Below are 288,358 nucleotides of genomic sequence, written 5' to 3'. Positions count from 1 at the left end.
TGTGGAGATTTAAAGATAATTGAAGTAAGTATAAATTTATGCAAGGTAAGAGCTAGGACTTCTAATGTCTCTATTCTGCTTTTCACCCTTCCCCCCCCCCCCCCCCCTTCAATTTTGGACTATCATTTGCGAAAAGAAGTGATTACAAGAGAGAAAAAACCCTATTTTCTCCTAAATTTCAATGTTAGCACAGAGGTCTGGAATGTTAATTACAGAACTCGTTATCTGAAGTTAATATTGTATTAATCACATAAGAAAGAAATGGAGTTGCCAAGGTAAAGTAAACTAGTGCTTCAAAAAGTGAAAAGTGGATAGGCAATGGTGATAGTGTGGATACAGCAAGTAATCTGTGGTAGCATATTACTACCTCTTCTCATGGATTCAAACAACTTTAAATAGTGAGTTGCTTTAATACTCAACTGTGCATCTTGAATTAATGGGGTTTTTTTTAACTATTTGGTGATTTCACATAATCACAGAATCACAGAATGGCAGGGATTGGAAGGGACCTCTGGAGATCATCTAGTCCAACCCCTCTGCTAAAGCAGGATCACCTAGAGCAGGTTGCACAGGATCGCATCCAGGTGAGTTTTGAATATCTCCAGAGAAGGAGACTCCACAACCTCTCTGGGCAGCCTCTTCAAGTGCTCGGTCACCCTCAGAGTGAAGAAGTTTTTCCTCATGTTCAGATGGAACTTCCTGTGTTCCAGTTTGTGCCCATTGACCCTTGTCCTGTCACTGGGCACCATTGAGAAGAGTCTGGCCCCATTCTCTTGACATCCACCTTTAGGTATTTAAAAGCGTTGATGAGATCCCCTCTCAGTCTTTTCTTTTCCAGGCTAAACAGACCCAGCTCTCTCAGCCTTTCCTCATACGAGAGATGCTCCAGTCCCCTCATCATCCTCATAGCCCTCCACTGGACTCTCTCCAGTAGTTCCCTGTCTTTCTTGAACTGGGGGGCCCAGAACTGGACACAGAACTCCAGATGTGGCCTCACCAGGGCAGAGTAGAGGGAGAGGAGAACCTCCCTCAACCTGCTGGCCACACTCTTCTTAATGCACCCCAGGATACCATTGGCTGCCTTCGCCACGAGGGCACATTGCTGGCTCAATTTCCTGATTGCTTGAAAGAAGGAGAGGTAATCCTGCATACTTACTTTTTAGAGAAAGATTGTTTTAACTCTTAAACAGTACTGTCTTTTGCAACAAATTATTTACTTCTGTGAAATTAGAATGTTTACCAGTAACCAAGTCATCTGATTGTTGCTTTTTGCTTGTCTAATGTGTCTTACATCTCTTATTTGCATTTGGATACATATGTAAAGCCCTGGTTGTGCCAAACTAGTTGTTTGCTAGTGACATTGTTTCACTTATTTCTTTAATGTTTTTCTAACTAAAAATGGAGAGAAAGTAATTGGGTAGATGCTTTTCCATATCTGCTGAATACGCTGAAAAATCTACACTGTTTCTAACATAAACGACTTTGCAAATTATATTTTTATTAAGGTATTTTTTGACTGCATATTCCAAATCTATTAGTAACCTTTAGCTATATTAAACAATGATGAGACTTAAGAAATTTATTTTTTCCTTTTTTTTTTTTTGAAGGAAACTGAACCATCAGGGAAAATGAAATATTATTATCCTGGACCTACATCTTGCAGTTCAGGCTGTAAATGTGGCTTGGGGCCATGTGAATAGATGCCATTATGGGATTGAAGGTCATAGTTTCTGGAAGAAGATTCTGACAAGATAAGGGAAGATGCACATGGCAATATTTTATCCTGTCAAGCTTTGAACTGCTGATGAGACAAAATGTAGTATTTTCAAAAAATACCTAATTGATCTAGGAGCTTTTTTTCTGAAGTTAATGGAACCTTATTTCGGTGAACATTGATGGAAGTGTGGTTGTCTGATCTATTCAGCATTTTTATAAGTCCTATTTTTAAATGCTTTGTAAATTCATCTCTAAGGTTCTTAAGTCACAAACTTCAGAAAGCATTAACCCAAGAAGCTTCCCTTCCTTAATTCCACAAGCAAATTTTATTAGTAATTATTTTGAAAATTCCCTAAAATGATTGAAACAGAGTTATTGTTTTGACATTTTTAACAGCAGTAGTCTTTCAAAAAAACTTATTTACTGTTTCAGTAGAGATAGATTCTGGGTTTGAAAACCATTTTTAGTACACAGAAAATTGATCTTATCCATGGAATTTATCTGTGTTTTTTACCTTCTGTACTTGTCTGAGTTTCTTTTTGACAATGATGGTGTCATTTATCTATTTTTTTATTTTATTTTATATATGGTATAGTACTTTTAAAATGGATGCATAAAAATTTAAAGAGGTGTATAACATTTTCTGTGACAAATCACCAGCTCAGATTCTGTTGACTGAAGTTTGAGGTTATATGCTTTAGATGGTGTAAGTCAAAGTAGTTACTTACATCAATTAAGGCTCTTATCCTAATTAATTTCACCTGTTCATGCAGATTTTCCGTTAACAATTTTCCTGAGAGGTAGCTACTTTCCTTTCATTTCCACCTATCTGGGGATTTCAAATCCTACCTTTCCCAGTTTCTTCAGAAAAATAAGCACAGGCAATTTGTTATAGAAGTTGTGACATGCATCGTATATGAGGGAGGCATTTGCTTTCTCAGAGAAGTGGAGCTTGATGGTGAACAATATGTATTTCCAATTACCACTGAAATTCATTAATCTGCTAAAATGTAGCATTTTGCAGGATAGCCGAAGATATTTTTTGAAAAGCAACTCTAGTATCTTAGTGCCAGCTCTGATTTTAAGAAGTTAGAACAAAATCTCCACAACCTAGTCTCAGACTGCAGAAATGATTCCACTGATGTCAGTGCTAAAATACATATTGACTTCAGCAGGCCCAGGATTATTCCTTTCATGCCCTTTCTATCAACGCATCAATAACCTGCTTATGTTAGATATAGATGATTTGAATAGGCAGTCATGTCATAGATAGAGCTGTGGAAGTTATTTATTATTAACTAGGAATACAATAGCATTTCACTCGACTTTAAAATCCTTAAATTGCCTAACAATCTTTGAAAGAGAGCACAGATTTTTAAGCTTCATACCAGCCATACTGACAAACCGAGGGCAAATGCTAAAGCCAACAAATCTCCACTGGAAAAAAAATGTCAAAAGCAAATGTAATTTCTTCTAAAATCATACAATGCCCCCTCTCTTCTGGGTATCCACTCAACTTGTCCAGGAGTGAAGCAGATTTAAATTGGAAAAAAAACCCCTTTATTTCTCAAAACTTTCCCCTGAACTCTTGTTTCCCTTTTACATTCCAAGTACACTCGTGTTCCACTCAAATACACTCCTCATATCTATTGCGCACCCTTTCCTATGTACTCATTTCTCACTTCAGTGCTGTCAGGAGGCAATGCTAATTTACTTCTATTTCTTTGTAATTATTCCTCCCTGATTGATATTACTTATTATCAAAATGTTCAGAATGACTTCTTTCCTCGTTTCAGCTGAGAGACACAATCAGATACAATTGATAAGAGAAATTAGCTCTCTTCTTGATTGGCAAAATATTGCAATCTTGAAATTTAAATTTTGCTTACCAATTAGAATTCTTTCCACAAAAGATAAAAGGTATATTTCTGAGTGTATTCAGCTCACAGTAGTATTACATACCGAGTTATCTGAGAGTGCTTTAATGAGGGAGAAATAGAGATGGTAAGGTCATCTAATTCAGGACAGACAATATAGATCAGACAGGCATAATATCATCACTGAACAGCTTTGCAGAACTGTTTGTTAGGAGATTTGTGGAAGGCATGAAAAGGAAAATCCCACAGAAGTCACTGCCATGTTATATTGTTTTACTAAAAGCAAATAGTAGCAAATTGGCTGAATACAAAACCTGTTCAACGCGATGGAAATATTCCCATTCAGTCCAGATCTTCTGTAAATCTTGAGGGTTATTTTGTACATTTTCTATCTTACCCAGCAATTTGTTAGGCAAGACAAAGTATTTCAGATGTCCTCATTAATCTTTGAGGCTACTTATTCAAATTTTGTGATGTTATCATTCCCTCCCCTGAGATGGTCTCCTACGTCATTAGTCAGAAATGAATGACTATGTCATTGGCTCTATCTGAACAGAAAAAAGCTGTATCTCCATCTGATTGGTCACTGATCAGAAATGGATTTCAGAAAAGGTATATGAGAATGACAATAAAACATACTAGCTTTGATTATCTATGCTTTACTTTCAGTGTGTTTTGAAACATTAAGTACCCACTCTTCTATAAAACATATTATAAAAGCACACGTTAGCTCTGAAGGTAGCAGTGTAATTTTGCAAGAGGATAGATGTAGCTACAGGAACTGAGATACAACTGGAAGAGTGCTGGCAGAGGCATCTTAGCGCTGAACACCACAGGGAGGAGGTCTGTCTTACATTTCTGGCTGCAGCTTATAACCAGGGCAAACACAGAAAAACCTTGCTTTTCCCTACCAGGAAGAAAGACTATCAGAAAAGACAGCCAACGTGAGCTACATCCAGTCTGGGCAGACCCACTCCATCTGTGTGGAATGTAGTACGAGAAGGATTTTGGTCAGCCAGGAGCTAAGCACTGTGCAGCAATCAGCACTCAGGAGCGCAGTACCCACACCTCCTCCTGAGGATCAGGTCTGCAGCGGTAAGTGATGAAGCTGGCTCCTACTTTCCTCCCTTCCCTGGACTCTTCCCTGAGGATGTCAATAAAGTACTGAAATTCCCTTGGGAACCTCGGTTCTGAGAAACAACCAGCACTTATTTGGGTGCTGCTGTCACTTCCAATCCATCCTGTTATTCATATAACACCCTAGGAGAGTTAAAGCATTCATCTAAACAAGTGGATGCCAAAGATCAACTCTCTCCTCTGATGGAGAAAACGTAAAACTAAAAGACACCCATATTTTTTTTCCAGAAGCGTCTCATACATACTAGGTGTGTTGAGTTTGCGTGCCAAGGTTTTGGTAGCGGGGGGGCTACAGGGGTGACTTCTGTGAGAAGCTGCTAGAAGCTTCCCCGGTGTCTGATAGAGCCAATGCCAGCCAGCTCCAAGACGGACCCGCCGCTGGCCAAGGCCAAGCCAATCAGCGCCTCTGTGATAACATATTTAAGAAAGACAAAAGCAGTTAGAGAGAGCTTTTGCAGCCCGAGAGAGGAGTGACAAGATGTAAGAAACTCCGCAGACACCAAGGTCAGTGCAGAAGGAGGGGGAGGAGGTGCTCCAGGCACCGGAGCAGAGATCCCCCTGCAGCCCGTGGTGAAGACCATGGTGAGGCAGGCTGTCCCCCTGCAGCCCATGGAGGGAGGATGAGGGGGTGTAGAGATTCCACCTGCAGCCCGTGGAGGACGCCATGCTGGAGCAGGTTTAGGCACCCGAAGGAGGCTGTGGCCTGTGGGAAGCCCACGCTGGAGCAGGCTCCTGGCAGGACCTGTGGATAGAGGAGCCTACGCTGGAGCAGGTTTGCTGGCAGGACTTGTGACCCCATGGGGGACCCACGCTGGAGCAGTCTGCTCCTGAAGGTCTGCACCCTGTGGGAGAGGCCCACGCTGGAGCAGTTCGTGAAGGACTGTCTCCTGTGAGAGGGACTCCATGCTGGAGCAGGGGAACAATGAGAGGAGTCCTCCCCCTGAGGATGTCCTCCCCCATTCCCCGTCCCCCTGTGCCGCTGACAGGGGCAGAGGTTGAAGCCGGGAGTGAAGTTGAGCCCGGGAAGATGGGAGGGGTGGGGGGAGGTGTTTTAAGATTTGATTTTATTTCTCATTCCTCTACTCTGTTTTGCTTAGTAATAAATTAGATGATGAATTTCCTCTCTAAGTTCGGTCTGTTTTGCTCGTGACGATTAGTGAATGATCTCTCCCTGTCCTTATCTCGACCCACAAGCTTTTCGTTATACTTTTTCTCCCCTGTCTAGAGAAGGAGGGGAGTGATGGAGTGGCTCTGGTGGGCACCTGGCCTCCAACCAGGGTCAACCCACCACACTAGGTTATATGGCCTACTGGCAGGGAAACCTCCATCCTTCCTGTTGGGGCAGTGCTACACAGCAGAAAAGAGTGCAAGGAGTAGAAAAATTCTTGAAAACAGCCTGATCAATTGCTTTAATATTTTTCCAGTGTATGTTTTGAGATCTGAGCAGTAGAGAGGTATTTCTGTGAGTACTTCTATATTAGGAATTTTATCATATGCAGGTAGATGTTCATGGCCAGAAGGGACAATAATAAGGATCTATTTCACTCCCTCTCTAACACAGGCTGTAAAAATACCCCAGTGATTCCTACATTAAGACTACTGGCTCAGATAAAGCTAGAAAATACCTTTCAGAAAATTGAATATTTGTGCTCTATTTGTATCTATAAGCTGAACTTTTTGCAGTGGTTCTTCAGGTGATCTATTCAACTTTACACCACAAGAAAATATGGATATGAAAGTTTACCATTGCATCAAACAGCACAGCAAAGCACAGCCACGTGTGACAGCACAGGAATGTCTGTATTTTCTGGGAACTGGACAGATTATTTTATTTCAAAAATGATTCCTAGAACAGCTTCATTATCCCAGACCTAAGAAAATGTGGGTATTAAAGTCAGTATCTTAAGTTATATATATCAATGTACAGAAAAGTTGCTGTCAGGCGGCGGGGAACATTAATAATGATGGAAAATGTTTTTACTGGATTATCCTAATGCCTCTACTAGAAAACTTATACAAAATATTGTTATTACTTTGCTACTATTATATGAAGAGATTCCAGCTAAGATTGCATTTGTCTCTATAATGCCAAGGAATATACTTGAAAAGAATAAAAAGGATAGCAAGTCTGTCCTTATATGTCTCTTAAGGAGCTGAGCTCAGTTAAGAGAATCGCAAAAGATTCTGGCTTTCCTGCCTTGTGATGAAAGAGCTGAGGAAGCAAATTCACATGGCTTGTCTAGCTGTCGTGAAATCCCATCTCTGATCTGAGATAGGATTACGAACAACTGAATTCTCAATAAAAATGGTTGCCTGTGTTCGCCTCTTGTGCTCCTGAAATTTGGCAAATCTTCTCTATTGAGATGATTATGCTCAAAGGGCATATTAATCCAACGTGCATCATTATGCACAGTTTCTTGTTTGCTTTATTATCTTCCAAGATCCTTTTATCTGAGAGCAAATCTAAAGTTTGTTTGCCATCACCAAATATGTACAGCTACAGAACTAGATGGCAACATAAGAGAAGGAGGAATAGCTTTCAAGCAGAGATGAGTGAAATGTCTTTCAAATTGAAAGAGGGAAAAAGAAATAGCATTTGGGACACCAGCAGGATGCCCTGTTACTAGGAAAAGATATTCCATCAAGTTAAAATACTTGACTTATGATTAGCATAGCTTTTAAGTTAATTTTCATTTGTGGAAACGTGATATTATGGTTGCTGTTGTACCTGATTAAGCAAGAGGTAACATCTTTGTTAATAGGGTTTAGAAGCAATGAACTGCTTGTGTTTTGTAGGAGCACAACATTGATTGCACCGGGCTATGCCTCGCTTGGCCAGCCCAATATATGGAAAAAGCTGAACTATGCTAGCAAGCACTAGAAAGCCTATTGCTCTTAATAAAAGCTATCAGCCTTTATACTTCAAAATATAATTTGACCGATCTCTGGAGGCTTGGATACTTTTCCACTCTTAAGTTTCAATTGGACTATAGGCCATGTAGACACCAGTTATCTCAGGTGACCTGTGCATGACTGCTGCAGTGCTCCCCGGACACTTCCACCATCTGCCCACACCAGGGCTCTGACTGAAAGCTCCTGCGGCTGCCTGGCTCACCTGCCAGGGGTTTTCTCTGTTCTAACATGAGCAAGGCTGCAACATGCTTGGATCTTGCTGTGGAGTGATGGTGTTAGATGCCACCCTCTCTGTTTAGACATAACCTGTGAAATCTGTATGAATGTGAAAGCTCTGAGACATGAAGAAAGGAGTGTTTGTCTCTAGGCATGGCAGATAAACCTCCCCAGTTGCTTTCTGGTCAGTTTGTGTCCACTGCACAAAGACCACTCCCCAGCCGATATTTTCTTCTTTAATTCCCTCATGGAAGATGTGTACATTGGAGCCTGATACCTGATGTGTATGCGAGGGAGAGCTCTGCTGCACCAGACACCATAAATATCTCACATCAGAGGTAAAGCATATTGCTAGTGCGGCTCATAATGTTAATACTGAGTGCTAATGTCCTGCCCTTTATCTTAATTAGTGTTGCTTTCAATTAGAAGTAAGCCATTTACTTTGGAATAAAAGAACTGACCCCCACCTCTTCCCCAAATTTGAATTATCCCCACAATTAAGTGCTAAGTATCTGTCTTGACACTTACAGGACCTTTATCACCATCATATCTGAGTAGCTGGCAGTGAACTGCAACATTCATTCACCCACCCATTCCATAAATTTTTCATTTCAGATACTAAAGATGTCTTCTGTGATGCATTTCAGGACAGCATTTTATGTGCTTTACAAAGGACTGACAAATTTCTGTTATAACCCATCGTTCTCCTTTGTATTCATTCTTGGGTCTTTTAACAATTTTCAGAAATTGGTAATTTTGTGATAATGGATTCTAAGCAACTTATTTACATCCCCTTAGACTACCCTTGATTCATACTTTTAGTACAGATCCTGCTTGGATTTAGAGTGGAAGGGTCACAGTTAACGGAGAAAAAAAAGGAAGAGATATTTGGAAACAAGGTTTTCTGTGTTTTGTGTGGAAAGCAACATACAATATGTGTTCGTTTTTCTGTATGTCTGTGCATGTCAAACATTTTGAGACAGCAGCTAGATTGTTTTTGAAAATTTTATCCACAATGGCCTTTAATTTGAATCAGAATTTCTCTGTCTTCTCCAGTTCTGTTATTAGCGTGTTGACTTTGTAATCTGAAGGCTTTTGGTCTTTAATATTCTCTATCCCGTGTGTTTGCATGATGCTGTTTTTGGAGCCCCTCAACAATATAGTGGTACATCTTTTAAATATGTTCTTCATGCAATAAGTTTCCTAAAATGCATCTATTTATAGGCTAGGAAAAGACTGTAGTGATCTGGAGTAACTGTTCTGTTAGACTGAGACAATGAGCTTCTGAAGCCCTCAGGTATCTTTCTGGTGAGTTTAGTAACCATAAGCGCTTCACCCTAGGAATTAAGGTTTGTTTGTGCTTCCTGATAGCGAGAACCAGAGTGCTGAAACAGTGCCTCACATCATACAGTCACAGAGGAGGTAGTGACAGTGATGTGGACTGAAGGATTTTATTCAAACATCTGAGCAGCTGGAAAATTATGGGAATTGTAGGGCACTGGGAATTCACAGAGTGGATTACTTGGATCTTAATCAACCCTTTCTAATGGACATGCATCAGGGAAGAATGCAGGTCATGTATTCAACAACCTGATTGACAGCCCTATCAGTAACCCCTGAGAGCTGCTTCAGGGGTTCAAATGTGTGGAAACAGCCAGAGCAGTGATGACAGGACACCAAACGTGGGTTTGTAAGTAGTATATCCCCATTGGTTTACCTTCATTCTACAGCTTCATTTGTAGACAACCCAGTGAGAAACCTTTGGAAATGCTGTTTGCCTTTCCTTTGGCAAAGGGTAGAGAACTGTTAGAAAAGGACAGTGACACAAATAAGCCACATTTGCACGTGCCTCTGCCAGAATCCAAAAGAAGGATGCTTTCCAAGATCAGAAAGCATGCTTTAAGGTCCATAACATCTTTTGAACAATTGAAGGCAAAAGGGTTGGCCATATAAGTATGATGTGAGTATGTGCTATTTTCATAGGTCCAGGCAACCTGCTTCGCCTTCAGTCTGGCATGACAGGCTGAGATTCATTCGTCATATATTTCATGAATGTATGAGGGGTCTTTACCTACAGAGATTAGCGTACATACACAGAAGGATGTGTGGGAACTGTGAAAATGATTTTGTACAGTAATTCCCTTGTTATGCTATACAATGTATAATAAAATACATAGTAAGGACTTAACATGCTTTTATTGAAGGTAGCAAAGAAATATATGAAAAAAAGTAAAACTGCATACTTAAAGATGTTTTTTTATGCTTCTCAAAATGATCTCTGCTTCTCAAGAAAACATATTTTTTACTGTGTTAATCACAGTTTTCTTTGTAAGGTCTGTATGAATTACAATATTAGTGATTTAAAATTGTCTTTTAATACTTTGACATTTGTTTGTATGAGACCAGGCCAGACTGATGCTATAGAGAACCTGAAAGTTACTTTATAGGCTTTTTATGCCGGCAGTCATTGTCTTTTTGTAGACCATAACAAAAACTAAGTGGACAAAGTTGCAGAACAACATAAAGAGTATAACAGTTTCAAAACACTTTGAATTTGGCAAGTAAGAACAGACAAAACAACAAAGTATGCCAAAAAAGTGTTCACAACAAGCTGAGTGAGCAAAACGCTTCCTTTACCGCAGCTGTTCCACTTACTTCTGGGACAAGAGGGCAAAGCAAGTCCAAATCGATCTAATAGAAAATCTTCCTGTTCAGTAAAAGCCTTCGGTGAAAGAGAGTCTGTGTGGTCACAAGCTGTTGTATTATACTGTACTGTACTGTTCACTGCTGAAAACTATCCAGTGCTGATATGGACCTGGCAGCCTCATCCTGAAACTCTTCCTGCCAACAAGATGTCTTTGGAAGGCTGAAACAAATGAGAAACTAAATTCCTCACAGCTTGCCGAGATAAGAGGTTCCTGGGAATTGCTGAGTGTTAGATTGCTGCCCTAAACCCCTCAATTTCATGCTCTCTCTTTCTGTACTGCATATTTGTTCCAACTGGCTCCCTACCTTGGACTCTGCTGCATCCTGCTGGGTTAAATGTGATGGACAGTCTATATGAAAACCAATCAGTTATTTTGACAGGAGACTCAAAGAAGGTCAAGGCCACACTTCTTTGCAAAAACCTGTCTGGTGAGCCTTCAGCTGTCACAGATGAAATGTCTCTGAGGCTCTTCTTTTGACTGGTCTGTCCTTTCACTTTGTCCCGGCTAGAGAAGCCATTCCAGTGCATTCATTGTAATATTTATTTGATTGCCATTGTCCGAATTTAGAAGAGGGAAATTTTAACTCAGGTACACTGACTCTATAGTTTGCTGCAATACATAGCATATGAAAGAAGACAATTCAATTTGATGTTCATGTGAAGTACTCTCTCAGTGGTAAAGCTCTGCTGGCACATAAATGTGCTATTGTGAAACTCCACTTCTGGAGCTTATATAATATATGGCTGATGCATGGTTAAAGGATTATGATAGGAGTCAGTCTTGCAGGACATTTAACATGTTCTTTTCCATTTAAAAACAGGCCACAATGAGGCTTGAAGTTGAGAGGTAAATTCATTAAAACTAAGTTTGTGTTTAATATGCAGAGGGATTTACTTATTTTATTCAAAGAACATATTTTTCACGTTCTCCAAAATGTAAAAAAAAGAATTTGGTATAAATTTAGAGTCCATAACAGTATTTGCCAATCTCACAAGCACATAGACACTTTTTTCCAGCATTATTAGTTCTAAAGGATTCATGTTTCAAGCATGCATGTTCTGACCTAGGTGATTAAGTTAACTGAGCTATTTAATAATTTTTAGTTACAACTACCCTTGCAGAGCACAAGTATAAATTGGGATAGGAGTGGCTGGAGAGCAGCCCTGAAGAAAGGGGTCTGGGGGTGCTGTTTGGCAGCAGGTCAACAGGAGTCAGCAGTGTGCCCTGGCAGCCCAGAGGGCAACCCCCATCCTGGGGTGCATCAACCACAGCATCACCAGACGGCCAAAAGAGAGGATTATCCCACTGTATTCAGTGTTGGTGTGGCCTCACCTGGAGTACTGTGTGCAGTTCTGGGCCCCACAATTTAAGAAGGATGTGAAGGTCCTGGAATGCATCCGGATGAGGGCAACCAAGCTGGTGACAGGGCTGGAAGGCATGTCCTGTGAGGAGCAGCTAAGGACTCTGGGTTTGTCTGGTTTGGAGAAAAGGAGGCTGAGGGGCGACCTCATTGCTCTCTGCAGCTTCCTGAGGAGGGGAGGTGGAGAGGGAGGTGCTGAGCTCTTCTCCCTGGGATCCAGTGATAGGATACATGGGAATCCTTCAAAGCTGTGTCAGGGGAGCTTTAGACTTGACATTAGGAAGCATTTCTCTACTGAGAGGGTAGTTGAATATCAGAACAGGCTTCCTAGAGAAGTGGTTGATGCCCCAAGCCTGTCAGTGTTTGAGAGGCATTTGGACAATGCTCTTAATAGTGCTCTAACTTTTGGTCAGCCCTGAAGTGGTCAGGCAGTTGGAGTAGATGATTGTTTTAGGTTCCTTCCAACTGAAATATTCTAGTCTGGTCTAGTCTAGTCTAGTCTATTCTTTCTTGAAGCTTCCAATCAATCATTGCATTGTCCAGGAAGAAGCAGAACCCACATTACACTTGCAGAGAAGGAGAAATAATCTCCTGTTCTGTGTTCTATAGAGATTTTAACAATTTGCTTATTCTGTACCTCAGATGAATTGTGATATTTCTAGGTTTCTGAGAAACTATTAATTTGGTTCAGTATTGTGACCTAAAGTTACATTAGAAAATACAAGGAAGATGTATTTCAGGTGTTGGAGAGTTTTCAGAAGAATTCTAATGTTTACAGCTGTCAAATTATTTTCATTTTTGATATATCCATGTAGAGCATGTGGAAGAATTGACCAAAGTTACTTCCAATGACTTGATCTAAATTGTACCAAAGAAAGTTGAACAAAAACTACTTCAACGACGGATTTCAATGGTAGGACAGAAGAGACCTACTCTCATTGTATTAAAATGGTACATATATTTTACTAGAGTCTTGCTGATCTTTTTCTTTTGAAGGATGGCTGGCAGCTATACATGGTCATTTGATACAGTCAGAGTTGGTATGTGAAGAATGATGTATTCATTCAATGTTCTGTTGAAACATCCTGAGAAATGCTCAGTCAGCATGGTTTGTCATCACACTTAGTAACTGGGAATGAACCTAATTTTGAGGTTCATAAATTCAACGTACTTAATACAATATTAATTGTAATCCTTATATTAGATCAGAATTGAACCATATAGGCAACAATTCTTTATCAAGAAGTTCAAACAATGAAACTAGGAAAATGACCTAATCGTAACTCCCTGATTTCATTTTGTCTTATTGAAACATATATCATTCAAAGAACTTCCAGACTTTTCTAATTTATTGAAACCATTAAAGAATGACACAGGTAATGCAATTGCAGCATATACAGGAAGAATGATAGTAGGCATCAACCCACTAGTTTAATTAGGAAAATCATATCTAACTTACAACTTTGTTGTAGGGCTAATTGAGTTTGGCCGAGCTAATACTTGCATAAAAGAGAGGACACAGAGTATGGTTCCTTATGATGGTGTTCAGGTGCAGACACATGAATCAAGGGAGGAGAGCAGCTAAAATATATTTGTTCACCTGAAGAGCACTTGGTTCTTTCAGAGTAGTCTGGCTCTGGAGGACTTTGTGGGAACAACATTAGGTCATAATAGTTGGACAGAAGACAAATCCATACAGATGGAAGGTAAGGAATAACTATCCTCTATCCAGATTGTCCTAGGTTAGAGCCAGGGCTGGACTGAGTTACCTAAACACAGGCCTCTGGTACCATCCAAGACACCCTTAGGTATTCTGCCTGGCCTCCAGCTGCTTTCCCAGAAAGGCCTGGACCACCTGTAGGTGCTTTGTCATATCTGCCAGCCTTATGTACGTGCCTCAGAAGCCCTGGGGCACCTTGTATGGTCCAGGTGCTTATGCATGGAATTGAGCTCCAAAGACCACTCAGTCCCAGAGTCTGTTTTTATCAAGACATTTGTATCAGGTCAAACTTCTAAAAATCTTTTGTGTGTCATTCATTAGGTGTTTGTATTTGATTTTCAGAGAAAATCAAAGCCCAACTTTTTATTCTCTTCTTTGCCTAAACCCTTGTAATCTTCTTTCTCTAAACCTCATTTTCCTCTCCTATCTCATATTTGAAATGGGTTACCAATGGTTATATACTATTCCAGATGAGAATGAACCTTTTTGTTGGGCAGTAACGTGTTCCAGTTCAAATTTATTTTGATTGTACCCTTCTCTTCTTAAGCCAAGGGAAATGAGAACTTTGGTTTTGATTTAATGAAGTCAAAATATATAGGAATGAAACAGAGGCAGTCTTCAGGATGTTTCTGACCTGTTTTCCTATTTCTCAGAAAGAAGAGGAGGAGCTGTGTGATTTCAAGCCTAACTTAGACTCATAGAATCATAGAATATCCTGATTTGGAAGGGACCCATAAGGATCATCGAATCCAACTCCTGGCTCCACACAGGACCAGCTGAATCAGAGCATATGACTGAGAGTGTTATCCAGACATTTCTTGAACTCAGTCAAGCTCGGTGCTGTGACCACTTCCCTGGGGACCCTGTCCAGCGCCTGACCACCCTCTCAGTGAAAAACCTTGTCCTAATATCCAACCTAAACCTCCCCTGTTGCAGCTTCATTCCATTCCCATGGGTTCTATCACTGGTCACCAGAGGGAGGAGATCAGCGCCTGCCCCTTCGCTCCCCCTCGTGAGGAAGTTGTAGGTCGTGATGCGGTCTCCCCTTAGTCTCCTCTTCTCTAGGCTGAACAAACCAAGGGACTTCCACCTCTCTTCATATGTCTTCCCCTCTAGACCCTTCACCATATTTTTGCCCTCCTTTGGACACTCTCCAATAGTTTTATGTCCTTTTTGTACTGTGGTGCCCAAAACTGCATGCAGTACTCGAGGTGAGGCTGCACCAGCGCACTGTAGAGTGGGACAATCACTTCCCTAGACCAGCTAGCAATGCTGTGCTTGATGCACCCCAGGATACGATTGGCCTTCCTGGCAGCCTGGGCACACTGTTGACTCATGTTCAACTTGCTGTTGACCAAGACCCCCAAGTCCCTTTCAGCATGGCTGGTCTCCAGCGTCTCATCGCCCAGTCTGTGTGTATAGCCAGGGTTGCCCTTTTCTAGGTGCAGAATCCGGCACTTGCCTTTGTCAAACCTCATGCAGTTGGTGATTGCCCAGTACTCCAATCTGTCCAGCTCTCTCTGCAATGGCTCTCCACCCTCAATGGAATCAACAGCTCCTCCCAATTTGGGGTCCTCCACAAACTTGCTCACAACACCTTCTAGTCCTACATCCAAGTCATTTATGAAAACATTAAAAAGAACTGGCCCTAAAATTGAGCCCTGGGGAACCCCACTAGTGACTGGCCACCAGCCTGATGTAACCCTGTTTACTATAACACTTTGGGCCTGACCCGTCAGTCAGTTTCTCACCCATCACACTAAGTTTTTGTCAAACTGTATGCTGGACATTTTGTCCAGAAGGCTACTGTGAGAGACAGTACCAAAAGCTTTACTGAAATCTAAAAAAATGACATCAACTGGCTTCCCTTGGTCAACTAGTTGAGTGACCTTGTTGTAAAAGGAAACTAAGTTTCTTAAACAGGCCCTTCCTCTCACAAACCTGTGCTGGCTGTGACCAATGACTTCTGTACAAACACACAGATACTCTGAGACAAGATGAAACCTACTTTGAATGACCACCTGAACTGAAACTCAAAATTTTGCTGAGGCTTCCCTATCACTAATCCTGATTGATAGAATTATCTGAGTTATTCACACACATAGAACAGTATAATATTTATCATGTTAAATAATGCTTGGGCTGTTTGCAAACAATTAGCAAAATTAATACAAGTATCCATTTACAATCTGTTAATTTTTTTTGCTTATGGTGTTTCTTAATAGCCAAAGTCTTTCCTCAGTTATGCACATGCAATTCCTGTTGAAGGCAACAGGAATGATTTAAATATCTTGGAGCAAAATTGAACCCTAAGTGTTTAATTTATGTTTTAACGTCTTTTTTTACAACATTATAAATTAATTGTACAAATACTATTGAATGTGAAAGGACTTCATGGAAGTACTATGAAAGCAGGTTGATTACAACCTGAATTTATCTATTTATTGGCTAAATACCCATACATGTATTAAAGTGGTGCTTCTGATGATAATTTTTCTTTGCTTGAGAAACTGCTGGTAGTTTCTAGACTGCTATCAAGTGAAGAGGTGGTTGTAAAACAGACTTTGTCTCAGAGGGGAAGTTCTGGCATTTCTGGACTTATTTTCATTCTCAACTGGAACAAAGATAACAATAAAAATGTATGAGGAAAGAAAACTTGAAAATAATTCGTATAGAAATATGTATGTACAATTTCATTCCAGTCAGATAAAACTAGTTTCAGTGATGTGGAATGTTGCAATAAATATACTGTATATGTGTGTATGTGTACTGTGATATAATGCTTATATTAGAAAGTATATTTTTAAAATTGAATTTAAATTAAATTAAACAAGGAAACAATTATGAAACACTATTACTTGATTGGAGCAAAATTATTCTTGCTTTACTGAAAGAAACTCAGAAAGCTGAAATAATTATTCCATCATTTCCTCGTAGAAAATTTTTTCACCTCTATGCAATAGAAGTTGTGAAAAATTCTCATTAAGTTTCTCACCTGCTCGAGCTCAGAGGTGAGGGGCATCTCTTAGATCATAATGCTCTGACTGCTTCACCAGGCAGGACCCCATAGGACATCAGTCCCTCTCCACAGCAGGCCTTTCCTTAAATGCATACCGTGACTGCTGCCTTAGATTAGTTTTACTATTAGATGTATTTCTTTCTATCTATCAAAATCTAGCCTTTTTGGTTTAAATTTCTTTATTTTCACAAGGTTTGTGGGTGAGCAGACAATAATTAATACTGTGGTAATTTTTAAGATTTCAAGTAAGATTTTGCTCTGCATTGCAGTGAAAGGAAAGACTTCTTGAATGCTTTTAGAAACCATAATTGTGTTAAAAAGGTCATCACAGTTAGAATATTCAGCCTTTAAGAAGGATGTGTGGCTTGATGGTCTGAGATGGTCTGGAGTCCATGGTTAGGCATTACTATCTGTAATACTATAAAGCAAGTTTTTTCTCAGAGGCCAGGAAACCTATAGGGATAATGAAGCCTGACAAAAATCAAGCTGGGTTAGATCTTCAAGGATACTGAGCAAATAACAAAAGAAAGGAAGAGGGTTGACATGAGACAGCAGCATGGTATTGATGGATAGGGATTAAAATGTAGCTATGAATTAAAACTAAATATATACACTGTATCTTAGTTCCCAGTTGCTGAACATTTGAAGGACTGATGGGAAGGAATTTATGGAAATGGAAATGGCTACGCAATCAAAATGGAGACAAAATGAAAGGGGCTTTAATGCTCAGTATGTCCGTAATTTAGAAAACAAATGGCACATGAAACCACAGGCATGATAGCTATACCCAGTCAAATCAAGGGTATCATCATTTAGCTTGAAAATAAGCCAAAGAATAATGTTCCAGAAAAACGCAGGGGAACATGAGTGGCATAGATAAATTTCATGTAGAAATTAAGAAAAGTTTTCTCTTCGTTAGAGAAATAGAGATTTGGGATGCTCTTTCAAGTGGCAGGGAATTTGTCTTGCTTAAGATGAGTTTACTAAGATGTTCCTCTGACATAGCTGGCTAAGATGTCAGGGGAATAAACCTGATGACCCAGGAAGTCTGTACCAATTCTACTATGCACACTCACTTGTTTCTTTTTCCAGAAGATTCCTAACATCCTGTAACTGTTTGGTTTTTTTCTATATGCCATTCCTACAGTAGTTTTCATGATAAAATGCCCTCTTTAGGTATAAGCTCTTTCATTCAGCAATTAAAGTCCCATAATCTTTCCTTGTAAGTCATTCAAAAACTTGCATAATTTTCACTGTATGACTTCGAAGATTTTCTATGGAGCACAGCTTGAAGTTCAAATATAAACCAGCTTATGCCTTATACCTCATACATTTAGAATCCTTTGAGTTCAGTTTCTGGGGTCAGTATTATCAGGATGTTCAAGTGAACATATTTCACACCAAATAGCTCCTTCTAAATTTGGATCCCATACTGCTCTGAGATGGATGCTTCAATTCCTGATCTGAAAATCCTTTACTGTTACTAGTGCAGTGTTTCCAACCTGTCCTTAGGGAGGGGGGATTCATTTCACTTCACTTTTTATAGCCATTGAGAAAAAACGGTGGGGTTAGGGTGTGATTCGTTTCATCTCTTTTAGACATGGATTTTAGTGTGGACGGATGCTCTAGGTTTCCTGTTTTGCTGTAAAATGACAACAGAGGCAGGCCTAGGTGACCAGCACAGACAAAGGTGTTTCCCTTTTAATCCAATCAATCCTACCACAATTATTTACATATCTTATTTTGTCCTTATCCCAAAAGAGTATGCTCTCTTTTCCTATGAACTTCAAAAGCCTTTAAAAAGCAGTGGTAAGCCATCTGCTCAACTGGCCAACGCACCACAAGCGTAGCTTGATAAAAGTTGTGATATAACTGTCCCTGGTGACTACAGCTCACTGCGTGCTCAGGAAAAGCAGGGACATGTTTAAAACATGCTTCATCTGGCCTATTTTAGATATCTGGCTTAGGACGGGATGAAAGCTGCCCTAAAAAGCGTCTGATTCTCTCTAACTATAAAAGGAGTCTGTAGAGGTTAGATCAGAAGCAGAGGGCTTAAGCTGCAGATCTAAATCCCACTCTGCTGCCTATTAAACTCCAGGCTTTGCTAGAGTTAGGTGGCAGCAGAACATGTGTTTTGAAGAATAGTATGTTAGGTATGAGCCTGTATCTTTTTGTGTGCCTGCTCTTCACAGTGGTAGAGACCAGAGGGACTTTTGTTTAAAATAGGGAATTAGAGTGAAAAGCTCCAGTAATTATGAAAAGTGCTGCAAATACTGTTTGTGGTGCTTGTCATTAGTTTTTTCTTGGGGGAGGGGGGGGAAGTTATGGCGTTTCTTGCTTAAGGGAAGTTTGAAGAACGATCTGGCCCCTCCCTGTATGTCTCTTGTCAATAAGGCAGTTTAAGGCAGAGGAACTTGTGGTTCTTGCACTCCAGCTTGAGTCATCTGACTGCAAGCAACAAGAGGACTCTTCTGTTGGGGGTGCTGGAGAAGTGAAAACATGAGTGCAGGAGAGATGTGAGTGACATTAAGCTCAGAGAAAGGGAAAAAACATCTGACTGCTCAGCCACAGGAAAGAAACACATTTTAAGCTTACTTTGAATTTCTTTGTTAATAAAACATTGTTGTTTTGATGCATCATTTTTCTGGGTCTGTGCTTTTCAACAGATTATGGACTATTTGGATACATAAATATATTTGTGTTATGTAGTCATATGTAAGGTATATTTCTTGATATAATTTCTGTTACTCACAGGTTAGAAATTATTAATTTATCACCTTATATGCTGTCTTTAAGAGACGCTTCTGACTGGTATACAAAGCAGAGAAAAGATTTCAAAATCTTGTGAGTGCCAAAGCCTGGAGGCCTGCAATAGCGAGAATTTTGCAGTTGTTGAAATGTTCCTTTTCTGCAATTGTAAACCAAAATATTCTGTTTTGCTTACAGTAAGAAATAACTTTCTTTGTATTGCTCACTAGAGCAACCAAGCAAAAACACTTTAGAGATAAAAAAAGTTGAAAAAAGTGGCAAGGTATAATATTTTCATTGATCCTATTCAAATATTTTTTTCATGGTTTTGAGATGTCAATGTTTCATCCAACGTCTCATCATTTTTCTGAGAACAGGGCTGTTGATTTTTTTTTTTTCTTTTTCTACTTTTGGGAAATAATTTCCTTCAGGTTTTACCTCTCAGGAGGTGCTTATCTTCCATAGCAGAGAAAATATTGGCTGGGAACAGATTTCAGGCAGACAAGAGGGCAACAGAGAGCTGTAGCTGCCTTCTCCCTGCATTAATGTTGCAAATGGATTATATGCACAGATGCATCTGCACATCCCATTTCCATCCCCATATTCATTTGGTACTTGGATCCAGCACTGAAGCATATTTTATTCTCTGCAGAGTGTTGTCAAGTTTTCTAGGTAAGACAAGAGAATTAAGTTTAACAGCTCAGATTTGAATTCACTGGTCAAGAAGTACACACAAAAAATACATGAGCCCCCATCATCTTTCACCTCTGTCTTTACCTCCAGTGATTTCCTGACTTACTGGTCTTAGGTGAGTATTTGCCTGTTGAACTATCTACCATTGGCTATCAAACAGTGTTCCTTGAACCATTGGGCTCTGTGAGTGATAGCTAAGAAAACAAAACCCATTGTCAGTGGATTTAAATTCCCTACTCAAGGTTTTCTGCACTCCTTGGGGAAAAAAAAAAAAAAAAATCATTTGGGATCTTCAAACTGAAAAAAGATCTAAAAATCACTGATCTAATTTCTGAGTGATACATTCTTGAGTGATGGTATTTTTATTTAATCCTTAACATTTTAGCATACAAAATGGATCAGCATTTTCATAATATTCAATCTTTTACCCACATATCACAGTGCCAGTTCCTTGAGTATTACCTAGAAGAGTAATATTTGCCCAAGTCATGACCTCCAAGTAGGACTACTCATCCAGTAACTCAGGAAGAAAATAAAGAGCATGCGTTACCTCTTCAGCTCTGTGTTCAGCACTGGGTTGGAGAAGCCTGTGTGATCTTTGACTGTATGTGCCTTATGTTATAGCTGGGGAGCAGCCCTGCAGAGGAGGTCATGGGAGTGCTGGTGGGCAGCGAGCTGAGCATGGGCCAGCAGTCAGCCCTGGCAGCGATGAAGGCCAAGGGCACCCTGGGCTGTGTCAGCAGGAGCACAGCCAGCAGATCAAGGGAAGCGACTATTCCCTTTACTCAGCAGCTGTTAGACCACATCTAGAGCATTGCGTCCAGTTTGGGGCTCCCCGGTATGGGAAAGGCACCGATAAACTGGAGTGAGTCCAGGGGAGGGCCACCACAATGGTCGGGCTGGAGCATGTGCCCCATGAGGACAGGCAGAGGGACTGGGACTTGTTCACCTAGAGAGGGAATGGCTTTGGGGGGACCACACAGAAGCCCCCAGCACCTATGAGGAGCTTATCAAGGAGATGGAGCCAGGCACTTCCCAGCAGTGTGCATCTGGAGGCTGAGAGGCAATGGACATAAGGTGAAACCATGGAGGTTCCGACGGGACAGAAGAAACGTTTCCCCACAAGAACAATCAAGCAGATGAGCAAACTGCCCAGAGAGGCTGTGCAGTCTCTGTCCCTGGAGATTTTGAAGCCCACACTGTGGGTGCAGCCCAGAGCAATCTGCTCTGAACTTGTAGCTGAGCTTGCAGTGAGCACGAGGTTGGGCTAGAGGCCTCCTGAGGCCTCTTCCAGCTCAAATTACCCTGTAATCTTATGATTCTATGTGGCTGGGTTACCTGAACCATAATACAACCTGTGTCGAATTTCAGTTAGTCATTAACAGCAAAATAACCCTCTGCAAACTTGAGTTTTCTATACAGATCTGCAAAGAGACTCTTCCAGGTTAATTCAAGGCTTGTTCTGCTATTAAGAAAGGAAAACTAGTGCTGACACAGTATTTTACACACGTTCTTGTAACAGAACTTGAATAGTCTTACAGCTTCACATCTACAGCTTATGTCTAGAGTCACATGATAGGCTTCATAAAAATATATCTCAATTTTTACCAACAGTAAAATTGGCCAGCTGATCCTATTCACTGTGCTACAGCCAGCTGAAGGTTGAAGGCTACATATTGCTCCTGGCTACATATTTTCATCAGCTAAATCTCACCGTCATGGTCAGACGCTTTTTGTGCTTTGACCTCTGAAAAATATTGGTCTTGGAGAAGGTGGATGATCAAAGCTCTCTGGAGACAATTACTGAAACAGCTTAAAAATCTTGGTTTATCATTATAAGTTAGAATAACTTAATAATCTGAATTGGACTTTGAATCTTTTCAGTTATTTTTATTCTGTTAACCAGATAAATATTTGGCAGGTAATATTCTGAGTTTCCTCTGGCTGGTACAACTAAGTACAGATTCTATTTTCCTGTGCCAGCAAAATGGCTTATCCCTCAGGGTAAAATGATTCCTAAAGGGGAATGCTCATTGTTTTTCTTGCTGTTGTCCCTTGAAGATTATACTTTCAAACTACCTAACACTGCTTTCACCAGGGAGCCTCATGGAAAGGCTGTCTTGGCATTATATTGAATTAACTTAATCTCTAGCCACCTTATTTAATCCATTTCTTCACTTTGCCTGGCTTTATTTCCTCTCCTCATTGGGCCATAATGCCCCTTCACAGATCAGGACTGAATCTTTATTATCACTTCCTCTAGACATTCTCTGCTGGATGTTCTGAAAATTATTTATTCCAAGAAGTATTGTAGGAGTACATTTGGTTTTGTAAAAGAAATGGGAAATTAATTAAAAAAAAATCCAAATAAAATGTATGTAAGAGTTTATGATGGAATTTGTTCAAGACAGTGCTAGCAGAACTAAGCAGAGCTTTCCTTAGGCTTGAACATTTCGTAACAGAGTAACCGTGATATCAGGATGTGCTAGTGAACACATTTGTGTGTGGGAAGGCAAATATGCTATGGTACAGCAGGTACAGGCAAACCTATAAGCATCTCCCTCTTCTCGTGTCTCCTGAAGCCTATGTATTCTCTCTCCTCATTAAGTTTTGTCCTCTTACAGGAATATATTTCTTGCCTTACTCTTCCAATGACCACTTTGATAATGTAGCTATCCCGTTCATACACTTTCTTCTAGCTTTTGAGAATTCAGTCCCCTTTCTGCTCTCCTACTCTCTTCCATGACAGACTCCTTTTCGATGTTCTTGGGAAGATGGGGCAATTTCTGTGTATGTACATGTACATGTAAGTGTGTTTGGACAGAACGGGTAAAGAAAAGTCACTAGTTATGAAGGGAGCTTCTTTAGCTGAACAAAGCACTTAAGTACACATTAAAATCTTACCAATTTCAATAGCATTTAGGAATAAACATGTGCATATGCACTTTGCTGAATAAATATAATACTAAAAGCTAGACACAGACTTGACTACCTGATGAAGTGGGAAGGAAGGGAAAGGAAACAACACATTATTCGCCTATCCTTTATGGTTCTCCCGTCCCACACTGCTGCTGTTACCATCTAAGGGAAGTGACAACAGCAGCAGCTGCCTTCAGAACTGGGAGAAGGGATTAATAAACACAGTTTGACAAGCCAAAAGTCTAAAGGTAACCAGTATCAGACCTGACTTGTCTCTGTTAAATGAGATAATTTAATGAGGTTGCTTTTTCGAGATGAGTTTTGACCATCACAGCCCCAACGGGTGATAGCAATTTGGGAAAAATCCAATATAATTTTCAAACATCATGAACACTTAAATCATGATGCCCTGCACAAAACCTAAACCACTTTAGAGTCTAAAGCTGGTAGTCTGGCATCCAAGTGATGCTGTTGATGCCTGGAAACAAACTGGAGATCTTGATTTATAATGTCCAAGTTTGGAAACTGTCTTATGGGTTAATATTTTTTGTCAGGATGAGTAAATGAAAATGACTCTCCTGGGTGGTAGTCAGTTCAGATTACCACAGAGACCAGCTGGATACTTGCTGCCCATTGACAGAGGAAACGTGCATCACTTGCTTCCTTCGGGCACGCTTGTTTGTTAGCTTTTAATACGTCATTTCAGTGGTCCTAACAAAGAAACCAGGCTATACAACCATCTTAAATAGTTGCTACTCAAAATTTCTGGATGAAACATTGTTTTTGTTGATGGTGAAACAGAAAAGTCTGCAATGATTTTAGAGGGCTCAGTATTAGTCTCACTTCTGCTGGATGCTCTCACCTGTGACGTGGAAGCAAGGGCTGTGCGACAGCTAAGGACATCTGTGGAGGGCACAGCAGATAACACTGAAGACAGATCTCTGGATTGAGGCACCAACATTGCCGTGCTCAGCCTGGTGAGACAGTTTAAGACCCCCCCAGACCCTTCTTCATAAACTTTGGAGGGATTTTATTAAAATGCTTGAATTGGCCAATAAATGCAGCCCTACACCTCTCAGGAGGATTTTCTCCCTAACTCTCAGCCAGAGAGAGACTTTCTAGTGCCAACAACTGGAGAATTAGCTCCTGTGTGGCAGAACTGGGATCTTGTCCTGGTAACTGTCTCCCTTTTTGACAGGAGGCAGGATAGCGAGCTTAGGGAGAACAGCGGACTGTCCCACCCTGTCACAGAGCTGGCAGGCATGCTGAGAAGGAGATGTTGATGATGCCACTTGTCCAAAGCCCCCTGGTCCAGGTGATTATCCTCACCAGACAACAGCTGTGTGCAGTGCCTTGCACCGTTGCTTTCCATCTACACCTTTGGGAAGTGGATCTGAAGTGCAAAAAACCGACAAGAAGATCAAGGTTTTAAGGCTATGTTCATAGACAACAGTTAACTAAGCAATTTTGCTGGAGAGTTATAAACTGTAAAAACACTCAAGGAAACCTTTAGCTGATGAAAAACAAGTGTAAATGGAATTCAGTACTAGAAATAGGGTCAGTTCCTGCTGGCCTCCAAACACAGTGAAGACATTTGACATCTGTCCTGCAACAGAGCAACATCAAAGTTCAGTGCCTCTCTGTGTATGCATAAAACAATTTGAAGGAAAGAGTGCACTTCAGTGTTTTTCCCACTTTTGTACAAAGATCTCCAGGTTTAAAAAGAGACTATTTAACACACATTTCTACTCAAGAAGAATGGTCTTAATTCCAATGGGTTTCATTTCAAAAACCTAACCAATTTATATTTAAAGAATGAAACACTGAAACAACAACAACAACAAAAAAGCTTAAAAAGCTAAATTAAATATTTTATTAAGTCAATCTGATATTTTCCTTCATTATCAATAAATTGCAATTTTTAGGATATTGTTGTTTTGTACGAGTATGGCTAAAACTCTATAAAATGGACCTGAGGAAAACCATTAAGAACTATCTATACAGCTACAGGTAGCAGAAATAATACAAATTATATTTAGCTATGTATACTCTGGCAAAACAAAAGATTGATTATAAACTTTTATTTGAATAGAAGGAAAAAAATCCATCTCCAAATTAAAATTGTCATGCAGGCAAGAAAAAGAATAATGCAACAAATGGCTCTTGCTAGCATGACCTAAACCAAGGAGATGGAAAATAAGAGTCCTGCAAAGGAAAGAATAATCTAGTCTTCTACATTTGTCAAAAATATTTTAGAACAGAATTATCTATTAACTGGCTGTTAAAACAAAATCTGATTTGAATCTTTTTTTTTCTTTTCCCATAAATTATATCAAGGGCATCTAGAGAATAACACTGTTTTCTCCTTCTTAGTCTACATGAAAATAAATAAATAAATAGATAAATAAATGCATTTGCATAACTAATTAAAAAGGTAGTGAAGGAAAGAAAGTATTTTTCAATTTTTTTCTTAATCCCTGCTGTCTTCTGTACTCTACAGATTTGCTTTGCAGAGTCCTGTTCCGCTGTGGATAAAAAAAAGTGAATGAATAGTACAACCAGCAGTGAGAGAAGATTATTAAACCAGCAAATGAAGAAGTAGCACAAAGAATAAGGACACGTTGCAAACAGAATTCCCTGCCTCTAGAGAGGAAATACAGCAGGGTTGTTTGGCTTAGGGGATATGCATATTGTATAGCACATGCTCAAACATAAAAGGCAAGTGACTTGAGTAATGAAAATTCCCACATAAAGAAAGTAAGAGGATCAAGTGTCACATGTACCCTCTAAGGAGCTTGCAAAGATACCAGTGCTACAACACACATAGCTGTCTTCAAACTAGTCATTTCAGGTCTGTATCTTTCAGGACATAATAACTACAAATAACATTTCTGTTGTGACTGTTTCACTAAATAAGGAGGTGATCAGTGACAGCCAACATGGCTTCACTAAGGGCAAATTGTGCCTGACAAATTTGGAGGCCTTCTACGACAGGGTTACAGTGTTGGTGGATAATCGAAGAGCAACTGACATCATCTACCTGGACTTGTGCAAAGCATTCGACACTGTCCTGACATCCTTGTCTGTAAATTGGAGAGACATGAATTTGACAGATGGACCACTCCGTGGATAAGGAATTGGCTGGAAAGTCACACTCAAAGAGTTGTGGTCAATGGCTCGATGTTCAAGTGGAGACCAGATATGAGTGGCGTTCCTGAGGGGTCAGTATTGGGACTGGCACTGTTTAACATCTCTGTCGGTGACATGGACAGTGGGATCGAGTGCACCCTCAGCAAGTTTGCCGATGACATCAAGCTGTGTGGTGTGGTCGACACGCTAGAGGGAAGGGATGCCATCCAGAGGGACCTTCACAAGCTTGAAAGGTGGACCCATGCAAACCTCATGAAGTTCAACAAGGCCAAGTGCAAAGTCCTGCACATGGGTCAGGGCATTCCCAAGCACAACTACAGGCTGGGTGGAGAAGGGATTGAGAGCATCCCTGAGGAGAAGGACTTGGGTGTGTTGGTTGATGAGAAGCTCAACATGAGCCAGCAGTGTGCGCTTGCAGCCCAGAAAGCCAACTGTGTCCTGGGATGCATCAAAAGAAGCGTGACCAGCAGGTCGAGGGAGGTGATTCTCCCCCTCTACTCTGCTCTTGTGAGACCCCACCTGGAGTACTGCATCCAGCTCTGGGAGCCCCAGTACAGGAAGGACATGGACCTGTTGGAGTGAGTCCAGAGGAAGACCTCAAAGATGACTGGGGAGCTGGAGCACCTCTTCTATGAAGACAGGCTGAGAGAGTTAGGATTGTTCAGCCTGGAGAAGAGAAGGCTTTGGGGAGACCTTATAGCAGCCTTCCAGTACTTAAAGAGGGCTTATAAGAAAGATGGGGACAAACTTTTTCACGGGGCCTGTTGTGATAGGACAAGGAGTAGTGGCTTTAAACTAAAAGAAGGTAGATTTAGACTAGATATTAGGAAGAAATTCTTTACTGTCAGGGTGGTGAGACACTTGAACAGGTTGTCCAGAGAAGTTATGGATGCCTCATCCATGGAAACATTCAAGGCCAGGCTGGATAGGGCTTTGGGCAACCTGGTCTACTGGAGGGTGCTCCTGGCCATGGCAGGGGGGTTGGAACTAGATGATCTTTGAGGTCCCTTCCAACCCAAACCATTCTATGATTTTATGATTAGCTTCTAATACAATGGGAGGGGGAGATGCTGGCAGGAGGAAGGAGAATGACCAACAGATGAAGCTAGGTGTAAAGCAAAAGGTTAGCTACCAGAGAAATGTGGTTATTAAGAGGTACAGGGGCAGCCTTTTGCTCCTTCTTTCACTCTTTAAGATAAAATGTTAATAGAGCAAATCTGGAAGGAAAAATAAAACATATGCAGATGAGATGGTGTCTCCTATCACCAGAGAAATCTGTGAAGTGACAGATGAGGCTGTGTAATGAAAAGAAAGGAGAATGCTAAACATTTTATTCTTTTGAGTTTATAACTGCTGTGAATTATTTTTCCCATTTAGAAAGAATCTGGGGTTTCGGCTAAACAAAAGTTTTCATAAAAGGCATTTGCTTTCTGCAAAACATAATACTGACACAGCAATCCACTGTGAAAATTTTAGATGTGCACATTATGGTTTCTTTTCCTTCCGTCATGAGGCTGCCATGATGGATTCTACAGAAACAGTCCCCCATAAATTGCGGAGTGGGGGGAGGGAGGGGTGCTTAATACTCAGGCTAACCACTTCATTCCCAGTTGTTTTTGGGTATTTTGTGGTGGTTTGTTTGTTTGTTTGTTTGTTTGTTTGTTTGTTTGTTTAAGACAGCATTCTCTTTAGTCTTTCTGTAAAATTCATGGAATCAGATGACTGTACTCTTTATTTCTCATAATAGGAGGAATGAGTTTTCATAAATATATTAACAGAAGACTGTTACAAAGAAAAGCAACCTGAAGCCATGAATGTGCCGATTAAAGCATTCAACAGAAATATTAATTCACCTTTAAAGAAAGGTGTGGAAGAAAAAGATGTTTTTCCTTGGAGGTATCCCCATATCTACTCACAAGAAACATAAATCACATTCTTCCAGGAGGAGTTTAGACAACACTAATACATGAAAAAATAGTAGTTTGATCTCCGTGGTTTTTACTGACCCTTTGGGAAGTGAAAATGGTGCCAAAAGACATCTCAGATGATCAAGGCAAAAGAGACTTCATATTAAGAAAGAATGTGAGATTCCAGCTTAATCTAAGAGACAGTGAGGTGAAAATCCATTGGGACACTGAGACAGTCAATAGATAACTTTAGTGTAAATGCTAATGTTAACAATTTGTTTTATTTTCTGATGGTTGTTCCAATATTTCAGTGCTATTATTTTAAGCAAGCTATTTATTCTATTACCCTTGAATATCATCTTGCCATATTGCTGAATAACCTGACAGAGAATGGGGCATTCCTGGTAGTGAGAGTCCTTCCAGCTGCCCTACTGAGACAGACTAAGAAGGGCGCAGCTCCCTGCCGTGCGTCTCTGGGTAACTCACGGCGTCCTGGGGTATGAATCGACTGGTTTGCAGCCGTGTAGGCCAGCCTCCACTGGACACTGTGCAGCCACAGAGGAAAAACAAGAAAAAAATCTCTGCTGTCCCTGAGTGCTGGGGCAATTGGTGACTGTTGAACCACAGAAGAAAAAAACTCTACATCTCTCCTCAGATTTACTGTACAGTTTTGCAATGCTTCATGTATCCTCGTTCCTTCTGTACAAATATTCTCTAAGCTGAAGTATTCCTCTTTCTACTGATAAGTGTCCAACCAGTCTTTCTCAATTTCTTTACATCTTTTCTTGATTTTATGCTCTGAATGAGAGCAGAGTGAGGATATGCACATCCTTCTAATGCTGAAATTCCAGCATGCTGGAATATTCTGCATTTTTAAAGCTGGAAACCATCCCATTGTAGGATGTTATTGCAAATGTATTCAAATAGTTTACAGTGATGAGAATATTTTAATTTTTGGAGGGCAGTTCACACGAAGTAACATGTGTCTTGCTGGTAACAAGAGGAAGTAAAAAGCACTCTGACAGTTTGGGAAAGAAGCAGAGAAAAAAAAAAACCTATCAGTTTATGGTTAGGAAATAGAACAGAACATGGTGCCAATACACTGCAAAAGAATAAATCATTACAGTTTTGTGGGAGGGCCACAAGTGCCTATGCATTATGAGGAGACAACTGTGAAGTTCTTAAAAGCCTTTTTTGATTTTCAGAAAACCTGCCATGTATTTATCAGCGCTAACTTCTGGAGCAGAAACTAGATATAGTACCTTAAGGTAAGTTGGGTCAGATTTTTCTGCCATTACTAACATTCTGTCTAAGTCTGAGTTTAAACAGCCTTTGGGCATTTAAGGAGTGACATTTGCTGGCTAAAAATCAATTCTCATCAAGATCTCCTTGGCTTATATACTAGAATCTGTACTTTGAAGCTCAGAGGAATTATTGAGAATTTAAATGGGGGAATAGGGAAAAGGGGACAGAGAAGAGGCTCAGAAGTCCAGCAGGGAAATAGCTTCTTTTCCGCATCCACTATGCATTACTGGACTGTGAGAGAAATAATGAAACCAAAGGAGACCTTAGAGGATGCTTATGATTAAGCAAGGTGTATGACTTCTGTCCGTTGAGAGCCAATTTAGGTGAATCTTCAGGCTGAATCTTTGCGACATTTTATTTACTGAACGCTGCTCTCCAATTGTCTGATAAAGTAAATCAAAACCGATCTACTGGAGATGGTATGAAAGACATGGGTATATCTGGCTCTTTCTAGACAGTATCACAAGAGGACAGTGGAGAAACTGCAGGTGGAAGAGTTGAAATAGCACAACTGACCCAACGCCTTATCGTGTGCAGGTTCAAGGACAGACCCTGTCCCCATTCCCAGGAGTTTCTCATCACCAGACCAAGCCATGAGGACAGATGACAGAAGCTTGCAAAGGTAAAGAGATGTATAGAAAGCAGGATCAGAGGAGGTGCTAAAGTTTGCCATCTCCTGTGTGATGAGGATTCAAAGACTTCATGACCAATATCAGTTTCTGTTTAAAAAAAAATATATTCTCAAATCCACTTGCAGTCTCATGTATCACAGTCACCAATGGAAGAAAAGGTCATTGGTCTAATTCTTCATTCAGGCACAGGGAATATTAAAATGTAAGAGGTAATGTGAGATATTATATACAATAATTAGGATATAACCATGTTCATATATTTTCCTATAGATGAGATTACTTTGTCTGCACTTCTACTTTAAGAAGTTACGGTGGACATTGTTCCTATGGTTACTGGGAGACAGCTGATTTCTATAAAAGGAGAAAAAAAATCACTGCAACTGGAATTTTCTGCTGTGTTAAAAGTCACTTTGCACTGCAATTTTTATTTGTTAAGATGATGCTGAAGATTTTGCATCTAATCAGGTACAATGTGACTAATAACACATTTTAGATGAGTAGTACAGTGTAATTAATTTTGTCAGCTTTTATCATTTTGTCCCCCCTCCCCTGCCCCCAAAGATTTGAGATTTAGGATGTCAAAAAACATCAAGAAGATTTTAGAGCAGCAAAGGACAGACTGATCTTAAATGTGGTCAGAAGAGAACAGCTAAAAATAAAATCCACTACACATTGCTGTCTGTAGTATTACCATCTGATCCAGATTTGAGGTGCATTTGGAAATATTGACCTGTTATAATCCACATTCACTGACCACATTATTTTTTTTTTCCTCCATGTAGGAGCTAAAAGAAAATTTGGAATGATTTACATTGGAAAGGAGTTTCTCTTCTCTTGAAAACTTCAACCAAAATAATTTTCAATGCAATTCTAGTGGCTTAAACAAGGACAGGTTAAAAGGTAATGAGAAGTTTTACCTGTCTGAGAGGAAAATGTTTTGTCAGGCTGGTTGATATAATCTGTTTCAGTGAGCCAGGTCAGGAATAGACTTCATCAACTTAAAAGTTTTTAAAATTTTCACATCTTATTTACAGTATAAAAAATAATTCACACAAAAATGAAAAGATCTTGTTTATTTGTCTGATATTTGTTGCTCTGCCCTCATGGTAATTCTGTTTCAAAGATTAAAAAAGTGTTTGTTATGGATTTAGGGTAGAAGTACCCCAGGAGTCAAGTTGGAGCAAATGTTATCTTTTATGTACTTTATGTGGGGTCATAGATAAAAGCATCTTTATGATCATGAAGTTTGGTTCTCATTTACACAATATAAAGCACAAAGAATATTGGCTATTTGTTTCTGCATTATATCTATAACTTCTGATGGAGCTGCAATTTATATTTTAGAAGCATACTCAGTTTTGATTTGGAAAAAAAACCAATCACAAGATAGATAAAAAATATCTTTTTATATTCAAATTTTTTTTTCATATCCCTGGTCCTTTTTCTGTAGGTTTTTCCAGTCTGTTTTTCACTCTGCTCTCTTTTTCACCCCCACTGGATTATTTCTTTGTATTCTCTATTCACTTGCCTAGCAGGGGAAAACAACAACGAAGCAAAAAGAAGTAAAACAAAGCAAATCACTCCTCAATGGACTGAAAAGCCAAAATGTTAGTATTCAAGACAAAATGTCAAAATTATGATATTTGAGTAGGTTTCAAAATTAGACAAAAGTTACTTTGCTCTTATAGCTCTGCGTGGCTGATGATCTCAAAATTCATTTACTGGCCCAACCAGAGTGTCCAAGGCTGACTGGTTTTGGGGAGTGTAGTGACTTCATTTTGCTTTAGCTGAGACTACACCACTGCTTTCCTCATTCTAAGCAGTTATTTTTTGTTCGTATGTGATTTACACTGTCATTCAAAGCAGATACTTGGGTGACATTTACTGTGAATATTAACCATGGGCATGCAATAAAATGTTTAAACCATAATGCACCAAATCTCATCTCTAACTTATACGTTCTCATAAAATGTGAGTGTCAGAGTGCGGCAGCTCACAACAAAGCTCACTCTCCAGGCTCTCACAGCTGACAAGAAAAAAAAAAAAGTCTACACAGTACCCACATGGCAACAAACTTATGCAAATGCACTAATTAAGGCTTGGGAATTTAAAGAAATTCACTTGAACTCTCTTACGAATTTCCTGGATCTTTTGGTCTGAAGGAGCTGAAATACTTTGTCTTTCAGAAAATGTCTTGGAGCATATCTGACAGCAAAATATCTTCTATTAAAGAACGGGCAGGGTCATTTTTACTTTGGAGAACACTGAAATAATTACTGGGACAGATTCTGCCATCTTCCTTACATTTTCTTTAGACTATTCAGAAGGAAATTATTATTGCAGTGGAGTTGTAAGAACCACAAGATACTGATGAACAGATTCTGCTACCAATACATGTCTCAGTTGATTCTTCCCTCTTAGAGTGAATTAATGGGTTAACTCTGTAATTAGTGTAAACTGGAATAGTTTCACAGGTTTCAGTGAAAAAGTATGGGTGCATAGCAATTGCAGATACGTCTCAGAGAGGAACCTTGAAGAGTAAAATATCACAGAAGACAGAAAAGAAGACAAAACCTCTTTCTATGTTAATGACTTAGGATCAGAGTTTTTCCAATAGAAATATTTGAATAAAACAGGAAAGGGAGTAATCAAGACCTTCTGCATAGCATTTATTGTACAGTAGTAAGAATATCAGTATAGGTGAAAGCTCACACTTTCCATGCCCTTTCACAAGTACGATACTTTGGAAGAGAAAGGAAGAGCAGAATTGCCATAACTGACTATTTGGTACTCAGCAGAGAAGGAACAGTGGGAGGACCTCCAAACTCCTTACAAATCTTCCCAATGAAGAAAGGCAAGAACATGTCATCATTCAAAATCGCCTGTCTACAAGCACACATCCTGCATCAAACATTCAAAAAGGAACCTTGAAGGGATCAGTAAAAATTCAATTGCTTAAATGAAAGCTCAGCTTGAGCTTAGTGAGGTTTCTAGGTAAAAGCTGGCAGCTTTTTTGTTAGATAATATGGACCCTGGGTGTGAATTCTTCTCAGCATACAAAGATACTGTACATAGAGAGAAGGCAAAGTGCTCTCTGCCACTTACTTCCACAAGAATCATGCTTCCTAAAGGTGATTTGTTATCTTTTCATGCATTCTGAGAAACATGAAGAAGGGAGAAAAAAACCAAACGCCAACCCCTGACAGTGCTGAAAATGCTCCAAACCGAAGACTAGTTATTGCACTTCTTCACCTGCTATCCATTAATATTTAATCTGCACATGGATAAAATGTCAGTTGAGCTGTCCAGAAACATCTGGATGTTATGATACCTAACAAATCTAATAGGCACAGCTAATGAGCCCAAAGACGGGGAATGCATTACGTGGTTGCTGTTACAGCCTTCACCCAATGAATATAAATAGGCTTTCGTTGATCTTTTGTCCTACTAAAATGTAATCCAGTTTATTGAACTGGTGAATTGCATTAACCATTTTGACATTATTTCCTTATAAATCTAACATGGTGTCCTTGTTCTGTTCTTTGTCTGTACGTAACACTAACCAAAAGGAAAGGACAAAATCCCACAGCAGAAAGGGGTTCCAAACCACTGATGGATGTTGATTTAAATGGGAAATGTTTTTTAAAGCTCGAAAAGAATACCACATATCTGCAGAAAAGGGCTGGGGAGGAGGTTGGAGGAATGTATTATGAAAGACGTATTTCATACTCAGAAGGACATGCGTTACAGACCTGGAGCACAAGTAAATGAAGGTTTGTAAGTAGAACTCAGGAAAGGCTTATGTGTCTGAAAGATTGCCTACTTTTCCCTGGTATAGTAGTTTATCACGTATTTACAAGCCTCACTTCACAAACTGAAGTCAGCATGGCTACAAAAACATGAAATAAACAAACGTCTTTAATTAACAGTGCTTATTTTACCACTTAAAACATTTTAAAATATTTCATAAGCTGGCAGTTATGAGCAGAGCAATAAAAATTTGCCAAAGTTGGGATTCCATGTTTATCACGGTCTCTGCTGTTTCTGTGCAAGTGACTAAAAGGATTGAAAACATACAGTTGTGCCTAAGAGACAAAACATAAGCTTATTCTACTATATCTGGATGAGGGGATCGAGAGCACCCCCAGTCAGTTTGGGGATGACACCAGGTTGGGTGGGAGTGTCGGCCTGCTTGAGGGCAGGAAGGCTCCACAGAGGGATCTGGACAGGCTGATTGATGGGCTGAGGGCAACTGGATGAGGTTCAACACAGTTCAGTGCCAGGTCCTGCACTTGGGTCACAACAACCCCAGGCAGCGCTACAGGCTTGGGGAAGAGTGCCTGGAAAGCTGCCCAGTGGAAAAGGACCTGGGGATGTTGGTCAACAGCTGGCTGAACATGAGCCAGCAGTGTGCCCAGGTGGCCAAGGCAGCCAATAGCATCCTGGCTTCTATCAGAAACAGTGTGGCCAGCAGGACCAGGGAAGTGATCGTCCCCCTGTACTTGGCACTGGTGAGGCCGCACCTCGAGTGCTGTGTTCAGTTTTGGGCCCCCTCACTACAAGAAGGCCATTGAGGTGCTGGAGCATGTCCAAAGAAGGGCAACGAAGCTGGTGAAGGGTCTAGAGCACAAGTCTGATGAGGAGTGGCTGAGGGAACTGGGGCGGTTTAGCCTGGAGAAAGGAGGTTGAAGGGAGACCTTATCGCTCTCTACAACTACCTGAAAGGAGGTTGTAGCCAGGTGGGGGTTGGTCTCTTCTCCCAAGTAACAACTGATAGGACAAGAGGAAATGGTCTCAGGTTGTGCCAGAGGAGGTTTAGATTGGATATTAGGAAAAGTTTCTTCACAGAAAGGGTTGTCAAGAACTGGAACAGGCTGCCCAGGGAAGCGGTGGAGTCACCATCCCTGGAGGTATTTAAAAGACGTGTAGATGTGGTGCTTTGGGACATGGTTTAGTGTTGGACTTGGCAGTGTTAGGTTAACAGTTGGACTTGATGATCTTAAAGGTCGTTTCCAACCAAAATGATTCTATGATTCTATGTCTGATTTCTTTTTCATTCAGCTCACAAAGGGCACTATTTTGTGAAACACAGGATTAACTGCATTTGTTGTGTCATTATTGTTTATCGCAAATATGTTAATATGAACACAAAATAAATGCTTCAACTACCTAGATTTATAATAGTCATAGGAAATATCTAGATTTTTTTTTTAATTCACAGCTTATTAATCTGGAAATGTAGAGATAAAATCTTTCTGATGACAAACACTTAGTACATTTCAGAGGTGGATTTTATTTCACCTACTTTTACTCTCATACTGACCTGTGACTCCATTTCATTTAAAATACGTGCATTTATTTCCAGGTGATAGCAGCAAAACAGTTGAGGTGAAGACAGGTTACAGAATTCTTGTCTAGTATCTCTGAAGCAGGTATGTGCATCCCCAGGAATCAAGCTCAAAGGCAGGAAATGTCCCTGTGGCTCCTCTGAAAGAGTAAGGAAGTGGCTCATCCCAAACACCTGAGTCCAGCTGAGTCCTTTCACCTGTAAACTTGTTTCTGTCAGTCTTCTGTGTATTTTCTTTTCCACAGTAATTGCTCCTGCAGCTCTGCAGGATATTCAGCTACCTGAATATCAAGGGTAAAGTTTCCATGATTTTCTTAGCTTACCATTCACATTCAGACCCTATTTATATGAGCCTCTCAAAGACTGTCAGGCTGCAGTTAAGAGTAAGGTTTGAAAAAAATTATTTATGGAGGAAATGGTAGACAAGAAATGAATTCACAACCTTAACTAGGCTCACCCAGGTCACTGTTTTCAGTGATGAATGGAAAATATTGTGGATTTGCTTCCACTATGAAAACATTGTATTTTTATACAAAAATTGTTTGCCTTTATGGCATTTTCTTGTCCAAGGAATTTAAAAAAAAAAAAAAAGGAAGAAAAATGACAGGAAAAGCAGAAAAAAACCCATATTTTTTTCCTTCTGGGTTTTCTATTTTTAGGAAAAAAATCATTTATTCTAAAACCTAGATCCCTACCAAAACACAGTTTTGATGAAAAAGTTTCATCTGATTCTAGCATTGTTGCAGTTTTTCACACAAACATCAATATGTATGGTAGAAATATTTTATTACACTTTTAACCCTTTAAATGCCAAATAGAGCTTTCTGAATGTGCAGACAGCATCTCAGAAAGATAAACAGAAACTTGCTGTATTTGGTAATTTACTTTGCTTATTTAATGTTGCAGGATATCCCATGGACTATGAAGGACCAGTTGTGCAAGTTACCATACAGCAGCAGAAGAAATAGATCCATGCGTCAGAGAGGGAACACAAACAAAGGACACATGAGGTGAATGAGCAGCAAACTGCTGCGGTAAGGAAAGCAACATGGCTCAGAGGAAAAGCAGAAGTCACTGCCTGCTTTTCAGATTACCTGAGAAATCTGTAATTAGAATCCAAACAAGTATCCTCATAATCTGTTTTTGACAATGGAAAAATAACATCTCTACTATTTTTATGAGTCATCTGTTCTGAAATCAATTAGGCTTTGGGTATTGTGATGAATATTGATGGCTTTGACAGCATCATGTCTGCTGTATAGGCAAAAAAAATAAGAGATGAGAATGGCTTATAAAATAAATTTAAAAATGAGAATAATGAATGGTTAAACAGGAAAGGAAATCAAGTAAGAAATCTTCAATATACCTCTAAATACTAGAATCTTTAAATGATCAACTCTTTCTTTAAGATTAGCTGTGAAAAATTAAAAAGAGAGAGAAAAATCAGTCTCTTAGGTTAAATAAATACAGTACTAGTAAAATTTTTCACAGAAGTGAAGAAAAAGTGAGGAAAAAATTGTTAAAAAATGACCAATGAGCTTTTGTGTATGTACAAATGGGTCAACACATTTATTCTGGAACTGAACTTTTTAACTTTGCATATGTAATGTAAAGAGAAGATTAAATCTTTTCAATTATTTTTTCCCAAATCTGTGTGGGATGTTAACAATTCTAAGGAATTTTATAAAGAAAAGGAAGACATTAGATATTTACTATGCCTGTATTTGGAACAATGCACTAGATAGATAAGGGAAATAGCCTTGAGCCCAGTGTTTAATATTGAACAATTTGGTGGGGCTGGAATAGATTTTACCCTCCAAAAATGCAGGAATGACAAACATGCCTCTGTTAGAGGTGGCTTTAGAGTCAACAAGAAATGAGAGCAAAAGAGACCCTCTTCTGTCAGCAATATCCTCACTGGATTCAAACAGTCCCTAAATGAAGCTCATATCTTGATAGTGGCTACCAGGGCTCAAAATTAAGAATGTGAAATTATTTTCAAATTCCAATATGAATTGCAAAAATTGGTGACGGGAGATGAGAAAGCCAACAGCTCTATGCTGCTTTTATTAGATGAGCATTTCACCTTTTTCAGCATTGTAAATCATAACCAAAGGAGGCTTTTTCACGTGGCAGGATAATCCAAGAGAGAGAAAAGTTGTTGTCTTTCTTTATTTCACAGCACAGCAGAAGCTCAAATAAGTGGGATGTGACAGGAGAATCAGGCCTTTCGGTTGCAAGTTGTGGGGTTTTTTTAAGAACCAACCTCCACAAGTATTACTAAGAATAAAGATATTAAACTACTGTAGAGCAATGCTTTTTAAAACCTTTCTAACATAATAGCTCACATCTATATTTATATCTAGATTTTCTTTTCCGTTTCAGAATGATCTGCACAATATTACAAATAGTACTTATTTATTTTCTCTGCAGCTTTTTGCTAGTTTAAAATTAACTTTGGGATATCTCAAAGATGCAATGTCATCTTCAGATGTTTAAATTACAGTAATTACAACACCTTCTCATTGCTTGTTACTCTTTGGTGTTTTTTTCTTCCTTTAGTTCTGTGTTGTTTACTTGACACAGAATTTGCTTATAACACTAAAAAATATACCTTAAACAGGATAATATACACCACTTTTTTAGCCTTTCCCTGCTTGCCAATTACCATTTTGGATGCAACACTCTTGTTAATTTCTGCTGTGCAACATATGGATAATCTCTTTCTATTTCCATTGCATTTACTATTGTAATAACCAGACAGTTGACACTTGTCCCTTGAAATGCAAGAATATTCTTTGCATGCCTAATGTAGCATAGTTGTTCTCTGCAGCATAGCTGATGAGCTCTTCGATCAGATTTTAAATTCTGTCACATTATTTCAAGGGTTAACTACATCTTAAGAAAAGTTTTATAGTTCCTAATTACAGCTAGCTTTTAGTTTTGGATAATTCCTGCTTACACATTTATATACAATTCCCACTACAGTCATACCCTGCACAATCAATCAAACGCTGCAGGCTACCCCATGATATCCTGGAATCCGAAACAGCCCAGATGTGATATTCTCTCTGACCACCATCACTGAAGGTGGAGGTCAAGGTTGGCGCTAGAAGGGATTTGGGTTAACAGGTTTGAGCAGGGAGGTGCGAACAAGAGGGTGGATTCTGAGAGCATGTGGAAGCTGCAGATGAAACACAACTGGCCTAAGCTGGTCCACAGTTCTATATGGGCCCAAGTAGGTGGTACAACCTAGAAGAAAGATGCACCGAACAACATGTTGACTGGACAACCAAACACAGTCCCTAGCCACAAAGTCCAGAGCTGTTTGCAGATGTCTATCTACATAGTCTTTGTAAGCAGTTTGTGCTTTTTCCAGCTGCTCCTGAGGGAACAAATGTATATGATGCAACTGATGAAGGGAGTCCTCAAGTGAAAACCCTCGGACAGCCGCCCCAGCATAGCTGGGTGGTCATGAGGCTGGAAACTATACCGCATGTAAAAAGGGGTCTGCTACTTGGAAGAGCAGATACTGCTGTTATAGACAAATTCTACCAGTGGCAGCAGATAAACCCAGTAATCCTGATGGCAGTTAATATAACAAGAGAGATACTGCTACAGGATCTGGTCCTTCTGCTTGGTCTGGCTATTAGACTGTGGGTGATAAGACTTGTAAAGACTACATTACACCCCCAGCAGGCCCCAAAACTGCCTCCAGAACCAGAAAGTGAGCTAGGTCCCTTGGTCCATCCCCACGCAGCCCATGGTAGTGAAATGCACGCTGCAAAAACAAGTGCCTGGTCTGAGAGGCTGAGGGCAACCTGTTCAGTGGAACAAAAATAGCCACCTTTGTAAACATGTTCACCATTGCAAGCACTGTTTTGTGGCCCTGGGATGAGGCACGTCCACAATGAAATCCATTGAAATAATTTGCTACAGCTGCTCAGGAGCTGCTAAGGGTTGGGATAGACCCTGCAGATTCTGTGTCGGTCTCTTGACCCGGGCATAAACACTGCAAGCCCGAGCATAGCTTGCCACCAGAAGGTTGGTATGACTCAATGCAGAGTCTTCAGACAAACACCGTGCCCCACTGTCAGCACATCACAACAGTGATGAAGGACCTGTGTCCCCAGCAGAAGGACCTGTGTCCCCACTGGGGATGTACAGCCACTCATCGCCACATGGAAAACCACTCTTCTGCAGGTCCTGCAAAGTATCCCCTTGCCCAAACTGTGTGGCCAAAGGATCAATGGACATCTCAAGATGCACAGAACTTAAAAAGGCATTCAGAACACGCAGCCACAATAAAATGTTGCAGAGAGAAAAAAATGACAGGGGTATGGATTCACCTTTAGGACAGACTCAAAATGAGCGAAAAATGTATGATTCGCAAGCTCTAGCAAACAGTAGCTGAAAGAAGTTGACAGGCAATAGATGAAAGAGGTAGACCTCACCTGCAAACCAGTTTTATTAGCTCTCCTGAAAACCCACCAAGGGCAGGTGTAACCAAGAAGAAAATTCTATGGAAATGGACCAAGAAGTCTTCCTGTATGTTATGACAGAAACTGCAGCACTTCTCCCCAGGGGAAAGGCTCAGCTATGACGGCTTTTGGGGAGAGTGCTATGTAACATGAACTTTGCAAAATGGGCTCCTTTCACAGATGTAGCTTACCCATGCCAGATGATTATAATCCTCAGTTAAGCATTCATAGTTTCTTCACAACTAATGTGAAACTAGTCCGAGTAAATTATCCAGAAGTAAATATCATATATCTTTTATTTTTTCCTACTTATTTTAGTTTTCAATTGTCTCCACACCTATGGAGACCACTCATTTCTTTTGGAGAGTCGTGCTTTTTTCTTAAATTCTATTCATAGATTTTATAACATTCGTGATTTAGCCTCACTTTTCAGGGCTAAAACTTTTTTATTTTAAGCTTTCTTTTTTTTTTTTTTTTTCTTCCCCCCATTGCAATGTGTCCAGCTCCACTTGTACGGCAGCAATTTCATGGACTAAAGCCTTCCAGTGGGGATAACAGAATATATGTAACAATTTATATTGAGTTTCCATCATGTTGTACCAGTTGCCACATATGAATGAATTTAGGTTTGCAACACCCCTGTGAGGTAGGGACATATTGATTTTCCTTTATTATAGATTGGGGAACAAAGACTTTAAGCAACAAAACCTCAGTCAATCACAGAGCCAAGAGCAGATCCCAGCTTTCCCAAAACTGGAATTGCATTGGTTATTGCAAGGCTATTTTCCTACCTTCAAGATGATATTTTTCAGATAAAAAAATGTAAGGGCCAATAATGTTAATATCAGGTGTCTCACAGAAATGTAGGTCTGGATGTACACATGGACATCCATTTAAGGTGGTTTCTGTAATCTATGTATTTTGGAGAGTGCAATATTGCTGACAAATTTGATATACGATCATTTTGCAGGAGCTTGTGCGGGAATTTTGAAAAAAATTACCACTGGGATCTATTAACTGATGTTTTTTGTGGTATTAAGTATCTCAATCTGTTGTCTTTTCAAAGTAGCAATTATTTCTGAACTTTTCCCTTCCATTCATCATTTTTCCCCTGGAAAGGAAGGCCAGTAACCCTGAGCTACATTTAAGAACACTGTTGAGCTCCCCACATCTCACAGAACTAAAGAAAGATAAGTTGTTTGTAATAGTAGCACGATTAGTCCTTTTTTGGTAATAAAAAGGCTAGTTGTACCTGCAGTGGAGCATATAACACAAGTTAATTTTACAGGAATTTTAATAAAATGTTTGAAAGTTAATTTCAGTCACTGAGATCCTAAAGTTCCAAAGCTGTTACATTTTTTCACTTAATAGACTCCTTTGTGACTATTCCTTGACAATTCCCCTGAAAACATTTTCTAGGAAGTATTGCAAGATATAAGTGAAAAGTCAGAAGTATTTCTGTTACTTTTAAAACTCCTTGGGTTTTGTTCTCTTTTGTAGCTTTACTCTTAAGAATCAATTACATCCTGCTTGAAAATCAGCAGCTGAAAAGATGATAATTCAGTAGTAGGTTTACACATGCCTTTAGATAGATCAGGACTTTTCTAAAATACTGCATAGATATTGACTATATTTAAACAGCTAGTGTTCAAACAAATGCTTGATATTCAAATGTTGAATGCAGAATGCTACAAAACCAAATTGGATTCAATCTAATCTCTGCATACAAGCCTGTGCTGAACTTCTACATGAAAATACGGTTTTATAATAAAACAGGGAAATAGAGACAAAAGTGAGAAAAGTTTGCATTTATCCACTGAGGAATTCATGATCTTTGTAGCGCTAAGTTCAGTGCTTTGACTGCAAACAGTTTCACCATGGGGACCAGCATGATGAGAGCAGCAGGGGAAAACACAAAGCAGAAAATAAGAGGCTGAGGGAAATTAGTCAAATACACACAGTTTCCCATTTTTTGGAACAAGTAAACTATAGAATAGCAGCTTTCTTTTATTAGTGCAGCAGCAAAAGACAGACAAAATTAAAACTGTAGAATGTTTGAAATATAGATGATTAATTAAGTACACTTTTTTTGATTGACTTTTTTTTTTTCTGGAATAAAATAAATCAACACTAGAAATCTGTGGTCCAACCTGTCATGGTCAAACTATCATTCAAACAGAACTAGAGTTCTGCATCGTGATGGTTATATGTTGTCATCATAACACCAAAATAGTAAGAATGGAGCCCTGCAGTATATAGAACAGCTTAAGGTATAGACAGACCTCCCCAGCCACATTCTGAAACACAGATGAGGTAGTGTCAATTTGGTGTGTCTTTATTCAGAAGTGTGTTGATTTTGCGTGGCAAGGTTTTGGTAGCGGGGGGGCTACAGGGGTGGCTTCTGTGAGAAGCTGCTAGAAGCTTCCCCTGTGTCTGATAGAGCCAATGCCAGCCGGCTCCAAGACGGACCCGCCGCTGGCCAAGGCCAAGCCAATCAGCGCCTCGGTGATAACATATTTAAGAAAGAGAAAAACAGTTAGAGAGAGCTTTTGCAGCCAGAGAGAGGAGTGAGAAGATGTAAGAACATCTGCAGACACCAAGGTCAGTGGAGAAGGAGGGGGAGGAGGTGCTCCAGGCGCCGGAGCAAGATTCCCCTGCAGCCTGTGGTGAAGACCATGGTGAGGCAGGCTGTGCCCCTGCAGCCCATGGAGGAAGGATGAGGGGGTGTAGAGATTCCACCTGCAGCCCGTGGAGGACCCCACGCCGGAGCAGGTGGAGACACCTGAAGGAGGCTGTGACCCCGTAGGAAGCCCACGTTGGAGCAAGCTCCTGGCAGGACCTGTGGATCCGTGGAGAGAGGAGCCCACGCCAGAGCAGGTTTGCTGACAGGACTTGTGACCCCGTGGGGGACCCACGCTGGAGCAGTCTGCTCCTGAAGGTCTGCACCCCGTGGAGGAGACTCACGTTGGAGAAGGTCATGAAGGACTGTCTCCCGTGAGAGGGACCCCATGCTGGAGCGGGGGAACGATGAGTCCTCCCCCTGAGGATGAAGAAGCGGCAGAAACACCGCGTGATGGACTGACTGTAACCCCCACTCCCCGTCCCCCTGTGCCGCTGAGGGGGGCGGAGGTTGAAGCCGGGAGTGAAGTTGAGCCCGGGAAGATGGGAGGGGTGGGGGGAGGTGTTTTAAGATTTGATTTTATTTCTCATTCCTCTACTCTGTTTTGCTTGTGATGATAATTAGAGAATGATCTCTCCCTGTCCTTATCTCGACCCGTAAATTTTTTTTTTCATTGTACCTTTTTCTCCCCTGTCTAATGAAAAAGGGGAGTGATAGAGTGGCTCTGGTGGACACCTGGCCCTCAGCCAGGGTCAACCCATCACAAGAAGATAAAACCATCCAAAATACAGTAGCAGTTCCACAAGGTAAGAAGAGTTCCTGCTATGCTAGGAGTTCAACTAATTTAATGGTATCAAATAAAATTGCTTTTCAAAATTGCCCTGGAAAAAGGTCCTGCACAAAAAGACTTCTCTCTACAATAAATCACACTAGTATGGGTGTAGTTGCTGAGCCTGTTGGGAAATTAATGAGAAAATGGGTCACTGAGCTAAATACTTGCTATAAGCAGATACTCATTAACAAGGTAGTATTTCACACTATCCCGTGTTTTATTATCATACAACACTACTATGAACAACTACATTCAAAGAACACCATCAAGTGTGCAAAACCAATCTCCCCAAAGAAGCAAAATGCCACAATTAAATCTGCTTTTGCAGCCTTAGAATAACGTCATCCTTGCTGCCTCTGCTTATATTATTCTTCAGCTGCATGATCATGATGATGTTTTCTTCTCCACCAGAACTCTCCCCTGTTCAGTGCATGGAAGGGTTAATACCTGGCTCTTAGCTCAGTGTTTTCTTTTGTTCTGTATTAGCACCCAGGATTTTTTTACACTGCCTTATCCAAGCCCATTTCTGAGTCAGAATTCTTCATTTCATTTTGGCTGGGTCATGGTGTTCACCAATACGCTATCTGCAGTCACTGACACCATTTTGCATCACTGTCAGATGTTGATGGGAGCGATCAGAGCTGGCTCAGTCTCCCTCTGAGCGTAGACCAAATTATCTGGCTCACCGTGCTATTGCACAACCCTCGCTTTAGGGATCAGTGGCAATTCTTGAGAGTCAATGCCAAGCAGCCTAATTTCCTGTCAACAGTGCCATCTTCTGCCTTTTTCTGCCTCCCTGCTTATCAGCAATGGTTCATGTCAGCAGATATTTTGCCTTCTTCACTGATGTGGGAAAAGGCAGCCCTAAAGTGGCAGGGAGAAGCAGAGCCCATGCCACCAGCTCACGTAATAGCGGTGATAACTGTCCCACTCCTGTTCCCCTTCCCCTTTCCTAGGAGGGATGCTGCTTCATTCTCACTCTCCCATGCTCTCCAGACAGCATATCCGTCCTCCTCTGCCTGAGGTCAGTCTTTCACTTCCTCTGTGCCTTCAGCTTTTCTCCATTCAAAACAGCAGGGTTGGCTGTTACAAGTGTTTACATGCTTTGCAGCTAGAGTAGCAGCTCATTAAAAAAGGAACCACAGAGTTCAAAAGGCAAGAGAAGAGAAAAGGAAAGCCAAACTGAATGAACTCGTAGAGAGGATGATTTACTGACCACCACACATCACCTCTGAGTAACCCATCTGAGTAACCCGACATTTCTGTTTTGCTTGAAGGGACTTGATGGGGTGCAGAGTACCTTGGAAGACCTTGACCTGGAAGAGGACACTCTGTGCCCCCATTTCCAGATCCCTAGTCCTGCCTCTTATTCCAGCTATGGGCAAAGTAGTTAGACTCTTCTTCTGTTATCATTTTATTGCCCCCATCATTCTCCTCCCAGTAACAACTAGTTACTTCTGCCTTGATGCTTGTGAACCCAAAGGTGCTGAGTGAGATGGAATAGAAGATGAGACACATGGAAGCACTGGCAACCTGTGCAAACCTCTGGAGTCTGGAGCCCACTCATCAGTATATAGAACTTTTTCCATAAAACCAAAGATTTAACACATTTCTCCAAGACTGCCTTTGCCTACTAGGACCTATCCTTCTCTTCTGTAAGTGACTTGCTTCTTCCACTGCTTATTAATTTCTGCAACAATTGAGCAGGGAACATGCAGAGATCTATCTTCACTTGCTTTTCTGGCCATCTCCTCATGTCAAGTCTATTGTGGGCAGTGGATGGTTCTGAAGATGCCAAAAGAATGACCATCCGTGATCGAAACTCATTTTTCTTTCCATCAGGGTTCCAATGAAAATAGCCAGGAATACAAATAAGAGTATTTCCTTTTGGAAAATGTTCTGCTTTTGTTCATATGATTTACTCAGCTGCTAATCTCACATGAAAGAACATGCACTGAACGTCAACATAAAAACTGGAATATTTTATGAGCCTTGAAGTTATGAGAAATCTGCTTTTTCTAGAATGAGAATATGAAAACGTTCACAGAATTCTATCAGAAATACTCACACAGTTTTCTCAAATCTTTAACATGGCATAGAATTGGCTCCAGAATTCTGGAGAAGTTGAATATCATTATTTGTGATTTTCTACCATATATGTGGGAGAAATAGACATAAGAATCCTTAGCTTCCTGGAGATTTGGCTGAATTTTTTCCATTGACCTCAGTAGAGCTGGGTTTTCAATCAGGAGGTATCAAGGTGAGTTGACTTTTTTCCCAAAATTCAATTAACTAAAATTTAATATAGCACAAATACCTGCTTTATGGTATAAAATGGATATTGCCATTCCCATTCCTTACTTTGGAAACTGTATGGTCTTCTCCTTTATCGAATTGGCATTTAGGATTGTGGAGGCATAAATCTGTCTCATCTTGGCCCTAAGAAACAGATTCACACTGAGAAAACCTAATAGATTTAAGTTTCACTAAACTCTAGTATAACTCCAGAGGGATGGGGGGGGTTTTTTGGTTTTTTGTTTGTTTGTTTGTTTGTTTTTAAAAAGGTAAAAAAAGGTTTCTGAATCTCTCTTTATGAAGTATATATGTATTTCAGGTGATAGATTAGAATTGACAGTCTCACAGGGTAAGAGTTTGTCACCTAGATTCTCTTTAGAAATATGTATGGGTGAGTGATGTGAAATACACTCTGTGAGAGGAATTGAAGACTTCTCCTCTCCATTTGGGACTAATCTTTCAGTCCAGAAAAATAGTTTTTGAAAATGAAAATGGATAGGTTTTCAGATTTAGGGTTATTTATAAAAAAGCTTTTTACATTCTGTAGGCTCTCAGTGTTCTGAAGACAGCTGGCAGTGCTGTAAGTTTTGAGGAGATGTCTGAGTCACTTCAAAATACATTGTTGTGCATTTGTATTAAATATCTTAAAACACAGACTGCTGCATAAAAATATCTCCACATATATTTTTTTTTCTTTCCTTATTTCATTGCTTTTAACAGAAAATCTTCCTTTTTGGAGCTATCACCATGTGGTGCGTAAAACATTAACATATTCTACTCTCTACCCCTCATATTACATAATTATCCCTGTTACATTTACACAGTGTTGGTCTTCTGTGCAAGATGTACAAAACGTAAAACTAAAACCATCTTTCTAGTCAGCTAAAGAGCTACACTTGCAGTAGTCTTTAGCACTATCAAGTGGCAGTAGATAATCTGCTCCCACTTTGCCTTTATCTTCAGTAGGACAAATTATGGATCACAATTTGTCCTTTAGTGTTGGCATGCACTTAAAATGTTCATCTGCCAGAGAGATAGCACAACTTATTTGCGATTGAAGTACATGTCTGAAGTGGCTTTTGACTTACAATGCATTTGACTGTAAACAAAATGAAATAGAAACCTTTAGCCATTACTCATGGGGGGATAACTTCTAGATACACGTGCACATGCTGGGTAAATGGCATTCACTTCCTACGAGAGTATGTGGCTTGTGAATTTCTTAAATTTTTAGATTCTCAGCCTGGAAAACACCAATTCATCATCTAGTCAGACACTTGCTCTATTGCTAGCCCTGGAATTTCATCCAGTTACCCCAGTGCTGAGCTCAGTAATGTGGATTTATGCTGCATTGCAAAGAGAGTTTCTATAACTGCATCCATTCTTGACCCACGCAGAAGTCATCCTTTCCCATGGGCGGTTTCATCCAGTGATTCATAATCTTCAATGCTAAAAGTATATGCATTTCTTAATTCTTAGCTATGTTTCTACAATGTATTGCTCCCTTTTTTCCTCCATGCAAATGTAATTATTTTTTTCTTTCTTGTAGTATATATACAGAACATTTGATGACTTTCAATAACTTATACAGGTTGCTAAATTCTAATCTTACTCTACTCAATAGGACTTATGAACCTAAATTTAGTTCATAGTCCTATTCAATGCATGTATTAGTAAGAAGTTTGCCAGAAAATTATCTTCCTAAATATTGACAAAGATATTTGCCCTTATTTTATTTGTCATTATCTGAATGAGTTCAGTGTTAAAATACTGTGCCATCTCAGGCATATGAAAACAGATCAGATGATATTCCCAAAACAAAATCCTGGCTTCCAAGAAGAAAAAAACTTCTGAATTCTAAACTCTAAACTATTTTCCTTTCTGAGCATAAAAATTTGCAATATTATGAATGCATCCTGAACTGTAATTGAGGCATTGTTATCAACCTCCAATTTCTTCTCATCTTTTCTCTTTCACAAAGCTCAGATCCTGAAATGCGCAAGACCCATTGCCAGTGGTTCATCCTCTCTCACGGGGGCTTGTGATTTAGCCAAAACTTGATATTTTAGACAATGAGTACATTTGAAAAGAAAAAAAAAAAATCAAACATATAGAAAAGCAGATACAGAAGTAATTTTTGGAGTTTAATTTATGTCATGCATATGGGAAAAAATGTGTTCTGAGCTAACCCCTGCAGCTATGCAGTCAACAGGGAGTTTTCTTGTTATAGCATGTGTGCTTTAACACTTTTTCAGCTACTCCAGATATCCAAATGCAAAATCCAGCATTCAGAGACATCATGTGGAGTTTTGACATTCCCAGGGCACCGAGGGTCTGGAAGCTGGTGAATGGATTATAATGAGACATAAATATAGTATTTTTAACACTGACAGATATAAACTACTGCCAATAATATTTCTCATTTCATATAAGAGAAAACAGTATGCACACTGATCCACCAAAGAGACTAAAATTTGGCAAATATAGGCAGCATTTCTTAGGAATTATTAAAAATCTTTTATTTTCATTTTTACTAAGAAAATAGGAAAATTAAATTTTCAAACATATTGAACTTGAGGAAGTTTTTAACATCTTCTGAAATTTCAGACTGCTAGGTTGAGCAAAATAGGGATAGCTTTCACTGTTTCAGAATTTGAACACCATGTAGGGAAGTACATAACAGTAATGAAATTGCTTTTATAAAATACAGGAGTGGGTTGCAGTTCCCTGTGGCCTGTGCCATCCCTCTTTGAGAAGTGAAAGGCATGCTATACAATGGCTCTTCAAAACCAACATTTCATAGAGGAGGTCACATACTGCAAACAAAGAGCTGTCATATGGAGGACCTATCAACACAAAATGCTACAATCTTTACAAAATACTGTAGTACGTTTCGGTCTCGTACATTACACTAGTGGATTACTCACATATTGGTTGCCTTAGCAGTCACAGCAGGATTTTTTTCTGGGGGAAAAAAACCCCTAAAACATTTTAATTTGGGTTTTTATCTTCTGGAAGCACATAAGGGCTAAGAAGCACCTAGCTAGACAGTCTCCTTGTAACAATACGCACAATTACCAGAGCAATTTTTGGGTGATGTCCTATAAAAAATGACAAGAAAGCCAGCTGTGAACTGGAAAGCTGTTAAAATATATGGACAGGTATATGATATCCTATACCATTTAGTGATTAAACAAGCATCCTTTCTGGCTATATTTATGAGGTTTGGAAGCACATCACCATGAAAATTGGTCTCACTAGATAGAGATCTAGAGGTACCCTGAGTGTGTGAACAGAGTTGTTCAAAAAAGCCGTTTACTCCTTTCACTGCAGTGATGAGGAAACTTTTCCGGGAAGAAAAAAACTGTAGTAGCTATTTCTGTGCAAAAGCTGGAACCAGTTATCTTGTTAATAGCTATGATAACTGTTAGTGAATTCATTCAAAGTTTAACAGAATCTTTCCATCAGTCCAGCTGCTATAGATGAAAGAAGTATTGCAGAGTGAGATATATTTTACAGTCTTCCACTCTTCCAACTCTTTTAGCAAGCTTATTCTTATGTCCACAGGAATAGTCTGAAATGGAGTGAGGAAATAATAAAAAATTACACACAAAAGTCTAAGTACTTTTGCAAAACACAAGGGTTCCATGAAAGAGAAATCATAATTAGCATTCAGTACCACCAGTGTATAAGAAATAGATGGAGATTTATATGAAGTGGTGAGATGAACTGGTGCAATCTGAGCCATGTGACAAACCTAAAGCCCTTTAGACTTTCCAGATTCTGTATAACCATGTCTGACTCATTGCTGAATTTGGGTCATTCTTTAGGTGAAGCCTTCTTTGGCACAGAATTTGTCTAGTCCTAAACCTCAACCATGCAATATATCTAACTTCTAATGAGAATAATAATTGAAATATTATTATTACTGATATGGTTATTTCACTAGTTCTGATTCCTAACTGGCTCCATTTTAGGTCTTGACTACTGGTGTAGATCAGAGAAAAAAAAGACTTCTCTGCAGAGAAGTGCCTTCACCTTAATTTATAACAAGTTACAATAAAGTGACAGTTGTAAATACCATAGGGTGAAGGGGCTGAGAGGCTGAAGGAAGCAAAAATAAAAACATGCATTTATACTGGTCATTTATCTATGCTGCTTCATGCTTCTGCATAAGCTGAATGTGGTTTTAAAATTATATGTCCACTATTTTCAGTGGCCTTCCACCTACATATTGTCAAAGATGATTCATTTACTATAAGAAATACAGAGTAAGACACAGATACTGATCAGAATCTCATGCCTGATATATCCATCTCTTTCATTTTGATTTCTCCTTTTGAACATATGATATGAAGGGTTATTTATGATTTTCTGTCTGAAATATATATGTGAAAGGAAAAAAAAACTCAGAAAAATATACTTTGAAGGAATGACTCCTGACCAAAAGCCTGAAATATTCTGTTATTTTTAACTGACATGCTCATGATACAATTGATCATAAACAAGGCAACCAAGGAAATTCAGTTCCAGGGTTGTCTTTAATTTTTTTAGTTTTCCAGATGACAGATCTCTCTGTCTTTCTTTCTCTGTACAAATAACATGTTGTGAATTAAAATATGAAGAAAGATACTGTCTAAATGAAGAATTTGACGGACTGTGTTTACCCAGCTTTAAAATCTATTTTAAAGAAATAGATGTCATGCAGAAAATAAATTAATGAATCTATCACATAATGTTTCTTTGATATTATTGCCAATGATCACTTTATACCATGGGGTGATTGGTACTTCCCAAGCATAAGGGGACAAATCTCCTGTCAGGAGGAGTGACAGTTAAAAAATGGGACAAAAAATTTGATTCACTGGCAGGATATTAACCATGAAGGTTAGAAGAGACCATCTAACTTCTTAGGAGCTTCTTCTCATTCCCTTGCTTTTAACACCCTTTGCTTATAAATAAATAACCCCCTGCTGTAATCAACTGTTATCTCTAAGTTTCTGCCTTAGTCTCTTCTACAAACTAAACTTTATCAATTAGAAAAAATACTGAGGAGGACCCACATATTGTGAAATTCAATGATTTTACAGCCCTGATGAAAGTGAAAAGGAATATTGCCTGGCAAAGATATACTATGGTTCACCCAGTCAGGCATGTTAGCAAAGCAAGGCTTCTCAGTATAAACTAGGATGACCATCTGATTCACAGCAGGCAACTAACTAGTAAAGGGGGGGGGGGGGGAAGTAAACTCTCCAGATACCTGTTTGGAAAAAAGTGTTTAAGGAGTCATGTCAATGGTATGTTCTCAAACTGAAGCAAATGTTCTTGGGCCAAAACTATTCAGTACTTTAATTAATGACCTTGGATAGTGGAGTAGAGAACACAGATTTAAAACTTGCAAATTGTTCCATGCTGGGAAGGGTTGCAAACACTTTGAAGGACAGGATTAGAAGTCAAAATAATTTTGACAAATTGGAGAAGTCACCGGGGACAATAGATGTAATTCAATAATGATAAATGTGAAGTTTTATACTAGGTAGGAATAATCATCTGTACAAAAAGAGAATGGGGAGCATCTGTCTAGGATCTGGGAGGTGTGGCTAATGACAGAGTGAACACATCTAAAAACATCATTTTTTTGTAAAAAACCAACCAAACAAATCAACCCCCCAACCCCCCCAAAAAACCCCACAGCAGAATAGAACCAACCTATGAATATCACACTGGTATGACCAAATATCTCTTCTTTAAGATTTGGAATAATCCTTTTATTTGGATCTAATAAAAATGAAGTGAGAGAAGTCTGTAATACAAGATCCAGCTGGAGAAAAACAACAACAACAATGATCAGAGGACTAAATAACATGATTGCTGAAGAAAATCTAAAGGAGCTGAGTTATCTAGTTCAGAGTCATGACAGCAGATTTTAAATACATGGAAGGTTAGTTTCAAAGATTATGATGATAAACTGTCCTGTCATATTCACTTTAGCTAGAATAAGAAGCAATAGGCTTAATTTGCAAAATGATTAGGGATTAGGAAATGCATTATAGCAGGCAGAATAGTTGAATAGTTAAATAGTAAAATGCTGTCCGAAGAAGTCTGTGATGTGTTTTGTTGTTTTGGGGGTGGCAGTGTTGTGTGTTATTTGTGGGTTTTTTTCTTGAAAGATGGCTAGAACAAGTCAGGTGACCTTCTAAAGTCTAGCAAGAGGTAGACTGTTTTGGTCTTTCTGCAGGGTAGATGATCCCTTGACCTCTTTTCCAAACCTATTTTCTACTGTTCAGTCCATCTAATCATACATCCTATACTTCTGTATTATGGTTGGTGGTAAAATGTATTGATAGAAACTGTGCTGTTTCCCAGGTTGTGAAGTGAAGACATTCCAGTGGGGCCAGAAGAGCAGGACCAGAGCACAGCTCTGACTCCTGCCCCAGTGGTAGCTGGAGACAAACGGGAAAGTGTAGAGAGGAAAACTGATAAGAAAAGTGTGACAAATTTGCAGATGGAATCAATGCCTCTAGGAAGAAAACCTGATACAGTTAGGAGTCTAAACTGTCCTTTTATTAAAAAAAATATTGTTTTCCTATGACTAGATAGTAGGCTACTATATATATATTTCTACATCTTCAGATTAATAGAAAAATGTGTGTGTGGCAGGAGGAGGGTTGTACATGCGTGTTTGTTTGCTCAGACATAGGAATAAGGAGCAACAGGACATTTCTCTGTCAGGGGAAGACATGATGCCCCATGTGTGTCTTCTCACACGAACAGTTTGCAGGAAACCTACTGAACACAAGGCTTAACTCTTGCCCTCACAATTTCCAGGGAGAAACTTTTCCTATTAAGGTTGCCACTGGCTAGGAATTTTCCAGTAAGAATTTTTTTCCACAGAAAAATAAAATTCCACCATAAAAAAACCTCTGAAATTACTTAGTGCAAAATCTGAGTGACCGTAAATTTACTTCAGGTAAAATTGGTTGTAGTTTTTTTTAAGTCAGAGGGAGACAGAGACAGGAGAGAGAACAGATGTGATATTGAGAGTTTGGCACGGTGTTTCTATGACAGATCACTTGATCTTGAGTCCTTGCTTTCTGTTCTTCCCCATTGCCCAGGACTGCCCTGACTGCATCCCTTGGCTGAGTGATGCTGGTCTTTCTTATTCTGTCCTGTTCAGGGGACAGTGGAACAACCTTCCCCTTTGTATATGCAAAGAACCATTGATTAGACAAGGGTCTTGAGCCAGGTTTACTAGGTGACACTCAGTATCTCTATTCCTAAAAATTTCAGGATATCATATGGTTGGAGGAAAAAAAAAAAAAAAAGAAAATAAATGAGCTAAAGCTGCTGCTGCTGAGAACTTTACCCTTTAGAACTCTGGTCAATACCTACTTACATCACTGATCTGGGGAAACAGTAATGCCTGAGATTTTTATGCTTACTGCTTCGTTCCTTTCTGACCAAATATTTTCAAAATAAAATAATTGGTATTTCAGGTATGTAATAAATATGTATGTTTTATACATTTGAATTCTTAATTTAAAATTCAAAATGATAGAAAATATGATTTTCCTCTGTTTTTTTTTGTTTTATTTTGTTTTTTATTTACTTGTATTAATCCTCTTCTCACAGTTTGTGTTTTTCTGGGCTCTCTCTTGTCTATCTTTCTTTATATTTTGGTTCAATGATTTATTGTGTGTTTAATTAACCTTATTCTAATCTCTCTTTCTACTAAAGCCCCAAATGACCAGCGGCCCACTCCTGTTCTAATTTAAGTACATGGCAGCCATCATATTGACTTCAGTGGTGCAGGATCAAACCTCTTATGGCTCCAGAGCACCAGAGTTACACTTTGATCCATTTCATACTAATAATACATTCATTTTCTTTAGCAAATTTAAAGGTAAACTAACACACATGGATAGTGGTAAGATGTGATTTGAAACTGAGTGGAATTATAAACATGATAAAAAATAATTGCATTGGTTGCACTGTTGCTATAAGACTGACAGTGGTGACTATTTATATGACAGAAATACTACATGCATATTCCCACTTCATTTCATTAACAGATTTGAAAAAAATTTCACATTTTTTCATTCTGTCCATAAACTGAGAAGTGGAAGCTAAAAGACTGGAGGAAAAGGCAGGTAATATGTATCTAAACTGCTCACAATGGGACCAACTTTTCATTATCTTGTTTTTTTCCCAGCTTTTCAGAGATACAAAGCATTCTAGTGTATTTCTAAAACTGCAGTTTGAATAGTTGCACTTAGCAGTGAAAGTATATGAGGATATTTGAAAGCACAAACCAGAGACAGACTTAAACAGGTTTGATTGGTATGACTCACTGAGGCCCTGCATTCAAAGGGATCTGTTGGGATTGCCACTTATGTTATTTACTGAGAAATGGCGGGGTTTATGGCTCTCTGTGTGGTCAATATACACCCCAGAAGTCAAAGTCTGGAAGGTAATTTTCTACACTGAAGCTAGTCACCCTGGCCTCTTATGAGCATGAGATCCTTATTTCTTTAATAATCATCTAGTGCTAAGAAATATGCAAAAGACAGGTCAGAGGTGTTTCTGGAGCTATCTTCCTTGACAATGAAGTAACTTTTAGATGACTAAATGAGATAAGGCAATACTGAGCCCAGGTGCCTGGAAACTCGCTCCATCTCATTGCTTCTCCTGCTTGCCCCAGACCAAGGCAAGGAAGTTGTGTACTGCCGTGCCACCTCCTGCTCTGCACCTGCCCTCCTGCCCTTCCTTTGCTCTTCCTTCCTCTGACACCTCCGCACCCCGCCATGCTGGTTGGGTATCACACATTTTTGTATGCAGCATAAGATGTATATAATGGTGCCAGCCTTCTGCTCTTATCACGGTAGAGATTGCCTCCCATGTATTCACAGCGTAATATTTGGGTGTCGTTTCTGCTCTGTGACCAGCAGTGCCAGTAGCAACCACAGGTGGTTTTGGGGCTGTAGAGCAATAAAGAGGCTGCAGAACTGCATGGCATTGGGGAGCACACCTTTGACGGGGATTGGTGCCTGAAAAGGTTTCCACTAATAGGTACATTTGCACCCCGTGGAATTTGTGCTGCAATTGCTGTGCCCGTGGAGGATGCACAGGCATAGGAATGGCTGACCTGACACGCATGTTCGTACACTTTAGAGATAGTTCAGTTTAGAAGTGTTCAGGCCTTCCTGCAACTGCTGCTGAACTGTCTTTTTTAAACATAAGAACACACTTTGTTGGTTGCATTAAATACTAATGACTTTGTAGAGCAAAGTCACTTTTCAAGAATATACTTTAAAAAAATCAACAGCTGATTTACTAGATAATTAGGACAGGACAGAGGCAAGGTACCCCCTGACTCCAAGAAAACCCACAGCAACAAACAACCCAGATTTGCTTCAGAAAGTAAATTTTTCAGTGTCACAACTCGTCTATGTGCTGAACAATAGCAATAAATCTATTTCAGACTTGTGTTTCTGACACAACAAGTCACAGTTGTCCCTTTTCCCCTCATCTCTTGCTGTCCCTTTCTTGTTCAGGAGCCACACGGCAGATAATATTAATCTGACCTTCGTCTTGTCCTGGTATGTAAAGTTTTTTCTCTTCTTTCGTTATCACTCTTCATATACAACAATAAATGTCAGAAGTCGATGAGCAGTAAAACAATTTGTTCTCTTCCAGCTCTTGTGTAAGTTTGCCAACAGAAGAAAAGACATCTTACAGTAAGATATTTTACAGACAGATATTTTTATACAATGTTTTGTGAAACAATGAGTGACACTGCTGCTTGTATCGTCTCTTTCTAGAGTGAAACCAAAGACCAAGCGAGGAACATGCTTTTGAAGTGCAGAAATGAAGCAGTGATGTCTCAGCACCATACGGCAAGTCATGTCCATCCTACCCCCTTCAGACAGGTCTTCCAGAGCTTTCAGCCACCCACCTCTCCTTGAAAGATTCATCTTGTTAGTATACAATGTTCCTCCTATTTCAAAGATTAATTTTAACATAGTCTTTTCTTTAAAATAAGAAGATTTTGTAAATGTTGTATTGTATTTTACTTCAGCAAGATGGAACAGCTTCTTCCTCTATCTCTCTCCCCTTAAAACAAAACGAGTTTTAATTTTTACTGGTATTACTTAAATAGAGTCTTTTTTTTTAAGGTAAGTGCTGAAATTGTTTTTCTATCATAAGCTTATTCTATCATACTTTTAATCTAGAGTACATATAACAGTTTATATAGAGTTAATAAATTATGAATAGATCTTTCAATAAATCTTTAATCAGTTGTTAAAAATCCCAGCAGGCTGTTAGGTTGCTTATGACTCTAGTTTATAACCTTGAAGCGGTGGGCTTATAGCTGCCTACAGCACATATTGTTCATGCCTGTAACTATTAATTACTTATTAACCCTTCGTTATGACCATGCAGTTGTTACGAAGTGCTACTTGATTTTTGTCCGCACCATTCCCTATCTGTTGAGTTCCTGGACTAGCGAAGTGGGTCGAGTACCAGAGGTTGTCTCCTGGCCCCAAGGAACCCGTATTTTTGCTGTCACCTACAGCAACCTTAGGATTTTTGCCACAAAGTTTTCCCTCTAAGTGAGAGTTTCGTGTATGATGATTGGTACATAGAAGGGCTCAGAGGAAGGGCAGGGAATGAAAGTAGTTCACAGCTTTGGTTTCTAGGGCTTTACTGACAGCCTATTGACATTTCTAAAATATTCCCCCAGTATAACTTCCTTTCCAACTTCTCACCTGTCACTTGGTTCAGGGAGACTAAAAATAAGACAGAAAGTTACACAGAGGGTACACTGAGTCCTTCTTGTACAATATTTGTGAATTTGTCAGGCTGTAAAACCAAGTGACTGAGGGAACGGTAACCTCCTCAGGTGCACCACATCAGTGCAGCCACTGGAAAGGCTTCCTGGAACAAACCCTTGCACCCACACCTCCCCTTCCACTTTACCAAATCAGTGGTGTTGGATAGGATATTTTAAACAGAATGAACAGACCTTTCAAACGTAAGAAAAATTGAGATCAGAAACAAATCTAAAAGCAAACCTCTCCATTTCAGGCTGATGATGTAGGCTCCCTTGCACTTTTTTCAGATGTAGTTGTGGATAATAAACCACTAGCACAAACTGATACAACAGTTTCTATGTGCTTGTGCTAAATTTTCCTTCTCTACTTATGAATGCATAAACACATATACATATACATATACATATACATATACATATACATATACATTCCAGTGCTCTGTAAGGGGCAGACTGATGTGGTGCAGATCTACCTAAGCTTAAACATAGGCCTTTTTTAAAAAAAAAATTCTGAGTACTGTTTCTCCCTCCTCCCCATCTGATCCTCCAGGGCTCCACTTTGCTACATAACCTCCGTCTTGGAAGTGCTTGGGGTATATCAGAGCCCTCATTATGGAACAGAGGCTCAGTCGGGGGGTGGGGGGTGTCTGTGTGTCCTGCTGAATGACTAGCTGAGAAGCTGGAATATAATAGAAGGAGGAAGGGCCAGAGACTGAACAACTTGCCTGTAGGAATAACAGGAATAAAGGGAATAATGGGGATGAAGGGCCATTGATCCTGGACTACTTAATACATGGGACTCACCAGGGAGGTCGAATAGTCCAGCAGCAAGGAGAGATCACATCTCAGAAGCAGAGCTGTTTTTCAAAGCAAGGGCCTTGCCACTTGAAACAAAGTGGAGGAAACACATCCTCATTTAAAGATCAAAACCAGTGTTCATGGACATGTGAAAGATATATGTGGGGGTTTTATTAAGAAGTACAAAAAAAGAAAAAAGAAGGTTTTTTTTTCTTTTTTTTTTTTTTTTCTCCCTTAAGATAAAGTTTTTTTGCTTTTTGCTTTGTCTTAAAGTAGCTACTTTAACCTTGCAGGTATAAATTGTGAAAGGGAGCTTTGGCTGCTAAACTGCCTTTCTGCGACATACCCCAGTCATGCACACCTTTCTGTAGCATACAAAAACATATAACAACTGGAGGACAAAAGTGTTAGAAGTTCCCAACTCCAGCAGTCTGGCACCACAAGATCTGCCACTGTAGTAGCTCCATCACCTGTGAATGTCTGTGCTCATCTCCAGAGCCAGGAACTGAGACCAATCCCCTCCTGAACCCAGGGAATTTGAAAGCATGTGGGGTCCTGCAGCTGAGTCTCCTCACAGCCAAACAGCACCCAGACAGTGGATGAAACCTGACTGTCCTAACTTATTCCATCCACACCATACTGGTGAAACACAGACCACCTGAAGGTACTGCAATAAATGAACCTTGACTCCAGACCTTTGTTTTTAATTTCCCACTATCTTTTCTGTATATATCTGCCACAAACGTGGATTATAAATAACAGTACTAGCAATACTCATATTGATAAATTAATTCAGCAGTTCACAATGAAATTGCCAACCTTTTGCAATTAATTTGTTAAACATGTCATAAAATATTGTCATGTTTAAACAGTTTTAATTTGAGCACAAAATATTCAGGGATGTAGCAAGTTCCCAAATTGACATAAACTGAGAAACAGATTAGTATATCAATGGAATACATGAATTCTAATATGGCTTAAATTTAAATGTAAACGAGCTAAAAGCTATTAATAAAGCATTCAGATACACTAGGAAGGAAAACTATGCCAAAGAAATCTTGATCAAGTAGCAGTTTATCCCATTTGTAGTCCAGCACTTTGTAACTAATTACAGAAGACTAAAGAAAATAGAATTGCTACTTTCTGGAAATGAGAATACAGTGGATGAGATAATGTCATGTAGAAAGGTCATGATGACTCATTTCCCATATATTGTGGTGGTATAACATTTTATGTGAGAGCATAGACACAGCCACAGCTCCATTACCCTCAGTTCATGGCTCACATTCATCTCTAATGTCACCTAGCTGACATCTGACACAACTTTGATTTCATAATCATGTTACTTCTGTCTGTAAGTCTACCAGCCCAAAAGACTACCAGAATTGTCAGTGATTCTTCATGATTCAACTGCATTTCAGCTTCATTGCTGTAGTTCCCAATCTGTCTAATCCCAACTACCCAGAAGATGACATATAATTACCTCATCCCTACGTGGAAATAAGAGTGTTTCTCCTCCAATTTCATCATTTTCATGTATGCTTTTGGATTAATTTTCATGTTACATTTATTATTGTGAGATACCAAGTCTGTGAAGCTCAGTCTGCTTCAGCAGAACTGGCTGTTAAAAAGCTCTCTCTAGCCAGCTCTCTCCTTGTTGCTGCTCCAGGGCTGTCTGGGAGCTTTGCATGACAGGCAGAGTTCCCTGCTCCTTCAGGCTTGAACCATGAAATGTTTTCTTCTGGTTCTTCCCCTTACCGTTACTCCCTTATTCACCTTCCCTTCCACTGGGGAAAAAAAAGTTACTTTGCTGTCATGACACTGTGAGCACGAAGACACAGACAGGACTTCTGGCAGTGGTGGCTGGGGAGGGTGCGTCTCAAAACCGATGCGGTCTTTGGAAGAGATGGGTTCAAGCACAAGAGGAAGAGGACAAGGCCCAGTTTGCAAACACCCAGAATATGATATTTTAACTTCAATACCTTTTTCCTCACCTTTAAAATAAAAATTCTGGCTTCAGAGCTTTCGCTGCCAGGATAAAGCAGCACACATGTATGTTGGTACCCACCATCTCTTTATTGCAGAGCATTTTTGCAGAGTTCGATGTTCTCAGGTGACCTAGAGGTAACATATAGATTTTAAATACCCTACATGTAGGGATATTTTATAGTCACTTGGAGATGACTTTCTAGCTGATAGCAGCAAAGTTTATAATGTACTTTTCAAAAAAATCTAGTTGCAAGAAATCCAGCAGAAGACTGTCTCCTCTGCCTAGTCTCCACTTATACCTGTCATGGGGGAAATGAGGAACTTACGCTGTGAACAGCCTCACACCTTAAATCTTCTTCTCCTCTATACTTGGAAGAGTCACAGACTCTTTTGGGTCTCTTTTACCTTTCTAAATTTCAGAATCTTTCTCCTCACCTACATTAATCCTTTAGATTCTTCACAATATTTTTTCTCAGTTTCTTTCTGTGTCCAAACATTTAAATTTGGCACACTATGGTGAAAAGTTTGCTAATTCGGGTTTCTTCTTTGTTTTTTCCTTCCTTTCCCTCCTCTTTCACAGAAGAGCTTTAAATGTGAATCTTTTCTGTCCCTGATTGTTATGGTTTAACCCCAGCAGGCAGCTCAGCCCCACACAGCCTGTTGCTTGCTCTCTTCCAGTGGGATGTAGAGGAGAATTGCAAGAGTAAAACTGAGAAAACTCATGTCGTGGTTTTGCCCCAGCCGGGAGCCAAACACCACGCAGACGCTCGCTCACTCCACCCCCCGCAGAGGGATGGGGAAAAAATCAGAACAGCGAAAGTGAGAAAACTCATGGGTTGAGATAAAGACAGTTTAATAGGTAAAGTAAAAGCTGTGCATGGAAACAAAACAAAACAAGGAATTCATTCTCCACTTCCCATGGGCAGGCAGGTGTTCAGCCATCTCCAGGAAAGCAGGGCTCCATCATGTATAACAGTCACTAGGCAAGACAGATGCTGTAACTCCAAATGTCCCTCCTTCCTTGTTCTTTCCCCCACCTTTTATTGTTGAGCGTGACATCATATGGTGTGGCATATCCCTTTGGTCAGTTGGGGTCAGTTGTCCCAGCTGTGTCCCCTCCCAAATTCTTGTGCACCCCCAGCCATCCCGCTGGCAGGGCAGTGTGAGAAGCAGAAAAGGCCTTGGCTCTGTGTAAGCACTGCTCAGCAACAGCTAAAACATCTCTGCGTTTTCAACACCGTTGTGGTCACAAATCCAAAACACAGCCCCATAAAAGCAAGCTACTATAAAGAAAATTAACTCTATCCCATACCAGTACACGAATACAACTCTCTTTGAAGTTTTATGGGTACTTCTGAAAAAGCCCTTTGGCTACTGCTGAGAGGGCAGCATGCCTCACCTAAGCATATCCCAGAAGATGATGGACTGTGAAACAACAGCTCCTCTGTCCTGTGAGCAGTTACTGCACCGGTAACCCTGGAGGGACCTCTCTGCACCCTGTTCTGACTTCAAGGCAGGTGTAGGTTTTGAAGGACATAGAATTGGGTAATGATGGTGTTTGTTTGTTATGGTACAAGCTGAGAGTAAAAGCCAGACTTGAAACTTTTTATGCTACTCCTGGTATGAATAAATGTAGTAAGGACTAGTTTCTGGGCAAAGAAATACTTCAGAACTCAGCCTCTTCTTCTGAGATGGGTGGTCCTCCTATTCGATTCAATTTGATCTGATTTGATTTCATCTGATTTCATTATGTAAAGTATCTGAGCATCTGGAAACCTGCACTTCATTTATCAAATAAAACTGGGCTTGCTCAATGTGACAGGATTACATTGAGTGATACAGTTTATATGACCACAATAGAAATATTGGTTTCAGATTGCAGAAAGCTGAGGCAAAACTAGAAGCAGAGAAAAAAAGTACTTGAAAAACAATGATCTGGTCATAAATCCTTGGGACAATAGCATTGGACAACTGAATTGATGACCTGGAAAATAAGTTCAAATTAAGAAACATTAGGCTATAAGAATATTGGAGGCACAGCAACAAAAGAAAAAGTATTTTATGATGCATCATAAAAATGAGGAGACTGAGTCATTTTGAACTCTTTCTAGATGGTACAACAGTGTGTTGTAACCGTGAGAAACTTAATCAGGTAATGGCTTCCCAGTGCTTACAAAATGTGTGTCTGTTGGAATGAGGCATCATGTTTCTAAACTGCCACATAAATTTGAGTCTAATTTTCAGGGTTCAATACTTTTATTGAGATTGCAGTTTTTCTCTATCAATGTCAGAAATGTATGAAAGCATTTATGATAATTAAAAGAAGAATGAAAAATATATGACCCTAGAAGGGGTATTGTTCTATCCTGCCAACCTGGGAGTCTATGATGGCAGACTAATGGATGTTGAATTCTTCTATGTCACATACAAATGTCATTGCATTTCTAGAAAAGGTATAGAATAGGAAACCAAATGGAAGGACCCTGCTATGTACTACATAGTGAAATCTATCCCCAAATTGGGTCAGCTTTGTTATATTGACATCATTCCAATTTTTCCTCAACCCCTGTAACACATCATGTTCTGGCCCACTGGGATCCTGCCCAATCCTGCCTGACTTTGGCAACTTATACTGTGTGCTGTTCTACACGATACTTTGACATTTCTCTTGGTGTTAGTTCTTGCTGCATTTTTTTTCCTTAACTATTACTTTTGTCTGCCATCTTTCATTATCGTGTGAGATTAGTCTCCAAACATCACAGGCAGGCAGCTCTGGTTCATAGCCATTGTCATTCTAACTGTTGGATAGAAAAAAATGGCTGGATTTTTCAAACAGTGTAATTCTGAGCACTTTGATTTAAAGATTTACGTCTGTTAATATTGGAAACTCACTTACTTTTCCATTTGGATGAATTCATAGCAACAAAATGTTTTGTAAGTTGAAAACTTAATAATTGCTTATTTGTGAAATACTGTCCACGTAACACATCATCTACGTTTGTCTTTATTTCATGCGATACTGGGCTTAGATAAAGGAATTTTTGAAAGAGTGGCTCTGATGTTCTGGACCATTTAAAAATGTTTTTTAAATTTTTTACAGAGTTAATTATGGACTATGAATGTTTTCTTATGCCCTAAAAAATACAAGTTTACATCAGAGAATAAATGGACTGCTCATGGTTTAATTACATTAAACAGACTGTGTGGAAAAACACAGAGAAGCTAATATTGGTTTCTACATATCTGATTTTATGTACTGTATTCATTTGAATAATAAAGAAATAATGTTATTGGGGGGGGGGGAGGGGGGAAAGGTGTTGATGGTGAAATTGTATACAGTTGCAGTAATTGTAGCAGAGTCAGTGATGCAAGTGTGCAACAAAAAAAAAAACCCTGAAATGACAAATCTCGCTTTCCATATCCAGGCTTAATTCATATAAAAGCTGTATAGGAAAGAATGGAAACCAAACTGAGGCAGAATAACCAAAACCCAAACTCATTGTATTACAATTGTTACAGGATATAGTCTTCTGCACAAATCAGGCCCATTTGGTAGGTTCCCGATGCTCATTCTGTTAGATGGCTTCACTCTGAAATTCCTGCAATGAGGATTAGTGATTTTCTTCACAGAGACAATTAACAAATACCAGAATGTGTACCCTGCTGCTGATACTGCAGTTGGGAGAGGTGTTGCTGAGGCAGTCCTCAGCAAGGCTGAACAGCTGGAGTTTGACTCTAACTGTGCTTTGAAGGGTGCTTCTTTCCCAGTTCTAGGCAATACCAGAGTTACCATGTGCACAAGCAGAGTAAAATCAGTGCTTCAGTACAAATTAGATATGGGAAATAATGATATGGATGAATGATGTGAAAAAGAAAAGCCTAAGAAAGCTAAAATTAACCAGTGTAGTGAAATAGTTTCTACATCTTGATTCTATATTCTAACGCATTTCATTTTCCTCCTTGCCAATCAAGTCCTGTTTTTAAACTTGACTTAGTCAAGCAAAGAAAAGGTTTTGGGTTTTTTGTTGGGGTTTTTTTTTTTTTGTTTGTTTGTTTAATAACATAAGGGGAATCTTAATAACATAATAACATATAATTAATAATAATATCATATAATAATAATAATAACAACTTTTTTTTTTTTATATAACATAAAGGGAATCTGCACTAAAGTGCAAAAGGGATGCAAAATACACCTCTGATTTTGAAGCCTGTTTCTAGAGTGGTATACACCCTAAAAATAGGATTTTTCATCAAGGTATGAAAGATCTACTTTTCTCACACTTGTAGAGGGTTCCCAAACAATGGGGAATGATCAATAGCTTAAAGAAGCATTTAATCTATACATAATTTTAAATACAGTAAGCCTATTAAGTTTTGATACATTGCTTAAATACTAAAGCCAAAGTGTAGTGTATAATTTAGTTACTTCTGTAGCTGAGAAATGTTCTTATTTAAATAAATATTTTGTGGTTTACTTCTGTGATTTTGCAAGAAGAAAACCCTTAAGGAAATAAAAAATTTTCAAGATTTTTTAAAAAATTACTTTCAAGAGGAGTCTTATTAGCCAGGCTGAGGTTTGGTATCTGTGTATACCTATATTGCTATTCAGTAGCAAATAGTCAAATTATTAATCTTCTGTTTATGATTAATATCATTGATGAATTTTCATCTTCATCTTTGCAGACAGATTGAGGCTGACACAGAAATTTGCAGTTCAGCAAGTTTTAGCTGTGAGATGTTAATAGACTCACAAATTCTGTATTTAGGCTATTAAAGATAGGCACTCTTAAAAAACCTTAGACCCCTTCAGTTAACTAAAATAGTTTTCATGAATACTATGGCAATGTAGCTGAGGAAAGAGGTAAGTATCTGCTGTTATTCAGAACCCCTGTTCTCTAGGGCTCCTAAGCCCTGTATTATCAGTGGAGAAACATAATTGCAATGTCTCATCCCAGAAATAAGGTTATTTATTTCTTGTATGGGATAGAAAGAAGTGTTTTACATCTGCCAGATACGGATATATATATATATATATATATATATATATATATTGCAGCTGAGCCCTGATGCAATGTCAGGATGAAATGTAGCATGTATCATCCCTTCCTGTGCTTTTCTTTGGAAAAAAATCTCTAGTGCATGGGCTGAAAGATGACCAGCACTCCTTAACACGTCCCCTGGTTATCCACCTCTGGAATGGACAGCTTCTGAAGGAAACAATCCTGGCAGGAATCCCAGTGCCGTATGAGGTCTGGCCTGTTTTGATATGCGTGTGTAGGGAGAACAAGGGCAGGATATTGATTTGAGCATATCAAGTCACATTTACTCTTAATCTGCCACTGGTTACTTGGTGTTACTACAATTTATAACCTATACTCCTATCATGCACTCAGACCTGTGCTTAGCCTGGACAAAACACAAACAGGAGACTCAAAATGTTGTCACTAATACTAAGTGGATTTTGTGGCTATGGTAATATGAATGGAAAATCAGTGCATTGTATTTCACCCAGATTTCCTGCAGCAAACAGAATCCCATTACACTCACTTCAGTGAACATAATTTTTTAGATTCTTGAATAGGCAGGTCTCTTATTTTGGGTTTTCTCCCCGTAAGCAATGTGATACAACTCATTTGTGTTAAGCAAAATATTCTTTGCTTAGCCCAAGCCTTTGTGTTTATTATCTGCTACTTTAACCACCTTATATCTCTCTCTCTGCAGTTGAATCTGTGTCTTCTTTTAAATGATTCTTTAAGAAGAACAAGCCTAAGCCTATTTCTGCAGGGTCTTTATCTGCAGTGACTGATGAGCTGATGACTTACTGTATTTAATACCTAGATTTGGCATTATTTTGCAACTGAACGTCTAAAACCAGGAAGACCTCACCATAGAAACAACACAGTTGCATATTTTCCTTACAGATTCTGCCAGTGGAGGCCTTTGCCAGTCCTCATCCCCCTGTTTTCCTTCTCTGCTCTTTTTAGCTGAAACTTGCATCGAGCTGAATATTGAAAAGGTGCAATGCTTGAAAGGACTTGGGGAGATGCCTGAAACCACAGAAATAGAATAGAAATATATGTGAGAACCACCCACTCCTGCAGATGCAGAGAGCATCCCGCTTCCCTGCAACAGCAAGGGAATGGATGTACCCACCTCTTATCAGAAGGTGTCAGTGTTGCCCCTGGCCTTCCCTGAGCAGCAAGGCTGAACAGCCGAACGCCCATGGGTCATTCAGGAAGTTTACTTTTGCCCTAATAAAATGCCTTTCAACACCTGCACATATGGCCGCAATATTTTGGATAATGTTTCTGGATATCACTTGGTCTCCGGGAGATGTGTAACATCGCTGTTTCTGAATGGGGGTGTTGCAGTGGGGGTGAGAAGGCTGGATTTACAGCGCTGAATATGATTTTAATACCACTGACATTTGAGCTGCCAGAGCATAAAAAATATTTTAAGTCAAGTTCAACTACTTTATTTGTCAACTACTAACTGTGCACATACACAATTTTTAATTTCTAGGTGCTGAAAGTCAGATAGGGCTGCCCAAAAACAAATTGGGAAAGTATTCCAAGATGCATTTGAACCCATTTCTGCTCCTTATGTTCTCATCTAAATCCTTCTGACATAAGGGAAAGGGAAAGAAAGAAGTAAAAAAGATTGTTCCAAAATGTACAAAGTATACAAAATGCAGGACAACCAAATCCGGCCAACTTCCCAGGTGCACGGTGCAGGGGGATTCCGGGGGCGTGAGGCACCGTACCCCTGTTGGGTGAGATGTAAAGGTCTGGCAACTCAGTAGCACTTCACTGAAGCCTCCCAACAGTAAAGCAGTTCTGCTATCAGTTGTTTTCATACATTTGTTCTTGTCAGGAATATTACATTTATATCTATTATGCTTTGTCAAGTCTACCTCCCCCGCACAATTTAAATATTTTTTTTTAAAATTATATTAACAAGGCAAAAGGCATACAGGCTTTGGATGGACTTGATGTTGACATCAGCCTTAAACTAGCAAAATTTGCTGTGTTTGACTGGGATTTTTAATGATTAGATAAGATATTAAAATAAATCCTTGTATTCACTTATGCTGAATAATACTTTTGCACTGAATTAATTGTTTGAGGAAACAAATGAAGCAGAAGGAGCTTGTTATATAGACATTTTGACTTTGGATAGCTTCTTGTCTTCCAAGTCTTGATCTGATTATTTCTGAAACCTAAGAGAATTTTCAGTGAATTGCATATTAAACATTGGGATTTTCTTATCATGGTTTGCATGTTTCCAATTAAAAGCCTTATTCTATTGCCACTGGCGTAATTGGAAAACTTCCCATCAGCTTCAGTGACTGTAAAGTGAAGCCCAAATGTTTCTACTTTGCTAGATTAATAAAAGTATTTTGACTTTTTTGACCTCCTCAGGTAAAAGAAATCTGTCCTGAACCCACCAACTATAAAAAAAAAAAAAAAAAAATAGTTTTAGGCAAATGGTTGTAGATTATTGTTTTATTCTCCATCTCTTGAAGCAACTAGCATCTGGTGCTTCAAAAACTTCATTAATTATATTTAGCCAACAGCATTATGCCACGCATGGACTGAGGCATAGAAATTTTTCCTTCATTCTTTCAACAGTCAGTTTATGCCTTGAAGCAAAAGATATGATTATATTTAAGTTTAATTCATGCAAAAAAAAAATCATGTTTATCCATAAAATCATTTAGCACATCTAAAACTAGACACTAGAGAGTTTGACGCTGGCCTCCAGTAGCACTGAGTCTCAGAAGCTGACTCTGGACAAAGACTTGGGTCTTCCCTTCTTTTTGTTCCAGTTTGGTGAAGGCAACTCTGATCTCTCCATTCATCGGCCAGAACTGACGCTAAAGTAACTGGGATGTTAGAAAAGATGCTCATCCCCACCCACCTGGCAGGCAGTTCCCCAAGAAAAAGAAACAGCATTTGAACTAGGTTTTGCCTGCATACAATTGTGCTCAGCTAGAGTAACTTTGAGGACTCTTTGCAGGAGGTAGGTTTCAGAGATACCTGGAGAACAAGAAGAAACTGATTATTTTTTATCATCCTACATAATCTTGGACCTCAAACACCAAATTGTCCCTAAGCTTCCTGTGTGCTGTCATAGGCCGCACTGATCATACTGCCTTAATAGTGACTGCAGCTCTTGTAGTCAAGATAAGCTCCAAGGAAAGCACAAGTTTCTTTGACATTAGTGATAAAAAAGATTTTACTGTCTGTTTCATGGGACCAGCTTGCCACTGCTGTCATTAAGGGGCCTCAGAGGGCAGTCATGGGTGGGAGAGAGAGAGGAGTAATGGCTTCTATTTCAGGAAAGAGATAAAAGGTTCAGTGTCTCTGGTCCAAGGTCTACTTTTGATATGGTACAGCTGGGTAACTGTAACCACTTGCTCTGTAGCCCTCTCTGTCCCAGCTGCATAAATAACCTTGGCTGAAGCTGCTGAAGAAATTGTGAAGTTACGCAGAAGAGCTGTGAAATGGTCTTTAGAGCAGAGCCATGTGATATAAGAAAGGTGAAACTGAAGACACAGAATTGTTTAGACCGGGGTAGGTAGCAGCTCAAGGATTCAAGAGGAAAAACATAAACATGAAAGGTAGAAAATATTACAGGAAAAAACAAGGGATTAGAATATGGCAAGTCAGCAGCACTGAGGATCAACTCCAAGGACCAGCAAGGGCCAACCCTTCCCCTCCTGAAAGAGCTCTGCCTGGCCTCCAGAGACCTCATGATGAGCATACTAATGCTAAGCCTAGAAGTAGCTCCTTAATCCTAGCTCTATTGAGTGTAGAGCTCATAAATAATAAACTCATAAATAATTGTTTTATACTTTTAAGTAGTACATGCTCTGCTTACAAAGTCTGTTTGTACATTGCTCAAGGTGCCCAAACAATGGGCTGCAAGGTGGGAGGGCTATAAGAGACATCTTTCAGTTGCAGATGCCTGCACGCTCATACCCCATCTTTTCTCTGCTATCATCAGCAGGCAGCTCAGCTTTCCAGGGGGGTGCTGTGGGCAAAACAGGCCACAGGCATTGCTGTCATCAGCTGTCTGCTGCCCTTGACAGCATCTGCCTCTGACTATACATTGCCATGAAGCTACCTAGTCTGCATGCTGCTGGTGACGAGGAGGCTGGCCATCACAGGCTAGTATGGTTCCTTTGCATCTGCCACTGGAGCTGTCCACGAGACAATACCAGCATGATTGCATTACAGTAAGTGTTGCTCAAGCGCAAATTAATACATAACACTTGCTCCAGACCAAGGACTTTATTTTGATTTATTAGATAAGATTAGATTGATAACATTTGGTGTTGAAAAAGAGCAAAGATCATTGGTTAATAAAGGTATGTACTGTTCAAATAACTCGCTGAGGTACAGCTGACTTCAGGACAGCTGAGCTGTAAGCTAAAGGAACCAATAGCTCCTCTGATCTCTACCCAGGTACTAAACCCGCTGTCCTATTCCCGCTGTGTTATATTGCCTTCCTGTCTCAAATCTCAGGTGCATATTTAGCATAACTATTCTTGGTCGATAGCCTTAAATGACTTATGTTATTTATTTGAATAGGGTTGTCATTTTATTGTGGTCCTAATCATCGCATATAACTCCAAACAGTCTATTTTTTACTTAACATCTGTGTGAAGGGCTGCTTCCCACACTACCTGCATGTTAACTGGCTAGAGTCCCACTATACTGGGGATGCTATTCTTACCTAATTGCCACCCTAAGCAGATGGTAGTTCAGGGAATGATGTCAGTTCATTAGTTATGACTTATAATAGATCTTCACAAATTATCGAAAATCAAGGTATGCTTCTCTTATGCTAAATGACTAATAACTTGCACTTTCCATTTTGGTGGATTCTTTGCTATTTTCCTGTCAAAATGGTGAAATACATCTATATAAAAGGGACAATTAGTTACTACTGCTTAAGGAGCACATAAATTGACTGACAGTAGACTAATTTTCACCTATTCCTCTTATTTTAACTCTACTACACTACAACAGCAGAGGACAAGTAGGGCAATACCCTTGTCTAGAAATTCAGGTACCTGCTGTGTTTGGAATTGACTATGTCTGCGAATTTAATCAATTTAACTCAGAACAGGTACCACTAGAAAGGATGAATACAGCAACACATTTGTCCAAGAAAACATTTCCTCTCCAGTCACAGCCTTGAGCTTTACATCAAAAAATACACCAACAAAGATATTGAAAGTGAAAAACCAAAACAAAACCCAAGCTAGGGAAAGCAGTGAAAAGTAAAGATTTGAAGAAAGATAGAATGCTGATGATTTTTATTTCTTTTTTTCCTTAGGATAACCTGAATCTGTTGATTACTGCAATGGAAAAATACTTGAGAGGAAAAAAAAAAAAATCAAGTCATGACTTCCTCCCTTGAGTTCCCACACTCTCACTGCTGAGCAGATCTATAATTGCACTTTATTGACTGTGTGGTCAGGCTAATCAGGAATAAAAGAGTCCTGAGTGAGACTTTGCCCTTTGCAAACTAGTCTACAAATTGTTTTAGTGCAGCTTTCTAATATATTGAGGAAGAGGAAAAGCAAAGGAGAAGTATTTGAAGATAATTTGGTTTTAACATGCATTAACTACCAGCACAAATACTTAAAGGAGGAAATGTTCTCTTTTTTTGAAACAGCACTTCTGCTTAATCAGCAATGAGAAGCCAAAAGAAAATGCAAGAGGGAAAAGGGTGAAAAAAAGAAAACGAAATAAAACTTCTGTTCTGATATTGTCCCTGATACTCCAAGCTTCCCAATGCTCCAAAGTGGCTAACTAATGCTGTTAGTTGTGGTGCTAAGGAAGGATCCAGGGAAGCTCATTGCAGTCAAATGTTCTGGGTGTCATGCAAACCAAAGAGAGATGATATCAGAATTTGAGAGGGTATATACTAAAGAGGAGTGTAGTCATACAAGAGAGAACAAGCAAAAATGACACAAAATAGAGAGCATGTGAAGAGAGGATGCCAACAAGGAAGAAAAAACCAGATAATTGTACAGGATAAATTTTCACAACCTGTGCCACTCAACTTCTTCCCTCAGTTTCAAAAGCTGAAATTTTAAGCTGTAAAAGATGAAGCATTTTAGCCATCTATAATTAATTAAAAAAAAAATGTTAAAATGCAATGGAAAGATTCGCAAAGATTTTTTAATGACATTTCTGCCTTTCTGAATCAGAACTATTTTCAGTTGGTTTCTTTTTCTCTCCTTGGTAGAAGTAGTTAGAAATTCTAAATATGACTGAGAACTTCAATTAAACACATTAGCAGATTTATTTAGAAGACAAAGTAAAAACAAAATCACTGCTTCCCTCAACCCAAGCAGTTTAATGACCTTCTGTGTTCTCTCCTATGGAAAGATATGGTACCCTGCTCATGATACCTAGGTTGTAAAGGTAGGACAGTAAAGCTGTGAAGCTTACATACCATTTTTCAGTTCACTAATTTTGTCAAATTCAATGCTGTGGAAATCCAGAGTGGTGCTCTAAATGGAGTCACAGATGCAGAGGAACATCTCTGAATGTATGGTCTGTACAGTGGCCATCTCCTCCATAGTGACTGTAGTCACAGACCTGGAGCTCATATTCTGGAAAACAATTCTTACTGCCTGACAGAGTGAGGATTAAGGAATTTCAGTAGGCTGTTTAGACAGCTCTAGGTCTCAGACTTTACTATTTATGGGTACATTCTACTCTGCAGTTGTACAGCCTATGTAATCACATTTATTACACATTGATATATAATCTTTTTAATTTCCTTTGTAGCCACACGGCAAAGCATTTTTTTCTACTTCATTATCTTTTCAAAGAACATCCCCTCTTTCCATGAGTTCATGGACAAATGTCCTTGTCAGAGATAGGTTCATTAGAATTTTAATTATTTTCTAATTGTATGATACTTCCTCTCATTTTTTTCCCTAACTGATGAGTTTCACATTTCCTCTTGACCTGATCTTAAATCCACTACAATCATTTATATAATGGTACATGGTATTAAAGTATCTGCCAAGGAATATTATAAGAGAATGTGTGTATGTGACATGCTCAAAGGGGTAATCTTGGTTGTAAGAGTGCATTACAAATAACTACTTCAAGTACTATTGAAAAACTGTATTTTTGTTCTAGGTAACATTTTCAATCGTAAAATGGACTGCATGTCTTCACATGTACACTCACTTGCACTCACCATGTCTGCAGGGGAGGATAATCACTTTGCATGCACAAGCACAACAGTCGCATCTGCCAGAAAGTGTCTTCACGCACACATTTGAACAATGAACTTTTTGACTCTTAAAGGTAGTAAAATATACCATATGAATTCAAGCTTATGGTGCAGTCAGATACGGTGCCTTTCAAAAATAAGGGGTGGCATTTGAATGTGTTCTTTTTCATTTACCATGTCACTGGAGGGGTTTCGTGCCTGCGAAAGACTGCACATTTCCAGTATATCTTATTTAATCTTACAAATAAGCATTCCTATACCTTGCTTGTGGTTTCTTACATTTTCTATTGTTTTGTGCCTGTGAATGCAAAAATACATGCTTCTCTTCTGTGAATCATGCTTAGACTTTGTGGCCTGTGTCATTTTAAACTGAAACTACACAACCTGAAATTTGTTGTCTGAGCAGGTCCCTGCTGTTTATGAAACATATTGCTATTGGAATTCAGTAATTTGCCTGAGACCAGAATTTCCTTGTCAGATGAACATTTCTTCCCTGGGATAAAACTTGAAAAGTTGTCTGATTTTGCAGAGTCTTTAAGGATTTGAATTAATCGTTTTGAAAGTCAGCATTGTGTCAATCCCAGATGAATATTGCTCCTGCAGGAAAAAAAAAAAAATCCCCATGAATTGTGCACTACTCTGGAAAGCTGTCAACTCCCATTCAACATCAACCAGGACTCGGGTGACCTTTGATTAGCCTGGTGTTACCCTCCAGCTAAATGAGTTGGTAGCTATTAAAGCTAAACCACACATCCTACCTTGCATTGTAAGAGTATTTAGTATTTATTCAGCTATGGACAGCTTCTATTACTAGTGTACAAAGACATTCAACCTATAATGATCTTCCCACTTATGAAGAGATCCTTCTTTCATCTGATTACTTTTGACAGTGGTAAAACCAAAGTATTTATTTAATTATAATGTTTTAAAAAAAGATTCCATTGCCTCTACTTCATCTTGCAAATTGCCTTTCATTCAGGCAATGCTTAAAACACTATTATTAGGAGTTTAGAAGCAGAGAGGAGCATGCACTGAGGGCAGAAATTTCATTTTGAGTGTATACTGTTTTCTCAGTTTTCTCATGCATTCCTGCCTTATGTCATCCATAACTACTTCTTCTTCCTTTCAACCTGCGAAGACCCTGCAGTGAGAAGCAATGTGCAAAGTACTAAATGGAGGGTACAAAACAATGCATAGACCAAGTAATGGAGGATGGTTAATGTTTTAGTGTTCCTACTTTAGGATAAATCACTGAAACTGTTTTCCTCCTGAAAAGAATAATGGGTAGCAACAAAAGTATGTAAAAACAGAGGTAGTGTTGTAGTTAAATTATGGGCATTAGAGCATCTGTCCAAGGTCTGTGTAGTTCAGCATGTCGTCTCTGGTGGTGGACAACAACAGATGTCTGGGGAGCAGTATGAAGAAGCACAAGAATACTAGGAGGGATATTTTCCCTGAACAGTGGAAACAGTCCAGCTTTCAGCAGCCTGTGGTTCTGGAACATCCTTAGAGCGTGGTACCAGTAATGTCTCAGAAAAGGAAATAATCTTGAGGCATGCAGGTGCCACTCAGACACCTCTTCTCACGACTGGTCAGCACATCCTTTTCTTTTGCCACTGGCCACATTGCTTTTCTTCCTCAAGTCAGGGTGACATGCCCTCTGGTCCTCCTCCCTCCTTTTCCCAAACTTCTGGATCTCCTACTTTGAACAGAGCTGGCAAGTTACACTTACCCACTGTATGCTGGGAATCCACTCTGTACTACCATCCCTTGTACTACCATCCCTTTCCTCCACAGAAATCAGATGCCTGAAAGCTGACCACTTACTACAGCAGTCAGTGTGCAAAAAAAAGTGTAAAATCACAATGTTTGTACTTGGACTAGGTGTGGAGGCAGCTGAAATCAATAAGCCATGCTTTCCTAATGTTCCCTAAACACTTTGCTAGGAAAGGTCAAGATCTTGAGCCGCTGCAAACCCTGCTTGCAGTGGATCTCTGCCAAGATCTGAAAACGGGGTTGAAGTCCTGTTTATTTTTACATCTAGAAGTTGCTTCATTTAGGAGGTCCAGAATACACTTTTCAGATATGACATCAAGCAGTACCTGGCCTAAAACCATGAGTCCAGTTTTAAGACCACTAGCTGTGAATGTAGTAAATTCAAGCTCAGCTCTGAAAATATTCTGACCTGCATCACCTGCCTCCCAGATAAATGCTCTGGACATAACTTCTCTGACTCCTTCCAGCTAAAGGTATTCTGGTTTGTAGGGGTTCCTAAAATACTTATTGTGCCAAACAGAAATCACGACCACAGTGTTTTATGGTTAGGATGCCCACTGGAGAGAAAGTAAGCATAGCTTACGGGCCTCTGCTGTCACAATTACAGGTATGACTAGTGAAAATAGAGAATCTCCACTTGGTCCTTTGCTGCCACTCAGTACTTCTATTAAGTGGTTTGACTGTTGTGCTAAACATTTTTCTTAATGTTTTCCTGACAGCAGTTAATTTTCACTTGGTAGGTTCATCTGGACATCCACATGTCACTATCCAGGAGACAGGTTTCTCATATGTTATACACTCTCTTCTGATTCAGCTGAAGCTAGGCTGCAGCTAATGATGTCTGCCTTCTCCACATTGGTCTTTCCCTCAAATACTACCACATTAATGGCTGATGGAACTTCAGTTCTCTCAGATATGTATTAGCTTTAAGGTTAGAGGTAAAAAATTTCAGCTTTTTTCTGCTGCCGTATATTTCCTGTTTCTGTGCAGATGTTAGACTGAGTTTGCGATGTAGATATACTTCCTGTCTCTAATGTTATTTTCTTCATAAGAACCTACTAGAAAAATACTCCAACGTGTCTTTTGAGATGGAGAATTGAAAGGTCTTTTTTTTTAGAATCCTTCATATTAACTAACCCATGACTGACCCTTTGCCAGGTTCTCTGTCTTTGTAGTTTCCAAAGTAATTGAGCAGTGATGCATTTCTGTAATCAAAGTTTGAATAGAAGGGATGTGCTGTACCAGTGTTTCTTGTGTTACTGTTTCTAAAGGCAATACTAAACAGCTTTTCCTCATGCAAGATTCCACACTGAATTGCTTTGTTTTCTGATTCCTCCGTCCTACAGAGGGTTTTGTTGAGCTCAGTTCCTTAATGTATTATACAAAATTATTGTGAAGATAGCAGGGTATAACTCTGCATAGAGCTGGTTTTAGAGCTGGCAATAACAGTCTGAAAGGGAAAAGAGACAATGATTATCACTGTTCAAGAAAACTCTCTAGCATGAATGAAAGAAGTGCAGAATACTCCCAAAGGTGCTTCTTTGTGACACCTGAATTGTACAAGGCACTTTAACCCTGAATCTAGTCTGTTCTTTAAGTTTTGCACTATTATCTTCTTCTGTCCTTTGACTTTTACTTCTCCAGAGCATGCTGTTGCTGTTGGGTTCTCTGATACTTTTGTGGTTTTAATGAACAGAAGTCTTGTATTTTCCAGACTGTACTGGACAATTCTGTAGGTTTCATTAGGACAGTAATGTCAGGTGTTTTTTAACACCTCTGTTGTGAGTTTGTTGCCTCTTGTTTGCTTTCTTCAACTTCTGATTTCTACCTGTACTTCAAACACCAAAGTTTATCCAATACAAATGTCAAACTGCTTGAGCTTACATGTCAGCATGTGATGTTGTAGTGGGACCTTGTGAAGACTTATGCGAACTCTTCTGTCTCGTAGTTTGTGGTGTCTTTGCTGTTAGTTTTCCATTTCTTTCCCCTGAAATTTCCCTGTGCAGTTTTAGCCACTTTGGGAAATGATATGTAGACATCTGCAATATAGATACCTTCTTCTGAGCTAGTAACTTTAGACTCTTCTTTTAGTTAATGAAGAGAAACAGGAACTTTTAAGCCACCACTAATCTGATTTACTTCAGGGGACTTGTAGAAGATGTGTGAGCTGCACTTTAGAAGTGCTTATTTCTCTGTATTGCCTACGGAGAAAACTAGGTGAGATTAGGTTAAATTAATCCCAGTGTTTATTACTTTTCCCTGTACCTAGCATAAAACCAGCAACTCCCACCAAAACTTCAAAAAAACTATGATTATCTTTTCTTGCAGGGCTTTTCTGCTATTTCACGCTCCTTTCCTTCTCCTCCTCCCAATATTTTACTGGAATTAGGATTCAAGAAATTGTCCTCCCTGGGGTCTTCTATATTTCCTTGAGGTATGATACTTGTTCTGCAGGTTTTGCTCCCTTTCTGCTGGAATCCAGTTGTGATTGCTGTAACTTCAAACACATTGCCTCCAAGTGCTGCTATTTTTTTCTTCGGTTCCAATCTCTAGTTCATATTTCTATGCCTTTCTCACTGCCTAATCTGTCCCTCAGTTCAAAATAGAATTTCCTGGAGTACAGTTCTGGTTTTAGATTTGCATTGTTCATTTTCTTTTCCAGCTTCTCTTTACTCCCCGAATTTATATGCATTTTAGCACGGAAGGGCTGTGACAGCTGCTGTTTCTTGCTTCACCATGTGATCTTTAGTCTTAAACAGAGGATCTGAATTTCATGTTCATGCAAAGGTGTTTTATCCAATTTTTTTACTGTAACAGCTGAAGACTTCTGTGCTTTCCTGTGTTGGAACAAGAGCAACAAGAAAAAAAGCATGATTTAGCCCACAATATCCAAGCCCTAGTACTTTTTCCATGTTGTTATATTTTCCTTTGACATGGCGTTGGTGTGTCACACACTTCTGTGACACCTGTCGCAAAGAGTAAGTGGTTGGTATTCAGCTGATTGCTCTCCGAATGCAAAATATTTCTGTCCTGCTCTCCTCATTGGGGCAATGACTGACTGATAAACTATTTGAGAGCAGAAATATGATGCCTTGATTCCTACCTGAATACTGTGTTCTCTGTAAAGGATGGCCTCATGAGCACCACTTCCCCTAAGTGCTTATCTTTACTGCTGGGTGAGGAGCTGAGATTCTTCTTTTTTTTGTAAGTATTTTTTATCTGCTGCAACTGCCTCTGATGTCAAGGGCTTCAGATTTATATTTTTCTCTCTTTTGTCACGATCGATGACCTCTTTGCCCGGGCTGAGTTGCTTTTTCAAAGATATCAAGTTCGGAGCAGGCAGCCATGAAGTAGATGAATAGGACAGAGTTGAGAGGAGTGTGAGGGTCCTAACCTACATCTGCAGGAGGGAGGAGATGTGGCAGGGATTTCTTGCGCCAGGACAGGTAAAGAGGCAATGAAGGAGCTGCCTACCAGGCTGATCATGGGAGGAGAGGGAATTCCAACTAGAAGCAAAGGACAAAGTGGTGGGAAATGGATCACTGTGGTGGAGTAGTAACGCTTGTGATACCAGAAACTAGTTTAATCACAGTCAGTGGTTTGATCACAGTCCTGATATTTGGGGGTTTTTTAATTATTGTTTCCACAAGTCAGTAACTACCTTGGATTTATGTTTTTGCTAGGTGCTGAAATTAAACTCCAGATCATTGGGTCCCAGAGACCAGCCTTCTTCTTTTGTGCAGTATGAAGAATCATAAAATTCTCTATTAGTCATGTTAGCTGGACAATCTACCTTGACGAGTTCTGGAATGAGGTATATCCTGGCTATACTTTACAGCAGAACTCTCAGACATGTGAGGAAAAAAAAGTTCAAGTTACTCCGAACGGATGAACAATCAAACTTGCATAGGCAAAGCCCTGTATGAGAGAGAGAAATACTGACTTATCCGGCTCAGTCCCTCTTCCCCTCTTCTGATAGTATTTTGAGAGAGAGTTTGAACAGGTGACTAACTTTAGGAAAGAGTTCATAATTTAAGCCTAAGCAGTGTTAAAAATAGGCCAGAATTACAAAACTTAGGTTTTGATTCTGAAGTCCAAGTTCTTCCAGCAATATTGCAAGTAGCTTCTCCTAGGTGCTGCATGGACTTAAGCTGCTGGGTCATGCATGGACATTATAGTGATATGGGCAGGACTGTAATGGTCCAAGGAGAGGCACAGGTGGCTCAACTGGGATTTCCCAGGAGATCCTTTTTATCAAGGTGCATCCCTTCTTCACCTCCTGAGAAGGGAGGAGTGGCCATCACTCATGTAAGAATCTGGCTCGTAATTATCTGTTGTATCTGTATGTTGGCACAGTCTTTGTATGTGTGTAAATGGATCCTCTTTAAAGTAGGTGGTCTCTTCAAAGACCAAGTGAGAATTTATTCTTTTAGAGAGGAACTCTCAGGAATTTCAAACATTATGAAATAGGTTCAAAAAAAAAAAAAAAAAAAGAAAAAAAAAGATGCACTGCATCTACTAATTGTATGACACTAGATAATAATTCATGGAATTCAAGGTGAAAATATAAGGGTTTGGGAGGAAAAGAAAAGAAATCTGAGGAAGAATGTGTATGTTTCAAGTGCAGGCAATGGCACTGGTATTTCTTCAAATTCGTCTATCTGATAAGGGCCACTCCTGAAAGCAATTTCTGTTCCCTGTGCTCACTTGCAGTTAGAATTGCTGAGGCTTATGACAGCACCAGCTTTTGTGAAAAATATAAGGTAAAACAGGTGAAAAATGAGAACATTTGTCATGAAAAAATTCACAAAAATGGGTCCCTTCCATCAACTTCCTTTTTAATTTCAAGTTGTATGGCCATCTTTGACATCATCAGCTAAGTCATTCTTTGAGTAGAGCTGCTTCCCTTCTGTCTTCCTTCTTTTTCCATTGAAATAAATCTTACATTTAATCACTTGAAGGGATAGAGTTTAACATTTAATGACAACTTGAGTACTTAAGGCTCCTTCCTCTAACTGAGGAAGTGAAAATAATGGTGCGTTGTATCTTTTGGGCTGACAGACAAAAAGTTCATTACTATATATTAGCGCAATTAAATATATAAGAAGTAAAATAACTGCTGATTTGTAATAACACTCCACCACTGATGAATGGTACATGTGAGCAATATAATTTTCAGATTCTAACCAGCTCCCTCATGACTAGCTACATTTTGGCCTGTTACAAGCTGCATATTCACAGAAGGTGGGGGCAACAAGGCAGAGACACTTAGAACCCTAAAGTGTAAAGACAAATTGCATCAGACTGAAATTCTGTAGGAAAGTTGAAAAGATTAAAGCACATAAGGCTCCTTTGCACCTAATGCTGAAAGAAATTTCAAGGGTGGAAAACAGTTATTTTCTACCCATGCCTTAACCTTTCAAAGCATGGAGGGCGTTCATCCAACATTTGCACTTTCTTTGTTATTCCTTCCTTTTCAATTATATTGAATTTACATAATGCTTCACAGTGACATTTCTTTAGCCTCAGTTTTCTTATAACTTTCTCATTCTTCCAGAAAAGAAATCACAGATAAAGTGGAAAACTACCAGCAAGGCCTTATACCACCAGCTCTGAGCATGGGAATGAGTTCAGTGGAAAAACACAACATTTGGCTGTAGAAACACAAAACAGGTGGCTATAGGTCAGTTCACGTTCTTGTTGTCCCAAATTGCCTTAACAAGCAATTCCACAGTGCTTAGTTTCTCAGCACGTTCCATCTATAATGTCACCAACTGGACTTTGGGCACCAAGTAGTTCACCTTCAGGTTATTGCCATCAGCTAGAGTTGTCTGCCACCTGGCCAGATTTTAAGCAACTTATAATTCGCTTTTAAACAGTCAGGCTACTCTGAAATGAAGCACAAGCTCTTTCTTCTTCCACAAAGTATCGCAGGCACTGTGGTCTTCTGTAGATCCAAGTACATCATTGGTATAAAATGAACAAGAATAGTAATTAATGTGTTATGCATGCATGTGTTACACCCCTGAATATTATCATTCTTCAGAAGGAATCATAAGGCTATGGGTCTGCAGAAATAATAACATATAAAGCCATTCTTCTACTGCTCTCCCTCATCACCTTCCCACCTCCCCTTCCCTACTGTGAATTGGGACCAATCCAGAAGGTAAAATGATAACAAAGATGATATGTATTCCTCATGAATGTATTCATGTATATGTATTCATCATGAAAATGCATGCAGGGTTACTTCTGGCAGCAATGCCACCTCTTTTCAACTTGTTTTACTCAGTGCAATCATTAAAGGCCACTTCCATCCATTAAAGCGTAGAACAAAGAACAGTCTTCTTAACTGTTAACCTCAACTCCTCACAGATTGTGCTCTTGTTTTCCTAAGCGGAGCACCTGAGCAGTAAAACAGCCCTTCAGTGCTGCGCAGTAAAAGCCATATTGCAGTATGTAGTGTATTTCGGCTTGCTACTGTGGCATATCTTTGTGTCTTTAAGAACAAATGGGAGCAGTTGACTGTAGATCATTAAACAGCTATCTAGTCATAGGGTGCCTAATTACCAATGCCCACTTAATGAAAACCAGTGACCTAAGACTAAGGAGTCTTACTCACCATCCTGCCCCTTCTTGCTCACCCTCCCACATAGTGGTTTGCCCTCTACCCTTTGTCAGTAGTTCAGGGAAAAGGGAGAGGTTTAGCCTTTGCCCACAGCCATCTGTGTTTTCTTGAGTTTTATGGAGGATATATATAAATATATATAGCTTCTGATCTGATTCTACCAAAATATTTCACTTATTCCTTTGGACCTTCAGAAAAATAATCAATTCAGTCTTTCAGGTCTATTGGTTCCCTGCTTGTCTACCAGAGAAAGGTATGGGTGAAAATATACTGCAAACAGCTGGAGAGGAGAACTGCAGCACTGGTGAGAGAGACCGGCAGTATTAATGTTCTTAACCTAACACAAAACTTCTCAGGGGTTGCTAATGACATGTTAACCTACCACTGATCAGCTAATTTTCTTTAATTTCTCCCACTTTTCCTTCCCTGGCACATAATCCCTTGTTCCATGACTATTTTCAATTTTGTTTTCTCTTTGTTCCTTTATCTATCTTAGTTTCTCAGGGTATTTTGTTTGTTTGTTTGCCTTTAAGATTATGAGGTCCTGGAGCACAAGCACAAAGTTGCCTCGCGTGCAAAGCATTCAGTGCTGCTGGCAAACTGGAACAGTAACAGTGATGAGAGCTGGTGAGAACACTTTGAACTGATCATTTCATGTCAGGAAACCCTTTTTGCTCAAAACAAAGAATGTTCTATGCACTTACTTTTAATGGCTTTTCCCATAGACATGTTTCTGAGGTGTGAGATGAAGTCTCCAGTAAAAGACTGAGTCAGAAACCTCGTCCTTCCTATCTCAAAATGGACATTTCAACACAGCTCCATTTTGTGAGAGTTTGCAAGTAACCTCCTTCTCAGAAATAAAATAAAAAAAAATCTTCAAAGTTTTCACAAAATGTACGTTCTCCTGTCAGATCTCAATAATATTTATAAGTAAGAGAATGAGTGTCTTTGACTGATGTGTAATTCTGACCTGATTTGATCTTTCTTCTGGCTTTTCTGCCATTATCTTATACTCTGTTCATAATCTGCTTTTCAGACCATGTATTTTTTAAGAACCTTGATGAGAGCTCTTCGACTAGTTCTTTTAAATGTTTTGCATTTTCCTTCACATTGGCTTTGCTCTTTTCTGGAAGAGGTAAGAGGCCTTTTGATTTCTTGGTTGAAATCCTGGGTCCTTTGAACTTAATAGCATGCCTGTGCTCCATTTCAGTACAGCCACAGCTTCACCCTTTATCTCTTTTCCTCCTCTTCTTAGGAAAGTGGTGATCATTCCTACTTATTTACCTGTGACTATTTACTGCATGATGAAAGCTCTTCCAGAGCCAAAGTAGAGGCTATTCTACACAATCACATGTACCAGAGATACTCAGTGTACCATGACAACATTAAATCATCCTTTCCTCTGCAGTGTATAAGGCACGTATTGCCGAGGACCTGGAAGCACGATATGCATTACTTGAGAGTACACCGCAATTCACTCCCAGGAGTTATGAAAGTCTGAACAAAGCCCTAACTGTGTATTTATCCTACTAGTCCAGTTTGTTTCCCTGGCTGTGAGACAAGTGTAACATTAGAGCTCTGTTAAGAGGTTTTCTTATTCTGGAATCCATTGCATTTACATGCATAAAACATAGACAGTCACATAAACCTCCATTCCCCCACAAAGTCCAGGTTTGACACAGGTTTTACCTGTTTACTTGTGCCTTTTCGGGAAGCAAGCTAGTTGAAAGCCATGGTATGCGGTCCCATACAGCTTGTTAGAGGAGTCCCCCTTTGTCTGCCTTTTCCTGTCCCTTCGCTGTGGTTCACTTCCCCCTCATCTGCATCAGAACAACCATAGGGTCACTCTGCTAGGAAATGGTTTAGGAGTATAATCCATGTTATGATAACAATTTAGGAAGGGAACAGGTATCAGGACTGTTTTAAATGCAGACAATTTCACCATCCCAAATTTACAGTGCATCCCCATTAGCAGGTGCACAAGCATAGCTGAGGACACTAGTCTGTGTATTGGCGGGATCACAGGGAGAAATTCCTGGGACAGCTTCATCACAAGCAAAAGGGCCATGGGAATCTAATAAGGTTTTTTAAAGAAAAATACCAAGTAATCTGAGACATGAAAAATTCATAAGAGCTAGCAAAATTGTTCTTTTTTGTTATGGTTTCCATCAACCATAAATATGGTACTGTTTCTGGTTTCCTACCTTACAGTGCTGTTACAAGTTTTAATTCACAAAATGTTTGCAATGCACTTTGGGAAGCTGATAGAGAAGGCAAAATCAGTACTGTTATAAAGAATGAGTTATTATAAAAAGGTAAATTAAAGATATTATGCATGCAAACTTCCATGAAGCTGTTTAATACAGCACTTAATAGAGTTTTATTCTTTATGCCTGCATGTGAACTATGTAGCTTGTTATGACATCATTTATTTTATCTGCACATGCACTATTCTACTCTTTACACAAAATGCTCATGTGCTTAAAATAAGCCTGACCTCTGAGTGACTCACTATTAAAACCAGAAAGTTTGAAAACATGTTGATATATTCAGCTTTTTATAAAAACACAAACAAACAAATAAGCAGGAAGAAAAAGTTGTGTGGTTTGCAGACTTTGATCAGTTTGAAAGAGCTGTTCATTTGCCCTCAGCATTGCTGTGTAGCCCTGCATTGCCCTCTGGCCAGCAATCAGAGCAAACAGATTCTTCTAACTTCTGCTTCACTGCATCTGTTCCAAGTGCCGCCATGCACAGAAAATTAGTACTCTTGAAATAAAATAAAAAAAAAAAAAAAAAGTGGAACAGGTGTTCAGGTCAATAGTTTCATTTTAAATATTGATGCTGAAAATTTTGTCCTTCCTCCTCTCCAGGTAATAAAAATTAACCAGTGCTTCACTAGACTGTTAGACTTTCTCTGAATAATGTTTAGATCATTAAATGGACATGCAGAGATCTATTTCCCTGTGTCTAATTTTTCAAAAGATATTGGGTGGGTTTTTTTGAAAGCTGAAATGATTTGTTTGCTTTTTTAAAATATATAAATAAATAAATCCTGTTATTTAAAGGTGAATGGCAAAGCTATTTTAATCAGCTATGACTGAATAAAAGCAAACCTGCACAGACAGACTTGGATATTAAAAATAGACCTACCGTATGCTCATGTTATGCTTAATATTTTGTAAGGATACAAACAGATTAAGATCATGCCTGCCTTATTTAGATGCCTAGTTTAAATCCTATTTTAATAAAACTTGCATCCCTGGACGACCACTGAGGGATCTCCTTAACCTCCCACGTTGACCATTTGTGTTTCCTGCACAAAGCGGGCTCTTCCATAGGGCAGAGGTAGAAAGTCCTGCCTTTGGGACCTTCTTGTCTCCTTTAGCTATTTTGGGAGCAGTGCCTCTTTAGAGAGATCAAGGGCATTTAAATCAGGAACCTGTCTTCCACTGAGAACTTACAGGATGAATAGAAAATTGCTGACCCAATCTGCTCAGCCTTTTCTGAAGAGAGCCATTAAATGAGGAGAAAAGAGTGATGCAGCATTTTCAATACTTGCCTCATGGATTAGAGCACTTGGCCAGAATTGAGAATGCCTCCGTCCTAGAGATCAGGACATCCCCTCAGAGTGATGAGCAAGCACCTGCCATCACCCAGAAGGCAAGAGGGGATGGTCTCTCCCAGCTCTCCTCCGAGACAAAATGGCGCTGCATGTAATGTGAGCCTTATGAGGCCAGTCCAGCAACAGGTACAAATGAACCTCATCCCAACATGGTAGCTAGGCCACTTGTTTGGGAACAAGGGGAAACTAAGGGTCCCACCAGCTATTCCTAGCACTTTGACATTTTTCTTTTCCAGTCAGTTGCGTGCTAAGACAAAATTTATTTGCGTGCCAGGGTGTTTTTACTCCCTGCCAAGTCAACAACCACTCATCTTAAACCAAGGAAAGTTTTAACTTCAGGAAGGGTGAAGCTGTGGGTATGATGTAGGTCAGCCTAAGTCTGGATCGTAGCAGAGTTTTCAGTGGATGACAAGCGACTGTATGGTCAGTGCAAGCTCCCGAGGCTCAGGCTCACCTAAAGACCTTTGCAATGAGTAGGCAAATGCCCGATGAATGCGGATGGTGGAGGTTACAGGGCTGGAAAACAGGCATCCTTGATTGCCCTCAAGGGCTTACCCATTTTAAGGCTCCTAAATCCTACTTTTAGTCTGACTGTAAATCAACCCAGTGACTAAAATATACTAGAAGCAGCTCACAGGAAATAATGCACTACTGAGTGCATTATTTCCCACAGATGATCCCACAGATAATTTTAACTGATCACATCAAGGCAAGCTACTTTTTCCCAAAGGTGATGCAGTTGGGTTAGCTTGGTTCATTATCCCTACTGAAGCATCACTTTGTACAACAATGTTGCTTTTGGTTGTAGACTTTGGTTGGATGGTTTAGGGCAAATCATCTTTACACAATTTCACACTGGGCTGTGTGGGTGAACTAAGATCCTGAGTCAAAGGAAAAGTCATTTTTGATCTTCACAGTGAATCACTGATTTTAACAATGACAGCTGCTGTTTGCACTTTGTCAGCCTGAAGTTACACAGCAAAACCACTGTGACATTTAGTATTGCAGCTCAAATTCTGGCTACAGCAAGACACAGCCCTGATGTACAGTGTAGGAAATTTGGCCCCACATCCTTCTCTGTGGGAAGACTGAATTTTGTCCTTCTGAAACTGTTAGGAAAACTCCTAGAGCAGGGCCAGTAAGACATAGCCCTGAATCATCTATTGCTGAGCTGCTCTGCTACCCAGATTTATTATCTGAAACCAGGATGCAAATAAGGGAAAGGGACACCAGTAAGTCAGTGCAGGAGAACTAATAGAAAACAGAGAGAAAAAGAAAAAAGAAAAAGGAAAACAACAACAAAAAAAAAAAAAAAAACACCAAAAAAACCAAACAAAAACCCCCCAACATTAAATCCTTAGTCTTAAAGGTAATTGCTTGTCTCCAGACTGGAGGGAAGTGTAGCACATCATGTAAAACTCCTCTCAAACGAGAAGCTTTATCTTTCCGAGACCAGTTTTGTGACTAATAACCAATCAGCAAGATTCAGGTTAAAATCATTGTTTTCCTTAATTTTAGGAGGGAGCTGAAACTGTTGCCTCCCTGTTTTATTAGGGATTTATTAGATTTAGGGATATTCATATTGCTAAGTAAAATAATATTTAAATGTAACAACTGTTAAATATTTAAATAAAAGAGAGCGCTACTGAAATCAGAATAGTCCAGGACACAGATACATCTGGATTTCAGCCTTTGTTTCAAGCCAACCATCATAACAAGTAAATCCATACATTAAATTATTCAAGTATACAACTGGGAGGAGGGTACATGTCACATAGCAACCAGGACTTCTGTGTTTTGTAAAAGCCTTGGTCTGGTTGTGCTGGTTTGAAAAATGCTCTGAATATGACTCCACCAGTGTAATAATCAAGAGAGTATTGAATTTGAAGATCTAACTGGGTATACATTACAACTGAGTACTGCCAGAGCTCGTGCATTACATGACATGCTGAGTGGCAGAAACAGACCTGCATTAGGAAAGGGTCAACATTTAAGTATCAAAGTGTTTTAGTCACGTCCAGGCTTATGCAGTAGCTGACAATGTATACAACTATTTTATTTATTAATATGGTTATGTCAGCTATTTATAATCCTTTTTCTAAGAGAAGTGAATTTCTTAACGTAGCAGAGTCTGACTCTGGTCTTCTAATAACACCCAAGATTATGCCAAAATTTACAGCTGTGGAGGTTTTCTTCTGCCAGTTCCCATTATGGTTTTATCATCAGCCTTGTCTTTTTCCTTACCATGTTATCCTTTGATGATAGCCTTTTTCATCTCAGATTAATTTCTTTTTGGTGGTAATTACACACAGTTCTTTTCAGCCTGTCAAAGTAGTCTGTGGGATTGAAAAGAAGCATCAGGATCATTGGCTTTCTGGAAATTACGGCCTCAGACAACTGCATCCCATCTGTAAACTTACCTGAAAACTACTCTTTTCACTGTCCCAGACCCAAATGTTTACTAAGTGTTACAGGTCTCCTTCCTCTAACATGAGGAACTTTCTGGTTCTGAACCTATATTTATTCCTGGGCAGATTTTAACTGTCCTTTTCTGTTAAATCTTCAATATGGATGACTTCATATTTTATCATCCTGATTTATTCACTACCAATGCAAAACTCAACATAGTTAAAAAAAATGAATTTCTTATTTTCCACATGCATATTCATTAGCAGGTGGAAAGGATCATACACAATCACAGTGCTTACTGATGCAATTTGCCTGCATCTGCCCACTATTTAATGTTTCAGGTCAGCTGTCCTTTAGAATTATTTCTGTCATTTCTGTAGCACAGAACACCCTGCTTCTCCAAATACCGTACATGTGATGAAAGAGTGGCTCCTCCAGAGCAAGGAAGAGGCCCAAAGGAAAGAAATTATTTGCCCCCAAAATTGTATTAAAATCTATGCTAGAGATCAGAGGAGAATTTGGGGCCAATGACTGACAGTGATGCTGCCATGCCTGATCCGCTCCACATTTGGCAACACCAGAGGCAGTTCTGCCATCTGTATTTCCAGGTGAGAAGATAAAGTAGGAATAAGGGACATCAGGGGGAAAATCTATGGTGCTGGAGAGCTGAAAGTGTGTTGTGGGTAAGCATGATAAAAAATTGCTTGGGCTGCTGGAATGACCTCTTCCCAGGGAGCAAAGGAGAGAGGGGGAAATTCTGTCATTCAGCACAGAACAGAGTCTTTTACGTCAGAATGCTTAGGGCATTTATTTGATGTCTGATTTGTCTAAGGCCAGGCATTTCCAGCTCTTTACAAGGAGACTTTAAAGACTGTGTTATGTTGCACATGCACTGTGGTGCCTCTGATTCCTTCTTCCTGTGTATTTTGGTGGGCTTAAGTCCACTGGTTTTAGTGGAACCACGCTGGCACGAAGCTGGCATAACACAGGACTTGATGGTGTCAGAAAAGCTATCCACCATACACTCTGTACCATGTCAACTTGTGTGTGCACTATTTTGGTACTGTCATGCTGGAAGGTAACTATAGAACACCTTTTCTCTAATTGTTTTCAGGACTTCCACTGAAGTGAGAATCTATCATTCACAATAAGAGTAAGCGCTAAAAATAAAGTCACAGAGAAAAAAAACATACCCATTGCTCTTCACTCATTCAGAAGTGATTTCTTGTGATCCTTGAAATGGGGAAAAATATACTTTCTCAGTTGTAAAGGGAAAAAATTTACTAGACTATTTACAGCACACCTGTTAACTTGCTGTGCCAAGAAATCTTCTGGAGAAAGGAATTTTTTCAGACATCCACATTTTAATTCCCTGTTTTTTTCTTTCTGAACTTCTATGCTGTACAGTACAGATTTTCTTCATAATCACCTTTCTAATCATTTTTGATGTGGGCAGGGTGATGTCACCACATTTTTGATTGGACTACCAAAATTTAATAGCTGTTAACCCACCTCATTTACTGCTTCAGGGAGCCATTAGATTTAATGGAGCAGTAATCCTGACATTCTTAAGTCGGATTGGCAATCAATTTCTTGTAATTGGATTAGCAGCATACTCTGGGTTGGAAGATCCTCTGATAATTTGCATATTTATACATACACTGCTTCACTATGATTTACATTTTGATTATTTATATTTACACAGTTGGCTTGAGGTTTTCTAATGAGATGTCACCCCAAATTCACTGTTTACTCTATACTAGTTCAATTTTTGTTACTTGTCTCTGCATGATTGAGATGTGTGAAGGGATTTTCACAAGGAGTCACTGGACATGACAGATGTCGGATGCCACCCCACAGGGTGTCTTTGCAGGTGTCATCAAACTACTTCATAACTCCTTGAAGATTATTTCTTTTTTTTAACTTCAGAACACAAAAGTACCATGTCTGGCCAAGAAATACCCTATACTACTTCTTCCTAGGCCTTTTCTGAACTTTCTTAGATTTTGCTTTCCTACTGGTAGCGAAGGCTTCTGATGAAATCCTTCTGCAGATCTGCAGGGAACTGCTTTCCTCTTCTGAAAGTCTTCAAGGGATCCTTCCATCCTGAAGGACTAAGTGCCACCAGACAACTTTTAGAGGGGACTTTCCTCACATTCATTGCAGTTATCACACAACTGAATAGATACTATAGAAGAAACTGTACTGCACTGGTGTACACCACAGTAGCTGTCTAACTGCCTATGTAATTCTTACAAATTACATTATGAATTCCTGTAGATTTCTGAAAATTGTTTTGTCTTCATATAATTTTCCATTTGGCACAGACCTATTTCAAAAGAAAGTCTCTCCTCACCTTGGGGTGAAAGCACTGCTACAAACCCAGTAAGGATATCCTGAGATCTACCAAAGCAAAAATCTTTCTTAGCTTGAATAATGTTTGTTTTCTACTGACAAGTGGACCTTTGCAGAAGTTTATTATAGGGCTGACTTATTTGCAATGGATTCATTAGAATATTAACCACTTGACCTATTTTATACAGCCACTACTCAAGATGGCAACAAGTTGACCTGAAAAAAAGCCAGGAGAATTACAAATGGAGCTGGAGCACAGATTTGTGGTAAGTGACCTAGGACTTTGCAAAACACTTTGGAATATTAGCTAATGCATTATTCTCATTGTTTTACTAAAAACTGGGGTCAGCAGAGGCCAATGACATTTTGCGTGACTGCAGTAGCCATAAGGGATAAACCATGAAAGACAGTGTTGCAGCCTTTTCTAATATGCCACAGGTCTTGACTAGAACCACCTGAACAAGTTCCCAGCACTGATGAAACCAGACAAGAGGTAAATATTACCCCAAGGGAGCAAAACCAGTTGTTTCAGTTTTACTTGCTACCTATATTTTGGCAAAGGGCAAAGGCCTGAATCTGGACTGAAATACATTTATGTGGGGAGCTGTATGTGGAGAAAGAGAGTTTCTGTCTCAAGAATCTAGCTTTGCAGGCTAGATTGCAGACTATTACAGTGACCAGAATTTCAAATTATTTTGTTACTAGCAGAAAATTTGCCTCTTACACAGTTCTGTGTAAGAACATCAGAGCTGGTGACTCACTATTGCATAGGCTGTTTTTATTTGAACCCCTGCCCTCATTTCACTGTTACATTTCTCTGAATGCCTCATTGATCTCTATTTATTCAATATATGATTTAAAATAACTTTGAGACAGTTATTTTAGCGATTGAGTTACATTTTGCTTCGGTTCTATAGAGCTTTGTAAAATATGTGTAATAAGAACAGGCACTGTTGTTTTAAAACACTGATGCCAAAAGAGATGACATTGCTGTGGCAGTACAGCTTCTTCCAAGCTAATAGTGGCCAGCTGCTATCACTTCTCCTGGAGAGAGGTTTCACTGAGTGTCATACAAGACACAGGCCTGGCATGTCAAAATCCCATCGAGAGGTTTGCCTGTGGGGATGCTGGGTGAAGGTGGCCATGGAAGGCAGTGGGGAGAGGGCTTTAGGAGGGGTTGGGTTCCTGTGTGTCATCACTCAAGCAAGGGACGTGCTATTATCTCAATGAATTAGTGTTAAGAATCCGTGATTTGGATATTAAACCTATGCTAACTCTGTTGCTTGGGTGTCCAAGTTGCAGTTCAGCCTTGGGCAGCCATTACCAGCATAGACAGCTTGAAGAGAGATTGAAGGTATTGTAACCGTAGGATAGGGGGCCGTAGTTTGTAACCAAGGTAATAGGTAATGAAGCTAGCTAACCGTGGCAAGTGGCAAGGTGACTGTGGCAAGATACAATGCTGCTATGTTCCTTGTACAGTCCCTACCCAACCGGACAATAGGCCCGGGAATATTAATCTTATAAAGTAAGTTGCTATGGACAGGTGCAGATGCACCTGCAACAAGGATACTGCGCATGCCTGCATGAAGGGGGTCATCCAGCGGACATGGGTGCAAGACCACTGACGACCACCAGAGACCCTTGAGGACCACCGACTCAAATCACTGAGCATGCGTGATGGGGAGGAGAATATGGAAATGGATTCCTAGAAACGATTATCATAGGACTGCCTTTTCTCGGGAAAATAATGAATATGTATATTTTGATTCTATATAACCTGTATGTTGGTGATCACCTGGCATGCACGTTGGGTGGAGCTATCCCCTGTACATCCAGCGCTGCAATAAAGAATGCCTGCCTTTTAACACTACATTGGTGTTACGAGGTTTATTCCCGGATTTCGGTGACAGTATCATATTTATTTTTTTAAAAATGTCTGGTGGTAAGACTCAGCATTTTACAGCCTCTACAGAGAAAGTAGAAGGTTATTTACAAGGTGTGTTAGAGGTTAAACTCTCACTCAAAAGATTATTACGTAGGCTCATGTGTTGGGTTTGTGTGGCAAGGTTTTGGTAGCAGGGGCTACAGAAGCTTCCCCTGTGTCTGACAGAGCCAATGCCAGCTGGCTACAAGACGGACCTGCCGCTGGCCAAGGCCGAGCCAATCAGCGCCTCTGTGATAACATATTTAAGAAGAAAAAACAACAGTTAGAGAGAGCTTTTGCAGCCGGAGAGAGGAGTGAGAAGATGTAAGAAACTCTGCAGACACCAAGGTCAGTGCAGAAGGAGGGGCAGGAGGTGCTCCAGGCGCCGGAGCAGAGATCCCCCTGCAGCCCGTGGTGAAGACCATGGTGAAGCAGGCTGTCCCCCTGCAGCCCATGGAGGAAGGATGAGGGGGTGTAGAGATTCCACCTGTAGCCCGTGGAGGACCCCACGCCGGAGCAGGTGGAGACACCTGAAGGAGGCTGTGACCCCGTGGGAAGCCCACGCTGGAGCAAGCTCCTGGCAGGACCTGTGGACCCGTGGAGAGAGGAGCCCACGCCAGGGCAGGTTTCCTGGCAGGACTTGTGACCCCGTGGGGGACCCCACACTGGAGCAGTCTGCTCCTGAAGGTCTGCACCCCGTGGAAGAGACCATGCTGGAGCAGTTCGTGAAGGACTGTAGCCCGTGGGAGAGACTCACGTTGGAGAAGGTCATGAAGGACTGTCTCCCGCGAGAGGGACTCCATGTTGGAGCAAGGGAACGATGAGAGGAGTCCTCCCCCTGAGGATGAAGAGGCATCAGAAACAACGTGTGATGAACTGACCGTAACCCCCATTCCCCGTCCCCCTGTGCCGCTGAGGGGGGGGTGGAGACTGGAGTCGGGAGTGACGTTGAGCCCGGGAAGATGGGAGGGGCGGGAGGAGGTGTTTTAAGATTTGATTTTGTTTCTCATTCCTCTACTCTGTTTTGCTTAGTAATAAATTAGATGAATTCCCTCTCTAAGTTTGGTCTGTTTTGCCCCTGATGATAATTGATGAGTGATCTCTCCCTGTCCTTATCTCGACCCACAAGCTTTTCATTGTACTTTTTCTCCCCCGTCCAGAGACGGAGAGGAGTGATAGAGCGGCTCTGGTGGGCACCTGGCCCCCAGCCAGGGTCAACCCACCACAGCTCATTAATCTCTCTATATTTTGGAGGAAGAACATGACTTTTAAAACTCAGAATGTGCCTTCCACTGCTCCTATGACATGTGAGAGTGTGTAAATACAGAAGAAATTAGCATTGTATGAAAAGGAGGGAACTGGGTGGGATATCTGCTTCATGGCTTACTGGAAAGAGTTTCACTCACTGCCAAATCACCTTCCTTAGAGTCTGTTCAGGTCATCACACATCAAAGAAAAAGTTCTTATGACAAGGCCAGGTAGGCTGACATTGATATGCATTGTTTCAGGTCAAAGTCTTCGCAGCCAAGATTATTCAAACTGGTCTGCCTGGCAGTCATGTACAGAGTGACCACAATTACAGTTCTGCACTGGCTGGTAAAGACAGGAATGCTTCCATAAGCGGGTTTCAGCTCTAGTACATCTAGTAGCAATTCCCACTCTAAAATTTGCTCATTATTTTTGCCCACAACAGATTTTTTTCTGGGATTTTATCTGAAGATAAGCTCTTTAAGCAGACAGCAGCACCATTTATGCCTAATGAAAAGCATAATGTTGTCTCAGCATCTTCTTAAAAGAAGTTTGTTGCTTCTTTGTTAGTACCTGGTGCAGTGTTGCCTTTTCATCACATAGCTCCCTCTCTCCCCATTAACAGCAGCATCCCAGCCTGTCATAGTATTTTTAAATCATGGATTGGCCACTCTCAAAGAAAAGAAAAAAGTCTGCTGGGGATTAATGGAATGGTTATCTGCTTTGATGTGAATTTCCTGCTTTATTGGAGATCTATTTATAAAAATATATAAAACAAACATAAAAGTTTTATGTGATATTCTGGCTTTCGATTCTGAGACAATGATTTCTAGCTTTCTCCTGAAAAGGCGACTCTTCTTCTCCTGCCTCTTCTTTGTCCTCTCCTAAAATCACCATTTATAAATTGTTAGTCTATGAATTTTAATGCCTGATGTAATCAAGGAAGTGCATAGAAGTTGTAATTGAGCTCACTCAGTTAAGGCTCTGCACTCAGAATTGCCGTCTAGATCCCAAGTGCTGTCACAGCGAAAACGCTGCATCAGTGACAGTTTTCTCATTTCATCTGCCCACAATGGGTAATTGTAATTCTGTCCTGGTGGGCTTACTAAAAATGTCTTTGCAAAAGCCTCCTCCTCCCGTGCGTTGACAGATAGGAGAATATGCTGTAATCCCCATTCTTTGTACGGGGAGCTGCTTGCCACTTTGACAGAGAGAATGAACTCCAGGCTCCCGAAACCATTTTTTGATTGTTTAGCTGGTCATTGCTCTGGATTCATTTTCTGAACTATCAAAACCTTGTCCCTATCATTTTCAGCACTCATCTACTGAAAATGTTGTGTTGTTCATAAAGCAAAGAAGTTCTTAGAGGAGTAAAAAAATGTTTTTTGCTATCTATTCTCTGTGACTTGACAGCAATCCTCTCAGAAGCCTTAAGTAGTGTTAGGCTTCCTTTCAATTCAAGATCTTGTGTGTAGAAAAGACTCAATGGGCTACATCCAAAATATGATTATTAGTCTAAACTGGGAACTAACTCTCTAAATCCCAAACAGTAATCCTGAATATGAATGTTCAGTGTCCAAAATGCCCTGGGGGGAATTTACGTTCCCTATGCACCTTTTGCCAATATTTAATTTGCCTGACACCAAAGACTCAGTGATGTGCCAAGGTACCCCTTTATCTCAGCAGGTCAAAAAGAGCAACACTAAATTAAATCAGGTTTCATTTGCCAGTCATCCCAGGACATAGGCTTGCTGAGGGACCAATTCTTACAGAGATTATCAGTATAGCAGCGCAAATCTGTGACCTTTACAAAATGAAGTGGGAGATGCCTCTTCAAAAGAGAAAAAGAAAACAAAGTCTGAGGAAGCGCTTAATACAACAGCAGTGTGACTATAAGACTTTCTTTGTTTAATTCTGTCACCTGCTGAGGGGATTCAGACCCAGCACCTTGTCAGTCCCTCTCAAGGCTGCCCTAACCACAAGAACAGGGGTTAACCTCTGGTGTGCAGCTGTGTCTGCGTGCAGCTGTGCAGCTGTGGGTGTGCTTTGGGGTGAAGGAGGAGGAGGAGAAGCACTGGTTGTCACGCTTTGAAGAATAACCTTTCTCTTGCTGATCAGGATACTCTTGCAGGACAGGCAGGCTAGTTTCCAGCTCCTGGTCATGGGAATGCATTCTTTTTTCTGGTTATATCATGAAAAAAAATTTCAAATATTGGGATACTCAATTCTTGTGTGTAAAGGAAAAGAATATTTCCTTCTGTTGTTAGGTCTCAAAGGGAAAGACAAGTTCCTCCTACATTTGTGAAAGGAATTTTGAAAGGAGCTGGAGACTTCTTCAGAGAAGGGTTAAAAGCTACAAATACTGGTGAGAGTGTGGCCCCTCTCAACTCTTGTGAGAATCTATATTTAGGTAATATGCTTGGTGTTTCCTATTAAAAAGCTTTAAACATTGCCTCACATTTTAGTTTCTCTTTCATAAACATGTGGGGTTTTTGGAGCTTCTTTCAAGGTGCCTGGATTTACCCAAGTATAATAATAAAATCCAAGATGCTCAAATAGTTCCACTTTGGAGCCAGGCATTTTCAAGCTGACAATTGTAATGCTCAGCATCTCATAGTTTCTAAACTGATTATTCAACTTGGTTTTGTTTTAGTTAGCATGTTGTCTGACTCACAGGTCCATGAGTTGAATGGTTCTGTATTGAAATTTCATATAGACAATGACATTACTGAGACAACATATTCGGTCTCAGAATAGTGTATATGTGGGGAAAATACTGTATGAGAAGGCTATTTTTTATATTAAACCCTTTTACTCTCAGGTTTTTTTTGAAACAAAAAAACCCCGCTAAAACCCATAAGTTTGCATGTTTCATCATAACAGAGAAATCTGAATTAATTTTCTGGTTTTGCTTTACCTTTTTTTTTTTTCCCCTACATAAAAAAATGTTTGTTTACAGAAAAAAAAAAAAAAAGTAATTGAGGTATTTTCTTGCCAGCTATTTCTTCAACATCTGGAATTTTGGTTCCAAAATTCCTTAAATATGATTTCTGCAGACTAAATATTCAATTGATTTATATGTTGCTTAGAATTCTTAGAATCTTCTGCCTTGGTATCTTCCATGCGTTCATAATGTCAGTAAGTCAGCTAAAAGAAGTCTGACTGTATCTTAGTTGCTACATTTGTTAGAAGACAGACTCAGCCTTCCAGAGCCAGCTGCATTAAAATGCATTAGATTACCATTGGTCTAAAAAAAAATTTTTTTAAAAAAATAAAATCACCTAAACAGCCTCACTTTGGGAGCAGTGACAGAAGCCCTTGCTGTCAAATCTCCATAACTGCAATCTCCTATCACTGGCAGGTAAAGCCAATTATATTTCTGCTCAGGTTTAATTTCTCCACTTTCTCAGGGAACAAAGGAAGGGTTCAAGTGCCTGCCTACCTAAAAATGATCACAGTGGATCATTAGAGTCACCCACGTATGGGGGTATTTCTAAACTTCCAGGGCAAATAGGAAAGTGCATAATGAATCTAAATCTCTATCAGACAGATGATCCTGGACAGAAGGTGGACTCAACTGCTATCTGTATTTAGATGGTATTTAAGACGATCAGAACCCACCCAGTATCCTGAAGCAAACTACACATTTGATCTAGTGTCTTTGAAAAGCTCTGATGTGTTATTAGATCCTGAGATTAGAACTGATATGAATTACACAGAAAAGGAATAAGAATCTGCAGCAAGAAGCAATTTACAACAAATAGGTAGCAGCTATTCTTTATCAAATTTGATGCCCCAAAATAGAAATGAAATATGATCCAGAAGGTGATAAGTGAACAAACACAATTGATTCGTAGGAAGAGGAGGAGGGAGATGGGTTGGAACATTGCTATTGACTTTGTTGTGTTACACCAGGGAATGGAGGCTGAATGAAATATGTTTAGCTTGGATGTGAATTGCCAGTCTCAGCCCTTTGATTAAAAATAAAAACTGTTACATCATGACATGCAGCATTCTCAATCTACTATTCCCAATGAAAAAGCATTTTATGTAGCTGCACTGCATTACATTTCAGATATAATAGATTATGCCTAGTTTTAGGCTATGTAAATAGGTCTGGTAAATGACTGGTTGCAGAGGAGCTGATATCTGGTATTACAGTGAAGGAAATAAAAGATAGGGGAAAAATATTCCTACAAACATATGGATTATCTAATATCAGATATGAAACTTGCTAATGACTAAGTGCTAAATCATTTCTGGGATCTGATATTATTTGTAATTTGTAGGTTCCAGAATTTCCTACTAACCATCAACCACAAAAGTATCTGATTTCTACAGTGAAGTACCACAGCAGCACAGAAAGAAGATTGCTTTCTCAATTCAAAGGCATGAAGTTAATTAATTGGTGTAAAACTGTATTTTTAAGAAAATGAGTTTCCTGAAATGACTTAGTGCCACAGAACAGTTGCCAGGATGATTTATTTCTATCATGTAGATAATACATTCAAATCTGTTAGATTTTTACTGAAGATGCTATAAATTAACACCTCAGGGTTATGATGTTTAATTAGGTGAACATCAATACTAATAACCAGCTGTGACTGTCAGCTACACTTTATCTGGTTTAATACCATATACCATATTGCACTGAAAAATGTATGTATACAGTTGAAAAGGTAGGAAGGAAAACAATGGGACTTTGAAGAAAATACATTGGAAATATCATCTAATTGCTAATTAGACTCCCCAAAAATCCAGTATCTGCAATGATTAATGGGCTCTTAACAATAGAAAGGAATGAGTCATTCTGGCACACACAGTTTTGCATAACAGTACAATTACTCTTTCAGTTTAAGGGGGAAATTGTTTATTACACATTTTCCCCTTTCTTCCCTGATTGAGATGGAGCATTCTGAATGTCATTCAAAACACACTTTTTGTTTTTACTTGGTATTGATTAGCCTGATCTAACATTTTGGTAACACATTTAACTTCCATGTAATGGTTCAATTATTCCAGGTGGCTGGAGATTTATCTATCATCATTTTCACTAGGCATTGAGAAAGCAAATCTTAACTGGCCATATACTAAACTTCTCAGAACAGATCCATTTGCTGTTATAGTCATAGCAAAGACACTGGAGGAAAGTAATTTGTGAACTCAGGAGCAAGACTTGGTTGAACAACCAAAAGATTCAAAGTCATTAAGGAGGCCATAAATGTTTCTTGTGGATGAAACTTCTTAGCACTACAAAAAGTCAGCACTGCGCTGTTGAAGCCCTTGTAGTGACACTGTGGTTTGCTTGAGCTTCCCAGAACAACTGCTGAGAGTCTCCACACTGACACATAATAAATATGGAAAGCAGCAGGGTCAGAAAAGGACTGGCAGAGTTATATTTACAGAGACACAAGGACCCAAGGACTCTAAACACTTGGTATGGATGGGTAGCAGCTGCTGCCCAGCACTGCCTGCCTGCAGCCCGGCTGCCAGGTCCAGTCGTGGGCATGATACTAATTCTGCAGCTTGACAGACTCCTCTTCCACTCCTGAGATATGAACTTGCCATCATCCCCTGGCAAATTGGGCATTTCACAAAGAACCTTGTACTTTTTCAGAGAGAGGTGGATAAAGAGCTGCAGCCAAAAGAGGTGCTTAAAGAGAGCTGCAAGTGCAAATGAGATACTTAGGTGCAACCCTGCAAGTACATAAGCTTTATAGTCTCCACACTTTTTATTCAAATGTTCTTCAGCCACTCACATCTGTTTTAGCATACCTGGACAAGTTCTACAGCTGTCACAGGACAGCAGTTTGGCATTGATTTTCTGCCAAAACCTGAAAGACATTTACAAACTAGTTGTTTCTTCACCTAAGTGGTCTGTGGACTTGACACTATAGGTTTCCCAAAGCATAAGAAATGTACATCTTAAGAGCAGTGACTTTTCCCAAAATTGATATAATTTTCTAGGGTTTTTCATTATTTTGTTTCCATTGTTTGGAGGTCTTTTTTTGGTGGTGGGTGGGGTAGAACTTTAACACAGCCACAGAAGAGGCAAGTATGGAAAAATGGATATGGCTTATTCAAAGAACAGACATTCTCAGAGACTTCTCAAATCAAAAAAAGTCAGAACAATTGAGATAGGAAGGGGCCTCTAGAGATCTTCTAGAGCAGGATCACCTACAGCAGGTTTCTCAGAGCTGTGTCAAGTCATATTTTGAGTATCTCAAACGGTGACTTCACAACCTCTCTGGGCAACCTCTGCCAGTGCAAGGCCACCCTGAGAGTAAAAAAAAATGTTTTCTTATTTTCAGAGGGAATCTCCAGTGTCTCAGTTTGTGCCCATTACATGTCCTGTCACTGGGCACCACTGAAAAGAGCCTGGCTGTGTCTTCCTTACTTCTATCAGGTGTTTATAAGACATTGATAACATCCCCTGAGCCTTCTGCTCTTCATGCTGAAGAGTCCCAGCTCTCTCAGCCTTTCCTCATATCAGATCCTCTATGCCTTAATCATCTTTGTGCCCCTTCACTGGACCTGCTCCAGTACCTCTATGTCCTTCCTGTACTGAGGAGTCCAGGAATGGCCTCAGCACTATAGATGTCTCACCAGGGCTGAGTAGAAGGGAAGGATCACCTTCCTTGACCTGCTGGCAACACTCTTCCTCGTATAGCCATGGTTGCTGTTGACCTCTTTGCTGTGAGAATGCATTGCTGAGTTGGTGTCCGTCAGGACCGCTGGATCTTTTCTCACAAAGCTGGCTTCCAGTCAGTCACACCCCAGTGTGCACAGGTGAATGAATTTATTCCTCTCCAGGTACAGGGCTTTGTGTTTCCCATTGATGAACTTCATGAGGTTCCTGCTGGCCCGTATCTCCAGCTAATTAAGGTTCTTCTGAACGGCAAGACAGCCATCTGGCGTATCAGCTCCTTCTCCCAACCCGCCCTCCTGCCTTCTCGCCCCCCCCCCTCCCCCCCCCATTTTGTATCACCTGCAACCTTGCTGAGGGTGTACTCTGTTCCATCATCCAGGTCACAATACAAATGTTAAAGTGTATTCAGCACAGTGTTGACCCCTGGGGCATACCACCAGTGACTGGCTTCAAGCTGCACTTTATGCTGTTGATCACAACCTTCTGATGTTAGCAGTTATTTTCAGTCCACTTCACTGTCCATTTATTTAGTTTGTACTTTGTCAATTTGTCTATGAGGATGCTACAGGAGAGAGTGTCCAATGTTGAAATCGTTGCTGAATTCAAGATAAACAATATCATTTGGTCTCCCTTCATTTACTAATCTAGCAATTTTATCACAGAAGGCTATCAGGTTGGTCAAGCATGCTTTCCCCTTTGTAAATCCATGCTGTCTACTCTCAATCACCTTCCTGTTCTTAATATTTTTGGAGATGATTTTCAGGAGGATTTGCTCCATTATCTTCCCAGGGATCAAATTGAGGTTGACAAGCCTCACCTTAAAGGTTAATCCAAAATAGCAACTGAGGAAATTCTTGTGGTATGTGGCATATAGAGCACTCATTGAGATGGCACCTGGGTAATGGAGCTGCTGCTGGGCCCTTCATCTGAGCCAGCAGAAGAAGAATCAGCGTAGAGGGCTCGAGTACCTCTGAAGAGGGACTATTGAGGGTCTCATTTTGCAGTTACAAGACTACGGCTGCTCTTCCAGTCTCTGACAAATGGGGATCCTAGCTTTGGCAGGCCCACTGAGGTGGAGAGAGGGAAAATGGTAACATGTCTCTGAAATGATGTAGCAACTAGAATTTAACAAGGCTTGTGAGTCTAATACTTCTTTGATGTTGAGGATTCGGTTTTAACAGTTTCCTCTCCTTGTTTCTCAGGGAAATTGTGAGAAAAAACCCCTCCTTTTTTGCTTCAACAAACAAGTGGGTAAAGCCACTGCTACTGAAAAAAAGAGGGCAGATTGGGTGCTCCCAGTATTCAGTGTGACATAACACTGCCAAACCTTTTAGCATGGCCCTGAGCACCAGGAGTGCTGATATCAAATGAAGGACACGGAGCTCACTGTGGGGATATAGCCTTTAATCAATGTGAGTTAGGTGTTTCAGTCCTGGAAAATCTTACTGTTGGTTCCTGTTCATGGCAGAGCCACCAATTAAGTGGCAGTGTGTTTAGAAGAGTGTGGGAACAAATCATGTAACAAAGGGAGCATCAAGCACCTCAGTGCGTCGGGGAAACTCTAAGAAAGAAAAGCAGAAAACTATTAAAGGAGTACAAACATGTCTATCATCTTTGTGGTTAGTTTGTTACATGCTGAGTGTATTTATATGTAATACTCATATCACCAAAAGTAACCACTGCTTTGTAGTGCCATGCTGTGAAACATGCCCTCAAGCAAGTGACTCCCTGGAAAATGATGTTACAGCGTCAGTGTATCAATGGCTTTATTGCTCCACAGTGTTGTTTTCAACAGCCTGTGCTTCTGGGAGGAAAACAAGGCACCACTTTCTTGCCAAGAATGTTCCTGTAAAAATCTATCAGTGTAGTTACAGGCTGGCAAACAATTCCAGTTCTCAGGTGGATAATTGCCACCTTGCTTCTTCAGGTGTTTTCTTCTCTACCTTGCAAGTACTCATGGTTCTCTATGCAAGCAAATAGATCTTCTTCTTCTCCATATTTAAAAGCATGGGTGACTGGCTAATAATGTTGAAGTGTACACTATGCTTGAATCAACAAACAGGGGTAGATCAACTGCTTCTTGAGGGAGGAGTAACATATGTTTACTGTCTGGCTATAGTCACAGTTGATTAAATCATTTGCTGATGCAGAATAGATAGCGCTATATAAGCGCTAAAGATCCTTAGGGTAGTTTTTTCTTAATCATGCAGACTACAATATCATCTATTGCATTAAACCATGAGATGTCTGAAAACCTCAAAGTGTGCTTTCTGCCCCTAGTTCTGTGTCTAGAATCCTCATAGAAGTCATCTATCTCCTTCAAGTAAAGGACAAAAACCAAAGCAAAGCAAAACAAACAATAACCCAAGCTCTGCCCCCCACAACTTCGAGCCTACTTTTCATAAGGGAAATTTGGCCTTTTAAAACTCAATATATTTTAATTGTCATAGGTATTTAATAATGAAAGCATTTTTTACATTAAATATTTCCATTTTACTAAACAAGTAGTTTAAAAGGAAAGCAAGAAAATACTTTTGCAGCACTTTTATTTTTGCTGTACAGGTTATATTATTGTCAGTCAATTCAAAGTCATTCTTACAGGACTTACTGAAAGGCTATAAAGAACATTAAACCTTGAGAACTTACACATCCCAAGGTGTGTGCTTCAAGGCTGTTCCCTCAAAGATTTGCAATTAAACTAACCCGTACCTCATTTAACCAGGTAGGTGACAAAAGCACAGGTCATGCAATTTTGTGCTAATGTGCATTCCCAGAACTGACTGAAGAGAGAACAGGGTGGTTGTATCCCAGGGACAGAGTTAGTGAGACATGAAAGAGAAAAGGAGCTTGATGGATTTATCTGGAAAGTGTTCATAAGGGTACTGATACTTGACAAAGGACTGAAAAAGTCAACACGCCGCTGAAACAGAGGCCAAATAAAACAGCTGATGCCAAAGTCTATTGGGGAAATGACAAACAAGCTCATAACAAAATGTGGAAAAAAACCCCAAGCCATCCATTCTTGACTGACTGAGGGAGTAAACTAAGGCAGTAGCTGGGTCCAATGATACTTCTGTTTTAACTGTGACCATATCTCCTGAGCTATGTAAGTCTCTCAGCCAGGCTTAATTTGCTGCATTTCCCCTTCAGCTCATCCTGGTACTCCAACACCAGAGAAGGGTTTCCAGGCCCTGTGGGACCTGCTTGCTGCTTCACACAGGACAAGCTCTGGCTAGTGGGACAGAAGGATGTCAGTATGCCAGAGCTGGAGGCTGGTATCTGGTATGGATCTGCAGACATTCACTAAGACAGCCTGCTACTTGCTCCCAGATGGTGAGCTACTCAGGCTCTCAGGTGGCCATCTCACCACATCTTGCACAGCCTGTCTGTCAAGAGATTCTGGATCACTGAGGGCAGCTGAGGTGATCAAATGCTTCCCAACAGCATACTTGCCCTGGTCTGCCCCTTAGGAACAACACACTTTTGGGTAGCTATTCACCATTTAGCAGACAACCACTACTCCTGGATACCCACACCAGTTTCCAGGGTGGTCTTGAAGAGGTAGGAAGCTACTCGCAACTCAGAGGGGGCGACATAAGCTGATGACGTAGCTTGCTCAGCAGAAACAGAATAATTCTTCCCCTCCCTCTGAGAGCTGAGGGCCCCTTCAGGGGCAAGGTTCTGCTGCACGCTGGGTGCTTATTCTTGACACAGGGTGTCAGAGATTAATATCTCACATCTTCGGGTTCGACAGCTCATTACTCTTGCCCTGAGTCTGGAGAATTATGAGCTTTTGGACTCCACCATCCATGCTTTATGAAATGAATGTCAGGGCTGAAGCAATAGCAACACCCCAGTGCTCCCTAGGAAAGGTCCTGGTGAGCTGGAGAGGATCAGACAGTGGGAATTCACAAAAACGTGGGGAATTGAGAATAGGGTAAAAAATTACTCATTGCACCAGTTTCCAGTTTTTTGTGCCTTTCGATAATGAGCATGAATAGCTCCAGCTAGTTTTCTGGCAGCAGGTGCAAACATCACAGCTGGAAGTCCACTCAAGATTAAAACACATAAATTAAAGTTTTGTTATGAACTAAATTTCTAAGATCCCATTATAGCCAGTGGAGATCTAGCCAACAGAGTTTGTGAAGGTTAGGGAGCAGTTTGCTATCTGGTATCTCAGGCTGAGAAGAATCACTCCTAGGTGTGACGGACTGTATTGACTAGATCTTTGCTTATAGTGAGAGCCTCAGGATCTCACTCACAGGTAGGTGCAGATGCACGCTTGAACGCAGATGTCTTTAAGGGGGGGAAATTTCTTCCCAGGTCTCAAGTTCAGAGGAGAGTTGGAGGTGCACCGGCAGACAGGGGTGCTCAAAGGGTTCACGTGACAAGGAAGTGGGGAGATGCTCCAAAGGGACCGTGGTGGCAAACCTGTCCACAATGAGGTGAGTTGTTTAGCGTGTCATTCTGCATTCAGTATGCACACATATGCACACATACATACACATGCACAAATAAATTGTCTCTATGGAGCCATGTGTGTATTCCCATTAAAAGAATGCAACCTGTGCAGACAATAAATCATGAAATATGAAACCCACTTTTAAAAACTGGTCTACAGAATATGGCAAGAGCTGAGTCCAGAGTGAATATTTATGACTGAGATTATAACCTAGTGAAAGTAGAGGCTTGTAATACAAACACTGTCAGATGTTTTAACTGTGGCTTTGCCAGGCGATGCCTGGGAGCCTGATCTGAAGCCCATTTAAAGCAATGGAAAGCTTCCCGCAGACTTCAGTGGGTTTTAGGATCAGGCTTCCAATGTGACTTGCAATGCCTGTGTGTTAAACATCCATTTATCTCTCTGTTGTTCTGAATCAGTCAAAAGTCTACAATAGCAAATTCCTTTCAACTGCTAGACCTGGGGGAGCAAAGTACTTTCAGCATGGCATGCAGGGAGTGATATGAACAGCTTCCATTAACACTAAGGGGCAAATAGTGTGTAATTCTGTATATGTTACAAAAACTTTCCCTCATAAAATGTACTGCATTACACATAAAAAATGTTCTTGCTATTTTCAGTTCCTAGATATTTATTGAACATTTCTACCACCAGCCATTTCTTTGTGCGGAATGCTCTTCTATCTGTTTTGGGGAATAGTATATTGACACATAAATTTTCTCCAAAATATGCAAGAGCCATATTTTAAACACAAGGCCTATTTAAGTGATAGTCCATAGATTTAAATCTTCGACTTTCTCAGTGAAGTGAAAACGAATTGTACTTTTTCCTTTTCATTCTATAATGCAAGTGTTTAATTGTTTCAGCAGAGCTGATAGACAAGTAAAGGCAACACATTTTATATAGTTCTTTCCAGAATGAACAAAAGATGTCTAAATAGAATTTCAGATGGAAAATTGTACACATAAATTCACAAGCTTTCCCTTTTGACATCAAATCTTTTACCAGACTTTTTAATAACATTCCCTGAGATGCCGTTTTTCTATTCTCTCCAGTACAACAAAATGCTAAAGGCTTGCAGGAGAAGAGTGAATAGGAGTTTTATTAAAATACTTATGAACTTTATTTTTTTCTCTATTATGTGGAGTAGCCAGAGTACCCCACTTTTTGATTACAAGTAATTCTAGATTTCTGTTATGACTTTTGGTATGTCAATAAATAACTGTGCGGTCAATAGTCTATTAATTACTTACAAAAAAACAGCATATAAATTCTTAAAATGGAAGCATCTGGTGCATTTGGAGGCTAATATGTTTCAAATGCTCTCAGCACAACCCTATGATAAACAGGGCTGATGACATATTTTGATCCTGTTTTTCTGCATGACATCCACTCACAAGTAATAGCTCAGCAAGCAGATCTGAACACTTTCAGACCAAGTAATATTAGCCAGGCCATTCATCCATGTTCATCATCTCTGTCAAGGGGAAGAAGATACTTCATTATCTGAGATCTTTTTAATGGTCACTTCCGACACGCCTGCTGCGTCCAGGCAGCATTTCTTCTTACTCACCTCCAACCTCAAGCTGACAGACATTCACAGAGAGAGGCTTCTGTGATTCTTTTTTCTCTATTGTAGCAACTGTAGGTTTCAGTTTGGGTTTGGATTTTTTTTTTAATTTTTTTTTTTATTTCTAAACAACAGATTATCTCTTTTCATAGGATGTAAGACTTTATTTTTGAACATAACTCTGTACAACTCCTCTGTCTATACTAATGGATATTTTTGCAGGTTCCAGTTGAGCAATTTTTCATAAAATAGATCATCAAGAGCAGAAATTCTGCTGGGCTTTCTTCATTCTTTGGAATTTCTTTCTTATAGAATAAATAGAAAAACCTATTTATGGTACGGCCTTGTCTAGTGGGAAGCAAGTAGCAGATTTTTATATATGGCCTTCTAAACTGACAAATCCCTAACAAGCTCTATACTGAAAAATCCTCAGCTAAACATGTTTAGATTCGTGATATGTTCGGTTTTGTCCAGAAATTAATTACACTAGTAGATCTTGTCAGCTGCAAGTTGTTTTATCTGCACCTCCTACACTTTTGCTCTGGGCTCCATGGTCTGCATTGTCTCACAGGGTTGAACATCCCCTCTGGATCAATAGATATTAGTGCAGTCTCCTCTTACATAGTTCCACTGATAACTTTGAACTTTGGTGCAATAAGTGGTCATGGCACTGGCATCATTACTTGATAATTATGAGGGACAGAAACTCTGCTAATTGAAGGATTAATACCTACCTGGGGTTAAGATAAAATGCACCCTTTATGCAGCTTATTTTCCAGCTGCATGTGTATGAAATTTCTTGCATCTGCTTCTGAAACTTCAGTTCCTGTCAGTGCTGAATTTCATGAGTCTTATTTTACCCCATTACTGTTTGTCTCTCATTTGGGCTGGCTGAGTTCTTCCAAATCTCTTTTTCAGTATGCTGTTTTGAGATCACTGGCAAAATTCTTCAGGAAGTGGTATCACCCTCTCCAGCTCTCAAATGCAACATTTTCCATTAATTGTATGCCTTTAAGAGGTAGGTTTAGTGACTAGGGAATTGCCCCTGTCCTGAGGGGATTTCTCCAGCCTAAGAGCTGAAATAGGGTGTGTAAGATGTTAATTATGAAGCTCATGATCTGGGACTGTCCCACCAACAAGGTGCAGATACAGTGGAAAAGGAAAAGGAAAAGGAAAAGGAAAAGGAAAAGGAAAAGGAAAAGGAAAAGGAAAAGGAAAACCACAGAAGCAAAGTGTAATATTTTTCCAGCAACAGGATGATGCAGAAACAATGTTCCAATTGCTGTGCATCTCAGATGGGACCCACCTTCTGCCCTAACAAGGGAAGCAGTCATGTCTGTCAACCCATATATCCCTATATAAAGGGTAGAGTAACCAGGACCCTGTGGGGGACCCTATGTCAGAGTGGCTGGCCCTAGGAAGCTATGGCACTGCAGCTCACTCTTCCTCAGAGCACCAACCCCCATTGCTGGATGATTGCTGCTGCCATGCTGCAGGGAAGACACGAAGGAAACCACGACTCAAACTCAGCCATGCTCATCAGGACTAGGCGAATATCCAGATGAAAGGTATGTCCAGTTACAAGATCTGCAAGAGATCTATACTTGGCCAGGGAGCTTGAGAGCAGTCTGTGTTGTATATTTGTGATATATGAATGTGGTTAGCAACCATCCTTTTCCTTGCCCTAAGCTTTTCCCCATGCAAACAATGACAGAAAAGTTGCCTGTGAATTGCTGTGCCTCACAGCCTCCGATCTGTTCCTCACGACAGTCCCTTGCTGTTTTTTAATTTCCACTTTGTCAGTCCCTACCAGAATCATTCCACCTCTGATGCCTCCTGAAGAACTCTTACCCTGCCTACATGCAAGATCAGCCAATGAGGAAACATACTAAATATTGCTGAAGCACTTTGAATTGTATCTGGTTTGGGATTGCATCTATAAAATATAACCCTCCCTATAACAATTTATTTCAGAATTATATTATTTTTAATTTGCTCTCAAACGAGCACAGCTGACCATTTACTTGTCTGTTATTCACCACAGTCTACTGGGTACCACCTCAATAAAATGCCAAAATACTCACAGTGGTTAAAGTGCTCATTCTGTTCAGGGTGTTGAACTCCGTCACATTAGCTGAATGCTTGAGCATATGTTCACATCCTCTTGAATCACACTGTTATTTAAATAACATCTGTAATTTCACTAAGTCTCTTCTACTACCTTTAAAAATCACTGAGATTTGAAATACTGACATGGGGTCCAGCTATATTCCTACCATGACTCCTCTCTAATCATTGAAACTACCCCAGGGATGAATTTGGGTCAAGGTCTTTTCTTCACATCATTTTCTTTAATAGCTCTATTACTTCTGTATATGCATGATATTAGAAATAGCTCAGAATTAATTGTTTCTGAAATAACCGTAGTTCTTTCACAGAAGAAATGTCCTGGAACCCTACCTTTACCAACAGATTATGTGTAGCTAACTAGCCATTGCTTCTGGTTGTCTGACGAATTAATCAAGTAAATCACTCATTGCTGTGCTTTTCTGAAACTCATAAAAGATAATGGACAGAAAAACGGACAAGACGTTTGATTTCATTTAGCTTCTAGTTTATTGCCTATTTCATAAGAGAATGTAAATAAGAAGCCGATCTCAGGGCTATCATATTTCTCTTAAACTGGTCAGCCACAAGTTGCTGATGCGGGTGCGATTCTCCACAGGGCCTTGCATAGACATTTTATCAAGTGGTGTGAACCAAACAAGCATTACTAAGATCAGCCAAAGTAAATTATAGTGCCAGGAATTTAAAACAGTCAGAATGCCTTGAGCACAAAGAACAGGTTATTTCCTTTTTATGAGGAAAATGAGTAGACACAGACACACATTACAGATTTGCTTAAAATACGTGTAGTTCTTGCTAAGTATAATCTTGAACAGCATCATATTGAACAACCAAATCAACACAGCCTGAGTACTGGAGTTAAACCTTAGCTTGGAAATTGAATAGACTCATAGACCACTTAAGTAATTTAGCTGGGAAGAAATCTTGTTAAAACCTAAGACCAATTAACATTCATATAGTATTTTGAGCTTTACCACCAGTTATAATGAAGCAGTTTCTTTTCACAGAGGAATACAGTTATAAGTATTTTGATTAGGTACTTAGAACAAGAGCAATTCTGGGACTGGCAGGAGCACGTGGGCTCTCTTCTGCAAGGTTCAGCATGGGCTGGCAATCAGCTTTGGTCTGCTGTTTCCCTTTCTGCCCTTGTTTCAATGTTCTACTTCACTTGCAATCACCCTCGAAGGTCCCTGCCTTTATTAAGGCTGACTAAACCTCCTTTAGTGAATCTACTCCTTGTAGAGCTACTTCTTGTAAACACCTGTTAATTAGTCAGGGATTTTGAAACCTTTTGGCTAGCCTATACATTAAGAAATCCACTTGCTAAAGTGGTCTACATTACTTTTTTATTCCAAAACAAAACTCAAGGCTTAAACTTTTATTCCCTTTTATATTTATGTGTTTGCAGGATGAAAATGTTACCACACAGTATTTGCTAAGTAATAAGTTATTTTAAACTGTAGACAAAAATTCATTGTACTAATACATTTTCAAATCAAAATGCTTATTTCCATTCTTATTGTGATAAGAATACACCAAATATCAGTTTTTAGAAAGGATGCAAGTCCATAGAGCTTCTTTTTTTTTTCTCAGACAAGATGGATTTTTTAGTGTTGAAGAAATTATGGCAACATCTCCCCTGAATTATAAACAAGTGCTTTGGGTTCTTGGCCACTAAGCACAGAAGATCAGAATTCTCAGACTTTTCAGAAAAGCATATGCTCTGATTTTTCTATGATGTCACCAAAACTGCACTTTATAATGACTTTATACCTAAATGTTATGTAGCTATAAGTCTTCAAATTCAAGGAAGTTTGGAGTTACTCTTTTTTTCGTTATCTGAATGAAACTGCTGGCTTTTTGATTGGTTGGAGTTTTTGTTTTCTGTTATTGAACTCATTTAAGTATAGGGTGAACGTAACTTTGTCAGTAATGATTCAGTTTTGCTATTGTATGTTTTACCCAGGAAAATTAAAGTATTCTTGAATTTCTGATAACATACTCAGAAACAAAAAAAAGTTTTTTTTCTCACTAATAGTAGAAATGAGGAGGCTCTTGTTTCTTACTGATAGAGTCTGCAGGTGAAAGTAGACTCAGAGAAGAATTAAAGATAAAAATTCCCTCAGAATCAGGCTTGTGGATGATGGTTCAGATTCTGACAAATTTGGCATAATGTGTTGAAGATACTCTGGCATAAGTAAGAGCAGCAAAAATGTATAAACTGGATGTAGTAGAAATTTTACTGTGAAGATTTTCCAGTGAAGAAGATAACCTTATTCGAATCAACATTCATCTTAGGAAAATACAACTTCTCATTATAATCAAGGGAAATACTTATGTAAAGAATCCTTTATCTAAAAACCCCCAAACAATCAAACAAAAAAACCCCACAATGTATTTCCATGTCAGTTTGGAGAGGTGGGAGAAGAGAGAAGGTGATCAGATTTTCTATCTGAAACTTCTTCTCAGTAGAAAAATAATCTGGTTTAGCATCAGCTCCACTATGAACATTAATGCTGTGTTACAGCAGTAGCATTTTGTACTGCTTGAAGCTCTGAGCTGGTGAGGCAGCAGCTTCAAAGGTTTTAAGATCCAGAAAGAGTTGCAGGAAAGGATTAAAAGAAAGGTCATTGACTCCAGAGAGAAAATAGAGAACAACATCTGTTTTCAGGAGCATTGTGCACAAGGATAAAACTGAGAATAGATTGTTACTTTACATTTTCCAATCCATATGCTGAAATCTTTATTTCGGCATACAATCTAAAGAATCTGCAGACATCAAATACAGGAGTGTTTGGTGCCTTCTGATAGTCGCAGTTCAAACTGAGATAAATCAGCTGTGACATACCTGATCTTTGGTGAGAGAAGCAAAAATAGACATAGATTTTACTGGCTCCTAACAGCAGAAAGAAGCAATCTCACAATAAAAGAAGTTGATATCCAATTGATAGGAAATGTTCCATTCCTATGTTACGAGGGGCACTTCATCGAAACCAGACACACCTGTATGGAAAAAAAGCAAAAGAGAGATTGAAGAAGGAACGAAGTAATGCTGATAAGGAGAGCCATAGGTAAGGGTGATGAGAAGAGTTTGTGCCCTTTATTGATTTTCAACAAACAAACTCAGAGGTTGCTTTCTAATATAACATTATAAACTGGATTAAGTACAGAAATAAGTTTCAGTTAGTGACTATTTCTACTTTCTCAGTGTTGCAGCTGGGAAAAGTTCTGATTCCAGAATTAGAAAACTTGAAGAAATTCCACCAGGAAAAAATTCAACTTTCCTTCCTTTTAACTTCCTTTGTAACCATATAAACCTGTAATATGGCCTTGCCATTGCTAGTAACAGGCGATAAACTCTGTACAGAGTTTGCAAGGCTTTGGAACAAATGCTGTCAGGTCCACTCTGCCTAAGATTTTCTTGACCTGCCTGCAGATTTGTTTTACTTGGTTTAGCTCTAACACCACTTTTTCTAACTGGCAAGGTGTCAGAGTTGATTTTTTTTTAGTTCTGTTTATCTTTGTATGGTATCACTTTTAACATAATGAAGTAGTGTGGACATAGCAGAAGCTTTGGTATAATAGCAGAAGCTTTGAGAAGTGAGGCCACAGGATGTGAGTACAGGCAGGGGATGGTAAGAGATGGGGTACAGGCTTGACACAGGAAACCCCACACTTGTAAACAACTCACCAATAGTCAGTTGAAGAAATGCATACCTGGAGCTGGACAAAATTGATTTTACAAGTAACAAAGAACAGAAAAAAAGAAGAAAGAACATATAGTACATAAAAGTTACCACATGTAGTAAATTTGGATGCAACGTGCTGCTGCAAATTGATGAAGAACAAGGGTGTAAAAGCATGTTGCCAAATGTATAAAAATTAACCGAAGTGAATCCTAGAGTGAGGGCAAAGAAGAAACTATCAACACCATACGCCTCCTGATGAAAGACACCAGAGGCTGACATCTCATCATAACACCCTCTCCAGCACTATGTAGCTACCGAATTTGTGGCCCAGTGGAGCAGTAGAGGGATGAGCATAACATCAGGAAAGGGAGAAAAACTAAATGTGTATATTTCGATTTTAACTGCATTATTACAATTATTGAGATTTTTTTTTCTGTGTAGAAGTATTTTTATTATGTATTATTATCTCTTTTTTTTTGGTAACAACTAGATCTAGATTAATAATGATTATTGAGTAAGATTTCAAGTATACTAATAGGAGACTCTTGGCTTTATATGCAATGGGTGTCCTGCCTAATGCCTTGAACATAAGAGACTATGAGGAGCTATATTAACTCTGACCCGTAAGTCCACCTAGCCCAGCTCCCTTTCTCTAACTGTAGACATACAGGGAAGTGGTGGGTGCTCTTAAGGATGCTCTGCTGAGTGTTAGAAGTAATTACAAGATTTGCTTATTGCAGAGAATCCTGAATTACTGGAATCACTTTCAAAGCTTTCTGGATTTTACTCCTGATTTATGATTGTAAATGCTGACACCAAAACTCTCAAACTTGGCTACCTGAAGTTAGGTAATAACAGCGATAATGAGGCACTGTGGCCAATATCCCTAAGAGAAAACAACCTGTCTCTTGACAGTTTCTTCAGGCACGTGTGATAGCTCAAGCAAGCACTTCTCTGCTGAATTCTTCCCTTTGTTTCCACTTACCTCCCAAAATTCTTCTATTCTGTATAGTTCCTCCTATTTGCAATGAATATATATCCCAAAAATGTTTCTGTCGACCAGTTGTCATCTACCAACCCTGTACCTTTTCAAACATTTCTAAACACAAAATCAATCAAAAGCTCTCTATTTCTGTTGGTTTTGAAACTTGCCATTGCAATTTCCTTTTTGTGTTTCATCCTACTGGCAGGAGCCTGACTTACAGGATTACCCCTGAGTCCTGCCTCACCTTTAGGTTCTGACTGCAGGACAGAACCTTTGTTCTTACCACTCAGTCACCTCCTTTTTCTCAAATCTATAGGGTTTTTTTTTCCTTTCCATTCCCTTCCCAACGATCCTACATCATTCATGTCCACACCTGGATGTAGTCTTTCCAGAACGGGTCAAGACTGCCTCTTGGATTATCCTAGCTGCTTCCTCTTCAGTTCCTTTCTCTCCGTTTTCAGGCGTGCCTTCTTCAGATAACATCTTTAGAATCGCTGATGCTCTCCAGGTAATCATAAAACCTTTTGTCAGGCCTGATTTCACAGACATTTTTTTACTCTGACAGCTTGTCCTATACTTAGACAAACTCCCCTTGTAAACAAGCCCTGTCTTGCCATGGCAATGTAGAAAACCTGTCTAGATATAAAAATGTGTGTTGGGAAAATATTAGTTCATACATTTGACTCTGCAGATTCTGTCTATTTTTCCCTCAAGCTGGTAAAAACAGGGGCAGGGGTATTTTCAAGCAAAATAGTGAGCTCCCTTTCTAAAATGTGACCGCTGGTGTCTGTGCTAATCATCACGTGTACACATGGCAGGGGACTAGCATCAACATCTTTGTTAAACTGAAATTTCTCTTCCTTTCCAGTAATACTCCCCTTCCTCACAGTGCTGGTTTTGGCTGAGATACAAATAATTTTCATCATAGTAGCTTGTATGGGGCTGTATTTTGGATTTGTGCTGAAAACAGTGTTGATAACACAGGGATGCTGAGCAGTGCTGACACAGAGCCAAAGCCTCTTCTGTTTCTCACCCCACCCCACTGGCCAGGAGGCTGGGGGTGCACAAGGAGTTGGGAGGGGACACAGACAGGGACAGCTGACCCAAACTGGCCAAAGGGATATTCCACACCATATGATGTCATGCTTGGCATATAAAGCTGGGGGAAGAAGAAGGAAGGGGGGGAATGTTCAGAGTGATGGCATTTGTCTTCCCAAGTAACCGCTAGGCGTGATGGAGCCCTGCTTTCCTGGTGATGGCTGAACACCTGCCTGTGATGGGAAGTGGGGAATGAATTCTTTGTTTTGCTTCGCTTGCGTGAGCAGCTTTTACTTTACTTATTAAACTGTCTTTATCTCAACCCACGAGTTTTCTCACTTTCATCCTACTGATTCTCTCCCCCATCCTGCCGGGGGGAGAGAGCAAGTGGCTGCGTGGTGCTTTGTTGCCAGCTGGAGTTAAACCACAACACTCTCCCCAGCCCAACACCAAATAGCAATTGCACAGTCAGACTCATGTTGTTTACTGGCCTGGATATTAGCTTATGCTATCAAAGATAATGTTCACCATAAAAGGTTTACGCAACTCTACAAAATTCTACTTTCCTTCTGAAATATGCACTTTCTTCATCCCTTTTTCTCCTCAGCAGGGTCTTTGTCATCCTCTCCTGGGGGATTCTTCACAGAAAGCTCAGAATTGTCAGTTCTACCTACGAGATGACAGGGACTCCTTTCCCTTTAAAAGTATACACACATGCCTGCATCTACAGATATGCACACATAAAGGTTTCAATGTTTTTGTTTCTATAGCAATAATCAAAAGAGACACCATTTGTGGAGTGACCACTGTATTTTTATGTTTTGGGAAAGTGAACCTTTAAGATGCTGTGGTAATGGCTTGCATGCCTCAAAATGAAAACAGGAATGACAGCACCCTCTCCTTGGAATAATTATATAAAACCAAAAGAGCTGCTCAAATGCACTACCTTTCAAATGACTGTGGCTGGCCTTTGTATCTGAATAAATAACCCTAAATTACTGTGGACTACAGATTCACAACTGTTCAAGGCAAGTAGTTCATGAAACATTTTAAAATTAAAGAAAAATAAACCCTCCACCTCTGTGGAAAGCTCAGAGGCTTTATGAGGTGATAAAGGAAGACCGAAGAAAGGAATGCCAACAGGTCATGAGAGCAAGTAGGATTATCTTCTGGGATGTGCCCTTTAAACTGTGATAATGTTTAACTTCTCGCAAGCAGGTGTGATGTTTGACACCTCTTTTCACGCAAAGCTTGGCCCTGGGTCACCCACAGGCACATGGTACTAATAGATTTCAGCAGGTTCTACAGAACAGCATTGTAAAGGGAAAAAAAAGGATCTAAATTATGCAGCTGATAAAGCCGACACATTTTGCAATGGAAATGGCATTATTTGCAAATAGCTTTTTTTGTTGCCCCTCCCTGCTCTGCAAACTGACATCCCATTATCAAGGATTTAAAAGTTTATGTCAAAGAAAAAGTATTGACCTTCAAGTTAATGCTATTAAAAATGTAATTTGATTCAAATGAATGGAGTTGAAAAGAATCTCTGCATAAAGTGCAATACTGTCTTAATTAACAGTGCATTAATGTGCAGAAGCAGAAGGTCAGAGGCATTAATGTATTTGCAGGAAAAGACTGACCAGAAGTCACAAATCCTTAAAATACTAAATTATTTTAAAACTCTTATTTTATGCAAAAGTCAGATACTTTATGTATCAATCTACTTCAGCAAACAGGAGCAAAATCCAGCCACTCCAAATCATATCAAATCACATAAATATATCTTTTTTGAATACTAGAAATAATCCCTCCTTTTCTCCTCCCTTTGATCAGGTTTTGTTGGTGTAGTCAGCACTGTACTGGGTTGGGCAAAGGATATTCCGCCAAAAACTGAGTTCAGCAAACTGAGGTTTTAAGGAAAAATATCATTTGTTTTTTACTTTTTTAAGGAAATGAGGTAAAACAGAATTAGGAATAGCAGGAGGGCAAACACATTCTCTTACACTCTTCTGTAAAATAATATTTATTTGGGGAAAAAATATTAATAAGATCCCCTTATGCAGGTATTGTAAATTTTGCCTGTGGAAAATGCTTTTACTTTCCTTTTCTTTTTTTTTTTTTTTTTTTTTTTTTTTTTTTGACAGAGGATTTTCCTTTTTCATCCTATTTTATTTAACATTCCTATGGTTTAATCCCAGATTGAATAACTCAGTCTTCTCAACTGTATTCTCTCCTATTTTTCTTTCATTCCGGTATTGCCATAACAAGTTAGTTTTAAGCTAAAGCTCTTAGTCAAAATCTGCCTTTCTGAATGGCATGGTTTTTGATAAGACTACAAGAAGGCGCAAAGTATCTATTATCCTCTTTTGATTACCTGTTCCAGAGATTGATTACTAATGGTGTAAATTTATGCTTAATTTTGAATTTGAACTTGTCTGGCTTTGGGTTCTAGCTGTTCATGCTTATTATATTGCTGTCCATTGTATTATTTTCAGTCCACAAGAATATTTAGGCACTTCAATATATCACTATATCTTTATGATGAACTAAAGCAGATTCAGTTCTTTTAGATGGCCACTCTAGGGATTTTTGTCTAGTCCTCAAACCATGCTGCTCCTCCTATGATACTAAAAATTTAAGAAAGTTGCTCATGTTCTCCTGGCCTGTGTTGCTGAGCTGCATCTAAAGCTTACTAGCTTATGAAACTTACTCTGTGTATTAGAATTATGTAATATTATAGTCACAAGTAACCTTTTCCACACACTTTTCCACACACTTTGGTCACCTTTGTGTCACCACAAAGCTGATAGCAGTTCAGATCAGATTCCTACATATGTGAATTATTTCTTAGCTTGACTCAGTCTTTCAGAACAATAATGAGCAGCATTTCCTACCCAGAGTTCTGTACAAGAGCCCTAACAACAGAGGGTTTGTTATATAAAGTAATTGTTTTCTGTCCATTTTCAACTTTGAAGACAAGCAAATAGTATAACTTCCTGTAATGCATTTCTGAATAGATAAATTCAGAACAGTCCAAGACCTGTCATGCTGCAACTTGTGCAAAATCACCTTTAAAACAAATGTACCAGAACTGTACACAGTATTCCATCAAATTTTTATATAAGTCAAATCACCTCCTTGCGCTTACTTATTTTTTAAAGATCCAAAGATTGCATTAGCCTGTTTTTGTCACAAAAATACACTGGGCAGTGTATTTGAATTATTTGTCCATGAAGACATTTAAAATCTATACAGACTCTTTGGTGCAGAATACATTTTTTTTTCTTTTCTTTTCTGTGCACAGGCTGCATCAGCATTTGGCTGTATTAACAATTATTTTTTCCTGATTCCTCCCAATTTACAAAGTGAAGAAGGAACTGCCACCTTGATATCAATGGGAAGGGAGCAACTCTCTGCATCAAGGCATATTCTCCAGTTGTGTCACAAGATAGAGGAAACCATCCTTGGAAACCACTCTCCTGCTTCCTGTGAATGTCTTTTAGCAAGGGTTCATCCTGACACATACGTCTGGTTTAAATTTTGTGAGCCAAATCTGGGACTTCAGTGTATCAACAAGCAAGACTGAACCAAGAACATAAACTAGAGGAGTGTTTAGTTCCATGCTTTGTTAAGACAAAGGGGAAGCTAACAGCAGGATCAGGACTCCAAGTTACTGGCAATTTGGTTTCTATTCTGCTCTGGCAGTAGCTGCAGTTCTGTGGTTCTTCATCCTGAAAATGATGTGACCAAGCTAAAATTGAATCCTAGGTTGGTAGTGAAAATGTATATTCATAAATGCACACATTCAGTAGTGTTAAATTGCCAATAGGTGTTTTAGATTTCTGCTTGGAATTCCATGTGTGTTATAGAAATAGTACATTCGTAGCAGATAAAAGCACTATTGATGCACAAAGCTGTAATGATAATAGTGAAACAAAAAAGTGTCTGTGAGGCACGACTGATAAAGGTGCTGAAAAGCAAAATCACTAGAAGTTACAGAAAAAGCTGGAAGCATCATAATACCTATGGTGGTATTTTTTCCTTAGAATTGAGAATGTGGAGCAGAATATTCCTTAGACCCCAAAGACCTGCTATGCACACGTGTTTCACTATTCAGCTCTGCAGAAAATAAGGGTATATTTTACTCTGCAAACAATCTGCAATCAGCAGACTCCTCAGTTAATACTTCTCGTCAGCATCCAAAATGACAGTCAGTCAAAGGGGAATATCTGTGGGGCAGAGGGGAAGTGAGGGCAGGAGTCAGAATATGCAATAAATTTATTATTCCAAGGATGTCAGACAGTCTCACAATATTTAGCACTAAACCTGGTTTTGATAGCCTGTCATTTTTTAAAGGAAACTTTCCAGGGAATTAAAATGTCCCCTTGCTTCCCACTAAGTGAAGATACTGATTTAGTCAGGCTTTCCTTATTTTGATGTAATCTCCCTTTTCCTTCTTCACCTGTTCAATGTGGGATTTATTAGACTTCAGGAGTGACTGGTATCACCTGAACGATTGATGTATTCTACAGAATAGGCTCCTGGTGCTTCATGTCCCAGGCTTAAAGAAGTTACTAAACCTTCGTGTACACTAAACAACCAGCAAATTAAACCTTTGATCAAAACCAAGTTCCCTGTGGTAGAAAAGTTAGACACCAATTATTTAGATATTTGTAGCTAATTCTGTAAGTCAAGCTTTGTTTTGACAACAAATTAGATAGTTAATATATTTAATAAATAGAATTTTCCTTGCTATTTTTTTTTTTTTTTGGCATTACTTAAAATCCTCTAGATTATTTAATTATATGTGTATGTATGCAGAACTAATTAGCAATGACCCAGGTGTGCCTTAAGGCACACTTTCAAAAGACACCAGTACCCGTAACTGGGTTCTGATGTAGATGTGGATAAATTGTGGTAATAAAAACCAGCAAAAGGAGGGCAATGAAGAGCAGAAGGCAGTGGAGGAAGAGGAAAAAAAGGAAGAAAGCATATGAGATCCATACAGAAGATTTTACAAAATAATCAGCATAATATTTACAAAAGCACTCTAAAAAAATATTTTATATCAATATAGTTAAAAACCTTTGTTTAATATACAAATTGAATTACAATAAGGGAAGTTAAGCTTACTTTCTTCTCCACTCTCTTCACCACATGTGGATATAAAATATCAGACTTTAAACTGTTTAAAATTAGCAAGGACAATTGAAACATATATGTATGTGTGTGTGTGTCTGCAGAGATAGACAAGAATGTTAATGTGCACATTTAGCACTGAATCTTATCTTTCCCAGGTCTCAGATTTAATGTATGCCTGCAAACCATGCCCACAAACTCAGTTTATTAGGGGGAAAATTGTATATGAAGAGAGAACACAGTATTTTTGTGACTGAATGCAGTAACTAGATTTGGAGTCCTTGAAATCATCACACTGAAGATGGAGAAAGTGAATTAATTTCTCAGTAAGGAAAGTTTAAAAAATATTAGAAAACATATTTAAAGAATCTTCAGTATGGTGCCTGAAAACACACGGGAACAATTTTTAAGGTCCTAAAGTACTCTTTGTCTCAGTTTTAAAGCTCAACTAAAATAAAAAAAAATATTTATTTAAAGATTATACTACTAAAATGGAAAGTCATCTGACAGAGAATCAAATATTTAATTTAATTAATCCTAACTCCACTTATCAGGCTTTATGCTAAAATTAGAGCCTATTTTTAAAGAAGATTTTTAAAGAACGTTAGAACATAATCCTTCCACTGATATACTATTTAGCAAATAATTGTAGGATTGAGTAGCTGAAACAAAGCATTAGACTAGTCCTTATTGTTTTGCTTACTGCATTGGAATTTGCTAGTATGTTTTCTTACTAAACCACTATTATTAGCATAAACAAGTTGAGTCTTTTTAAAAAAATATTAGTCATTATTTTTACTAAATTTCAATCTTCCTATTCCAGTCAAATCCTTTAAGACTTACAAGGAAAATATTAATCAGGTTAACCATTGCTCCTTCATAGAAGCAAATATAAGACATCTTAAAATTTTATTTGGCTTAAAAATCTATTTGTGCAGAAGTGGTCTTTGGTGATCAAGAAACAAATGAATATTTGCCAAATTAGCCCAGGAAATCTGTTAGAATTAATGATTGAGATAAACTATACACTAACAGTTAATATAGGGATGAAGACTCTTCCAAAACACTGAGAAAATTATTGAATATCCTTCTATATAATAATCTTCATTTTAACCCCATTAAGACATCTTGTAACAGAGATCTAGTTTATTCATGGACCACCACTTGCTTTATTCAGGCTTGTCATTTTGTCCAACATTACCACAGATTTCAATGTAATGCAGAATCCCAGAGAGGAAACTATCCTAGTGGCGTCCAGTACAAAGAGACAAACTGATACTTGTCTGGGTTTGTACTACTAGAGTACACTGCAGAACGGTGAAATTGCTGTAATGTTGGCAGAGTGAGGGAAAAATGTTCACTACCTGGTCTGGTCAATAATGTAACGGAGGGATGCAGCAGCTGGTATCTCAGTGTGGTTCAGCTCTCAGATGTTCAGCGTTAAAGAAGGAGTAGGGTACGGGGGTATCGCCAGTTACTCTGCAAAACCCAGTGCAGAACTAAAACTGAGTGGTGAAAGGAAGATATCCTGTGGATAGACATTAAACTCATGCTTTTGTCTGGCTTCTTCTATACATTGGAACTTTATACATTGAAATGACACTGAAAACAAATGATCTGGGTGAACTTTCCACTGTTACTCACTTATTTTAGGCATCTTAGGCAAGAATCAATTTGTCTAACTTTAGATTTCTACAACATAGACATCTAATCAGGCTAGGCTCAGTGGAGAGAAAAAAAACACATTTAGGGAGCACCTCATCTGTTTTAGGCATTAGGATGAGATGAATGATACACAGAAAATGCTTATTTTTCTCCAGTGATTACAAAAGGGAGAGATCTCAGATGTAGACACCTACATTGTGGACATACACATTCGATTAGATGAATTCTACTCTTTCTGTCTTTTACAAGGAATAGGAAGACAACAGCAAAACCTTCTTATTTTGTGTCACTGATGAGCATGTATGAGGCACTATATCATTAAGTAATTAGTCTTTTAGCAAAAGCAAAACTTGACATTAGCTCTCCATGTAAATCAAGCTTCAATAAAAAGGGTGGCTTACTGCACTTGCAGTAATATATTGAAGAGTGATCATGAGGACATACCACACATACACAGCAAGGACCTTGCTTTAGTTGAATTACAGAAAAACAATGATATTTCTGAAAGTGGGCTTCTCTGACCATGTTTTTCTTCTATAGAGAATTGCACAAGAAGACTTTTGGCCCAACAGTGATCTGGTACAGGGGGAAGAACAGCTTTTTTCTTTGTTGGCATGGAATCTCAGGTCATCGTCAGTATTATTCAGCCTCCCGAGTGCTTCTCTAGTGAAAATGACAAAGCATTACAGTCCTTTCTCCAGTCTTCTGATTTACTGTTTGACTGTTAACACCACTACCTGCAACGTCAGCATAAGGATTAAGTCAGATCAAATTTCTGTATATTCTGTGTTCTGGATTGTATTGTTCAAAAACCTAATCAGACTGCTCAGGGATTTTCAATCCAGGTCAGAAATTAAGCGTTCTGAGTTTCTTAGGTGCAATAGAATTAATCCAAGGTCATTCGCTAAAAAAATACAACTTCTGGTTTTTTAAAGTTCCCCAACCTCAACTTTCTGGAAGAGTATTCTGGGGAGGTAACAATCTGTAGGACTCCGGTATTGTCTTGTGTCAAAAATAACGCAAAGGGGAGAGGGAGTGCTAGATGCCTAGACCTTAGGCAATCCAAGGTAGCTCAGAGACCTTCACACACCAGCAGTCTCACATGCTCACACTGATCACCTCTACCGGGACTGCGCAAAGGCAGATTAGGGCTGCTTGTGTCGACCCTGTGCTGTGTTAAATGAATATCTCAGGGACATGCATAAAAGGAGTTTCTCATGGAGTTGTTCTGGGGACCCTGCCTTATTCATATCTCAGAAGCACGGCAACGGAGCACCAGAATTTGGCTTGCTATTTTTAAAGTGCCTATAAATATAAGCTAAATACTGTCATTTTTTGTTGTAAACTGATAACTGTGAACCTGAACCACAAAAACTCGGCCAGACTTTAAATCATCTGTGTTTCTATCAATTTCAAGTCATGCTGCCAAGTCACAGTATTTGATGAAGTGTTCTGAGTTAATTAAAAGTGATGCAAAAGAAAGATTTTTTTTCTCTGATAATGTTGTTCTCTCTTTCAGCCAACCAAACTCTAAATGCTTGACCATGTTATTCGACCTCCTACAACCTGTCACTCAGCTTGAAAGAAATGCCATTTTTTCCCAACAATCACTCAAGATTCTTGGACATATGGTGTCTCCTCCTGTAATTTCATTTGATCTTGATAAAAGTAAAACCATTAAAGCTTTTTTTTTTCCCCAGTAAAAAATAGCCCCAAAGAAATGTAATATTTGCTGGAATGGTACACCAGTATCATCAGGTTATCAAAGACTTAAATACTTGAGACAAAATGGTGTCAGGTGGGGCTGGCTAGAAGATTTTCAATTTACTCTTTTGATTTAAAACAAGTTTGACTCTTTTTTTTTCTTTTTTTCTTTTTTCTTTTTTTCTTTTTTTTTCTTTTTTTTTTCTTTTTTTTTTCATTGGCTTTTTCATTGGCTTCGCAAATATGTTTGTCAGTGTTTCAAGACCAGATGTTTTTTTCCCTCATAAATGGGGCTAGAACATGGTGCTGCCTTTGCCTTAGGAACAAATTCTGCAGTTGATAAGATTATCTTCAAAGTTCCTGATGTAAGAGATTGTGATTTGACCTCAATCACACTGACATACTGGATTTAATTTCCAACTAAAAATATTCTTCCAGAACTATCTGTGAAATTCCATGTGTAGATGATTCCAAAGTGAGTAACAGAGCAGGGCTTTTAAAACAAAAGCATACATTGCTGATATGTCTTGGTGATACTATAAACACAAATACTATGGATTCACTTGTTTTGACTTAGCATACTAGTTCTCATGTATGCCCTTAATTTTCTTGCTGCAGCACCCATTTAAATCATTAGGTAGCACTAGTGTGACAGAACACTTCTTGGCTTTGACGGATTTGTTAGTCAATTTAAATTACACCCCAATGTGGGATTCTTCTGGATGATTGATTTCACAACATTTCAACTTGCAGTAAAAAAACCCCAACACCCAAAGACAATGTTCTGACTGTCCTCAATTAATCTTCAAATCCTTCAATGGAGTTGACCTAAATTACAAAGTCACTTGCTTGCTATGTGGTTGTGATATCCCATGGCTATAACAATGCAATTGTTAATCTCAAAAGTGAAGTTTACGTAAAGAAAACCAGTAACTGGGCCATGATTTTAGAACTTGCTTCCATGATAGATCAGAATGACCTCAAACTTCACCATCACTGTTAAATGTTAAATCCATTTTTTATCCTAACTTTAGAGTAATAATGTCATAAAAATACTCTATAAATCACTTTTCTGAGAATAAAGGATGTAGGAAAAGCTGCAGAGATTTTCCTATATGTGTTTAATATGCAAAGTATGATATGATATGATATGATATAATATGAAATTACGGTATGATATGACATGAAGTTTGGCTCAAGAAATTTGAATTTTGAACAGCAGAGACAATGGATTATGTAATTAAACTGAATACTGTGTATGTTTTGATGGAAAAGCAAGGCAGAGTCTCTGAAGAAATGCTGTAGTGTCCCTCAGTTCTTTGGGGGAGCTAAGGAGGAGACCTGGAGAATCCACACATTTAATCCACATGCTTTAATCATTCTACCTGGCATCTGTTCTTGGTGTTAAATCGTTTCATAAGAAATGTGCATTAATGTAGACAGAGTTCCTTCTAAGAGCAGATTGCCTCCATGTTGTTCTGAACCATCTCTGTCTGGGGCTTGGTATCTGTAACAGGAAAAAAAAAAAAAAAGAATTGTAGGATTTAAAAAAAAACAACAACAAAAAACTCCCAATAAAATGAACATGCCATTTATTGTTTTTCTGGTAAGATAGAAATGTACATGGCCTTTGCAGTGTGCTACCATCTAACAGCATAAATTGTTATGGGAAGGTTTGGTCTGTTTTACAAAGATAGCATCTCCAAATACGAGTCTGTATCTTCAGTAGATTCCATTTGTCATATTGCATCTGCATGTTCACTGGAAGCACTTTGTACTCCTGCTCTGAAACTTTTCTGTGTTACCACTTGTCACTATGAAAGAGTTATTTAGCATCACAAAAAATCCTGAGTTATTGTGCAGAAAAACAGTAAGGAAGCAGCTGTCTGTCTTCCTAAAGCCAAAGGACAGATCCTGCAAGAGCCAATTCTTTCCCTGAAATGAGGCCAGGAATATTATGAAAATGAATCATTTTTGATTTGCACAAAAAAGCTTGCTTCAGGGTGAAAGGTTACAGGAGATGTCTTGGTGTGGTATCTTGAAGAGTCAGCCTTGGGAATATGGGTGGGAAGTCTCAGGTGGAAGGCTGAGCGAGGCCAGCAGGCACGGGGCTCGGCAGTCGGACGTGAGAGCCAGCGGTGGCTGCCGTCGTGCCAGGACAGCAGCATGTGAAGCTTGCCAAAGAGGCAGACGTAGCTTCTCAGAGAAGACCTTCCCCAGCTTGGCATCTGTGGCCTGTACTCTCTGTTCAGAAGGGAAAAAGGAATACTGTTTTACGATGGGCTGGAGTTTTCGTGTGACTCATTCTTTTAGATCCATTGGGGGAATTCCTCATGCAAGGGTCAGGGAGCCAGCTGATGCTCTGTTAGTCAGATGGAGAATAGCTCCTGAGAAGGATTGTCGACGGAACTTGGCTGCATCTCAAAGCCTCTGGGAAAAGCAGATTCAGCCAGCAGAAAAATAAAGGACTGAGAACTGTGAAAGATTTAAGGGAACAGTGGATCTATTGTCATGTAATGCTGAATTGTCAGAATAAAACTTGATTTTCATCATACTTTACAATGCACTGATTGTATGGAATCTATCAGTGCAACAATAAGTCATGCCTTCACCATGATTATAGCACATCTTGTATAAGTGACTACATGAGAAGCTAAAATTGCTGTGGCATAGGGATTTATATTGCAATAGATATTTTTGCATAATGCTATGGTGATGCTTCAGCTTTCTCTGACAGACGCACCTTTAGAACACCCTGTCAAAGGACTCTGAATTAATACTGCCACTAGGGGAGGATAGCATCGACAAGATGGGAGTAAAAGAGATGCAAAAATAGACAAGCCCTTAGCTCCTCAAAGGATGTAAAAGGAAAATAGAGAAACAACTTAGTGCCATTAAAATTTAGGATTTTATTTGTACAAGACATGTGTAGAAAGGATAAAGATTAGAATCAAAGTTCACATTTTCAGTGTCAGAGCACAGACACGCCTCCTCTCAGGAATGCATTTGCTTTGCTTGTTACTGTTTGTTTTCAAACCAGCAAGGCTTTTAAAGACTCAGAATTCATGAGTTTAAAGCCAATGCTTCTCCAAAGAGTTTCCAGTAGAAAAGACAGATTTCTGCTCCACATAGATGGAAGGACAGTCTGGGATACTGCAATTTGGGAATCTTTATCATATTGCCTGAACTGTATCTAAACTCCCTACTACTGAGTTATTAGTGCTGTAGTGAACATTTAGATGCAATTTAGGAAATGGGAAATGTGTCAGGATTATTAGTGCAGCATCTTGCAAATACAGGCACGCTTGCAGGTAGTGAGGATGGCTGCCAAGCCAAAAATATCGATGATGTCTGAACGAAAATGAGTTTGATTTCACTCTTTTCTCACTCTCACTCTTTCCTTGTAAAAAGAATGTGACAATTCTGGGTTAACACTCTAATGTTTGAGCCCTAGGAGGAGAACAGAGAGGAGGGCAGGGCAGGGCAGGTTTGTTCTTATAGTGCAGTGGTTAGAGCAATCAAGTGGGATGTTGAATCACTACATTCAGTTCCATACTCCCTATGAGAAAATTTTAACACTCACTTCCTATGATTGGTAGTTATGTCCAGCAGAAATTTGCTTTATGTATTTAAGGAAGTGTTTCAGGTACCTAGATACAGAAGTCTTGTGCCATCACAGATTTCTGAGAGATACCCCCAATATCTGTACAGGTGGCTGATACATACAAGGTAGGAATATGAGACACACACCACTGTCTAATGTGGAAGCTGCTCCAGGAGTGGATCCTGTGGTGTTCTATCTTTGGGGGGCATGTACCAACTGGCAGCTGTAGTGTTTGCAATACGCACCTTTCTATCTGGAGCTTTTGCAGTTTTAAAATAATTAAATATTCGTTGATCTAGAAAGTAAGAAACAGAGAAGCTTCCAGACTAGTGATTAGGGACTCACTTGTGAGACAGGATTCCTGGATTTCAGGCACTGCCAGATGTTGATTTACCAGAAAGGAGGCATTAAAAGGGGAGGGAGACAAGCAGCACAGTGTCTGCTCTTCTCAAGCAGCGAGGAAACGCAAGCTCCTGGTGTCCTGGAGGATGGTCACGGATGTGGTGTGGCAGCTGTTGTCACCTTCCCAAACCAGATGCAAATGGAACTTGCATTTACTGATAGTTAAAGATCTGGCTAAACTGTCACAAACTTGGTTTTCACAAAAATAAACCACTACATCTACTAATAAATCATTTTAAATTTCTGTCTTGGGGTGTTAAAAATGAGAAAGTAAACAAAGGAAAGACTAAAGGTATGTGGCTTTATGGAAAACAGAAAATATTAGAGTATATGAAACCTACCAGAGGTTTGGGGTTTGGTTGTTTGGGGTTTTTTAAGGATAAATATATATCCTATTGTTTTTCTTTTAACTCCCTTTTGCCCATTCTTGGAAGTGTGATAATCATACATAGACTTGAGGTCAGCCACATATGCTCAGCAGGAAAGGCAGACGTTTTCAGCTTTTGCAGATGAACAGCGACATTTCTCAGATCTCTTTCTTTGACTTTGTACTGAAATGAGAAATACGTGGTGTCGCATAAAAGGGTACAAGTCTAATGTGTGGCTGAGGGAGGCCCTCCCATTGAGTCACGAGGTTCAGAAAGGACCCCCTTGCTTTCTAAACTCCTTCTCAGAGAGGAGCCTAGGTGCAGCTAGGTCCAGTCTTAGTCCCAGACTTGGTCAACGGTTTATGTCTAAAGGATTATGTGTGTAGCCACTTATCAAAGTCAACGTTTGCCTGTCAGAGCCCCACTAAGGACTTTCACTGAAACAGTTTTGCAAAGTTGAAAAGAAAAATAGGTAATTTATTGAAGCGACAGATATAAAAGTTCGGAATTGCCGTTGATAAATGCACTAACTGCAACAATTTTGAGCTCAAGTTAATAGTTCAGTGCTTTTGTTAATGATAGTTTTCCCAGGGTAACATCCGACATAATCGGAGGCGCAAGTCTTACCAAAGAGGCATCCCTGCTTGGGGAGGAGAGAGGTCCAGGCCCATCAACCCGTCTGGATAGTTGGAGTTCGCGTCCTCAAAAAAGAGGATTCAAAATGCCAGATTTATATTTTTGGCGAGGTGAGACTAAGTCAGGCATTGTGTGTCGATTGGCCCTTAACAAGGCTTGTTGTGCAGTTGATCGGGGCTGGGCGGGGGGAGTGGTGGAGAACAAAGGCGTTCAGTGTAGAGGTGCGGTGGTCTGTTTAGTTTTACCAAAGTAACGTCAAGCTGTGAAGGCTCCCCCTCACCCCAGGGGTCACTTAGTTGATTAAGGAGTAGACCCATCAGGTGCCGCATCTTGTTAAGATGAACAAATTGCTCATCTCCTGCCCCTGTTCAGGTCCAGTGCTTATCAGTGCAAGATAAGCAAGTTGCTCAATTCCTGCTCTCGCCCAAGCTGGACTCCCCCAGGGCCCCTTCTGCTGGCTCATAATGGCCCTGTATTCGGCACCAACAAGCCTGGACAAGTCTGGCATCCCACACGTGGGTACAACTAATCCAAGCTACAGCCATACAGCTAGCAGAGGTCACTTGAGCATAGCTGATCAACTACTTCAAAGCCTCATACCATTTCTTTCCTCCCCAAAGTTGGCTGTTGACAATAGTAATAGCTGGCAGGATCTGACTGTTCAGAATTACTGGCACCTCACCAAGTAACGGAAAATCTGTTTAGAGTGGATTTGGATGTATTGTAAATGAAGCAGAATATATCATGCTTTAAAGTCAAGGACAACTGTTGGTTCTGCAGAGGGGCTAGATGAGGCAAGAAGGACTTACTTACACAATCACTTGAAATTGTAAACATTCACAGCTAACAAGAGGCCCAGCAGCAATGAAACGTGAGATTAGCCAGCCAGCAATTATCCCAGTAATAATACGGTATATGTTTCTTCTTTACTGCTCTTGTGTGGATTACAAATGGATTCTAAAGCAGAGCTAGATAAGCCTGGGAATATTGTACTGGCTCAGTTTAGGAGCCAGCAGGAAAATCTACAGAGATTTCAAGTCTCACTGAGGCCCTTGCTTGGCCTTATAGACAGGAAACAGTAGCAACAAAACATTTAAGGCTTAAGAATGAAGAAATAAAACCTGAAAAAAATCATGCTGGATTTTCCCTATCGAGCTTACTTGTTAAGTGGACCAGATCCTACATTTCTGTGTCCACACTTAAATGACCTAACAGCCTCCACTTTATTTTATGATATCTATCTAATTACTCAAAAACCTGAAAGCTGAGGATTGTCTCCTCTGACAGAATATTCACCAGAAAAAAAAAAATTAATAGGAAAAAAAAAAAAGATGTAATTCCTTTTGTGTGTGTGTGTGATCTTCATCTAAAATCTTTTATTTCTTTCTGAAACTTTGGTTAATGTTGGAGCAAATTGCTATACAGCGTAGTCTGTGATTACTGTCTTCTCTTCACCTTTTCCTTTCTTTTGTCCTCAAAGTGCTCCAATGGTCACAGCAATCCATGCACCACATATTAATTTATTTTCATCCTGCCTGTCTTTACCTGTGAAGAAGCTTTTCCCTTGTCATTTAGTTGGTGTGTTGCTAAAGAACAATTTATCTCCCCTCCAAGCTAGAAAAAAAATAAAAAATTCATTGATCACTTTGGAAAATTTGACAAGACACTTTTTAAAATGGTTAAAAGTGCTTGTATACCAGTATCGACCAGCCAAAAAGTTTTGATCTAAAAGTCATCATCTTGCACTGCCAAATGCACCATATTTTTCCTGAGAAAATTATGAATCTAAACAATATTTCTTTTTTTTTTTTTCCTCCCCACAAGCTTTGGAGTTTAAAGGCAGTGGAATTTTGAGCGGGTTTGCCTTTTGCTGCAAATATTTTGACAACCTTCTGGTATCATAGTTGGTAGAAATTACAGCATCTAAATCTGTAATCAATGAAAAGTGCTGAAAACACACACCGAAATGTGCAAAAGTCAACAGATGCAGAATACAGATGGAGAGCAATTGGCGCATTGCCTAACACCTTGTACCTATTATTGAGAAGCTATTTTGTCTTTATTTCCTTCTTTTCCTCTTAACGAGATTGTTCTTCCAGCTTTGTAAATCACGTATAACCAAACGGGCAACAAGGTCCCTTGCAGGTGAGTGCTCAGCTGCTTCCCCGGGGCTCGGCGTGGGGACCTGGTGCCTGCCCGGGGCCGTGCAGCGGCTGCCTGCAGCCCTCCGCGCTGCCGTGAGATGCTTGGCCATACCTGCTGTGTTGGTTCTTCCCTCGCTGCACCTCGCTGCTTAGCATATCACCGTAAACTACCACGATTTTTAGTTTTGCATTAATACACCAGCCTACAAGGGGTGGTAACTGAGGACTCCAACACGTGGATATTAGCTGTTGTAGTTAAAGAGATTACCACCCATGGAGTTAAACCCAAGAGACATGTCTCTCTTCTCTTACTTACATACATGTGATTAATACTTTTCTGCCCTTTAGAGAGCTTGTTCCTTGCCACTCTGACACAGACTAAAAATCGGTTAATTTGTCGGTATTTACTAAAGCCACTAGGAGGCTTGATGGCCGGAAAGCTTAATAGCAGCAAGGGGCTGACTCAGGGCTCTGAGATTCTTCCCAGAAAAAAGAATAATAATCTACTTTTACTTGTGAAGACTTACTTAGAAACGTTATACAACTATCAGAGTGAGATTGTCTTAAATACTGGATCCTGCCTGCGTAAGATCTACCTCCATGCTCTAACCTTGGTTATCAATAATGTTTCTCTTTTGCTTTCAAAATACTAATGATAATAATATTCATAATATAAAAATCAGCTTTGTGGTCCTTTGATTCCCTCATTCAAGGAACGCTGCACAGGTTGGAAGTCTGTGGGAGGAGAAACACTTCAGAATGGTATATGAGCTAAAAACAAAAACAAAAATCAGGAAAATGCCGAAGGACGTTCAGAAGGACAATATCCCTGACACTCAGATGAGCATTTGGGACCCAGCTTTCTATATTCTGCAGCCAGATCACTCCAGTCTTGGCAGTTTGCTTTCCTTTCAAACTGATGTTTAGTGAATTATTAAATGTATAATGATTTCAGGTGTTCTCTGATTGCCTCTACTTTCCTTTCCACCCTGATAGACAGGCTCATAAGTTCCAAAATTTGTTTTTCTGTAACTCAAAAGTAGCATTTCTAGAGAAAAACAGAAATGAGGTTCATAAACTAATCTCTGAAATCTAATTGCCAGTGTCAGTTATAATAAAAATGTCCCCATTACTGCCCAAAACCAGAATGGGGAAGAGGCTCTTAAGCAATTGAATTATATTGACATAAGAAGCCACTGAAAGCAGCAACTAATTAGCTTAGTGGTATTGCTGTAATGTATTACAGTGCTCTCCCATAATTTAGACAGCTCTGGGTCTTTAAAAGATACTTGGACATTTGCTATTTTGTTTCTTGTAGATTTGAAGTCAATGGGATGACCACTGACTTATAGAAAAGAGCATTTTGCCAATGCTGATGCTTTTGAAAAATCTCATCTTCAAAGCACTGTGGAAGTAATTGGGTAAGCATGTTGGCATGGACTGGGGAAAGGAAACCAAATTGCTTTTTAATACCACCTAATGGGCTGTAATGGACTAGATTTAATTAGAATCTCTAAGGAATTGCTGACCAGAACAAAAGGGACCATTTGGTTTTTAAGAAAACAGGTATTTACAGAAAAATAAATGTAAAAAAATCAAACCCAAAATAACATCTTTAATTCTTCAGCAGAGACCTCTAGGTACTTAAGAAAACCTAAACTTCTACGGGAAAATATTTGTTGCACAATGTCACCTTTCTGACAATATCCAGTACAGAACAGGGATGAAACTTATGATTTATAAGACATAAAGACACCGCTCTCTATATTTTCAGGTAGTAAAGCTGTTATGATCAGCAACTGCAACACCACAATGCCTGGAAATATGGTCAGAATGCATACTTTTGCTTTGCAGTTGGAATTGGAGCATCCTTGAAAGATTTCATAAAGTCTGGATATTCATTTTTGTTGGTAGAAGCTAAGGATCTTCTGGTAGTGCAATTTTTTCTATGGTTTGGACCAAAGCAAAATAGGACCTCAAAACTCACATTACCTTCCTTTTGTAACCAGAATTAAAGCATTTGTATTTTTTAAATTAGTTTCCTCATTGGTTTGGATGGTTTTGTACAATGATTAGAGACAATAAATGTTTTATTTAAGATGTTTTTATTTTCTCTAAAATCATTGCCAACTTGAGCACAAGATAACATACAAAAACCAAAATTCCTTTCTGAAAATGTTATGCTATGCCATTTACCAAATCAAGCACTTCCAGTTCTCATCAGTCTTAGAATAAAATATTCTGGGGTTAGGGCAAAATGTATCTATCCTATTATGGATATGCCATTTTCTGTAAAATTGTTTTTCAACCAGTACCTGGATTATGGTGAACCTACCAGCCTTTGTCTCAATTTTACCATTGTACCTTCCCTAATTTATGCCATATAAATATGGTTTCTCTTGTTGAAAAGTAGTCCTATTTAACTAACTTAGTAAGTAACCAGAGCAACAAGAAATACGTTAACTGTTTTCCCCCTAGAGTTCTCACTGCCCTTCCAGCCACTCAGCCTGACTTGTTCTTGGCAATTCTGCGATTGCCAAGGTTTAAGTCAAATATATAAAATGTCTAGCCCCTTCCATCTCGTGTCTTGCTCCAGCATGCCCTCAGTTTACATTTCTTCTTTCCATTTACTGAGAATATTACACTTCTTTACACATTTGGAGGTGAAATAAAGGAAATGAAGATTCAAGAAGAAAAAGCTAGTGCTATAGCTCCCTACAATAGCTAGCTAGTCTTTATTGCTTGTTCATTTCTTTATTGCTCCACCATGGTTTATTTTATTTCCCATTTTAAATAAATGTCCAACTGAATGAAAGAAAGTGTTAAAATAGTAGTGGGGAAAGAGACAGACCAAAGAAAATGGAGTTAATCCTACTGGAATATGAAATATAAGCTTTAACTTCTTATATTTTGTGAGGAGAAGGCAAGAGGGTGAGTGCATTAATTCTTTCTTGGGCTTCTCATTGTAATATAACAACACACGATATCTTTGATTTTTTTTGTACTTTCAGTGTGGCTATTTCCAGAAGAATAATTTTTAACTGGGATCTACAAAGCCTGACTATCCGTGCTGCACAGTCCTGACACAGCCCATCATTGTGCATGTCTTTGTCCCTTATTCCAGCAGGGACACAGATGAATTATTCTAGTCTGGGTGCAGAATTCTCTTTGAGCAGGTTCAAAGTGGGATTTTGATCCACAGAATGGCTTTACAGACTCCTTCTCTGGTCACTTTCGGAAAGCAGTAATAATACACAGTTTCTCCTCAATGAAATGCTTTCACATTATCTGTGCCTGAACACTTCTATTTAAAGCTCATATTCTTCCTGTACAGTTAAAGTTGTTTACTGGCTATTCTCATCTAACAAATCTGTAAATGTTTGTATAAAGTCGTGCTTACCATGTAGGCTAGGGGGTTTTTTCAGTGCTTTAAGATGTCATATTACTCATGAACCTATGACGTGTAAGTGTTCTTTCTGCACACCACCCACATAACACATTTTAATTACATTATATACATCCCCTCTTTTGTTCATATTTTGACTATTTCTTCATTTAGTTATTATGGAAATAGTTGTGTTACTGGCATATTACTGACACAACCAAAAAGCAGAATTCAATTTATTTGTCTCATGTTTTGAAATGCAGCAAGCTCACTAACTATCATCCTTTTCTTCCTTCTATAAATGCAGTCAGTCTCATTGAAGTGCTCTATATGTTCACACCTACTTTGCAGCGAGACTGAATAAAAGAAAACTCAAAGAAAAATGCTACTTCTCAAAATTATGTTCAAGTTTATTTGCTGGAAACTCAGAGAAAATAGTTAAAAGCTATTCAATATAAATGTTTAAGGTACAAACTTTTATTTTTGTTGTTTGTTCTCTATTCTGCATTTCTTTTTAAATGGTTAGTGGTTAGCAGTGGTTGAGACCACTATTTGGGGTGATGGTAGTAAATGATATTGTGTCATCATTCTGACAAAACATTTAATATCTCTCCTTATTAATCATCTTCCACCTTTGAAATATTTCATTACTGCATTTTTCATTTATTGAATGAGTTTTTTCACCAAATAAGGGACAATACTTGGTTGTTTCTCCAATGGCCTAGAGGCAATTGGAGGCAATATTTCTATTTCTCATTCAAATGTGAAATGTGCAGTGTAACTAGTGGAATCGATAAAAATATTCAATATATGAATCAAAAATCAAGTTGTTGCAGATAAGAGAATGAATCCCCAAAAGCTGCATAGTCATATCACAAACGGTATTTATAGAGGTATTACATTGCAAAATGCATTCTATAAGAGCAAGGCATTTAAAATGGAGTTACATATTGATCCAAAAAGAATGAATCTTGTTCTAAATGGTTCTGGCTTTCATTTTGAATTTCTTGCTCTGTATTCCCTAATGTGTCAGAGACAAGCCCAGCAGTACTTATTCCCTGCCCAACTGGTTGATAGGTTTACCCTTAAAATTTATGACAATGATTTAAAAATTTAAAGGATTGCAGCCTAACATCTTCTACATTTATCATTCCATAATCCCACCAAAGAGACCTGCAAGGAATGAGCAAAATTCCATTCCAGAAAATGTTTCTGGAAGCTCTAAGAACAGAGCTTTTCTGCCTTGCATTTTTAGCCAGAATTTAAGGATAGAAAGAACAGTCAGGTGATCTAGCTTGAGCTCTATCAAGAGCATTGTATTTCACCCAAGAGTGAAGCTGCTGTACCACGTACTTTTGATAGACTGTGAAATCCTTTATGGATGTGGCCTCAGTCATATCTTCTCTCTCTACATTTATGCTGGATTAGAAATCTAAAGTACAGTGACAGACACGCCTCCTCTGGCAACTCTGAAACCAGTGATTCTGATGCATCTCACATCATAAGAGCTTCTGATGTGTCTCACATAACACTTTAAAAAGAACTTGGATGTCTGCAGGAAGTCTGTACAATTGGCAGCTCCATCACAGGATAGAGATAGTAATGGAGAATGGGTGAGTTTAATAAATGAATCCCTGGCTGCAGAACAAAAAGTAAACTCCCTGCCAGTCTGATCCAGGGAAATTATTTTCTGGATCATAATCTGCATTTTCATCTGAGCATTTGACCCAGATGATGTTAAATATTATGTTATCTTCTACCGTACAAGTAGTCCTCCTACCTCTGTGAGTACTCACCTTGAAGAAGCTAGAATGAAACAAAGTAGAAAATATTTACCTAGCTGTATATTCTCAGGAAAAAAAAAAAATGCATCTTCCCACATGGAAATATCTATCTAAAGACCTGAAAAAGGACTGTGGAACAGGTATAAGCTTGCTAAGGGAATGCAGTTCCTTCCGGGTCCTATAAAAGAGCACAAAAGTTCAGGACCCACCCCACAGAATCTATGGTTAGAAGCAACAGGGTTGTCTTATAGTTTGACACAGATCACAGGATTTCTCCCAGATTTGACTAAAGAATACCTTTATATAGATTATTCTTGTTTTAGTACTTCAAATTGTGGTAAATCTTATTGTCTGTCCTAACAAATTACTCCATGCTTGCCTGAGAGACATGCCTCAAAACTAAGAAATATCAATGTTACAGGTTTTTTTTGAATTTTGACTTCCAGTGACAGAAGCTGCTAAGTCCTAGTCAATGAGGCTAGAAGTTCTACATCTACCAATTTTCAATTATCTTCCTCACATACAGCCACAAACCTTATCAAATTTACCTTCTTTTTCAGTAAGCTAAATCACTCACCATGCTTCCAGTGTCACATGGGGGCTGCTTTACACTTGTCACTTTTTGAAGCTGTATTTCCATATTCTCTCTGAAGTAGGAAAAACCAGCTCGTGGTCCTGTTGTTACAGTTTTGGTCTTTCCAAAACCACATATATAGACTGTATACACTTCAGGACCTTTTGGTAGAATCAGCAGGATTTAGCACCCTTGTGTACAATAATTATTCTGGTTTCCTTTTCAGTCCCTGGCAGCTTCCAATCAGTATATACAATTTTTGTATGTTGTGTTTGCCCTTCAGAGGTGCCTACCTGTCTCCACTTATTATGAACCAAGCTGACTAGCTTAGGTTTGATCCCTGACTTTTAGATGACTTGGGTTTGATCAGATGACTTCTGTCCTTTTTGATTCTACTTCATTTTCCCCCTTTACAAAAATGAAAAGTCATCATTACCCTTTCTTGCCATAGAAATATACAAAGTAATCATGTTGTGGTGTCTAAGCTCTTCTCTGAGCCCCTGCTTTCCAAAAAAAAATTCATCCTCTTGCTCTAACCCATGTTCTTGGTTTCCCAGGACATTGTCTTGAAGGTTGCTGGATTAAAATATCATTCAAATGGCTGAATTTAACTTGTGACTCAGCTCATTTGAAAAATAAGAATATTATTTCCAGTTGCCAGCCCACCAGCACCTGGGCTTGTCTGTCTATGTACCAGAAACTATTGTATGCTTCTGGAAGACATCACAAATAGACATTTTGAACATCCTTGAGGTAAGGCCTGCTTCCTGGGCACACAGTTTGTATTACGGATTCCAACAGCTAAGGATCTCCAAGACTGATCAGTTCCTGCTTGTTTATCAAGGAAACCAGGATAACTGGAATCCCTGGAAATTCTGAACAATAAGCAGGGTCACCTCAAAGTCGTGGCCTTTAGATGCCTACACCTTATTAGGAAGGTGACAGGAACAGGGACACAGTGCTGCACATCTCTTTCTTTTGTTTACTTCAAAAAAGTAATTCTCAGCACATTCAGATTTTCTCATTTCCAAGCAATAACATCCTTTGCCTTAACATTTCTATGAAGCTCCATTGATGGTAGTCTCATTAGAACTTGCCTCAAATAAAGCCAGATCACTGCACGGAGACATACAATTAGCCTAGAGAGAGACCTAACAAATGAATGTAATACTTCTGTTGTTGTCACATGGTCTAGGTAAACCATTATTTCTTCCCCTTGAAATTTTACGTCTTTAGCCTTTGCAATGTAAATAACAGTTCTGCACTGGCAGAAAGCTCACCTGCATGCCCATATAGGTTTTTTCCAGCTTTAATCCTCCAGTTTGTTGCTGTCTTTGCAGTAGCTTGTGGGTAGCTGAAAGATCTGTTTAACATTTATGATTCATCTTGAGCCTTTCTTAATACCAAGTTGCCAACAATCTGCACTTTAGTGAATAATATACTTGATTCAGTTTTACTCAGCCACTGTGATGTAAGTGACTGATAAAATACCATCTCTCCTTGTTAGTGTTTGACACTTCAGTTTTACTAGGGTTCACCCCACAAGAAGCAAGTAATTCAAAGCATGAATTTTTAAGTGCAGAGAGGGATCTCCTAGAGGGGAAACCACTTGTCTGGCAGTGACAAAACTATGCATTATCTACACCAAAGGTTCACTAGAGGAAGAAAAAGAATATTCACATCTTCAACTCCACTGCCATATATGTTACCCAGTGTAATGGTTGTTTTGAAGAATTACTTCTGCCACCAGCCTATCACTACAGCAATATATTCCAAGAATGAACGAGTGCTGAAAGTTTGAAAGAATTTCAGCTTCCAAATGGTTAGGTCTGAAATCCAGAGCAGGACATTTCAACCTTTTTCAGATTTAAGCGGCTCCCTAAAAGATTGTCAATGAAGATTCAGACCCCTTTACAAATTTCTCAGATTTTTGTAGCTGTAAGTAGCTATCAATCAAATGGATTTTTTTCATTGTCTTTCATGGATCTTTCAGAGTTGGTCTAGAGCTGGCCTAATTGGTCAGACCATGCTTTGAAAGATCCTGGTGTAGAGCAGATCAGTCTGTCCTCTGTAATGGGAACCTCTGGATCCTACGTACCACAGTAGACACACCTACAGCAATGAAACAAATTCCCTAAAAAGCCAAGTTCTTGGCAACCAGATAGTAGGAAAGGCTAACGATGAATCATACATATTAAGCAGATCTTACATCTACTTAGTACAGAAACCACTAACCAGGCTCTCAGAGCAGTGTAGTCACATTCAGATAGCTCTCTGCCAAGTTAATTAGCCTGGACATTTTTCTGCACAGCTAATTAGCCTGACTGAAGCACCACGGTTATACTCTTTGCTTGAAGCCAATGATACCTCCATATTGTATGGATCTGGAATCTCTTATTGAGGACGTAACCTTTTCAGAAAGTCATGTGCTAAAGCCACATATCTGAATACTAAAATAAGATTATTTTTTCAGCATTTACCATGTATGTTCTCTGTTGTAGGCCAAGTTTCGTCCTAAGTCTTAATATTGAGAAACTGTCCTGAAACATGGATAACCATTTGCCTCTTTAACTAACTGAATAAATCTGTGTCTATTTTAAAATACATTGTAGCTGTAGATGTTAATTTTCTCTATAGATGGCTAATTCTTTTGTGAACTTAATCAATCCCTTGCATACAATGATTCAAAGTGGTCATGAGTCCTGCGAGTTAAAGATTTCTCTTATGAAAGGAATTTTATTTGTGCATTTTGAATAACCTTTCACTTTTATGCCTGCTTCATGCATTACAAGAAAGGTTAAGTGGAATCTCATGTGACTATTTTCCCCTTCTCTTCTTGTAGAAATACATTTACTCCTCTAGTTTTTCTATCCCTTGTGATTTTAAAATGATACTTGTGATATTTCCTTCCTTATTTTTAACTTTCATGGATTATAGTATCATGTGAAAAACTTCAGGTTTGTACATTCTGGTTGTGGAAAAATCTTTGTAAATAGGGCTTAGGTGTACTCTAAATAAAACCAATGCTCCTGTGTTCACCTCAGTAAATTTTATGGTTTTTAATTCAATCTTACAGCATTACTTCCTGGGAATGGAGGGACAATGGTGCCTCTGTCTATACTAAACAAACCTGATCTCTTCATGCCTGCGGTATGAAGGAATTTCTTTGTGATTCTCCTCTCTTTGTTATCCCTCTTTGAACACCTTCAGAAACTTCTGTTTCTGCTATAACCACAGCTTAGCCAATGTTCTGAGAAAATGGCTAATGTGAAGATAGCACCGCATTGCTAATTTATCTTTGCGTTGTATCACTGTAATAAATATATATCATCAGTGTCTTGCCATCACTTTATATTTCACTGAGATACTGCCTGAAGGTTTTATGAAAATGCGTATAGTCTCTATTAGAACAAGAAACAGAAAGTATTTGATGTATTCCACCATGGAAGAGAATTAATGAACAAGGTCAGAGACTAGTAAATGTATGACCCTGCTGGAATGAAATGTTGGTGTCAACTGTGTTCCCTCATCTAATCAATGACAAATTTTAGCATGTCAGTGAAATGGGAGAGAAAGAGAGAGGACAGACAAAGCAGCACACCCTAAATGAAACCCTGGACCAAGTCCTGTATAAAGCAACAGGAATGTCTGAGTATGAAATGTGATGGTCAGGTATGTCTAATGAATTAATCTGTGTTATACGTACGAAGTACCTCAGGACCTTAAGTTTTTCTGGACATTCTTCCAAAGCAAAGGGAAACTGAATATACCTTTAACTTAGGGTGGAGAGAAGTAATAGTTCTTTAGGAGAGCAGTTCTATCTTCCAATTGCTTTATGCATGCTCCCATAGAGTAGCCTCAGTGTGTGTCCCACCCCTTAGATGAAGCATGGGGGAATGCTACAAGTTTAGCTCTGGCTACGTCCGTAGAAGCTTTGCAAGTGAGTTTCTTCCGCTGTGATTAGAGGAGATGCACTGCTATAAAATAGAATTTTAGGAAAATAATTTTCTTGCCATATCACATGGATTATTCTACAGGACAATATATTAGATATATGCTAATGAACTTCTGAAAAATATCCAGTTCAATGGTTTCCAAATGTGACTTAGTCATAGTTTAGATGGATAGGAGTTTGCTATAAAGAGTTTAAAAAAAATGGATGATCCTCCATAAAAATATCAAAAATACTTTTCCTCCCCTCTCCCCCCTCCTCCCAATCTCTTTTACCAGTCAACTCACTCCATGGCTTCATGGATAGATTCACAGCTAATGAAAGTTGTAAGTTAGAGCCACCCCATGTTTATGAACCATTAAATCCAGGATTATTTTCCAATTCTTTAGTACAGAGTTTGTATCTACACACAAATATTATTGCCTATTTTTTTTCTGAAGCTGTCAATTTTTAAATTGTTTCCATGAAGCAACATTATTTTCCAAGTTTCTCAAAACTATGCTGCTATATATGCAATACCTTGCATATATTAGGTAAGATCTTAACCAGAAAACTACTGGATAGCCAAATATATGGCCTAAATCTGCATTTTATAATATTTGAAGTTTAGAACTAGTCATCAACATTACCAGAGAATCACAGAGTTAGTAATTGTTACTTGGTCAGAGGAAAGAAAGGAAAAAGTACTAGGAAATCTTGCAAACCTAATTTGAGGCTGATTTGCCAAGACCGGTTATGCAACAACAAGTGTGGTGTTAGACCAAATCATACATTTTGGAAGGTGGCATTTTGGATAATAGTGGGATGATGCTATTCTAGGTAGTTGAGGCTTATGGAAGATTATCACTGTGGATTGTTACATGGTGTTTACTTAAATTCCTTTTTTTAATTGATTAAGGATCTCCTGACTTTAACAAAAATAACTGACAGATTCCAGGTCATGAATCTGCACTTTTCTGAGGTAGGGTCTAAAAGCACAGGAAAGCATCAAATTAGAAGGAAACAGTTGGCCAGGTGAGGATACTTAGCTATCACATTTTTTGCCTTATTTTACATTCCTCAGCCATTTACCACAACTGATTCACTGTATAGCTCCTAAAAAACTATAAGCTTAGTGTTAACTTCTGTAGTAAACCAAAAGAGACCCTGCAAGACTAGAAAACAGTAATAGACTAAATTCTCAAAGAAAAATGTGATTAGGGACATGATCTTAGGTCCTTATTCAAAATCTGTGGAAATCCCTGGAAAAACTCATTCACTTGCAGTGAGTTTTGGATCAAGCCTTTAAACAACATTGTAGAACCGTAAGTCAGAGATTCTCTGATAGCGCTGGAGCATGGGTTCCTTTGAAGTTTTCTCCCAGACACTGAAGATGCTAATTTTGTTGTAGGCATAGAAAGTCTTTTTTTCTCCTTGACTGCTCTCATTCTCAAATAAAACAACTGAATCAATACAAATATTGGCTGCTTTCAGGATTAGTTTTCATGATGCTCTTTGAACAGAAACAATGAGTGCATGAGCATAAAGGAGCTTGTTCAAAAGATATTTGAAAGTCTGCCAAACAGCTCTTTCTACAGCTGTATTGCCCATTTGAGATGGGTTGAGCTCAGGTTGTGGAACTCTCTGCGGACCCTCCTCAAGCCTGCTAGAGACTTGCAAGGCACGATTTGTTCTGACCTGATGTTTAACACTGAATACTGATTTGAAACATGGCAAGAACAATAGAAAACAAAACCTAAAGGCATCTTTCTTTACAGTTGACTTTTCTCTCATCTCACAGCTCTGATCTCCTTGCCAAATAGTAGATATACAGTATTTCTCTGGCATTTTTGACCATCTTTCTAGGAGAAATGGAATTATGTCGTGTTTTAAGAAGAACCCCGTAGCTGGAACCTGATTCATCCTCCTTTATTTTGGATATCTACAATGTAGATTAACTCTTAGCTAAGTTATTCACCCTCAATTGTTTTTTTAGTTGAGTGAGAGAAATGGCCTCTTCTAGGATTCATTTGATCTCATTAAGGGTAGAAGAATCACACCTGTCAGAGTCCATTATTCTTAATTGACGATAAGAAAATGTACATCACCAGCTCTGATTTAGACACCCTTACTGAAGAGATTAAAGTTGGGTGAGACGACTCATTGTGTGAGAGTTGCTGTCAACAGAGCAATTTACTCATAAAATTATTTATTTTATAATACAACAATGGGCCACCTGACTTCTAAAAAAACAGTAAATAAACCAAAGTCCCTGAACTGAGGCTTGCTTGTTCAATGTGTATCATGTACCAACAAAGCAAGCAAAGCTGGTCTAAATAATAAAAGTAATTACCTACCACTACCATACACAATACAGCTGCATGCAGTTGTGGCCTTTCAGCTCCTCCCAGTTACCCTTATATACTCCTGTTTCCTTTCAGTTACATTCCAGACGATCTGGGGATGTGAAGAAGGTGCAAGTGAAGCAAATTGTACCAGGCCAAAACCCACTTGTCCAGTTTCCTTTACTTTTTTTATGCCTGAGTAACCAGAAGCAATTTGGGCACTGGTTTAGGTGCTGACACAGCATTGCTCTTTGTAGGAGAGGGTGTCTTCCTGATCCAGGGAAAAGCAAATTGCTTGCTGAAAGAATAATCCAACCCACTCCATTTCCATGTTACTGGAAGTGCTACTTACAATATCTTCACATACTATGAGGGAATGAAGGGAATTTTTTTTCAAAATAGGTGGAAGCTTCAGGCCTACATGGAGCTATGCAAATGTAGTCTTAACAGCTCCAGAAGACAGGATTATATGAAAAAAAGAATGGTTTTTTCTGTATCTAAATAATCTTCCTGCAAACCCTTTCCTGGCAAAGTGTAATACCCATTGAGGGAAGATAACAGTTCTGAGCTTCTGTTTCATTTAGTTTCCCAGTCTGCAGTGATCAACATGCCCATTAATAACTTAATTATTTCTTGTTTATTTGTGATAAGTTCACTGCTGAAAGGAAATCCCACACAAGCTGTGACTGAAATAGATGACAATTAGCATAAACCAAGAAAAAAATACTGTAGAAAAGTTGAACAATTAATCAGCACCAGGCTTTATAGTACCGTGCATGCACTAATGCATTGCTTTCAGCAACACAACAGCTGTTCTTTTATGCATTTGTAACTTTCTCAAGTAATTCTTTATTCATGATAAATTATAGCACATTTGGCCTGCCTGTATGGCAGCATGAATAAATGCAACTACCTAGAGTTATATCAGATCTTGCAAATGCTTTCTGGGAAAGTGACCTCTAGGCAAGCCTGCACAAGTGAGTGGCCGTATCTCCCAGTAAACAGTGCAGTGTTGGGCCAGTGCTCGGGACACCAATGATCGTAGCAACAGCTACAACGTGATTAAAATTTTACAAAATTTTACAACGTGATTAAAACCTTCAAGACTATGGTGTTTTTTAAGAACGCAAAATGGATATCACTCTCCTCCTTCTTTTCTTTTATTAAGTGAAGATAAGAGTTTATGCAGGGTCCAAACCTGACCAGATATGTCGATGGAACACAAACCGATCAGTGACAAGTTATTGCAAAGGGACCAGCTCTTGTTGGGGAATTCTCTTGGCTATGGACTGGTGGAAGCTAGGAGACTATTCTAGATGTGTATCACTACCTGTAAGAGTTTTCTTCAAGGGCACCTTCCTCAGCTAGTGTCAAGACACTGGACCTTCAGGTTTTCTGATGTAAATAATTTTAATTGAAAAGTCAATCTGTAGGCTGAGATCAAGCAAAGCACTTGGGCATCAACTTAACTTCAGGCACAAAGATATCCTATTTAGTTTGCTGGGATTGTTCAAATATTTGAACACATGTTTAAGTTCATTCTTGTACTGTTACGATAATGTGGCAGCTGTCACAACAAAGGCAGTCTCACATTTTAGAAACCTAATGCTTTTACTAAGTCATGTTGTTGAGGGGGGACAAACATAAGAAAAAAAAAAATAAATCCATGGTACTAATTCATAAAATGGCATTTTTCATGCTTTACTTAACTGAAATAATTAATAGATAATATTTATGCAATTATTTAACAGATTTCAGATTGCAGCTGGCATCTTTTAAATATTACATAACTATTCATTTAGTGTGAAATATGGTAAATGATATAGCAAGATGCTTTAAAATCTAAACCAATCTGCTTAATGTTTATATAATTATCTGTAAAATATCATGTGCTGTACGAATTTCAACATTTTCCCATAAGATATCAATCTGCTGCCATAAGATATCAATCTACTGATGGCATGTGACAAATTAAAATACTGATGTCTTCTATAATTAGTAAAAATCTATACATGTTTACATAGCCTTTTCATAGCAACTGCTGGGCTTATATTTTTTTTAAAATTGGTTTACTGTATATATGAGTACTGAGTTATTAACTAATACAGTATTATCAGGTATTTTTTATTTCTCTCACATGTATAATAAAAGGCTTGCTAAACAATCTGCAGTACAGAGTTTGAGTTCTTTAACACTTCAAGAAGACGAATGGTGGGATTTGAAGACAGTCGACATTGGCTTGACTCTTTTCTCACTGAAATTGACTGTAAAACTCCCATCAATTCTGGAAGCTACAAATTTACATGTGTTCAAAGTGCATTTAGACAAATACCAGGAAGATAAATCTATTTGTGGGCTATTAAACACTATGTCTTTGTCTGAAGTAGTAAACTAAACAGAGAGACGGAGCTCAGGTTTGAGTATCAGCATGAGTCAGCCCACATTGTTGAATTGTTAACTTGGCAATGCCTCGGCATGGTGCAAGAACTGACGTGGAGAAGATGTGTTGCGGACTAGCATGGAAGCTGCCCTCCTGCTCTGGAGGGAGAGAAAGTCCAGCTTTATGGACAAGTGCTGTCACCTGGCATGCAGACGTGACAACTGTTAACAAGTATTGATATAGCCAAAGGTACCACCCCTAATTCAGGCCACCTTTGAGCAGCAAGTCATGGAGACTGGGAGGGTATGTGGGGAGCATAACTCTCACTCTGCTCACTCCCTTCTGCTGGCTGCAATTGTCCCAGCAGGATCCTGGGGCTGGGTGATTGTTATGTATGGCATTTCTAACAAGTCCAACGATGGTGCAGTTTGACAGTGCTGGTCATTGTGAGAAATGCTCACAAGGTATGCCTTTGTTCAGAGTGGGACAGACACAAAGCCTGTACCTGGTCATATCAGACACTTCACAGCCTCTGCAGGAGTGATCCACACTCCTCAGAGCTGTGCTGGTGGGAAGAAGTGAATGGAGATGGGAAGGTCAAAGGTACAATGGGACCATGATCTGCCCATGCAATGTAACTGGTCCTGGAAGTGCTTGAACTGGAAATGGGTCTCCCCAAAGCCTTTGTTAAACTTTAATTCAACTCTGGACTGAGGGTCATAGGCAAGAGATATTCCCTTGAGGGCAGATTCTCTGAGGGTAAAGCTGAGACAGGAGATAGCAAAGTTCTTGTGTAGAGTTAACCCTACATGCATTTCCCAGTTCCTATGCCAGAATAAATAACAGATTCCATGTTTCCCTGACCACTCAGTCCACCCTTATGGAAAAGTCATATTCAAACACAAACAAGTCAGGCATGCTAAGCAAGATACTATTTTGTATCTATTCCCACAGCAGACATAGAGCTTTTTACTCATACGCAGTCTGTGGACATTCTTTAGCTTCCTGAATTAAAGAAAAAAATGTTACTCAAATAACACGAAAGGAAATAATGCATCAGTCATTTTCAAAAGACATAATGAAAACAGTATTTTTTCATTACTTCTTTTCTTTCCAATAAGTAAAATAGATTATTGCCTCGTTTGGCACATATTCATTGTGTGTAAATTCTTAAATTGGTTTATATTAATCTGCACTGTTCAATTTGCACTGCACATGCATTGTGGAACCAAACCTCTTCTGAGTGCTGCCAACAAATTTTGGTTCGTGTTATTGCTCTGTAACTGTTCAGTATGAGAGGTCAGCAGTGGAAAGACAAGCAGACAAATATATTTGTTAATACAAGGTTGAGATCTCTTTGTTGTCATTTAAAGGGTTATATTGTTGTTGAGTTTAGAATACCATTTGAAGCACCATTTTGTTTATCTGAATCTTTTTTTACCAAATGTATGGCATATGCTCATAGATTGTTAATTATTGTTCTTTCAGGATGCCATGGAAAAATGTGCCTTCTACTAATGCCATTGCATGTTCTGTTGCATTTTTCTTTAAGGCTATAATCTCTGTGCTAAAGGTCAGTTCCCCCACTAGAATGGGATGAGTTATACCCTCAGTTCTGTGTGACTTTTCACATAATTTTTAAGCTATCTGTAATGATGTATTAATTCTATAAGAGCACTGACTTTCTTCTTCTGAGATATTTGAAAAGAAACACTAGTCAAATTTATCTGAACATTGATATAATAAATGTACTGTGGTTCAAAGTGTTACTTAATGGCTTGTGTTATAGAATCCTTTCAGCCAGGGACGAGGAATCTTCCACAGCTCTGGCTTAACCCTGTGTAGCATTAATGTCTTGCACCTGATTCAGCAAAGTTGCTAAGCATTTTTGTAACTTTCCATTTGTTGCATTGTATAAAGCCCTGTTGCATTGTGTAAAGTAAAGCATGCAGTCACACATAATCATTGAGAAGAAATGGATTTAAACATGTTCTAAAGATGTGGCATGAGTTACACATTAACCAATTTGTATGGGGAACCCTACATCAGTGAGTACATAAAACAACTTTGCTTTCTACCTCACTTTTGCTGTTTCTAGAGAATATATTAAAAAGGTTCCTAATATTGTCAAAGTTTTTTTTCTTTCGTTGCTTGGTTGGGTTTTTTTGGGTTGCTTTTTTTTTTTTTAAGAATACATTTTTTTGCAAACATTCTGCAATATTATCTCATCTTTGCTCCAGTCCTTCTACAATAGTAACATAAATAGTATGAGCATCACATTTTGAATCAGGATCAAAGATGCACAAAGATAACATTTAGCTCCAGTGGAAGGAGTTTATTTCATCATAGTACTACTATTTCAAGGACTGCACAGTTGACAATGAACAGGGAGCGCCCTATAATCAGATGTTCATATTAGATTGTTCATCATGGAATAAATACAGTGGTTAAAAAATCACAAATCTGTATTTGTTTCAGTAGACTTGAAATCATTACAGTTATCCAACTGATAGTTGTTTGTGCATTTCTTTAAGCCTGTTGAAGGTATCCAAGCAGAATACCATGAAATTGCATATTCTCCCTAATTAATCTGGAGCCCTTTCACATCTGATGTAAATACTAGTAAAAGTAAATAACTTAATTAATTTGCTATTGATGCTTTGTTCATTTTGTCTGAAGAGGTAAGCTAGCCATGAGTGAGGGAGAGTGAGCATATGGGTGTGGAGAAATGTGAGGACATGTGAATAAAATAGTGACCATGTTATTAACAAAATTCAGAGCTGTTCAAGTAAAATGGGCTGTTTGGCAATTGCTATGTAAAGTAGAGTTGGCTGAAAACCAGTACCAATTAGTGAAAGATGAGGAGGAGGATTATAAGGTGCTCTGAGATCCAATGTAGAATGTACTGGTTTATATATTTTTGTGAAAAATTCTGATACAGATTTTGCTTTCTGCCCTCCAGAGCCATCTATATACTATATTAAACATCAGAAACAAAAGTTCAGATTTACAATTTGTCTGATTTAGGGAAAGATTTAATTTTACAATCTCCTGCAAGTTAGATGATATACCTACAGGTATTCCTATTACACAGAGTAATTCTTGCACTCCTTGGACCAATAACTAAATGAAATTGCTTTACTTCATGAAATTAACATTATTGTATTTTCATTCAATTTGTTATTTGTCCAATAAATAACATCAATCATCCTAGAGAGATGTTGCAGTATCTCAGAATTCCAAATGTGTCCTTAGCCATTCCTTTCTATTCTTAGCCACGCATTTTGCCCCCTAGAAAATAAGGACTGAGTTGAGCAGATGTCCAATCCTGTTGTCAAAGGTTTGCATTTTGCTTGTAAATTTTCTAGCCTCGAGCTGGCTTAAACAAACTAATCACAAGATCACCATAGCCCTATATTTGTTTGAGTACTGGCCCAAGGGTGGTATTCTTAACCATTCATTTCTGTAGTTCAACTCAGAAGATTAGAAGAAAGGAAGGAAAAAGTGATATTGTCACCTAGGAATTGTATCTATCCTTTTTGTTAAAAAAACCCCACTCCTTTCTTTCTCTCTCTCTCTTCCCGCCCCCCCCCCCCCCCCTTTTTTTTAGGAGGACTTTGGCTTTATTTCTGAGATTTGTTTAAACTGAAGTTCAACACAATCACAACTTTCCTTAAACATTCATATATCTTTGAGTCTTTTAAAGCAGAGAAGATTATTTAAATGGAGCCTAGTACTAAAATGAAGTTTATAACTCAAGTATCTGATATTAAAATACATCAACTTAAGATGGATAGAACCAGTTAACAAATGTTGAGATATCTTGATTTTGGATCTAATGTCAGGTCAGTCATTTTGGTTACTCTGCACATCATCTTCTTCGAGATTTCTTGAATGTTGTCATTTTTGTAAGTACTCTGCAGCTGTCAATATATACTTCAGAGAAGATACCACAAACTGGCTGCAAGTATAATACTGGTTGCAACTGCCATATTTTACATAGCTGTAAAAACAGAATCTCTCCTGTTCCTGGAATCGTTGCATTTAAAATAGATAGGAGTAGAGGCTGTCAGATATCCATCAAAATTTCCTCAGCACTTTGAAGAGTAAGTTTCAGAGGTCTGTTTTCAAAACTATTTCTAGTTTATCTTCTAAACTCAAAATGTTTGCAAACCCACAGTATTCAACCAGCCCTCTCCTAATAAAATTTCTTGATTTTTTTTTCTTTTTTTAAAAGAGCCATGTTCCTATCTGATTATCACATAGTTTTACTGGATAACTAAAAAACATAGAGGTGGCCAACATTATTTGTGACCCACATCATTTGGAACAGCTTTTGCTCTCTGTAAACACCCAGGTAACAGGGCACAGTCAGTCTCAATGAAAAGCTGTATCAAGGTCCCTGTTGCCCACTGAAAATCCCTTTCTTTTCAGTTAAGGGATCCTAAATGTGCAGTAAGCAGACTCTCAGAAGATGTAACTTGCTGTTGATCCATAACAAGCTACTGATAGAGACACAAGATGTGTCATCTGAAGACCTGCAACAAATGTCAGGGATTCACAGTAGATATGGGACTGAACCTGCCATCTTTGTCCTCCAACTTACTCTGTGTACATCTTCGGACCTGCAGTTCCTTGCTCCATGATTAGACCTCACTTCAGCAAAAACAAAATGCTTGACAGAGTGATTTAAGCATTTTACATATGGGTAAATATAAGGATTGTGCTAAGACAACAAAAATCATTATACGTGTAAATGAGTGGCAGAAAACATCTTTCTCCTAATTTATTTCCAAGGCTTTGGTAAATGAGACATGAAACTCTACAGGAGGTAGTCACCTTGCAGGTCTTCCAATGGAAAAATGTCTCCTGTGCAAAATGTTAACAGAAATATATTCTTTTCTGCTTTTCTGGATTCATACAAGGACTTCTGACTTATTGAAGATATTAAGCTGGAGAGCTAGGAGACAGATAATTTTTTATACTTTGGCTTTTTTATAAATGAATTCCCTTCACGATTTAGCTGATTACAGTTTTAAAATGAAAATGTTTGATTTATTGCAAACATTGTACTGAAAAATGTAAAGACTGACTTGTTTGAGAGTTAAGATTCATTCCAGAATTTTTCTGAGGGAGCTTTTTTCAGCTATCTTTTTAAGTGCAAGATTGAAGTCTCTCGACATTCTCACGCCTCAGAGATTCTCATTAGAAGAAGTTATAGCAGCTGAATATAAGGTAGAAGACTTTGGACTTTGTATATTTCAGCGTGAGCATTTTTCACTAGTTCTTTTTTTCCAAAAGCTGAGTCTAATGTGGAAACTATCAGGCACCCCACTTGTTTTATGCATGAAAAAAGTGGCTCACTGCTTTTTCTCCATTATAACAGGCACCACACCATTAAAACGCTTTAGCTGACACCCTACTACTTGCAATAACCACAATATCCTCCTGTATTTAGAATGTCAAGTGACACTCTAAATGACAAATGCTGAGCTCTTAATATCTCCAACTCTATTAATGTGTGAAGCATATTATTCCCTCTGCAGCAAGACACTGTAGGAACTGCACTAATAAAGTGTTGGTAAGATAGATCTGCTTTACTTCCCACTACCGTGCCATACTTCTGGCAACCCAGATAAAGCCTGTGAGAAGATATCCTCCTTCCTTCTCCACTGCTGCCTGAGTCCCATCTCTGCAAAAGTGCATCTGTGTTTCTGTGGCAAACAGAGAAAGGGAAATAATTGTAGGTGATGGCTGCAGCACCTGAGATTAGGGGCACCGATGGCAGCGTAGCCATGAGTTACCTTTTTGTCAGGTGAAAGTGGAGCTTTAGTGTTTGTCCTGCAGATGCAGAGCTGTCTCCCCACAGAACCTGCAGTGTGCATGAGAAAGCAAGCCACAACCTTTCCTCTCTTTCTACGGTTCTAAATCCTCCCCTACATGGTGGGATTTCATTAGAATTTCTGAGATGGACAAGAAAAGCCTTTTAGTGAGAGCGACCACCTAAGCCTATACTGGCAAGTTGCTGACAAATACTCTGGGATGAGTCAGGACACTTACAGAGACAGAATAAAGGGGACAATGGAAATGTAGCCTCCGGGTCACCCACAGAATGAAAAAGAGGTTCTGCATCTCCTGGGAATAAATGAAATTATAATGTCCTGAATATGAAGGGTTATCTGAGTGAAAATTTGTCACTGGAAGGAAAGAACCCTGAAGTGATGAAGAAAACACCAGAATTGATACTGAGGACATATATGAAAGGAAGAAGGAATAAAGCATAGAATCTCTTTCTTAACTAAAATAGGGAAAACACAGATCTTTAAATTTATAAGACACACAGCAAAGTGAAACTACTTTAAAACTTTTGTGTACGGTGTTTAATGAATCCTAGACTGAGATCCTGGTGTAATGATCAGGACAAGTGAATGGAAGGAAATTAGAGAGAAAAGAAATGTATTCAAATGAGTTCAAATCCTTCAGTTTACTGAGATGCAGACCTTATTGAACTAAAAGGAGAAAAGACTAGAGGATTTGACCCACTTTGAGGACATGAAACAGCTACATGCTATTCTGCCAGCAGAGTCCAGCCTTCATCAGAAATACACAGGTGGATAAAGAGGCATTAGTAGGATTTGTACGATGAGCAGGAGCTAATGGAATTTTTATACAGATATTCCTTAACTTGTGAGCGTGAGCTGCCTGCCCTGAATGCCAAAAGATTGTGGGCTATATGCTTAGCTGGTGTAAGCTATCATACCTCAATAGAGTTACTCTGAACTACACTTGAAACTGCACCTGACCCTCAGTGCTTAAAGAGGTGCTAGCATAAAACAACTCATTTAAAGCCTAAGGCCACTAGTAAACAGCTGAAGCCCAACTTGCTGTCCTTTCTCATGTTCCATCAATTATACTCCTTACTTTATTTAAAAAGAAGACACAAGTCTCCCATCTATTGCGATGCTATATTTCACAAGTTGTCAAATCTTTGAATGAACATAGCATCTTCAGATCTGAGCACAATTCCTCAATCCAAATTATTGCTGCAAGTATAGACACCAGGGAAATTATATTTTATGATTCCTAAGCTCAAATTCATTTTTTCTACTCAAATTGGAAACCTGCACTGTGGCACAGGTGGCTTGATATCTTAATCTCCGCAACCAGCCATCACTTGTATAACCGAAGAAAGAATTAAACAATTGATGTACATCCCTCACCCCAATTACAGAACAGGACAGACCTGATTCTATGCTCTTCATATAGGCAAAACTTCTGTGATTATTATCAGAGGTACATGTCACCTATAGAAGGCTGCAACGTCATTAGTTATGCCAGCTCCGGAGATTTTTCAGAAGTTTCATGTTATTTCATGTATTATACAAAATGTTGCAGTGTTCTACAACAAGCATCTGTTTCCTCTCACCTTTTGTCAGTGATCCTTTCTGAAGGAGCAACGAGCTGGAAGCTACACAGCCTCATTTGTTTCCAAGACCAGGGTTCTAACAAAGTGGGCATCACATTGTATATTTATTGGCCCTCATTTCTGACAAGGCAAAGGGATTTTTGTACCTGTTATTCCCACAGCAAGCACCTTACTGCTTTGTTGGTTAGGTTTAAATTCCCAACCAATTTAGAGATTCTCAGCCCTTCTCCTTCCTCGATGTTTCTCCACTGATGCACTTATAAAAAGATATCATATCTCCTCTCAGCCTTCAGGCTAAAGAAGACTAAGTTTTTCAGTTGCCCTGTATGAGACAGTTTTGTTATTCCTCTTTTATCTTATCAGAGACCTTCTTGACTCTTTGTCTTCTCAAGAACATCTTTACATGATATGAGTGATTAGGAATGCATGCAGCATTCCAGCCACATTTTCTACAGTGGAACTTTTTCCTACCTCCTGCCCTTAACCACCTGGTTCTTCACTACTCCCACCCCTTCCTCAAACTGAGCTCCTTTTCCTTGGCTGACAGCTCAAAAATATGGCTAGCTGATGCAAAATGCCTTGGGCATACATACATGCCTTGCAACTCCCAACTTGGAATCACAGTCCGAGATTCCTTCCCTGCGATGGCAGCTGCCGGGAGGAGGGTCTGCCTCCATGGCTGCGGGAGGCCAGGGGAGGAGGAGGCAGCAGGCTGTTGATACTGGGACTTGGCAGAACCTGCCTCAGGGCCCTCAAAGCTACTCCTCTGCAGGGTGGTTTTTCTGTTCCCTCTTGTTGTTTCAGGACGTGAAAGAGCTCTTCTGCCAGAAGCCATTCAGCGTAAGCCTCTTGCCCTGCTCTCACTGCAGCGGCTGGGGGATGAACACATAATGGCAGAGGTTCAATGTTTCCCCCTCCCTCAGTCAAATGGGAGCACTAGTCTCTGCATCATCTCCCTGCTGCATGTTTGATATGATTAACTCTGTCTCCAACTGAGTGCCAGATACACATGCCATGATCAGTGAGGGAGCTTCTCAGTCTGCCCAGAGGCCTCTGTTCAAGCTGTCCTACTTGGTGCACGAGTGCCAGCTCTTCTCCAAGAGCCCCTGCAAGGAACACTGCATCTGAGGAGGCCACAGCTGTAGAGCGACACACATTCCCACACCAGCACAGCAGCCAGGGTGTTCCCCTGTGTCTGTGAACACCTGCAGGATTACATATGACCCAAATAGTGAGAACGTGTCTCTTCAGGGCCAGGTCTTCCACAGGTGTAAACCAACATAGTCCTGCTGACTGAGCTACACTAAGTGACATTGGCAACAGATCTGGTCACGGGATTGTGCTTGCAGAGATTTTGATTTGGGCAGAGCCCCAGAGGCAGACCTGCCACTGGCTTGCAGGATTTCTGCTTTACAGTTATGACACTAAGTCAGAAATCTTAATGTGCCAATTTAACTGAGGGGGCCTGAATACATAATTATTTCTAGGAGATGAGCAACATATCAACTGCCAAGTAATAGTGTCCCCAGTGGACATGTAAAATTTTAGCGCTCTATTTCCTTCACACCATTTTTTCCCAATCCTTAAGAAACAAACAAACCTGCAACCAACACTCTGCATTTTTGATCTCAATTAACCACCTTCAGCTACTTTTTTAACAGTACAGATATAACCAGATTTCTGTATTTAAAGTGACAATTTAGCTACAGCACAGAGCACAGGACACTGACTTTGACAAGTCATTCCCCTTTCACCACTGGAACTCTGCATTCAGTACCCAGTTTAGCATGTTTAGGACGATTTGCTATCTCATTTGAGTCTTCTCTACTTGCTTATCTGCATCACAGAACCTGTGGCATGTGTCACTGTCATTTCTGCTTTAAAGGTGTAGTGACCAGCTTTGTTCCCACTAGTTAATTCTCATGAGTCACTTCCCCAACACATTTGTCATTACGAATACTCAAGTTGAGCAGAAATCAAATCCTCAGCCAATGCAAAATCAGTGTTGTTTCATGAAATTCAATGAACTATTTTGATTTATGCCACAGAGCATAAATCTGCAGAGGAGGGACTTGTATCAGTTATGGCCTCTAGGCCTGTCAGATGCTAGGATCAAGACCTGGAAATAACAATCAGTTCAGACTCAAAGCCTTTAAATAGACTATCCTTTCCCCTAAACTCATGGCTCATTTACATCAGGTCCATATTGCAGTGAGCTTGGGTGAGGACACTCAATGCAAGATAGCAGTGCATTTTCCCATCTGTCTCATATCAGAAGAGAGTGGAAATGTATTTAAACAGATTAGGGAAAAACACATCAAATGAAGAATAAAAATGTATATAGGTGGAGTTAATTTTGGATATATTTTCCTTCAAATTCACACCTTGCTGAATTCCCACGTAACTGTCCTGCCTAAGAAGTCTGAGTCCATTCACAGCCAATGCCAATGGCTGCAAAGGTACCAAGACTGGACTAGCCCCTTCAAAAGAGGTAAGAAAGCAAATTTAAACCTTCACCTCTCCGACCCCCTTAGCTGTTGTGTAAAAGTATGGAGCTCTGCCAGGCTCAACTCAAGATTTGACTTCCGAGTTGATTTAAACTTGATGTTAGGGCAGAAGCAGAGTGTTTATTCAAGAAGCCAGCATGATGTCATTTGTCCATGCATGAGCTCTAAACAGTTACTGGGCACTGGGATATTGAATTACTAAGTGAAATACTAATTCTATGCCTACATCCATATCAGATCTTGCATGAGTAGACCTTACATGAAATTCTAGCTTATTTGGGGAATGTGTTACCGAACCACTGTAACAGTTCCTTGCAGGTTAACTAGCATGGAGTGCTGGAGGAAAGAAGTCTTTTCTTCCTGCTGGAGTTTACTCTGATGCCCACTGTAGTTCCTGAATTACCTGCTGTCTAACTTCCAGTCTGCAGGAAAACACATTTTATTTTGCCATTGGTATACTAAATGGAAAATACTGTGAATGTTACGGTAGTTATATATATGTGGGTTTATATTTGTATATAAGGTTTAGAGCATTTATCTTCTGATTTTTTTATATTGTTTGTTACAGCTGAGTGCAGACGCTCTTTTAATCTTTCCTTATATAGCAATCCCTCCATCTTCATGATTATTATCCGTTGCTTTTCTCTGAACTCCATCCAGTTTGTCTACATTTTTCAGGAAATGAGGTACCCAAAGCTCTCAGTGTAATATTCCAGGTTCAGTCTCACTATACAGATAGGGTCTATTATCTCCCTGCTCCATGAGAGGCATAAATATCTCTGCTTTACGCAGCTCAAGGTTGAAATGGTCCTTTAACTGCCACGTTACTTTGCAAGTATATCTGATGAATAAGATTTTTAAAAAAGCTTTAGGAAAAAAAAAAAAAACCATAATAAAAAGCACTAGGTGCTGACACAATCGACAAGTAATAATTACCATTCTGACATTAAAAGAAGGTTATCTGCTTTACTTCCCACCATAACAAACATCCTGATATGAGCTGATTTAACTACATCATTACTTTTTCCTAGTGTTAGAGATCTGTGATTTAACTGCTCTGCAAATTATCTAAAAATCTTCATAAAACTTAGAAGCACTGATAATTCTTAAATAATGATAAGTAAATAATATAGTTTAATAATTATTAAAAATCACTGATTCCAGTAAAATAGTGTACACAGCATATGTGAACATTTCTGAGAACGCTGAGCCAGATTACCTCAGATACGAGAACATTTGAGTGTACAATGTCTCAAAGTCCTTTAAGTCTTTTATTATATCACAAAATTAAGGGATTAAAAGAACCTGCTGAAAAAAAAAAATATTCTGAAACTACTACTAATGGTAATAGGATCCCGACCTCTCAGCTGGGATTTGAGACTCCTGTTTTATCTGCTGTCCTGAAGACTCTGTGTTGCAGAAGCAAAGTCCTACCCCAACCCACCAGTGGGCTCAGCGAGGCTACAGAGGACTGGAATTGAGATTCTCTTCGTACAATTTTATGTTCATATTGCAGCCAAATGGTTCATAACGACATATAGTTATTCCAGTTACTGAATTTAGATACCAAACGTAGGTGTGAATATGCCTAGCTTTACATTCCTCACCCTGCAAGGGACGAAACAATCCCTTAAAGCTGGTGCTTAAGTTGCCCATAGGACCAGCACAAGAGTTATACCCTTCACCCTCTCCAGAGGTACAGCAGCCCACATAAAACTAACACTTTTACCCTCTCTCCACCGGGTTCCTAGGGAACAGCAGGCAGTTTTAGACATTTCTGTCCACAGGTGCAAGGCTGACTTCTTGTTAGGGAGATGCCACTTTGGTCAAAACCATACAGACATTCCTCCGCCAAGAAGTGCCTGGCAACGCAGGGCCCTGCCCACTCACCCACGAAATGGGCACGCTGGCTTCTGGACTCGCCACAGCCTCAGGTGCCCTCTGCATGCTCTGACTTCTTGTTTCCCGGTTCTTACGCCAAAACACTGCCCCTGCGCAGCCGGGAACATGAGCACGGCAGGGACCCGAAGGCAGCTGCCAGGAGTCAGATTTGGGTTCCAGAGTTTGGCACATGAAAGGTGTGTGTGTATTTTCCATCTGACCACTGCTGGAGATAAAACCAAAAGCCCTTCTGGAAAAGGAGGCTGAGATGTAGCAACAATTCTGTATCATCAGGCTGCATCATTTATTGAAGAGAATGGAGCTGCTTTGTTCTGCTAGAGTTTAAAATTAAATAATTTCCCATGTCCCTCTCTACCTGCAATGCCTATGTGGAAGAAGCAGCAATAAAAATAAACAATGCTGAAGGACCAGAAGGACTTCTCTCATGCTGAGCACAGGTATCTGGGGCAGGAGCACACTGATTTACATGTTGTATTTCTGCTTTCTGTCGCATGGGCTTTATGAGGAACCATAAAACGGAAGACAGAGTAATTAAGAAGTCATACAAGACCTGAGAAAGAGTTGTTGCTTCTGCTGCTTGGCATCTCTTCATATTCAACTAAAGCATACGTTAGTTCACTGGGGCTCCTACTCATTACATAGGCAATTCTGTAGTTATTCAGAAAGAAGCATAATAGGAAAAAAAAAAAAAAATGAAAAAAAAGAAGACTGGTGAAGCCCAGTCAGCAAAGGCTAAGAGAACAGAAATTTGTTTCCCCTTGGTGGCAGCTGGCATGGTTAAAATGCAATAAAGGGAAACAATTAAAATATTTTCCAGATAAATAAGCTGGTGAAAATTATTCCCTACTAGACCAGAAGAAGGAAAAACAGACTTAGGCTTTTCTGAATCACAGGTAATTCCCTGAAATGCTCCAGGGCTAACACGGCTCCTCTCTGCTCCTTATTCAGAGCACAATCATACAGTTACTATCTTTCCTTAAAAGACTTTTCACTCCTGCAATGCAGACCGTGTTGCAAAATATAGGTAAGCCCTGAAGTGCAGTGAATTTTAGAAGATAATTCAGATGAGCTCAAAGGACAGATTACATGGTCCTGTTAGCACTCACCTACTGCAGAGAAGGGGAAAGGTGAATAAAGGATTATGAGAAGAGACTGCAGCATAGAAGACTTTCTGCTTACTGTCATTATGTTTTATTTTAGTAAAGTTCTTGTTGTCTTGTCCTATCAACAATAAACTATCTATCTTTCAAGGAGTAGAGTCTGGTTTTGGGAAGTGGTGTAATTTATTGCCACATTTTACAGAAGATTTGCACTGGTAGGAAATCACTTTCTCAGAAAAAATTCAATATTTTGAGTACATTATTATTTTAAGTATAGATTCCAAGTTTTTTTTCTACAAAGTTATCATGAATTAAATATGTTCATAAGAGGTATTAAGACAATAGGCACATTTTTGGTTTTTATAATTTGAAAACATTGTGTTTTCATTAAGAGCTTAATGTATTTTATTAGAAAACTGATGAAACTGTTCCAACAGAAAAGTGAACTTTTTCATTTGAAAAGGTGATACTTTTATAACTCTGATTTTAAAAAAAAATCTAAATGGGAAGTTTTTCAAAATCAGTGATTTAATCTTTCCTATTGCTTTTTTTTTTTTAATCACCTCCCTCTCTGTAAACATCCAGTTAAATATTTTTCAAACAGCTTTGTCATTTTTCATGTTTTATCCACGTTTAAAAGTGCTCTTTGGCAAACACCATCCTTGAAAACTAGGTGGAACAAAGCTAAATGTAGAATTCGTTTATATAAATGCTTGCATGAAAATATCAAGGCACCTCACTCATCTCACTGCCATTATCATAATTCAGTATATTTGCATATGCAATTCAAGCAGTCTAGAAAGCAGCTGTACATTTTGTGCAGGAGAAAGGAAACCAGAAAAACAGTGATCAGAGTCACTAAAACATAGAAAAGTAACTTTGGTAACAAAACAGATAGTACTGTCCTTCAGATGAAGGTTGCATTTGACTGCATACCTGTCAAATGAAAAACCTGAATACCTTGAATTTGGGCTGAGCTTTTCTGGCCTTTCTTTTCAAACAGTTTTTCAAACCAGGCCCTATGACAGAGTTGTGTTACAATGTTATTCCAGTATACAATTGAGGTAAAAAACAGAAAAAATATTATTTCCAAAACCATTGGTGGAGGAGAGGCGGAGTTGTTTGGGCATTTTGGTTTTGTTTTTTTGGTCTTTGAAAGGAGATATTCCTCTAGTACAGCTTTGTTTCTGTACTGTAGGTAGTAATGTCATGTCTTCTCCTTGGCAATGTGTCAGCGTGATTATTTTAAGTAAGGTGTATCCAGCCCCACAATATTGCTCAACAATTGCAGGTCACTTATTCAAGTACTCCAAGCCTGAAAATAGGGAGAATGATTTAAAAGTAATGGACAGGATATTTAATTGAAAATTTGTCCAAGGAGTTGCAGGAAGCATGACTTATCATTTATCTCAAGGATACTTCTCGTCATTCTCCTGCTGAAGTTTCCAACTGCTTCCACTTCTGACCAGTACCATCCTTTGACATCACCCTGATTTGTCAATAAATCATCAGCCATGCACAGATGAGTGTCTGTTCCATCCACAGTATCAACCACCTGGGTTTCTCTGCCTCCTGGACCTTTGTTCTTTGTTCAGTCTAGTCATGGGGAGCCCCTGTAAATTGTTACCTGTCAAAAAAACCAGAAGACCTATGGCTTTCATAAATCAAGGCAACCTGGCGGTTATGTCAGAAGGTGGTGATGAATTTACACTGGAATTATGCCAGAAACTCTGAAAAGTAGGTGTGCACAGAGTATTTTACACAGGTTATTTTCACAAGAGAGGGTCAGAAGAGGGACCTGAGGGCAGAAAACTTCATGAACTATAAAGTTATAAAAAGGCTACATCTTTGGGTAGCTAGCTGAATGCTAGCAAGAGCAGGGGATGGTCTTGATATGAAATATCAGGTGTCTAAACTAGCTCTGCTTAAAAACAATTGTGTCCCTGCAGCACAGACAGATAGAGTGAGGTCCTGTGGACAAAGAAAAAGGAAAGAAAGGAAAATGAAGGAAATTTTATGTTAACTAATTTTATTATGAAATCCCTTTCTTTTACAATTATCTTCTTTTGATAGATCTTGTTGACATTTCCAACACCATCCAAGTCCAAAGGCTGCTAAAATGTGTGATTTAATATATGTAAAGTTATAAAATACACTCCCACTGGCAGAGTAATTTTTTTCAGGTAGCAAAAGAGATTGAATATTCAAGTATAAGAAAATTGTACAGGTTATTCCCCATACACAGCCTTAACCCTCTTCTCTGTTTTTGAGGTGCATGTAGAAATCCACCTAACAATGAAATTAGATTTTTGTTTTTCTTCAAGTCCGTTCTGTCACTCAAGTGGCCTGATGTGAGGGAAAGAAGTGTTTTGCTGTTCGTGATGTTTTCCTGAATGGTGAACTGTGCTGAAGTTGGTCAAACGCTTATTGTAGGCCAAAGCAGCACTTCAGGAATATAGTTTATTCACTATAATCCAAAACCTAGCAGGTTTTTAAAGTATTATTTTGGCTAGATTTTAGAGTCTCAAAATGAAGATATTTAGTTTTTTACCATACACTACCTTCAATACTTTCCTCTTCTTCTTCGCTACAAAATGTAACTAACTTGTTATCAGGACAGGAGAAGAGACACCAAGACAGAAAACAATGCTTCTAATTAAGCTTTTTGAATGGACTGCATTGATGGTCTACCAGAATTCTGCACACAGACTACAGACCCTGTTGCAAGAAATTATAACTCATGGTAATCTCACTGTTTTAGAGCAGATGGAGAAAATGAAGAATTCACAGAATCACAGAATGGCTTGGGTTGGAAGGGACCTCAAAGGCCATCTAGTTTCAACCCCCCTGCCATGGGCAGGGACACCCTCCACTAGACCACGTTGCCCCAAGCCTCATCCAACCTGGCCTTCAACACTTCCAGGATGGGGCCTCCACAACCTCTCTGGGCAACCTGTTCCAGTGCCTCACCACTCTAACAGTAAAGAATTTCTTTCCAACGTCTAATCTAAATTGACCCTCCTTCAGTTTAAACCCATTACCCCTTGTCCTGTCACTACACTCCCTCATAAACAGTTCCTCTCCATCTTTCCTGTAGGCCCCCTTCAGGTACTGGAAGGCTGCTGTAACGTCTCCCTGGAGCCTTCTTTTCTCCAGGCTGAACAACCCCACCTCTCTCAGCCCATCCTCATAGGAGAGGTGCTCCTGCCCTCTGATCAACTTTGTGGCCCTCCTCTGGACTTGCTCCAACAGCTTGAATTTTCTCATATGGCACAATTTCTGCTTATTTCTGCAGTGGTTTAAAGTCCTTTTGTTTTCTGAGTACCACAGATATATTGTCTGCCTTTCAATAAAAAATAAACTGATACCACACAAAAGTCAGGGAGGATTATGCCATAATGGGGCTGGTAGATCTGTCACAGGAAACTGGCAAAAAAGTGCTTTTGTTGTGTCCCTGATATTTTTGCTGGAGTTAGCACTGTGTTCTTATTGATTTCTCACCTTCCTGGTTCACTGCAATAAACTTTGAGCCTGAATCAAACTTTCACAAAACAAAAGGACTCATTTTATGTTACATTTCTTCTTATGTAGTTATGTATATGTAAGCATATATTTAACACCACTGATCAGATATGTTAATGTGTTACACCTCATTTGTACTCTGTTTGCAAAGATGCAAAGATGAAGTGAGCACAGAATATACAGGGCAATGGAAAAGGAGATATAAAGGAAAGTGGAAACAGGAAAAAAATTGGGCATTGAGGGCAAATTCTGGCCCAATGTTCATTTATCTCTGTCATCTCTAATGGGATAAATGAGTGGATGTAGCTGGCGGCAAAACCTGCTGTAATTGCTAAAAATAATACAGCTTATATGTTCTAGATAGGGTCTATAATAAAAGAGATACTTGTGTTTCTGAACATATTGCTGATATTTCTATGTCTGACCTCATCACTTAGAGGACAGAAAGGGACTACTATGAGGATCTGGTAAGAAAATAAAGGATATGGTCAACTGACATCAGTTTGTCATGTTTTCCTTCAAACTGAATATATATCACAAAAAAAGTAAGAAGAGCAGGTGTTATAATAAGAAAGTATTGATTTTTATGGTAACCTTTAATGTCTCAATATGAAAGAAAGTATCTTCAATGCACCTAAACAAAATCAGTCCATGACTCTGTATCAGAGAAGGGACAACATCTGGCCTGGCTCTAGCATTAACATATGATAGCACCATTTTAATTCCAGTGAATTTCTTTATTTGTCTAATTTTAGATTTTCCTTTAAGAGACAAGTAACTAGGTTTCTAGCAGGAATATTAAAAGCTCAGACATGTATCTGAGATGTGCATCTAAAATGTTTTCTTGTGATCATCTATCCAGAGAATAAACATTTTTCCTGTTCTGTTTCCTGTTGGGTAAATAATTTTTCTGGTTTAATTTTTTGTCATTGATGTTCTCTATTTTTATCTTCTAATCAAAATATTTTATTTTCTTATATGCCACAAAGGTAAAGACAAGGAAAACACAATACCTAGTACAGACCTAACTAGTTTTGTTACAGAAAATGTTTCAGTGGCTGAGCATAAGGATACAGATGGGCTGATGTACTCGCTCGCTGAAGGTATCTTTGGTTTATCTGTGGTTACTGAGTATTTGAGTTCTAGATTGAGATAATTATTTTTTCCTTCTTCTAAAAAAGCCCCACCACTCTTCGAAGCAGCACTGCTATAGGAAGATTAAAATATTCAAATACAAGGAAATGTGTGCAACCAACCAAATCTTTCTCTGAAATTTCTGATAGAAAGCAACAATTATTAGGACCCTGGTCTATAGATACGTAATTCGAGCTATAATGAGCAAGAGTGAAATCCAACCCTATTTCCACTGACATTAGCAGAGACAAGATTTTTCCCTGATCTTCCAAAGCATTAAGCACATATAATATACGCTGTAAGTCTGAGCCCAAAATAGAAGCGTCACAGATTCAAAAGGAGAACCACTTGGTAGAGACAAGAAACTCATATGTTTCATATTAGAAAGAGCAGGCATGCTTATTCTTTTCACCTGAACTCCATCAAAATTTTCAGCAAAATTTATCAAAAAGGTCAGCTTGTTCATAAGTAGAATATCGTGCATAAGCAAAAGCGGTTGGACAGGGAAACTACAGGAACAATTGCAGTTTTAAAAATCATATACATACAGAAATCTATTAAAAATATTTAAAATGCATAATCTAAACCCAAACACTTAATTCCTGCAGTGATTTTACCAATGATATATAGACCAGCAAAAAACCACCCTTTTGCTAATCATCTCCCTGCAATATTTTTAAATGTGGGCTTTGGGTGTTTTTTTCCTGCTATAAGATTGGCAGAAAAAATGGTTATCTATGCCAACGTTATGGATTTTGTCATTGTTATATCTCTTCAGAATTCATTTACCAGCATCATAAATATGCCCTACATTTTTGTCTTAGATATATGCAAATTTGCATCTGGCTCAAAACTGCTCTCAAAAAGACTACATTAGTCCAGGTTGTTCCCAAAGGAATTACATTTCAGCCTACAATGGTTGCAGATGCATAAATTCATACAAATTTAAAGAGCTAGATCTCAAGTTCTTTCTAAACTTTAAGATATCCCAGTGTTCCAGAAAGCATTGGTTAATTTGTCTTCCTCTTGCTGAACCAAAGTATGAATAATTTAATTTGAAAACATTAATTGTTTTCATAAAGCATTATGCTTTCATCTGTTTTGTGTGAATTACAGTCTCTAGGTACCTGGTAACCAATAATCAGCTATGTAGGTTGTATCATTTATGCCAGAGATATCTTCATGGCAGAAATATATAGTTGTATCGGGTTTGCGTGGCAAGGTTTTGGTAGCGGGGGGGCTACAGGGGTGGCTTCTGTGAGAAGCTGCTAGAAGCTTCCCCTGTGTCTGACAGAGCCAATGCCAGCCGGCTCCAAGATGGACCCGCCGCTGGCCAAGGCCGAGCCCTTCAGCGACAGTGGTAATGCCTCTGGGGTAACGTAGTTAAGCAGAGGGAGGGAAAAATCTGCACTGATGCAACCGCAGCAGTCAGAAGAGAGGAGTGAGAATATGTGAGAGAAACGACTCCGCAGACACCAAGGTCAGTGCAGAAGGAGGGGGAGGAGGTGCTCCAGGCGCCGGAGCAGAGATTCCCCTGTAGCCCACGGGGAAGACCATGCTGAGGCAGGCTGTCCCCCTGCAGCCCATGGAGGTTAATGGTGGAGCAGATATCCACCTGCAGCCTGTGGAAGACCCCACACCAGAGCAGGGGGACACACCCAAAGGAGGCTGTGACCCCATGGGAAGCCCGTGCTGGAGCAAGCTCCTGGCAGGACCTGTGGCCCCATGGAGAGAGGAGCCCACGCCAGAGCAGGTTTGCTGGCAGGACTTGTGACCCCGTGGGGGACCCACACTGGAGCAGTCTGCTCCTGAAGGTCTGCGCCCTGTGGGAGAGACCCATGCTGGAGCAAGGGCAGAGTGTGAGGAGTCCTCCCCCTGAGCAGGAAGGAGTGGCAGAGACAACGCGTGATGAACTGACTGCAACCCCCATTCCCCGTCCCCCCGTGCCGCTGGCGGGGAGGGAGAGAAATTGGGAGTGAAGTTAGGCATGAAAAAAAGGGAGGGGTGGGCAGAAGGTGTTTTATGATTCAGTTTTATTTCTCATTATCCTAATCTGATTTGATAGGTAATAAATTAAACTAATTTTCCCAAACTGAGTCTGTTTTGCCCAAGATGGCAATTGGTGAGTGATCTCCCTGTCCTTATCTCATTATATTTTCTCTCCCCTGCCCAGCTGAGGAGGGGAGTGATGGAGTGGCTTTGGTGGGCACCTGGCCTCCAGCCAGGGTTAACCCACCACAATTGCTAAAGTTTTCTTAAGCATATTACTTACGGGGATTATGTGCCTTTCAAAAGGCACTTTTTCCACAAGGACGTTGAGCACAATAAAGAGATCTTGAACTCTGAGGACTGGGTGTTCTGCTCCTGTAAATCATACTGAACTCTTCTGCAGCGTGCCAGTTTTAGCTAGCCACAAATACAAACATTTCTCACATTTAAGAAAAGATAATTATCCTCATGATAAAAGTTAATGTCTGCTAGGCAATAATCTTTCTCCCATTCTGTTTCTTTTCCGAAAAACACTATTGCTATTGAAAATAAGTATCTTTTTTGAAGTTAAAAAGAAAACAAGAACCCAATAAAACAGAAATCCTCTTCTCAATTCTCTCCTCTTGCACAAAATAAAAGCGAGAATAAGACACAGCAGAACTACCAGCCTCTCTCTACCAAACCTGCTTATAATTCAAAATATAACAGGTTTTTGTCTAGCTGGAATTGTTCATGTAGAGAGGAAAATTGTGTTAGTAATTCCAGGATGATTAAAGACATAAAAGGTTTCTGGTCTAAGCATTTCAAGCAAAGGAAAAAACAGGGTATAATTTGCAAAACTGAAACAATTTTGCTTTATAATATTTTCAGCATGAATACCATGTAACTTATACACTTGAGTGCAATGGTATTTGTCCAGGTGTCCAGAATTAGACTTGTGCTTATACTCTCCATGATTGTTATTAGTTCATATATAATGGTTATTTTTACATCAACAATTACCACTGTTTACTGCTTCATCTCAGAGATGTGATTACAGACCAGGAGCAGTGACTGCTGACTTCCAGGTAGAATGCAACCTCTTCAGCCTGCTTTTTTTTTTTTTTTTTTTTTTTGCAGAAGCAGCAAGGGCAGGAAGGGAAACACCATGCGGAAAAGGACAGAAGCAACATACAGGGCTCAGTTACTCCTGGTTCTAACAATCTCCTCTCAACCACTTCATATTAGTACATGCTGTGCTCTTCAAAGCAAAAATATACTATGCTACCTGAGAGTTACATATGCAATAGTGGGAAGTAAAGCAAAGAACTTGAAAGACCTTAGGTGTAGGTGCCATTTGAGACAACAGCCATGCCCCAGTGTACGTTATATAGGTAATTACTGTCAATCAGCTACTTAAGGCACTGGAAATTTAATACATAGTATTGGTATGAAGAAAGAATATCTAAATACAACAACAAAAAAGTCTTTATCCCTAAAGAATACTCTAGGTAGACCAGGGGGTAGTGCACTAGCTTGTCAGACTTCCCAAGGGTTTTTTCTTTAGATGGAACGGAAGACAAAGAGAGTTTGTGTTAGGAGCAAAAGACCCCACGAGACTACAGAAATCTATAAGCTCTTGAGAGCTGAGGAGAATAAATATTTGTATTTATGTGGGAATGTGAAATAGGGGGTATCTCTTGCTTTAATAAAAAAGTGTTTAAATTGTTTTTAAGGCAAAAGCAATAAAAGAAAAAAGCAAAAAGCCTTTCAGTTAAAAAAATTCCTTTGTGAATACTTCTTCAGCCCAATGGCAATAACAACATTAGAGGAAGTAGGATTTTTCTTTTTCCCTGAAGCCATGTTTTGGAGCAGTGGCCTCCAGAGTCTGTTATGGGGTCTGATCCTGTCATCGTTGCTCTGAGACTGCTCTCACTACTGTTATAATAACAGTCACAATTGTTTCATCTTTCCTGAGATGGTTGGTTGGACGTTTTTTGCACCATGTGTGCATGTATGTGCAAAGTTTTCAGCTAAGGGGACTCAAGGATCATGGTTAAGGTAAATAAGAACTTTGTAAGAAGAAAAAGCAAAACATTTAGGCTAATATTTTACAAAAAGACAAGGAGTAACTTACTTTAAAATATTCCCAGATAAAGCCTCCTTTTCAGTGATAACTAGGACCAAATGTTCATCTTTTCATGAGATGGAAACAAGAGAAAAGCTCTAGCCCATGGATTTATAGGTTCTTGTTCATCCCTCTTGGTAATTCTACGAACATATTTGAAATACTCTCAACTAAAGCTGCAGATGTCCATTGTACTCCAGCCATAGACAACTCCATTTAACTTCATGTGGGATCGCACACAATATTCCCTCACCATACTGTATGGATATCTTGGACAGATGACACATCCTTCAGACCTTTACAGAACAGAATTTGTAAAAGCCCCAAAAGTCTGATGTAATGAAGACAGAGCTTGACCTGAAAGACTGGGAGTGCCAAGGGAACACAATTAACAGCAGGAACTGTTTTACTATATTTACAGTCTTCTGTAATACCATATTGTGAAAACTGTCCTGGGCATCCAAAATCACCCATAAACATGGTGAGGAACAACTTGATACCTTACATACCTTGTACTTCTGAATGCCATGTTGCCATCCCATATTAAATATGGTATGTTGCCACACCATATTAAATAGCAGAAGAAGAAGGCTGAAATACATCATCAAAATCAGAAAAGATTTTACATTAGCACTGCCATTTTCCTCCTTGATTTTCTTTTTTTAAAGCAGAAAGCGTATATTTAATTTGAAATAGACTATCTTTAAGATGATGTGGTAATGTGTGAAACAGACATTTGTAAAATGTAATTCATTGTTGTACCCAGAGTTTTATTTTGTCACTGAATGAGAAGAGAAGGCTGAACTTCAAATCAGCTCATTCAAATCAAGAGTCACCTACTGGGTTTCTGATAAATAGGAGACAGAAATACTTTTGTAACTTTTAGTCTGAGTCTGGTACCATAAAAAGAGGTATAAATAAATTGCTGTTAAATCTCTGAAAATTTTGCAAAACTTGATGTAGTCGTTTTCATTTGCAATACTCATGATAGACTGAATTGTCACTTAGCAGATTTGTGGCCCTCTGTGTTAAATAGTAATGCCTTCTGCCTATGACATTCAATTTGAACATGTTTGCATCAGTAAGACCACTTACAGCTTTATTCTCTGGCTTGCATTCATTGCTATGAAACCACCAAAGAGAGCACATATATGTCAAGCTCTAGTATCTCTGTTGCCACAAAACATATAGATAAAAATATTTAGCAGTTTCCTCCTCAAAATCTAGCTCACGGACACCTTATTGTTACTTCAGCCAATCGGTTTTCAAAATTAAAGGCTGAATACAGAGATAAAAAGTTGTAAGGAGGAGGATAGCCTCCATATATGGAATGTGTAGGTATTTCAATTTCAATTATTTATTTGCACATCCTTTTTTTTTTTTTTAACAAAACATTTGAATAAGTAAAAGTACTTTGTTGAGTGCTTAATAAATGGATTTCTCTAATGCTTTAAAAATACTTTTTTCATCATCAAAAAACATCCATTCAGATTGTTACAGGAATACAATGTAGTGTAATATGGTATACTAGCATTTTGTGTATATAGCATGCTTACATGCTGTTACATTACGGTTTAGGTACAGTGGAGGATAGTTTGTAAATAAATGTGCATATAAAAATATGAAATATAATTGGAATTGTACTAATAAACTATGTAATATTGTTCATCAACTAGTAGATTCAAGTTGCTGGCTTGATACACTGGACTTGATGGCCTCTGTACTGAGATCAACGTTTATTGATATTTATGTAGGATATGAGTTTCTGCAATTGAAGGTGACACACAGAGATCTAAGTCATGTAACCTAAGCCTTGAGTCTGGCATCCACCTTGTAGTTAGTGTAGAGAAGCAGCAGCATCTTAGTGTAGGATGGCTTTCTGGAAGTGTCAGAGGTATTTGGGATGAACTGCTCTGTGGAGCATAAGATTTATCAGAAGAAACAAAAAAGAAAGAAAAAAACAAAACCAAACCCCTCTTGTAAGATTTTACATATTTGACTGTATAAATGAAAATATACCTAGTTGATGGTCATTTCCATAGTCACCACACCAAATTGACTCATGAACTACAATTTGTTTAGAAATTTTCACTAGGTATTGTTCTGACCTGTTCTAGACCCTTGAAAACTCCTTGAAAGAAGAGTAAAAGGTTACGGGACACTAATGCAGCTGGATTCCACTACTGCAATTTTAAGGTTCATGAATCCAAAAGCGAGATGGTATCTTTAAAGCAGAATTGAAAATGTCCCAAAATGTAAAGGGGAAACTTGAGTCCTCAACCACAGATCTCTACAGATCTCTACCATTGCAGGAAGTCCTGTAATAGCTGGCCACCTCAGAAAGTCCACAGAATGTGACAGAAATCACTGGCCACAAAATGCTTTCAAAGATCCAATTTAACTAGCTTCAAGCTCCTGCAGAAAGATCAAAATCTGCAGCCATTGTCTAACATAGGAAAGTATCGCTTGGATTCAAAGGCATGTTCAACCAACATCCAATGTCCTAGGTCTCTGCAATACCAAGGAATTTTTTAAATAAAATTCCCAGATGATTCTTGAATACAAATCAAGTCCTACACTAGGGAAGAATAATCCCAGTTCTCCCTTCTAAATGTATCTATCTCCACTATTCCTTTTTAACACTTTTGCTTTTTTTTTTTTCCCTGTTCGGTGTAGTCATGACTCCATGAACAGCCCATGTAAACATCAGACAGCTGAGAAAATATAGTGTGCATAGGAGAATAAGTTTCCTTTACCTATTTCCTACACTCAGCTATAGCCTCACTCCTGTCTTTCCCAGGAAAGCAAAGCAAAGTGGTGCTCCAGGGTCAGAAGGGCCTTGCAGCTCCACAGAGGTGACCATCAGAAGCTCTGAAACATTAAATTCTTACAAGCACAAAATGATAATGAATTGACCTTCTTTCAGATCCCCTTAGAGATACCAACACATCAGATGCCTGTAGTTTCATGTCAGGAGTTGGATTTACTGAATCCAATGCATATTATTTAGGTGACGTTTAGTTACATATGCTTTTCCATAAGCTTGCAAACTAAACTTGAAACAAAAAGAAAAATTAGAAATTGCTTCTTGCCACTACTAGCTTTTCAAAATTTTACTCTTTGGAAATTTAGGAGTAGTATTCAACCTTTCATTCAAAGTTAATCCTCAACTATACATAAACATTTGATCTTCTACAACATTAAGTTGTATAATTGTTTTTTCCACTGATATTTGCCCCAAATATGAAGAGTCATCATACAGTTTCTTGGGCTTAGTTCGGTTAAACTGGGCTGAATAAACCAACCTCTCTGAATATTTCTTCACAATACAGTTATTTCAGTGTTCTGATCATTTTACTAACCTCTTCTAGAATGTGTTACGAATTACTCTGATACATCGGAGCACAGTGCTCTAGACGAATTTTTTCCAATGTTTCATGAAATGATCATTCCCACTTCTGACCCTAAAAGTATTTCACCTACTTCATCCTTGAGTTTCATGAGAAGTTTTCAAAGCTGTTTCATATGGGTTGTTCATAGCTATTATATGATCAGTCGAAGCAGGTAGGTCTCTTCCCCCTCCTTTATTTCTAGCTAGTTAATTTCTACTTCAGAATAGAAGTACTTGCACTATGAGATTTTTGCACTTTGTGCCATTAATTTTCTAACCCTTCAGTTGGAAAGGACATTTCACCCTTCTTGTACAACGTTCTGGTCCTGCTTGGCACTGTCAAGGACTTCCAGATCAAAAAAGTCATAGGCATGTGTATTAGTTCATATCCTGAAGTTACTAATGAAGGTATGAAATAAGGACAATTCCAGAACCGACTTCTGAGGGATATTATTCCTGATAATTGGCCTTTACCATAACCTATGATAGCCTCCTTAGCCTGTTCCTCATAGAATTCCTAATTCTTTTATTAATCCCTGTAATTTCCACCTTAAATAATAATTTCATATAGAACATATATGAAAAGAATTATATGTAGCAAAAGAATTACTTAAATCAAGACAGATGAAGCCCACTGAATTAATTCCATCTAAGAAATTAGTCATTTTAGCAGAAAAGACATAAGATTAGTTAGACATGATTCACCTTTGATGATCAATATTGCAATTTATCCCACTTTACCACTTCCAAATTACCTCTGTCCTTGATTGTTCTTTGTTTCAAAACCTGTTCTAAGACTTTGCAGAGTATTGAAGTCAACCTAATAGACACAATGTTGCTTAGATAACTCTTTTTCCCCTTTCAGTACTACTTTTTCAGTTTTCCAGTCATTAGGTAATATCCCCCAAATATACAGATTCATTTAAAATTTTATATACTACAATACTTTGCACATTTAAAAGAGAGAATAGAAAGCAGAGAGCTAAGTACTTTCTGAGTTTGTATTTTCTAACATCTAAAAGGCATGTTTGCAGAATAGTGGTTACTTCTAAATTCTGCATCAATATGCAAGGAGATTTACCTAAGATCTATCTTGTATTTTGTTATTTGAAACATAACACATCAAGCTAAATTTAGTTATGATTAAGTCAACATCATCACTGTAATGATCCTGGAAGGATATAAGACTAAGGTACCACTGGGGGAAGTCTTGCGTGGAGCTTCAGTCATTTTAAGTCATATTATCCTTTGCTGAAGTAAAAATATTTTTCTAAGGGAACTGTTCTTGTTGACTGAAAGACCAGAATTTAAAAATATTTCCATCAAAAAACTTACATTTCCAAAAAGACAGATTATAAGGGTTTTTTCCCACCAAGCAAAATTTGTACTTCAGAAATGTTTGGTTTTGCATAAAATAGTTTTTTACATAAAACATAATAGATACGATAATTTATTTTTTTTCCAGCATATCAATGATTTGGGGTTTTTTTGAGGGGTGTATGTTTGTTTGGTTTTTGTTTATTATAGACTGTCTTGCTTGTTGATTAGCCAAGAAAAAATTAAGGGTTTGAGGAAAAAATATTCCCTAGTAAAAGCAATTGAAGAAAATTTTTAACAAAAGTTTTTTATTTTTAGCACAGAAAAATCCTGGCAAGATCAATAAGTAATACAGGAGGGTTTTGCTTCATTATAGAATTGATCCTTCCAATACAAAGAAATCATTTATTTAATTATTGTTGCTGTTCAAGTAGATATATTAAAATTCATCTTCTACTCCCGATGTCTGTTGTGGCAAAACAGAATCTTGAAGGAGACAGAGGCCATACTTTATTCCTCTTTATTATTAGTTATCATTCACAGAAAACACTGGAAGACACTAAATATGTAATATGCTGACTAATTGTCACTTAGCGGGGACACATAGCTAAATATATCAATTGAAACATTAACTTAACATTCAATAACAATCTATATTGCATTAAAAAATTTTAAGTTTCCATGTCGAGAATAGGCAAGGAAGAAATTGTACATGCTGAATTTAAAAGGAGACTGCAGTGTTTTCTTAAATGGGATGCCAACCAATAGCATGCCATAAGCAAAATGCTCTGCATGGCTTTAGTTCCATCTGGGAGTCATGGCACAGCACAAAACCATAATCTACATGACTAAATTATCTCTTTCCAGGCAGCCTGTTATATCACAGCTGTCTCCTGATCTGAGGTCCCATCTTACAGTGAACACAAGATGTGAGTATTTTAAATAGGTTTCATAATCATGGCAAAGCCTTGGATTTACATATCTTTCACCCTGAAAGATAGAACAGCGTTGGTTTTGTTTTCAATTCATTCTCCCCAAAATGTTTTGGGGTTGTGGGGTGTTTTTTTTTGTTTGGTTGGTTGTTTTTTTTGTGTTTTTTTTTTTTTTTAAATCTGAAATCTGTTTCTGGCATACACTTATAGAAGTCATGCTGGTCAATTTTCTATTATGTGCTGCAGAGGTATCCAAAGTCCTTTCATCATTGCCATCAGGAATGAAACGTAATACAGACACAAGTATTACATCTGGTCTATCTACATTGTTTATAAATAAACCCCTCAGATTTACTGTGTGTCTACAATGAACACTAACTGCTTTAGGAATTTGAAATTAGAATTATTTAAAGGGATCCAAAAGTACATTTAATCAATACAATTTAACAACCTTCCTGACAAAGTGAGCAACATTGTCTCTCAATGTGAATCTTTCCCTTCTCTCACTCTTCAGTACAAGAGATGATTTCACGGACTGCAGCTACCTCACTCGGGTTCCCAGACCACTTCATCCCTGTGATGCCCCTATCCACTTTCAGCTGTGTTCGTCTCTGAAGAAGGCAGTAAAATCTGTTGCCAAAGACCTGTCACACCGCAGGCGATATTAACTGCATCCTGTTTTTACACAGTGGAATATCAGCTCATGGTCCTCTGTTAATCATAACTTTTCATTCGTAGAAGTGTAGAAACTAATCACAGGTGAAGAATACTAACAGGAAACATTGTTCTCCCCTTTTAGAGCAGGTATCTCACAAAGACATGGCATTGTCTTAACTGTACTCTCGTGACAGTAGGTGATCATTCAAAGGGTCAAAACTGCGAGGACATAAAGCAGTTTTGCAATCCCAGTTATAATACAGAATTCCACACTAATTTAATCTAGATGCTCACTGCAATTCTACCCTAATTTGCTAAATTGCTTGCTAATTTAGATAATCTCTTGCTATCAGAAATCTTTTACAACAGATATAATTTCAACAGTGTACTTTATCTTGTTGTTGGAGGACATTCAAGAGTTTTATTTTTCAAGCCACAGAGTTATGATACTTTTCAAAACTGTAATCATATCATTTGATATGGTACAGCATAAAATCAATAAAGTAATATAAAATAAGATAAATGAGTTATCTTTCTTGGGAATCTTTTGGCTTAACATATGACAAGCTTTGTGCAAAAAAGTGACTAGCTGATGAAAATCTCTCTTGAGCATGAGCAAATTGGATTATCAATTAGCCATATGTCTTCAAAAATCTCCTTTTCTTAAGCCTCCTTCAGTTCCACTCTCATTTGTCAAGTGCCAGTGAAAAACGTCTGTGATACACAGCAAAGCCTTGCTTGCAGACTGCCATTTTCTTCTTGAAAACTAAAGCTTGGTAAGCTTCACTAAACCTGTTTAGTAAAATCCCTTGCAGCAAAAACAAAGCATGAAGAATTTCTTAAAATTAATTATTTCAGTGATTTAAGCTAATATTAAAGTCAAGCTGAAAAATTGTCAGCCCCTCTAAGGTCCCAGGGCAAATCCCCATGCTTAGGTAGTAATGAACTGGGACCACAGAACGTAATCCTAGACCTGGGGCCTACAGGTTTGGTTTTGGGGTTTTTTTTGTTTTGGTTTGGGTTTTTTTCTCTCTCCCTTTCAGCTTCTATTAATAGCCAGAAGCAACCTATCCTCTATTCACCTTGCAATGGACTGGGACTGTTCTTTCTTGTTTTCCTCAGTCCTTCTGTATGTATATTAGAAAAACTGGTATGTCTCAACAACAAAAAATATAGTAGCTTTGTATGGGCAAAATTTAATTTTGTATGTCTGAGTTAATAGAAAAGCTTTGACTTAATGATTCTCGTGAATCTGGGCCTTACCATACTGTCTGGTGTTTAGACTGATTTGTTTTTTCCTCAGTGATATTTTTAAGGTATAAAATCACTAAAAAACATAGTGTTTGCTGTACGTAATGCTAATCTGCTTCCTTTAAATTTTCTACTAACATCAAATGTTTCATCAAAATAAGACCACATCCATATGCTCCCTGGAAAAGAAGAAGGCAGAATTAAAAAATGATTAATATTGCTATTAACCAAATCCTTTGGCTCCCACACAAGGAGCAATTTTAATTCCCCATATATTTATTGACATGAATTTTCTCTTTTTTTTTCAAACTTGCTTTTCATAGTGAATTTAATGGCACACCAAGGCTTGTAAAGCAAAGGCAGACTACTGGAGAAATGGCCATAAACCTGTTACAACTTCATCACACTTCAGTGGCATGCTATTTTTAATTTTAACTTCATGGCTTCTTGTGCCTCCTGGATATTTGTATCACCAAGACTACAGTTACCTCCTCATCTCATAAGCAGTTGGAATAACAGCTGATCTCAGCTCTGCATATGCTGTTTTATTTTAAGCACAGTTTAGTATCCATAAAATATGTCAGGTTAACAGCACTAGAAATAGAAAAGTTTTGTTTGTCCCCAAACCAGCAATATCACAGAGGGCGATGACAAAGATTTCCTGACAAGATGTCCAGCAAGTGCTTCTCTGCACTGCTCTGCCTGGACCATAGGTACAAGAATTGAAAAGTTTGCAAATCCCATTCTTTGTTGAGGTGAAAAACTCTGTTCTGTAGTCCTTTGCATAAAGCAGTCAAATTCCATCTAAGAGGTAATGAAATCTTTTACTGCTCCTCCTACTGAAACATTGTTCCACAACCTCAGTGCTATAAAGGCTAGAGTATTTCCAGCCTGAATCTATTTCACTCCAGTGCCCACGTACTCTTGTACCAGTATAATATATTCACTTAAGCCATTTTTCCTCATTCTGCAGTTTAGCCCAGAAAGATATTCAGAGACAGCGGTGATATTGTTTCTCAGCCTTTCTTTTGTTCTTCTGAATAAACCAAACTCTTCAAGCCACCTCTGAAGAGACAAGCTCTCCAGTTGTCTTAATAGCCAGTTCCAGTTTTAAGTCAGACTGTGTAATGTTATTTTCATTTTACTGTTAGAAAAGCACCATTAAGTCATGTTCAGAAGTGAGACACATACCTGGAAGGAGTTGAACCTCAAGTTTCTATGTCTCTGCCCACTTTTTCAAAAGCAAAAGCACCCTTATTCTCTGGCATTAGTATTAAGAATGACTAAGGAGCACTTCTAACCCCATGTCTGTTCAGGCTTTGGTAGCTCAACTGCTGTTTAAAAGGTTTCCTTTCATGCCAATAGTATCTTGAAAATCTGTTTGCCAGGAGCTGTCTTGAGATCATCTTCCTACAGTCTGCAAGACTATGCACCTTTACCAACCTTCAGCCCAGCCCTCCTAAAAAAGTCTTGTTTTGGCCGGTACTCTATTGGACACAGCTTCTGGAGATCTATCTTAATGCTTTACTAAAGCCTCTCTATGCGTAGTAATCAGCACTCCAGCAAGGCTACAGTTACCAAAGGCACAAAAAATATCTGAGCTTGGTACTGCTTACTCAGAAAACAAACATGGGATCTTGTAAAGGCTCAAATCACAGATGATTTTCTAAAGGTTAAAGAAATAATCTGAAATAAAATGATCTAGCTATATCCATAGATACAACTATCTATAGATATGTAGATAAATCTCAGTATCTCAAAATGGCAGATAAATCTGCATTAGACACTAATTTTCTGACATGGTTGTCACTAACATACTCTTGTCACTGCTTCATCACACAGTTTGGACAGGGATATTTAAAACCAAAAAAAAAAAAGGAACAGCAGAAAGCATGAAGACAATTTTCCTCTAGAAATTATAGCATGAGCATTGTTTCAAGCTCAGTTAAGACCATATTTGGTCATGAGTATATCTGAAAGTGATTTCAACCATTATTATTATCAGTCACTGTGCGGTGACAAGGCCAATGTGTCAGCAGCGTGGATGGGAGAGCAAGACATTTTTTTTTCCCAAGAGATGTACATCAGTGTCTCCAAGAGAGGAGAAAAGAGAGAGTGAAATATTTCTCAGACTGTTTTTATTTGATCTATTTCAGACTTTGATATACAGAAGGAATGAGTCAGTGTTTGGCTTCATGGAACTATCACAAGAAAAACCTTTCACTGTTATCTCAGATAATGTTCAAATTGCAGCCAGACAGCAATGAAATGGAAAATCACCACAAATGAAAAAGAATGGTTTGGAAGTGAAGATATGAAAGGGAAAACTGTTAAAAATTCAGAGCTTAATTATGCCTAGTCACTCTCCGCATCAGCTTATTGTCCATTAAAGTCAAACCTGGGGAGAGATCACTGCTCAGGTTAGAAAAATTTCAGTGGAAGAATGAAACATCTTGAGCACTGGGGGACCCTGTTTTGAGCCGTATTTACAGATAAATTTGCAGATGACGTGACTGGAATAGATTGACAAGTTTTTATTTTCTCCAAAATTATTGCATGTTTTCTGTAGAAAGTCTGACTTTATATAAGACAGTTATGCTTATATATATAAATTAGTGCCATGCAACTATTGAATGAATAGTTATAAAACAAGAGTTTACAAAATACTAAGTCTACATTTCTGTGATTAAACGGCTATTTATTTCTGATAAATATCTGAAATGCACTCCTGTGTTCAGATCTAGCTACCTGATTAAGCTCAGAATAAGAACAGCATCACCTGATAGCCTGTAGGTAAGCTATATAGCTGGTGTACAGGTGCATAGCCTGGCAGAATGGGACCAAGACAGAGTTACTAAGCACAGGACAACCCAGTGCCCTGGGAGCAGCGAGGAAATGTGAACATCCACACCAGGATGCAAATGTAATATAATTTATTTGCCTGTTGTAAAAAAGGGGAATTAGAAACCATATGAACTTTATATTAGCAGGGTGAAACAGTTTCGTCCTGTCTCATCTTGGCATTCACATATTAACACTTTGCTGGAATGACCAGCAGTTATGTATAAATTTGTGCCATACAATAGGAGATGCTTTCTATACAATAAATCTGGTCAACTTCTTTTCCACCAAACGTGTGGCAGTATATCATGAAACATGAGGGTTTTTGCCAGAGTGTTCTGAGACTACACAGGCATTATGGTCTCTGGGATTACAAAACTGATGACACAAGTGCACTGCTCTTTGCACACACATGCACAGGGAGCTGACAAGAAATAGCACAGGTCATCCTGACAGCTCACACTGTGAATAAAAGAGAATGGCCACTTTTCCTTCTTCATCTCCTTTAGGGGAATTGGAACATTTTACAAAATCTTCTGTCAGCAAGAAAATCTAGAAGCCATTATGTCCCTCTTTTCTGCCTCCCAAATGCTAGCAAACAGTTACGGAGACAGATGATAGCCTCTCCTTATTGTGAAACATCTCCCAGGGGAAAAGGTTGGTTGAAGGCAGTGGTCACAGTTACTATTTTGTTTTAGTCTGTTAGCTGTCTGAGGCTTTCCCTCAAACAACAGAATAAAGCCTAGCCCAGAATACAGCTGCTTTTCCAAAGCAAATAATTTTTTAATGTTTTAGCTACATGGACTTAGAATTATCCATCACAGTCTAGTTTCCAGTGTTCATTATATTTATGTCAGGATAGATGGCAAATAATAAGTAGGCTGATTTTTTCCATATTAACAAATTAGCATCTAGGAAGTCTCCATTGGACTTCTCTGGCATTTTTTGGAGGTATGAATTATTTTTCAGCAGTGGAAAAGGTAAATTATTTCTGGGTTCCAAATTCACCCAGTCTCATCCATTGTCCAAAATATGTTTTCACAGTCTTGCAATAAGAAATGTAAACTTTTTATGCATGAAAAACAACCTAGCAGATATCTATACCAGTAGCAAAACTTCCATGGGAAATGTCAAATTTCCATTCCAAAGACAAGTATTCTCTTTTCATTTTTAATGATCTTCAAATAAAAAATATTTTAACCATGTGTGTTTACCACTTCTCCTGGAAAAGCTACAGTAATCATGTTTGGTTGCTATTAAAACCCATTGATTTAATTCACAATTAAATTCCATAAGAATTTTCCAAAAAGAAACTTTAAGAATTTGAGGAACCAAATAAATAAACTATTATTAAATATACTTTTTTTTATATCCTTTTGTATAGCAGATAATAAAAATATGTAGCCTCTGTATTATAAATACATTATGATGATGCATTCTTTAAGGTGTTAATTGCATGACTGTTTGTTTTATATAAAGCATTTAAATGTAAATTACAAACAAGTTTGCTCTTTTTCAGTTTTTTACTGGTAAATGTTCTACACAGTGAATACAATTATGATGGTAATCACTGCTACACTTCTTTTTTTTCCAGTATACAGTATTCCTTGTTTCGTATTTCTGAGGACTTATTTTTATGGCACTGTTCCTTATTTTTGTATATCCATGATATGGAGTTATCTATTTCATGTTATATGAATTCTATTTGTATCTGTCACTTTCTGTTGTATGAAAAGACTAAAAAATTCATAAATATGTTTAAGAAAAAAAAGAAAGATTGATTTTCTTTTCCCAGGAGGTCTGGCAGGTCTACATTAAATCTGAAAATAGTTAAAGGAATGTTGTCTGTCACTAGCATTTGATTTTCCTCAGAGCACTTTCAAAAGCAAAACAAGTAAGAGTTCTCCTAGCTATGTGCAGACCATTTTGTATTTAGCAAGCAGGAAGCACATTGTCATTTGTTTCTGTCATATTATTCTACTGGGTGACAAGAACAAATGCTGATGAAGCGCTAAAGAAAATGCACCTAAGATAGGTACCTTAGCTCTCATCAAGGAGCACTGGATTGTTTCTGTGAGCTGCAATAAAGTGGTGCCTGTGTACAACATAAACAAAAAGACTGTCAAAGTAGTCTGCAAAACTGGTAAAAGGTGGAATTTGGCAGTTCCCATATTCCCAGGGAGTTGTGAGTAGTCATTATCAACTTGACTTCGCTTTCTTAATCTTTCCTTCCTTCTGCCTGAGCAAGACATTGAATCAACAAATGGATTCTTAAGGAAAAACTGTGAGGATGATGCAAATATCAATATAAAATCAATACGCCAACTTAGAAGGTAAAAAAAAAAATGTTTACAGACTAATCCTAAATCCCCAGGACCAATGATACTATCACTTATTAGGCCTTTATCCTCATTACAGGAATCAATCCTCATCCATTTGAAGTTACCTACCATTTCATTTTTTAGAAGGGCTTTTCCTTTTACATCCAGGTAGCTTTAAAGTCTCTTGTTTTTTCTTCATCATTCACTGCATAAAGGTGTCACTTACAATTTTTAGAAAGTGAATGACAGTCAAATTTACACATTTTACAACTTGCAATTGTAAAATTGATTTTTATTACAACCCTTTAAGAACTAAAATAAAACTTTTATTCTGCCAAATATAGAGCCAGCATACCTTCTTTTGCAAATTGGAATTCATGAAGTCAATTAAAATATGAATATGTATTGCAAACTGAAATCGGTTTGCATTCTGAGCATGCAAGACTACAGGAATATAGGAATACTGCAATAGTTCTCTTGGAAAGTAAACTAACATTTAAAAAATGTGTAATTTCCCATATGATCAACAGAAGCTAGACTCCAAGAATGCATACCCTTTCACCCTGTCTTAGATTTAGAACAAGTGCTGTGCACAAACAAAAATCCTTCCCCAAAACTGCACGCACTCTAAGCAATATTGTTAGCAATACTGATCTTAAAAAATACATCTACCTGAACAGAATACATCTCAAATGTTCTAAGATTTTGCAGACAGTGAAGCTGGACAGACATGAAGTGATATTGGCAAGTGACTTCATAACCCATGAAGAAAAATCACACACCTGAAGTATGACCCTGGTCATGTTTGTACTGGTAGCACAGGTTGGATTTCCTTAGAGGTGAGGGGAAGAGGCAGGAGAGTATGGGAGTCATTAGATGCTCCCTTGTAAAGGGACAGAAAGTTGTGCAAAGCCCGTTTCAACTTGCTAAAAACTATAAAATATCTTGGTGTGTTACCATGATGGAAGATGGAGAACTGTTCATCTTATGCTTTAAAAAAGCCTGGTCTGCTCATTCTGCTCAATGCTACAGGGGACACATTGGCAGAATGTCATCAATTTTGAAGTAATTTTAACTTTCTCACAGAGCTTTTATTTACCCTCAGAACAAGAGGACACACTTTGACTCAGGTAAAATACACTTGAAACTATTCAAATAGGACTTCTTTTTCTTGCAACCACATGGACATGGTCATGTAGCCCTAAAGGATGTGCAAAGAAGTAGGTTGTCAAATATCGTTGCACCGGGAAAGGGAAGACTCATTTCCCTCTGCTTGTCAGTAAGAACTTTCAAAGGCCTAATATACAGATCTTGTTTTCATTAGACGGATATAAAATGTGCTATTGTCTCTAGAAAAATAAGAATATATTTTTATATCAGAAGGCCAATTTTTGTTTGTTTTCTTCTGTTACAAGGAATTGCTAAGATACATCAATAAATAAATCTCTGTTGTTACGCATTATAATACAATAGTGCCAGAGAACCTGAGAGATACTGCAGGTCCGTAATACTAGGCATGAAGAGGGCATATACCCACTTCTCCAGCCTCAGAAACTCATTGTTTTAAAATAAATCAGAGAAAAAGGTGGCATGGAAATTCAGGGAGGTGAAATGACTCCTTTTAGGCCCAGCAGCAGGCTGATGACAAAGGCAGGAGTAGTGCATATGTATTAATTTGAACAAGTGAATGAAATTTTTACATTTCTTGAATCAATGTTAATACAAGGAAGTCATACTCATTGATTTATCTATTTGAAAAGAAGGCACGACTGCAATGACACCATAATTTTTTTTTATTTGCTAGATATGTTAGCAAGATGTTTTTTAATGAATGTTCTCATACTGCATTTTCTGTAGTTCTCAAGACTAGAAAATATTTTATTTTAGAATTATCGATCAATATGGTGTCTCACTGCAACTGCTGACATTACTGTATCTGACAAAACTCTTAAAGGATATATGTTTGTGGGATCAAGAAGTTGTACTTTTAGCCTGACATGTATGGATCAGGCCTATTTGTCCTCCACCCTTATTCCACTTTTTCTCTTCTTGTCTCTTCTTATAGAAATGTCTCTTGAAAACTTACAAACAAAAGTGTAGGTGTGAATAATCCTTTCTCCTTGAAATTTCCCATGTGTTAGAGTGAAATGATTATGGTGTGTAATAATCCTCTGTGCATCTAATGTCTCTGTCAAAAAATCTTCCTTAGTAGCAGATTGGGGTTAAAGCAGCACATTTTATTTCATCAGAAGTAGCATTATTAGCAGTACCATCACAGAACTTCTGTGTAATGAGGCCATTTCCTAATGCCTTTCCCTCTGAGGCAAGTATTTTGCGTGCCCCACATCCTGGTCCCTGGTTTCCTGGACTGGGACATTATCTCATAAAGGATCATTCACGGTTGGCAATTTGCAATAAGTCCATAAAAGTTCAAAAGGCCAAACTCAAATTTGAATAGTAGGAAGTTACATATTTTTGATGCACTGTTAGTACATTAAGCTGAAATGTCCATGTAGGATATTTTTCCTACTCCTTTTCCTCTCTCCCAGACAGGACCCTGAAAGCAAAACTTTATGTTAAAAACATTATGTTCTCAAAAGAAATAGAAGCAACCTTTCAAGCCCAGTATCAGGAATGTAATTCTGAGATGGAATCTACTAAGTAACTTCAAACTTGGAAAGCATAAACTATAAGTATCATGTAGAGGACAAAATAAATTTTCTCTCTTAAAAAAAACCCACAAAACCACACAGTATTTTTGTTACTCAGGCATTTAATTAGAATTTCAAAAATAGATTAATTGTAATTGAAAATGTAATAAACTATAGTTTGGGATTTTTTTTTCTAGGGAAATCTAAATTAGCATAGTTAACGAAATTACTTTACTTTTTTTGCTTTGTCAGTAAACTAAATCCCTTCCACAGCTTTCTATTTGAAAAAAACAAATAATCTGCTAAAGCAAATGATCTGCTTTTCCACCCAGGGATTACAAAAGCTATTAAGGCAAATTCCAGTGAACTACATCAACAGTACTTTAAAATGAACTTTTAACACCTTACAAATGTTATTTTGTTGGGAAAAATGACACCAGTTTCTCTAAATACCAGAGAGATTTAAACTGTGGTAAGCTAGAGTCAGTGGTTTTATGAAGTGTATTATCTTCTGGATACTGGTTTGGTGAAGATTTTAAAACCATTATCTCTCACTAAGCTCAGGAGTAATGCTAAGAATGTCTATGAGCTCATTTGAAGTGTAATAAAGAAAAACAATGTATTTTCTCTTAACTGTTAAACTAGCATGAATGAACTAAGGCACTCTGGATATGTTTGAGGAATGTGGAGAAAAGCAGCCCGTAAAGACCAAACAGGAGTTTGCTTCTAATGATGCTGTGCTGGGCAAAGACATATGAACAGGTTTTAGTATGATTCTCTGTTCGACACCAGTAGCTTGGCGAGGAAGATTCTCCCTCCCCATCAGTTCGTCACTGCGTCAAAAGTGAAGTCATCCATTGTTGTGGTTGAACTGGAGCAAAACATTTCTACAGTGGGTGTGGGTGTGGGTGGGTGTGAGACCGTGCAAGGTGTGGAGGGTTCCTCAGTGTTTTACTCAATTCATCAAATGTTCAACAAAATCTAAATTCAAAATATCAAACAGGGTACAGAGAGTACAAAACCCCACGTAAATAGTTGGGAAAGCACAGAATGTGCAGCTAACTAAAACAGAGCTCAGTTGGCATTTCTTTTTCTAAAAGGTTTTGATTTAATTTTCAAAAATCCATAAATTTGTATGTTTCGAAAAATGCAAAGACTGGGTTTGGATCGAAGCATTTTGTTTCAACTGAAATCAATACATAATATTGAACTTAAGAATAATTTCAAAACTAACATCAAAATGTTTCATTCCGTTAATGCCATGATAGGATGAATATTTTGTGTCTATCTCTTTTTTCTTTCTAAGTGACTTCTTTCCAGAAAGCGTATTTATTTTCACATCAATGGGAAAAGGTAATAAAAGACTTTCTGACCAAATCTATGAAACATAATTGAAAATATGATTTTAAAAATGTGAAAATAACATTAATTTCACTATGGATGCCTTTTGTTGTCATTGTTGTTGTTGTGGAGAGATTAGCAATCAATTTTACTCAAATTTCTATCCTTTCCTACTTTTAATAGAGCTTCTGTTGTTTCTTAGCTGACCATGTTATTTATCCTTTTTATCTTACTGTATTCATCCTTGTACATTTTTTTTTCAGGGTAGTCTGAGTGCAAGAAAAAATCATGTGTATGCAAGAGTTTTGATATATCTTTGATCTATAGAAGAGACATTGAGATATTATCAAATCCCTTCTGATAGTTTTATGGATTCAGTAGTTACAGTAAAAGACACTTCTTGTCACCGTTTTAAATGAAAGTACACAGTCTTATCAGTTAATACTTTTGCATTTAAACTATTTGCTAATACAGACAATATGTTAGTGTTAAAATTTGTGGGTTTAAAATAAGCCTTATCATGAAATCTGATATTTTTATGGTAGATCTGTCTATCAAAAGACAAATGGTTGACATGAAAAATGTGTGCTACTATTTGAATTGTAATCATTTAATCTTAATCTTACTTTATTAAAAACAAACAAAAAACTTATTAGGTTAGATGTTGCACATGGAAAATCTATTTCAAATCAAACTGCTGGGAATCTTATTTGAATATTTCCAGCAGAGAACATCATTTTCTAAATTAGTAAGAAACAAAGATTTTTTAATCTACTCTGAACAAACAAAACAAAAACAAAATTCCAACTGAATTTATCATCAGAAACGCAGCTCTGTGACTGAGTAGCTGTGGGGTAGATAACAGCACATTTCTAAATGAATTATCAGGAAACATCACTTTATTTGATGTTTCAAGTAAGCTTTTTTTAAAAGATAGAGTCATTTGCTTTGAATATTTTAAACCTCACATCACTGACATTTTGACATTGTGATTGTTTCAGAAGTTGAAGTGTCTGAAGGCTTTAAAGGCAGAGTTCTAGTTTTGTTTTTTATTTCATAACTCAAATTACTTTTATTAACATAAGCAGTAATATTGTTATTTTACCTGAATATTGCAAAAAGGTCTAGAAGTGCCAAGAGTAAGAGTTATCTAGGGATTAGGCATTGTTTGTTATGGGGGAACTGCTAACAGTTTTACAATGAAAATGTGGGAATCATGCTTATTTTCAGCAGCATATGCCTTGTTTATAAAAAGAACATGATTTGCAGTGAAATAGACACAATTTTATTATTGACTCTTATTTATCTACTTTTATGTCTTCTAGTAGTGTAAAATCATCTCACTTTGCAATCATTATGACTTTAATATCACAACAGAAATGGAAGAATAGGAAACATTAGTATTATAATATTTAATTTATTAATATATTGCAGACTGCAGCAAAGAACTTCAGGTTTTAATTTGTTAAACAACTACCTGCATGATTTTGAAAATCCGCCTACTATTGGCCTTAAACTTACACAGACATTATGTACCAAAAAATAAAATTAACTCAGATCTTCTTCAGCTACCTGACTTAAAAGAAGTCAATTTTCTTTACCTTGTAGTTTCATATGTTCATAAACTAATGTCTCTTTTTTTTAAAAAAAAAAAAAAAAAGCTGAGAATTTAATAAAACTTGGAGAAACTGTTGGAAAAGAAATTAATAAAGAACATGTGTGTATCCTATCCTGTGAATTGAAACCTGTACCCTTTTGTTGGTGATATAAAGTCCATTATTTGTACTCAAACTACAGCCTTACCTGCTCACTCAGTAAAAGCATCATCAGGAGCTTTTTTTAACTGGTTGAGCTGATTTTATGGAAAATCTGAATTTTGACAGTCTCCCCGAACATGCGCACTTACATTTGTTCATATCTGCCATCCTAAATATCTTTAGTGTGCCCTGGTGGTGTGTATGAAGAAGTGAATAATCTGCTTTTTTGATAGACTGCCAATTTTGTTTAGTGCTTTTGAAAAAAGTTAACAGTATAGTGCTATTAAAATCAAACTTTAATTGAGGGACCCAGCTCATTCTCATTCTGATCTCATCAGTTTTCATTCACATGTGACACGTTGCCAGCCTACAGTTCTTGTAATAAGAACTTTTAATAAAAGGTGGCCCAATGGGAAGATAAAAGCCAAGATGAAAAGAGCTTATTGCTTGAAATGAATTCAACACGGGACTGATGGCTTTTAGCAAGATAAGTAGCTGAGACTGCTCAATGACAGCAATCTCTTATTTATTTACAGTAAAATTCTATTTATCTGAAGGTCTCGGTGCACAGCTTAAACTCACAGTTAACTAGAAGGACTTGTCACACAGATCTGATCATCAGGATTGCTCCGTATATTTCAAAGTGTGACAGTTAAAGAATTCATCTTTCCTGCACGACTGGTAAAGAAGAGGACACGAACTCTCACAAAGCTCAACCTGGTAGGTCCCAGAAGCTGCTCCTGCCCAAGGATAGAGTCAGTACTCAGTACAGTCAATTTTCAAATAGTGAAGTGCGTAGATAAATCCTGGCAAAGGCATGCCAACTAATAGCACTATATAACAAACTTAGAAAGGCTAAATAAAAGGATACGTCATTCAAATGAAATTGCAAGGAAAACCTTGTACATAGCACATAAATATCCATGCTTCACTACAAAGTATCAAGCTCTATTAAGACAGTGCCCTGTAAATCTTTCTGCTGCTTTATTTCCCCTCCAGGTAGCCACCTGTTTTAAGTCTCTCAGCCTAGATTTTCCCCTCCGTTGTGACATTCCCACCTTTGTCACCATGATTCATGCCAACTTTGCTACCATTTGGGCATCTAAATGCAGTGCTACAATTAAGATTGTGTCTTTGACATTTCTGTTAAAATACAGTGTTCAAGATCTTCTCTGTTTCTCTGAAGCATCTATACCCTTTTCAGTACTGATAAATAGCTATGACTCACATACCAAGTCATATACCCCTAATGTAAAACAAGCCTGAGACTGTCCTGTTAATGTCCAGGGGTGACTTCAAGCTGATAAACCAAAAATAGTGGTATTTATAAATCAAAATCTGGGTGGAAGGGTTGTCTTCACAAATACAGTTTTGCCAGCTGCCAGGACTAAGGAGGATCATGGCTGTGGCAAACATTCTGTGAGGTGCTGTATATACCTCCTTTGCATCTTCGATGGAGTGATGCAGAGATGTCTGTAATAGGCTGATGCTTTCAGTGATCTTCCCTGTCACAATGGAGGGTCTGAAAATACCACCCTCCACAGAAACAAACTAAAGGTCGTCTGAGACAAGCCATGACTGCAGCAGTCCTTTGCCTTGAGACTGGGTAGCTGTGTCTACCAGCATTGTTTTTACCTTATATGAACACAATATTCCTTATTCTTTAAAATCCTACAATAAATCATGCTGCCTTAAACTCTTTTCTCTCCTGTACTATTTCACTGTTCCTGTCTGTGGTGAGTTTACTACAAGTTTACTTCAAGCTACAAGAACACCACAATCTGAGATGGCAATTTTTCTGTGAACAGCCACCAGATTAACTGAACATATTGTTCAATACAGTATTGAAAGCAATTTATCCTTAATTTCTTGAAAGAATTGACAATCACTACAAAAAAGTTGGAAACTCTTCTGAATAAACTAATTAGCAATGGCCAAGTCAGATCCTGGCCTTACACAGCTTCTGCAGACAATCTGGTACAAACTTCTGCAAAATGTCAAATGCCATTTGAAGCACAATTTTAGCAGTTTCATGGTTTCTTCCCTTAAGAGTTCTATAAAGAAATCTGGCTTACAAGGAAAGAATAGCATCTGTATTAAGACGACAGAAAAATAGTCTTCAAAATCCACGTCTAAAACAGACCTCAAAATCTCCATCATATTTGCTGTCATTGTTTAATAATATGAATAGAAATGTCAGTCTTGATATGTGCTAAAACCAGCAGGTTTATCATTCTTCCTCATTCTCAGGGCTATGTGGATGGATGACTCTTCAATGCCAGTCAAGTAGCACTGAGGGATCCAGAGCCTTCAGGATCAAGTCCACTTACAGGATTGGGATGTAAGGTGTTTCTCTGACACCATTTTGTCATTGGGCCAGTACACAGCATCAACAGACAGAGGGGTTTTTATCTAGTCTGAAGCCTCAATACTTGACATTTTAGATGTACAGAAAATGGAAACCAAGTCAGGCTACTAAGAGGACAGAAAAAAAGAGGTAGGGATAGAAATTAGACACATGAAAACTTAAGAGAGAGGAGAATGGTAAGAGACGTCAGAGATTCTGAAAACTCACTCCAGCGTGTTAGTCATAAAAAGAGGAGCAGAAATGCAAGTCTGTTACTGCGTGGTTGGGAAAGATGTTGCCATATGATACTGAGATGTCTAATGCTGTTTACCAACCTTCTTGCATCTGCCTTTACTGAAAAATCATCCCATGAAAGTAGATTATATCAATCAAATAAATAAAAGGCTATTGCAAAATGTTACTACGTATCGTGGTAGGTATAACGGGTAGTAGTGGGCTTTAACTGCACCAGGAAGGATCCAAGTTAGGAAGCAGAAAAAGCTTTGAAAGACTAGAATGGATAATGAGGGACTGGATTCATTTGCCTGGGGAAATTGTGGAGTCTTCATCTTTAGACCTTTTTTAGGACAGCTCAGGCAATCATTTGTCAAGGATAGTTCATGATAAGAATAATATCCATCACAATCTGACTCTGCCCTGGGGCAGAAGGAAAGTCTAGATGATGCTCTGGAGGCTCCTTAAGTTCTTATTTTTCTGTGACTTTTACAGTTTATTCTTACTCAGAGAGCTAATAAACAAGATTGTAGCTACTGGCTTTTTGTTACATTCATACCTGCAATCTCCAGAATTCCTGATTGCCTTTGGGAAGAATTATATGGCTATTCTAGCTACGTCAATAATTTTTATATCATCTGTGGGACAAGTTAGCATTTGTAAACAAACATATTTTCAGACAAATTGAAATTGGTCTTTGCTTTGACTTCAAGAGGAGCTCAATTGCATCATGTAGATTCAGGCAACTAAGTTGGCAGCTGGTCTCCCAAGGCTCCCTTTGTATTCAGCACATAGACAGACACATTCAGGGAGCAACTGAGAGCATGAGACTAATTTATGTGCTCTGAAGACTAGCCAAATAACTGAGCAGGTTAAGTAAATTAAATTGGAAACCAGTAGTTGGATAGTGTTAATACTCTCCTTCCATACTTTCATAATGCTTAAATTACCAAGCAAGTGACTCTCATAAATAACCAATATTTAAAGAGAAGATATGAAAATATATTGTGGAAAAAATGGCAAGAAATTAATCACATTCACAGAGTTTACAGATTTTGCTGCAATCTCTCCTCCTACTTCTGTGCAATAAATAATACCAGGACAAACTAATTGTTTCTCCTAACAACTCAATGTGAAAAATCTCTAAAATAGGCTGGCTATGTAAATATCTAGTCAAGAGTAAAAGAAAGCAAACCTACTCTATTTTGGCTCCCACTCAGACTGGTAGTAAAAATAAGATAGTGTTAAATAAATACATTTTAGGACTTTTTTAGAAGTGTTTTATAGGAAGAATAGAGTAAACACACTCAGCATAATTTTTGAGGCTTTTTGAGGTACAGATTCCCACTTTTATGTTACAGAGTTAGGGAAAAAAACAACCCACAGAATAAAGGTTTGCCTAGCCTTCAGCTTCCCAGTATGCATCAATTAAAATTATCCTAGGACCAAGAGTTCTTTTTTTTTCTATAAGGTTCAATATTCTCTTTTTATCTAACAAGGTCTAGCTGAGTAACTCCTTGACACTGAGGGAATATTGATGAGTGACTAACATTTTCTTCATACTATCCACTAAAACAGTTGCTCAGAAGACTGTCAGGTAGCATTCTGCACATGGAGAAATTGTGTAAAGAGTAAGGATCAGCACAAGAAAGTAATGATCAACACAAGAAAGAACTCAGGACTGCCTTTGTTTGTTTGTTTGTTTGTTTGTTTGTTTTCTGCAGGATAAGCGTATCATCATTTGATCAAATTTTAAAATGGCTATTTATATTCCATCTCACTATTTCAACTGCATATCACATTTCATTGAAACATTTATTCAGCACAGCCTCACTAAGCCACTGGGTAACCAGTCCCCCACTGAACAGCGAAAATTGACAGAGTTTAATAGAAAAAGAAAATGTTTGCTATGTACAAATAATGGGAAAGCCCACATGATTCTCAGGGACTGCAGCTGGAACTGTGATGTTTAGAACTACTAAGTACAACCATGAGACAGTTTTGACCCATTTAATTAAAACGATATGTGTCAATACCATCATTACTGTGTAAATTAATCTAAACGTCCATATTTATTCTATCACAAATACTCCTTTAAATATACAATTCATATGGATAAAAAAAGATTTTATCTTGCAGTATGAAAGGCAGTAATAAAATTACAATTTTTTTTGTGTCAACCAGACTGTGAAGTCTTTGTCACAGTGGCAAAAGTGTCTTCCATAGGACTTCCCTTCGGGCTCTCCCTTGTCCTGAGGGGGCTCAGAATCACTTCCACAGGCACCAGAATACAAAGTGTTGCATATTGAGGGTTTTATTTCACCCTGCTGCTGCTGCTGCAAGGGAAGGACTGCTTGTCCCCAAGATCTCTCATAAAAGGATATCACCTCTGGACTGCTGACAGGAATGTTTAACACCACCCATGCTAGTGCTCTGCAGAGTTACGGAGGTTAACGACTTCCAAAGCTTAGATAATGCTGCAGGAAGTGGTGCTGAATAAATAATTTATATCTACTTTTTATGACTAAAAAAAAAAAAAAAAGAAAAGAAAAGAAAAAAATTGTGTAGCTTGAGTCAAGCTACTGTTAAAGTATTTGATTTTATCGTAAATGTCATTTTTGCCTATTTATTTCTTCTGGCAGCAGGGCCTCTTCCAGAGACTTGATGGCAGTATAATGGAAAGTTAATAAACAGACCAGTACATTGTTTTCATTCTTTCCAGATGTTTCCTTCATTACGCCAGACACATTACTTCCTAAGCAGAAAGCTGCAAAGAGTGCAAATTTTAGTATCTCTTACAAGATATGTAGTTCAGAAAACAGTGTGCATCCTTGTTTGGCTGGAAGAAAATAGTTTCCATGATGTTTATTCTCGCTAGAATTGGATACGCATCAATAGACACACTTAACAGGAGAAAAAAAAAAAAAAAAGCGCTATGAAGGACTTCAAAGAAATCAGATACAGAAAATCTTATTATATGTGGTTTTTACTGAAGATGGGACAGCTACTATACTGACTACTTCTTCCTGACATCCACAGGTATCCAGCAAATGCATTTGGTTAGTGCTGCTTACTATTGTATTGCTACCTCTAGCTGTTTTAATCACAGCAGGCTAGACAGAAGCAATGTTAATAAGCACTCTGTAAAATCTCATCTTGTCTGAATTTAGAGTGAGGTTGCTCTTTTACAGGGTCTAGATGTGAAACTGTAAATGATGTTCGCTACGGAATGATGGAAAAAAGGATTATACAGGAACATTGAAACCCATAGTAATGAATTGAAAAGCCTGGGGCTCATTTGTCACAAAAATTAATAAAAACAAAGGCAGGAATAAGCTCTATTTCCTGCCTTTATGTTATGTAACCCATTTTCTGTTTAGGAATTAAGCCATGAGAATTCACTATATTTCTAAGTAGTTCAGCTGGCATTTGCATATGAATATAGAAACAGCAGCTATATTAACCTATTAGTACAGAGGTTACATCAAAAGTCCTGTCATTATCTTCTTGTATGGTTGCATTAATTTTTCTTGATATAAATATGTGGGATGAGTAAAGTAATTTTTAGAAGACTTTGAAAGAGTTTGCTTATCCTGAAATGCCCAGCTTTAAGCCAGGTACCTATTTTCTCACTTGAAATCTTTAAACAGTCTATGTTTGTCACCTTCCTATTTTATTGAGACCTTTCTGTGCAGCCCTGGATTTTTGGTTTAACCTCTTAGAGTGAAACCTGCAGCCTTATCATTTCATTTCATTCAAGAATATAGAAGCCATCATTCTACGGAGCTGGCAGCTTTTCTGCTTCAGAGCTCATGTAATTTAGTTGGGTCCTTTAATAGGGTTATATTTCATATATGCTGAATACACCCTTTATGCTTGTGTTACTCCTCAGAGAACTTACAGATTAAAATAAAGTAGTTTATTGCATAAGGAATAGTGACTGTATTGGCCATTAACCTCAATAACTTGCATAGACTATAGTGGGGCATATAAAACATTCTCAGCAGTGAGATCTGAATCAGTACAAGATGTTTATTCAAGACGAGGTATTGCTTATAGAAAGGAGCCCACAGATACCTGTACTATTCTATGCTGCCATCTTCTCCAGCCAGGTAATTTGTGTTCTGCTATATACAATATTTGAATGTCATGCCTCAGGCAGCTTATTTTCTTACAATGGTTTCCTCTTCTATAAAAATAATACTGGAAAAAAAAAAAAGTTATGCAAAATACCTGCTGTGCTATAATTAACTTATAAATGAGTTTTTGTCCATTAGTATTGTACTTACAACTTTAAATGCAATTATAATAAAATAACTACTGGAATATATGTTATGCGGATTATATGAAAAACAATTATCTAAAAATTAAACCAATTTCACATTCATTTTGCATGTAAGAACATACTCAACTTTTATTTTTTAAAACTTTTGAAATCTGTATTAGATTTTCAAAACAGGAAAAAGGAGAATGCTGCCATGATCAACTTCTAAGCCTTTGATTGAATGCAAATATCAGTTTGTCTTTTTTCTGAAATTTTATGTAAATGCGTGAAACTCCATAATGTTTTAGAAAAGTGAATTATCTGCTTAGAACCCAGTGATGCAAATCCTCTGTGCTACTAGGTACCCTTCAAAATCTGGCAGAATTGGGCTGCTTATAGATGATACTTTAAAAAAAAAGTGCTATGTGAAAATATCATTGTGTAGATTATAGATTCAAACATTCAGAAGTTAGGAAATGTCATTTTAAGACAGTTAAATTCAATCTCTCTTTTTTGTATGCTTGCATGACAACACAGGCAACTTTTCTGATAATACACAATTGCTTTCTGCAGGAATCCTGCCTCCTCTGGCAGGTCAGTTTTATTGTGGTGTTTGAGTGTGGTGATGTACGGTTTCTTCCTCCATTAGTAAAACTATCCCCTCATCTACTCTTTGCTTAGCACTGTCTCAGTCTTGAATTAACATCCTTGACAACTTTTATGTGATGTTCTGGAAACAAGGTCTTAAATTTCTATTCCAGAATGGTCTTTGGTCAAGACCTCAGACTTACCCACCACTTTTTGTGACTGCCCCAAACCTCTTCAGTCTTGACAAAGTTCATACGCTTAGTTCTTAATCCACCTGTAAATCAACTCTGTATCTACCAAGATGTTCTTCCATCTGCATTTTTCCAGGGACTCACTTCAATAAGTTTACTTAAAAAATAGCTACTGGACGGAGTTTTGCCCAGAATGTACTGATGGACAAGGCTGGCCATGAAATTGAGATGTCATCCTCTTTAATGGTGTATGGTGTCAGTAATAAAAGTCTCCTGATTGCTAATGAGTTCTAAATTGCTTTGTGCAAAATGAAACAACTCCACATAGAAAGGCACTCACCAGAGAGGGCAGCTGGTGACTGATTTTGTCTCCAACATTCTTGGTGACATCTCTGACTGGTGTAAGTGTGCTTGGATGAAGGTACTCTCCTTTTCTTGTACGGTTTTTCAGTGGAAACAGTTGTTATTACTCAGCTTTGAAATTATCAGCTGTGCATGGTTGATCAGGAGAGGTTTCAAGCCTGGACTGAATGGAGAAGTTTGGATTAGGGTTCTGTCAGGACGTCCATCAGCTTCCTGGCCTAGATGGCTCATCTCCCAAAGTTGCTTAAACCTGGGCCTCATTTTGAAGTACCTAACTTCACCCATATTTGTCTGGGTTTGCAGCTGAGATCGTGGGTGTTCAGCAACTGATTAAATGTTAATTATCACTCTTTTTACGGCCACATGTTCACTCTTTAGACCCAATTTCCAACTACCTACAGAATGTGTTCCCTAGAGAAAAAGGGCATTCCCTAGGTCAACAGAGAAAATGCTGGTCATTTCACAATTTGCAAAGTGACAGGCAAGTATGGTTGAAGCTGAGAACAGGGTGCTATAAAGGGTAGGTGGGAAACGTCACTCACACATAAGAAGCAGTACCGCAAGGAAAACTCACTACAAATCCCTTCATGGGAGAGATAGCCTTTTCTAAGGATGGAAAGATGGGGATATAAAGCTTGTTCCTGAGGTGTGCAGGATCCAGATCCTGGGAAACAAGGAATTTGAAAGCCAGGGCCACAGCCCAGCACTGCAGGAGTTTAAACACAGGTTGGAATGGGGTGTGCACCTTAAATCCTGAACTGGGCATAGTGTACAGTGGGAGGTCCTCATAAAAAATACCTCACCCACCTCCAAGAGTGGTGATGTGTCTCAGAGGCAATTTACAGTTTCATAGGTAAAACAGCAGGGTAAGCAAGCTTTTTGTCAGTTTTGTTGGTCTATTAGTTTTTCCCCATTTTCAGTTTTGTGTCCGAGCTCCATAACATCCAACTCCTTATAGATTTAGATCTCAAATTCTGGACAGACTCAACTGGGATTCTCTGACGAAACTGGTTTTCACAGAAAAAAAAGCTAAATTATAGAAACTTTAATTTTTCAGAGAAATGTGTCAGTGTCTTCTAATGAAATGCCACAGAAGACAGCTTTCTGATAGAAACCTGCTCATTGCTTGCCTGCTGTTGGGGAACTCAGACTCCCCACCTATGGCTCTGATGTAACCCCATCCCACCAGAGCTCTGGATCTCACAGCACACACACCTTGCCACAGAGACTGGCAATCAGCTTTGAATGAGTGCAATGGAGTTTTGGAGCTGAGGGAAAAGAGTTCAAAACCTATTATCCAAATGGAAGAAGCTGTGCAGACATGCAGATGTGTCACATAGTGTGTGAACGTTTGAAACCCAGCGTGCAGCTCTAAGAACCGAAATACTCTTTGATCCTCTTTAAAAGCCTAGATCTAGACTCTTCTCTCTTGTAGGCTTCCTACCATGGAGCAGAGCATTTCAGAGCTGCAGGTCCCCATCCCAGGTCATTCGGTTCCCAGCTGCCAAGCACTGGCTGTCCAGCAGTCTGTATGTGCTCCCATAAAAGAAACAACTAGACTACAGGCTGTTGCTTTCAGTATCCCAGGATCCAGCATATTTTGGAGACTTTCTGTGAAGTACATTGGCTATTGCTAAAATAAAGCATTTTTGTTCCTGTTTACATTTTTCTTTTCTACAATAAAAGTAAAAAAATATGGCTTGTTTTGAATTATAATTTTTGCCCTCCACAGAATTGCCAGGTTTCCCATGAAGTGGATATTTGAGTTGTTTTGAATATATGTGGGTAAGAAGTGGATATTTGGCCTTGTTTGTTTGTTTCCCTTTATATGCAATACATTTTTATTTAGAACAAATCTCTAAGGAGGGAGAAGGTGATACTGTTCAGCTCATTTTATGAATTGGAAACTGGAATAAAGGGAATAGAGGCAAGATTGTAGACTACATTTAAGAGTAAATTTAAACACTTTATAGATAAACGGAGGTCTCATTGACCTGATTTGCAAAGCTTGACCTAAAATCTTCTGAGCATCAAACAGCAGATTTGGGTAGCCAGAAACCAAGGAATAAAGTAGTGAAAATTTCAGTTAATGTGAACTTCTCATTATTTCTTTGAAAGGCACAAGTACAATCCAATTTTAAAAGTAGCAGTGAATCACAATAACCATGAAACCATTTTAACCCAATTTTCTAAGAAAAGTTTGTGTCTGTGTATACGTGTTTGCATCTGTCCATTTGTTGAACTTATGAATTTAAGCAAAGACTTGACAGGAAAGTAGAGATTACAGATATAACCAAGGTAGTTATTAATCTACAGTTACAGTTAATAGTTAACTACAAGTTTTCAAAAAACAGGATGCTAGGAAATGGTACTGGACCTTATGAAGCAAGAGGGAAAACTAAAACATGAGCTTATTTGTTTTTCAATTTCAGAGTATCTGCATGGCAGAGGAATTTCCAGAAGACATGACATAAATGCACTGAAACATGTTAGCATTAATAGTGCTGGTTTTGTTTGTGTGACGTTGTTAAACCACCTATCATCTCACAAATTCTGAGCAGAAGAGATAGAGGTCCCACAAAAGCCTCTTGCAGTGTATGACCTGGTTTATTCTAGCTCCATCTGCACTGTGAACTAAGTGAATGAGGCCTGGGCTATGGAGGAAAAAAGAAAAAAAGTGCTATGCTTATGTATTAAAAATATGGGTAATGAAAATGCATACATCAATAGGTTCTGTTGGTAACTTGTCTTGGTTACTGCATCTCTCCAAGTGTGTATGTTTGTGTGTGTGCATGTGTATGCATGCATTTTTTTTTTTTCCAGAGAAAGTACAGTAACAGGCAGGGATGACACTTACCTTAGCGATGATGAAGCATCTCCCCAAGAGACGCTTATAGCACCCACTAAATTCTCGGTTTCATTTTACTCCTGCCTTAAATGCAAAGCACACATATGTCAGCACCAAGCCTAACACCGCAGCACACTGGGGCAGGAAGTACACCCTGCCGGTGCTGCAGTCCTCAGTGAAGATCCTCATCAGCTAAAGGCCGTTATGGCTTCCACTACCAATCGGAAAAATATTGATTTCATGCTTTGATGCTGCAGTCTCCTCCCCCAGGCATTACCACTTATGTTGGAATATTGATAGCATCCCTACTGTCACTGATAAAGCCAGCAGGAGCTGTAGGGATGAGCTGCTGGCACTGCTGCGCTGTGGTCCCACGCCTATTTGTTAGTCAGAGAAGATCTTGGAGGCTCAGGAATGATGGTCTCAGTTTCCTGCTATACAAGTGACCTTAGTTGGACACTGTGACCTCTTACTCCCTGTAAGTGAAGCTTCAAATAATGCCCTGCTCTGCCTCTGCAGCCCTCAGATGGAGCATGTCCGTTTGCTGCTGGACATGCAGTCTTCTTGTCAGTGCAGGCTACAAAGCAAAGGAACATGTTCCCTGTCAAGGAAAACTGCAGAGAATTGACTGGCAGACTAACAAGTCCCCTCTGTAGTTATGAGGAGATCATTTTAAGGGCTCATAATGTAACCAAGTGTGAACGAATTCTTAAAGTATGTGGAAAAAAGAATCTCCTGAGATGGAAGCGAATTGTCTTCCAAAGTTCATGTTCCCAGTTCTGAAGTACTGCAGCTTCTCAGCGAAGGGCTACAATGACCAAATTCGGTTTAAACAGTGGGTTTCACACTGAACATACTTAACAGATGTACTTTTGCAAATAAATGGAGTTCAACAAACGTACTGAGCATATCTGTTTTATCCTCTATGGTACTGGCTTGGCAAAGTCGTAAGTCAGTGAAAACAGGGCTTCTTTATAGAACTTTTGGGCAACTTCTATCGCACTAGGTTCACCCTAATGGTAGACAAAGACTATTTCAAAAGGATGTGGGCATAGTCATATAACCCAGACAGACATGTAAGGAATGTAAATTTTGCTTGCGTGGATGCGTTTAATCTATGGTGTTTATGCTAGCAAGGATCATTCCTGAGGCTAAGGATTGCAGGATTTTAGCATTAATCATACCTATCATAGGTAAGGTAAAAATACCTTACCTAAAAATATTTGAATATAAAATCAAGCACTTGGAAAGAAGGGAACAACTACATCATACAATACAACACTTGGCTGAGTCACTGAAAGTGTCAGCACAACTCAGTGGACTCAGAGAAACATTTGGGCAATGTAACTCCAGAAATGGAAAGGAAAAAGGTGTGTCAGGAGCTAGGGCGAGATAGTTCGTGCTGATGTGGTTTGATTGCTTTCAGCATTTGAGATAGATAGTCTTCTGCTCACTCAAAAAGCAGTTTAGTAAGCATTACACTGTGCTCTACTGCCCAGTGTAAGCGTGTGCTCAGAGAGCTAGTGAATTAAAGTAAAAATATAAAGGGCTGCAAGAAGGACATATGTAGCTAACAGCCACCACAAAAGGTATCATCTTTTTTTACATGTGTTACCAGTTGAGACATGAGAAAGAGATGAAGATTGACAACTACAAGGGAAGAAGTGTAATAAAGTCAAAGAAGAAATTAAGTTATGCCTAATTTATATTGGTTGCTTTGGAATGTAATTTGCAGTTATGAATAGTAACATATAATGGATTGGTAGCACTGCCACATATGACAGATTATCTGTTTGATCCTGTTATAAACCACGACCTAAAGAAATTTTGTTTGTCCAACTGGATTCTGCTCCATATAAATATATATCTATTTGTGATTCCTAAGAGACTAAGTTGCCATTTACCATTTGAAATATCATAATTTGAATTTGTAACAGACATTGAAATCCAACTCGCAGAGTTCACCCTTCTGAAATCAGATGAGGCCTTGATTTAAAGCATTTCTTATGAAGTATATATGAGAACAATCGTAGTAGCTTTGCTTTGAAAAGACTTTCCTCAAACAAACAGACCATCATTCTACAACACAGTCAAGATGAGTTCAGTTCAGTTCAGCCTAGGCAAACTTAAACCTTAAATAATGTCTCTCTTCAATTGCAGGGTTTCTGAGGAATTGAGTTATTCTTTAAACTTATATCCATACCAATACTCCACTGATGAGATCGGTACAGGATCTGCTGTGTTCAGGGAATCTGGCATATCTCGTGCTATGAGATCATAGCATAAATGAGAAATTATTTAGCAACTTGACACCTTGGAAATTGAAATAAAAAAATGAGAGGAAAGCAAAACGTTAAAGGAGATGGAGGAATGCAATACGAAGAATCTGCCAGCAAAATGTCAGCATCACACAACTCTGCCCCAGTTTTGGCTTCCTTCAGAACTGAGATCAGTTCTTTGGTTCAGTATTTCACTATGAGAACTCTGGTGTAAACTGCATTAGGTTGCACAAAGCTTTCCTGTATTCAAGCGATGGCATTGTTAGATTCGGTCCTTATCTTTATGAACTTCCTTCTGCATGTGGACCTTTTAATTTCTGTGGAACTGCTCACAAGAATAAGTAGCCTCCAGCATAAAGTAAAGTCTGCATCACCTGGCCTTAAAATTGTGCCCATTAGTCATTTAAATATTTGTAATAGCTCTGTTTGCAAAAACAACAGTAAAACTTCTAGGAAGAAACTTACTTTTATGCAACTGATTGCACAATCATAAGATTTCGTTCTATAGCTTATTACAATAATTTCACGGCATCCAATTTACTGGAACTATATTACTTTACAATTTATGATCTTTTCTAAAATAGTTTTTATAAAATAGTTAGGTCATATAGAGTCCAGAAGACATTTGCTACATTATGAATATCAAAATAGCAATTAATATTAAACAAAAATGTCTCCAATAGCACAACACATAACTGTTTTAATCCACTTATCAGGGAACAAGTCTGTGCAAATGAGACTTTCTTTATATAATCATACACATAGCGAATTGTCTTAGAACTATTAGCGTAGTCTTTAGGAAATCTCAAGTGTATATTTAACATTCGAGATTCATTGTACATTGGCATTTGCACAACTGTTGTCTCTAAAAGCAAGTAATGTGAATCATCACAACAATGATTCCTTAGAGAATGCTTCTTTCTACCATGATGTATTCTATCTTTCTGTGAAATCTTGGAAATTAAACTGTTCTTGTTAATTAGGTTTAAACTCTTTGAAACTTAGAATTTGTTTGTATACGTGCAATTGGAAAACACCTGCACCCAGAACACTACTTTCAATTAATAAAATCAGCTGTTTTCAATAATTACATACCTGATCATAGCATATGTGAGTTCCTGAATCACATTCACTTTTTACAAATAGTACATCTACATGTTAACTTACACCTTTTTTTAACTAATGTAGTATATAAAATTTCCCATATTCATGATTTCTTAAATTAGCTTTCACAGAATTTCTACACTTATTGAGGAGATATGAAACATATGTCATATTGATCCCAACAGATTTTAGGGGCAAACTTGTGGCACTTAATCCAGAAAAGACCAATGCAAATACACACCAACTCAAAATGTACTTCTGGAAGCAAAAGGCTTCATCATAAATACTTTGGAAAGAGAGGCACAATACATGTGAAGGTGTACTTACCTCATTTCTCTAAAGGTGACCAGTTATGCCATCTTCACATATAGCTAAAAAAGATATCGAATAAGGAATGGTCCCACATTCTTCTCCCTTATTCTTTTAATTCTTTTTCAGAGAGGAAAATTTCAAAGGAAGATGAAATTTCTTGTTAACTTGTTTCAGGCTCAGAGTTCCGCTACCAGATCATAAATAAATAGGTAGATAGATAGATAGATAAATAGATATTGTAATTATCATCACTGTTCAGTCTGGCTTCTTTTGATTTCGTGACACATGATCACCAATTCAAATACCTTCCTATTAGGACTAATAGTTAGTTCATCATGGCTGTAACAGCAGTACAAACACACAAAAAAGCAAAATATTTAATTTGTCTAGTTCTGGATGGCTTATATGACTCCAAAAAATAGTCAGTACCAACAAACCTATAAGTACCTGGTCAGTGAAATTTCATACAATAGGTTGTAGAAATTGAATTTAAAATATCTTCATACACCTCTTAAATATACTAGCTCAGTTTTTTAAAACACTGCAATAATCTCAATATGATAGAGAAAAAACCAGCATGGCTTCTAAAGGAGTATAGACTATACTACATTGCACAAAAATGTAGTATAGTCTATAGAATGAGAAAAGAATCACCACTGTATTTTATATTTGATGAATAAGGAGCTGTCTAGTTACCATAAGGGCTCCTCTCTGAGATACTTATAAGTGTGATGCACCACACTTGGACAGTGGCGTGTTACAGGATTTATATATGAATAGCCTTGAAGACCAGAAGTGACTGATGTGATCATCCTGTATGACCCTCTATACCCCAAGTGGCAAACATTCTCAGAAATAGGATTAGTGCCAGAACTTGAAACATATTTCATCTCATTTTGAAAACAGAATTGTCATTTCCCCTGGGAAGTCTGTTTCAATGTTTAATTGCACTTTCTGCTTGGAAATTGCATCTTATTTAATCAAGTTATTGAATCTTGTTATGCCTTTGCCTGTCATTACTGAAAAACCTCTCCTTACACATCTCTTCCGTGTTTAAGTACCAGAGTATCAAGTAAGTTCTTGACATTCTTTATGATAAGATGAAAAGAGGAGTTGATATCAAAAGAGTAGGCCAATGTGCTGCAACATAAGATCAAAAAAAGAAATGGCATAATTACAAAAAAGGCCCATTTCTATGCTATGTAGGAATATCAGTGAGGAATTGAAATAGGCACCAGTGATATGACACCATGAAAAAATCCACAGACACCTGAAGATTTTGGAGACTTGAGAAGCAACAGAGAAAGTACATGGAGGATCTTCTTAGAAATTTCTCTCCAAACAATGGAAAAGAAAAGCATGTTGAAGTTGAATCTTTGGTTAGGTAAAAAGTGTTCCAGGGATATTTTCTTTCATAGAATCATAGAAAAGACAGTAGTTATGGTTCTGGTGCAACACAAAACTCTTTCAAATACATAAGTTAAAAAAAAAATTTTTTTCAAAAGATCGAGAGGCACAAATTCTAAAGTTTCCTTTTGACGCAAAAGTGCATGCCTGCTTTGAACAGTTATTCATCTCAAAACCTTTCATCCTCTTTTTCCCCTTAAAAGACAGAGGGCATAAACTCAACTTAAAGTGGAAAATATATCCTGGAACATGAAGGGTCAACCACATAATCACTGGCATCAACTAGAGTTAGACTGATCCTTTAAATATGGAGACACCATGTTAGCTTCATAATCTAATTTTGAATCCTTCTGGATGAAAGTAATTATCATTATTATTGAATTTTATCCATTTAGAATGTGTCCTCTAGGGTGTTGCACTAATTGACTTTTCTATAACTGCAAGTGTATTTTTATGCATTATCAGTCGCATTAATAAATAAACATTATAATTATAATTGTTCCAGCTGGGACTACTTTAGTTAAAGGTCATGTTTTGTTCAAAAGGTATATAGTTTAAATGTTGTCAGGTTTAGAATTAAGAGGATAAAATGCAATTAAACTTCCTTTTATCTATATCTCAACTGTTTTCCCTGAAATTATTCCAGGATGACTATAATCAAAAGCATAAGCAAACTCACCTGAAGACAGGTTTCATGTATTCTGTGTTGAAGTCTTGTGAAAGACTATTCTTTCATGGCTAAATATGACATTTTAGACAGAAAGGGAAAATTAATTGAAACAAATTTAAACCTTTTCTATCGAACAGACCAAAATCCAGGAGTGATATTCAGTGCAGATTACATGAGCACAGCTGAGTTTCTTGCTCTTTCCCATCTTTATTAAGTTTTAATTGCACGTTTACCTCAAACTAACTTTGAGGCTTCCAGAGAACACATTCTGTTTTCAAGACATTGACACTTCAGCAGTAGCCATTATATATGGAATTTACGATACCAAAAGACTGTTTCAAGCCATTATGTTGGCCCAGAATGGGATTACTTTCATATTCTAATGGCAGTTTAGAAGATGAAGTCACTAGATAAATCACCAAACTGGGAAAGGAAAGCCAAAACAACTTTCCCTGTATAACTCAAATCCACACAATATCATGATAATTGCAGTAAATTGGAATTGTTTTGTAATAGTAATTTCAAAAAAACACCCCACCAAGAACAAGATGAGGCTCTCACAGTTTTTAAGGCATTGACAGGGTTATATAAAGGGTTTATTCTACTTTTTCGAAGACTTTCTTCATCAGTTAGGGCAAATGCCTTAAGGTGTATGGGACACAGCAAAATTTCTGAAAAAAATTGTAGCCTGGAAATGTATGATTAGAAAGCTGCCAGAAAGGACACGGCTACAAGAGAGTGGCAGACCCTCTGTCAGACATCAGCTTTCTGAATATGGATCCAGTTGAGGGAATGAGTTTTAGAGATGCTGGCCAAAAGCCTGTATATCTGTTTAAAACATTTATTTCTGCAAAACCTACAGTTTGAGAATGAAACATGTGAGTTCTGAGAATATGAATGGAAAATTAAGGCTTCCAACTAAAGTTAAAGCCAAGCTGGATATGCTGTGGGAGCACAGAATCTGCTAAAGTGCAGGGAAAATTAATTTTCTTTCCTATTTATAATTGATGTATTGAATTTAATTGTCTTGTGCATTTGGCTAATCATAGAGTGATCTGCTTCATATTGGTTTGTCTGACTGTATAAGTATCTAACATATGAGGCAATGGGATCACATACTTGGCTGCTACCTCTAATGTCGCTTTGATTTTAGACACTAAGCTGTATCCTTTATTTACACAAATGTTTGGTTTCAACCTCATGAGCCCTATTCTCTGACCAGTAGAGGATACACTCTCTCCTTTGAAATCCCCTGCAAAGTCACGCAAAAGGCATGAAAAACTACACTATTCTAGGATCTTTTCCTTTGTAAAGAAAAGACATTTCTATATAGGGTCAGAAAAAGAGGATGGAGAGGGTGACAAAGTAGAGACAAATAGCATGCACTGTTCACTAACAGGCACACCATGGACATTAGAGATCAAATGTTTTCATATTTGTTAGGAAATTCTGAAGAACCGATTCTGGAGACTGCTTTTGCCAATCAACCTCCCCATAAAAGTCACAGCAGAACACCACAAATCACTAAAGCAGTCCATAACATACCTTTGAGAATGCTTGAAGAAGCATATGGTGTGCCTTTTATGCATCCAACTAGGGACATCAATACCTTAAAATAAAATGCTTACTTTTACTGTGATCCCATTAATTGCAGTATCTTCCAGCAATGTTGTACTGGAAACAATGTCATCAAATGGCTTAATCATCTCATCCTCCCATTGGAAGAAGTGCGTGTAATTCATGTAGGTATAAATGAAGCTGCATCCTATTAACTAGAAGAGATACGTGTTTGCATACACTGGGTACTGTACAAAAAATAACTCCAAAATACATGTTCAATCTTACATTATTTATTTTGCTATAAGTTTGCCTTACTTTGAAGAAGAAAAAGTAGCGTTAATGATGGCAGAGTTATCTTGCCTGAATTCCCATAAAGGGTCCCCTCTTTTCTTGATTTTGAAAGAAGAAAGAATCTTTAGGATGCCAAAATGAAAAGTGATTCTAGTGACACACTGATGGCATCCTGACTGCACTGCAAAGCCCTTACCTTTGTTCCCCACTGGATGTGCCCTGCAGTGTGACAAATCCACTGTTCCTGAAGAAAAATCCACCTGCTATTTCTTCTGGGCCATAATAAAGAAAAGCAGACTTGAATTTGTGTGCTGTAATATCACTATTGGATGGAAATATTTGAAAAGCTTTGCACACTGAATGAAACCAAGAAAATGCGTGTCTCGGTCAGCAAGTTTCACTTCTCAGAGGTAAACCTGCAAGGCTAAGCATTTTGGGTCACGGTACATAACTGAAAAAACTGAAATGAGAGATAGTCCTGCTTGAGCATTAGCAAAAGGTAAGAGTGATGTTAAGTGTAATAAGTTTGAAACAACAGGAACATACAATTGTTCTCAAATTCCATTATGGAGATGTATTATTATTAGGTTCTGCTGTTGCCTCAGTAACGGAAAGCATATAAAACACAAATCAGTGGGCACAAAGGATGGGATGAAACCTTAAGACGTCAGTTTTCCAAACAAACTCACAAATCACTCCTTTCCTTGCGAAGGCAGATGCACCATTTTGAAGAGCCCCAAGAAAGAGGATGTGGAACACATGTCTTGCTGTTTTAGACTTCACAATCTAACTGGAGAAACTTACTTTGTGCCAATAGGCATTGCAAACAACTCTCAACTTCTCTGCCAATATGGCAATTTGCATAGCATTACCCATAATGCTTCACATTGTGCCTTTGCTTTGAAAACAGATTTAATTGAGCCTTGCTGAGCTGCATTAATGTGTCTGTTTAAATTGAGCAAATCTAATTAGCTCACATGAAAGTTATGCCACCTCTGGTGCAGCAAAGCTAATGCAATTAAAGTCAGCCAGATGTATTGAGTATTGTAAACATGCTGTCTGACTGGTGGAGAATGGTTCAGTATTCATCAGAGACTGGACAGTTTTGTAACACATTAACAACAGCTGCACTCTACAGTATACAAGTATATATTATGCTGTGTATATGACTATTTTAAAATGCCAAGGATTCTGCATTCTACAGCAGCACACGTTATAAGATCAGAACAATCTCATCTACATCTGTGCAAATGCAAGGCCACTATTTTTTAAAGAGGTCACTACTTGTATATATAGCATTGCTACAAAATCGATATTTACTAAACATTACACAGAGAAAGACTATTTATACTGGAAATAATTTCTAAAGTTCTTGACTATTTATATGCCTTATGAACTGGATTTCTGAAAAGGCTGGAACAGGGCAGTAATTAGAGTAACTCAGGAAACTCCAAGATGCTCTTTGAAAGCAATCAGAAGATGCTTAATAAGGTTAAAATGTATTTTATTGGAATGATTAATAGTTTTCACTAGACTCCTTGGATCAGATACCATGTTCTGGTTAACTGCTATCTATAAGCAGGATAGTGCTTGAGATGCCCGGATGATTTCTTATTCTTATACTAATTTGTTTTTAATACTGACCTTAGTATCTGGTTTTGTAGACGTCATGCAAAAAAAGTATTGATAATTCCCAAAGGTCAAAAATTCTCCTGCCAATAAGGCAATCTGCTATTACCCATAACACTTAAAAGTGTGCTTTTTCTTTGGAAACCTCACGTAGGAGAGGTGTAGAGTTGGCCGTGTCTCTTCTATGCTGTCTTTGTCTTTGTCTCTGTTTCTGCTTTGCATTCCCTTCCTAGAATTCCAAGATGACTGAAAAAAATTGGCTTTTTCCCTGCTAATTGATAATCTTCTTCTTCCTCCTTTATTCAATTAAGCTATAATTGCTACCAATGGTAATCAAGTCTGGTGTTTCACACTGTGGTAAAGGCACTCGGTGGAAAATAAGGTAGATTCTGTTCTCTTTATTCTTCTTAGAACTTGAACATATCACTTTCTAACTTTTCAACTTTCCTATCTGTAAAATGGGCATAGCAGTACCTAAAGAAAGTAGGTACATTTGCTTTCCCTGTCATCTGCCCCAAGACAGTCTCAGGCATAAACCCTACAGAATGAAAGAAACGCATATAATTGAGTTATTCAGAAGTAGTAGAATTAGAAAAATATCTATTCACAAAACATCTTGGGTACATATTTTAAAAATCGTCAGTTTTTGAGAATAGGTATAAAAACTATAAAATAGAACAATTTAATGAGGAATTTTATTTTTAAAAAAATAATAACCTTTACACTTAAGGAAGAAAATAATCTTAAACATGTTCAATAAAAGGTTTCCTGTATTTAGTTGCGTGCCTCAAATTCTAGACCTTGTGGTCTGAGGATTTCTAAAGGTGACAAGGTAACGAAAACCTAATTAAATGATTCTTTACTGGATTTTAGATTTTTCTATAGAAACTTCACTACAGAGAAGGAAAGGGTTTTGTGAAGGGATAGCTTAACATATGCATGCTGGTTTTCCTGTCTGATGTCTCGAGACCCTGAAATAAGTGACTACAGCTTAGAAGCCGCTCTAAATGCTTTGGGAATGATCCACTGTTTTGTTATTCCACACTGATATGTCCTCCCTCAAGATACAGCCACTTTAAGGAAGGTTCGGGGTATCAGTACAATCTTTCCACCATTCCTGTACTGAGGGTGTTGTACAGTTACTCTGTCCCACCTCTCTTCTCCCAGGCCAGGCCATGGCAGTGGGCTTGCAGTGGTGTAAGGGTAACAAGAAGTGGATTCCTTGAATCAAATCATGGAAGGAGCAATGACTTACACATTGTTTAGCTGAAGGAAAAATAGGGGGTGTGGGGGTGGATTTTTTTGGTTTTTTGTTTGTTGTTTGTTTCAGCTGCTGGACACAATCCTCTGCTGTTCTTCGTCTTAATTTTTTAAAAATATCGTTCTGCTGGGCACTAAGAGATGTTCACTACCACAAACTATTAAGTGGTTTGGCCAACTCTTAAAAGTCACCATTTTAAGAAATGTCAAAATGTCTGACATTTTATAGAATCATAGAATAGGTCGGAAGGGACCTTTGAAGATCATCTAGTCCAACCCCCCATGCAATGAGCAGGGACATCTTCAACTAGATCACTAGATTGAGTGATGACAACTAGATTTTTTTTGTCACTGAGAGAAAAGACAATCTCCAAAAGTGGAAGTGTAAAGATCACAGCACGTGGGGCTTGTTCACCCACTACTCTGGCAGCAATGTGATGTACGTTTCACTTATGCAGGAGTGCATGTCACAAAATACTAGTGCCATTTCCCAGCTGCAGTTTGCACCGGGAAATGAACTTTTGTTGAACTACTGGACAAGTTGATTCGGTGTCCTGTCACTGATTGGCCTTTCACTGAAAAACATGTCTGTCTTTTCCAGAATCTATACCTCCATGGTGCTTGTGCCACTGGGATGATGGTGATTTTTTTTAAAGGTATTGGTTTGAGGGGGATACCTGTTATCTGGAAAAATTATCATTGTTTCAGTACTTGAAAGCAGAAATGGAAAAATAAATGCAGGGTGAGAAAGCAAAGTTTTCTGAGTAAAACAAACTAGGCTCTCACCTGTCATAGGGACATGTTTATCCTAAATAAACTCCATCTGAAGGAAATTCAAGCTGGGGGAGAAAAGAGGGAAAATGCTACACACAGAGAAACAGAGTCACTGAACTGAGTGTAAGTTAAATAACAAAACCAATTATTTTGAACTAAGCAGGACACGCCTCTCAAAAATAAGAGAAAAGAACAGTCGCAACTTGACATCTACTACTGCTGGTGCATTAACGCCTTCAGAAATGGTTGTACTCAGACATGAAGGGGTCTTTTTTTTCAGGAGGAAAAAGGAACATTCTGTACCAGCTAAATGAAACCCTATTTCACCTTGTGAACAGGTAGCAAGTAGCAAACAAAAGAGATACTGAAAGATTCGAGATCATTAAAAGAATTATGAAAGCCCCATAAGTGGCCAAAATATAAAGACTTTTCTCACTTAATGTGTCCTTTCTTTTGAAAAGAGGCAGTACCTTAGCTACTTGGTAATTAGCAATCAACATATCATGTTAGCTAGTCATAACTCCAGAGAATTTATTACCTCCAGCCTTTTAAAATATGAAAAGGATTAAGTCCTGTCAAGCCATATAAATTTAAAAAAAAAATAATAAAATAATCCAAAGCCAGATATTTAAGAATAATTTACGAAGCACTCTGTAAATCTTATAGATGACACAACTGAGATGGGGAAAATGATGGGACCATTCAGTTTGTTAGTCTGTATAATCCAATTTACCTGAAAGAGAAACATAAAGGGTTCCCCACTATGTTTCAGCAGTGAGCTCTTGGGTTCGACACATTGATATCCAATTAATGACTAGCTGAAAGTAATGACTGCACTGAAACATCCACATGAAGCCCTAATCCAGAGAGCAGCAACTGCAGGTTTTGTCCCCCGACTGAGTGGGCTCCAGGCTGCAGGAAGTTTGCTGCCCGCCCTCCTTGCCATCTCTTCTTTGGCTTCGTTCACTAAAGCAAAACTGGTGAATTTTCTTTCCTTTTTGGCAGCATCTCTGGAGAGGTAAAAAGGTGCTGCCATACTCCACCATCAACCACTGTTTCCCTGGATTGTTCGTTTTAGAAAAACTGTGATGTCGTCCTGTAAAGGAATCGGAAAGAGTATATTTGGTTTAAAAATCTTCACTGAATGCAGTTTTAAAAGCTCACATTATCTTTGACATAGAAATTGATAAACAGCAATATAGCAGGCTAATAGATACAGCACCATGATTATTCTTTTACATCACTACTAGTGAGGTGAAAAAAGAACAAACAGATAAAATTACTGTATTATAAATAGTTGTGAGAAAAAGAAGAGTCTGGTGAGACTGAAGAACTTAGAATTATCAAAAGAAATATCTTTTTATAGAAAAGTGTAGACTAGCTGTAGGCATACATAGGGGAGAAATAATCAAGGTCCTTTGGTAAGCCTGCTAGACAGTTACCAACACCCTGACAGAATAATACAGCAGAAAATGCTGTAGCAGTGGTAGAGTTCACATAGATAAATGCTTCAGGCTGGATTGAGAAGCTGTAATTAAAGTGATCTGGAATTTAGTAATTCTAACAAATAAACAAGACCAAGGACCTAAACACATGGCTTGCAAAATAACAGAGCCATAGCATTTCTAGGCATTTTTAGAGATGAAAGGAGACTTTGGTATAACAATAAAGAATAATGTTGTAAGAGGATTATAGTGGGACAGAAAGGTGAGATTCAGGCTCTGAATAAAGTTCTTAGCTGTGAAATAATAAAGGATGTCTATCCTTGAGCTTTAGTAGCTATCACCTTTTCTGGCCAGGTTAATTGCATCCTCAACATAATGCTTAGATCTTTTCCTCATCTTTATTTCGCTGTATTTCAAGCATATATACATATTTCCAAACACATGTGTAAGTTTATTAATATAAGCATATGTAAGTGCAAACTGAGTTCCAGATTTAGCTTTAGAAAACACTTACTGCAATATTTCATAGTGCTTTCACCTGATAAATAGCCTCAAATACTATTCCTGCTGGCTAATTTCAGTCTTTGGATGAAAATATTTGGCACTCAAGTACACAGAGATCACCTAGGCAAAGAGTCACACTAAGTGAAACTTACTTTATTAGGGAAAGCAATTGCAGATAACTAAGAAAGCCCTGTGTAATTAACATATAACAATAAATTTTATCTACTCCCTCCAGCAGCAAAGGAATCCCTCTTGCTTATCCTGCACAGAAAATGATTAAAACTGAGATTGCTCCAGAACTGAAGCCTTAACAAAGACCTATCAAAAATAAAAAATAATTTAATATCATCATTATTTGCTAATATATCTGCAGAGGTCATACTCATTTTACATATTATGGTTGTGCAAATTGTTTTTGAGTCATTTTGCTATGCAATTCCAATTAGAAGATTGCTAGCTTATAAATGAATCAGGATGTCTAGTCAGCCTGTCACACTGATTATACATAAAATATAGAAGATAAATTGATTAAGCATTAGTTATAAAAGCAGAGCAGCATATAAGGTAAAAGATCAGACAGCAGAATACAACACAAATGTAATGCTCAGGGCCACAGGACTACAGGTGGAAAGGAAGAGTAATGATACTGATTAGCAGAAACCAGAGGAATAATGTGACTAAAACACAGAACAAACTGAAGGAATGACATGGATAACATACAACAAACTCATGTCTCTTTTATTGGCAGCAAGTTCTTAATCTTTGAAAATAAAATGAAAATTGTTAGTTTACTAAAATCAATTTGCAAGGCAGCCTTGGGGAAATGTGCACATGCCATTAGAGAAGATTTACTTTTGCAAGATATATCAGATCCTGGCAACCACATTAGTTATTAAGATAACACATGAAGTTATTTACACAACACTTTCTCTAGAGAAAGTGAGAGTGCATACTTAATGCAGGTAACAAAGCAAAACTAAAATGTGCTTTTCCTAGCAGATGTAAATTTTGGTGTGAACTTTATATTTAGTTCAGGGCAATAATCCAAGTGAGAACAAGGTTGAAGCTCCCGTTGTTACCTCTGTTCCAGAGCAGGGGCACAATATCAGATTAAGTTGCATAAGATTGCAACTAATTGTAATTGGGTCTGTCAGTTGGAAAGCTTGCTGAGAATGTTTTGACAGAAGGTTCTTTTTGTAAAATAAACAAATAAATAAAATACAACAAAATACCCACTGACCAGTTTGGACCTAAATGTTACGGGAATCGTAGAATCATAGAATCATAGAATATTTTGGGTTGGAAGGGACCTTAAAGATCATCTAGTTCCAACCCCCCTGCCATGGGCAGGGACACCCTCCACTAGACCAGGTTGCCCAAAAACCCCATCCAACGTGGCCTTGAATACTTCCAGGGATGGGGCATCCACAGCTTCTCTGGGCAACCTGTTCCAGTGCCTCACCACCCTCACAGTAAAGAATTTCTTCCTAATATCTAATCTAAATACTGAAAGGCTGTTGTTAGGTCTCCCTGGAGCCTTCTCTTTTCCAGGCTGAACAATCCCAACTCTCTCAGCCTGTCTTCATAGGAGAAATGCTCCAGCCCTCTGATCACCTTCGTGGCCCTCCTCTGGACTCTCTCCAACAGCTCCATGTCCTTTTTATATTGGGAGCCCCAGAGCTGGACGCAGTACTCCAGGTGCAGTCTCACAGGAGCAGAGTAGAGGGGGAGAATCGCCTCCCTTGACCTGCTGGTCATGCTTCTTTTGATGCAAGCACACATTGCCAGCTCCTGCTGAGCTTCTTATCAACCAACACACCCAAGTCCTTCTCGTGAGGGCTACTCTCAATCCATTCTCCACCCAGCCTGTAGTTGTGCTTGGGATTGCCCCAATCCATGTGCAGGACCTTGCACTTGGCCTTGGTGAACTTGATGAAGTCCACATGGGCCCACCTGTCAAGCCTGTCAAGGTCCCTCTGGATGACATCCCTTCCCTCCAGCATGTTGACCATACCACACAACTTGGTGTCATTGGCAAACTTGCCGAGGGTGCACTCAATCCCACTGTCCATGTCGCCGACAAAGATGTTAAACAGTGCCAGTCCCAATACCAACCCCTGAGGAATGCCACTTGTTACTGGTCTCACTTGAACATTGAGCCATTGACAACAACTCTTTGAGCGTGACCATCCAGCCAATTTCTTATCCACTGAGTGGTCCATCCATCAAATCCATGTCTCTCCAATGTAGAGACAAAGATGTTGTGCGGGACAGTGTCAAATGCTTTGCACAAGTCCAGGTAGATGACTTCAGTTACTCCTCCCTTACCTACCAATGTTGTCAACCCTGTAGTAGAAAGCCATCAAACTTGTTCAGGCACGATTTGCCCTTAGTGAAGCTATGCTGGCTGTCACCACTCACCTTCTTATTTTCTATGTGCCTCAGCATAGTTTCCAGGAGGATCTGCTCCATGATCTTGCCAGGCACAGAGGTGAGACTTACCAGCTTGTAGTTCCCAGATCTTCCTTTTTTCTCTTTTGAAAAATGGGCATTGTGTTTCCCCTTTTCCAGTCAGTGGGAACTTCACCAGACTGCCACCACTTCTCAAATACAGTGAACAGTGGCTTAACGACTGTATCTGCCAGTTCCCTCACAACCCGTGAACTCATCTCATCAGGTCCCATGGACTTCTACACCTTCAGGTTCATTAGATGGTCTCAAACCTGATCTTCTCCTACAGTGGGTGGTTCTTCATTCTCCCAGTCCCTGCCTTCGCCTTCTCTGACTTGGGCGGTGTGGCTAAAGCACTGACAATGAAGATCGAGGCAAAAATGTCACTGAGCCTTCTCCATGTCCTGGGCAACCAGGCTTCCCATTTCCTTCTGGAGAGGGCCCACATTTTCCCTTGTCTTCCTTTTATTGCTGATGTACCTATAGAAGCTTTTCTTGTTGCCCTTGATGTCCCTGGCCAGATTTCATTCTATCAGGGCTTTAGCTTTCCTATCCTGATCCCTGACTCCTCAGACAATTTCTCTGTATTCCTCCCAGGCTACCTCCCCTTGCTTCCACCCTCTGTAGGCTTCATTTTTGCATTTTCCTTTGTCTGGGAGCACCTTGTTCATCCATTCAGTCCTCCTGGCATTTTTGCCTGACTTCCTCTTTGTTGGGATGCATCACTCCTGAGCTTGGAGGAGGTAATCCTTGAATACCAGATTTCTTGGGCCCCTCCTCTCTTCAGGACTTTATCCTATGGAAAAAGTCAGCTATTAGAATCAATCTCTTTTTGCGAATATTTTTTGGTGTTACTATCAAGAAACTCACATGTTTAAAAAACATGGATTTTTAAAACATGAATAAGGTTTGAAAAAAAAAAAAATTAAGAAAGGCATTTTGAAAGTGAAATACTGCTTTAAGTGATCCAAAACACATTTACTTCCATCTCTTAAGGTACAACATCAAGATTTTTATTTCTCTTTGGGAATGCAGGAAAAGAGGTAGTCCTGATTTTCAGCTGTGATAGAGTCAATTTTCACAAGGAGCTGGGAGGGGACTCAGCCAGGACAGCTGACCCAAACTAGCCAAAGGGATATTTGATACCATGATGTCATGTTCAGTATACAAAGGGGGCAGGCCGGGGAAGAGGAGCGGCTGCTTGGGGATGGGCTGTGCATCGAGTTTCAGGGCAGTGAGCAAATTGCATTGTGTATCACCTGCTTTGTATATTCTTTCATGAATATTGTTGATGTTATTTTCCTCTCCCTTTGCTGTCCTAGTAAACTGTCCTTATCCCAATCCACAAGTTTTACCTTTTTCTTCCAAATCTCTTGCCCATTCCACCAGGGTTGGGGACAAGTGAGCGAGTGGCTGTGTGGTGCTTAGCTGGTGGCTGGGGCTAAACCACGACAGAGCTCCAAAATCTATTCCAGGACAGCTTTTTACAGCAGTTCTGGCTTAGATGTAACTTCAACTAGGTCAATGGGCTTACCACAATTTTAAATAAGCTACGTCTACATCTTCAATATCCTTTATAAGGTTTATAAAAGGTATGCAGCATTGTTTTAACTCTCTTGTGCCAGGAAGCTCTCTGTAGACTTTTCCCCCACTCTAGTACTAGTATTCATGGGTTTGTTAAAAAGGAACACTCTCAAAGAAACTACAAGCACCATAATCACATAGGTGTAATTTCTGAACTGTTTCTTCTCTGACCAACTCCTGATCCTTACAAGCCGCAAAATATCTAGAAAAATAATTGCTCAACAGGCTGAACAAATACTTTTCAAAAATACCTCAGGACTTCAGAATATGAAAAAGACTTTTAGAACAAACCACTCCATTCTATATGCCTTTCCTTTCACACAACATAGCTGCTAAGAGGTCTAACCACTCCTTAGCCAGCAGCTACTTAAAACAGCATTTTCCTCATCTGAGCTCCTAAGTATCCCTACCTGCATGTTTAATACACTAAACAAAGTCTCTACTCTCATTTTCATAGTCCCATTCCAATCAGACTGCTTGGGGGCTCCCAGGTGCATCCTATAAAAGAAACAGCATATAACTCCTTTGAATTTAATGGAAGCTTTTTTTTTTTTTTTTTTTTTTTTTGACAAGTACAGCAAAAATGTCCTTTAAAGCAGGAGACAAGAAAACATCCTCTTTTTTCCCTATGTTACTAGTAATTCTGACTTCTCCAGTTGTGAAATGCTGTTCTTGAATCTGTATCATTTCTGTAACAGTACATTAAAGATAGATGCAGGTCTCTTCTGCATCTCCCTTTGCTTTATGGGGAACACATAGATGCTTGAAAGCTTCCTTAACAGGGTAATTATTGTCTGGTGTAATTTACGGGCTAGTATAATGCTCCGAGAGGCATTAGAAAAAGAAAGAACTCACAGCAGCTAAGTCTAGGCAATATGTGCCTTTAAATGACACTGAGTGGATTATCTGTGGTAAAAGAGAGAAAATAAATATACAAGTTTCAGGCAAGATTTGTCAAACATCTATATAAAACCAAGTGTTGTTTTTGCTTTATTCTCCATTTTGTGCGTTATTTCCCTGTTGATGCACTGTATTGTAGAAGTATCCTGGCTGTGACAAGATCTTTTTTTTTTCCCAGTATAACTTTCAGGAGAAAGAGTGTAGGAAAACTTTTAATGAGAGAGCTGAGAGGGGCTCTTTTTTTTTTTTGAACGTCCGTCAACAACCAGTGCTTGCACAAAAGTAATTTTACTGGCTCTACATAAACCCAGCTAAAGAGACTGGAGACTTTCAAATAAGGTGTGAGTTTATGCATGTCAGAGAGTAGATGCTCTCTGTGACCTATCTAGTGGGTCATTAGAGAAAAATCTGAAGGAGTCAGATGAGGCAGAAACTTTCATTGTCAGAAAAATCAGCCTCTACCTTGGACTGTTAAAAGAGGTGAGATCTACCTCGGGGTGCAAGTCAAGGCTGCATTCTTTCAAAGACTTATGGACATGTAGTGCTTTTAAAACCAACAATGACTACAGTTCAGAAACTTCTTTAATAAGTCTTGCCTCCTGTTAGCCTGTTGCAGTGCCAGGCTGGGTCAATTAAGAAGCTCAAAACAGCTGCAGTGGAACTCCTGAAGGGATGTATGGGGAAGTGGGAGCTCACAAAGCCGAAGTATCAGATCCAAAGTTTATGACCACTGGGAGTTGTACCCCCAAGAAAGGAGAAGAGGTACTGAAACCTAAAATGTGTCTGAGAGGCTCAGAAATTAATATTGATCTTTATATCCAGCTAGCTCATGAGCATGTAGGCTTTGCAGTTGGCTGTACTCCTTCTGTGGTGGTGCAAAGGCGCCTGAGAGAGCAGAGACATATATTGGTCCTACACGGTAAGCCCACCTGGCACAGAACTATGTGAGCAAAGTTGTAAGTTTGGGTTGTGAGGTCTAAGTATTAAGGGAATAAACCCAAGCTTATCAGCAGGGCTTGTTCTCCCACATAAACTTCATACTGCCAAACTCATCTGGACTTACCTGATTCATGTCTTGTCAGCTTGGGTCTCTCTCCATTTCCTGGGATTCCCAGTCCTGTAGTTAGGGCTGAGATAAGAAAGAAGCCATGTCTATAGGAGTAATACCTGTGGAGATGAGTGGCTGAAAGGCATTGCATCAATAAGGTTCTGGCCTAAGATTCATTAGCTCCAGAAAATTGCTTGACACAGCTCAGAACTACATTATGTTACCAAATGATGGTGCCAGCGTGCTGTGCCCAGATAAGGGATGATGCACTAGTCAGAGATGTGCCATGTTTCAGGAAGAGCATAGTTATTTATGGGAGCTAACACACAGAGGTGCAATCACTTTTGAAATCAGTGCAAAATCTTTCTTCCTGCTGAGCTCAATTTTGGAATCTAATGCATTCATTAAACATACAAATTGTGCAGCCCTCATATCTGGGCACTGTACTGTAAGTTTTCATCTGAAATGACCTCCAGCTCAGAGAAGCCCTGCAATTTCACCTCACACAAATTAATCCCACGCACACCCAGTATGATACATGAATCATGTAAAATCTTTCTGTAGTATTTTTAAGGCCTAGAGGGACACTCGTTCAGAGGATGAAAAAAATAACCTGATATTTGCAGCCAGGATTTATTGAATATAGTTTTTAAAGAGGTTGCATTTATCAAACACTGTTGAACGGATACATGTTGTCTGGAGTTTTCCAAAGAATTTCTAGTTGCCTATGTTTTTGTGGTCCAGATCTTGTGTCCTGTCCAAAAAGCAGGGAGAAAGATGAAGAGCTGGTCTTTTGAAGACTTCTTCTCCAAAGAATCCTCGGAGAAAAGCCCAAAAGGTAGCTTCACAATGATATCTTCAGGAAGTGCATGCTTAACCAGGGGAAATACTGGTGACCTAACTATCTGTATTCCCTGGTGTTTCCTGAGCAACCTGCTCTAGGTGGTCCTGCTGTATCAGGGGTTTGGACTAGACGATCTCCAGAGGTGCCTTCCAACCCCTGTTGTTATGTGATTCTGTGATTCTTTGGGTGTAACAGAGGTTACCCCAGCAGCGATTTGGCATGTTGCTTTACACAACCTTTATACCATCCCCAAGCAAAGTGCTCTTCAACAAGGCAGATGTCTGGCTTTGGATTATAACACATGATCTATCAAAGATGTAGGGCAGCCACACTTATAATGAGAGACTTTTAAAAGTCTTGGATATTCCTCAGATATGCTATAATCCTTCAGACACAGCGAAGTCCTTCCCACAGGGATCTCAGCAGTAGCTATACATAAAGAATTTGGAAGTGAAGATAGATTTTTGGAGACGGGGGCGGGGGTGAAGGAATTCTGTTGCAGGTTCAGTGCTGTTGTACTTGAACCACAGTTACTTCACTTTCCAGGACATGTTAAAGATGAGTAAATTTTTATCCAAAGCCTCCAGCTGAGACACTTGGTTTCTGACTGTTTAGGACAGCTAAATACATGGACTGATGAATGCTGATCAGTTTATAGACAATCATTTACCTGGATGAGCAATCTAATGATGAATAATGAATAAGCAACACATTTGGGAAAACTGTGATCCTCTTTGAAAGAGTTTGAAAAACAAGGCAATAAAATGTACATTTTCTGGAGTGCAACGTCTATTTTGCAGCTTGTCCAGCTCTCAATCAGACTCTGTGACAATTCAGCTTTGGGAATCAGTTCCAGGTTAGTCATAAGGTTGCCAGGAGAAACCTCCAATATAAATGATTCATTTTATATTTTTCTCTACTGATAAACTAAACAGGGATAATGCATCAGGCCTGAGCTCTGCCCCATGATTGTTCAAACTATTAGTGTAGTCCTAGGCATGGTTTTGAATTGTGTTGACTAGGACTTGCCCATGCAAAACCCAGGCATTGTTTGGATGTTAGCCTAGACCAAGAGCCTTTCCCATTACACAGATTAGGTATAGTCACCCTATGTCAGAGGACAAGCAAGTGTAACTGCAGAGGTGTAGCTGTGATGTAACAGAGGATCTCAGTGCAAGAAAACAGCTCTTGGCCCTTTTGATATGAGTTTAAATACTGTATAAATTAATGTCTATATCAGTAATGTGCAAAATTCCCTGAGATGTCTGTCTTGCTTTCCTGTGCAGAAATAGAGCTTGTACTAACACAAAGTTGAAGGTCACTTAGACAAACTTATTTTTCATCAAAGCTATAAGAAGGTTTGTGAAAAATGTACAGTCATGGATCAGGAACCTTTTCCATAATCCCAGTGCTTGACTGGGTGTCCCAGCCCTCCAGTGGTATAAACTGTTGGGTCTCCTCCCAAAGCAGAGATCTGGAGATGATATATTCTTTTTTAAATCCCAAAGGAGATTCTTGGAGAGTTGTAAAGGGAATCAGATAGCAGTTAGGAAAAATAATGCTTCAGCCACACTACTCTGTCTGAGAAAGTTAGTTCATTAATTTTTCCCAGTCTGTTTTCTCAAGGAGAAAGACCATAGACTTACAACTTTACAAGAAAAGCTGAGTTTCTCCTTTGCCACTTTCATCCTTTCAATGTGTAAACCATTAGTTTCAAAACCTTTTTGACCATGGGAAATATTAACACTTTTATGAATAATCAAGTTCTCTTTAGTCTGGCTCAGCCATAATCAACTGATGTCAAATTGCTTCTTTGAATAGCACAGAATATAATTAGGACAGGAATAACTATGTACTTACTACCTGTTAGCAAATTGTGACTTCTTCATAGTGAACTTTATATTTAGATTTTATATATAGATTTTATTGTTTCCTATATGTCAAATAAGTCTCTCTATGCATTTAAAGAAACAACCTATTTCACATTTATGATAAACTGCTTCACAGCAATCCAAATCACACTGCTGCAGGATGTCACTTTAGTAATTTTATTTAATAAGGTTAGCATACTTGATACTCACACCCTTGACTTGTTTGAGGGATGTCTATACGAGTGCAGGAATACAATGGTCCCTGCCATGTTTTTGTTAAATCAAGAGAAGACAAGCATGGGCATTGGCGTAATCCTCAAATAGTTTCACTTCTTGAAATCTCTCAGATTTCTTTGATAAATGTCCTAGGATAAGAACTTTTTAATTTTCTCCATGCTTGAAGATCTTTGCACAGTGAGAGGCCAAGAATCTTGACGAAATTCACAAAAAATTCCTTGTTCACACTACTTGTTTTTATAAGTGACTAAAAGGACAATACTTTTTGCTGCCAATAGCAAAATCCAAATTAGAATAAAAATGCATTACTTTTAATGATTTAAATTTTATTACTACTAATTTTATTTGTATAGAAAGAGTTATATCAACTTTGCTAGTATATTCAGGCTATAGGTATAGCTTCATTTTGCAAATCTGGAATCTCTCCATCATTATCATTTTAGCATGTAATATAGCTTAATAGTCTGGGGGTACTGTTTTAGGGAAAATAGTGCTAAAATATTTTCTGTGTTGTGCCTTTGGCTCTGTTTTAGAGGGGGGTTACTATACTTATTAATAATCTCAACTAGCATTAAATCAGACTTTTTTTTTTACTTTTATCACTGATCAGTCCTCTGAAAAAGATCCTCAACAGTCAATTACCCATTGTCCAAGGGACAATTCTTCATGAGATTAGGGTCCAATTTTATGCAAAAAAATCCATGTAATCAAGCAAAAATGCTTTAGTCCTAAGTCTCTGATTGAACTATCGTGTGGCAAATAATGCTGTTTGACAACCTGCTGAATTTATGCCAGGTAGTTCACACTTTCTTCTTATTAGCTGTGGCATCTTTTTCAGGTGTTGTAAATTACAGAATATTTTAAAGAAATGGGAACGGCAGAAGGAATCAGTCAAATGTTTAGGTATGGAAACTGAATTCATTACCTGAATCTGGCCACTTTCAATGATTTGGGGCATAGCAGTGATAAATACCAACAGAAATCCAGTGCCATTTTTCTTGAACGTGAGAGAGATGAATCATGCAATATGCCCTCACAAGTTCATAGATGCATGTGAGTGTGTGCGTAGGGGAGCTGGAGAAAATAATTAAGATTTTGACTGATGATGATTTAAAACCAGATTTTTTTTTAATTTTTACACACAATGTCTCTTGAACATCTTAATGATACATCAACTTGAAATTGCTACAACTTCTCTTCATTGATTACAATTAGTACAACTCTAATTTTTAAAGTTACAACTTAATAACAATGGACCTGATTGGTTTTTTTTTCTATTTCCAACATGTACTGACAAAAATCTTCCCAAAAGGCCTTGAAAGAGTAGCTCAGTAAAATTAGAGGGCAAGGACTGGAGACTACCTAAACCAGATAAACTCAAATTATATTCATACACTATAATGTAACAGAAATGGTCAGGATATCAAGTTTCAGTCCTCTGAATATCATCCATACTAAAAGAATTTCTTCCAACTCAAATCACATCAAGGCATCCTAAACAGATAAATATTCATAGTGCTGAAAATCCATTTTGGTTTAGAATTATGTCTGGCTTTTGGCTTTGCCAATATTTTTAGCTGACTGGTTTGGAAACACGACCTTTGGCTACCCAACATTTTCTGTTCCACAAGAAAGGTTCTGTTACCAAATCTTGAATTACAGCAGTGAAATTCACTGGGCATTGGTGGACAATTTCATTGTAAAGGAAAAATGAGAAAATTTTAGCCAGTGGCAGTAGATTTCCTTCTAGTCTCCAAAGTACTAAGCTCACTGACCTGTTCCAGTCCCCTGAGCTCAAGGTACAGTAATATTGTGCCAAATATGTTGTCTGCTACCATCTGGAAATTGAATCTGAACAGAAAAATAACTTCACCACTTGCCCAGGATTTCTGGATAGCTCAGAGAAGTGACAACTGTGCATGAACAGTCAAGGTGTGCTGGACTCATCGTCAAGGCACAGACTGACTCAGCTGCACGCAGACAGCGAGACGGATGTTTGCAGAACAGATCAGAGGATTGTGCTTGTCCTCCCTGTCAGAGCTGCAGGTGCACAGCATCAGCTGTATGTCCTGGATATGCTGAACACCCTGCTCAGACATTACAGGGCACATACACCCACATTCCCAGCTGAGATTTCCCAGCAAAAGAAAGGGGAAGAGAGCAAAGGAACCTGATGTGATCGCTCACTTGGGAATCAAGCAGACATGATCCAGGTGGGCAAGTTGTATAGATAAACTGCAAGATTTCTGGCATATCCCCAGTGCTAGTCCAGTTTAGCCACACTTCAGCGTATGTTTTTTACAAGCTTTTTAAAAGTGAGCTTTTTCCACAGGAGGTTTATATTCTGGAACTTTTACAGGGATACCACTTTTTGTCCAGGTAGAAGTGATAGCACCTCCCTGATTGCTCCCTACCTGCTCCTCGCTCAGCTGGTGTTAGAATTTGCCTGTTATGGTATGCCTTCTAAAAGATATTTAATGACAAGAGAACAGGCAATAAAGCAAACATAGACCTGCCAAATTTAAGTATTCATTCTGATGTACACATGATGATGTGTACTGTACAGTGTACTTTTTTGCCTCTCAGCCTCATCCCACTTCCATTCACCTTTGTAGGTCTTGTATCTCACACCTTTTCTTTGCAGTGGCTGCTTCTTCCACAAGTAGCTGCTTCTCCTCTGCACCAAATTGATGAAGAAGTAAAAGTGGACAGGGCATGAAAGTGTATTCTCCAACCTCAGTTTACTCTCTTGGCAATCTGTCCATGTATAGACAGGCAAATCTCTGACTTAACTTGTTGCACTTGACATATGACCCTGTCACACTGTCACACAACTGAGAGTCTTGTGAACATGGGTTTCCAGACTTCTGAGAGTTCTTCAATTTGGAAAAGTATTTACTCCAAATTGTTTAATGTTTTGATATATGCTACAATGATTTAGTAATATTTAGTATGAACAGTAGTCTGGTAGAAGGCTGAATAAATAACAGCAACTCCATTATGTTTTATCAATCAATCCTGTAATCTGATCAAAATAGATATCAAATTAATTAAATAGAATCATTCTTCCATAAGCTCATATTGATTACTGCTAGTTCTATCACTAAACTTCATTTAACATGGTGCTTTATTTTTTATTTAATTTTTTTCAAATGGCAATTTTGTTTCAAATTTAACCAGACTTTCCAAAGATACGTGTATATGCCGTACATGTACAGCAGTCACTCTTGCACGTGAGCATTTTGTGCATTTAAGAAAAATCATTATAAAAACCTTTGCTGTTGTTCTTTTGTAGGCAACTCAATAACAGAAACACTATGTAGTTAAGTGGAGGCAGGGCTCATTTTTAGACTTCCTAGACAAATTCAATCCAGTACTTTAGTAGATAAATGGAATCAAAATATGAACTGAACAGATCTACTTAAGCATGTGCTTAAATGCTCTGTTGAATTGGATATTCAGCTTCCAGCATCTTAAAACTTCCCAGAATTAAACCCTATAATTTATACTTATAAATGCAGGATAAAATTATTTTCACAAGTGAGGACAAAGCTGCTTCTCAAATCAACGGGCCAAATTCTTATTGCAGGTATATCTCAGAGAGCTCATAGTCATGCCTAAGCCATTTTATTTTGCACAAGTGGAAATGAGAGCCCAGGAGAAGCCTCGTGCACTTACATAGGAATAGAACTCATGGGTTTTCTTTGAAAGGTGAAAAGCAACATCAGGAAGTGAGTACATGAGATCAAGAAAATGAAATCAAATCTTAATATTTCTCAATTATGAGCTTAACAGGAACCAGTTAATCTTGGAGGCAATACTTTATTTTTAGTACCCAGTAAAATTAAAAGAGAAATATAATACTGAAATATGTAAATATGCTGGGGGGAGGTGGGTGGGTTTTCACTTTTCTAAAGATGTCTGTCGATTTTCTGTGGCTATACATGCATATTATGGATAATTCTTAAATAAAAATGTTTACTCTAGGTCTTTAGACACCTTAAATATAAAGTGGTATGTAGAAGCTAGCTGAAGAAGCTAGGTGAAGAACAGTATTGAAATGCTTGAATCTTTAAGGTTCAACTAACCATAGAAATGTTGCGGAAGCCAACATATTCAGCCTCAGAAATTGTATGGGATGGAATGAATAACTCAATGTCTCTACAGTTACTAATAAAAACATAAAGAAATATTTGCAATGCATTCATAGCACAAATGTAACTTTGTGTACCCATTGTAGCTCTTCTTATTTCCATCTGCCCTTACTATAATTCTTCCCTTCTAATAAAGAAGAAAATCACTTTTGGTCTGGTTGGAATCAATATTTAATTTTAAAATCTAAAATAAAAAGGGTTGTTAACTTTAAAAGATCAATATTAAGGCTTCTTAAGACCACAGATGAGGTCAAGGGAAGTGACCCTTCCCCTCCGTGTGGCACTGGCAAGGCACATCTGGAGAGCTGGGTCCAGTCCTGGGCTCATCAGTGCAAGAGAGACATGGAAATACTGGAGCAGGTCCAGCAAAAAGCCACAAAGATGATTAAGGGACTGGAGCATCTGACATAGGAGGAGAGACTGTGAGAGTGGGCCCTGTTCAATCTGGAGAAGGGAAGGCTCAGGATGATCTTGTCAATATTTAAAAATACCTGATAGAACGCAGTAAAGGAGATGGAGTCAGACTTTTCTCACTGGTGACCATTAACAGGACAAGAGACAATGGGCACAAAGTGAAATACAAGAAATTTCCCTTAATATAAGAAAAGAACATTTTTATTATTATTATTTTTTACTGTTATAGGTGTCAAGCACATGGGTTGCCCAGAGAGTTTGTGAAGTCTCCATCGTCTGAGATGATATTCAAAATTTAAGTGAACATGGCCCTCAGCAAACAGCACGTAGTTGATCCTGCTTTGAACAGGAGCTTGGACTAGACCATCCCCAGAGGCCCCTCCCAACCCCAGTCATTCTCTGGTTTTGTGCACAAAAGTTTAATTTGTATTTTTGAGCCCAGATCCTCCAACAAAATGCAGCTGTCTAGTCTAGCCAGGATCAGGAAGGGCTACAGTATACACATTCTCATTCTGGTACAACCTTCTGAACTAACATGCAGAACAGGTGCCTGACCAGACCTGAAAAATCCAGATCAACATCATTTTCAGACATAAGGGAAAATTATAAAATGGCTAATAATTCTTTTAATAATATTCTTTTATTACTTTCTGAGAAAAAAAATAAAAATTACCACTTCTACTTCCTAAATTTGTCTGTGTTCTAGGAGGAGATATAGCTACTACTTCTACCCCTTTTTCTTACACTTTTTGTTACTCAGAGAGCAGTGCTGAAACAGATTTAGTCCCTAAAGCACTCTGAGCTTTCCTTGGAGAGACACTCAGCCCTGTTTGGAGTGAAAGTCAAGTGGTTTAACTGTACTATCACAAGTTCAGAAAGAGCTTTGTGAAGTCTCAAGGACCATTAAAAATGGCCAGGGTCAACAATGTGACATGTATCTCTTAGGTCTGTTGTGGCTTAATTGAAACCATGGGACAAGTCAGACATCCAAGAGTGGGATCTATATATACTATCAGGTCTCATGTCCGATAGAGTGTGTAAGTACTAGTGCTTTTATACAAAAGCATAGAGGTGTATGGAAATGCCACTTCTGCAACCATCAGCTTTGTCTTAGAGTGGGCTAATTACAATCTTCCTTTAAAGGGTTCTAGCTGGCACCTCTCCCTCCCAAAAAAGACAAAGAGCCTTTTGTCCTTTTGCCCTGAATATGTAACTCCACGGCGCATTACTCCTTTTCTCCACTAGCTCAGAGCATAGCCCACATATCCAAATAATCAAGGGGATTATGAAAGTACCACTTAAATGTAACTGAAATCAATCAGGGCTTGGATGTGGTGTAAAACAAACTGCTGTGACAGAAGTTACAAATGCTCACTTTTTACTTAGGCACCCAAATTTAGCCTTTGTCATCTTATGAATCCAGCATTCAATAAGGAAAATAACAATATAGAAGTAAGGATTACTCCTACTGCTTTATTATAGTAATATATGACAATGTTGCATCCACGGTATTCTTTCCAGATGTACTCATGAGCATGTTTATAAATGTTGGTTTAGGAGTAACTTTTCAAATATTTAAGCAGATGGAGCATCTGCTTCTATCAAGTCTATAAAGAGGGTGGGGTGTTAATAAAGACTTCATTATTGGCTCAGCAAATGTGAGAAAGATTACTGTTGCTTGTAAAAGCAGTAAACACTGTGTGAGGTGCAGTCTGCATACGGATGGCAAAACCTTTCCAAAGGTCTCTGTTTCTCTCATCATTAGACTGTATTAGCAGTCTAGCAAAACAAGAGCTCTCTATTAAAGAGACAGGAGCAAGGCAGGGTAAAATGCTGGAAGAAAAGCCACATGGCAGTAATCATGGTGAATAACTCTAGCTGTAGAATTTCATTAAATGAAATTAACTTTACAGTCACAATAAAATTGGAAATAGTAAAGGTTATGTTCTTTCTGGAGAGAAAAACCTAGTTGTTTCAAGTTTAGAGGGAATCACGTAGGCATTTGAAAGTGTCTGCAAATGTACTATTAAGCCCTGAAGTTCAGCCACAATGAACCATGAAAGAGGAGTAGAAATCTACATATAGGTGTAATGTAAAGTGTAATCATATTAAAATTACATGAGATCTATGAATCTACATGTGGACGTGCATGTCCACAGCTGGAAGTCCCAGGAGGGGAAGCTTCAAGGACTTCAGTCTTTATTGCTATGGAATGTGACATGTATTAGTTTACTATTCCTCTTACGTTGTTAGCTTGCTATTCACTTTGCCACTGTTGCCCTCTTCTGCATTAAATGTAATGATTGCAACGAGAATATTGCCAACACTTCTCTTGTCTCCTTCCAGCCCCAACAATTGTAATCTCTTATGTGAACTGCTTTTAATCACAGTACTTTCTCTCCTCACAGAGTTGTGTTCAGCATATTTTTAGAATTCCTAATAAAAATTATCACCCTCAAAGGCTTAGACATCTAAATAGGGACAGCAGTGGTTTCTGGATTCCACCCCCAGCCCTGTTGTGCGGTTCAGAAAAATAGCATGAGGTCATTGTTCTCTAAATATGTAAGACACGGCACGGTCATTTTGGTGTTCATTTAAATATTCACCAAAACATTGTTATTAATATTAATATGATTTGCATAGCAATAGCAATTAGTTTTGAGTGACTTCTCAGAAGAAAAGTCTTCTGTTTAGATCTGAAACATGCATACAAGGGAAAGGGAGGTTTTGGTCATGAGGGGAGAAGGATGGAGAGCATTTGCCAGCCAGTCTCCTTATTTATAAACACTCTGATTTCTACATGTAAAACAATGAATAAACTAATCAAGGTTGTATCACCATCTGAGTTAACTGTAATCCTGGTGGCATTCCCTGCAGGTGAGTTCCTCAAAGCAAAGGACTGAGTCTCTCCAGGAGCTTCACATTAAAATGTGTATATATAAGATGTATGCATATATATATATTTATACCCATACATGTGAAGCTTGCCAACAGCCAAAACATATCTTGCAAGTTGATGATGCTATGCTGCCTGGGAGTGACTATTTTGTCATTGAATTTAACCTTATTCAGCTTCTACTTTAACCCCTAGTATTCCCTTTCCTGCTAGTATGTGATCACCCTTTTCCTGGCCTCACACAATCCAAATGGAAACAATAAAATAGAATTTGATTTTATGCATAGTTATAACTTTTCTATACAATGTCTTATCATCATAACTAGCTTTACAGTACCAAACCAGAAACTGCTAATGTGTGTTGATGGGATATAGTGCTTTCCAGACTTCAGCCATAGGATCCAGAGCTCCAGGCTGTATTTCTTCCCATGCTCGGTTTCTTTTTGTGCTGAACAGACTTGTTTGTGATTTTGAATGTTGGGCTTGTTTGGGGTTTTTTTGTTAGTAAAGTCCAACAGCACATTTTGATTAACAACAAAGGACAACATATATATATATTATTATGTATTATGTATATTTAGTATGGATGAGTATCTCACTGAAATTTATTATGTACAGCCTAAAAATGTTTATTTCGCTCAGATTTACATACAGTTTAGATTTATTCTTCAGGATCCTAGAATTTAACAGCACACCTCTGGAATCAGAAGAATATCGATACCTTGTGTGTAGATTAGCAATGTTTTCAGAAACATCCTATAGTTTGAGATATTCAACTATTTAACCTGAGTGCATGATATTATCAGCAAATACCAGTTATTCCTGCAACGAGGAAGGTAATACTTTCTTTTCAAAATGGCAGCAGTCCTTGGGACTTAACTGGGTGGGAGAAAGTGCTGATGCCCAATAAAAGAGTAGAACAAGAAAAGTTTGTGGTAGAGGAGAATTAGTTCAGACTTCATCTAAATTTTTACTCCAGAGAATGGTATTTTATTAACTCTGATGTTTCAGATATTTTTTAAAATCATTAAAACTTTATACTTTTACCAACATAAATATATTTGAATCATGTTTTCAATGGCATTTTTTTCTTAAACCAGTCTTCTACATTGAAAAGCTCATAGAACACATCAAAAATGTTCTAAGATATTTTCCAAATAGCTAAAACTACTCTTGAAACGTAACCATGGGTCTTCAGTTCAGGGAAGAACAACAATACATATCCACAGAACAAACAGGAAGTACTTCAGCTGATATGTCATCCCAGTGACAATAGTCCAGCACTAATTTTACTCTCCTATCATCTCCTTCATATGACTCACAATGAGCAGGATTCAAGTGAACCTAAACAGTTAAATACTTTATGGTCCCCTCTCCCCTATTCATACCAGCCCTGCTCTCCTGACCTTTTTTGCTTTTTCTATTTCCCATCTCAAATGATATTAGTAGACGGACATAGTCTACTAATATCACTTCCATCTCCTACTTATCTCCAAGCCCCAAAACAGTGAAACTCCTGTGAAAAATTTTTTGCATTGTGTTCACTCTACTTCTGGGCTACTGTTTTCCCTCGAACATCAAAACCTCTTCTAATCTTGAAGATTTGGATTATAAATTCTTTAGGTCAGGAATTATCTCTTATTCTATGATTATAGCTATAACAAGGCAATTTCATATAGGTATAATCTTTGTAAACTACCAAAATAAAATGAATCAATCAGTGACATTTTATGATACTATTTTTAAGCCTTGTTATGCTATAAAATGGATACTACACTTTTTTTTTCCTTCACTTATGGCTTTAGAATCAGCATTTTCTTTATACCAAAAACTGAGACTGGAATTTAGATTTTTTTGCATCCTGTATGGGAACAGCCTTTTCGATTATTTATCTGATAACACCGTCTTTCTCTTAGCACACCGTTACTATCAAGCCTGCATTTTGCCATAAACAGCATAAAATGAGCATAACAATACATTCCGTTGTGATGGGCTTTATTATTATTAAGCAACGGATTGTAGACTGGTCTCCCTCTCCTCCCCTTTTCAGAATGAACAACCACAGAAAAAGTAATCTTTTCCCAGGCAATCAGTTTTATTATTCTCAAATAGATTAACTAGGAGAAGGACTCAGTGAAAGAAGCTGTGACACTGATTATGGAACAGTAAGGCTTGAAATATTCCTGAGAGCCATGACCAAATATAAAAATGTATATGAAGCAAAAATGAAGATAAGCCAAAAATATTTTAAGGATGAGTAAGGGAAACACCAAAGGGGCACATCAAATAGAAAGCTCTTGTGTTCACTCAAGCAAGCCAAAATCTGAATGCGAGGACAGTAAAACCATAGAGCGAATGACATCACACCACTCTCCACTACATCAGCAGTTTGTTGATTTTTTTTTTTTCATTATTTTTGTACTAGTATGCCTTCAGGTAGATTTCACATAGGAATCCATGTGTTTCAGAGGAAACTGAAGGAAGTATGTTCTGGGGAATACATGCTATATTCTTAAAACACAATGGAAAACCAGTAGGACTGAGAAACCTTTAGGCAGAGCTCAAGAAAGAATAGATTTAAGGAGATGATGTTTCCTTTGGGTTAAGAAAGCTATTCATTGTACAGGAAAGTGACCTTTTTCTGTCTGAAATTGGGTATCTCCTATTACTGTGAATTTGTGGATGAGTAGTGTGGTGATTGGGAATCATCAGGCAGGCAGGTGGTCTTGGTGACTTGCAGTGCTATTTTAAAAGTTTATCCACAGATTTTCAGCATCAGTGATGCCCCTGAAAGAATAACTGGTTAGTAAACATGAGGATCATCAGAAGCTGCAAATATTACACAAGTTAATTAGCATCTTGTTATAAAGCAGCTCTTCATTGCTAAGGTAAGCCACACTATATAAAGCAATGGTGGAAAAGATGGGAGGAAATAGTATACCTTATGTAGCAACTCTATCATCCAGACTTCTTAGAAGACGATAATGGTGGTGGGTTGCCTCAACTGCCTGAAGCTCCATCTCCTCAATAGTCCCATGCAGATTAATTTGGATGTTCATGGGCAGTTTGCCAAAGGAAACTTTGGGGAACAGTCCTAAGACACTGGCCTCCGAGATGTCCCCTCAGAATGATTGGGTCTCCTTACTTCCAGTCACCACAGCAATGACGGTAACAAGGGAACATCACAGCTACGAGAATTCAGTGGCCATCTATTTTTTTCTCAGACATCTTTCATCACTTCCTTGCAAAAAAAAAAAAGCTAGAGTAATACGGTAGAGGATGCTCTAAACAGGTGGAAAAGAAGGGATAACTCACTGACCGTCCAGGTTTTGGCTGAGATAGAGCTAATGTTCATTCTAGTTGCTGGCATAGTGCTGGGTTTTGGATTTAGTATGAGAATAGTGTTGATAACACACTGAGGTTTTTAGTTGTTGCTGGGTAGCTGTAGTGTCTACACCAAGTCAAGGACTTTTCAGCTTCTCACTCTGCCCTGCCAGGTGCACAGGAAGCTGGGAGAGCACAGCCAGGACAGCTGACCCGGACTGGCCAGAGGGGTATTCCCTGCCATAGAGCGTCATGCTCTAGATATGACTGGGAAGCAAGCTGGGAGGCAGAATGGCTGCTTGGAAACAGACTGGGCATTGGGTTGTTTGGGTTTTTTCCCTTCCACCTGTGGTGAGAAATTGCATTTGTGTATCACTTGGTTGTTGTTTATTGTTATTATTCTTATTGCCATTATTGATGATAATAATAATAATAACCAGCAATAATAATTGATGATGATGATGATGATGATGATGATGATATCATCTCCCTTTTGTTATCTTATTAAACTGTCTTTATCTCTACCCACAAGGTTTTTTCCATTCTTCTCCCCATCCCCTTGGATGTCGCATAGTTACCTGCTGGAGTTAAAAAGCGACACTGAGTTGAAGAACAAACTTACAGCAGCAGCATTTAGAAAATAAAGTAGAAAATTTAAAGCAAAAGTTACCATCACAAGTCCACTCATCTGGCTTTGATATCTGGTTGCTGAGCAACATGTTCATTCGTAACAATCACTGAGCTTGATTAAACATGGTTTGTCTCTTTGCTGGAGGTGATATAAAGATTTCTCAGTCTGTAATCAAGAGACAGCCAAACTTTGAAAAATACACAATAAACCAGCAGGCTTCACCTGAAATCCAATTTATTTCATACTCTCTGACAATAATTTCTATAACCAAGTGTTAGAGGTTTGGTCAATCTTACTTCCTTCCTTCATGCTTTGCAACTCAATTATGCTGCTACATAGGGAAATGATAATTATAGCATTTGAGAAGCACTTTGTATTTCCAAAGCTCTATTCAAAACCTAATTACTAAAAAGTGGTATAGCTTGACCCCTCTGGCTGTATATCCTGGCAGGGCTGCACTCAAGGGACAATTCTGGGAGGTTAGCAACCCTCACAGTCTGTCCTGAACTGTGCCACAGATTTCCTGAATGAGTCTTGTGAGATAACTTAGGTGCAAATTTTGCTGATCCTAGTTACACTCAGTCTAAACAAATAACTTACAATTACTTCATTAGGGTTTTATGAGTCCAGCTGGCTAACACTGTACTCTGTGAATAGGCTTAATGAAGGATTCTCATGGCGAACAGAATAAAAAAGTAATAATAAACAGTCAAGTTGAAAGAACAAAATATTATCATTGGGCATTAATATATTTTTTACTTCAAATGAGTATTGAACAGAGTAAAAATATGTTTTTCAAGACCTTTCAGCCTGAAAGTATTTCTTAAAACTTTGAAGCATTCACAGAGCTAGTTCCGTAATTATTAATTGTGGAAAACTGTCTGCATGGATATTATCTTCTCATAGCACAAAACCACAAGACATATAATAATTAGGGTACAGAAAAGATTTAATGTTAGCTGCATGGTCTGGCCTCTTGGTTAATGTTTGCAAGCTACGTACAGTACAGTAAGAGATTTATCTCTTATCTCTATCTGTAAGTAAAACCAATGAGTAATGTTCCTTTGTTCTCACTACTGGAAAGAAAACAGTATCTATATGTATTCTCAAAAACACTTTGATGTTTAAACTATGAGCAAAACTCTTTTTCCACATGTTAAGTGCCTTAGAGTATTTCTAATGTTGTCTAAGGAAAGCACAAAACAGTGGGACCCCTTGTACTCACAGTAAAGATTGGGAAAGGCCTCTTTCTAAGAGAAACTATGTATTGTCAGTTATTCCTATGAAAATAGCAAAGCCATCTTGGAAGTGGGATATAAAGGTAAAATTTCTAACAGCACTGGCCGGTTTATCATGTTTGATAATATTTTTTTTTAAATTAATATATGGAGTTTTTTAATTTTGAGAAGTTTAAAGGTACACTCAATCAGCCTGATGGTTTTTATTTATGGTAACATACTCCTCAATGCAAGACCCTTTCTGCATTTTCAGTTGTCCTTCTGGAAACTGTGCGAAAAATGTGGGAGATATCAGCGTGAAGGTTGTACCTCTCTATGATTATTCTGCCGTTTGTTATGAAAGAATAGTAGGTTAACTCAGAACTCAATGATTTTGTATTTCTGGACAGACTCAGAAGATGGCTTTAGGTAACACCCATTATCAAAATGTATAGGGATAATATAGATTTCAGACCTTGCACATTGTACTTCTGAATATACCTTCACACTCATAGAAAAGGGTGTGAAGAAAAGATCAGAAAAGATAACTTCTGAAAAACTCAGCTCCTACAAATATTGGGAAGAGGCTGTCTCCACAGAAAAGCAGACTGCTTTGCCATCCTCACTGTTGCAATATCTAGAATAAATCAGACTGGTCTGGAAAGTAATTTTAAGATGTGTGAAGTCTTTTACTCATTTTTTTACACCTTTTCCCATATTCTTAGAGGAAAATAAATTCTTATTTAAGAGCAATTTGCTCTGTACTATTGCAAGGACCTAGAACTGTAGAATCATAGAACAGCCTAGGATGCGAGGGACCTCAAAAAATCATCTGCTCCCATTTTTCATGGGAAAGGGAGCTTAGATGAGATTATCTAATACCCACAATGTCCCATCGCATCTTGAAACCTCCAGTGATGGGGACTCTACAGTCTTCCAGTGATTGATTGTTCTCATTGTAAATTAATTCTTTCTTATATCAAGATGAAATCTCTATCCTGTGCAACTTGTACTCATTGCTCCTTGTCTTCTCCATGTGGCTCCTTTTGAAGAGAGAGCCTCCATCCTCCTTGCGGCTGCCCTTTAAGTACTGGAACAGTGTGATGAGGTCCCCCAAAGCCTTTTCCAGAGAGAAAAGACCTAACTCCTTCAATCTTTCCCCACAGGGCAGGTTTTCCAGCCATTTGATCGTCTCCTTGGCACTGCTTTGGACCCTTTCCAGTCTGTCCGCAGGTTTCTTGAATTGTGGGGACCAGAACTGGACACAATACTCCAGGTGCAGTCTGATGAGCACTGAGTAGAGTGAGGTGATCACATCTCTATCTCAGATAATAACGCCCCTGCAGATGCAGCCCAGGATCCAGTTTGCCTGCTGACTTATGTTCAGCTTGTTGCCCACCAGGAGCCACAGGTCCGTTTCAGCAAGGCTGCTCCCCACACGGATCCTAGCCTGTACTGACTATTTGGTTACCCCATCTCAGGTGCAGGACTTTGCCCTTCTCTTTATTAATCTTCACACTGTTCTTCCTAGCCCACTCTTCCAGGCTGTCCAGGTCTCTCTGTAAGATGTCTCTCCCTTCTGATGTGTCCACCTCACCACCCAGTTTGGTGTCACCAACAAACTTACTGATGCTGCTTTCAATCCCACCATCCAGATTATTTCACATCATGAAGATGTTGAACCATGACCTGTTAGCCAATTTCCTACCCATCTTGCAGACCACCTATCCAGCCTGTATCTTGCCCATTTGTCTAGGAGAAGTTTTATACTTCTAGGAGCAGTATTACAGTTTTACAAATCTCAGGGTTCTTGCATACTGGATATTAGGCAGTATATACTATCAAGGTTAATGGTTGCACTCGTAACTAAAGTAAACGTGAAAAACTGATTGGTGTTTGAAGCTGCCATTGAAATTTCCCACTGTAGTTTTCCAAGTGAGGTGGTGCATTTTTTGTTTCTCCCTGGAGATTTTTTTCAAATGCAGGAAAGGCACACACATATCTTAGTTTGCCATATGTTTTAATGTTCACTAAAATTAGTTTGGAACAAAAACTGGCTAGAAAACACAATTTCTAGTGTGTTTGCAGAATAATATCACTGCTTGTAATGAACGAAATCTAATCTTTCCAGTCAGTTTACACTCTGTTGCTCGGTATGACACATATGGTAAACTGATGTAGCCTTAAATAAATACCAGTAGTAATAATAAGGGGAAAAGATGCATAGGAGAAGAGACGCATTATAGCATGGTTCTGCCCTGCTGTTAATTTGAGAGGCTGATTCAGCACTAGGCACTAGTGTAAATAAACTCTGTGACTAAACCAGTCAGAGAAGGCAAATTCGGGCATAATGGCAACTGAATACTACAGAGATGAAGTTCACATCCAGAGCCAAAGTGAGTATGAACTTATAGCAAAGTCTCTTAAGCAGTAATGTTATGGAACTAGTGCCTTAGAAAAAGTCGTGCTTGTAGAGGTCTCCAGTTCCTGGGTGGGTGAAGCATGATCAGTTTGCAGATCTTAATTTCTTTCATACTGCACTGCAGTTTAGACAAAATTAAACACATACTATGCAGAGGTAGGTACTCTTGGGTGATGTCATCAGCACAATTTGGATTCTAGTCACATAAGTGTCCTTACACAAATTGTTATTTTCTTATTCTTAGATGTTCAATAAACTACGTTAGACCAGTTTAGAAATACAAGGTTATATTTGATGATACACTGCTCAAAATACAAAATTTTCCCATGAGAGATGAGTTTATAAATATGCTTGGATGGCACAGCTCTATGTCAAACCCTTGGACTGTGGTTTCTAAATTTGCACTTGAGAAAAAAATTGTTAGAGCCTTGTTTTCAGATCCTTTGTAAGCTTAAAGTGTATTAAAATAAGCATGACTTGGAGTGTTACCTCGGAGTGGGTTTTCCTACACAAGAATTAGAAGCATAATTAATAAAGATCCAGAAAACTTGGAAGTAGTTCAAAACAGTTAATTTAAACATCCATTTCTGACAAATTAGCTATGAAAAAACTTTCAAAATAAAAACCATTTGGAGAAATTCATATCTAGAAAATTCATTGCTCTGGTCTTCTGTGAGTAGTAGCATGCAATATCATCCAGATTTTATATTTGATTTCTAAATTCCATTGCATGTGCTACATATGTAGATGTCAATGAGATTTCTAAGTGTAGATAAAAAGCACAATGATGTTCAAATTCATGGGAAATCTTGGACATAGATGTTCTCCAGACTTATAGTAAATTCTTAATTCCATCCCCCTAATCCAATACTGATATGATAGCTGTAAAATTCAGCTTAATGTCTCACAATTGTTATTTTGTGCTCAGACTAAGCAGTTAAAACATAAAGGAAAATAGCCACAAGACAACAAATGAAAAACCTATGGGAGCCTAATTACACCTAACACTTACTTCAAAATAAAACCTTTTTTTTTTTTTTTTCCTGTCAACCTAGTAATTTAAATACAAGATCCCTTGGATCCAGATTAGGTTCTGCAACAAGAAATAATTATGTGATGGTAAGTTCTAAAGAACATGGATACTTTTGGATAACCATAAGTATATGTGGGCTACTGTTGAAATACATATTAAGTTCAACAAACAGCTTAATTTAAGCATGTTATTCAAATTTATTAACCTTGCTACAAATTTTAATGCATTGCAAAATTGTGTATTGGAAAATCATAATTGCATGTGGAAGCTGTCCTGAGGGAAACCTGGGAATTTTTTCTAAGTTAAGGAAGTTGAAATTTTTTATCACAAGAAATGCCTTTATCTCTTCTTTTTTTTTTTTTTTTTTTTTTTTTTTTTTTAAGCAATCAGGGCTGTTACTTAGAAAAGTTGTTTAGCAGTGAAATAGCTAGTGTAATTTAAACTATTGTTCTGTTTTTGTGGGAATATACTATTGAGTGAAAATGCAGCTGTTCAAAATGCTGCAGAACAACTATTTCAAGCTAACTCTAGACCTTGAAAAACAATTCTACTGAAGTTTCTACTTGTCAATCAATGCCGGTCATTTAGAATAAAAAAAAATAAAGTTTCTTTTCTGGAATCAGTTCTAACCTAGAAAAGGAGGGGGTTTGTATCCTACCAGTTGTAGATACTTATATTTTGACCTCTGATTAAACCTCAGATTGATACAAATGCATGGCAAACAGTCAGTTAAGAAAGGAAAGAATGTATTTCTATATAAACATGCAAAGAATTAAACACTGACTAATACATCTAGGGAAAATAATTTGGAACCTTTCATTAATAAAATTTAAAGTATTTTTCATAACCATTTCTAATTCGTATTTCTTCAGTGTAAAACAAGAAACTTGGAGTTCTAAAAACTTAACTAATATTCTGCTTTGCGATTTTTGTCACTCTTTTCATGGAAGTTATGAAAGGTATGTTTTGAAATGCTCTTGAAAAGGAACTAAATTCACAATTGTTTTTTAAAAGTTCCTTACAGCCAGGCTGTAGAGTCATCATTGTGACTGCCCTTTTGCAACTGAAGGGAAGGGAAGGGAAGGGAAGGGAAGGGAAGGGAAGGGAAGGGAAGGGAAGGGAAGGGAAGGGAAGGGAAGGGAAGGGAAGGGAAGGGAAGGGAAGGGAAGGGAAGGGAAGGGAAGGGAAGGGAAGGGAAGGGAAGGGAAGGGAAGGGAAGGGAAGGGAAGGGATGTTATCATAACCACAGAAAAGTATAATCCAATTTAGACACATAAAAGAAAATCAGATAATTTTTTTTAAAAAAATAGATTAATTGTGTATTGCCATATATGTGATGATAGCTCAACCTCTTTCTCAGTCCAGCAGATGGTGTTAGTGCAGTCACCTCTTATTTCACTAAGATATGAAGACAAACTGAGGCTTCATGTCAGTGGTGGAGAATATTTTTCCATACAGACTTAACTGCTATCCTCTATTCAAAAGGTCAGTTTTCCTGTTTCTGTTCTTCTCTTGAAATTTAGGTGTTATTCAAAAGAAGAGTAATCAGTGTTAACATATGATATGAGTGTGGTAATTCTTATCTTTGCTGCCAGAAATGGAAAGACAATTGATTTTGGAAGCTGTTTGATACATGCCTATGTACTTTGATCGTTGAACTGAACAGCCTAGCAGGTAAAAATAGAAAGATTTATTTAGATAAGGGGGATTACTTTTAAGCAAGAACAATTAGCATCATTCCATTGTATGAACTGTCAGGCATAAACCACTCCTAAAAAGAGAGTGGAGAAATTTCTCTCTCCTGTTTCGGACACTTATTTTAGAATAGAGAGGATCTCCATCTTAAGGAAAACTCATTTGCCTTGAGTATTGAGTAGAAAGGGACCAGCTGCGACTAGACAGGTAATTTTTAGATGGCTAGCATCAGATAGCATAAATCCTACCCAATAATTAATCACTTCCCATGGTGAGACTTCTTCCATATTAAGCATTAAATACTGTGAATAGTATCCCAAACTCATTTATGTTGTTTCCAGGCTTTATGCTCAATTAAATGAATGACATTATATTTATTGCAAACCAACTAGAAGCCATTATGTTTTGCATCTGGGGACAAATTCTAAAAATCCTATAATTCCTCTCTTTCAGCCCAGGATCCATCTGTTTCTGGATAGCCAGAGTATTTCTAAAACTCCTAAGCCACCATCTGAGATAAGGTTACCATATGTCTAGATTTTCCATGACACTTTATCTTTTCCAGCTGGAAGTTTTACCATTCAGGATTTTGAACACTTTTATTATTTGTCCAGGATTTCTGGGCATATAGCTGCTCAGTAACAGATAACTATTTCCTTCTAAAAAATCCTAGTTTGAAATATGGTAGCCCTAATTAGGGAAAAACCATCTGTCGTTGCTGTAGTGCTTAGATTTGAGCATAGCTAGATATATTTATCTGGACAGCTGCAACTTTGCAATTGCTGCACTAATCAATAGCTTTTGGCTGCAATTTTTGCAGCAGCAGCAATTACATTTACATTTTCTTTCCCAGCTGCAGCTGCACCAACAAGAGAATGAAAAGGGATGAACAGCGAAGTAGAGCATCCGGAGGTAGTGATTCACAAGGGACTTTCTTTGAGATCCTTCACTTCATGTTCTAGTGTGTGAGGCTCAGGGAAAAAGGACTGATCAATAGCTACAGACTTCAAGATGACAACAGGAATAGCAAACTGCACTGCTCTGCAAGGCTCCTCTGATTTACGGAGCCAGCTCACTGCTGTGAGAATTCATTGTCTCTTCACTAGAATGTGACTGTTGCCATACTGAGCCTCCCAACTATAGTTTGACACTGGCACTTACTGCCCAGTTTGGCAGCGGCAGATCAGCTGTTGATGTTGGTACAGTGGAAATGGATAAACCTATTAAAAACGTTCTCTTGCTGCAAACTGTAAAACTCTAAAACTCAAAAATCTAGTGGTGTTTTGGCACATGGGAATGGAGTTATCTAATTGCATTGGCAAAACTGCAGGAACCAACATTTCTATCATTTTTCAGTGCAAGGCTTGAATTTGTAACTGGAAACTGTCTTGCTGGAAGAAAACTCCTGCTAATGTACACTGGGGGAGTAAATGGCAATGGTATTTCTTTAGGAGCACTAATTGGTCTTCCTTTTTGCAGAAAGACTAATTTGCCACCACAGACTACAACACAGATATTGATGATAAAACTTCTTCTAATCTTATTCAGAAAAGTTTGCTAACCTGCCTTCCCTATGGTTTATGAAGTCTGTTAGTGGATTACAGGATAGAACAAATACCTAAATATTTGTAAAATGACAGTAAAATATCCACTTCTCTGATCTTTTTATTTATTTTTGCTATATCTGAGAACCTGTCAAGTTATGGGACCTTCTCTTTAACCATTTCCTGGTTGTAGCCCAGCTGGTCATCCGTTCTGCCAAAAGGAGGGAGCTGGGAGACATGGGAGATCCTAGAGATGATAAGAATTTTTCTTCCCCTCATCTTGTCATAAGTTCAGGCAGAGCAATCCCAGACAACAGCCACTAATTCCTTGGACATTCAGGGAAGAGGGTGAGCAGTTGTGATCTTCTACTCAATGTCCTCCAGTCTTTCTATATTTATGACCGTTTCATCCTTCACTCCCATCCCAGCTCCTTTTTTTTTTTTTTTTTTTCCCCCATTCATCATCTGCCATAACAATTTGGATATTCCTCATTTTTCTGTTGCTCCCAAGAATGGGCTCTGTCTTTAGGGGAAAAATGAACAAGGGCACAGCTGTAAACAAGTGCATAAAGGAAACGTTAAAAGAAGACACATACATGTAATTATCTATCCACAGCCAAACACACTCCCAGTGTCCAGCTTTCTTCAGAGAACTTTCTGCATTGAATGTGCATTAAAATATTTGGTAACTCTTTTACAGGTCAATTCCTAGTCTCCTCATGAGTCAGTCTGAATATCTGGCACCCCAAACCCTAATTTTTTCAAGGGATTGTACATGTTTAATACTTTATTCTGAATTCAGGTATTGCTCATTTCATTTGATGGCCACTATTTCTTGTACCATCAGAAAGGATGATACAAAGATCCTTATCCACACTTTATTCCACTCATGGTTTTGTAGATTCCTATTACATCCTCAGATGTCAGCATTCTCACATGTGATTTCATGCACTTTGAACAAAAAAAGAATAATTAAAAATTCTTGAAGATTTATCACCACAGGAAAAATGCATGGGGCACAAGGGAGACCCAGGCACAATGTACATATCCCATGTTTGTGCTACTTGACCTCAGGGTCAGAGAATAATCCCTGGTCTTGCTTTCCTTACTCATTTCTTTGATTCATTAACTAGTCTTTAGGTGGCTATTGAGGGATCCTGGAGGAAGGACTATTTTGGCACCATTCTGTGTTTGGATGTTAGGATCAAGAAGTTCAGCCTTGTCATTTTCAGAAACAGGCAAGAAGGAGCTACAAGTGTTCAAGTACAGAGTTTTCAGTCAGTCACACTCCCTTCAGTCTGTCAACTGGGATTAGTCATCCTGGGGGTAGATGCAGTGAGAGAGGGAAGAGAAATAGAATATAAGAAGCTGTGTTGATCGAATGCACTTTCCATCTGGGATACATCTTTTCACCCCTTCTATCAGTTATTGGTGCATCTGCTTGTCCGCTTGTATAGGAAAGCCTTACTTTATCATCGTACCCCTTTTCTTGCATGCTCTTCATCTTCTAATCTCTGAGAAATTGTGAGGGGTTCTCTCTTCTCTCTTGTCCTGTGTTTCTCTTGCTTCTCAACGAAAATCTTTCTGTCATGGAACAGCCTACCTCATTCCCAGAGGATTTCTGCAGTTCTCCAAATGTTCCTGATTTGTCTCTGTCTGAAAAGACCTATGCCTGTTAAGTAAGAAAATAAATAGGCAGTTTTTACTACTGGTTCTGTTTCTATGGAGGAAAATGAGAAAATGATTAGAACATTTTTGCAGGGCTGGGATGATATTTTCAGGGCATCTTTCTTTTGTCTTGGGAGACTTGAGTCACAGAGTGTCCTTTTCTTCCCTGCCTGCTATGTGATCTGGGCAACGGGGAATTTCCTTAGCACAGAGAGATTATAATAACTGGGGAGACGGGTGATCACTGTAAAGGATACGTTGAATTGTTGCCGTGTTTTACTCCATTTAGCATCCAAAAAAAAAGCATAAGCCTGGAAGACCTGGGGCAAACATTCCTATTAAGAATGCCTGTGACTTTATATGGTGGGAGTTGAGGTGAAACGGAAGCTGCAGGCATAGCTTTTTTACATCTATGCAACACCTTTTTTCGCTAGTGTAAACATATGGGTCCAAAGTAGTTTATAGCCTGATGAAGATAATAAATAACTTGGGCTAGATCCTCAGCTTCTGCAAAAGCTAATGGAGCTAGTCTAATTGCACCTTCTGAGCTATATGCTGCTGAGTGGTATATATTTTTTTATGTTTAGAAGACAGAATCCACATTACTGAAGTATTATGGAGATATACAAAGAGGGGGAAAAAAGGTAATTTTGCATTAAATAACAGAAGATAGATCTTTCAGAAAACCAACTAAGAAAACAACAGCAGGTTTCTTGCATAAATATGTACACCATACTATCTAGAGGTCTAGACACTGTGATATTCAGTTATCATTTTTCCTGGTCAGAATATGTCAGATCAAGTATTCTACCATCACCAAAATCCATCAAAATATGAACCTGCACTTCTACTTCTGTCCCATATAACACAAAACTGAAGGTAATTTGCTTTTGTTCTTTTTTTTTTTTCTTTTTTACATGTAAAAATTCTTAATCTTTCTAGAGGTTATAGATCATATAATATATTTCCAACTCTTTACAACGTGTTTTGTAGATGGTTAGTCAGTAAAAATACCTGACAATTATCAATCATTAGTTTCTCAAAGGCTCCTTTACCTTCAAATTACTGTAGCAATGCTTTCATAAAATATGGCTTGTTTACTATTACTTTTTTATATGTTCTGTAGCTGTCACATCATTACAATTACTTTCTATCTTTGCCATCTGGAATGAGGAGAAGAACTTATCTTCTTTGTACTGTATGGAAAATAATTCCCAGTGGTATTCTGTATCATAACTGAAGGAGGATTTTTACATCATTTTTACAACTTAGTTGCCGTCTAATTTCATAAGACAAATGTATTTAACAATGAATATTACAAGAACTTATGATGTTGCTTTAAATTTCAAAAATGAATTCTACCATTCTGACAATCACATAATATTTCTAAAGCCTTAATAAAGCTCTACCAGACAATACAATATTTTTATCACCCAGATATGATGCACAGGGGCACAGCAACCTGAGGAAACAAAAAGTTATTTGGCAAACCAGTTCAATTGTGTCCTTTTCAACATGATAATAAAAAAGGGTAATTAGCAATAACGGTCAAATTCCACTAGATTTGAAACCTTATTTAACTCAGATTAGCATCTGAAATTTCAGATATTTCATATATTATTAAAATATAAATATATTTATATAAAATATAAATATATTTCAGATATTATTAAAATATAATAAGAAATGATAATAAACCCCTCCAGTCTGCAGTTCAGTCAGCTTGGGCAGACTCAAACATGCACAGAATCTCCCTGAGCACAGTGGGGTTCCTCCCACAATCAAAGGTCTGACCACATGCATTTAACTGCAGGAAGTGTTTCCTCATGAATTATGCAGGTATCCCTCTTAACCAGAAAACCTTGGAAACAAGTTCTTTTGCAGCATGTTCCTCCTTGTCCTTATAATCTCAGAACTGGAAGAAAAGCACAATGCAGACATGAGAATGAATAATGGGAGGCAGCAGACATAGCCAAAACATGCATACATCCAAGAAGAACCAAGATGTTTCAACTTGAATTGAAAGCGTGAAGAATTCCTTGACTCATGACCAGAAAAAAATGGGTTTCAAAAGCCTATGTGAAAAAATGTCACTGAAAGGGTATTTCATACTTGCCATTATAACGTAAGGGGAGGGGGATCTACATATAAAAACACAATAAACTACAGACTGGAAAATTGCAAAAATATCCTTGCCATCCCTCAATCATAATTTATTGCCATAAAAGGAAACAAGTTCCATATTTCTGCATGATAAGAACAGTGACAAATATAAATACGTATGTTTGTGCAGAAATTCAAAATTAATCAAATTTTTGTACCTGCAGGGGAAAGAGAATCTATAATGCAGTGCAAACAATGTCAAAGAAATAGGAACAGTCATGGATCAAATTTCTGATAAAAAAAAATTGCCCCTGGGAAATTCAGATATTTTTTCATGATGTTTTTACATCTTTATACAATGTAAAGACCCACTCTTCACTGAGTATGTGATCTGTGGCAGCAAAATAAATATCTTCCCATCCCTGGTCATTATTTGGTACGGAGATTAAAAAAGAACAGCAAAGCAAACATCTGCAAGAAGATTCTCTCATTTAAAAGATTAACTCTAATATAAAATTACTTTATCTTGTCTTGCAACTATTTGGAAACTCATTAAATTTACAACAGTCACTTCATATGGAAATTACTTCTCTCCCCTGAAGAGACTGTTAACTGTAGTCACGTATTTCATGGTCCGTGATTATATGAACTTGCCCTATTTCAGCAAAGAGCTTGAAATCTGTACAACATTAATGCAATGACAAGGCCTAAGTACAGAGCTCAGAGCGCCTTTCTTGTTTTTTCTTCAGGTCTGCCTACAGAGAGGCTGACAATGCACGTATCGCCTTGCTAATTGAGCGTTAGATTAAGTGGACTGGTGTATTTGTTGACTGGATTTTAGCAAATAAGTGGAAGAAGTAATTGCCATCATAAGCACAGCAACAAATCCGCTTTACATTTTAATTTAATGTGTTTGTATGGGATCTTAATCCTTAGAACAGTTACACCCTACTGTAGCTAGCTATAAATGTGAGGCATAAAATATCCTTCTAATAGTGTGTCATCAGCATTTGCATTTTCAGCTTGGAAAAAATCATTTTGGAAAGGTTGATGCATTTGGAAATATTACGGTCAATATTTTGCAAGCTGATCAAATACTGTATTTTCTAGGAAGAAAACTGCAATGCCATTGCTCTTTGTAAAAGTTGTTAGACAAGAAGGCCAGCAAATTTTAAATAATCACTGCAATGAAAGGTAGTCATGTATTTCATAAACAAAACTATCCACTTGTAAGCAGCTTTAGGAACAAATATAATCTAATGTTTCTGTTTATTTTTTGCCTATCAAGCCTATTAGAATGAACACAAACAAATCCTTGAACTCGAATGTGTTTCTTCAGATTATTATTATCTTATATCACATAATGCTTTTACTGGTGGAATAAGATTATTAACCTAGTGGTTAAAAAATGTACTTATTTTTTGAGAAATTTACTTATTTTTTGAGACAATCCATTGGTCCATGTGTCAGGACCTGGAGGACACTGGCAGGGCTACATGTCCCCAAGCAGCCTGGCCAGGCAGCCCCACCTGTGGGTCAAGAAGCTCAGGGCAGGCTCAGGCAGGGACCCCCCAATGGGGCTCCCTGGATGTACCCCAGACCTGCGTCATGGGGCAACCCCACTCCTACTGCTTCCTGACATCACATTGCGTAGCTTCCCTCCATAACTGCTGTGGGATGCAAACATTACTTAGATCTTCTTGCACTACAAAAAGCTAAGCTCTGTCAAAGTACTATCTGGCAGGAATTTATGTTCTTCCATAGGATAAATCTCACCTTTAAACACCAAGCTACTATATTCATTTCTGAAGTTAACTCATCATACAATGGTCCCCAGCTGCTCTGAGAACTGCTCCAAGAAACATGGATGAAATTGGGAACAACACTGGTTTGCAATATAAAATTGGTAGATATAGAACTAGACAAAGAATGAGAACTGTAAACTCACTTTACATAATCAATGACAGGTTTAACAGAAAAGTGTAAGAAAAATTGTACATAAAGGAGCTATGTGAATCACTGCTAAGTAAACACACAGGTTGCTGAAACTGAGCAGACAAAGCTTTAGTATCCACTGGCTTTCCAAGCACCTTCCCAATACAGACTTGCCCTATTTAGGATTGGACAACCCAGTGCCTGGAAAGCCTCATACTTGATCGTCATGAAGACCTTGGTCAAGTCCTCCCAAAAAGAGACGTCCATAAGTGTCAAAGATAATCTCCTAATGTTAACAGTTTTAAGCACCTCTTTTATGAATACTTTCTGTAAGGAGATGCTATCATTTTTTTTGCTTTTTCTTTGCAGGTGGCTGCCCTTCCTTGACATGATGGTTGCAGTTGCCATTTTGGTTTTGGCCCAGTTTTCTAGTTCCCACATTACTGCATTGAAATTGTGTTCAAAAATGCGACCCTAACTGTTCTAGATAGCTTTTAGTTGCTGAGGGGAAAGGGACTTTTATTGTTGTTGCTGCTTTTAAAAGCTACTTATATGTAATTATGAAAGTGGCAGAATTTGCAGACTGTGATTCCCATGCTTCATGCAAGAACAGCAGGTTAGCCACAATATATCGATAATTTAGGTCTCTGATAGTGTTTTATTCCTTCTACCTAAAATGAAGAGTGCCAACAGAATCATCAAGATACTTGTTAATGGCAATAAAACATTGTATGCAGTCACTGTGCCACACACAAAATGTGGGTAAAGCATTTTATACTTTGGTGGTTTAAGAAAACATGATATCAAGAACTTCCTTAGACAAGATGTCAAGTTTTTGAATGAGACGTGCTGCTGATGTAAATCAGCATGGTTGGCCTCAGTTAGACTTTTAGCTAAGATCAGAATGGTTATTTCTCTTACAAGTAGAATGCATGAAATCATAATATTGCATCACTGGTTAACTTCTAAAATTTATGTTCTATATCTTCTAAGCTTGTGTGGTTGAGTATCTGATTTTAAATTAGCCTGGCTATGACCAATGAGTGGATAGACAGTCAGACAAATCTGCTTCTTGTTTATAAATGACCTACTACTGAACTCTACCCCACTCTTTGATATATATGAAACACCTATCCTCAACAATACTTTTAATTAGGATGCACATATGCACTGTTCCCATAGTTGACTGGTACTAGATTAATATGTGTATCAGCTCAAGATCTAGAACAATAGAGTTTCTTACTTATTTTTACTGTCTTGTAAACAAACCTGGAAAAATTCAGAAAACGGTAGAGGCCTGTTCATTTATGCATCCTGCGACTTTATATTTACGTACAATGGAATCGGTGGTCAGAAAAAGATTGGAGATACAAGTGTACCCTGCCAGTTCTCAACTCCTAAAGATCTGGTACAGAGAAATCTCTTTTGTTGGATGAATACTTAAAGCAGATTGAACCATTGCTCAACATGCAATCAAACCAGAAACTTAGAGAGTTAGTTATGAGTGACAATCCAAGCCAGAAATTTAGTGCTGGCTCACTTCACTCCTTCATCTGTGTATCCTCAGGGATTATAATTCTAATGTCTCTGTCACTGAGGAAATTACATAATTAAGCTAGCTTTCATAGGGAAATCAATTAGCCCTCAAATTTTAAAATTTATTTTTACATCCCAGAGCCATCTTTGGAACAGATCTACAACATTATTTAATATCACTTTCATTTTTCATTTTCTTAGAAAAGGTGTTTCTACTTTTCTATTCTTGCCCCTCCATAATATCCCCAAAATAGGTACCTGGGTATTTTTACTTTATGGTTTACTTTAATGCCTCTGATAAGACTGATGTTATACCTACATTATCAATCTGTCCACGTGCAGATAACAATTATTTGTTTCAGAAATGTCATATCCACCTGTGTACCCTACCACTCATTTTATAGTTATTCTTTCAGACATGCTATCTTTTATGTGTGTGCACACATGTACATGTGTGTGTTTAGGTATATACAGGTATATAATAAAACTTATTATCTTGCCTGGTCAGATTTTCTTATGCAGTTCCAATTTATCCTGTTTAATGAGACAACTTCTAGCAGCAGTCATGTTGACAGTAAAAGTAATAGCTTTCCAAAAGCAGTAACTTGTTGCTGTACATTGCTATATTGAAAAATGGTTGCTCTGGTTTGGAGCACATCTTTTTATTGAGCGACTACACTCCATGATGGAAGATACGTGTGAGAGAACAACATTCCTAATCGCCAAATGTTCCGATAAAGAGGACCAATTAATCTTTGTCTATTAGAAATGAAGATAGGAATTAAGTCCTATAAACCACTATGAAGACAAAGTTCAAATAAAACTGAACAATATTAAAGTTCATTACAAGTCTCCTTTCACGCTCTGTGCAAATTACTTTGCACACCTCAGCCTGTGACTTTAATACAATTTCTGAGATCCAGTATGTCAGTAATGCTGAGAAAAGCTGAAAACTATAAATTATCCTGACAGTGACTACTACCTAAACCTGAATGACTAGTTGCATTTAGAATAGCTCATCTTTTCTTGTTGTTGTCTTTAGGAAATTTACCTTAACGCAGCCAGATATCAAACAGGAAGCTCAGCTGCAGCTCTGCTTGCCCTGGCCACCAGTGCACAAAGGACTCGGGAACGCCAAGAGCTTGTAGCCTGGTCTGCAGTAGGTCCCAAGTGCAGCCTTTTGGCTGATCACACAGGTTGTTAAGAAGCTCTTGGTTCATTGACATTATAGTCTTAGTCTTTACGTACTCGACTGATGCAGACTGCTTTTCTCTGGCCTTCTTAATGCCATAAACAAAACTCTTTCACTCACTTACTGTGAGCATACTCACATCGTTTCCCAAATCATGGGTGATGATTAAAAACTGCATATTTCTGAGCTTTGAGTGAAGTCCATTAATGAGCATTTTAGAACTACTTGCAATGCTGAGCTTGGTGTCGTTCGCTTCTACCACTATCTTCAAAGAAAAATCAAGAAAAGAACAAGAAATTCATTCTTTTGCAATATCTAAGATAGGCTTTTGAGGGATTCTTTAGATAACAATATTACTGAGGCATTAAAAAGATAGACCATCAGTCTAAAACAACCATTAAGATTAGATGCAGTACAATCCACAGGTGAAATTCATTTCACTTGCATGAAGTCAGTAATCAAGCTGTATGCAAGAGAAGCCTGGAGGCCTCCAGGTGCTTCATTTTATCCTTCCAACCCGCTGCCTAAGCTGCAGGATACGAAGCTCCTCTAGAGACATAATCTCCTACCTGCAGACTAGAGAGAGTAGCAGTGCATTACACAGAGCCCTGGGACAAATGGACTTGCATAAACCTGCCTCCCTCAGCATCCCTCGCGCAGTCCTTCCACCTGTGCCCCTCCTGGGGGTACACAGACACACGCATGCAGAAACATAACCCTAGAGGGTTTATTGTTCCTCTTCCTGACAGCAAACATTTTCAGCTAAGAGAATTATTCTCAATCGTGGGATAATTTAGGCCTTTTTTATAACCTAACAAATTCTTTAGGGTGGATTAATAATGCAGAAATATTGAGAGAGTGGAAATTTTACATCGTCTGAAAAATCTTACTAGCATTATAGATTTACAAACAATACTGGGGACTTTTTTTTTGAGCCTAGGTAACATGAATTTTCGACTTATGACAAATATTTTTTCTCCAATATTTTGTTGAAAATATTTAAGTCATATTTTAAAAGTATCATCAGTCACCAAAAGAACAAATTGACCACCTTTTTTCCTTTCACTGACATTAGAGAGTATTGGATTTGATACAATACTACAGTTGCATCTAAGTTTTGCTTACAAATCACAGCAAAATTCACAGGAGCCTAAAAAGAAAATCCCTGTCATGTGGTAAGCCCTAGTCAATGGTATGTCATCCACTCGGGGTCTCAATTTAGTTTAAAAAGGCTTAACAACTGTCAATTTGAAGAAACAAGATTGGAATAACAATGACCATCTCATCCTATTTATTGATTTTAGCTGTTTTATTATGTTTTTTCCAGTGTGCTAAAATTCAGAGCATCCCCAGTAGGTTTCAGATATACTTACAGAAAACCTTTAATACAAGGGGATGGATTTAGAATAGATTTTTCCTGGCTAACTAATAAAAAAAAAATGTTCAACAGCAGTTTGTTCTCCTTATTAGAAGCATTGCCAACTATGAAGCTATAAAATAAAGATTACGGATAGTCAGTGTTGGCTTTAGAAAGAAGGTTTCTCTTCAGTACAAAACTGGAGGAAGGGTCTAGTCTTGAGGTTGACCTGAATTTCTGACCAGTATCAGTATCTTTGAACTCTTAATCTAGAAAAATGCATTACTTTCACCTAAATAATCATGATGAATTAGTTTCCCATCTTTCTATTGACTGTGTGTTTGTATTACTTTTTTAATTCAATTTTTCTTTGTGCCATCAGAAATATTTTTTTTTCCTGAGTTCAGTGTACATCTTCACCCACCCATTGATGTCTTGCCATGTCCCTAACACCTTATATAATGGGTGAGTGCAATAGAAATTTCATTCTTTCTTTTACCACAAAGACTGAACTGTTCTGGGCAGTTTGTTTTAACAGCAGAGGAGAAGGTGTGAAGGGATGTCTGTTGGACTGGCAGCTTTGAGAACAAACTGACCAAGTTACAGTGACAGAAGAGAAAGTCCCTGGGAATGAGGAGCCAAAATACAGGAAAGGCAAAACCAAGTGAACAATAATAAAGATTTCAAGAGATTCCCAAATCAGGACTGAAGGTGGGGGGGGGGGAGGAAAGAATACAAAAATTCATGTCTGCCAAATCGGGTTAGCCACCTTTTTTATAGCATCTATGTGAAATCGACAGTATGATATCAGCTGAATGCAGCAGTTATATGTTTGCCATTTAGGATTTATATCATATTGTGTCCTATCTATCAGCTTGGGCTTGAGAGCAGCTGCTATGACATAAATTGCCACCAAATGTTTGTATAAAAAGTAGGAGGTTTTTTTAAATTTTTTTTTTCTTGGGGGGGGTGAGGGAAGGTGTGAGGAAGAAAAAGTAAATGGGATTTTAAAAAAAATTAAAAGAAGAAAGAATTCAGTCTTTAACGTTTTGTATCATTCTCAGTTTTCAGAGGACAAGTGTTTGCAAGGTTTTATGTGCCATCTAGCTTTTTGAAACCAGGAAGCAACAACTGTGCAACCTCTGTTCTGAAACTGCAAAGAGCCAGGGAAGAGAATATGCATTTGTTAATAGATCATCTTTCTGTGGATAATGTCTATTACATAAAAGTGGATAATATTTGCTAAATACTCCAGAATAGCAGTAGGGAAAGATTTTGTTCCTGCTGTTGCTGCTACCATTACTACCTAAATAGCTGACCACATAACAGTTTTCGTATGTTCACTCAGGCTCATGACTCTTTACTTTTGTTGTTGACTTTGTTGTCCTCAGTTCTGTTTTGGTTTCTGTCCTTTTGCTGTTGCTGTTTTTGCAGAGGAATTTGGAGCTCAGAAGTGCCTGTGCCCTACATATCTGTCCCATATATTCCACAAACTTCTTATCTGATGTAAACTTGGTAAAAATGTTAGTGCTTAGTTCGCTGCTATCATTTGTCACTGTGTTAAGCGAGTTAGAAGGACTTTGACAAAACATACGGCCTCAAAGCTGGTAGAAGCTGATCAGAATTTCCATTAGGATTTTATGTGCCCTGAGTTTAATACACCCAGTGCTGCCTGAAAGTCAGACAGCGTGAGCCAGTCATTGGTCTACCTAGGTGGTCTATGGACAGGGATAAGCACCTCCCTCCTATTTATCTTCTTCCACTGCCTCTAGAGGAGTATTAATTTCTAGGTAGCTAAGTTACATGAGATGAAGCTCATGCTTTGTGGGCCCATTCATGAAGACCACTGTTTAGTTAACTGGTTGTACAAGGTACTGAAAGAGCGTGTAAATAGGCAGAGACAAAATGTATCAGTAATGACATCCTGTCTCTCCTGCTCTGTACCTAAAGTGTCAGCGTATAACTTGTATTCCTGCTAATGTTTATTAACAAAATAAAATTTTTATTTTAAATGCTAAGGAAGAAGAGATACATCAGAGCGAAATGATAAAACTGTTAATGCACGATTTTAAAAATTGCACTGTTCTATGTGTTCTCCATAAAACCCCAATAATTGTTTGTACTTATTTTGTTCTATCAATAAACACCAAAACAAAACTATAAATACATCTTCACACAATTTGAAACATAACTGTTGTACTCAACTGTGAGAAAATTTAACAAATGCTGGTAAGTACAGATAAATGGGTTTGTGCTGTAACTAATTTTTTCTCTAGGCTCATCTAGACTTTCATCTAATAATTTAGACTTTCTCCCTATCCTGCATTTTAACAGACAATGATGCTAAAATAGAGGTTAACTCTGACAACTATAGTTGTCAACCTTTGGGAATGGGTTAGAACTGACATCCACCTTGTCCAACACTGGGGTAGGTACCCTTAGTCCTGTAATATGATTGAAAGTTGCACATAGATGTGCATAGGTGCATAGATGTGAATGGGTACATTTAAGACAGTTCTAATTTGTTCTAGTACTATTATACGTTTACTTACATTTGGACAAGAGAGTTGTTTTCTTGAAACTACAATACCTCATTTTGGCACCTCATGATGGTGTTTCCCCATGTGTACCATTTCCTTTTTTCCCCTTTCTACACCCTAATACTCCTATTTTCTTGTTTAAGTATGGGCATGATTTTAACCCTAAAATGTTTCAGAATTTGGTCAGACGTGGAGGGATTACAACTGTCCCATCCAACTCAGTAGGTAAGGGTAAGGTTAACTTTTTAATTCTCTGCAAAATAAGCAGGAGTAATGACAATTACTCTAGAGGGTCAAACAAATCACAGATTTACTTAAAACTCAGCAGAACTACAAAAGATAGAGGCTTGGCAAAAGTTATAACAATACTTAAAACTTAGCAGAATTACGAAATATAATGGCTTAGTAAAACTTGTAACAACATTACCTAAAAGTACCAAAAGTGAAGTTAGAGACAAAGAGTGGCAGAGAGGAAAAGAGAGAGAGAAAGAGAGGGAGGAAAAGACAAAAGATATCCCCACCCTTGGATCCAGCGATGTTCTCTGCTTGTAGTAGTAGTCCTCAGGTGGCGCCCCGAAAACTTCTGTTTTCCTTTTTTATAAACCAATGTGCCCATCCCATAGGCGGGGGTCTGTCATCACTGAGCAGTCGCAGTATGTGCTCAGAAATGTTCCAGAAATGAGTCAGTGTGTTGTGGGGGTCTTGGGGGTCTCACTGTCCCCCCCCACTTCGGGGTGGACCAAGTGACGGCCTTTCACAGGCACACACGCACAGCACGCAGATGGTCTTTTGTCTACATGTTTCAGGAGCAGGGGAATGGTATCAAGATGGTACAAGATGGTATCCTGCCTCTGCAGGTTCTGTCCTTGGTCGAGACGGATGTTTGCAACATTCCCTCATTATCAGTTTATCCCTGCTTGTGTCAAGATGGATGTTTGCAACACTCACTTGTTATCAGAGCCTTACAACAACGAAAACACATTTCCTATTTTCCTCTCGTCTCATTCAATCCTCTTGCTGTTAGTGGGCAGCTATGACAATGAACAGTGCCCAGAGTGCTGAGTGCTCTCCTAGGCATGGGCAGCTGATTTCATGGCTTGAGATCTGTAGATGGTCTTGGCATGAATGGCCCTTCAGACTAGAACCACTTTGACAGCAGGACTCAATTTAGTTGCAGGAAGATGTTCAGCCCCTTTACGCATCTATACTGAACAACTTCTCTTAAACTGAGTTGTAATGTTTCTCTTCTTGAAGGGTACTATAATAAAGAAGAAATTTGCAATAAATGTTCACCAAAATAAATGGTTCTTCTGGGCGGCAATGGCAGGGGGCAGAAGAACTCCTTACGTCAAGTAGAGTTAAGATTGCATTCAGCAGCTGGCTTCATAAAGCGTGTATAAAATATGTGGTAAAAACACAGGAAGACCCAGAGGATTTCACAAGTTCCACCACAGGAGTCCAGCATTGCTTAGCAGAAACAGGTTGTTTCTGCTGCAGGGAGAAGAACAAAGGAAAGGCCAAGTCACAGTCTTCATTTCATGCATTGGGTCTATTAAACATTAACCATTTGTTTTTCAGATGCAGGAGTAGTAGCAGACAGCAAGAATTCTGTATAGATCTGCTTTTCATCCAATAAAATGTTATTTTTTCAAGAACTGAGTTATGTAGTATTCTGTATTTACTTTTTGATTGAAAGAATAAGTTATAGGCCATTTGAGAGCCAGTATTAATCTTTCTTATTACTTTGTTCCACTGGAAAAAAAAATTAAAATAGCTAGGAATCTTTTAAGCAATATAAATGACCCTTTTTGAAAATTTTATGTCACAGATAAACTGTGAAATTAGCCATTTTTTGCCTTAATCATTCCTCCAGCTTGCCAACAGTGATTAATACAGCACCCTAATTATCCATGTCCCAATAGTTTCATATCAGTTACAGAAGATCCATGGTTTAAAGCAAAAATCTGATGATGAAATACTCACAATTTAGCTTTATTAATAGAAAGTGTGAGGTTTTTCTCTTTGACACGTATGAGTGAGGAAGGGAGAAAAAGCATGTTGTCTGGATCTGAAAGCTAAAAGAATGCATTCTAAAACATGAAGGAACAGTCAATTTAGGGGGCAATACTTTCAAATCTATGGGTGGGGTTTTTTCAGAGATGCTTGTCTCCCTCACCAAGGGCATCTAGCTGAAAGTTAAGGCAGACACAAAATAAACACAAGTGTCAAAAAGGGTATTTATACAAAATTTAAGAGTCTAATGCCAGGAAAAATGAGCCATGTTGTCTCAAGTGCATGAGACATGCTAAAGCTCCTTGTCTCCAAGTGTTTTACTGCTGTCCATGACCATCTGAATCCCTTCCTTCGCTAAGCCAAATGCCTCAGCCTTTATCTTCGTCTATCTGAAAAGCCTTATTGTATCCGAGACATTCATACAGAGATGACAGGTATAATACAGAATTTATGCACACCATTTTGGTGTAGCAGCTGAAAACCAGGCCAGGACATTGATAGTGCCTGATAACCCATCTGCCAGAGAAGCAACGCTCAATTAATTTGCAGAATATTATTACCATAACCACAAAGTAGTGAGACCGCTTCTTTCACAGAAGGAGTTGTGGATTTCAGTTGTCTTCACCTAGAAGGAATTTGAACCGATAGCTTCAACATCTCCAAAAGTTGCCTAACAATAAAATTACTGGATAGGCAAAATGGAAGAATATCTCATATGTCCTATTGAAGTTTGGCCACTGAAGAATGGATTGAGAGCACCCCTGAGGAGAAGGACTTGGCGGTATTGGCTGATGAGAAGCTCAACATGAGCCAGAAATGTGCGCTCGCAGCCCAGAAGAACAACCGTGTCCTGGATTGCATCAAAAGAAGCGTGACCAGTAGGTAAAGGGAGGTGATTCTCTCCCTCTATTCTGCTCTCATGAGACCCCACCTGGAGTACTGCATCCAGCTTTGGGGCCCCTAACATAAGAAGGAAATTCAAGCTGTTGGAGCGAGTCCAGAGGAGGGCCACAAAGATGATCCGGGGAGTGGAGCACCTCTTCTATGAGGACAGGCTGAAAGAGTTGGGGTTGTTCAGCCTGGAGAAGGCTGTGGGGACACCTACCAGCAGCCTTCCAGTACCTAAATGGGGCCTAAAAGAAAGCTGGAGACGGACTTTTTACAAAGACGTATAGTGATGGGACAAGGGTGTTAAGCTGAAGGGGGGTAGATTTAGATTAGATATTAGGAAGAAATTCTTTACTGTGAGGGTGGTGAGGCACTGGAACAGGTTGCCTGGATGCCCTCTGCCTGGAAGCGTTTAAGGACATGTTGGATGGGGCTTTGAGCAACCTGGTCTAGTGAAGGGTGTCCCTGCCCATGGCAGGGGGGTTGGAACTAGATGATCTTTGAGGTTCCTTCCAACCAAAACCTTTCTATGATTTTATGAATCAAGAATACGAGAGTCATGGATTTAGAAGGATGACTATTGAGAAACCATGACTATCTTAACGAGCCAAAGACTTGCTTGGAAAGAGGCAAATTGATCTATATTGTATTTATTTATTTCAGGCAATGTAATAATGAGACAACTAAAGAGCAAACCTGGAATAATCATCACCACTATGACTTTTGTTTAAACTAAAAGTACATAAGGCTGGCTGAAAGTTTGAATCTCGGTTTCAAATGGGCAAGAACGCAAAAGAAAAAGCTGATTAAAATTACTCTATTGCTATGTCTTATAAAGACAATCCTTGTGTCTGTAGATCAATTGAGATGATATTACAATAAATGACACAGAGATCATTGAAACAAGGAGTCCTGGTGAGCAGCTAGAGGCAAGGAAGGACAACACCTGTACTGACAGAAGTTACTTGGCTTTATCTTACTATGAAATTCTACTGGTTTATGTCATTTATTTGTCCCTGTCTGGGTTGGAGTAGAGCAAAGTAAATGTTGAGGGAGGGCAGGGAAAGGGACAGGGGGTGGAGAATTCAAAGAATGCTAGATTCTGCATGGATGGGAATGCAATATCTTCCATATAGAGAGAGGTATTACTAGAGGAGAAAATTGTCTCATACAAAAGCATGTTTGTCATAGGAAAAAACAGACATGGAAGTAGAAATGTAGAGTTCCTTAAGGATATTAGCTGTTAATTCCTGTAGACTGGGAATCCAGAGCTTTAGGAAATTAAGACTATTTCATGTGGCTAAAAAATTGGAGGGCTTCCAACTACAAAGACTTGGCTGATGCCCCATGTGTCAGATGCGTGTGTGTGTGACAGAGAGAGAGAGAGAGCATTCTGAAGAGGTTGCAGGCTGGTTGACATGTGCAGATGATATGCAGGAAAAAGCCATTGCCCAAACAAAAGGAAATTATTCCCAGGGCAATTTCTGATGCAGCAGAGCCATTATCAGCAACTATGGGGAGGTGCACTAAAGTTATCTACCCAGATGCATATTTTGTTTGTCGGGACACATTGACACCTGATATGACTATCATATGTGGTACCTGAAATAAATTCCAGAAGGAGCCAGAAACAACCATGCCTCATGCAAGAAGTAAGAGGTAATCCTTCAGAAGAGGTATGTCCAAACATGGTGGAAGAAGAACTGTAAAGTCCATGGTCATCATGCAGAAAGAATCCCAAGTGAATTACATACACACACGCAAACACAGAGGTCCATTATGGTATGTCTCCTGTTTCCTCAGGACCTCAGTATCTTATAATCTTCATCTCACTCTCCGGTCCAATAATCAGGCCTGTCTATGAGAACAAAAGCATTGTATTCAGTTACGGTTGCTGTACCCTTGACACAACTGCAGAATTCAGAAAAGTGGACACAGAGCCCTGTCACTAACAATCTTTTTCACATTCTTTATTACTGCTATTATCTGAAAGAATTGTACTCATGGATGCAAGTGATACCTCCTCCAGCAGAAAGCATTGTATTTTCATTGTACTTTACCTTCACTTCTGATCATTGATCAGAGAAACTAGAAGAAATTTAAGTCCTTTATGTGTATCTTGAAGCTGTTATTTGTAGTATCCAATGAAGCTCTTTACTTCAACAGAATGACCTCAAAGTACTGATCTTGGTGTGTACAGTTGGTAAGTCAGATAGCAATATGAGGTGCCTGTGAACTCAGTGCATTGCAATATGCACACCAAGTGCTTTATAAAGATCAGCTTTGCAGGTGAAGAAAAATGGTTCTGGGTAAAGAACCCTACTGAAAAAAATGCCGAACACTTTCAAGACAACCAAGGTTTTCACTGAAATGAGAGAAAGATATAACACAAAAGAAGGGGCAGATATATAAAGAACTTACTACTCACAATATGTTATAACGGTAGAAGTGCCAAACTCTGTAAAGAAGCAGAAGAGCTATGCAACGATGACTTTGATGCAGAGGGTAGAAAGAGTTAAACTGACTGACTGCCGCAAGCCCATGGGGAGCTATTTGAAAAGTGAGCACAAACGGAATACACCCTGCTGCAGTTTTTCTGTGATTGTCTCTCTAATGCATTAAATTTCAATAGCTCCTCTTACACACAGCTCATAGAATGAGACATGAACATTTTCTCTCTTCTTTCTCAAATTCTTTGGAATGCTTATTTCATTTTTCCACCTACTGCTTTAAAAATGTAACATAAAACATACAAAAGTTTATTGTGCTACACTATTTTATCATCTTATTCATTTTCATAATGTAACCTCAAGATTTGTTTAAAAAAATGGGCTCTAGTAGATTTGTAAAGTTGTACTATAATGTCGCGGTTAACTCTGATTTACTGCTGAAATTGAGGTTCCATTTAAATGGAGGGGAAAAAAATCACTAAAATAATAAATGCTGTCCAAGGAAATTATATTTGTTGTCTTTTAATCTGTCTTTACAATTATGTTTCAAAACCAGATCTGAAAATAACCAGACTCAACACTCTTCATTATGCCTTCATTATGTTGATAATCAATTTTTCCAGAAGAGAGAGATTTTAGTATTTTAGAATCATCTAAAAAGCATCACAAGTCTTCATCAGTGGGAAAATGTTAAACTCTTAAGTATCCAAACCCATTCATGAATCAAATTCTTAAATCTTTCCTTTATGGTATATAATGGTTCTCCACTGTGAACAAAAATAAAATCAATAAAAATATTGATTTTTTTAAATGCTCTTCGACCTATTTCACTCATTTCCAAATATTATTAAATTCCATATGTAACTTTACTGATAGCAGCATTGGCACAGTAATTATTGTATATGAAGCTTTCACAGGAACTCATCAGTTTATACTTCTTCCAGAGAGGTATTTCACATGTCTCTTTATGGGGTTTCTATAAATATAATCACTATGGACTAGATAGTGATTACCAGTATGCTGTTCTGAGTAATGAACAACCTTTATGACCACCACTGAGGAAACACCTCAAGAAGGAAATTAAGCCACAATTTTTTCTTTATATTTCTTCCTTGAACGTCAGCAGGGAATCAAAAATTTTCACACAGTCAGCATATTTCCTTCCTGCTCTCCTTTTGGGAAAGGAGTAAATTTACCGTGTATAATCTGTTTTTTCATCTTAGTTACTCAAAATACTTTTAAAGTTCAGAGCCTTTATAGAGGATTCCCTTCTTCTATATTCCTCATAATCTTCAGATTTCTTTAAGGTCTCCAGAGGACAATGTGTTTGCCTAAATTTTCATCTACACCGGACATACTCATTCCTCTTGATAACTGAAAAATTTTGTTTTATTGGGAATGACCTAAGAGGTCCCAAAAAGTTTGCTATAAATTATGTGCTTAAATTAGGTAGACTGTATCCCACTCACTTACTTCTATGGGTTTATATCTATTAAAAGAATGAGTGATGTTTTAGCCAGTTATTAAAATGCTAATTATATAGTATAATATTCTAAACTATTACGAGACTACACTGATATGTTGTCTTTTTATTTGCCCAAGTTTAGTCACTAGGAATGTGATACTATCACCCATATATAAATATATTCCTACAATTTTAAAATCAGTAAGCCGATCTATTCCCACTAAAATGCATATCTCAGGAAGACACAGTATTCTAGAACTGCAACTCATTTAGCTGAAAACAGTGACCCACATCCATCTTCTGTAGCTTCACTGAATACAGTTTAGCAGCTATACTTTACTGTTTCCAAACATTCTTGTTAGCTCCTTTCTAGTTCATCTGTGTCTGTGAAGCATCACCCTTTACAAAATTGGGACTGGGACAGAACTCTAAGAGGTGTCTTCTCTTTAAAGTGAGAAACAACAGTAATGTTAGACTTGTCATTCTATGTGCTCCCCTGACTTCTGTAAAATGTATAACCCGAGACCAAATATCTCACTTATGTCTTTGTTCAGCAGCCTGGCTTCCGTAACTGCAACTTATCACCTAATGCTCCAAACAGAAATCCATAATCAATAACTCCATTTCTCAATCACATTGGAACTTTCTCAAATCAGAGCAAGTCCCAAAGCTTACTACAAGTCACAGCTTCTGCTGCAATACAAAGGCTGTGTCTACTTTCTATTCTGCCATATAAACATGTAGAAGTAACCAAATACTTATTTAAATAAACAAACAAATGCTTTTCTACACCAACCATTGCAAATACACTTATTTCAGATGTGAGCGATAAAGGTAATGACTTGTTTGTGACTTACTATTCAGAATAATTAATTGCTCTGTGAAGCACAGAGTTCAATATCATTAAAGAAATTTAAGCATCCAACATGGATCTAAATAATCTTCTGAAGATCTGGACTTAAGGTTGTCACTCAGACAGTTCATCTTGGCAAAGTTCCATCTTGCACGACACTGGGAAATGTACAGCCAGAGTAAGTACCCAGGGGTTCACCTAGCTGTTTGCATTGTCTGTGTAGATGCCCATATCTGGCTATGAACGTTTGGTTCCCTCATTGACAACTCACTGACAAAAGATAGTTACCTCCAGAGAAAAATTAATCATGTCTCCTTTGAGACCTATTGTGCTGTAAGATTTCATATTTCTCTTCACAGATTATAAATCCATATGGCCAAATATAGTCATCAGTTTTAGACATCTGCATCCCAACTTTGGTACGCAAAGAACTTTGAGAAATGTGTTATGAACTTTCTATGAGAAAACTCAGAGATGCTTTGGCAGGACTGTGTGAAGAATTCAGTGCTGATGCTGACTGTGCCCACCCCGCTCTGTAAATAAATATCTAGGCCTAGCAAACATCTCTTCAGAGCACTAAATTTACATTCCAGACAGTAACTTTTTTCCTTCATTTTATCATTGCTCATATTGGAGTTTGCCACTCTTCTTCTTAGCTTCCTAACAGTGATTAATTTTTAATTATTTCAACTATCCTGTATTATTCCTCTAATGTTTTTTACGAGCACATAGCTCATAATTCATAGGCTCCTGGTATGTTCTTTCTGACCTGAACCTGCTGTGGAATGTCATTATGGTCCTTCACACATTAATTGTTATCACTAAATTTTCAGACATAAATGTAAAAATTAGTAAAATGAGTTCTAAATCACCTGGCAGTTTCTTTTTATCTCTCCTTTTCTGTAAATAGTTTTTTTCCATTCCAGTTCCAGAAGAAGTGTCGTTTACTCTCTGTGGAGAGCTAACTTTGGTTTTGAGAAGCAATTTTACATGGACATCCTGTCATCAATAAGTTTGCTTTCTACTTCTTTAACCAGCTTTTCCAGTGAATCTGTTAGAGATCCTTCAAGGTTAAAAAATTACTAACTTGGCAAGATAATGGAGCAGACCCTCCTAGAGACTATGCTCAGGCACATGGAAAATAAGGAGGTGACTGGTGTCAGCCAACACGGCTTCACTAAGGGCAAATCGTGCCTGACAAATTTGGTGGCCTTCTATGATGAGGTTACAGTGGATAAGGGCAACTGACATCATCTACCTGGACTTGTGCATGTCCCGCATGACATCCTTGTGTCTAAATTGGAGGGACATGGATTTGATGGATGGACCACTTGGTGGATAAGGAATTGGCTGGATGGTCTCACTCAAAGAGTTGTGGTCAACGGTTCAATGTCCAAGTGGAGAACGGTGACGAGTGGTGTTCCTCAGGGGTCGGTACTGGGACCGGCACTGTTCAACATCTTTGTCGGCAACATGGACAGTGGGATCGAGTGCACCCACAGCAAGTTTGCCGACGACACCAAGCTGTGTGGTGGGGTCGACACACTGGAGGGAAGGGATGCCATCCAGAGGGACCTTGACAGGCTGGAGAGGTGGGCCTGTGTGAACCACATGAAGTTCAACAAGGCCAAGTGCAAGGTCCTGCACGTGGGTCAGCACAGTCCCAAGCATGACTATCGGCTGGGCAAGGAATGGATTGAAAGCAGCCCTGAGGAGAAGGACTTGGGGGTATTGATGGATGAGAAGCTCAACATAAGGCGGCAGTGCACGCTTGCAGCCCAGAAAGGCAACCGTGTCCTGGGCCGCATCAAAAGAAGTGTGACCAGCAGGTCGAGGGAGGTGATCCTGCCCCTCTACTCTGCTCTTGTGAGACCCCACCTGGAGTACTGCATCCAGCTCCGGGGGCCCCAGTCCAGGAGAGACATGGAGCTGTTGGAGTGAGTCCAGAGGAGGGCCACGAAGCTGATCAGAGGGATGGAGCACCTCTCCTATGAGGACAGGCTGAGAGAGTTAGGATTGTTCAGCCTGGAGAAAAGAAGGCTCCAGGGAGATCTGATTGTGGCTTACCAGTACCTGGAGGGGGCCTACAGGAAAGATGGAGAGGAACTGTTTATCAGGGAGTGTAGTGACAGGACAAGGGGTAATGGGTTTAAGCTGAAGGAGGGTTGATTTAGATTAGATGTTGGAAAGAAATTTTTTATTGTTAGAGTGGTGAGGCACTGGAACAGGTTGCCCAGAGAGGTATTGGATGCCCCATCCCTGGAAGTGTTGAAGGCCAGGTTGGATGAGGCTTTGGGCAACCTAGTCTAGTGGAGGGTGTCCCTGCCCGCAGTAGGTGGGTTGGAACTAGATGATCTTTGAGGTGCCTTCCAACCCAAACCATTCTATGATTCTGTGATTCTATGAACTTCCTTTAAAAAGTCATGAGAGGTCAGAATCTATAATACCAACTATTTTATGAATAGGCTGAGTACTAACTTAAAAAGGTAAGATAGAGCCTTCTCCTGCTTGTATGGGTGCAAACCTCTGTTGGACTGGTTTAAATTTCACTGTGGGAGATTCCTATAATTAGCTTATTGGTCTTGTCTCTTAATTTCTCTTAGCAACACGTGGTTATTGATCAAGTGACTTTCTGGAGGGGTTTTCTTTATCGTAAGTACTAACTTCTGATGGCGCAGCTCACTGTAGCTTTGATGGCAGATTTTTCCCTGCAATACTGTGTCTCCTGTCATTCTCCTGACTCTGGTACAACCTCTAACATTTTTTCTCTCCTTACTAGCTCAAGATTGTCTCCAAGTAGACTCTTTTAGCTGCCTGGTACAAATGATGGAGAAAAGTGACTGCATGAAAATCAGACAGAGATTGCAAATGCATGGTTGCATTTCAGTTCACATCCACGATATACTGACTCCAGTCTATCAGTCTTCCTCTTGTAAATTCTACCACGCCATGTGACAGTCATGACTCCTCTTCAGCATTTGCTTTCTTGGAATTTCTTCCTGCATTCAGGAATACCTCTGGCAGAAATCCCCCCACAAGAACGATTTTTTTACTCTCCTAATTGAGTTATGCCATCTTCTAAGCTAAATATTTCAACACTTTCAGTTTATTTGACTCGCTTGCTCTTTGTATCCCACACAAATAATTTGTCTTCATTTTCAAGGCTGTCTTACATTTTTCTCACTCTACCTGTCTCTTTCGCTAATGCAAACTTTATAGTTTATTTTCTGAATTTTCAAACATCTTCATACTTTCTCCTAATCTGGAGAGGTTTTGGAGGAACCCAATTTAAACAACCATTAAGCTATCTCAGTATTCAATATCCTGAAAATCCAAATTCAGAGTTTTCTTTTGCTGAGACCTATTAGAAATAACAACTTATCAACAGACAACAGAGCACTGATATAATTTCTATCAAGTGTTTCTGCCATATAGCCTAGCTGATTTATATGAACCTTGGACATTCTTGTCCGTCTATGTGCATCCTACTTTTGTTCCCTGAGATAAATTGCTTTTTTATTTGGAGAGTGTGGGTTTGGTTTGTGTCTGTACAGTGCCTAGTATTAATCCATTAATGGACATCACAGACATCAAGATGATGATAAATCTTTTACAGTAGCTATGTTTGGCCATTGATGTAGGAGGTGAGACATTACTAGGCACAGTTCATTATATATTAAGCCAGAGAACAGTTTATTATGTTGCATAAAATGCAGAATGCTACAGATCTCACCAGGACACCAAAAATTAAAATTTTAAAAAAAGTTTTATTCAGAATAGAAAATCCACCATCTGGGAATTGATGCAATGATTCTACTGACAACATCTGTTATAATCCTCTAAGATGCATTTGTTAGCATGAAACCATGAATTCTTACAGATTTTTGTGTGGGTTTTTTTTCAGGTTATACACTAGACTTAAATCCATTAATTATTTCTGCTCTTCAAGAGCTAAAAAAAAGTCCTCAAATTCTTTTCTATCACTTGTTGATGTCCAAAGTTTCACTAAGCAATGTTCATATGATAAATGCGTGATAACATTTTACTTGTATTTATTCGCAACTATCTAATGCAAGAAGGCTTCCATTTTCTAATTTTAGTCTACTTTTTAAAGTTCTGTATTCGAGCCTGTGGAAATACCAAGTTAGCAAAATCTACCTCTTTACAACCATTTAATGATATCTTTTAATTAATGTGACCTGCATTGTCACATCAGGAAGCATAATCTGATTAGGGGGTAATGTTATGTCCAACTGCATCAGTTTGAGTTAATAAAAAACTTCAATAATACATGAATTTCCTGCCCTCTGCCTGCCTTCCAAAAGGAAGACCATTTAGTCTTTGTAAGGAGTGTACTCAGTTTGAAAAAGATTCCCAAACAAATGTTCCCAGATGGCTGGCTGTACAATTTAAAAGTAGTCAAAACAGTCAAAGCTGTCATACAGTAAAAAGAAAAGACATTTTCCTTTTGGATCTGCCTTTGCATGCATACTTGGGACTCCTGTGCATTTTCATATGCAATGGAGAATGTTACAGAAGATAATTTAATTTATTTAGTCAACCCGATTGTATTTGGAAGATATTGGGAGTAGATGAAAAAGGGTGTCTGAGAAAGTTCAACCACACAGAAGGTTAGAGGCAAGAGCTAACAACTGATAAATGTTTCTTTGAAACTCCCAAGGAGGATCAGACTGTGAGAGGTATAGGACTTCAAAAAGGAAGAAACTCAGAAATTGACTTTTTTTACCTCTGTCACCTCACCCATTAGACTGATAACAGCTCAGATATCTTGGAGATACAAGTAGCAAAACATGAAGAATTAACAGTTGTTAAATCTTTAGTTTCTCTTGAGCACAAGAATTCCTTTGTTTTAAGGGGATGTTTGGAAGGTGCCCTGGTTTCAGCAGGGGTAGAGTTAATTTTCTTCCTAGCAATGGGTGTAATGCTGTGTTTTGGATTTAGGATGAGAATAATGTTGATAACACACTGATGTTTTTAGTTATTGTCAAGCAGTCAAGGACTTTTCAGCTTCTCATACTGCCCTGTTAACAAGAGGTGCCCATGAAGCCTGGAGGTGACACAGCCAGAATAGCTGACCCAAACTGGCCAAAGGGATATTCCATACCATATGATGTCATGCTATATATACCTGGGGGTTGGCTGGGAGGCAGCGCAGCTTGGGAACTAGCTTGAGCATTGGCTTCAGGTGGTGATAAATTGTGCTGTGCATAACTTGTTTTGTATATTCTTATCATCATCATCTTCCTTTTCTGTCCTATTAAACTGTTTTTATCTCAACCTATGACTTTTACTTTTTTTTTTCCTTCTTAATTCTCTCCTCCATCCCACTGGGTGAGAGGGAGTAAGTCAACAGCTGTGTGCTCATTTTAGCTGCCAGCCAGGTTAAATCATGACAGAAAGTTAAAGAGTGGGATTATAGCCAGAATTTGAAGATAAATGAAACATACCTGTAAATTTGCCAGATTGGAATTGAGATTGGGAAGGTGGGACAAGAAAACAGCTCTAGCAAAGGAATATTTACTGGAAAAGAAGGAGAATGAGAGTGGCACAATGAATTGGTGGTTAAGTTCTTCCTTGTCCCTGCCTCAATAGAAGACCTGGAGCTCTTCTCTCCACCCGTCTCCCCAAACACACATGCACACATTTCTGAAAAGGCTGCAGTTGTCTGCATACCAGACAACCTAGGAGCATTAAGCTGATCTCAACAGGCACTAGATGCTAATGTGCCTTTTGAGATCAGCTTAATGCTCCTAGGTTGTCTGGTATGGCAACAAACCAACTCGAAAAGGGTGCAGATTCTTAGCTGTATATTGAATCTTCCAGCTGCCCACAGACACCCTGTATAACCAAAGGTGTCTCAGATGCCATTGGTTGCATATGTGTACATAACTGAATCACTCCTTCCATCTGACAGAGATTTAGCATAAGTTCCTTTACATGCAGTGGAAAGACCTCCAAGAGGGGGAATGCATCTTATTTTAAGAATCGTACCTAAGATTAATGGCTCTCTTGAGATATTTCTCTCTCTTATTGACTACAAAAGAAGCCTAGACCACCATTTAAAATGGACACTTCAGTGACATGCAGTTATGGCTGAGATTAATATGACTGATCCAGAATTAGATAACAGTGGAATATATATTATGGACTTGGAATCCATAAAACTCATAAATGTGTGAATGATATTCCTGAAACTGACAAATAATGTTTGCATGTGCTTTCACTCCTGGGAAAAATACTGAATTGCCTTCTTTCTTGAAAATTAGGCAGTTTTCAATAATTAACTAAAAAAAAAAAAAAAAAAAAAAAAAAAGAGATACCTATTTTCACATCAATATATGTTGCTAAAGCTGATGCTGTAATGAGTCCTTTTATAAATTCTGAAGTCATTTTTACAGAGCCATACAAAAAACTACAAACATACATTTCTTTATGATGTGCATTATTTAGTGTAAGTGAAGCATAATTGTATTAAGTACATCTTCGGCTAATTTGAGACACATAATAAATATAAGTTCTTTAGCGAGCTCATTGTAAGCTTCCTTTTAGAAAGGTCTTCTAAAAGATAAAAGAATTGCTGTGACTTAGGTTAGCATGCTACCATGTCATAAATATAAAATAAATCTTCCAATTGAACGATCAGTCTCAGAAATTACCACTCTTACTATGTTAATGAAATCCCTGTTACACTGCAGAACTATAGTTAAATGAATTGAAAGAAGGGACCATTTAATTAAAGGGGCTTTAGTAGTACTTCATTCAAAGTAAAGTACAAAAATTTAGCCCGTCAATTTTGCTTGTGAAAAGAATCCTTTTAACTGGAGGTAAAATTCCTGAAATTCCAGGAATCATAGCTTCAAGAAAAGAAAACCCTACAGAATGAAATGTTGTAAGTCAGTAAGAAGGTGTAGATGAACACAAGTAACAAGACAACAAACAATTTATGAGGTTGTACCAGTGTATAAACGCAAGCAGAAACGGAAAGAAAAAGAAGCAAATGAGCCATACGTTGTTTGAACTATTACGTAGTATCTACATAAAACTCTGAAATGGGTAACATGGGCTCTCTTTACTGTCAGTGGAAAGAAATAGACTCTAAAAGGATGTGAGTCAGCTTATTTATTTTAGATGTCTACCTTAGGATGAGGTGAATTTTTGCTTAGAAGAATCTGTTTCTCTCCGTTGACTATCAAAGAAGATAAGGATGACTACTTTAGGCGTAGACCTTTAAAGACACCTTCCCAACAGGAAAGCAACTAGCAAAAATTAACCATGAAATAGCACTCTTGACTTCGTTTCTCCAAATATCTTTACTTTGAAGGAACAAATGGCATGCAAGAAGAAAAGGTTCTTAACAAAGGTTTCTAGATAATATCTTTTTGTTTATATTATTGAGAATGCAGAGAGGGTAATAAGGTGGCTTCACTTAGATTATTAAAGTCAGTGGATTTTTGAAAGATTAATTTGCCTTTTAAAAATCCTGCCATAATTTATACTTAATATTAATGACCTTGCATCAAGATTAAAGGTATGATAAAGGAAAAAATAGTATTAAAGCTGAGAAGCCACCAGTGATTTGACTGGAATTGTAATTGGTATTTTCAGGAAACAAGGATATACAAAGCAATGAAACATACCTTATACAGGAAACATTGAGATTTTCAAGTTTATTTGTATTATTGTTTTTAAATTTTTACAAATTTGTAAAGTGGCTAACAGAAGGAAATAAGTCTTCATGTTATAGTCTTATCAATATATGGGCTTAATATTTTAGTTAGGACCTCATACCTTGCCTGAATGCAGAGAATAAGCAGGAGCAAAGTCTTGTTTTGCAATGCATTTGGAATATGTTGATGTTATTAAATATATCCAAATTAATGACACACAAGTGAGAAAAATAGAAATAATAATTAATTAAACTATTTTCCATTAGAAGGTACTTTTCCATCCAGAATAAATTTATTTCTTGTTCAATATTTAAAAAACAAAAAATCTTTTTCATATTCTTCATCAGTGTAGGGCTGGGGGTTTTTGTTTTTTTGAATTTTTATTTTTTAACCCAAAATTCATAGCCAGGTTTGTTGATGTAGTACACCTGTAAGTGCCTGTGGAGCAGCCCAACATACAGCAGATTTGGGCTCTTTGTCCCGTCCTATCAAATGGCATGTTGGCTACCTGCAGCTGATGTCTTTGTTGCCTCGTGTCAGTGTATAAGTGAGCAAACACTGTGTGCTCTCATTGTGTCCTGGTTTCAGCTGAGAGGGTTAATTTTCTTCATAGCAGCTCATATGGGGCCTTGTTCTGGATTTGTGCTGGAAGCAGTGTTGATAACACAGAGATGTTTTCGTTACTGCTCAGCAGTGCTTACACAGAGCCAAGGCATTTTCGGCTTCTCACACTGCCCTGCCAGCGGGATGGCTGGGGGTGCACAGGGAGTTGGGAGGGGACACAGCCAGGACAGCTGACCCCAGCTGACCAAAGGGATATTCCACACCATATTATGTCATGCTCAGTTTATAAGGAGCTTGGGGAAGAAGGTGGCCCGGGGCGGGGGCAGGGGGCGGCAGCGTTCGGAGTGATGGCGTTTGTCTTCCCAAGTAACCGTTAGGTGTGATGGAGCCCTGCTTTTCTGGGGATGGCTGAACACCTGCCTGCCCATGGGAAGTGGGGAATGAATTCCTTGGTTTGCTTTGCTTGTGTGCATGGCTTTTGCTTTACCTATTAAACTGTCTTTATCTCAACCCACGAGTTTTCTCACTTTCATTCTTCTGATTCTCTCCCCCACCCTACCAGGGAGGACTGAGCAAGCGGCTGCGTGGTACTCAGCTGCTGGCTGGGGTGAAACCACGACACATAGTGATTGATTTGCATATTCTACTCACACAGAACCCAATTCACTTTGCTTGCAGTAAAGCTTTGATACTGACCATCACAGCATCCTTCTGGACAAGTTGTACAACTGTGGGATGAGCAGGTTCACAGTGTGCTGGGTGAAGATCTGGCTGAATGGCAGGGCTCAAAGGGGTGTAGTGAATGGGGCTACATTGGGCTTGTGACCGGTCACCAGTGGTGTTCCTCAGGGCTCAATCCTAGGGCCAGTTCTGTTCAGTATTTTTGTCAATGATCTGAATGCAGGAGTTGAATGCACCAGTAGCAAGTTTGCTGATGATAAAAAACTGGAAAGTCCTATTGACTCTCTTGAGGGGCAGGAGGCCTTGCAGAGGGATCTAGATATATTGGAGCATTGGACAATGATCAACAGCATGAAATTTAACAAGTTCAAATGCTGGCTTCTGCACCTAGGATGAAATAAGGCTGGGCACAAGTATAAATTCGGAGAAGAGTGGCTGGAGAGCAGCCCTGCAGAAAGGGCCCTGGGGATGCTGGTTGGCAGCAGGTCAACAGGAGTCAGCAGTGTGCCCTGGCAGCCCAGAGGGCAAACCCCATCCTGGGGTGCATCAACCACAGCATCACCAGCCGGCCAAAAGAGGGGATTATCCCACTGTATTCAGCGTTGGTGTGGCCTCACCTGGAGTACTGTGTGCAGCTCGGGGCCCCACAATTTAAGAAGGATGTGAAGGTCCTGGAATGCGTCCAGAGGAGGACAACCAAGCTGGTGACAGGGCCGGAAGGCATGTCCTGTGAGGAGCAGCTAAGGACTCTGGGTTTGTCTGGTTTGGAGAAAAGGAGGCTGAGGGGCGACCTCATTGCTCTCTGCAGCTTCCTGAGGAGGGGAGGTGGAGAGGGAGGTGCTGAGCTCTTCTCCCTGGGATCCAGTGATAGGATACATGGGAATGGTTCAAAGCTGTGTCGAGGAAGCTTTAGACTTGACATTAGGAAGCATTTCTTTACAAAGAGGGTGGTCAAGCACTGGAACAGGCGTCGATGCCCCAAGCCTCAGTGCACAAGTGGCATTTGGACAATGCCCTTAATAACATGCTTTAACTTTTGATCAGCCTTGATCAGGCAGTTGCACTAGGTGATTGTTGTAGGTCCCTTCCAACTGAACTGTTCTATTATACTTCTATTCTATTCTATTCTATTCTATTCTATTCTATTCTATTCTATTCTATTCTATTCTATTCTATTCTATGTAAGGCAGAAAAACTTCTCTTTCATTATAAAATCAGAGAGGCACAGGAGATATTATATGTTTATTACAAATAAAACCTAAAATGAAATTTCAGTTTTCCACACCATATTTCTCACACATTCACTACTAGTGTTGCTTGTTGGAGAATTGAGAAATAGATACTTGGGAATCCTGCAGTAAGAGAAAAAAGGAAATCCCCAATAGAAGGTACTGTCAAAGGCAAGGTTTATGATTCCTTCAGAGATTTCTTGAAAATGGTGACTTTTTTTAAAAAAAAGAAAAAAAAAGAGTCTAAGTAAACTAAGTGCTTTTTGCTGGAATTGCTTGGTAGGAAGAAAGAAAGAAGGCTGGAGGAAGGAGATGGTAACAAACAAAGAGATAGAGAGTGCACATGGCGAAGATACTGAAGAGAAATGTGTAAGAAACATCTAAAAAACAGTCAGAAAAAAAATTTCCATAGTAAGTCAAGAAAGTTAACTGTTTTGCAACAGCTCTTGGAGGAGCATTTTATTTACAACATCTTTGAAAGAACCCTCATTTTGTTACCAAGTTGCTAAGAAGTGGTACGTTTTTTCAATAACATTTTTTATGGTCACAGATTAAAATAGCATTATTATTTTTTTTTAAGATATCACAGATGTATGGGAGCACTTAATTACACTGCAGTACAGAATCAGCATGTTATTTTCCTTGCAAAAAAAGCTCTTAGTTTGTACATTTGTGTGTTGGGGGTTTTTTTCCTCTTTTCAGAAAGTTGTTTTTTTATTTGCGGCTTTGGGACATCAGGACTGTTTACTTCAATTCCAACATCATTTATTAATAAATGTGCTGTATTTTCTTAGTCAATGAAAACTATAGGAAGATGACTTAGCATCTTGATTAACTCCTAATAATTTTAAGAAGTCTCTTCCTGTTCTATTGGAATTAACAAACAAGTCTATGGGAATGGCTATGAGATTTAATATTTCTAACATTAAAATAAGCCACAGTAATATTCAGAAAAATGCAGAGAAGTATGCTGCATAATAAGCTGTCATCTTCATCTGGAAAAAATGAGACTGAACAAGTCTAAGTCTAAAGGGAATTAAAGAAAAAACAATACAGGTATTAAATAAGACGAAGGCGAAAGATCATTGTTTTTGTTAGATCAAGCTTTAATCAGGCTTATAATTGTTTTTGGATACTAACCATATGGGTCAGCAGAAGACATAAAAATAGATTAGAGGTAATTCATTCAGCTGAACTGAGAACGTAATGTGTTGTGGTTTTGTATTAACATTAAGGAAGGGGTATGAAATGAAATGTCATTAAGATTAATGTTGAATTATGAGATGTGAAAGCTTTGATGTAGATCTGCAAAAGGATCCTGGGCATTTAAATACCACCTAAAAATCTAGCACCCATTTAAAAAGAAATTTATGTCCAAGTTCTCAACCAATTTTTAAGAAACTTTTTTTCGCTCCATTTTCCTAAAGGATCCAAAGCCAGATCAGGGCAAAAAGGAACTGAATCTGTTCTGTCACTGAACGATTGCTCTTAACCTGATTAGTTTCCTCTTCCAGATGTGCTTAGGAAGAAAAAAAAAAAAAAACAAAAACCTAGCTTAATTTGAGGATGAAAAGCAGAGGGCACAAACATCTACCTTTGGGAAGACACTCAAGGCACATATCCCAAATGAAGTGACTCCATATCTAATAGCACTGAGAACCACAGAGAGTTGTGTGATTTAAGACGTCCTACTGCCTTCATATTTCTCAATTGGCTAATGTAGGGGGATGCTCATTCAGCATGTTGTCAGATAGGATTTTTTTCAAATGTATCCAAGATTTAGATACTTAACCCTTTTCATATATTAGGTGGGGAGCCTGGGTACCATTTTCAACCATGTGGACTCCAGAGGAGGAAGAAGAGGAAAAGGAGGAGGCGAATGACCACCACCACCACAACCAATACAACAACGATGATGACAATGACAATAATGGCAACAACAACTACAACTTCAGTAGAATTGAACTGAACTGGCCATCAAAGATTGTTGGATAGTTCTGTACAGCTGAATACAAAATAAACCCTAATTTTCAGGAAGTAGCACATGAGTAAATAAGATGAGTAATAAAACACGTAGTTATGAATTTGTAATACTTTACACAGAATAAAAATTTTGTTAGGATCTCTGTTTTAAAATGTAATGTATCTGAACATGATTTTTAAAAACATGTAACATAAGCTAGTGCCAGTGTATCAGACTCCTGAACTAGAGATAAAAAATCAATTAATGAAGGAAGAGGAAAGCAATTATTACATCTAACATAGAGGTGTTTTTCAGTGATTTACATCAACTGTGTTTATCTAGCTGAATGATAGTCATACAGCCCCAGTTGCTTAAACCATTGGAGACAATGGAGAAAATTACAAATTGTGAGAAGCAATGGGACATTATCTGCCAGGCAGAAAAGATGTTTATATATTGCCAAGTACAAAAATTACATCAGTCCTACAAAGAAATGCAGAATATGCTCTGAGCAAGTGCTACATAATAAGGTACTCCTAACCTCAAGAAATCAGTAGTTTAAGTGCAAAGGAGGTAACCTTTCCTGTGTAAGAGGCCTCACCCTAAAACTTTTCAAATGTGTAAATCTCATTAAAATATCCCAGTAATTATTACTGACCTCAGTAAATGTTACAGAACTGATTTCCAATATAAGAACATTTTTTTAAAACCCACTGAAGCCTGTTTCTTGACATCAACGGATTCTGAATGAGGTCTTTGGTGAGTACTGCTCACTTAAGAGTCATCTGAAAATAGGCAGGGAATAAATGTTAAGACTATAAAGCATATATACAGTAAAGTACCTCCTCTTTGCTTTATATTCTTAACTGGCCTGATGCTTCACAATAGCTGTCAATGAAGAACAAGAATAGAGGTGATTAAACAGTAATGGCTTTGATATAATACTGCAGAGAAAAATCCATTGTTATGATTGGCTATTATCTATTTCCCAGATAAAGGATTACTGACATAAGCAGATGTTGTGGTTTTGCTCCAGCTGGCAGCTCAGCACCACGCAGCTGCTCACTCACTCTCCCCATGGCGGGATGGGGGAGAGAATCAGAAGAGTGAAAGTGAAAAAACTCGTGGGTTGAGATAAAGACAGTTTAACAGGTAAAGCAAAAGCCATGGACACAAGCAAAGCAAAACAAGGAATTAATTCTCCACTTCCCATCGCAGGCAGGTCCATCTCCAGGAAAGCAGGGCTCCATCACGTGTAATGGTTGTTTGGGAAGACAAACACTGTCACTCCAAATTTGTATCCTCCCTTCCTTCTTCTTCCCCCAGCTTTATATGCTGAGCATGACATCATATGGTATGGAATATCCCTTTGGTCAGTTTGGGTCAGCTGTCCTGTCTGTGTCTCCTCCCGACTCCTTGTTCAACCCCAGCCTCCTCGCTGGTGGGGTGGGGTGAGAAGCAGAAAAGGTCTTGGCTCTGTGTAAGCACTGCTTAGCAGTAACGAAAACGTTCCTGTGTTATCAACACGTCAGCACAAATCCAAAACACGGCCCCATACTAGCTACTGTGAAGAAAATTGACTCTATCCCAGTCAAAACCAGCACAGCAGAAAACTTCATCACGGTTTCTAAATATTAATAGACCACTGCAAACAAGTATGATAAAGACACAGTTAGGTAGAAAGTGACCAAAGAAATCAAAAGCAAATATTATGGCTGCAACTTTATCAGCTCCTCCTATAATTCTTGCTATTTTTTAAGTATGCCTGCATATCATTTTAATATAGTAGCCACTTATATCCAGGAATCATTTCTGTATGAATTGTCCAATGGGAAAACAAAGCTATAATTATCATGCATAAAGAAATCCATTGAACACTTTATAATGACAAGATGTATTCACTCTATTACAGACAAGTCTAAACACCCTGCACCAGATATTTCTAGCAGTACAGTATCTTACATATGGTTACACTCATAAATGTACTCCTGTAATTGAGTAGTAAGTTTGTGCCATACTGATAAAATCCAAGGAAAGATGAACAACTATTTAGCTTTTGGGCCTTTAAACTGTACTTTGTACTGATTAGGCAGCACATAACTCTGTTCTGCTTGGAAAACAAAGCATAGATGTTTGGCCGTTTTGCAAATTTTGCAGCTCTCAACTAATATTTTTGAATAAGCTTAACATATAACAAAAGTTTAAAAATTATTTTTTCCAGGACTCCAATTTGGATGGCAAGAGATTTTTTTTAATGCACTGTGGTGGGTTGACCCTGGCTGAGGGCCAGGTGCCCACCAGAGCCGCTCTATCACTCCCCTCTTTCATTAGACAGGGGAGAAAAAGGTACAATGAAAGAAAACTTATGGGTCGAGATAAGGACAGGGAGAGATCATTCTCTAATTATCATCACGAGCAAAACAGACCGAACTTAGAGAGGGAATTCATCTTATTTATTACTAAGCAAAACAGAGTAGAGGAATGAGAAATAAAACCAAATCTTAAAAACACCTCCCCCCACCCCTCCCATCTTCCCGGGCTCAACTTCACTCCCGGCTTCAACCTCCGCCCCCCTCAGCGGCACAGGGGGACGGGGAGTGGGGGTTACGGTCAGTTCATCACACGGTGTTTCTGCCGCTTCTTCATCCTCAGGGGGAGGACTCATCGTTCCCCCGCTCCAGCGTGGGGTCCCTCTCACGGGAGACAGTCCTTCACGGCCTTCTCCAACGTGAGTCTCCTCCACGGGGTGCAGACCTTCAGGAGCAGACTGCTCCAGCGTGGGTCCCCCACGGGGTCACAAGTCCTGTCAGCAAACCTGCTCTGGCGTGGGCTCCTCTCTCCACGGATCCACAGGTCCTGCCAGGAGCTTGCTCCAGCGTGGGCTTCCCACGGGGTCACAGCCTCCTTCAGGTGTCTCCACCTGCTCCAGCCTGGGGTCCTCCACGGGCTGCAGGTGGAATCTCTACACCCCCTCATCTTCCCTCCATGGGCTGCAGGGGGACAGCCTGCCTCACCATGGTCTTCACCACGGGCTGCAGGGGGATCTCTGCTCCGGCGCCTGGAGCACCTCCTCCCCTTCCTTCTTCACTGACCTTGGTGTCTGCAGAGTTTCTTACATCTTCTCACTCCTCTCTCTGGCTGTGAAAGCTCTCTCTAACTGTTTTTCTCTTTCTTAAATATGTTATCACAGAGGCGCTGATTGGCTTGGCCTTGGCCAGTGGCAGGTCCGTCTTGGAGCCGGCTGGCATTGGCTCTATCAGACACAGGGGAAGCTTCTAGCAGCTTCTCACAGAAGCCACCCCTGTAGCCCCCCCGCTACCAAAACCTTGCCACGCAAAACCAACACATGCACCTACCAACTTTTATATAAAAGCCTTTTCCAAGTTGAGAATATCATTCTTGACAACATAATCATCATAGATATTTTGTAATAAGCAGACCATTTCATAACATGAAAAAAAGGTGCATTCAAAACTGTGGAGAAAAAATTACCAAAAAAAAATGCAAGAAAACAACACCATAAACATACCTTAGCAGTCAAAGTAGAGCTAGAGACATATGAAGAAAAATAATTCAGAACATTGCTCTAAGATGTGATAAAAGGATCTAAAAGGTGTGGCGAATGATACAGTCATGTACAGAGACAGGTAACGCATGACATGCATGTAGGACTGAGGTAGTTGAGGAAAACTGCTAAATGGTACTAGAATAATAGACAAATGTATCAATTTATTTTTATGTGCCTTAGCAAACGCAAGCAACTTGAAAGAATCACAGAGGTATGTGCAGTGTCAAGAGATATACTATTCTTCTAAAGAGATTCATTATGTTTATAATTTCCTTGGAAAAATGTGTTTCAGTGACTGTCTCAGTGTGAAATGAGAACCACAATACAGTGTAGAGACTCTCAAGGATCTCACCAGCCAGGAGGAAAGCTTGTCTTTCTCTCTGCACAAATGCCTGGCTCAATGTCTGTTAGAGAGATTTTCTATCACACGAAAATTATTCTCTCTAAAGAGGGAAGCATTTCTTTCTAATTTTCAAGACTTGCTACCTAATGCTTAACTTGGTGAACATTTTAGTTTGTATTATTCTTTTTCTTTTTTTTTTTAATTTTTTTTCCATAAGGAAGTCCTCAGATCACAAAAAATAATTTTTGAGCAATTGTTCTAGCTAACCTTTTTGCCCTGGAAGTTTCCACTGATTGAAAGTAATAATCACAACATGATTAAAACCAGGAGTGATCCTGAACAATCTGTTCTAGTCATGCCTGGGCAGGAGAAAGCAAGTCTACTCTCCATGTGTGAATTTTATCCAACTGTGCAGACACAGTCATATGCACACAGGTCATAAATAATGTGTGAAGTCCACTCAAGTCCCAGAGAGCTAACTTTTTTCTTCTTTTGCACTAGTAACAATTAGAGAAGCCTCAGTCTTCTCCCACCATAGATGAAAGACATTCAGCTAGGTGAAACCCTCTTTGGCAAAACGATTAGTAAAGCAACAGTAGTTGTAATAGCTCCACTAGTCTCTAACATGTCTTCACCTTTTCAGTACCATTCGAGACCTTTAGTTGCTTCAGAAAAACGAAATTATACTTAGAACATTCTACCCTTTCATGAATAAAGGGGGACAAGATGTATGCATCAGATACCTCAGAAGAAAGAAGTTGTTCATTAAAAGTTCCAGAATTCAACAAAAACTTCAACACTGCATTTTGGAAACTTTTCTGCCTAAGATTAGGTCGATATCCAAAAAATGTGCTATGCATAAGTGAAATAGCTCTACATTTTTCCCTTTGTTTTTGTTGCGGGAAAGAAGGTGGGTGGAGAACTCCTGGAGATCACAGAACATATGTTGTTTCTTGCTATGTAGTGCATCAGGAAACGTTAATTTAAAAAAAAAATAAAATGTTAGCAGCAGCATCTAAAGTTTTGCTGTTCAGCTTTTTCATATTATATTAACATTCTACACCAGGCAAAATGTTTCAACGTGTTCTATTCAGGCTACTAGAAACTCCCTCCCACTTGACCGTAAAAAGGACAAAGTGGTCATCTCACTACCCTCGGGCTGAGCCTTCACCAAAGCTCTGACTCGGGCAATGAGACAGTGTGAGCTAAAGCAGCCAAACAGATTAATTCATGGCATTTTCAGAAATAGTTTGTAGAGTATGATGACCACAAAGTATGAGCTATACCACTGGCTGCAGATCAGGTGGCCTACCTGTGAGACCAAATGCGGGGCTGGCAAGGAGGGAGCTGCGGGGCTGCTGTGGTCCAGCTCACCACCTCCTTGCCTCCCCTTTCTACACTGAGTTTGCCCGAGCTGTCTCAGTGTGCTAACGGCTGCAAAACTATCTGTCTCCCCTTTTTTCTGCCATCTTGTTTTTTTTTCAGCAGAGGGTTGTAGCCTCTGTAGTCAAATAGAGGTGTTAGGAATGATGGCTGGTGGCGGGCAGGAGTGAGGGCAGTCCTCAGTCAGACTGCTCTGACTGCCCCCAGAGGACTCGGGGGTTAAGCTTCCAGTATCAAGCAGTTAGCTGTAGCAGGGCTTGAGGATGTAGCTTCACTAACTTTTTTTCCAGCAGTACTGCTAATTAGACACCCTCCCCATCCTGGCCTTTCCTGCTTTTTCTTAAATTGTCACATCAGGTGTGCTGGTACAAGCAGTCTGTGCAGCTTTGCACACACCAGACCACGGGTAAAAATAGACCCCTAAGTCCGGGATTTTTCAGTCTGGTGTTACAGGATAAAGTTATATGAATGTCAGATTTTGACAGTCCTCCCACTATCCCAGCCTGCTACTTTTCATTTCTGAGAGATAGTTTAGGTCATCTATTTTACAGCCTAGCTCCAAAGAACTGCTGCTCTGCACAGTTCAGGGCAAGCTGTGAGCTTCAGCAGTAGGGTAAGATCCAACAGCAAGGAGAAAGGAAGAACTGGAGTGGCTTTCACCAGCCTCCTGTCAAAGGTAATGTAATGTTGAACACTGCTGTTCATGCAGGCTCATTTCCTACATCGGTTTAAACTAATATAAAAAATGGAGAACTTAAGTAGCCGAGGTAAGGAACCACCTTACCTTCCATCAGTTTCATGGCATAGTAGTCATGTCTAGTGAGGGGGGTGTGAAGTTAAGCACTAAGAGTATAGTGTCCTAAACTTATAAACAAGGAGGGGGAGCAGGGTTTGCTTCTCAGAGCTTTCAGGAACTTTAAGCTTTAGATAGAAGCTGGGATGGGGGTTTCAGCATCTAAATTGTGGGTATAAGGTCCTCAAGGACTTCAGTCTCTGCCTTTCTGAATCTCTGTATCTCATTTAATAGGAAATATGCTTTTTCTTGAAAACACCAACATGTGAGAAGGAGAGAATAATAATTAGTCCTGGTCAAAACTTTGATGTTTCTTTCAAAATATGTTGATTCATGGAAGTCCAAATGTTTTGTGCAAACATATTCATTTTAGTGAAATATTTCAACAAACTGTTGAAATTTTTTTTAGATAGCATTGAAATATTTATTTCTGACAATGTCAAGGTACTTTCCCTTGAATTTTGCATTTTTTCTTTAATGTTGTTATGTATAATTAATATGAATGTAAATAGAAGCTGAACTGTTAAAGTCAAAAGGAAGTGCTACCTTGCGTCAAAGAAGTGCTTTATTCTTATCAAAGTGAAGCATGACCATAAACTTTCTGAGCTTTCTGAAATCACATAGAGGGAAATTTTGTTGCTCAGAAAACATTTACTTGTATTCCTACTTTTCTTTCCACTCGGTCGAAACAAAATGTCAGAATGTTGTAGTTTCTCCCCAACGGCAAATTCTGCTATTATTTTAATACAGCTAGATACAATGCAGACGATGGACTCCACAAGCATATAATGCAATGATAGAGTAGGTGTGGTTTCTGTTGATATATTGTGGATGTGTAGACCAGCTGCTGCTTCAAACGTTGTGGCAAAGCAGTTTGTCTTCTGCACATATAATAAAGATTGCTCTTCTGTGTCTTTTCTACGCGGTTCCACAATTTGAAGTATCCTCTCTCCATTACAGCCTGATGCAACCATTTACACAAAGGTATAAACTAAGGAGAAAAGGAACATCAGATGGAGTGGCTTCTGCAAGAGAAGTGGTCAATTGGATAAGGACTCATCAGCTGAAGAAGAGTCATCTGATGGGAAGGATACTGCAGAAGTTTATAAAATCATGGCTGGCACAGAGAAGGTATTAGAAAATATTGCACAATACAAAAAATAGACAATTGATATACAATATTTTTTCACACACAGAAAATTTAATTTGGGAGTTCATTGCCATTCAATGTTTTATGCAACACATGTATAAATGGTTTCATAAATGGTTAGAAAATGTATCTCATGGAAAAAATGTCTGTTAAGAGCTATTAACACCCCCAGGCAAATGCAGCGTCTCTCTCAAATAGGTAAGTTGATAGCTGGAAGTCGATAACAAATAATTTGGGAAATGTTGTTCTGTATTTAATTTGTTCTTACTCTCGTTTCATAAACACCTGCCACTAATTGCCTGAAGATTAGATGGACTTCTGATTGCTCTCAGCATGATTCTTCTAATATTCAGTGGGAATAAAGTTCTTTAATACAGAAAATAAATTTTCAGTGTACCAACAATCACGAGATAGCCTGCATATATTTCAGAACCTCGCTGGCAAACATGAATGGTTGATATTACCTTGGAAAACAAAATGCCATCAGCTTGTCTGTGTGTACCAATGATGAAACAGGAGTGTCAACTTTTCACGTGAAGAAAAGGTTCCCTTCTTTTTGTTTGCTTGTTCTTAGCTAAATGACTACTTTCTTTTATGCATCATAGCAATCACAGACATCTGTTGTGAAAGTCTGCTGTTAAATGCATTAAGATATTGGATATCAGGATGGAAAACTCTCCCTTTTAGAAGCCACATGTACCTATGTCTACCAAAAGTAAAAGAACAAAATTTTTCAGCAGAGACTTCTCTTGATAATTATAGAGAAATTAAGCATGCCAAGTTCAGTGAGCAGTTCACTGAAACTGCAAAAATGTCCCTTTTTCTCAGGTTACAGCTGGTACAGTGTGAAGCTAGGAAAAACCCTCTTGAATCCACCATGCTGTGCCAATTATCATAGCTCTTCTAATGCTGCTGCAAGTGATATCATTAGTGGTGCTAGCAAGGGCATTGTCTATGAGGTCAGTTTAACCTTGTTGTGGCTGTTATAATTGCCACCATACTTCTCTGAAAATTAAATTCCTTGTACTGTCTTCTGCCCCCCTATTCATGATGTCTTCCTTCGTCTTTCCAAATCTGCAAATATGAGCTCTCTAGTGAGTATGTGTACTGTTTGCATTTCTGTAAAGCTAAAATCAAAAGATTTTTCTCCTGCTTTCTCTTCTCTCTTTGTACAGGGGACTGAATTTTGAAGCTACTAACAGGGCATTTTACTTAGTAGGAACAATGGCTAGAGAGGATGAGGAAAATGGCCCCATCATTGGACCTAAAACTTCTTAAAAAGAGTGGAAAGTATCTCCTGGGTTGAGGAACCCTGTAACCAATCCCCTTCAGAAAAGGGATAGCACGCCTCTGAAAACCAATGAAACTGGTTATTCTCATTAATTCATTGGGAAGGCTATTCTATAATCTCACTTGTTTTAAGGTACAGGAAAGCCTTCTAATTTTCAGCCTAGTTTTATTTCCGTAATAAACATTTCTTTTTGAAATAAGAGGCAATTCAACCTCCACAGAGGGCAGAATGGCAGTGCCAACAATTTCCCTGAAGAGGTATACTTTTATAGCAAGGGGTTATTATAAAATCTTGCATACACAGCTTTTCTGTTTTGTTTCTGTTTTTCCATTTTTTTCTTGATTTGGTCAAAGTTCTTTTTTATTATTATTATTTTTCTTTTACCATTTATTGGAAAGCCAGGAATAAGCTATTACATTATGACCTTTGTGTAGCATTTTCCATTGGGACATTAATGGTAGGTTATTTATCATTTTGCTGGGAAGGAATAGATTTCCTGTCTCTTCTCTTGGGGAAACCTTGCTTTCACTTGTTTCATTGACTAAATGTGCTCATTATTTAGTCTCAAGTGTATGCCTGGGGTGTAGCCCCTGTAATGATTAAGTTTTCCTGGCAAATCAACACTATGGCAAATGTTTATGGTACTTAAATATGTCTCACAGTTCATTTATTTTTCTGTCCTCTCTTGATTAACTTCAGGCTTACTTTTTCCTTTGTTTGTTTGTTTCTATATCCACTGCTGACATCTCAGCTGTAGTTTTCACGATTAATTGTCATAGTTGTGTTTTTATTATCATAAGCACCCAGGACAGAGAAGCCTTTTAATGAATAATTTCCTAAGGGTAACTGTCACATGTTACTTGTCTTTCTATCACAGGCTTTGCAGGTTTTACAATGAAGCTAGTTATTTAAAATCTTGCACAGTGTAAAAAAAAAACTTTCACACTCTTCCCATATTCCTATCACATACACGTTCACACATAATATACATGGAGTATTATTCTAGCACTCAGATCCACTGTTCCCAAGTACATAGCGATTTAACTCCTGTGCAAAACTCCTTTGAAAAGCTGGGCCTCATTCCTTCCCTTGAGCCAACCTACATTTTTAGTCATATAAATTATTGGTTTGATTTAATGATGCAATTATTTTTAATAATTTAATGGATAATGTAATTATTATCCGTCTTGCGGTATAGTAGTATGCCTTCTAAGTCCCACGTTATCCTCCTGGTTAGGGATTAATTGTGGCCAATAGTGGATTAGCTATAAAGATCTCTGCTGGAAATGACTTTATAAAGACAAATCTTGATTTAACTTCCCGGCTCTTATCCTAGTGCTATCCACCTCGGATTGACATTCAGTATTCATCTTTCTAAATTAGACCCAAAATGACCAGTGTCTCCTGCCTGTCAGCACAACTCAGCAACACAACGTGTAGGCTCACAGATGTACAGTGCAAGCTTTCTGTGACATAAGTATATGGCAATGAATGTATTGGTAAATTACAGGTCCTGGAAATGACTTTGCATATGAAACCCATAAATATCTGCACTATTTAATTTTTAGCTTCCTCCTTCACTTTATTTTGGATGACTCTACCTACTTCACTCCAGGATGAATCTGCTACAGAAGGGACAAGCCTGCAAGACTCATGGATACCAGCTCGCTATTGCATTTGACCCTGAGGGCAGAAATCAGCCCCTGGACCTCTCCTATTCAGCATTATAGATAAAGCACAGGTGTCTGTAGGTGCACACAATAATATTTTCAAGGATTCTTAAAGAGTAATGAACAAAGAAACAGTGTTAGAAGGCAACACAGTAAAACAAACATAGACAAAATAGGTTTTCATTGTTGCTTTTCAATTGAAACTCAAGCTACAGATTCTTTATTGTTGTTTAACATGTTAAGAGGCTTGAAAAGACTGAAACTGCAAGACCGTAATAAGCTACTAAATACTTTTTTACAGGAAAACAGAACAGAAATGTTCTATTCTCCCTTCTCCACATGAAAAGAATAAAGAGAAACAAATTTGAAGGGGAAAATTTAAAACTAATAAATATACAACTAAACAATGGAATTAATTGTTGTGGCATGGCACTCTGATCAATATTTATTGCTAATTGCATTTTGCATCCCATAACAGTCAAGGCAGAAGCACCATTTTCATTGGGAGAGATACCAAATTAACCCGACTGTGAAGCCACAGCTTAAGTAGCAGAAGGTTATATTGGTCATCAAGCCTTGAAATTGATTGAAATGTAAAGTGAAAATATCTATATATAGTCCCAGTACAATATCTTAATATTACTGTCTTATGAGGGATCTCATGCTTTCCTTTGGGGGGGGGGGGGGGGTGGATAAAATAAAATAAAAATGTTGCCTTTTTTAAAGAATATATAATGTTTGACATCTCTCCAGCAATTTGCATTTGGGATATCAGATTCTCAAAGCCTATTACATAACTAAATCCTCAGACTTCTGAGGTTTTAGGGTACAGCGAGACAGTGTACCTAGCATGAAAGATAATCTTCATAGAACTTCTGAGCACATGGTGTGTTCTGATCAGGTAAGCCTAGCCAAATTGATATAAATCTACAGCCAAAAAACCTAATTGATCTAATTGTAATTGCACAGCATAGATAACTTGATTAAACCAGAGCAGTTTTAAAAATTATTCTAGAATATAAAACTTTTGCCAAATAGGTTGCAAATAGTTTTAGTGCAAAATTGTTAATACTAGCACTAGGTGTTTGGTTGTTTTTTTTTCTTGTAGAACTCAACACTTGATTCGGTACAAATCCACGTATTCACCAAAGAGCTAAACATATTATAGTCATTAATCAGCAAAAAAATTCAGTTACTAATGGATAAATCAACTTCAGAATTTACACGTAGAACATACTAATCCAAACCCATCAATGGCTGAAATTCTAGTATAGGTTTTCTCCAGTATTTCTTAATAATTATGTGCCATTCTAAAACAAGAAATATATTAAATAAGCAGTAAGATTTTTTGAACATGCTGCCAGTATATGCATTAAAGAAAATCCTTAGTGATTTATGAAGAGCAGCGTGAAGTGGGGAATAAATGGATGTTCAAGCAATCACATAATTGTAGTAATAATTAGGAATAAGGTTTGCAATATAAAGTAGTTTTAGTAGAAAAGACCTTTTTCCAGAGTTGTTCTGTCTACTTTACAAATTTGTTTTGTGTAAATTTGAATGGAGATGAAAATATTTGAAATCACTTTCATCTATTGAAGACACACATTTCTGAGATGTCTCCATTTTGAAAGGTTTTACAATACCCTGTAAGTTCTGTATATTGTTCTCTCCACCAGCCTTGTTACTTACCAATATTCCTAAAGAGAATTTGCCACTTGCTGCATAAAACACTACAGGAACTGCCAATCTAATGAAAAGGGCTTACTGACTAAAGCATATGCCATTGTTTTTCCCTTTAAGTTATGAACAGAGCACTTAGCAAAGGGTGAAGTCCAGTAATGGATTCAGGAGCCTACACAGCAGTGTTTGAATCTCCTTACTCTTAAAACATGGAGGCAGAATGTAATCTAAACCCCAGAAAGTTAATCTGCCCCTACAATATATTTTACATTAAACAGTCACTTCACAAAAAAAACCCCCAAAAAACCCCACCAAAACCAACACCCTGAAGTAAGAATCTTAAACCCAGTATTTCCTCCTTTCAAGGGACTAAGCTAAGCAACAAGCTACAGAATATGTCTGCCTTTGCGCTTCCCCTTTGCTAGCCCCACAAGTCTTGCCTTCACTACCAAGGGTGAAGGACAGGAAGGAGATGAAGACTGTATTCTCTTCTATCCTTCAGTCATCATTATCTATTTTTAATTTGGGAATCAAGTATTCTTCAGGGAGACATGGGACTTACATCTCTGAATCTAGGGAGGGCACTGAACCCTGGTATCCAAGTTCCTAAACAAACATTCTTTCTCATATATAATTAGGTAAAGGTAGCTAATATTTAGCTACTAACATATTAAAAATAACCTGCCTATATGACAGCCTGTGGAAAAAAAATCAGCCCCTGATGCGTATAGGTGTAAAGCCTTCAGCTGTCAGCTAGAGTTTTGCTTGCTTATGTTACAGTTTAATGTGATTACTTTTGTCCTTACCATGCAGTTAAAAGGAAGATGACTGTAGACCATGTTTTTGAACAGATTATTTTGCCATTAAGCTTTCAAAAATGTGGAGATTACTCAAGCATCATAAGCCTATTATTTTTTACACAGTTTTAAAGAAAGCCAGGAGTACAGTGGTCTGAGAAAAGCAACAAAATTTAAACTTTTTTACAATACATTTCTTTGGTGTCAGATTTGATTTGATTTGATTGAAAGTCAAATACTTTCCTTAAGAATAAGAGGTTATTTTGAAAAGGTAAAAACCATAGACTGTGCTCAAACCCTCATATATATACAATATTTTGTAACTGTCTATTGTTCACAGGAGTGAAGAAAGAGAGAAATATTTTGGTCACACCTGACAAATACATATTTGCTAGTTTACTCGACAGATTTTGCAGAGTCCAATAGGGAAATTAAATTCAATGTCATGGGCTGAACAGGAGGTAACAAAAACATGGGAAATGGCCCTTGTGTTCTTCTCAAGAAAATGTTTAAATATCAAGAGCAACTTCTTCCATGTTAAATGTTTTAGGTAGACTGGGAGAAAATGGTGTAAGAGATATCACCTTAAGTCTGAATTTCCTGGTCCCAGAGTGTTAAGGATAGATGGAGGTGGAGGATTGGACGGGAGTCTGCCTTTCGTTCGATTTCTCTGCACCCCTGCCCCAAGGAAATTCCGGGTTGCAATACAGGAGAGAAAACTCAGTAACTAACAGCCTGAAAGAAACAAAGTTTTGGCAAGGGACAGAAGAGGGGACAGGGGAACACATGCTGGAGAGGCTGCTGCTTTAGTTGTTTCCTCTGTGAACAGAGCTTTTTTAGAACATCATCTGGTAAAAAGATTTGCAAGCTACTGGTTAACACAAAACCTAGTCTGAAGGGAATGTCGGTTACTTTAATCCAGTTTCAGCAAAGCATGCTCTTTTTTTCTCCCCTCAGCAAATAGGATTTTTATCTATTAACATCCAGACATGGGGTAGTCTGAGCCAAATGTCTTTGTTAACTAATTTTACCATTGTTTTTCTTTGTGTAGATTAGATTGTGAATAGGAGCATCTGCTCTGGGGATAGGTGTGAGTATATGTTTAGGGTAGGGTAAAACATTACAGACTTTTAAGTTTGGCATATGAGTGATTCACACCATCAATAGCTATTGAATATGCATTATTAATACTATTAACATGGTTCAAACTACAAACAGAACATGAAGAAAACAAACTGAAATACAAACAAAGAATTGGGAACCAGTGTTTACACAGAAACAGACCCAAAACACTAGATGAAGGTGGTTCCCAGTGATGTGCATAAAGTTTATTTTATATCTTTTGTGTTTTGCACCACCTGAATGTGAGGCATGCTGACTTACTGCAGTATTTAAACACTGAAAAAGTACGTCTGCTTTGTCTGCATTTTCATGTGCCAGGCAACAAAAAAAAAAAAAAAAGCAGTTCATGATAGCAAAACATGGAATCAAAACAATATCACCTTTTCAGTTGGATGAACTATGTAGTCACAGGAGCAGAGAATCTGCAAGCCAGGTTGACCTTCACAGAAAAAGGTGGTATGTCCTAATACAAAATGAGTTTTACCTTCTCTGCAAAGAGAACTGAAGGATATCCCACATTGCAAGTCTCTTTTCAAAGGCATTTACAGACATCAATATAATAAACTTACGTGAAAGAGCTCTTTAATATTAAAAGTAGCTATATGAAAGGCAATGACAGCTTTCTTTCCTTGACTAAATGTGAATGATGGGATGCACTAAGTAATGCTGAGATGCTGAAATAAACATTACGAAAAAATGATCTAGCTCTGAAAAAAAGAGCAAAGAAGCAGTAAAATTATGTAAGTACAATGGCTGGTGTCAACAACAGAGTCTAAAGAAGGATTTAGCTTCTCAGGTATGTTATTTACCCCATCTGGAAGTATCTAGTGCAGCAGGTAAAACGCTCTCCGGAAACATGAAATTACTTATTAGTAAGATGAACAATTGGTTTTCCAAATCATCGGTGCATCAAATAACCTACCAAACATTGTACAAAACTGTCACTGAAGGTCGCAATCATTTAAAATTTATCCAGTCATGCCAGATGAAATAAGGGTCTACTGATTCTGCAGTATGTGGGTTCATTGACCAGTAGCTGGGACTTAAAACTTACTTTAATTTAGTGCATGAAAATGAGAAATTCCCGGCTGCAGGAATGCTCTATTGAATGGTTAGGTATGAAGAAAAACTTACATACCTGCTCCTTCTCAAACTGTATTAGCTGACATGCCAGATGACAGCAAATCCTCAGAGAGAAGCAAAACTCATTCATCTTAATTGCTAATGAACTACGTCTATTTTTCCAACCTGTGTTGCAAAAGATACTTACTCCTGTGTGCCAAGTGATAGTGAATTTAGAGGACACCTTGGCCCTGTTGCTTAATTGTGTTTTCCAGCCTGATAAAAAGGCAACAAGAGTATTTTTGAGGAAATCAATTTTTGCATTTTATACGGTTTTGAATGCAAACCCAATAATTATTGGAGGGGAGTGGTGTGTATCCTTTGTCCTTTTCCAGGAAAAAAAGGGTCTCTAGACTTTCCAGATAATGACTTGTCTTCAAGGACATCTGCACTCCTATCCTCACAGCCCTTTAGAAGCTTTTGTCTTTTAACTCTGGTAGCGAACTTGTGTTCAAGGCCATTTGCAATGCAGTTGTGGGTTTTAGAATAACTTTAAATTTTACAAGAAATATTTCTGAGACAGCAAGAGTATTATCTTAGCATTGACAATATGTCTCCAAATTTTCACCACAGACTCCAGTCTCAGGATTGCTATGGTAGAGCTCCTGTTTAAAACAATTTTCCCATCAGCATATGTATCAGAACACTTTGAAAATATAGACAGCCATACATTAGGAAGAATGTACTTCCAGAAACTGATTAAAAAATTGTTTCCCGTTTACACCTTCCAACTTTCCCTTACCAGTTGAGCTGTACAGTTTGCAAGTCTCATACATGATGATATTAAAACAATGTCATATTAAGTAGATTATTTAGCTGTAACATGCACATCAAATACTCCTGGAAATCACAGAATCATTTAGGTTGGAAAAGACCCTTGAGATCATCGAGTCCAACTGTTAACCATCATGGATTATGACTGATTCCAATTGCAGTCCTTGGTTACTATCTAGGACTGGTGACTGTGGATTACTACCTGGAGTTACCCCGTAGCCATCATTCAGGTGGATGTGCAGACAAGCCTGTCTGGCTGAGAGCAGCAGTCCTGCAGCATGTGTGCAAATTTCTCTCTCCGGTGAGTTGCCCTCATTCTGAACAATAGCATCACTTGACCCAAACCACTCCTGACACTTATGTGTTGCTCTCACTCATGCTGACAAAGCATCTAGATACTAGTTGGGTGATGAACATTTTGGGATGTCACAGGTGAGTGAAAGTTTTGAATAGTGTTGAATAACATAACAAAAATTGGCAAATGTTTACTGGTAGCCTGGATTTTTAGGAGTGTTTCACCTCAGGGCTTTCTTGCTCAAAAGTCTTCCTCATATTCAATCACTTGCTCACTTTTAATTCATATTTGGTGATGTAATCTCTGTATATTGGTTGGCACTTACTCTGCTCACAAGTATTTCAGATGCTGAAGGCTCACAGAAAACACTGTTACTTTTCTCCCCTAGAACTGGAGATCTACAAAAGGGAAAGCTCACCTAAAGGGAAAGGAAATATTTTCCTCTTTTTTTTTTTTTTTTTTTTTTTTAACTTTTCCAAAGAGCAGAATTACACAAGACAAAGTCTCTTAAAGAAAATCTCTACTCATACAAGACCAATCTGCAATCTGTTCTAACAGTGATTTTTTTATACTTCAAGTCAGGGGGAACTGATGAGTACCAAATCATGAGAAAGGTATGACAGCTCGTTGTTCCGAATTATTATGGCAATAACCTGCATTTGCTGCCCTCCTTTTTAATTTTGGGGGGGTTTATACAAAAAGTTTTAAAAAATCAAACCTTCTCATATTTATTTCCTGAAGTTTCATTTATCACTGAAGCTGACAGTTAGACATAATTGGCTGTGCTGATTAATGAAATGTTTTATCTAAGGAAATAGATATGATGGGCTTTATAACGACTGTACTTTGAATCTAGGAAAAAGGCAGACCAAACCAGGATAGAACAAAACTAAGTTAAACATATCAGTGATTTAAATAGTCTCCGTTAGCCGCCCTTTTTGTTTGGTAGGTTTTTTTACTAGAATTGTGCAACAAATTTAGACAACTGAAAATGTTGGTATCAAATTACTGTATCAAATTCTGATGTGGCTGTTGAATTAGAGATAGGAAATTGTATAACTAATTTTTTTAACTTTTATCATTGTTTGCAAAAACAGGAGTATGTTTAAGTGTTCCAGAATGTATAGGATTTTCAAAAGGCTTTCCCATCCTTCAGCATTTCTATAGCTTCAGGTTAGGGAATTTGTTTAAAAAAAAAAAAAAAAAAAAAAAAAAACCACAAACAAAAAAAACCCCCCAAAACCAAACAGGAAACAGAATTGTCCTCTTTGTTTTAGAGAGACCTTCCCTGGATATTCCTTGGAAACAGAGCACATTGAGACAGCAGAAATGTGTGAATGCCAGCAAGGCTTAAAATAGGAAAACTGTGGAAAGCAAAATATATTTTTCAGTTGACAAAATTGTCTATATTGAATCCCAGTTGTGTGAGGCTCATAGCAATGTGTTGCCATGAGAGAGTTGTTCAGTTTGGAAATATAAAGAATAGTTATGAAAATTAAATATTGGGTGGCACAGGGCATTTTCTATAAATGACTTTGAAGCCAATGGAAGTGAAAGAAAATCATGTGCTATGTATGTAAAAAGAATTTCTGAAATTGTTCAGGGAATTGGATAGTTCCTTTTCTTTAGTTTGTACAATTTCTTTGTTCTACATGCAGCTTTGAACGTAATAGCTATATGCAATCCTTATCTAGGATAGCAATTAAAACACCTCTCCTCATCACATAATTATATCTCTGGAGACAATTATGAATTCCATACTTACATTTTTAACCTTGACTATAATCTCCTGGTTCATGTGTCTAGGTTTGCATAAACTTCAAGCTGAAATTATTTTATCCTTGGAACTGAGTAACAGGAGTGATATTGCCTGAACAAAATGTCCATATCATCTAAGATAAAGTGAGCAAAGGAAAAAGAGTCATAAGAAATGCAAAATTACTTTTCTATTTCTTGAGAATTTTGTGAACTAAGCCCCAAAAAATTGACACATAAGCAGTTATGATATTGTACATCTTATGTACAAAGTTGATGTATGTGAGAGAAATCATTAAAGGGATCAAATGTATCAGAGGACTTATGTTTTATTGATTTCAATTCACTGTATATAATCCACTGCAGTTTGAAATAGCAGCTTGGACTTCTAAAGTGCAGGGGTCAGAGTACATAAGAACTGTATTCTAGCACAGAAACAACTTCCACAATAGACTTCTAATGAAGAAAATGTTCTATAGTTTATTTATGTAATTATTGATCATAGAGATCCTTTGGTGCATGGGTTGAGGAGATTTTCTACTGAGAAGATTGTTTCTACTTTTTGCACAAGATTAAAAGTAGATGGCAGATAATAATCTGAAAGACTGCTGTTGTTAATTTTGCAAAGTGTAATAGTAGAGAAAAGAAAACTGAAAAAAACCCAGAAATTAGTCAAAACAAGACTGTCAGAAGTGGTGGTGGAACCATAACAACTTTCTTTGAGACCAGACCACGCTCCTCATTTTGGCAGCTTCCCCTTCCACACCAACCCCTTGGCTCAGCAGACTACATACTACTTTCTTACCTTGCTCCTTCTGGCTTATGCCAAACGAGTACAGTAAGCAATGCTACCTGGGTAAACCTTCCCATACTGAACAACCTGCTCTGAGGAACTGGAACAGAGAGTACAAAGAAGATTTAAGAAAAGGGCAGAGGATATGTCTGGCCAGAAGTGAGGTGAACATGGGGCTCAAATGTTTACTTTAATAGACCCTAAGCATAGCAAAAATTAGTGTATATTTTAACAACAAATTATGCCTTGCCTGTTAAAATACATTTACAAGAGTTAATAAAATGCTACATGTTGGCAAGTGGGAGGCACTTATAGTTTTTTCCAGGCTTTAAAAATGTTTTTCAAAAAGTCCTTTAAAAATCCTGTTCAGAGAAATATGGTAACCTCTGGTTAACATATAATGTAGTCACATATACATTATAGCATAATATGGTGACATATATATTAAAAATTAGTTATAGGGAAGAAAGTGAAGAGTAGGAATAAATGGCCAATTCTCTGGAAAGAAAATTTTTAATCATCTGACGTGCTTTAGGATTAGTACAATAAATGTAACAGAACCAGTCTTAAATTTATCCAGTGGCTTACACACAAGAGCTATTGACTTATGTGAACTACTAATTTAGAACCACTAAGGAATGTGAAATTCACTTGAGTTCATTTTCTAACTGTTTTCATGAAACAAGCATTGTTGTTCAAATACTCTTGTGTTATGAACGCATCACTGAAGGTTTGTGTGAATTTCCTTTAGATTCCTACAAACTCTTTCAGGTAGTTATTTCCACTGCATTTCAAGGTCAAGTGTGATGTGGCCTATCTCCACGAAACAACATCATCTATCAAGTGTCATATAACATATAGCTTATATCTCTTTAAACTCTAAAGAATGTCAGCATAGCCATAATCACTTTAACGTTAAAAAGATAATTTAATTCTACTGGACATGATTTCTTGGTGGAAACAAGAAATCATAATGGAGATTTATAATTTTTCCCTTTCTGTTTTGAGATATGACTTTGGCAGCGATAGCTTGCCATGTTACAAAAAATACAGCAACCAACTCTCAAGGAAAAATTCAGGGCGACACCAACAAACAATAGAGAAGAAAAGAAGTAACTAATCCCTTCACTTCATCAGTGAAAACAAATACTAATAAATGTTTTAAAATTATCTGTTCTGTGATAGTAGCTATCTCTTAGGGTCAACCAGTAAGACAGGACAGAAATCAGTGCATGGAAGCAAAGACAGATTTGGGGAAGAAGGCTTAGCTTTCAGACAAAAGACTGATAGAAGTTCTCTAGAACATAAAGACAGGCACAATCCAAAAATTGTTATATGCAACATGCTGTTGTAAGCAAGCTGTCCTTGTCAGATGAGAAGGGGGTCTGAGATAAGATTATCTGTCAAGTTAAAAGATAAGAATTGCCTTGCTCAAAGAACGATCATAAAACATCCATAAGTTTGCATGGAGCAAGAATGCACACAAAGGGGGCTAGTATGCAAGGAGGTAAGTTGGTCTTTTTTTCAACATTCTAACAAAAAATGAGGAGAATATGCACTAATATTTGTCCTTGGCTTTTCACTGAGGATTCAGACTGACTAAGATGTATTGATAGAAAAAAATTTGATTTTGCACTCCTAAATTAAGACTTGTAGTTCATGAATAGCTACATAAACAATGACTTGGGGTTGACATTATATTAAGACATAATAAAATATGCATTAATATAATTATGGTGACTAATTAATGATAGAAGTTGTGTATCACTTGAACAACAAATGACAAAATTAAATGAATACTAAAGGATTCATGTAGATTTCATTGGAAGATGGGCATAATTCAGAAACAAAATGGAAGAGGAATTCTTCATAGATAAAAGGCAATCTATGTATATTCATTCATTCTTTTACTTAGATTTTCTAAAGTGGCTGTAACATCTTGCAAAGATGTAGTAAATGACACCTTAGCAAACACAGTTACCTGCTGTAGACCAGTAACAAAGTGAAGATGTTCTTAGGGAATATTAAAAAATATAGGAAGCAAAACTGGAAAATTGATAATGTAATCATTCATAAATTACTGTATTTATATACTTCAGGTCATGCCACGAAGCCTCATCATTTATTACTCATTTTTTCAGGAGGCTGGGTTTTTTATTTGCCAAAATGTCTAATATTTTTCCAGACTACGTAATGCACATAGGGCATAGGGTTGTGGGAAAGGATTGGGTGCTTGTAGGGTGACCTGTGCTGGGAAGTGACTGAAGGGGAGCATCTGATGGAGGGGTGATGTCCTTGGTGGGGGGCCCTTGGGGTGGGCAGCACTGCCCCTTGGCTCACCCCAGCTGCCACAGTCTTTGCCCCGGCACCTCTCTGCTGGGGATTGTCCCTTTCACAGCCCAGCTGTCACCTGGCCATCTAAGGCAGCAGAGGGGGTTTATTACCACTTCCAGTGCCTATTTTTTAAGGTGAGCAGCTTATGGCCGGTGGCAGCAGCAATTTGAATGGTGTGTAGTAGATTCTAAAGAGATTGTTTTTAGCCATTTACTAATGAAAGCTGAAATTAGTACATTTTCACAAAGGAATAAATAGATGAACTGAAATCCATTGGTACTTGTGACGATACTGGAAACTTCTCTGTCAAAGGGCACCTCAAGATGCTGTGACAACTCTGACTACCAGCAGCAGACAGTAGGCAAAAAGAGGGAGTGATGCGGTATAAGACTTTAATGTCTTAAATGATGCCTATAAGGAGTAAATATTAGTTATTAAGGAAGGTTACTATATTTCCCTTATTTAAAGAATAAATCAAAAGAATTTCAATAGTCAATTTCAAGATATTAGTGTTTGAACCTGCTCATTTTGGTATTGAATGGCATCTGGAAGGGAGTTATCTTCTATAGCTAGCAGCAATTAGCAGCCTTTATTTTGCAGATCCATGTTAACTAGACGATGTGGTCAGAAAAGTTTCTGATTAATACCTAGATAAGCTGATTATGGCAACATATACATTTCAATGAAATAACTAACATTAGTAACTGCTGATGACCAAATATCAGGTTGTAGAGGACATTGGATGGCTGTGAAGGAGTAACTTTGGCAGTCCTCAGGGGACAACATGGAGTATCTGAATTTGTGCAGAATAAGATATCGCTAGAGAACAAATCATCTCTTTTTTTCCTCC

This window comes from Balearica regulorum, chromosome 1, assembly GCF_011004875.1.
Source record: "Balearica regulorum gibbericeps isolate bBalReg1 chromosome 1, bBalReg1.pri, whole genome shotgun sequence".
Taxonomy (NCBI): domain Eukaryota; kingdom Metazoa; phylum Chordata; class Aves; order Gruiformes; family Gruidae; genus Balearica; species Balearica regulorum.
This window is presented reverse-complemented; position numbering follows the sequence as displayed.